The 219,659-nt window shown below is 44.8% G+C and overlaps 6 protein-coding genes across 43 annotated transcripts; 3 read left to right on the plus strand and 3 right to left on the minus strand.

The window, feature by feature from the left end:
* The first annotated feature begins 5,108 nt into the window (after nucleotides 1-5,108).
* Nucleotides 5,109-56,250, plus strand: PPL (periplakin). 2 transcript variants are annotated; one of them, XM_035130852.3, is made up of 22 exons: nucleotides 5,109-5,439; nucleotides 28,443-28,542; nucleotides 30,271-30,425; nucleotides 32,110-32,230; nucleotides 35,118-35,243; nucleotides 36,334-36,375; nucleotides 37,391-37,552; nucleotides 39,372-39,479; nucleotides 39,642-39,737; nucleotides 42,404-42,526; nucleotides 42,683-42,829; nucleotides 43,661-43,812; nucleotides 44,202-44,299; nucleotides 45,065-45,222; nucleotides 46,208-46,386; nucleotides 46,920-47,058; nucleotides 48,343-48,536; nucleotides 49,216-49,366; nucleotides 50,059-50,142; nucleotides 50,302-50,418; nucleotides 51,266-51,358; nucleotides 52,252-56,250. In XM_035130852.3, exons 1-22 carry the CDS (start codon nucleotides 5,378-5,380, stop codon nucleotides 54,913-54,915), a joined length of 5,271 nt encoding a protein of 1,756 aa, XP_034986743.1. In that variant the 5' UTR covers nucleotides 5,109-5,377; the 3' UTR covers nucleotides 54,916-56,250. The 2 variants fall into 2 exon arrangements, with proteins under 2 accessions (XP_034986743.1, XP_034986745.1); XM_035130854.3 differs by having other exon boundaries at nucleotides 52,255-56,250.
* A 775-nt stretch (nucleotides 56,251-57,025) lies between these two features.
* On the minus strand, nucleotides 57,026-86,869 carry UBN1 (ubinuclein 1). 3 transcript variants are annotated; one of them, XM_088656980.1, is made up of 18 exons: nucleotides 86,689-86,869; nucleotides 82,951-83,769; nucleotides 80,901-80,987; nucleotides 80,089-80,184; nucleotides 78,255-78,389; nucleotides 76,923-77,026; nucleotides 75,682-76,120; nucleotides 73,748-73,818; nucleotides 72,858-72,987; nucleotides 71,567-71,685; nucleotides 71,294-71,422; nucleotides 70,704-70,847; nucleotides 68,342-68,392; nucleotides 67,596-67,638; nucleotides 65,496-66,758; nucleotides 64,562-64,817; nucleotides 63,414-63,503; nucleotides 59,129-59,979 (listed from the first exon to the last, which is right to left on the minus strand). In XM_088656980.1, exons 2-18 carry the CDS (start codon nucleotides 83,197-83,199, stop codon nucleotides 59,927-59,929), a joined length of 3,459 nt encoding a protein of 1,152 aa, XP_088513106.1. In that variant the 5' UTR covers nucleotides 83,200-83,769; nucleotides 86,689-86,869; the 3' UTR covers nucleotides 59,129-59,926. The 3 variants fall into 3 exon arrangements, with proteins under 3 accessions (XP_034986746.1, XP_060138867.1, XP_088513106.1); XM_035130855.3 differs by lacking the exon at nucleotides 63,414-63,503 and having other exon boundaries at nucleotides 57,026-59,979; XM_060282884.2 differs by lacking the exon at nucleotides 63,414-63,503 and having other exon boundaries at nucleotides 57,026-59,979; nucleotides 86,270-86,869.
* Nucleotides 86,870-87,128: 259 nt separating this feature from the next.
* On the plus strand, nucleotides 87,129-128,286 carry GLYR1 (glyoxylate reductase 1 homolog). 33 transcript variants are annotated; one of them, XM_088657001.1, is made up of 17 exons: nucleotides 87,129-87,243; nucleotides 96,904-96,940; nucleotides 98,737-98,816; nucleotides 99,929-99,985; nucleotides 105,104-105,242; nucleotides 105,755-105,976; nucleotides 110,082-110,168; nucleotides 113,634-113,690; nucleotides 114,473-114,523; nucleotides 114,628-114,701; nucleotides 117,364-117,463; nucleotides 118,930-119,040; nucleotides 121,287-121,388; nucleotides 122,097-122,259; nucleotides 122,879-123,058; nucleotides 123,584-123,708; nucleotides 124,695-128,286. In XM_088657001.1, the coding sequence occupies exons 5-17, from the start codon at nucleotides 105,156-105,158 to the stop codon at nucleotides 124,767-124,769; spliced, it is 1,434 nt and encodes a 477-aa protein (XP_088513127.1). In that variant the 5' UTR covers nucleotides 87,129-87,243; nucleotides 96,904-96,940; nucleotides 98,737-98,816; nucleotides 99,929-99,985; nucleotides 105,104-105,155; the 3' UTR covers nucleotides 124,770-128,286. The 33 variants fall into 33 exon arrangements, with proteins under 33 accessions (XP_088513127.1, XP_060138873.1, XP_088513107.1 ...); XM_088656981.1 differs by lacking the exon at nucleotides 87,129-87,243 and adding an exon at nucleotides 87,400-87,521; XM_088656982.1 differs by lacking the exon at nucleotides 87,129-87,243 and adding an exon at nucleotides 87,400-87,521 and having other exon boundaries at nucleotides 121,290-121,388.
* Nucleotides 128,287-130,891: 2,605 nt separating this feature from the next.
* ROGDI (rogdi atypical leucine zipper) lies at nucleotides 130,892-147,995 on the plus strand. Of its 3 annotated transcripts, none has more exons than XM_060282891.2 (11): nucleotides 130,892-131,003; nucleotides 136,034-136,105; nucleotides 136,943-137,025; nucleotides 139,317-139,371; nucleotides 141,644-141,724; nucleotides 141,852-141,947; nucleotides 143,119-143,217; nucleotides 145,198-145,311; nucleotides 146,031-146,080; nucleotides 146,327-146,479; nucleotides 147,132-147,995. In XM_060282891.2, coding segments are annotated over exons 1-11 (849 nt in total). In that variant the 5' UTR covers nucleotides 130,892-130,958; the 3' UTR covers nucleotides 147,133-147,995. The 3 variants fall into 3 exon arrangements, with proteins under 3 accessions (XP_060138874.1, XP_034986760.1, XP_034986759.1); XM_035130869.3 differs by having other exon boundaries at nucleotides 146,327-146,453; XM_035130868.3 differs by lacking the exon at nucleotides 147,132-147,995 and having other exon boundaries at nucleotides 146,327-146,671.
* A 1,540-nt stretch (nucleotides 147,996-149,535) lies between these two features.
* On the minus strand, nucleotides 149,536-153,648 carry SMIM22 (small integral membrane protein 22). The gene is made up of 4 exons (XM_060282892.2): nucleotides 153,608-153,648; nucleotides 151,644-151,820; nucleotides 150,495-150,571; nucleotides 149,536-149,792 (listed from the first exon to the last, which is right to left on the minus strand). The coding sequence occupies exons 2-4, from the start codon at nucleotides 151,777-151,779 to the stop codon at nucleotides 149,745-149,747; spliced, it is 261 nt and encodes an 86-aa protein (XP_060138875.1). The 5' UTR covers nucleotides 151,780-151,820; nucleotides 153,608-153,648; the 3' UTR covers nucleotides 149,536-149,744.
* Nucleotides 153,649-188,437: 34,789 nt separating this feature from the next.
* Nucleotides 188,438-192,080, minus strand: LOC118093275 (galanin receptor 2b-like). Its single transcript, XM_035132273.3, has 2 exons — nucleotides 191,707-192,080; nucleotides 188,438-189,188 (listed from the first exon to the last, which is right to left on the minus strand). Exons 1-2 carry the CDS (start codon nucleotides 192,078-192,080, stop codon nucleotides 188,438-188,440), a joined length of 1,125 nt encoding a protein of 374 aa, XP_034988164.1.
* Between the last annotated feature and the right edge of the window lie 27,579 nt (nucleotides 192,081-219,659).

The following is a 219,659-nucleotide window of genomic DNA, read 5'->3' on the forward strand; positions in this document are numbered from 1 at the left end:
GACCTGAGCGCAACAGTGCTCTACACACTTGTGATTCCTAGCAACTGGTATTCAGAGGCATGCTTCCTCCTGTGGGAGTAAGTTCCAAAGTTTATCTGTGCACTGCACGAAGAAGTACTTTATCTGTCCTGAACCTTCCAACATTCACCTTCGATGGATGTCCGTAAGTTCCAGTCTTGTGTGAGAGAGAGAAAAAAACTTTCCACTTTCTCCATGCAACTCACAGTTTTTTAAACTTCTATCATGCCACCTCCTACTTGCCTTTTCACTAAACTATAACATACCAAATGCTGGAGTTTAGAAGCAGAATGCTGGGAGTTAGCGGATGGAATTATAATGGGGAGAAGAGAAATATTGAATGGGTACTTCACAATGGAAGTAATACCTATGGCTGCTTAACGGGGGTCCTCTGTAAGACTAGGTTGAGGGTCTAAAATGGTGATGATGAATGATATCCAGGTGAGCAATCTTAGGGTGGGTACAGGTGCAGACATTACAGACTTACCCTTCATGAATTTGTCCACATGCTCCTTTTTCCTCTGCATCCATTGTGCTCCCAACACTGGTTTGGGAAGTGGTATGCACACTGCACATGGCATTAGCCATAGTTCATATCCATCCTTTATCTATCCTGTTATTTCTTATGTAATACTGGGTTTTGATGCACCCCTGCCAAACCACCTTCGATCTGAATTGAGAAATAGAACAACCTAGCTACATTTTAAGTTAGTAGTACAGGTGAAACTCGGAAAATTAGAATATCATCGAAAAGTGCATTTATTTCAGTAACACAACTTAAAAGGTGAAACCAATTTATGAGATAGATGCATGACATGCAAAGCAAGATATGTCAAGCCTTTATTTGTTGTAATTGTAATTATTTGTCAATTATAAATGGAATGTAATTAATTAATGAAATGTAATAGCAATATTTATTTTTGTATTATTGTAACTATTTGTTTTATTACTGTGGAATTTCCAAAACAAACCATTTGTAAAAAAATAATAAAGTTGCATTACTGAAATAAATGCACTTTTCAACGATATTCTAATTTTCCGAGTTTCACCTGTATGTGCACAGCTCTTGTAAAAGCTATCTAAGTTGGTGGCCATCACTACCCATCCGTAGGTCTTGTGGGAGCAAATTCCATAGTTTAATTTCTTTTGTCTATCCTGAATCTTCCAACATTCCATTTCATGGAATGTTCCCGAGTTCTAGTATGATGAGAGAGGAAGACACCCCCCCCCCCGCCCTCTTTCTTGGCACCATGCAAGTGATCCCCATTTTGCTTAATTCTGAGGAACAACGGTGAGGCTACTTTCCTGCTCTTGTTTCCCAGATCTATGTAGCCCTCTTCAGGGTGCCATTAGCTCACTTGGAGGGGGGCAGTTCTGTGCTGAGGTTCAACATTGGAACCCCCAATGATTTTTTTTCAAAAAATACCACCAGGCGAGCCAGTCATAGATCTCCCATGCTGCCATATCTGGTTGTCCTTCAGATATTTATTTTTGATGGACTTGAGGTGGCTATGTGTTCTACTTTAAAGCACTCATATAGTGGCCAATTCAGAAGTGCAGAGTTCCTTCATGATAGTCATTGCCATGGTTCCTTATGGCCACACACCCTTCTAAGATTAAACAACCTTCTAAAATTATACAGCCTTCTAAGATTGTACAGTAAGCTTATAATTATACAATAATAATAATTACAGAAGCATTGCAATGATCAATGCAGATTTCAGTGTTGCCCTTCAGCTACATCTACAGTTTACTGTGCACATACATGGGCAAATGATTTGGCGTTCTCCAATATCTTCTTTTGGACTGACTTCAGTTCTGTGAAACTGAACAACCTCCTCTTGAAACTGAAGCCAATTCTCAGTGGTTGACTCACCTCCTTTCAGGGTGAGGAGACTTCTCAGTGCCTAAAAAGCCCCCCCCCTTCAAGCCAATTGGGCAGTTCTGAGGCCCTGGAAACAGGGACCCCGTTGCAGAAACTGTAATCAGTAGTTGACCCTCTGCAGCCCTGGACCGCTACATCAATGCTTTAAAGAGAACAATTTGAACAGATATCAGAAGACAATCCTATGTTTGAAGGTGTCCTCTGTTTGAAAAGCTGTCTGGTCTAAGCTACGTTTAAAGATAACGAATCTTTAAACAGAGTGCTTGAAGTCACCCATCCACAGTTAGCATATGGACAGCAGACTAAATGGCAGTCTTCCTCATGGTGTGATGGGCTGGATTCTTTCTAAATTTGCATCCTTACATATCAATTAGCACACACACAAAGTTATACATATATACTTTGGGTGATGTGTTTCCTCTTCTTTTTTCTTTTTGACAATGTGTAAGTCTGTGTATTGCTTAGGTTGTTGTTGTTTAGTCGTTTAGTTGTGTCCGACTCTTCATGACCCCATGGACCAGAGCACGCCAGGCACTCCTGTCTTCCACTGCCTCCCGCAGTTTGGTCAAACTCATGTTGGTAGCTTCGAGAACACTGTCCAACCATCTGTCGTCCCCTTCTCCTAGTGCCCTCCATCTTTCCCAGCATCAGGGTCTTTTCCAGGGAGTCTTCTCTTCTCATGAGGTGGCCAAAGTATTGGAGCCTCAGCTTCAGGATCTGTCCTTCCAGTGAGCACTCAGGGCTGATTTCCTTCAGAATAGATAGGTTTGATCTTCTTGCAGATCATGGGACTCTCAAGAGTCTCCTCCAGCACCATAATTCAAAAGCATCAATTCTTCGGCGATGAGCCTTCTTTATCGTCCAGCTCTCACTTCCATACATCACTACTGGGAAAACCATAGCTTTAACTATACGGACCTTTGTCGGGAAGGTGATGTCTCTGCTTTTTAAGATGCTGTCTAGGTTTGTCATTGCTTTTCTCCCAAGAAGCAGGCGTCTTTTAATTTCATGACTGCTGTCACCATCTGCAGTGATCATGGAACCCAAGAAAGTAAAATCTCTCACTGCCTCCATTTCTTCTCCTTCTATTTGCCAGGAGGTGATGGGACCAGTGGCCATGATCTTAGCTTTGTTGAGGAATAGCTGCTGTTAAATGCACAATTTCTCGGGGCCAGCTGACTGCTACTGCAATTTGCCCTACTTGTATCAGTTCCAGATACAGGCTTTCCTCACTCTCTCTGCCTAACCCACCTCACAGGGTTGTTATGAGGATAAAGTGAGGGTGGGGAAGAGAACTATGCATTCTGCTTTGAGTTTCTTGGACGGAAGGCAGTAAATAAACGCAATGAGTCAATAAAATATTTGTTTCCTGAACAGCAGGTGCCCTTTTAAAAGGAGGTATTTGGACCCGGACAGGCTCAGAATCAAGGGTTCAGAAGTGGGCTTTTTCCACCCCAGCTACGGTTACACCGTGTGACCTCAGACACCCGAGCCCTCTGATTCTTGAGGTCCCAAACTGGGGGACGTTGGTCACAAGACCAAAGATGAGCTGGTGGGTGGGCTGTTAATTATTGCTCTATCGAGGTTGGAGTTACGCCTTGCTGAGAAAGAACACGCTCACCAAACCAGTTTATTCAAAGGTGTGCTTTCAAAGTCACACCTGCCCTGTCACTGATGAGTAGAGAGAGGGAGCAGAAATACTACCTAGGCCTAAACAGGGATGTTGCCTAGCAACCAAATGGGCCTTCTCCTGTAACTTCCTCCTGAGGCCTGGTGCAACCTGTATCCACCCCAACAGGAAAGGGCTAGATTGACCTCTACAGGGACAGGAAAAGGCTCTCAAAACAAGGGCTGTTCCCATCGCTTGGCCCAGCCTTCAAGGGCATTCTAGCCTGCCCCAGGCAAAGCCCAAATTGTGAGGTGCTGATACTACAGCCCGCCTTCACTGATCACCTGGCCACCCTTATTCCTGCTCAGGTTCACATATGGCTATCATTACTAAACGGGGAGAAATGTGTGCTCTGCACGTGGTCAGAGGCACTCTAGTTGCTCTTGTGTGCAGTGGCTTGAGTTTTGAGCTTTGACTGGGGCAAAGTTCCCAGCTCAGCACCAGATCTCACTGGATGGCCTTGGGCAAGCCGTTACCTCCTCGACCCAGCCAACCTAACAGGGTTGTTGTGAAGATAAGATCAAGTAATGCCTTGTACAGTACTCTACACTTGACAGAATGGTAGGGTATTTTGCCAACTAAGATTAATGTGATAAGAGGCATCCATTTAATGCATGGCTGAGTACAGGCATAAAAAAAGAAGAAAAAAGCTCTGGGGCTAAAATTAAGCCCTATCTAAGGTAACTAGATTCAAAAGCAGATATGGTTCCTTTATCTTTTAACAGTTGCCTAGCCAGGGAATGTTTGCCAGTGAAGCTTGTCATACAAAACTGAGAAGAGCTACAGCCATAGAAGCATAGAATTGGAAGGGACCCTGAGGATCATCTAGTCCAACCCCCTGCAATGCAGGAATAGGCAGGTGTCCCATACAGGGATTGAACCTGCAACTTTGGCATTATTAGCACCACACTCTAGTCTAACCAACTGAGCCATCCTGTTGCTGGAATTCCCTCCACGATACAGATAGGGTTGCCAGCTGATTAGGGGGGGGGGGAACCCAATCTGTTCTTTGTGGCTTGAAAGGCTGCTTGATCCACTGAAATCAACAGGAGAAGCTTTTCAAGGCATGAAGGAACTAAACATCATCACCAGCTAATGCCTATTGATCAAATTGTCTTTAAGGCGGTTTAAACACTGTCAGCCATTTTAAAAAAAAAACTAGCCTACTCCCCTCCCCTCCTGTTCCTCGGCCTTTAACAGCAGCCTTGGGTGCATGAATTTAACTGGTGAGGTTTCCCCCCAGCCACTTATTTTCCTGTTAGGTGAAAAAGCTTCACCTGGTGAATTTATACCTGCTGAGCTGCTGTTAAGGTCAAAGGAGAAAGGGCTGAATGGGAAGTATCTTGCAACCCTTGTACACTGCCAGTGACAGAAAGATGTGCTAGTCATAGGCAGTCATAGCAACAACTTCTCCCAGCAGAGGCTGACGAGGAAATAATGGCCTAGACTGGCTCCGCCTGGGCCCATGACATGTGTGTGGTAGGTAAGCACCACCTCCAGGGGGTGGAGGTAACTCCCAGTTCGCTTGGCCTGGGAGAGTTGCTGTTCCTTTGGCAGAAGTGCCAGAGAAGCAGGACTTGAGGTAGCTGCAGAGTTGCTCTTTCTCTCTCCCTCTCTCCGTTCAGCAACTTTTCTAAAACTGCAGGATCTAGCATCAAAAACAGACAGCAGCAGCCTTTCACCAGGGGGGACAACAAGAGCTGTGTGACAGAGCTTTGCCGGTTCATTCGTTTTAATTTTATTTTCTTTGGACTTCCACTGGAACGAGATTCCGTCGGCGCTTGCTGGACCCTGGGGTTAACATTATGCATTCCCTGTTCAAGAAAAGAAACAAAGGGAAGTACAGCCCGACAGTGCAGAAGAAAAGGTGAGCGTTGAACTCTGTTTACACATGCCGTTTGACATACGGATCCTGCTCCTGACTAGGCAGCTTGTGGGGAGGAACAAGCAGGTGCGAACTGTGCCTGTACAGTTTCAGATTTCCAGGGCAGTCCTGGAGTTGTTGCCTAGATTCTCCAGGGCTGTAGCTCAGTGGCAAAGCATCTGCTTTGCATGCAGAATGTCCCAGGTTCCATTCCTGGCATCTCCAGGTAGGGCTGGGAAACTCTCGCTGCCTGAAACTTGGAGAGCCACTGCCAGGAAGTGTAGACAATATTGAACTTGATGGACCAATAGAGACAGAAGGGCCATATCTTAGTGGTTACAGCATCTGCTTTGCATGTTGAAGGTCCCAGGTTCATCTCCAGAAAGGGCTTGGAAAGGCTCCCTACCAGAAATTCTGCAGAGCTGCTGCCGGTCAGTGTAGAGAACACTGAGCTATAGATGGACCAATGGTCTGATTAAGTATAAGGCAGATTCCTATGTTCCTAGCCGGACTTTCTACAGTACATACCTCTATTCTGTGATCCAGTGTCACAGGAGCATTATTTTGCTAACAGCTTTCTTGGCATATATCCACTTCATTTCTGTTTTAAAATGAAACATGTGCAGGATCGAGCCTGCCACTAAGCTGTGCCCAGCTTACCTTCACTACCGCCACCCCAAATCCGATATCTGGGTAGGTGGATTAACGAGTGGTGTGCAACAGGGACTTTGCACATGTTCTATACAAAATAAAAAAATTCCTTCCAGTAGCACCTTAGAGACCAACTAGGTTTGTCATTGGTATGAGCTTTCGTATGCATGCACACTTCTTCTCATACCAATGACAAACTTAGTTGGTCTCTAAGGTGCTCCTGGAAGGATTTTTTTTATTTTGTTTCGACTACGGCAGACCAACACGGCTACCTACCTGTAACATGTTCTATAGCATTTCTGTGTTGTATTACTCGTGTCACTGAGCCCTTGTACTGAAAGCAGGTTTGCTTTTGTTTTGTTTTCTTTGCTGTCTGTCTTCCTGTGTCTTGTGGCAGCAGCTTGAAAAGGCAGATATTTGGAAAGCTGCCTTTACCTGGCGCAGAGATCAGATGACAGAGAAAGCTTTCCGAGGTTAATTTCTGCATGTTTGGTGGTTGTTGAAGACGGCAAGTGAAAGAAGGTCCAGAAACTTGAATCATAGAGTTGGAAGGGACCCTGAGGACCATCTAGTCCAACCCCCTTCAATGCAGGAATATGTAGCTGTCCCTTACGGAAACTGAACCTGCAACCTTGGTGTTATCAGCACCCTGCTCCAACCAGCTGAGCTAACTTCTTGACATTCTACTCCTAAATATGAAGAGTTATGGTTACTAACGTGCGTGTGACAGGTACCCTGTGTATCCTCATTAGTACTTTCTCACGTATTATTTCTCATGTTCCGGGGCTGAGCCCCTGATACCGAAACAAGATATGCAGGGCTAAGCCCCGGGTTTGAGCAGCCTGATCCTGCGTGCATTTACCCAGGAGTCAATCCCACTGGGTGCAATGGGGTTTACCACGCAGAGAAGTATGCACACACAGACTGCAGCTTTAGTTTTCCTCTTCAGCATAGTTTGTTTGAGATGGTTGCCACATTCCTGAACTTAATCTCGCAGGGTGTGGCTTCATCACCCTTTCTTGTTTTCTCCTCCCTCTGCTCCTCTTCTCATCTTATGCTGGCATGCACCTGATGTTACTTTTCCAAAGCCAAATAACTTGTTTCGATGAGTCCTAATTAAAACAGCAGCAACTTGCATTGATTTAATAAGCAGGAATAGAACATAAGAAGCTGCCTTACACCAGGTCAAACCATTTTGTATATCAAGAGGGGGAAATGACCACAAAATCAAGCCCAGTACAGTATCGCCAACTCTGATTGGGATAGCCCAGGTGAAGTGCTCTTGCATCTTTAATAGCTTTATAGAAGATCTTATTGAGATTGGCTTGCAGCTGAAATAACTGCATACTCTATCCCTGCCTCCATTCTCCCCCAGTCCTCTGTCGCTTCTCTGTAGCGTTATAAAGCCTCATGCACATATACTGTATATGTTTTAATTTAAGGTGCACGAACCCCAGTATCTTATGTACCTGACCACCATAACTCTGGCAGTGTTTCTCTATATTTATTGCATTGAGTATTTTATTCTGTTTATTACATGTGCACACAGGGCATCCAACTGAGCACTTTGGGCATTTTACAAAATCTGATTCACAATGGAATAAAATCACAACAGGAGAGATCCCAGGAAAAAGCTGAAATGTGCATGAAACATAGCAATTTAAAACCAGTTTTCATGTTTTCATGCTGGGGAGGCTTATAAACAGATTTCCAAAGGAGGGATTATGAAAGTGCTTCCTTGTGCTTTATGAGGGTCTCTGTATAGTGCAGGAGAATGACGACTCAACGTGGACATATAAAGCTGCCTTATACAATATACATAGATTAACTTCTAATCACACAAGCATAGGTCTTCCCTGTCATCAACTACCTGACCCTTTTAACTGGAGATACCAGGGAATGAACCAGGGAACTACTTCTGCATATAAAGTATTTGCTCTGCCATTGAGCACAATCTTCCTGGCCTTGAGGTGCCACTAGAAGTATTGATAGGGTATGCCTCTGAGCATGTACAAAATGCCTTTCCTAAACACTACGTAGCCAGCATTATAATTTTATTTCTACCCTGCTCTTCTTCCAGATATAGCTCAGTCTGGCTAATTAGGACCAATGTGCAAAATTAGCTGCCAAGTAGCAGGCAGAAATCCATCAGGTGAAGCTTTCTACCATGACTTGCATAGCTTGCAGCAGCAGCAGCCCCTAATCAGACACAATGAGCAAAGCAACCATGTTTGTTACCATTTTCCCTTACCCAGTCTGTGATTGTGGGGAAATGTGTTTCAGGTCAGTGGGTAAAAACTTCCCAGCAGAGCGGAGGCCCAACAACTTAGCACTTCAGCCCTGTTTACACAACCCTCCTTTCTAATCTTCCACTCTGGAGGCAAGTTTCAAATTTCCATATAAGCAGGGGGGGAAAGTGTTCTTCCCTGGTCCTAACAAGCCCCTAGAGAAGCCGCAAGTCCGTTTGGCCTCATTCCTTGAAGCAGCCATGTGGAAACTTTCCGTATTAAACTTTGGACACGAGCTTGTGACATTTCTTGGAACTTTAAGGATCTCTCTCCCACCCCCAACAAATATTGTCTGGGGAATCCTGTTATGATGAGGCACGATGCATATTTTATGTGGGTGTTGCGTTCTTGTTCTGGAGGGCTTGTTTTGGAGAAGCTGTCAGAAGGAGGGTGGCAACTTGGAGTTATGATCCTTTCTGATGTGCTTTGTTTGCTATTTGGTCTCTTTCATTAACTGTGCCAACCACACCATTTAAAAAAAACATACCAAAAACACCCAACCAACCACCAACCAACCAACCAACCAAACCCTGAACAATCTGGAGGAGATTTAACCAAGGTGGGTTATTGCTGTGACTTTCACCAACCTCCAAACCATGTCAAGCTCTGCTATAGGGTGGCTATGTGGGTAGCTGTTATTAAATGCTGAAACACACACACACACACACAGCTGAGACAAGCTTAAAAGAAAGGGATGTGCAGAGGGCATGTGGGCAGGGGAGAGGGTGGTCCTAGAGTAGGTAGAATCATAGAGTTGGAAGAGACCACAAGGGCCATCCAGTCCAACCCCCTGCCAAGCAGGAATCACCATCAAAGCATTCCTGACAGATGGCTGTCAAGCCTCTGCTTAAAGGTATGAAGGGAAAAAATGAATTCAGTTCGCAAATAAAGGCAAAGCTAACTAATTTACATTTCCCAAAATCTGAAAATCTCTGGATTTTGCAGTGCAGTTCTCCAGCCAAGTAATGTGTACTTATACCCGAGTAAACTGCATAAAGATGCATGTATGAGCAGAAATGCATTCTATTAGAGTAGGCTGCTTTGCAAAAATTATGCAAAATTGCATATGAAACCGCATGTTAGGAGAAATTGACACTTAAATGGTGATGAACCTCCTTGAGGATGTTTTTGTAATCGCAAATGGTTGTCAAAGTGTGGAGAACTGAAGAGTGAGAAAATGAGATTTGAAATTCACAGATTTGCCCATCCCTGGCCTACAGCCAGTAATTTTGTGGAGAGGAGGAATTATTGTAGAACAGCCAAAACATAAATAGAGATAGCCCAACATGTTTAAACTTACTGAAATATGTTGCTTAGTGAGCGATTAGGTAAAACGTTGCCTGCATGCAGGATATAATTACATTGAACTAATTAACTAATTAATATTTAGAAAAAAATTAATATTTGTGGGTGGGTGGGTGGGCCTTACCAAAGGCTGAATTTTGCCACCTTTTTTCTGACCCTGCTCCTGTGCAGTTTGTACCAGCCAGACACTCAGAAATATAATTGGTAAAAAAAAAATTCCCCAAACACAGAGGTAAAGAAAAATTGTATCTGCTTAATTTCTCTGTGTTTGGCTACTGTTAAAAGCACAATATTTTTAAAAGGAAAACTCTATTGTTATCCAGTCATGAAGGATTTGCTCCACTGTTTTTGCATGCATAAATATGTCAGAATTGGAAAGGAACACAGCATTGCCCATCCAAAATACTGCTGGGGATGGAAAAGATACTTAAATCTCCGAGCAGAGACAGGCAAATTGCCATTCATATTGCTCAATGACTCATTGTAGCAAGAAGGGGAAATTGGAACAGATCCAAGTTCCGCCACGCAATCAGCATTTACAAATTAGATCTAGGGACTGGATGATCTTCCTAAGAATCTGAAAGCGACAACTGATGCAGGGGGGTATCCCATCACACAATGTGGCAGCTGCTCTGAATGGCTGGGAGCAAGGTGGTGAAACTCCCAGATAAATCTAAGTGGGGTCTAAATTGAGCTGGAGTGCCATTCTGCGAAGTGCTTAGCATGGTGGATAATCTACAAAGCAATGTATTGGAGGTGCTACTGAGAGGGTGCAAGTAGCACATTGAGAGATGTATGTAATGGCAATTGCCAATGCGTTTTACAGAAAAATACTGTAAAACTGTGCAGCAAATACTACTCTGTGATTGGACACAAACAAGTGGGTTTTTTTTGTGGGACGGGGAAACCCATCACGGTTACATGATGTACGCCGTCATTTTTTTGTAAAACAACTTGCAAGATCATGTCCATACCCAGCTTCTGTTGCAAAGTGACAAAATCAGTGTCACGGTGTGTGTTTTTGAGGTTATCTTGGAGAAAGAATGTGTGTTTCGTTTCAATGCTACAAGGAGGTTTTCAAACTGGGCCCCACTGCCCTTTAAAATGTCTTCACCGTCCAACAGCTATGATGCAGTGGTCAGAGAATATTGGAATTTTTGGCCAGGGAGATCAGAATTAAAAATCTCCACTTGGCAGAAGGGCTCAGTGGGAGAGCACCCTGAACTCAGTGGAGTTTATTATTGCATTACTGTTGTTCTGTTTTGTTGTTGTTGTTTCCATTCCCATTGGACAGATGATGATCTGAAGCTAAAACAACCTGCTTGTCTTAGCCTAGGGGTGAGGAATCCTTTTCAGCCTGAGGGGCTGCATTCCCTCAGGGCAAACTTCTGGAGGCCACATGCCAGTATGGGGCAGGGCCACCTTTCAAGTTGACCCCTGGAAACCTGCAAGAACATACTCCTTCAAAGCAGCATATAGTTAAACTATGGTTTTAAAAGAGAATTTGGCAGTTGCGTTGACTTCAAGTGCCTTCAAGTTGCAATGACTAGGTTCTGCTTCCTCTCTGAGTCTGTATGCCTCTGAAAACTGGTTGCTGGAGATCGCTGGTAGGGAGAGGGCTGTTGTGCTTAGGTCCTGCTTTTAGGCTTCCCAAAGGCATCTCATAGGCTACTGAGAGAACTGGATGCTGGACTAGATGGGCCTTGACCTGATCCAGCAGGGCGCCTCTTATGTCCCTGCCAGCCCCTACCCATATCGTAAGCTGCTTATACCAGATCCAACCACTGGCCCATCTAGACCAAAGGAATGAACAGAAGCCACAAAAGACCACCACTTTGCTAAAAAGAAGTGGTCTAGATCTGGTTATTATTGCTTGGATGGGTGACCACTCAGGACCCTTACATTCTGTGTTGGAAAGAAAGGCAAGACGAACTATAATTGTCTGTTCCAACAAGATGTTGCTGTCCAACATCTGCAGCAGAAGTCTTTCCCATCACTTGCTGACTGAGATTCTTCTGACATCAGGTATTGCTTTCCTTCTTAGCCATGGCTGTCCCTTAATGTGATGCAATGATGCCAGAAGAACCCTTGCATATCCCCATCACAGAAGTGCTGGTAGGTAGGCAGTTGCTGTTTTCGCCTCTGGCAGCTTGCATTTTTTAAGTTGCTGAAAGATTTCAGCTGAAGGATATTTGGGGGAGTAATTGCCAATTGTTTATCCAGCTCCTGTGTCCCTGATAAGGGTTTTTGCTGACAGGAAGCTCATTTTAACACACCCTATATTTTCTTCAAACGTAGGTTGCAAATAATCCCATTGCAAAGAAAGCTATAATTTAATTGGGCTAAACACACTGTATTTCTGAATGCAAGGAGAGTCGATTATCTCAACCGCCGCTTCTCATAGTGAAAAAATGAAGGGAAACCTGCCCAGGACTGTTGAGCAGCATGCCAGGCTCTGAATTCCTGGACTGTCACTGGCGGTTGAGCTTTGGGGCATGAAACACCAAGAAAATGTTCTATGCATCATGCCTCCATTAATGGCAGCTTCTCCCAGGACTGACTGCTCCAAAGGGTTGAAAATGGACACCCTGCCATTGGCATTATGGGCTCTACTGGCTTTGCGTGACACTCTAGTCCAGGCATCCCCAAACTGCGGCCCTCCAGATGTTTTGGCCTACAACTCCCATGATCCCTAGCTAACAGGACCAGTGGTCGGGGAAGATGGGAATTGTAGTCCAAAACATCTGGAGGGCCGAAGTTTGGGGATGCCTGCTTTAGTCCCTAGAAATGGTCTCTGGCGGAGGTTCCGGTTTCCGCCTGCAGGAATGGCGGACCTGTTTTCCATCTCTCTGACCTTCGTAAGGAATTTGGCGGTTGCTAGGGGAGTAAATGGCAACCCCCTACCCTCTCCGGGGGTTACGGAGAGGGGCCGCTGGCCCGCGATGCCCCCAGACCCACTCCGACTGTTTTTGGAGTGGGGGGAGCTTGGGCTGAGCACTTACGAGGGCCAGGACTCCCGGACGCTAATCTGCATGGCGGGGATTTCCATGGTTAAAGAAGATAATTAGGCTTAAATCTATGGACATACTTCAGAAGGAGGGGAAGAAGCGCTGTTTACTGCTGAGAAATTTATGCTGCTGAGGGAGAGGAGTCAAAGACTGTACTGCATCTGGAAGAAGGATTGATGGGGACGGAGCGATAAGGGAAGTGAGTTTTTATTTTTCTTTCTTCATATTGTTGCCTCGTACCTTCCCTGACGCGATGTCCTGGCTTGTTTGGAGTGAAAGAGAAGCAAAAGACTGTGTGAGTTGAACTTTATAACTGTTGTTACTGAGCATATTTTTTAAAGATGTGGAGTTGCCGATGAGAAAAGCCCCCCCCCTAGTCGGACGGAAGGAGTTCTGGACGCGTTCGGAGGATTTATGAGCTGTGACGCACTTTAAATTGGAGCAGCGACCTGAAGCTAAGTTCAGCTATAGGGCAAGGAGATCCATTAATTTACCAAGAGTTTATGGTTTGATGTTTGGGTCTCCTGCCTGGAAAAGCTGTAAATTCTATAATGATCGTAAATCTTCATGGCTATGAGAGAAAACGAAAGTGATTTGAGCTTTTTAAGATGGCGCTACTTCGAGCTGCTTCGACGCAACAGGGAGCTCCATTAAGAAGATTTATGGGGAGGCTGGACTGATTAACTGACACAGGAGAAAGAACATCTGTGAAACTTTGTTTGATATTTATCTCAGCAGCTGGGAAACAATCGGATGAAAGTGGAAAACATCTATGTGACTGTAAGGGGAAGATCTGGATTATTATGAACTTGGAGGACGATTTGAACTTTAGAAAAAAGACGGCAGTGGACAGTGGCGAGGAATTCCCAATTTCTTGAAGCATGGGAACCCAAATAAAAAATTCTTTAGATGATTTGGCATAACATTCGGTTTGATTGATATATATATGTGTATAATTTGAAATATTGAATGTGATATAATTGGTTTTAATTGGAAAATTAATAAAAAATATTTTTTTAAAAAAAATAGAAATGGTCTCTGGCAATGCTACCCCACTCAACCCAACAGGAGACTATATTCAGCTTTCCAGAAAGGCCAGCTCCATCGTCTCTTCCTTTCCTCAACTGTCACCTGGCAGCAGCCTTTCCATCAGTCTGCAGTAGAAACAGAGAAGGGAAGCAGAGTCACTCCACCAGCTCTGCTGAGAGACCAGTCACTATGGGCTCATCCTTCTCCTTGCACAGCTTTAAATTCCTGTTCGTCCTTTGTAACTAAGAACCAGTCTCAGGTGTTTGCTTTATTCCTCCTCCCTTCCCAGTCCCTTCCCCTTTTGTATCCTTTTGTAAGCCTGAGGGCTTGAGCCATCTTCATATTGATCTTTGTAAGCTGCCCTGGGAGCTACTTTCGGCTGAAGAGCAGAGTAAATATCAGAGTAAAATGAGCAGAGTAAATTTTTTAGCTTCAAACAGCTAAATAATAAGTGCATGGTGCAAAGGGAGGAAAGCAGTCTGCCTTCAGGATTGTGTGGTGTCCCATTTGGACTATAGGTGGTGCCCAGAACTGTGGTGCCCAGAACTGGACACAGTACTCCAGGTGAGGTCTGACCAGAGCTGAGTACAGTGTTACTATTATTTCTGGGCACCACAGTTCAAGAAGGATACTGACAAGCTGGAACGTGTCCAGAAGAGGGCAACCAAAATGGTCAAAGGCCTGGAAACGATGCCTTATGAGGAACGGCTTAGGGAGTTGGGTATGTTTAGCCTGGAGAAGAGAAGGTTAAGGGGTGATATGATAGCCATGTTCAAATATATAAAATGATGTCATATAGAGGAGGGAGAAAGGTTGTTTTCTGCTGCTCTAGAGAAGCGGGCATGGAGCAATGGATTCAAGCTACAAGAAAGAAGATTCCACCTAAACATTAGGAAGAACTTCCTGACAGTAAGAGCTGTTCGGCAGTGGAATTTGCTACCAAGGAGTGTGGTGGAGTCTCCTTCTTTGGAGGTCTTTAAGCAGAGGCTTGACAGGCATATGTCAAGAATGCTTTGATGGTGTTTCCTGCTCAGCAGGGGGTTGGACTGGATGACCCTTGTGGTCTCTTCCAACTCTATGATTCTATGATCTGTCCAGGCAAGCAAGAGGTGTTATCGCAGTTCAGGGACGCATTCATCCCAGGAAATGTGCTTGAGAAGCAGGACTGGTGAGAATGTGTGGCTTGAGAGAGAGGGTGTGGATTGGGAAGAGTTGGGAAGAGTTCTAAGGGCCAGACAGAGAGGTCTGGGGGGGCACAATCAGCCCCAATGGGCCTGAGGTTCCCCACTCCTTTTTCAAAGGTCACATGGGGCTATACTGTGAAGTACCAATACATCTTGCTATTGCCCTCTTCTTTGCTCCCAACTTAAACGATAAGCATGCATGCTGCTATCGGAAAACCAACCAGTTTTTGATAACTCACAAGGGTGTAGTCCAGGCTAGCAATTGAGCAAGGGCACTGACTGGCAGCTAGGCAAGGTCATGGAGACCGAGGAGGCATCAATTTCTTGCCTTGGCTGAAGGACATGATTCTGATTCTTTGCCAGTAGCAAGTCCACAGAAATGTGCCAGACCTAACGCAGTAAGACATTTTATACACTGCCCTTCAGCCAATTAGAGGGCTCTGCTTTGAGCCAGTCAGGGCTTAGAAATGTCTGAAGACATTAAGCAAGGGTTTTAAGTCAGTGGTAGAACATCTGCTTTGAAAGAAGAAGGCCCTAGGTTCAAACCCTGGCATCTCCAGGAGGGGCTGGGAGAGACCCTGTCTGAGATCCTGGAGAGCTGCTGCCAGTCAGTGTAAACAATACTGTGTTAGATGGATCAATGGTGTGACTTAGTATACGGCAGCTTCCTATGTTGCTGTTTCTAGGAAATAATGGAGAGGAGGCAGGAAGGCTCTTTTTAGCGTCTCCAGGAAGGTTCAATTGACTTACACTAATTTGACTAGTTGTCGTTGTTGGCATCCATCTGTCTTGAGTGACAATGGACTGTGCCTCTGGGGGGTGATGTCAAACTGCTGAGTTAGCAACACCAAAGTGACCTCCTTGGGGCACAAACCTGGGCAGTGTGTAGGGCTGGGCGATAACTGGTTTTTGATATTGCGATATATTAGCAGCTAAACATTGCAATATATCGATATATCATGATATTTTAAATAAGGAAGGAACTACACAGAGGCGAACAGGACAATGTCCTGACAACTGCTACTACTTAAAGGGTCTAAAACTGATAAATGATGATATTATCAATCACTTTGTGGTCACTTTCAGCAGCAGGCAAGCCAAAATGCATTCAAATGAGACAATTGGTTTTGGGCTTGGCTACCAAATGGTGCTATTCAGGACAATCCAAAGTATGCTGATAATTCAGAGTGAGTGCAAATAATCTGGGACTGTTAGCAGCCTGGTGGCAGCAGAATCAATAATTGGGGGGGGGGGCAGAAGCAGTGGCAGCCTGTGAGGCTTTGTCGATAAATTACCCAGCCCTAGTGAAATGGAGCTCCTGGGCTGCCCAGACAACAAGACCCCCTTCTTGGCCCCACTGATGTGGTCCAAAGAAAAGCAGAGCGATCCATTTGGTACCAGCTTGGCTGCAGGAGTTGCTGGAAGGAGAAATCTAAGTCACCACCCAACCGTCTTAGGGGCCCCTCTGGATTCATGTAGGGTTTACCCTACATGCATACAAAAGGTGGATGTGTACTATGCATGATTCTCCTGTGACATTGATCTTTGATCTTGTTTCCCCAGATACTGTTGGACTACAACTCCCATCATTCCCAGCCAGCTTAGCCAATGAGCAGGGATGGTGGGAATAGAAGTCCAACAACATCTGGGAAGCCCAACACTGTCCTATAACAAGGCATGGGAAATTTTGTTTAGAGGGCTCACAGGTCATATTTAGGCTTCAGAGAGTTAATGATAGCAATGCTCAGTTGCTTGCAGCTGTTGTGGTGGCATCCAGGCCTTGGATATGGCAAGGAAACCCAAGATCATAATTCTACCTAGCTGCGTGGCTCACTGGCCAGCCTTGAGTAAGTCACTTTCTCTCATCTACCCTCACAAGAGCCTCGTGGGGGTAGGTTATAATGTTGCTTTAAGCTCCTTGGAGCTCAAATGCAGCATAAAAATTATTCCAAACCTTTTGGCTGTTTATGGCAGATATTGGCTTCTTTGCTTATATAGCATACACAATGAATCTTGTGTCCCTGACAGATTTCTCATGGCACAAGCCACAGTAAATCTGTTAGCCTGGCTTCTCCTTTCTGAGATTTGGCCACCTTGAAGATGATCTTCTCAACCACAAGAGGCAAGACGCTTCATTTCTTTTAATGAAGACTCAGCTTCTAGAGAAAATTATGCTGTACAATGAAAATGGCTATTTAGCTGATCGCACAAATTCCCTGTTGGCCACAGAGTCCTGTTCACATGGCATTGTGGAACAGCCATTCTTATTGTTTATAATTTATTTATTGCATTTGTATCCTACCTTTTCTCTGAGGAGCTTAAGGCAGTGTACATGGTTCTCCCTCCACCTCATTTAATCCCCACAACAACCTTGTAAGGTAGGCCAGGCTGAGAGGCAGTGACCTTCATGGCCAGGTGGGGATTTGAACTCCGGTCTCCCAGGTCTCAGTGCAGCACACTGACACTCTTGATTGACTCTTTATTGTATTTCTTTGCCCGAGGTAGAGGGTGAAATGTTCATCAGTTCATTTAGTGCTTTGAAAACAACCCTAGTAATTAATACTCAGTGCACAGGTGAAATGTGAGCTGTTATTCCAACTGCAGTTTTGAGTGAAAATTTCAAAACAAGCATGATGGTGATGTGGTTGGTGGTGATGACAGGAAGGAATTTCAGTGAAAGTCTGGGGAGAGCTGAACACCTGTAGCTGGGGATCAGTGTCTAATCTTAAAGGTGTATAGGCCAAGACCCTGCCTCTGCATCCCCTCTCTCAGAAATGCCTTAAAAGGAAGAGAAGGCAACAAATTCAGGGGGCCTCCAGACTTACATTATTTTGCATGAGGAAATTCAAGCATCTCCCATAACTTTAGGTTTGTATAATTACAGTAGGTTTAAACATTCCGTTGTCCTAGAAAGTCTTTAAAAAAAGACTTTCTACAGTTAGGAAAATGAAGGGGAAATGTATTGAAAAGTGTGGGATGAACAAGTTATTGTTTCAGAATACCTTCCCCTTGCAGTATTATTGCAGGTTTTGGCTGCTGTTGATTCAAATTAATTTATTGTCTAGTAATGCATTGTTGTTGTTGTTGTTGTTGTTGTTTAGTTGTGTCCGACTCTTCGTGACCCCATGGACCATAGCACGCCAGGCACTCCTGTCTTGCACTGCCTCCCGCAGTTTGGTCAAACTCATGTTCGTAGCTTCGAGAACACTGTCCAACCATCTCGTCCTCTGTCGTCCCCTTCTCCTAGTGCCCTCAATCTTTCCCAACATCAGGGTCTTTTCCAGGGAGTCTTTTCTTCTCATGAGGTGGCCAAAGTATTGGAGCCTCAGCTTCACGATCTGTCCTTCCAGTGATCACTTAGGTTTGATCTTCTTGCAGTCCATGGGACTCTCAAGAGTCTCCTCCAGCACCATAATTCAAAAGCATCAATTCTTTGGCGATCAGCCTTCTTTATGGTCCATCTCTCACTTCCATACATCACTACTTGGAAAACCATAGCTTTAACTATACGGACCTTTGTCGGCAAGGTGATGTCTCTGCTTTTTAAAATGCTGTCTAGGTTTGTCATTGCTTTTCTCCCAAGAAGCAGTAATGCATATAATGAGTTAAACTACTTGTACTGAGCTAGATGTAGGCATGTGAGAAGGTAGCGATCGCCATTCTGACTAGTTTTCACCAGAATCAGTGCTGATTCTGTTCTGCTGCACTTCAGTTTCTGCCAAGTAGTATGTTATTTGTCTCACTCCCTGCTATTTAATGTAAGTTATGTTACTTACATAACTTGTAATGGAAATGTCAAACCAATATATTAAAAAAGTCATTAATTACAATACTTGTCATTTGCTGACTGAAACAAGCAACTACAAAGTGAACAGATACCGATTGCTTTCGCTTGACTAGTTTCTGTTCCTGACCACAGTGAACAAAAGAACCGTAGCAATTTCTGCTTCCTTTCCCATTTTTGACGGAATTCTCTGTAACCCATCCTGGGACTGCATGGTGAAGAGTAGACTCAAAGAACATAAGAGGAGCTTGCTGGATCAGGCCAATGGCTCACCTGGTCCACTGTTCTCACAGTGGCCAACCAGATTCCTGTGGGAAACCCGCAAGCAGGATTTGATCACAAAAACACTTTTCCTCAAAGGCTCTCTTAGCTAGGGCTTGGTTGCTGATGGCCAACTTGGAACTTAGTATTACATGCCCCCCAATTTTATTATAAAATAAAATTTCATTAGCCAATATGACAAGACCTATCGTCATAGGGGATCTACTGTAGCTGCCAGAAAAGATGGTGGCTTGTGTGCTTTTTTAAATATGACACTGCAGGACACTGTTGATTTTTCCTCTGACTAGCCTTGCTTTTTAAGTCTTTAACACTTTCCCTTCCTATGGTTTCCAGCAACTGGTATTCAGAAGTATTTCTGCTTCTGAACCTGGTGGTATAGTCGTCATGACTAGTAGCCACTGATAGCCCTCTCCGCCATTAACTTGTCCAATTCTGTTTCAAAGCCATCCAATTGGTGCCCATCACTGCCTCCTGTGGCAGTGAGTCCCATAGATTAACCAAGAGCTGCGTGAAATATCAATGCAGATAAATGAGTTAAGTGAGAAGTGTGGGGCCATTGGGTTTTTCTGCCTCAATATTTCTGTTTCTCTGTGTGGGTGAGGAATGGAGGTGAATAATGAGATCAGAGAAGAGGGACCTGTGTTTGTTGATCTGGCCCTGAAGGCAAAGGGCAAGTGGGCAGGAGAACCAGGGCTGACAATCTCTCCCTGGGTTGCACACATCCCCCTTTCCCAGGCCAACTGTAGGAAGCTTATGCCTTGTTCGGACCACTTCAAGCAGTCAGCAACAATGGGGAAATGGGGAGACCTTAACTTAATATTGGAAAAACGAGAAACAGAGAGAAAAAGTAGCTGGTTTGCTTTTGGCTTTCCAGTTGCTAAGAATCCTTTTGCTTAGCACTTTGCAACTTGATGCTCAGGTGTTCAGGTTTCCTGTTTTGGTTTGTGTGTGTGTGTGTGTGTTTTGGCAGGCAAGTGCCTGCAGCCTGAAGGTTTGCTATGCTTGGAATGTGCCTTGAGTTGACACCCCCTCAATTCCACTTTGTTCTTCTGATGCCATTCCTACCTGGTCCTAGGTGCTAAGACATACCTGCAAGGACTTTTGCATTTTTCTCACCCACTTTCTTCTTTCATCAAGGAGCAGGCAGGGTGTCACCAAGAGCTGCAGTACTGAAATGGGGGTTTCTTTAAAACTCTCATGGTATAAAATTCTGGCAACTGTCTCTACAGCTGTTTGTTGTTAGTGAATCAAGCACTCAATGGGAAATCCATTTTCTCCTGTTTCTCTGGAGCTAATCTTGACATGTGCTTGCTGACATCTGAAGATGCTGATAAGCTGGGCCTTTCCCCACAAAGGCTTTCCGTTGTCATGTTTTTGTTCATAAATGGGATGGAGATATCGAGAAGCAGTCAATTATTAACCAGACAGTCTTTGTGAATGCTTATCTACCTGGACTAGGTAGGTTGACTGACATTGCAAAACCCTATGTGTGTCTACTCAGAGTCAGAAGTCAGCCCCATTGAATTCAGTAGGGCTTACTCACACAAGATTGCAGGCAAACTGGTGTCAACAGAATAAGACAAAAATTCTTGGATATGAAGCTTGAAAACAGAATGGAAGTGCGATCGATGTTATTGTACAGGTATCTCCCCACCTGCGGGTGAGTAGCATGCACACTCCTCCTGATGTGCACAATGTTTTCGGCACCAAAAGGGGGTGGGGCAGGGACGGAATGGGGTGGGGTGGGTTCCAGTGCAGCAGCTGAGAACAGAAACCCCACATAAGTGGGGATTCCCCTGAATTTCATTCATTGTTCTGCACATTGTATGTGTGAGAGAGAGAGGAGGAGGAGGGAGGGAGGGGGAGAAGATGGCCATGCTAAGTTCAGAAGGCCAAGATCTCCCACAGAGCAAACAAGTGAAGGGATTCTGCGGAGCTTTCTTGATGTCTTGATGAATGAAATCCACAACGAGCGGAAATTGTCCAACTGTTTCTTCTGTTCAGCTACACTACTTTGTGTCAGCTGAGGACTGCAGATGAAATTGTCCATAGAGTTGCAAGTATAATTGAGCAAATCTGTCATTTGGGGTTTCTCTCGGTTTCTTGTTTTTCCAACCTTAAGTTCAGATCGCCACATTTCCACAGCATGTTTGCGTTTTTTTTTAAATTCCCCATGAAAATTCATCTGAACTGAGCTGAAGATTGGAAGAACAAAAAACAGAGAGAAACCAACATTGACAGATTTGTCTGCCCCTGGGTGCACCTGAGGGGAACCTGGGCAGGCAGTCACAATTTTTAAGGGTGCAAGAAAAGAGAGAGAGAGAGAGAGAGAGTATATACTGTGTGTGTGTGTGTGTGTGTGTGTGTGTGTGTGTGTGTGTGTGTATGGCACCAATTAAAGAAAAAGGGGGTGTCTACTGCAATGAGAATGTGTGCTTTTAACATCACATGCTCTCATTTTTTATATATGCATATCTTGCTAGAGTCACTAACCCACAGCCTTAATGTTCCATGTTTGTAAAATAGATACTTTTTAGGGTTGTCAAATCTTCACTAAACTTCAGTGAGGTATACACAAAACAAAAGAGCAAAGATGGCAAAGTCTTTTGCAAAGTGCTTGTACATGAGACCTCCGGGTATAGGGTGGTATAAAAATTCAATTAATAATAATAATAATAATAATAATAATAATAATAATAATAATAGTGCTGGTAAGCAGTTTCTAGTGCAGAAGGGTGAGTAATTTGTCTCAAAGAGCCTCCAGGATTCTTTGGCAAAAGAACCTGCTTGCTGCTCCACCCATGCCCTGGCACAACAGAGGGAGGCCCAGGGTGTCCTTCCAGTAAATAAACAGGTCATTTGACCCCATCCAAGAATGGCTAAGCCACAGTGTTTAATGAAAAAGAAAACCAATCTCGGCCAAATGGATACTAGTACCATCTGTTCTCTTGAATGGCTCCACACTACATCTGCCTTCCATTAGTAGTTCATGTTGATGTCCTTACTCAGAGTTTAATGTGGGCTCGCATTCACCAGTGCCTCTGACCAAGTGCAGAGAGAGAGAGTGTGTGTGCTCACCCTTTACATATATATCCTGCCTTTCCTCCCAGAAGCTCATGGCAGTGTAGTGGTTATAGTGCCAGACTAGGACTGTTTTACAGTCAAAAACATTCTAAAAGCAATTACAATTAAAAACACACTTCCATCCAGTGATCTTGAGGTTGCCAGGAGCAGTATTCTTCAGCCACCAAATGCCTCGGTCAACTGGAATGTTTTCATATTCCTCTTGAAAGTTAATAAAGGTGGAGACAGGCACACCACACCAAGGAGGGTGTTCCACAACCAGGGAACCACCATTGAAAAGGCCCTGTTTTTATTATTATGATTTGTTGATTTTTCTTTTCCCCCCTCTGATTTTAATCTCAATAAAGAATTTTAAAAAATCCCCAAATGTAGGGGAGTTCTTCCAGCTCCTTAGAAATAAAATCCACTAATACCATAGGCTTAAATGTCAAGTAGAAGTGGGGTGAACAATAAGATTGTGGTAGTCATTTTCTGGTTGTTAGCATGAATGGCTGCATATTTTTAATGGGTGTGATAACAAGTTAGGTTCAGGAAATAGGAATAACCAGGAACAATAATGCCCTATTTGTAATGAGGTAAGATATTTTTTTAAAAAAACCCTCATATTTTACATCTACAATATCATTCCATAGTGGATGAGGTCCTGGGTGTTTCCCCACTGCAACTTTGAACTACTATTATCAAACCGGTTTAACTTTCATCATAGCCAAGTAATTGCAGGAACAATAATTATGTGCAGAGTCTAAGGCTCTCACACCCGCAACAAAAGCTGCAATCTCCAGAGTTCTTGCAGAGTATGGTGTGGTAATGGTGGAAATTCAGCTTTGCTTCCATTTAAATTAGAAACTAACTAATTTGCACTTCTTGAACCATTATGCAAAACACAGTGCTATTTTGAAATTCACACACCTCTGAATTTTGTAATGCAGTCCTCCAAGCAAGAACGTATCCAAAATGCACATATTAGGGAAGAATGTCCATAAAAGTGTATGCATTCATGAAAGGAACATGGAAAAATGCATTATATTAGGGAAAGCTGCTTGCAAAAATGTTTTATTATGAATGCATAGAATTCATAGAATTCTTTACAAAAATGTAAAGAACTGTAAATGTAAAGAAATGTAGAGAACTGAATTTAAGATTGGAAAAATGAGAAACTGAGAGAAACAGAAAAAGCATGCCAGCTTAAAAAGGAAAAGAAAAAAGTATCTCCCTAGCAAATGTAAGAATAACAATAAAAATAAAAATAAAAGCTACATTGGTTGTGGTGCAGAGTTGATTTTAAGGCACCTTCCCCCCACAGCACGACAGCATTCATGCATGGAATAAATCACGTGAGAGAATCGGTGCCAAACTTGCTTTGGTGCGATGGATGGTGATGTGATGGGAAACCGGAAGGGGAATGGAGTACTCTGAAAAAACATGCATGGCTGACTGGAGCCCTGGACAAGAGCATGTCATGTCACACTGCAACATTTAGCTGCAAGACCCACTTGTGTAAATCAGTTTGGCACGTGCAGCTTCTCAGCGGAGCTGCCATGAAGCGTTTTGTTTCTCCAGCCTTCTGCTGACCAGCGTCCAGTGGTATCATTTTGCCTGCCTGGCAGGGTCTGAAAAGCAAACTGAATGGTTATTGTCCCTTCCACAATACTGTTCATTTTCTGTTGGTATATGAAGCCTGGCAGGAATGGCGGGCCTTAGTTGGTCGAGCAGAGCTACAGTGACAGACACCAAGCTTGAAGTTTAATACAATCGGAATGAATGTGAAGCCTGCGGTAGGCCAAAACTAACCAGAAAAAGTGCATTTGCCCCCACTTGTAAGCTTGTGTGAATTGATTTCTTGTGACCCAATGTAGTAGCATTTTTCCTGAGTCTGTAACACCTTATAGTACTGGATGAGTTTCTGGTGCTGATGATAATACTCAGGGCCCCTCCAGAAGGGCTTTTTACTATGTATTCATGATGATTTGCGCTCATGATGTTATTGGGGTAGTTATATGTGCTTCTGCTTTCAAATGCTGTTTACCCCTGCAAAAGTTTTAGGGCAGACACACTGCTTTGTTTTCAGTCAGTGCCTGTCCCAGTAACTCCCTGCTGAAATCCTGTAGCTTCTTGCACCGAAAATGTTCTTGTTTATTTTCTTGCACTATAGTGCAAGTGTTTCCTTCCAGTAACACTGGGGAGGCATCACAGATCAATGAATCAAGCAGGATGATGAATGGACAGCTCAGAATAAATCCACTGCTAATGTACTATTTTTGCATCAATAACATGTTGCAGAATGCACCTGCAAAAACGAAATAAAAAATGCCAAACAAACTAATCTGGAAAGGCCCTTATCCTATCTTTCTATATATGGGGTGGGTGGGTTTCAAAGCAATTCAAACATTCATAATCTTGATGACTTTATTATTACGGTAGCCACATTTCTCAGATGTGGGTCTGAGAGACAATAGCTTGCCTAGAGCTACCTTGTGAGTTTGTGGCCAAGGTGAGAATTGAACTGGGATTTTCCCAGTTCTTAGGTTCAGCTCATGCGATTCACAAAATGTGTTCGTTGTGATGGCTCTGTTGTGAGCGCAAGATCAGTTGATCGTAGCACATGATAGTTTTCTGCAGTAGCCAATTACTAGTAGCAAACCCATCCTTTGAGTGCAAAACCTTATACCGTCATACCTTGGTTCTCAAACAGAATGCATTCTGGGAGTCCGTTCAACTCCCGGAACCATTCAAAAACCAAGACGCGGCTTCCGATTGGCTGCAGGAGCATCCTGCAGCCAATCGGAAGCCGCGGAAGCCACGCTGGACGTTCGGCTTCCGAAAAGCATTTGAAAACCAGAACATTCACTTCTGGGTTTTGATCATTTGGGAGACGACTTGTTTGGGAGCCAACGTGTTTGGGGTCCAAGGTATGACTGTGTACCTCAAATATCACCATCCATGCACAATTGGGTGGCAGTAAAAAGAGCCCTCAAACAGGGAGGTGGGAAGACCAAAACAACCACCCCCCGGTCCCCACTTTCACAGGGGGAGAATATTTGGGAAATAGTGGTGGTGCTGATTTTGACCATGCCTTGACAATTGGAGGACAATGAATGCTGATGAATTTTCGTGGGGTCATTTTCACCCTAATTTTGCAAACTGAAGTGGAAACGTGGGGAACTGAATGGAAGAAGGTTGGGAGAAAATGAGAGAAATCGAAATTGACGAATTTACCCATTCCTATCATATGCAAGCAAAGGCTGCATTCTGTTTCTTAAGGAATCATTTAGGAAAATGGGGGAGGGAGGGGGTTGGTTGTGGTTGTGTGCTTCAGTTTTTACAAGCCTAGGAATGCTGCTGGCATAGTTCTTCCAGTGCACAAGCCTCTCATTAGACATTGCTCCTTGTTCAGGATCTCTGGTTGTTCCTGTCCGGATGCTGCGCTGCTCTCTTGTTTCCTGTCCAAAACTGTCAGTCAGAGCAGCCGTGAGTCACCCTTCAAGAGGATGCTTGGCTATGAGAGAGAACAAGCTTGGCAAGTCAAGAGGCAATTGCTTAGTAGGAACAGTGCTGTATAAGCAGGAGGGAGGTTTCACCAAAGGGTTCTGTCAAGTGCCAGGCTTTCATCACTCCAGCACAGTGATTCCCAAACTATCTGCCACGAGGGAACAGCTATTATGTTATGAGAAATAAATGAAATAACCAAAGATTTCCATGAGTCCAAATCACTCATTCACTGTCTGCAGAGGTGGTTGCCTGTTATGTCCCTGTATGCTCTTATCAGGGAGTCATGCAGAGGGCTAGTCCCGCTTTTGCATATTTTAACCCTTTGCAATGTCAGCAGGGATACTACTTCTAATTTGGATTTGGGGGTGGCTGGGTAGGCAGGCAGGAATGAATGCGCCTCAAGTTTCAGAACTATAAGAAACAGTACTCTAATCCAGAAGACTTTGCAAACAAGGGTGACTTAGTTTTCAGAAGAATCCCACTGAGTTCTATGGGGGAAGCCTCAATGGACTGAAATTTGAGACAAGTGAGAGAGGGAAGAGCTTCTGCTTCCTGAAGGAGGCAAATTAGGGATGATAGGTGGCTTAGCCTCGCCTCTGTCTAACCCTGTTAGGATCTCTGATCTGTAGTAACTCCCATGCTGATTTACTGACCATCTCAGAGTATGGTTCATGGGGTTCAAAAGGTCATTGGCTCTGCTCCATTTTGGTTCTGTCTTCACACGAACCACTGTTTTGAACTTTCCTCTACTTGGTGGACCCAAAAAGGTAGTTTCTGTAAGCCTGAAGTTTGGCCAGATCAGCTCTACATATAATCATCACAATAAATAAGAATTGATGATAAACTGCTGGAGAATCACAGTGCCTGCTGTGGCTGCAGAGACTTGTAACTTGTAACTGCTGCCTCCCATGTTGTTTTTGCTGTGTTTGCAGCACCAAAGTGACCTCTCCGGGGCTCAGGTCTGGGCAGTCTGTATGGAAGTCCTGCACTGCCCATATAACAAGACCCTCCTCTCAGCCTTGCTGATGTGGTCCAAAGGAAAACAGAGCAATACGTTTGGCACCAGCTTGGCAGCAGGAGTTGCCAGAAGGAAGTGTACACTCATAAATAAGGACATATATAGCCTGTGAGAGCCTCTGGCAGTCAGTTTAGGCAGTACAGAGCTAGATGGGCTAGTGGTCTAACTCCATAGGCGCCAACTCCTAGCGGCTGAGGTTCCCTTCGGCCCCCCAATAAAATATTTGAATGGTTCAGGCCCTCTCCAAAGTTGATGGGCATTGCCGTTCAAATGGTGTGCATGCATTGTGTCATGTGATTGATTATATGTGGGGTGGGGCTTACCAGCCCCCCCCCATATTTCTAGTTGGCACCCCTATAAAGGCTGCTTCCTGAAGGCAACAGCAGTTGGCTCTGTGGCTTGACACCATCTTGGATTTGCCTCAACAGTTTGCTATTTTGCCCCAACTCTGCCAAACCGGAGCCAGTATCACTTCGCGCAAAAGGGGGATGTTCCGACTCCACTGCTCTCAAGCAAAGATTGCATGACTAGGTTTCAATGTAGGAAACTTGATGGGGAATGTTCAAGGTTGAGTGGCATTGGGTTGAAGACAGTAATCTCTCCTGGGTGCCCAGAGGCCTTCATGGGTGGAGCAATCAACCACAACCTGCTAGACTGCAGAGACACCCATCTGAATTGCCAAATGCTTCCTCTCTTGTACAAAGCATCATCGATGGCCAGTTGCCAACTTTTGTCTATGGGCAGCTCCTGTGGCTCTTACAGCAGCATGACATGAATGAATTAAACTTTCGCCAACACTTAATTTCCCACTAGGGATATGTTTCACAGCCTGTCCAGTTGCTGTTTAAAAGCACAGAAATAGGACTGGTAAAAAGAAATTGGCAAGTGTTACACTGACATGGAGGGACCCAGGTGGCACTGTGGGTTAAACCACTGAGCCTAGGGCTTGCTGATCAGAAGGTCGGCGGTTTGAATCCCTGTGACGGGGTGAGCTCCCGTTGCTTGGTCCCAGCTCCTGCCAACCTAGCAGTTCTAAAGCACGTCAAAATGCAAGTAGATAAATAGGAACCGCTACAGCGGGAAGGTAAACGGCGTTTTCATGTGCTGCTCTGGTTCGCCACATGACCTGGAAGCTATACGTCAGCTCCCTCGGCCAATAATGCGAGATGAGCGCGCAACCCCAGAGTCGGTCACGACTGGACCTAATGGTCAGGGGTCCCTTTACCTTTACCTTACACTGACATGGCTTTGATCTTTAGCTTTGGGCAAGTCACGATCTACTAGCCTTGATTCCCCCCCCCCCAAAGCATTAAAATGGTGCGACCTCACAGGTTTGGGTGAAGATAAAGGTTGTCAAAGCATTTTGCAAATTAAAAATTAGACTAGCTATGAAAGCAAAGTGCTTTATAAACATTTATCTTCACCAGAAAAAAATCCTTCAAACACTACACTGAAGTAGTCTACTGTTCTTTTGATTTTACTGACTAGTTCAGTCAACTGCTGTTTTTGTAGTGTTTATTTTGTAAGATGTTAGGGCAGGCATCCCCAAACTGTGGCCCTCCAGATGTTTTGGCCTACAACTCCCATTATCCCTAGTTAACAGGACCAGTGATTGGGGAAGATGGGAATTGTAGTCCAAGACATCTGGAGGGCCGAAGTTTGGGGGTGCCTGTGTTAGGGGCTGAGTGCTTCCTGGAATCCCCTCCTCCTCTTATTCCAAAAATTGTGGCCAACTGGCTGCAGTTATTTGGTGGTGAATTAAAAGCACTTTGCATATGCACTGGGGAACTCGTGCTCCTTGTATCTTATATCCCTGAGTGAGCTCCTGGCTGGCTGTGATCTGCTGTTTTATCCTTCTTGAAATCTCTCTTTCCCTCTTCGCAGCATATCCAGCAAGGAGTTGTCTGAGCTGATTGAGAAGTTGCAGAAAAATGCTGACCAGGTGGAAAAGAACATTGTGGAAGCAGACTCTAAGATGCAAAATGTGAGTTTATTTTATTTCAGCATTCTTATACTGTATACACTTTTCATTTTTTTTTAAAAAAATGACCTTAACATGGTTTTTACATAGAAATGAACCATATTAATAATGGTGCAGCAATAAAATTGCTAGCACATTTGCAAAGCTAAGCAGGGTCTGGTGTGGTTTCAAATAGGTTGGGGCTGAGTGTTGAGATTCCTGGACTAGATGACCTTCAGGATCCCTTCCAACTCTTAAGATTCTATGAATCAAACACAAGAAAACTTAGATAAAAATACAATTAAAAACTAGCAATAAAACACAGAACCAGAGCTGAAAAAAGTAACAAACAAAATGTGGCTTCTGAACATTTGGGGGGACCAAATAAGGTGATATCCACACCTTATATTTAAAACACATCTAAAGCAAATGGTGTCCACCAGAGAATCTGTAGTTTGTTAAGGATACTGGGAATTCTCTAACACAGCGTTCTCAAAACCTGTACAAAACTATGTTTTCTAGGCTTCCTTTTGGGTGAAACATCAATTCAGACCAGTTTAAATGTAAATACAGCCTAAGGTGACAAATGTCCATCTCTAATTATACAATTCAGATTGCAACATAGGCTTAGTTCCTGCTTTCTAACCTAGCAACAGTTATTGTTTTGCAGGACTCGACCTACCATTAGGCAGTGGAGGCATTTGTCCCTTAGCGCTGCCCCATCGACCTTTGTCTGCCTTCAGCCAGCCCCATCTGCCTGCCTTCTTACATCCAAACAGTTTGGAGTTGGGACTTGGCATTGGCTATCAGCTCCCTCCTCCTCTTCAGTCTCAGTGTTCCCTAGTAGAACTAAGCAGGGAGGAAGAGGTTGGGGGACAAAACTAGAATGAGTTGGCTCTGCCTGCCATTGGCTCTGGCTCCACAGACCATTGGACTTCCTGCTTTCCATCCTACGGGTCCCAATGGGCACCAGCCATGAGCCAGCAGCCTCTGGCGGCTGATCTGTGTTGTGTGGTGGCAGCTCCTCACCTCACCTGGCTACTCCTTTTGAGTCAATAGCCATTCTCCTCTGCCAGAGCTCTGCTGTAATAGTCTCCTGGCCTGATGTATGGTGAAGAATGATGTCATATAATCGTAGAGTTAGAAGGGACCCCAGGGACCATCTAGTCCAACCCACTGCAATGCAGGAATCTCAACTAAAGCACCCCTGAAAGATGGCCACCCAACCTCTGCTTAAAAACCTCCAAAGAAAGAGAGTCCACTGCCTTCAAAGGGAGCCCCTTCCATTGTTGAACAGCTCTTGCCGTCAGAAAGTTCTTCCTGACGTTTAGTTGGAATCTCCTTTCTTGTAACTTGAAGCCACTGGTTCGGGTCCTACGTGTTGAAGAAACATTCAATTGCCAGTCTGGTCAGCCTCTGTACCTAGAAGGAGGGAGGTGCCATTTTGTCTTTTGCTGTAGACAACAAAATGTCTTGGGACAACTCTACTGCTTCGTTAGGAGTCCCACTCTCCTAACGTTCTAACCCTACAGCTCTATTGATTCTGTTTCTATTTTAACACAATGAAAATCAGGCCAGAGCTGTGAGTGAAGAACAGAAGTGGGATGGATCTGTTTAGAGAGTGATCCCTGGATCAGTTCTTCTTCCCTGTAGGTTTGGGGGTTGGGAAGAGGACCCGAGATGCTTCTTTTTGCGCTGTGTTGATTCTGCTGTTTATATAAGCCTGCTCTCCCTTTCCAAACGCTCTCTCAGGACCTGCACAAGCTTAAGGCCGGTCAACCTGCTGAGTACCAAGACCTCACGGCAGATAAGCTAATAGAATCCGATAAGCTCCTCTATGTCCTGGATGGGGATGCTGCCATCGCTCGTCATATGAAACACCCACAGGGAGATATGATCACGGAAGAGTGAGTCTGGGGAAGCCAGTAGGGCAGGGGTGGGGGAACGGATCTGGGCAGAGTGCTAGATCCAGAGTTGGGCCCTCCTTTTGTGCACTATTTTGACAAATGGGTGGGGCCACCCACCCACTGGCAGGTGATTAAAAGTTCAAGCCAAGGGAGCAGGCAGAGCTACAGTGCTAATATCAGAAATAAGCCTCTGCCTGCTCTATGACTGTAAAAGGCAGCAACAGAGGCTTAGCTTGATAGTAAAGTTGTACTCCTACAGTGCTAAGATCAGAGATAAGCTACTGCCTGCCGCCTTGTAAAGACCAGGCAGAGGCTCACCTCCAGTCTCGGTGCTAAGCACCACAGCACTAAGATGAAATATAAGCTTAGCTAACACCTAGGTTGGAGATAACAGATCTCCACACCTAATATCATATTACATCAGTTGACTGACAGGTGGGTCTAGTTTGCCCCAATGGCCTTGAAGGCCAAATTTAGAGGCCTAATGTACTCAATTAAGCCCATGGGCCAGAGGTCCACCCCCCCACTGCAATATGGGGTGGTGCTTGACAGGGCCGTCTCAAGCACGTCGGGCGCCCGGGCGCCGTGGTGCGGAGATCACTCCGGTGGCCCCGCTCCGTTGCTTGCTGCGTCTGGTGGGCGGGTGCAGCACGCAGCATGGTTTCCGCGCAGCTCCCCCCTACCAGACCCTGGCGCCCCCCGCCACCCAGACTACCCCTAACTTTCATCTAGGGGGCAGCAAATCTGTCTGTTACCAGTCGATGCCACTTTAGCACGCCCTCAACCATAAGTCCCGGTTTGAGCACCAAAATACATACAGTGGTGCCTCGCTAGACGAATTTAATTCGTTCCACGGGTCTTTTCTTATAACGAAAAATTTGTCTAGGAATCCCATAGGAATGCATTGAATTATTATTTTTTGCCCATAGGAACGCATTAATTGAATTTCAATGCATTCCTATGGGAAACCGCGATTCGCTAGATGAATTTTTCGTAAAATGAATTCGTCTAGCGAGGCAACCTCCACTAGAAAAAAACCTTTCGTTAAGCGAAAATTTTGTTAAGCAGGGCATTTGTTAAGGGAGGCACCACTGTATTTTGATTTAAAGCACATTCTCCCCCCACAAAAAAAATGCATTTCTATATATGTAAACGCACATTACATGTGTGTGTATATATATATATATATATATATATATATATATATATATATATATATATATATATATATATATATATATATATATATATATATATATATATATATTATATATATATATATATATATATATAATATATATAATATATATATATATATATATATATATATATATATATATATATATATATATATATATATATATATATATATATATATATTCAAACCAATGCATTAAGCTAGTTCAGGTCAGGTCTTCTACCACCCCCCCCATTTATCTTCACAACAGCCCTGTGAGGTAGGTTAGGCTGAGAGAGCGTGTTACTGAGTAATTAGTGTAGACCCTTTAAAAATCCACACTTGGAAAACAGAATTAAATGATATGACTTTTTTGGGGGGGGGGTGATCCAAAATGTTTCACTTTGAGGAAAGTAGTATTGCAATTAGGGGAGGGGGGGGGACTCATTCGTCCACACGTTGTTCGGAGAAACCAGTAATTGCTTGTATTCTCTCTCCTTCCTTCAGCATCCGGCAACTAAAGGAGAGAGTGGGCAACTTGCGTGTGAAACATGAGCAGATCTACAACTTCACCCCACAGGAAATTGAACCTCAAGTCAACTGGACCACGGTGATTGAAGAGAAGCAGGTGAGTAGGTGCTTTGCATCCAGTTAGTGAACACCTGATCTGTTTTTTTCTTTAGATTTGAGCCATTTCTTCCAAAATGTGGGCTTTGGGGGCATCCAGCGCAGCACCAAGTGGAGTTCTCCTGCACATCTCCCTGGAACTAGAGGTGTAGTGCAGTAGAGAGAGAAAGCTGGGCTTGAACCTTTCTCCCTGTTGTGGTAGATTTCTGTTTGCCAAAGAGCCTTTAAAAACCCATTCTGGGCCTTAACTCAACATGACGTTAATTGCCTGAATCCTGGTAACTTGCATGGGAGATATTTGTTTGTTTTGGTATGTATGTTTTTTTTGGGGGGGGGGGTAAGTTGAAGCCAGAGCAGCATTTTGGACCAGTGGTGGGGAGAGGGAGAATTTAGCTCATCCTCCAGCATACCCTCCAAAAGACCACCCCCTCACCCCAAACAGTTGTTTGCAAACCTTCCATTTGCTCCATCCCCACCCTCTGCAACCCCAGTACGCCTCAGACTTCCCTTTAACAGAGAGCCAGTGTGGTGTAGTGGTTAAGAGCGGTAGACTCGTAATCTGGGGAACTGGGTTCACGTCTCCGCTCCTCCACATGCAGCTGCTGGGCTAGTCCACCTTGGGCTAGTCACACTTCTTTGAAGTCTCTCAGCCCCACTCACCTCGCAGAGTGTTTGTTGTGGGTGAGGAAGGGAAAGGAGAATGTTAGCCGCTTTGAGACTCCTTCAGGTAGTAATAAAGCAGGATATCAAATCCAAAACTCTTCTCTCTCTTCTCTCTTCTAATTGCACATTTTAAAAAGTGCACATTAACATAATCCATGCACTATAAGCGTTGCCTACCTAGTTTCTTTATATATAATTTAGATTTCCTATCTCAACCACAATGTCCCAGAATGGGCTACAACAGTAAAATACACAATTATAAAACAAATACAACGGTTACAATCAGAAAACAATAAAAGTGGGGGGGAAACCCCTATTAAGAACAGCTCCCTATATATAAACCAATTTAAAACAATTCCATATATTAAAGTTAAAAATAGTTACAGTGCTTCTATCCCTGGGATGAAGCTCCCTTATTTGTATGGGGTGGGCATTCAGAAATGGTACCTCCCACCTGTAGGCTGGCATGTAGCCCAAGAGTAGGTGGAGCCAGAAGAAATAACAGGTGGAGGCAATGACAGGCAGGGCCTCTCCTCCTCCTCCTCCTCCTCCTCCTCCTCCTCCTCCTCCTCCTCCTCCTCCTCCTCCTCGCTGCTGAATTCTGCAAGGGTTAACACTAAAACTAAGGAGGAGGATGTGTTGTCACCTGGACTGGTAAGTAAGTAAGGAGGTAGGTAAATAGCTGGGAGCTGGCTGAGGGCAGACTGAGGTTGGTGGGAAAGCCCGACTTTCGCATGGATGGACCTGTCTCCATCAGCCCCTAGTCTAGCAATGAATTTACTGCAAAGCTCACACAGTGTCAGTTGTTGTGAATGAAAGTCCTGCCCCTGCCCCACTCATCAGGTGCCTGGGCACTGTTAATCAGCTCACAAAACGGGGTAGAGAGATAAAAGCTTTAGGCTGCCAGATCTCTTTCCCGCTGTTGATTTTTGCTCCTCTTCCAGTTGCTTTGTCAGCTTCCAGTTGCAAATCCCCCCCAAATCCTCCCTGGCTGCTGGCTGGAGATGCCCCCCAGCTTTTGGCTTAATGAGAGGCTTTGTGCAGCAGCCCAGGTTCTGCTAGCTTTGCAGTTCTGTCTCTGGGCTGCCTGGCGGGAGCTTCCCTCCCTTTGCCAGGGGCAGGGCACGGCTATCCAGCATCACAGGAGGGAGCCTTCTGCATCTTGGCTGAGCGCCATCCTGTGCAAAATTGCAACAAGTGGGCTTGAAACAGGGCAGTTTTGTTTTGGAGGAAGGGAAAGACAGCAGCAACAACAATCTAGATACTTGCATCTAGGGACGGGAGACACATTCAGTTCAGTTTGCATTAAAAGGTTCTTTCCAAAACAAGATGCAAGCTAAAATGCAGCCATTTTTTGGAAGCTGCACTTTGCTGAATTTTGCAGTGCTGAATTTTGCAGTGCATCAGGCCCAGCCACCACTGGGACACCTGGAGGTAGCGCTGCATTGAAATCTTTTCTTTCTGGCCTCGCCAAAAGGGGTTGGTGATTTGTTGCCTCGTTCCCAAGACTCTCGCCTTTTCATTTGCAAGGTAGCCAAGGGTGGTGTCTCTGTTTCCTTCCCCATAAACATTTCTCCAGTGCACTGCAAACTCTCTGGCTGCCCGTGCTTGCTGATTTGAAAAAGAAGAATAAGAAAAAACAACCTATGGGAAGAGTTACCTGTTTTCCCTTTAATTGAACATGGTTTAATTAAATGACTTTTATTGAAATGTGGGCACCCAGGAAGGCTGCAGAATGCAGATTGCTAGAGACGTGGTTTGTAGAATGACAGAAAGGACGCTCAACAGCATCCACCTGCCATCTCAAAAATAAGGCAAATGCCACAAAATCCCTACGTCCCACCCATAAGGATTTCCCTTGATTTCCCTGTACTCTGATAATTTTCAAGTGCAATTTCTGATGAGGAATGTTAAAAAAAATGCAGAGGGAATTTTTGGTGCAGAACTGTCTGCATGCTGGTGTAGATGAGTGTCCAGCCTTCATTTCCCAGGCTTGGTGGACTACAACTTCCATCAGCCCCAGCCAGCTTAGCCAATGGTCAGGGATGATGGGAGGTGTAGTGCAACAACATCTGGAGATCCAAGGCTGCAGGACATTGGGCTAAACAGGCTGATGGGTTGACTCTATATAAGGCAGCCTCCTGTGCTTCTATGCTCTTGGCCTCCTTTGTTTGCCAGGAGTTTGGAGGAAAGACTGGAACCTCCCACTTTTCTTTTACCACTAGGAAATATTGAACAGCAAGGGCTTCGGCACTGACTTGCCATCAGTCAACGGTCAGGTGGAGGAGCACAACATCTTCCATAATGAAGTGATGGCTATAGGACCGCACATCAGCAAGGAAGGTGACAAGGTACCATGTGCTTCTAATGCCTGCTTTGCAGTTCTTTGGCAGGCGGGAGGAGGAGGGAAGGGGACAGAATTGGTTTTGTGCAGTTCCTGTGCCTTTAACCAGGGACAGGAGAAATCCAACTGGTGTAGCTTCCCCCCCCCCCGTCACAGGGGCTCCGATGATGAGGAAAGCTGAATCTGTTGGATTTCTGCCTGATGTACCCCAGCTAAAGGTTCAGGAGCTTCAGGGATCTCTCAAAAAGTGATTCAAACACAGTTCAAGGGCCAACACCACCTTGTGTAGCGGGTTTGAGTAAGTGTTGCAGATGTTACTTTGTCCTACCTAACTCTAGCTCCTCTCCTTTCTCCTCCACAGCCCTACATAGTCTTTAAATGAGAGACTCTGTAAGCTTTACTCTTTGAATGAGAGAGGTTATTTGTTGGGGCTGCCACCGCGAGGGGCTGTCCATTTGGGGCTTTTCAGTGGTGGTTCCCCATTTATGGAATGCCTTCCCTAGTGAGGTGTGTCTATCTCACTATTATTAATTTTCAGGAGGTATTTGAAAACATTTGAATTTACTGTTTACTGAATCTATTTTTTATAATGTTTTAACTATTTTAGAATGCTTAAGAAAAAGCTTATGCGCTGGCTGCTCTGGGCTCTTTCGGGAGGAAGGGTGGATACAAATCCAATAAATAAATACGCAACAAAACAGATAAACACACCAAGACCATGTGTTGTAGTGGTTAGAGAACCAGACGAGAGAGGAGAGGATTCCCTTGGTATAGGATCACTGGAGGAAGGATAGTATAAAAATCTAATACACAAATCGGGGTAGGTAACCCCCAGCACAAAAGCTTCATCTGCTCCCCTCCATCGTTTTCCACCCCTGCCCTTCCCAAAGACTCACTGATTTTGGCAAAAAGGAAAAGAAATGAATTAGACAGAACCCAGTACCCTCTTGGGGGATGCAAATCACCTCCTCCCCAGTGATCGATTCATTTGATTAAAAGTAGCATGCACACAGCAAGTGTGTTTCCTGTGGGAAGTGTGGTACCACCCTCTGTTGGGGGCCTTGTCTTTTGTTCATCATCTCTTTGTTTGTTTCCAGGAATATATGAGTGGGCTCCAGGTGAAATATCAGAAACTGCTGGTAAGACCTTGTTCTTTTTATTTCCCGTCCTCAAAAGATCAGGGACTAACTGGTACACCCAAGCAGTTCAGAGGTGATGTGAGGAGACTCTTGGGTCCCGTTCATACCATATACAATGTGTATTTAGTGTACACAGCTTCCCCCAGAGAATCATGAGAACTTTGGTTTGTTAAGAGTGCTGGGAACTGTAGCTCTGTGAGGGGTGCAAACTACAGTTCCTGGGACTTTTTGGAGGAAGCCATATGATTTACATGTCTGTTGCATGTATGGTGTGACTGAGACCTTGGTTGGCATGCTATGTATGCCCCGTCTGAATTAAGACAGCGCTGAGGAGGATAGCTGCATAGTCTTTCCATAGTTCAAAACGTACTCAAGGTGACTTACAACATGGGGAAAAAATTACATGATTATAAACATAACAAAAGTACTCATAAATAATAAAACATCGAAAAGTACACAACCAAATTAAAAATGTCCACATAAATCATAATAAGATAAAGAAATAAAGATGCACAAAATAATATCAATAACAATCCACCCAACAAGACCCCCCTAAACTGTGTCCCAGAGCATGAAGCCTTGATCAGTGCCAATAAGTATTTAAGGGCCCTTTGAGTCATACCCTGAGTGTGCTCTCTGTTGTTCCTTACTTTGACCAGAGCTTGGTCAAAGTGCAAAAAGATACTTTACACTGCTATTCCTTCCTTGCCCCTCCCGTTCCCAACTCAATGTGGTCTAGAACAGGCATGTCAAACCTGCGGCCCTCCAGATGTTTTGGACTACAATTCCCATCTTCCCCAACCACTGGTCCTGCTAGCTAGGGATCATGGGAGTTGTAGGCCAAAACATCTGGAGGGCTGCAGGTTTGACATGCCTGGTCTAGAATCTTGACACCAGGAGACAGGAGTGCACAAGTTATGTATTTCACAGTAGACTTAGCCCTCTCTCGAGTTGCTCTCTGTGACTTCCAATCTCCAAGCCTTGACGGTTGGCAAAACTCCCTCTCTGCTTGCAGTCAGGATCCCAACAGAGGCAGCAGGATTTGAACTCACTCCAGGATTACATGCAGCGCTGCACCAACAAGCTCTACTGGCTAGATCAGCAGGCTAAAGACAGGATGCAGTTTGACTGGAGCGACCGTAACCTCGACTACCCAAGCCGCCGGCGCCAGTACGAGGTACATTTTCTCCCCAGAGCTTACCCCCCCTCAGGAGGCAGTTTGACTTTGAGATCTGTGTGGAAAATGCATTCTGGAATTTGGATCTGAATTATTCAGCCTGAATCGAAGCTGAAGGGCAGAAATATATTAAAGGAGGTGGTAATCATCGTGAATTCCAGTGTGAACTAATCTGATCTGTACATCTTAAGACATCACAGGCCCTTTGTATGCACTATACTTTCAAAGCACATCCGAAGCCCATTTCCCCCCCTCACAGAAGTCTCGGCCCTGTAGTTTGTTAAGGGTTGCTGAGAATTGTAAATATGTGAAGGGTAAACTCAGTACTCAGAATCCTTTGAGAAAGAATGTGTTTCGCATATGTTTTAGAGGTAGTGTGTACACAGGTGGTGATATTCTTGTTGCTAATTACACTGCATAATTTTAGACTGTAAACTGCTCAGGATTGAGACCTGCCTTTGCTACTCTGGTATGTATCCAACTACGTGATTTTCAGACTAGAGCCATTTCCTTCAGTGGGTCTACTCTGGCTATGACTGTTAGATACAACCCTCTTTAAGTGTTACATACACTGGGTGATAGCCAACTAAGCCGTCCTCAGAGCAGATCCATAAATTTCAATGGGTCTCTTCTCAATATGACGAACATCGGCTATCCCCCATGTCAGGGGGACTCTCTAGAGGGAGCCTCCCCCCCTGGTCATCCTGACCAGCACTTCGCCCAGCGACAGCACGAGCAGCAAGTTAAGAGGAGGGAATGAGGAATGGAGCGGAATGGAGAGAGGGCTCAGTGAGGCATCTGAGCCCTGGCAACGCTATGGGGAACAGAGCGTGGAGGAGGGGCTCAGAGATGTGTCAGAGCCTTGGCACCACTCTGGTCGGGGGTCAGCGGAGGAGAGGCTCAGCGAGACGTCGGAGCCCAGGCACCACCCTAGCCAGCAAGAGGGGAGAACTTTCTTTCCGGTAGGGCGAAGGGGTGGCGTTTCGGGGTGCCCAGGCTTTTATGCTGGCCAAAAAGCAGACAGAAGCCATTGCCGGGTTCTGAATCGGACAAGGTGGTCATGTTTTCTGCTATCTCTGCACTGTAAATAGTATGCACAATAAAACTCTTAAAGACAGAGCGGACTGGAGTGTCGTTACTCGAGAGTAGCCGCAACAACCCCCTGACAGCCTATATTTATTTATACATTCAATTAAGGAAAATAAACCTGGCAAGGAGACAGAAGAGGTAACCTGTGAAGAGAAACTTTGTAAACTCCAACGACCTCGATCCAACCAAATGCCCTGTGTGGAATGTGGTTGAAACCAATGTTTCCTTCACCTGCTGTGAGTCACGGCAATAGTGTTAGTAGAAAATTCAGAAGTGTTGTTCCCTTCATGATAGTCACAGCCACACCCCTTCTAAGACTATGCAATAATAACAACCAAGGATGCATTGCAACCATCGGTGCAGATCTCCATGTGTTGCCTTTCACCTGCATCTAATAATTCCCTGTGCCTGTACATGGGGAAATGATTTGGACTGCTCCAATATCTGTGTTTTCCTTGAAGTTCCATTGTACACAAGAGAACTTGCACACCAGTCTCTTGAAACTGAAGCCCCTTGTGTCTTCAGTGTTCCTCCAAGAGCTTAGTGCTGGAGCATTTAGCAGCTGAAAAGCTCCGCTTTCATGCTGGGTGGTTCTAAGCATGCTAGGGACAGGGGCCCTGCTGCGGAAATAGTAATGGGTGCTGGATCCCCCTGGACCACTCTGCCACCGGGTTGTGGACCGCCCAGACTTAAGATGGTAAAGTCTCTGCTTGCTTGCTTCTCCCTTTAGAATTTCATCAACCGGAATTTGGAAGAAAAAGAGGGAGCGATCAACAAGCTGCACGAGGACGGCAATAAGCTACTGGCCGAAACTCACCCTGGGAAGATCCCCATTGAGGCGAGTTTGGCTGCTGCCATGCACATGAGGTCCTTTCTCCACCCCCAGCTGGTACCCTATCAGAGGCTCTCTTGGTCCCCGAGAGGTGCCTCCCGAGAGGTGCCTCCCCCCCCTGCCCTTCTGTGACCTACTAATCATTACCTGCTATCCTCTTGCTTGCAGGCTCACATCGAGGCAGTCCACGCTGACTGGAAGGAGTACCTCAACCTGCTTATCTGCGAGGAGAGCCACCTCAAGTTCATGGAGGACTATCACCAGGTACCTTGCCATTGAGGACACTTAGAAGGAGGGGCTGTCAGAAAATGCCGCAGTGTATCTTTGCCCTCTAGCAAGATTGCTCCCATTTGGGATCTCAACCAATCCAACTTCCTTCAGGATACTGTATACCTCAACTGGAGTTGGTCATACTCAGAGAAGCCCTATTAGAATTTATGACTACTTTAGGTCCATTCATTTCAGTGGGCTTATACGCAGCTAAGTTTTACTTGGAGTAGACCCATGGAAGGACCCGAGTCAGTCATGCCCATTAATTTCAGTGGGATTGCGGAGTGGAACTTGCATTGAATCCAACACAGTGGATCTACTCCAGACAGAATCCCTACTGTTGTGCCCCCTTGTGCTTTACCTGGTACCTGCGAAGACCCCATTTTGAGGGGCCCAGTTGTCTTTTCTTTTACCTTTTGGCAGTGGCTGGCTTGAGTCCGGTTGACTTAAATGATTTAAACCAGGAAGGAAAAAAATGCCAAGGGGGGGGGGTGAAGGGTGATTGTGGTTGTCTCCTGAAATTTGCTCATATTTCTAGATGTGACCACTGCTCCTCCAAAAAGGTTGGGCACCGCTTCTGTGAACTGTCCCCTTGCTCAGTTTTCTGTTTTTCTTTTCCAGCTGATATTCAACATTCCATAACCCCTGGTGATCACTGAGCATGCTCAGTCCTCGGGTGTTTGGGTTGTTTTTTTTTAAGAGGAGGGAGGGATTTCCCCCACCTTACTTTTTGGGAGGGGGGAGGGTATTTCTACATTCCTTGAGATTTCCCCAAGCATGCTCCATTGTGTCTGTTTCCACCAGCATGGCAGCACTAAGGGAGCGATGAGATGGGCGGCCGTAAATGGAACAATTAGTGGCAGTGTTGGAGGCCCAGAGGCCTGGTTGTCCCATAGAGCAGCTGTGGGCAGATTTCAGCCTTGAAGGATCTACTTCGTTTTCAACCCTGAGATCCACCGCCCAGGGCCTGGTGCAAAGGGCACACACTTCTGAGCCCAGGGATTTGTTCTGAGCAAGTGAGTCAGATGTTGCCATTTGCAGAGAAGGACAGCAGGGAGGTGGCTTTTCTGATAATCAAACAGCAAGCTGTCCTGCCAGACAGTTTGTCTAGCACGGCTTCGTGTTAAGCAAGCAGGTACCCAAGTTGGGTGCTGCAATGCTTGCTTGTATGGGAAACAGCCAAAGGAGTTGGTGAGAAAACAATCTTGCCCGACCTGTTTTACCCGCCCCCCCCTCGTCACTCTTTCCTGAACCTCTTTGCTGTCAGGTGTTACCGATCAAGCAGGCATCTGCCTTCTGCAGGTGGCTCAGAAAAGCAGAGGCTCCCAGATTCTGTGCTCTGATTGTCCTCGGGGCAAAGGCAGGCATGTCTCTTTGCTTGGAGAATTCCCTAGTTAGCAGGTACTGTAATATTTTGCTGCCCTCCTTCATTCTTCTCTTTTCGACTGTAGATAGTAGTAGTACTTTTTGACTACTTGAATTTTAGGCAAGAGGCCCACACACATTTTAGGCAAGAGGCCCTATACAGGCTCCCGCTTTTGTCTTTAGGGTGTGAGAGACTACAGTATAGCATAGTGGCAGAGCAGGAAAAAGGTCCCAGGTTTAATCCCCACCTTCTGCAGGTAGGGGTGGGATAGAACTCTGCCCAAAATCCTGGAGAGCTGCTGCAGGTCAGTGTAGGCAATACTGAGCCAGACAAGACAGCTTCCTTTCTCTTATGTTCCTATCTGACCAGATGAAAGGGACAACAGTCTCTTTTAATAGTTGCACTGAAGGGGGGATTGGGATAGAAGATGATGCTTTTCACAGAGGTGGGAGAAAAGCTTGTCCTCTTTTGCAGGTTGTAACCCACTTCCTGTTTTTTTAAAATACATAAATCCCCAAACCCTAAAAGAAACATAGCACATAGTTTGCATTTTAATTCACAGTTCCTGAATACACAAACTGAATTTCCTTCAATGTTGCAGTTCTCTGAATTCTGCAGTGTGGTTCCTACCGACCAGTGTGCTCAAAAATGCATAGATTACGGAAAGGTGTGCATAAAACTGCATCTGTTAGAGAAATAACAAATGCAGAAATGCATTATATTGGAGAAATTGCCTTGCAAAAATATGTACATTTGCCAAAATTACATATGGAAATGTGTTGATTAGGAAAATTTCCCACTAAAATGCTCACAAATTCTCAAAGGTGTTTTTTTAAAAAAATCACAAATAGTTGCAGAAATCCAGAGCACTAAATTTAAGGTTGGAAAAAAGAGATAGAGGACCAAAATTGATAGATTGAGCCATCCCTGAATCTATCTTGTTTAAGATAGGGTTTGGAACCAACTCCCATAAGCCCCAGCTAGCATGGTGAATGGTCAGGGAAGACATGAGGTGTAATCCAGCAATATCTGGAGGACCACAGGCTCCCATCCCTGATGTGGAAGAGAGAATAGTATTTCATTTTTCTAGAACCCCCCATCCCAGGGCCTGTAGCTGGAGCTTCTCCTTCTCCTCCACTCTACCAACAAGTGAGTTTTTGCCTTGCAGGGAGAGGGGGAGGGGAAAGTACCCACACCCCTTTGTGACAGTCATGTTGTGAGGGTGCAGTGCATTGTTTTTCTGTCTCAAAGGGGGATCCTTTGACTTTTTTGAGTTGCTTCCCACCCCAAACAGTTCCAAAAAGATGCTAAGGATGCCCAGGACCTTCTCAGGAAAGTGGACACAGACCTGGACCAGAAATACAGCCCGGATTTCAAGGATCGATACCAGATTGAATCTTTGCTGAGGGAGCTGGAGGCAAGTATTGAGTGTGAGAGTGGACTGCAGCTGCGCATCACACTGAGCTATGGCCCTGCCCCTCTGCTTTTGGCCAGCACAGCTTTGTCCATATCCCATTGTCTGCCTTGATCATCTCTTCCCTGGTGCATCAACATTTTGCCTTGTCTTCACCAGGACCAGGAGAAGGCCTTGGACAAGTATGACGATGTGGTGAAGTCCCTGCAGAAGCGCAGCCAGCAAGTGCTCCCTCTGAAGTTCCGCCGGGAGACCCCGCTTAAGCCCATCCCGGTGGAAGCGCTTTGTGACTACGAAAGTGAGCGGGTAAGAAGCCATGTGGCCCCTTCTGCTCATCACAGGATGGTGCAACGGGCAAAAGGTCCAGGTGGGGCAGGGGATATATTTACTTGGGTACACATTTGAATGAGGCCATACCTAGGTTGCATTTCTTGAAACAATTGTCCAACCAAAATTTCGGTATCCTTTGAAATTCAGACTTCTCTGAATTTTGCAATGCAGTTCTCTAACCAAAATGTGTCGATTGGGGAAAATCTTCCAGTATGGTATTGAGACTGCTGCTAAAACGCGCGGGGGGGGGAGCTCCATTTTAGCAGCATTTTCAATGGAAATTGCTCGATACTATTGGAACAAAGTGGGCTTTCCTTCCAACTGTTGTTCATGGGGGAGACGATCCTTGCTCCAGCAAAGGAACAGCCAGAAGCTCACTTTAAGTCCCTGGTTGTTTATTTGAAGCCACATCAACATCTACCTGAAGTTATAAGTCTGGTGTGGAGCAGGTGGACCTGGCCAAATGAGGAGGTCTTGTGGGCCATATTTGGTCTACAGGCTGAAGGTTCCCAACCTTTGAACCTGCCCTTTCATCTGTAGAGCCAAGTTTTGTTTCCTCTGACTGCCAGTGTTTGTCTGGTCTCAGGGAGAGGTCTTTCCAACCCCTGGTTAAAAGACCTCTTTTTAACCAGTGGTACCAGGGCTCCGGGGCAAAGCTCCTGGGACTACTGGGGGTGGGAGAAATATTACGAGTGCTTATCCTGAAGAAGTGTGCATGCACACGAAAGCTCATACCAATGACAAACTTAGTTGGTCTCTAAGGTGCTACTGGAAGGAATTTTTTCATTTTGTTTCTTTCTACCCCAGTGCCAGATCTCTCGTGGAGCCAGATACACCCTGCAAAAGAACAGTGGTGACATCTGGGAAGTTACCGACAGCGCAGGAAATGCAATCAGCGCCCCTGGTGTCTGCTTCATGATCCCCCCAACAGATCCTGAATCGCTGGCTCACGCGGACAAGTAAGTTCCCCCCCCCCGATCCAGATTCTGTTGACACGAACCAGCCATTTGATGGATTAGGAAGATGTTACTGTCTGTCATTGGTCTGTTTTGCTTATTTGTTTTGCAGCTTATTGCTGGGTTTTTATTGTAATCCAGTGTTCGATCTTTCCTCCACATGCCATGCTTCATATTTTTAATTATTTTAAGAGACTCCTTCTATGTCAAGTGACTCATAAATTGTATTAATAGTAGCAGTAATAATGCCAGCGCCGAGCAGTCCTGGTGGCTTCTTTGGTGGTCCAGACAGAGGCCTCCCTTTTGTCTATTTCCGCATTCATTTTAAGCATGAAAGTGCTTTTTATTCCCCACTATTTGCCCAATTGGCTCAATCTCTTCTTGTCCCACAGCATCACCGGTCAGTATCAGAGCGTGAAACAGAAGATAGCTGGCACCAAGGGGCTTCTGCAGCAGCGATATGATGGGCTGAAGGCAGACAGCCTTGGAGGTGGGTGTCCCACACCATGCCTGGGGGGGGGTGCTTGAGTCCCACATTTAAAATGGAAGGGCCATTAGCTCCTCACAAATTCAGCAGCTATGCATACTCGGCACCAAAAAATGCTGCAATTCTGGAAACCTGAATAAGAATTCTGTGATCTGTTTAGATTACGCAAATGTATGTGCAGAGATCTCTTTATTAATATGGTTGTGTGGAGGGTCATAGTTGAGTAGTAGAATCTGCGCTTTCCATGCAGAAGATACATTTTGGTGTGATTTGGGGAAAATGTGAATTCAGTATGGCTGCATCTTATGTGGGGGTTCAGTTCCAAGGGTTCTGCGTATACACAAAAGCGCTTAGAGTCAAACCACCCCCCACGTGAGCACCCTTACTTTTCCGGAGCTGGCTTGGTGAGCAGGCCTTGCCCAATAAGCAAGGCAGAGAGTTTAAAAGTGCACACTGTGTGCCTTTAATTGGCACAATTTCAACCAGCTGGCCTTCAGCCATGTGAGGCTGAAATCGCACGAGTTAAATGTGGGTAAGATGGGATTGTACTGTACCGCTTTGAAATTTGTTAGAAAAGTGACATCACAATGTTTTAAATAGACATCTCAGCCTCCTTATTAGCACAACCTATGAGAAGGCCCCTTGTCGGGATAGTCTGAGGGGCTCAGCCGCTATTTCTCCACTTCTCCCAGCAAATGCACTTGCTGACCAGGGATCCAGACGTAAAACCTTCTGCTCCACCTGCTGTTATTTTTTATTTTGCCTCAGATGCAGCATCAGTCCAGGGGCGACAGCTGCTGGCGGGGCTGGAGAAAGTGAACAGTGAGTTGGAGAAGCAAGAGAAGGCCATCACTGCAAACCTGCGGCCGCCGCTAGAGCAAAGCCGGGCAGTGCAGGACAGCGCGGAGCGATCCAAGGAACTTAAGGTAAAGTCTCTCTCTCTCTCTCTCTCTCTCTCTCTCTCTCTCTCTCTCTCTCTCTCTCTCTCTCTCTCTCTCTCTCTCCCCATGCTATTCTGCTCCATATAATTACACTGCAGTGCAGTGAGTTGATAGAATGGTAATTGGTTGATCATACCATTGTAAATTACAGGTAAGGGGGATATCATTGTTGAATGCAGATAGAAACCTGCCCTTAAGGTAGGAACGTGGCATGGGAGGAAGAGGTGCTGCCTTCATTCCCACAAGATGCAGTGATTGCCACCAACATGGACAGCTTTTAAAGAGGGTTAGACAAATTCATGGGGGAAGACAAAGCCATGTTCTCCTTCCACTGTCAGAGGGAGTATGACTATGAATACCAGTGAATTGCAAGGGGGAAAGAGTGCTATTGCACTCAGGTCCTGCTTGTCGGCTTCCCAAAGACAGCTGGTTGTTCACGGTGGGAACAGGATGCTGGATCGAAGACTTTATAGAATCTTTATTCTCAATAGTGATGAAACTCGCAGGTGGAGAAAACAGTAAACCTGCATCTTACATGCATTTGACTTGCACGATTTCAACCATACATGGCTGAAAAAGCAGGCTAGTGAAGGATGAAAGGCTGTTGGGAAAGGGCTGCTTGACCTTTGGCTTGTGAAAGATCTTGTAGGAAATCCTTGCCACTGCACAAAAATGCTGAAGAGTTTTCATGAGAATTTCTTTTTTAATCTCAAATTACTGCCGAAATGTGGGGAACTGTATTTAATATTTAAAAAGAGAGAAATTGAGTGAACTCAAACTGAGTTCCTCCCATCCCTAATATTGAGCCGGGCAGGGTGCTATGAGTTGTGTCCAGAGTTATGGACCCATCTACTACTCTGCAGCCCAGGAGGATTCTGGCTCAAGACCTCAGCAGCTCCGGGCACAGACAGCAGAGGGGCATTGCCATGCTCGCTTGCTCATCTGCTGCCCACCTCTCTCCCCTTTGCAGAACATCACCAATGAGGTCCGGCGTATCGAACCCGAGAAAGCACGCAGGATCCAGGAGTGTGAAACCTTCATAGAGTCTGTGCCAGACACAGGAAGTGCCTCCCTGCTAAAGAACAAGGCAGAAGAGACAAACAACAAATACAACCATGTCATCCAGCTGCTTGGCGCCGCTCAGGAGAAGTAGGTGTCTGTACAGAAATTTCACCACCTGCTCTTGATCTTTGGGTCCTTTTGGTAGCTTGGCTCACCTGTTTGAGCTCTTTGTAAGCACCTCCATATGGTGCACCTGCTTTTGGAGGGTGAGCTGCAGCTCAGTAGTAGAATACCTGCTCCACATGCAACTTGTATAAATCATGAAAAGGAAATTAGCATATTTTTTATTTTTGCATAATTTATTCTGGCTTTGCTGGTCATGGGGGACGGCCCACCCTACCCATTAAAAATCTTTTTCAGCCATCTCTCTGGCTGCTGAGGCAATATCCGCAATAGCTTACAAACAATGCTTTGCAACCATGAACACTAGACAAAAGGCAAGATTTTCCAGATGCCAACTCCTTTGCCTAATACCACACACTGCAGATATTCTGGGCTCCTGCGAAATCATAGCATCCATCCATGTGCACAGAAGCCCGTCTGCTTCTTCTGCCTGAAGGGGTATTCATGTCTGTAAAGCTGTGTTTATTTGAAGAGCTGCTTTTGTCTGTCTTGTGCAGAGTGGATGTTGCCAATCGCCTTGAGAAGAGTCTGCAACAAGGGAGGGACCTGATTTCTGGCTATGAGAACAAGTTGGCCATTGAGGACACTATTCCAGAGGACACAGGTGCTCTGGAGCGCAAGAGAGAAGAGCTGCTGGTGAGTCCTCGCTTTCAGTGGGGCTTTCAAAACAATGGCAGTGCTGCTAAATGGCCCAAATGTATCCGGACAGTCACCAGTCAGTATGGTTTCTGAGGTCATCCTATTGCCCCATCTCTGGCTGAAGGGAGAGGGGGTCCACTTCAGCTGTGATAAGAGATGGAGGAGGAATCCACCTGGCTCAGATTCTAAATTGGATTCACCTGATCCAATCTGGGTGGAATCATGACCTGAACTGGATCACTGGTCTGCTTCAGAATCCACAATCCAGTGGGTTCCAGCCTGCGGGTTTAAAACACAGTCAAAAGTAGGACTCGTAGGGTTGCACACTGCCTCTGTTCCCCTTTCTTTCTTTTTTCTTTAAACTAGGGCTGGGGGACTAACGGCCCTCCAGATATTTCTGAACTACAGCAAGCTAGGCCAATGGCGAGGGATGATGGGAATTGTAGTTCAGCAACATCTGGAGGGCCATAGGTGCCACACATTTGCTTAAAACACTCTGAAATAACACTATCCAGTCACACACAGGCTGAGTGGCTAGCCCATGGCGTTCCTTGCTATCATGTACCTTCAGTGAACATAGAGCGAGTCCCCCCAACCCCAACAGGGCTTGATGAAATCCCATCACTCCCAAGGGGACTTAAATAGGGGAAATATGGCTGCTGAGAGAGCCAGTGTGGTGTAGTGGTTAAGAGCGGTAGAATCATAATCTGGGGAACAGGGTTCGCGTCTCTGCTCCTCCGCATGCAGCTGCTGGGTGACCTTGGGCTAGTCACACTTCTCTGAAGTCTCTCAGCCCCACCCACCTCACAGGGTGTCTGTTGTGGGGGGAGGAAGGGAAAGGAGAATGTTAGCCGCTTTGAGACTCCTTCGGGTAGTGATAAAGCGGGATATCAAATCCAAACTCTTCTTCTTCTGCTGCTGCCAGGGTTACTTAGTCCTGTCCCCTCAAAGAATTGGGACTGCCAGGACATAAAATCCATACAACTAAAACCTCTTTTCCTGCTTTTAAATGGGCTCCGAAGACTCCACCCCCCACTTTAAACCTGGTGGGTGTTTTTTACATAGAACTTGGGATGACACCAGGCCATTTGCTGGCTCCTGGCATATTTGTATGATGCTGCTTTCTTGCTTTTTGTCTTTTGTTTTATTAGGCTTGTATTTTCATTTGTACTGTGACAGATTTAAATCTTTGTGAGGCTGTCCTAGGATGGTAGGGTAAAAATGTAACATTGCTTAAAATACTTCCATTCCTCCCCCCCCCCAAAAAAACCTTCTGTCCAGGCACTGGGTTCTGAACTGCAGGCCCACCAGCCTTTGCTGAGTGTGGCAGAGCAGGATCTGCAGAAAGCCAAGAAGTGCTCCAACGCCCTGGCCAGCCAGTTCCAAGAGCACTGCCCGGACATCGAGCGCCAGGAAGCTGAACTCCATAAGCTCAACCAGCGGTTCGGCAACCTCAACAAGCAAATCGATCACAGGTCAGGCTGTGAGCGAAAGGAAGGGGGGGGTGAATGAAGCACTGGCAATAGAAGCAGGAGAAGGAATGTCCAAACCCCCTTTTCCCCAGTCCTGTGTCACCAGGTTATCTTGCAGAGTATGTTTTAGCTGTTTGTGTACTTTGCATCCCTTGAGGCTCTCAAAATGGATGGTGGTTAATACATACAAATAGGAGCTGCAACTGAGAGCTGCATTAAAGGAAGCAGACAGATGTTGACTTTTTTGCTATAATATGGGAGAGTTGATCCAAATTCATCATATATTTAGTCTAGTTTAGACTAGGGAAGTGGTTCCCAATTAGCTAAGTACTGCAGACCCCCCATTTTTCAAAAGCCAAGCCTTTTGAAAATGTTGCTATATCTCTCTGGTAGTTTTTGTTATGTGAACCCTTCAACATGTTCCAGTGCAAAACTGGGATGCATGTCTTCCAGGCTGAAGTCCTGCACAAGTCACATGACCTGCATGTTTCTGGGTGCCACAGTCTCACACGAGAGCACGCCCCCCCATGTGATGTCCTGGACTGGTGTATATACTATGGACCCCCTGTGATCCACAGATCACCAATTGGGAACCATTGGTCTAGGGTGTTACAGTTAATGGCACTGTGACATTTCTGCTAATGTCTATCCCAAGCAAGTATTGTTCCACTTCCCTTCACAGATCTCAGATGTTGCAGAAAGCAAAATTGTCCTACTCCAACTATCGCAGTGGCTACAACAACCTGAACCAGTTCCTTTGTAATGTGCCCAACTATGAGCCTCAAGAAACCGACAATATTGGTCAAGTGGAAACCAAGCTGAAGAACCAACAGGTAATCATAGAACAGAATTGTAAGAGTTGGAATGAGCTTCAGAGTTCATCCAGCTTTCTTGTCCAATTCCCTTGCACCCTGTGATAAGCTGATTATGCAGTAGGACTGTGATCCTAATCTGGCCCTGATCTGGACTGGACCCCAAATGAAATCGGGGTCTTGCACAGCCCTAATGTTTAATTAGGGTTTTAAATGATGCAAGTGGAGAACATGGTCTGCATCATCTCCTTCCCACGCTCTGCTGCTTCCAGCCTCATGTGTAATCAGGGTTTACACCAGGCACCCCCCAAAATTTGGCCCTCCAGATGTTTTGGGCTACAATTCCCATCTTCCCTGACCACTGGTCCTGTTAGCTAGGGATCATGGGAGTTGTAGGCCAAAACATCTGGAGGGCCGCAGTTTGAGGATGCCTGGTTTACAGAGAGTTTAACAGCCCCAATTAAACTTGTAGAGACGATACAGGTGGAGACTCTCATCTGTGTTGTCTTCTTCTCCCCACCCCCAATCTTGCTGCCCAGCGGCCCATCTGCCTTATGGCAACCCAACTGCTCTGGGAAGACCTGATGAGACCAGAGATAATGGGAGATGACCAGAAACATCTAGTAGGACCACATTACCTATCCCAAGCTAAAAAACGGCATTGCCATTGGCTTCTTGCTGTTTCACGTTTTCTGCTTGATCTGTTTCTGCAGGCCCTGCTGGGGGAAATTGCCAGCAAAGAGCAAGATGTTCAGAAAGTTTCCGCTGAGGCTCAACAGTATCAGCAGGCAGTGAAGGTGAGGATGGCGGGACAGGGGGGTGGCTCAGAGAAGCAGCAGCCTGTGTGGCTAAAAGGGTTGCTTGCAGGAAGAAAACAACCCCATCACAGAGGAGATGTACTATGGGGCTATGACTGCTTCTCTGTAAGTAGATTTTAATCTCCCTCCCCTCTGCAGGACTACGAACTTGAAGCAGAGAAGCTGAGATCCATCCTTGACCTGGAAAATGGTCGCAATGGCTTCATGAGTAAGAGACCCAGAATCCAGTCTCCAGCCGCTAAAGTGAAAGAAGAGGTACTTGCTGGTATTTGACAAGCCCTCTGCCACGGTCTAAGTGGTTCCTCTAGGCAGTATTTCAATATTTTTCATGTTGAAGGTCCATAGCTGAGTGGCCAAGTGTCTGCTTTGCATGCAGAAGCCCCCAGGTTCAATCCCTGATATTGCCAGATAGGACTAGGAGAGACCCCTGCCTGAAACCTGGGGTACCACCGTGAGTCAGCATAGGCAATACTTCACTAGATGTACCTGTAGCCTGGCTCCATACAAGGAAGATTTATGTATGTGCTATGTTCACATTGAAGGCAACAGCAGTTGGCTCCATGGCTTGACACCATCTTGGGTTCATTCTTGGATTTGTCTCAGCAGTTTGCGTTCTTGCCTCAGCTCTGTCAAACCGGAACCAGTGTCGCTTCCGACAGAGGAAGGATGTCCTGACTCCACTGCATGACTAGGCCTCGATGTCAGAAATTTGATGGGGAATGATCAAGGCTGAGAGGCACTGGGTGGAAGACACTGATCTCTCCTGGGTGCCCAGAGGCCTTGTTGGGCAGTGCATCAAACAAAACTTGTTTGACTGCAGAAATACCCCTCTGAATGCTTCCTCCCTTGTCCAAAACCTCATCAATGGCCACAGTTGCCAACTCCCCAGAAGCATGGAAGGTGGTTGTCAGCTTCTTTTATCTAGCCTGAAAATTGGTTCCTGCGGAGCTCAGGTCCTGTTTGTGGGCTTCCCATAAGCATCTGGTTTAGCTATTGTAAGAACAGGAATGTAAGACTAGATGGCCCATTGGCCTGATCCAGCATGGCTCTTCTTATGTTCATAATACCTTTTGTTAACCTCATTTCTTTTCTCCATTCTTAGGAAGCTCTCCTGGCTGCAAAGTTCACGGAGGTGAATGCTGTCAATAAGCAGAGGCTGCAGAACCTGGAGTTTGCCCAGAATCTCTTGAGACAAGTGAGTGTGAGAAGCTTAGGCTTTACTTTGCTTCTCTCTGTTCTAGCTACTGGAAAGAAGAAGGTGCACATAGGCTGTGGTGCAGACTTAAGATAGGCAGAGAATCCTAGCTGGCTGCAAGTTACAGAGCTGTTTTGTGAGAAAACATCCCAACTCTGCATGCCAATTTTTAATGAGAATATGCCCATGCAGAAGGCAGGGAAGGGTTCCAGCATCACTTAACAGAACATGCCAGCAAGGCTTTTTGAAAAGAGGGGGTGGCAGACTAAGGCTGCAATCCTACACACACTTACTGAATATAGTGGGATTTCTAATTACGATTGTAGCTTAAGACTGGCTCTCAGTACTCTTCAGTCCCAGCTAATATGGCATGGGAGGATGGGAGTTGGGAGTCCAGCAACATCTCAAGGGCTAGAGGTTCCCATGCCCTGTACAGTAGTGCCTTGCTAGACGAATTTAATTCGTTCCACGGGTCTTTTCTTATAACGAAAAATTCGTCTAGCGAATCCCATAGGAATGCATTGAATTTTTTTTTGAATTTTTTTTTGCCCATAGGAAAGCATTAATTGAATTTCAATGCATTCCTATGGGAAACTGCGATTCGCTAGACGAATTTTTCGTAAAACAAATTCGTCTAGCGAGGCAATCTCCGCTAGAAAAAACCTTTCGTTAAGTGGAAATTTCGTTAAGCAGGGCATTCGTTAAGCGAGGCACCACTGTACTTGGGAAGCAGCTCCTTCAAAGACAGCCAGGCTCAGAAGTAACATGCATAGGATGCTAGTAGCTTTGAAAAGAGTTCCTATCTGGCAACATTTGTCTTTGATTAGAGGGTGGAGAGAATGACAAATAATGCTCCAGCTATAGCAACTCATCATTTTTTTCTTTGTTGGCAGCAGCCAGAGGTCCAGGTGATGCAGGAGTCTGCTCAGACCAACACATTTGAGAGGCCGCTTGAGGAAGTCTGGAAGTTAAGGAAGGAGCTGGACGATGAGAGCCAACGCCGACAGCAGCTGGAGGCAGAGATCAAGGTCATCCAGGAAAACATCCTCCTCCTGCAGAACCAGAAGCCACAGGAGACCGTGGTCAAGAAGGAAGTGCTGAAGAAAGTGCCTGACCCAGCACTGGATGAGAGTTTTCACAAGATGCAGCAGAACCTGGCAGAGGAACAACGCAAGAACCAAAACTTGCACGACGAACTGGAGGTCTTGAAACTCAAGCTGCGAACCCTGGAGCATGAGAGGAGGGAAGGTGGGCAGGAGTATGTGGTCAAGGAAGTCCTCCGTATTGAGCCAGATAAGGCGCAGGCAGAGGGAATCCTGAAGTTGAAAGAAGAGCTGGAGGATCTCAAGAGGCAGGAAGGGAACCGTCAGAATGAGATGGCTCTCCTGCGCCACCAGGTGGATGCTCTTTCCAATGAGAAGAACAAGGAGCAGGAGAAAGTGATGGAAAAAGAAGTAGTGAAGCTGCAGAATGATCCCCAGCTGGAGACAGAGTATCAGCAGCTGCAGGAGAACAAACACAGGGAGAGTGCACTGAGGAAGCAGCAAGAGGAAGAGCTTCGCTTCTTGCAAGACAAACTGAAGCGGCTGGAGAAAGAGCGGGCGATGGCCGAGGGCAAGATCACCGTCAAGGAGGTGCTGAAAGTGGAGAAGGACCTAGCAACAGAAAGGGAAGTGAGCGAGCTGCGACGGCAGTATGAAGACGAGAAGGCCAAAGGCCGCTCCAATGAGAGGGAGAAAGCAGAGCTGCTCAGGCAAATCCAGGCTCTGGAAGAGGAGAATGCCAAAGTGATTGTCCAGGAGAAAGTCCGGGAGATTGTCCGTCCAGACCCCAAGGCTGAAAACGAAGTGGCTAGCCTTCGTCTAGAACTGGTGGAGCAGGAAAGGAGATACCGGGGTGGGGAAGAGCAGCTGAAAACTTGTCAGAATGAGCTGGCTGCCCTGCGGAAAAGAGGGCCCCTGGTGGAAGTGCAAGAGGTTATCAAGGAGGTTATAAAATACAAGGCTGACCCAGAGACTGAGATGGAGCTTCAGTCTCTCAGGGACGAGATTGTGGACCGGACCAGAGCAATTGAGAGGGCAGATCTTGAGATCTATCAGCTGAAGCAAGAAATTCAGACCCTGAAAGATGCCAAGCCTCAAGTCCAGACAAAGGAAGTGGTGAAGGAGGTTCTGCAGTACCGGGAAGACCCCCAAACGAGAGAAGAAGTGGAGTCCCTGAGAGCTCAGCTGGCTGAAGAGCAGAAGAAGCACCTGGACCTGGAAAGGGAGAGGAAGCTGCAGGATGAGAAGATCAGACAGAAGGAGGAGGAACTCTCTCAGGTAAGGGAGAAAGTGGTGCAGCAGGAAGTGGTAAAACTGGAGCAGGACCCTGCTTTGAAAGCAGAGGTCAGCTCCTTCTCACAGAGCATAGAGAATGAGCTGCAGCAGATTGACTCACTCCGAAACGAAATGCGCAAGCTGCAGTGGAGGAGGTCGGAGCTTGAGCGCCAGCTGGATGAGCTGGAGAAAGAGAGGCAGGCACGGCGGGAGGCAGAGCTGGAGGTGCAGAGGCTGAAGATCAGGCTGAGCGAGCTGGAGGAGCAGGTGAAGGAGACAACAGAGAGAGTCACCGTGAAGCAGAAGGTGATCCTTCAACAAGACCCGCAGCAGGAGAAAGAGCACGCTCTGCTTAAGCTGGAGCTGGAGGAAGAAAAACATAGAAGGCAAGTCCTGCAGGCTGAGTTGGAAGCCCTGCAGAAGAAACTGCAGGCCCTGGAAAAGATGGAAGTCAAGGAGAAAGTAGTCTTCTCTGAGAGCATCCAAGTGGAGAAAGGAGACACTGAATACGAGATTCAGAAGCTGAAGAACAACCTGGAGGAGGAAAGCCGGCGGAAGATGGAATTAGACACAGACATCAACAGGCTAGAGGCTAAGTTGTCAGAAGTGGAATTCAACAACTCCAAGTCTTCCAAGGAGCTGGACTTTTTGAGGGAGGAAAACCACAAGCTGCATCTGGAAAAGCAGAACCTTCTGTTGGAGATGAGAAGGTTGCAATCGGAGATTGAACTCACAGTAACAGAAACCCGGGATTTAAGAAACATGTCACAGGTGGACAGCGGCGTGAACCTAGACTCCCGGTTCCAGGCTTTGGAGAGAGAGCTGGATGATCTGAAGAGGCTATCTCAAGACAAAGACAACGAGATTGAACAGCTTCAAAACCGTCTTCAGACAGTAGCCATCAAGAGGGAGCAGAGAGAAAATCACTTGAGACGTTCCATTGTGGTCATTGATCCAGACACTGGGAGAGAGATGTCACCAGAAGAAGCCCACAGGTTCGGGCTTATTGAGTGGAGCTTGTACGTCAAATTGAAGAGCCAAGAATGTGACTGGGAAGAGATCACAATGAAAGGGCCAAGTGGCGAATCTTCAGTAATCCTTGACAGGAAGTCAGGGAAGAAGTTCTCAATTGAAGATGCCTTGAAGAGTGGAAGGTTAACCATGGCTCAATATGACAGTTACCTCAACAAGGAGTTGTCCATCCAGGAGCTGGCTGTCTTGGTGTCTGGACAGAAATAGCTGCTTCAAGAGAGATTTTTTCTTTAAAAAAAAGAACTATTGTTAAGCAGCTGGTCTAGAGCTGTACTGAATGTTACAAACTTTGACTTCTACTACCTGTTGCTTCCAATAGGTGTATATTCCCCAAACCTAATGCCTGTTCTCCAACGTTAGGGTGCTTTTAAGCTGCACTTACTTGCTTTTATCAAAAATATTTATGACTTGCCACCCCAGGCCAATGCTCCTATTTGCCAAAGTTGCTTGTTACTTTTGTCCCCGCCAGTCAGTGGCAAACCCCTCTGTGCACTGGGGTGGCAGGGAGTGGGTAGAAATCAGATGATTACCCAATGCTATTTTTGAATGAGAGCTCTCCAGCTTGGCTTTTCAAGCTCATGTGGTCTCTACCAACACATTCCCTTTGTGAAGTAGTTAAGAGTGATAGCTGAGCACTTGTGAAATCCCATCTGAATCTCAACTTAATCTTGAACTCATTCAGTGAGCCATTTCCCCCCTAACCCCAGGAATAGCAAATCTAGTGCACTTCAGATGTTGTTGAACTCCCAACTCCCTGCAAGCATGGCCAATGGCCAGCGACAATGGGAGCTGTAGTTCAACAACTTCAGGAAGGCACCACATTGACTACCCCTCATCTCTGCAATGTGTGGGTAAACACTAGCATTATCTTACAGGGCTGCTGTAAGGACAGCTGAGTGTATGTGAAACTCTCTGAGCACTCTATAAAGTACTATATGCATATATTGTTACCACAGGAACTGGTTTTTACTCCTGGATGTTATTTAAAGACAATACTAATACAGTACAGCCAAAGGAAGAATAAACTCACCAGTGGAGACCCAGTAACCAGCTACTGCGAAGAATAGCAGTCTAAAGGCAGATGCTTTTCAATGCTATGCTGTGGTCATTCAATACATTTGTAGAAGCTTCAGCATAAGATGACTTAAACACAATGCAACTCCTTTCTACATAATAAACAACTGTCAGATTCTAGTACATAGTCAAAGATAGTGATCATCATTGTGTAACTGAGACTGTAAACAATATGTGTGTGTATGTTTAGAGTGACCTGCTTAACTTTCAGGTCATACTTGTGTAGGGAAGCTCCAGTCCTTAAAAAGGAAAGGAGGTTAAATAGAGGATGCTGCAGTTAACCCCAATAAGTGCCTCTCCTTTCATTGTCATGGATAGAATGGAACACTGGGTACTTGCCATATTTGTGTTGGTGTTTGCTTAGTTGTTATTTGACTGTATGAATTCTCAAAGTATGCATTGTAGAAGGGAATGGGAAATTTTATTTATGCACCCAAATAAATGAAAAAATACCCTGCAGCAATCTAACCTGATGATTTCCTCCCATTTAATATTTGCCATTTCATTTGTTCACATAAAAGATACAATATGCAGGGTGTCTCATTGCATCTGGTATGTACACCGCTGTTTGCAAAAGGACATATAAAGTGGAGAACGTTGGCATTTTCGCAGTTTGTATAGACAGGCTGTGTTTCACAAATCCAAGCAGGTGCAGAAAAAGGATGGAGACTGTCATCTCAGCTGCTAGTTTTTCTGAGTTCATGGGCCTGGTGCAATCTCCAGGCTTGGTACAACTGCCAGGATCCAAGGGCCTGACTAGCTCACAGTCCCTTTACCTGACAACGGAAACAAAATAAATTGTGCACAATGCACACAGGCTGCAGAATTTAAAACAATTCACTACAAGCAGCTCCACACATAAATAACAAGACAGCTGGCAGTATGGTTTGGGGACGGGAGACAGAATTTTCTTCAGCCTTTGGAAAGCTTAAGAAACAAAACAGCCACGCTGCATTCCCAACATAGTTCAAAGGAAGCAGCCTTATACCAGGTAAACTATTTGCTCATCTAACAGAGTAGCTGTCTTATGCTGAGACAGACTACTGGGCCTATCTGTCTCAGGATTATTGGTACTTCCTAGCAGCAGATTTTCAGGGTTCCAGACAAGAGTCTTTTCCCTGCCCTACTTGGAGATGCCAAGAATTGACCCACGGACTTTCTGCATGCAAAGTGGCTGCTCTGCCACTGAGTTATGGTCACCTCTTTGCCCTCTCTTTGAAAATAGAGAGAATGAAAACAGCAATTTGGAAACTGGAAAACAATTTTATTCAGCTGCTGTATACAAGATTAGCCATTTTAAACGTCACCTCCATCTTCCTCATAACCTAGAAAGGCCCCTGCCCCCCCCCACCCACCCACGACACACACAAAAATAAATTGCAGCTCTTCCCACACTCAAAGAAGCTGCTTTTCTAAGTTTTTAAGTGCCATCTGGTGGTGCACATGCCCACCATAAACAAAAATCTCCCAAAAGGGTCAAAGCCAAGGCAGAGAGAGAGAGAGAGAGAGAGACCCAGTGCTCTTGTTCTTGTCCCACCCAAACGCTGATAGACCCTGCCCTGCCATGGCTCTGTTTGATTAAGTTCTCTCACTGTTCAATGCAAAAGAAAAGAAGGGGAAGGAGGAGGGGGAAGAAATAACATTTCCCTGAGGCAAGAGGCTTCATGAGATTTCTTTCTAAAACAACAAGTTTCTGCTCCAGCCACTGCAAATGCACAGGTAGCTTTTGACAACAGAAGCTTTCAAGGGAGAGCAACAAGAGGGGAATTGCAAGTAGCTCAAGAAGGCCTCAATCCTGTCGAAATGATAAAACAGTTCTTACAAGAGGTAATTAGCACCCAGCAGGATTGAGGCCTGACCAGAAAAAGCAAAAACAAAAAAAACACGCCCATCTATTACAAACTTCTGTGCTTCAAAACTGGCAACCTTAACATTTGGTCTTTGGCTCTTTTACTACAACCTAGAGTTTTTATTATTCTTATTTTCTCATGGAAAGAATGGATATATTTTCATAAATACGCTTGAAATTATCCAATTCATTTTGTTGGGAAGATGTACAAATTAATTAGGGTTTATGTCCATATTTATTTGGACTTCAAAACAGGCATGTTGAAGGAATGAAGTTGGCCCCAAATTTGGTCATAATCCAAGTAGAACTCATTGTGATTTTCTTTCTCTTTTTTAAAAATGGGGCTCACACCACTTAGAGGATCAAGAGCTTTCTGATACCAAGGAAGAACCAATGGGCTCTGAAGGGAAGGGAGTACCTTGAGGACCATGTGGTTTATTATGAACAGTTTTTGTTTGCAAGAGAGATGGCTGCCCCGAGGCTTGAAAAAGACTGGCAACCCACTGGGCCCAACCTGGTCTATGGCATTCCAGGGACAGAAGAGGCTGCTTGTTCCAGCAAGCCTCTTTTCACAGGGATTGCCATATATGCCCCTCTTTGTGGCAATGTGTTTTATGACCTCTTTTCTCCCCAGTGCAAGCAGCATGCTGGGACAAAAAGGTCAAGTGAAGAGGAGGAAGGTTTAGTTAGTCCTTCAGCCCCCACCCCTCCCTGGTTCTCTTACACAAATTAGCCCACTGACCAACTGAGCTGTCAGTCGCCTCCTCAAAGCAAGGTATTTGTGACAGCTCTGAAGCACAACCACTTTCACTTTCCAGCAAAGAGCATTGGTTGGTGCTGGCCCTGATGAGCCTACACTACTCCCCAGACCCCCACAAAAGAGCTTAGCCACCGAGCTTCTTAGAAAAGCCTGAGCAAGCTCTTAAATGAAGAGGGTCATGCCCAAATTCCAGTGATTGCACAGGAAAGGTTCTCAGAGGGAACTGCCCTGTCACCAGAATACAATGGTTCCATTATGCTGGTGCTAGCACAGCATCCCCAAATGGATAATGGTCCACAACCCAGTAGTCCTGCAGAGGGCCAGCTCCACACACCCATGTCTCTGTGCATTGGTATGCAGAATTCTTTCCTCCAGTAGAGCAAAAGTAGAGCTCTAGATTTCACCTTGCTTACGGAACACCTGCTGAAATCTGAGTCCGGGGCAATAGCTTTAGGGCAGAGATCGAGTATCTGTGGCCCTCCCACTCCCAGCAGCCCCAACCAGGATAGCCAATGGTCATGAACGATGGGGTTTGCAGTCCATCATCACCAGGTAGACTACAGATTCCCCATCCCTGCTTTTGGGGAAACTCGGGTCCACATACTCCACACCTACTGATCAATATCTATTTTGTACTCTGCTTGGCACTAGGCAACTCCACAAGGTCAAGTCCAGAAAGCGGTGTATAACTCCAGGGGGAAAAAGCTCTTATCAAATAAAGCCCAACACATCTTAAATACAGCTAAGAATTTTTGAGGGGGGGAAACAACAACAAAAGAGAGAGTCCACACAAAAAGAGCTTGAAATGTTTTGCACTCTTGCTCCACCATAAAAGGCACTGGAATTACGGCTTTGCTATACACAATGACATGCTGGGAAAGAAAGGGGACTTGTCCAATCCTATGCATTCAGTGGTAATGACAGGGCAGGGAAGAGGGCAGGATTGACCATACCAAAAAATAAAAGGCAGAGAAGCAAAACACAAAAAGATCAGAATGTCAATGTTCATGAGTGCATCTCAAGGCCTCACAAGTCTCTGTCCTTCTGAGAAGACCAATGAGCTGATTGACTTTACAAAAGATGCCACAGAGGAAGGTGGGTCTTCTTGGTTGACGTCAGCATAGCTTTATTACAGGTACCGTAAAGGGGGGGGGGACCACTTGTGACTGTCACTCTTTGATTAGCTTAAGCCAGCCAAATAAACCGAAAACAGGAATGTTCAAGCACCTTCACATAGTCCACTGGAAAATCAAGGAGTGAGAAACTGGATTCAGAGGTATGTGACAAGAAGGGCTTGGGTTGTCGTGCTCGGCTTCCAGGGCAGCTGCCAGAACTGCACCAGTTAAGTGCTTCCTTTCTTAGTGCGAGGCACAGATCCCTGTGGAAAGGGACTGGTCCAAACAGGGAAGGAACCTCCAGATCGACTCCATTCAAAAAAGGAACGGGGGGGGGGAGGAGAGAAAGGGCACCTTGCGTCCGTGGCTTCATTCTGCAAGTCCCTATCAGGGCTTGTCATGTCCTCAACTTTCGAACTGTCACAATTTCCGTGGCTGTACATTGGCCCCTTTACCATGCAGTTGAGATGTATCTGAAAGAGATGCAAAAGAAGAACTATTACTGTCCCCGCCCCAGCAGTGGAAGCTCCAAACATTTAGTTTACCAAATGATTAGCAAGCATTACTAGCCATAAGCTACTAAAGAGTTTAATTAATAGAGACATTGACAGACAGTTAGGGATGATCACTGCAGTAAAAAACAAACAAACCTGTGACTGAAAAACTGAAGTTCTGCAAACAGAACTGGATCCTCAAATGATTACAGCTTGGGCCTTGGTGTCCTTTGTACTGCATCATGGGACAGTAAGGCCTCCTCAAGCATTTGGCAGGGACCAAAAAAGAGGAAGAAGGATAGGAGTGAAGGAGGAAAAAAATTGGTTCCCATGTTCCCAAAGTTTAGGTTCCCCAAGCTAAGTTCTCTCTCATCCTGGGTCTTGTGGGCAGGCAAAAACACACCCAAGACACTTCTTGATATCACGTATGGTTGGTGGGTAAGCCTAGTTCACAATAGTGTATCACTGGTGTAATCAAGTACTGATGACTTGTGGATGATTTGTCTTAAACATGCAGCAAAATGTGGTGACAAAATCTGTAGAGTTCCAGGATGGTATACAATGCACTGTACTCCTTGTACAGGTGAAGGAATGGCATACTGTGCTAAGTAAAAGCAAATCCTTTCATACAACAGGGAGGCTACAACCCCTCTTCAATGAATGCTTTTAAAAAAGAAAATTTAAATGTGCCAAGCACTAACAGTCCATTCTACGACCATGTTGCACTACAGATGTAGACTAAGACAAAAGCACAGCAGCTGAGGCAAAAGGAGAGAGTTCTTCCTGTGGCAGCTCCTTTGCAGGTTGCTATTTGGCACAGCACTCTGTGTGTGATGCACACTTGCAAAGTTCAGCCTGTAGACCTCAAGCATGACAGCAAAATCCATCCTCTGGAGGAGGGGTGGACGTTGCTGGACTCAAACTTTCATTAACCCCAGCCAGCAAGGCTCATAGTCAGGGGGCCTGGAACATCTAGGGGGCCACAGTCCCTCTACCCCTGCTCTGGAACATATTCCAAAGCATGTTTCCTCAAGGTCAGCTTACAAAGCTCCAGCTATCAACCCATTCAACTGCATCCAGGGGACCTCAAAAGCTCCTGCACCAATACGTGCTACTCCCCTGGCCACTGGAAAGCAATGAGGTGGATTTCCTTTGGGAAAGGTTTCCTGAATGTGGGTCTTCCAAGGGAGTAATATTTTTACTCTGAGTAAAAAAGAACAACAAAGTAGCAACAACCCCCCCCCCTCCGGTCAAGCTGAGGAAGTTCCTCAAGGCCTACAAAGGATTTGCTGAAATTCAGTGTTTTGAGCTTTTGAATAAAAGCTAACAATAACTGCACTCTATGCTGTTATCTGAAGTATTGTTACTCTGCAGTGATGTATTCCTAAACAATGTAAATGCTATTTTTACACTCTGAGTATGTAAGATACCCAAGGCAGTGAATGAAGGGTTGGAGCTCATCAGTAGGGCATCTGCTTTGCATGCAAAAAGTTCCAGCCTCAATCAGCAACCTCTCCTGAAACCTTGGAAGAGCCTCTGCCCGCCAGTGTAGACCAACGGTCTGACTGTGAACGAAGACAGCCTTCTATGTTCTCCACAAGGTCCAAAGCAATTAAAGCATCACAATTTAAAATTACGTTTAGAATACACAACACAGCAGCACAAACCCCCTCCGCAACAAACAGAAGTAGCAGCAGCAGCACAAGTTATTAGCAACAACTTTGCAATAAAAACAAGCAATAAATTAATTAGCAGGGAGGGGGGCAGGGGAAACAACCAAGTTGCCATGGCACCATGTTCTGCACTTTCAGAGAGATTGGGCAACCTACAGAAATGACCTCCTAAATGGGAACAAACACATCCCCAAGTGACTTCTATGTTGAAAGTTTAACAAGAGGCTGCCAACTGCCATATAGTTCCTCTGAACACCTAGAGCATCCATGTCTTGTTTCAAGGCTTTAGAAAACAGGTTGCTGAACCTTTTCTGAACAGAGGGCTGCACTGAGCCACAGCCAATCCTCCAAGGGATACATGCCAAAATGGGCATGGCAGAAAAAGAGAAACCTTGTTTCTATTTCTTTCTTTAAAAAAAGAAAGAAAGAAATATATTAGTGATACATAAGGTGGAGGCCACAACCAGCATGTAGGGAACTGTTATTATTGGAATTAATGTTTCCTTCTTCCCCTCCCTACCCGCAAAAGTAATTCCTTGTCTTTCAACTAAAAATATTAAAGCCTACTTGAAGAACTTCCTACACCAAAATTCTTGCTTCCTCTCCATTCATTTCCTTAGAAATCATTGCCAAATGAAAAAAATTATGCTCCCACCCCCTAAGTTACTTTATTGACCTCCACATTAATTACTCCCTTTTCCCATCATGAAGAACTCCCCCTCTTTCTTTCCTCTCCGTTTCTGCTCCCCACTAGCTCATTTAGTGCTCACCACTCAATTTACCGCTGGGTTAAAGCGCAGCTTTGATGCTTCGTCCCACTTAATGCTGGAAGGCTTTCAACATTTCTTGGGACTGATCAGTCAAGACCAGCTCCCCTTTGGCAGTTAGAGCGTCAGTGTTACCGGAAATAAAGACATTAAGATTGACGAGGGCTCAAGAAGTCCAGTGAACACAGACATTTGCAGCTCAAAAAGAAGGTGGACGTCTGAGGAACACTTAAAGGAAATCCTTTGAAAAACATTTAAAACTCTCATTGAGGCAAAATTGCAAGACCTGCGGAAACTAAGCCCCCCACCTTGAAAAGTGTCCAATATTGCGGGTTCTCCATGGGCCACTGAAAATATCTTGGGGGCCACATAGAGCAGACAGGCCATGGGGTAGCCACCCATGTTAAAAGCCAGCCCAGCCCTGTATTTGTGCCATGTGGGCAACAGTTAATCCACATGTGTGTTTCACAGAAAGAAAGGCCTGGGGGGGGGAAAGTAAAATAGTAGCCTGGGGCTTTTCTGAGAAAGCAGCTGTATGTAGTTTGGTGGCAGAGCATCTACCTTGTATTCAGAAGACCTCGGGTTTAATCCTGGCATCTTCAGGCAGGGGTGGGGGGAGAACCCTGCCTGAAAACATGGCCAGTCAGTGCAGATAATAGTGAGCTAGACAGACCAATGATCTGATTCTGTTTAAGACAGCTTCCTAATATTTAAGGGGAAGGTTATTTAAGCTTCCTGTGTTCCAGCACAGCTTCAATAAAAGAAATGGATGGCAGTAGAGTATTAGGGCCTACAATCCATCCTGGGCTTTACAGAGGCTTCCTAAACCATGGGAGTTGTGAACCTGGAGTCAATGGCAAGGGTGGCGGCTCCCTTGCTGCAAAGCAGGAGCGCACCTGCAGGGTGACTCACGAGTGCAGAAGACAAACAACAGCAGCAGCAGCAGCAGCAGCAACAGCAGCAGAGGAGTTACCTGTCAGGCTGTGTGCTAAATGGGCAGGCAGCACTGAGAGTGGGAGGGGCGCTGCCTGGCGCAGGCTGGAAGGCAAGCCAGCCAAAAGACCTAGAAAATGGGGAAGAGGAGAGAAAGAGAAAGAAAGGAGAGGAAAAGGAGGAGGAGGATGGAATAAAGGAGAAACAAATGTACGTTGAAGACAGAAACAAGCAGAAGAAGAAGATGCCTGCAGGTGGATTCTAATGAAGAAGAGCTGCCCCTCCCTCCCCAATGTCTGTCAAGTTCTGCAGCCAACAATCAAGTGGAACTAGTTCAACTGATGGGCTACAAAGCACAATTCAGTTCAAGCTGAGACTTGTTGGGGAAAAGAGGAAAGAAGCCTGGCTTGTCCAACCAGTGCTGGTTGTGGAGCTTGACATTCAGCAGAGCCCCTGCAAACCAAGAGTGGGTTAATAATCCCTGTGCATGAAATGCACAGCCCAATGCATGAAATGACTCTACTGAAAAGCAACTGATCTAGGCCAATGTAAGGGATATATAGTATAGATTTGTGACGGCAAAGGCTCCATTCACACATACCAAGCCATCATGGAATGGTGCAGTAATCAAGGAATGGGTCACAGGGGCAAGCCATTCCTGCTGCTTTCCCATTTCCCACACCTTTCTTTAAAATTATTTACACCCTACAGCACAACTGTAGCTTCTGAGTCAGCTCACAACACGAGCTCCAAAACTGCACTATAATACAACAAAGCCATAGACATCTACCAAATAAAAAAACTGCAGATTATGTTGATCCAGTACATTCAAAGCTATTGAGTGACTGAACAAACAAACAAACAAGGCTGTTTTACCTGACACCTAAATGCAGGCACAGGCAATACCCGATGAGGAGCAGGAGGCAGTTCTACCACCAAAGGAAAGGCTACCTCTTCCTGGTAGGCTACCTCATCCTAAGAGGCACCCTGAGCTGAGCCACTGAGGAAGATCTCAAGGATCAGGCAGCTTCATGTGGAAGCAAGTGGGCCTTCCCATACCCTGGTAGGCCCACACCATTAAAGGCATGGGTTTGGAAACTCTGGCCTGCAGGCCAAATTAAGCCCCGCAGGGCTCACAACAGCTGTTTCCCTGGAGTGCGGGCCCCTATTTCCCTCTCAAACACTTACTGTGGCCAAGGCCATGATGGAAAGTCCCCGGGGCCGGTCCCGTGACAATGGCGTCCTTCGACACCCCTGACTTGGGGGACGATTCAGAGCTGAAGGAAATCACATGAAGAGGGAAAGAATGGATTGGCGAGATAATTCCTAGCGGGGTGGAACTCAGGGCTGGTGCCGGCAGCTTCGGGTTGCCGGGCTTGTAAGCGGGAGACAGGACGTTCAAGGAAGACGAACTGGTAAGCAGGACTGCTCCGCTGGCTCCTTTCTGGGAAGGAGAGAGAAAGCAACCATTAGAAGAGCAGAGAAACGTTCCACGATCATCAGTCATGGAAGCATGTGGCACAGAGGCTCATGCACAACCTCAAAATTCAATTAATGGGTTTCACCCTTTCCAGGAAAGAAAGTTCCCTTGCCTCCAGAAATTACTGCTGATAGCTAAGAGAAGCTGTTTTCTCCCACCCAATGCCACTTGGTGCAGGTCCTTCAAAATTGTCCCAGGCACACAGCTCTAGCAATTACTTTCCAGATTTTGAGGGGGTGGACAGCCTTGCAACACATCTCCTGAATGAAAGAGGACATTTATTTATTTATTGGCTATATTTACATCTCACCTTTCCTCCCAAGGAGCTGAAGACAGCACACATGGTTCTTCTGCCTTTATTTTGTCCTAGCCACCAACCAATGAGGTAGGTCAGGCTGAGAGGTAAGCGACTGGCCCAAAGTCACCCAGTGATCTTGGTAGCCAAGTGAGGATTTGAATCCTTATCTCCCAGGTTGCACCATATTGTGCCACTGCACCACACTGGCTCTTGCTGGCATGAGTTGGTAACAGTGAGTTAAAGAGAAGCAGCAGCAGCAGCAGCAGCCAAATCAAGGTAGACAGGGAAGTTCACAGGACAAAAGGAAAAAGGAACTTAGTCAGCCTCTGGGAGGGACCACTTACCGGCACAGGTGTTGAGGATGCAGTGCTGCTAACTACAGCGGGCTTCAAGGAAGAGGTCAGCAACTTGGCCACTCCTTGCGTCCCTCCGCTTGAACTGACATTCGGACCCCCCGGTGGAGCAACCAAGGTCAGCTTCTGGGAGACCAGGGCCTTCTTCACCATGGAACTTGGTGACAAGCGACTGGGAGCCTGCCCAGGAGAAGGAAGAGATGTGCCTGGGAGCAGGTTCCCCGTGGAGGAGGAGGAGGAGGAGGAGGAGATCTGGTTTGTGGATATGCTGGACGTGGAGCCACTGGAAGAAGCCGCCATGTGACGCGACAAGGCCACAAAAGGCGACTTGAACGACTGCCCCAAGGAGCCTGGGGTGCTGGGGTGCTTCCCCGTGTAGCTCAGGGTCAGAGAAGAGGAATTGGGGGTCTTGTGGGTGCTGCCAGACCCTGGGGAGATGGTCGAAGAGGAGGAGGAGGAAGAAGAAGAATGGAAGCCGGGCGATTTGGTGGGGGTCTTGACCTGCTGATGGAGAGGAGGCCGCTGGGGCAAAGGGGAGATGATCTTGGGACCCTGCAGCTTGACAAAGGGAGGGGATGGGGGAAAGTTTTTCTGCTGCTGGGAGCCCAGGGGGAACACCTTCACCTGGGGTGTTTGGACTGGGGTCGAGGTCTGGGGCCCATGAACGGTGCGTGGCAGGCTGTGATGCTTCGGCTTAGACTGGTGGGCATCCAGGATCTTGGCAGGGGGAGCCTGGCAGGAGAGTTCTCTGTAGCTGGAGCTCTCAGTCTTTTTGTCCGGAGGAGACTGGCTCAGCGCCAAGGCCTGTTCAGCCAGGAAGTTGAGTGGTGACTGCAGAGAGCTGCCAGCTGGAGATGGGGCAGGTGATGGGCTTGGCTTGGAGAAGCTCCTCTTCTCTTCCAATGTGGTCTGAATGGGGGGTTTCTCCGAAGGCACCTTTGGGGTGGTGGGGAGGGTGAAGTCAGGGCTTCCCCCTGTCTGGCTGTTAAGAACAGCCAGTTCCTTGGAGACAGCTTCCAAAGACGAGGCAGCATTGTGGATCAAGTCCTCATCCAGAGAGTCGTCCATGCTGAAAGTGGGAGGAGCAGCTGTGCTGCTGGGAGTTGGGGTTGAACTCATGGCCAAGAGTTCTCTGGTCTGAGGGCTGAGGCCAACTGCAACTCCCTGCGACTCTGGAGAAAGCGTAACTCCGCTGCTCGAGTGGATCAAGGGCACAGGAAGGGGTGACTTCTTATCTGGCTTACCGGAGGTCTCCTGGAAGACCGAAAGGGAGATTAGACAGGTTGTAAACTTAATGCTATTTGCCCAGCTATTTTTTTCTTAGTCATTTTAAATTGAAGGAGTGTTACTTGCCCAAAGGCACTAGATAAAATGGATCACAGAAGGGGCTGTGTACATGGCTGTGCAAAGGCACAATTGGTACCAGGAAGAAAATATTAAAATGGGGTTGCTATTAAGTTAAAAGTGGCAGAGTTCTTTATACTGTACATTCTGGAGTTGTGCAATTTCAACAGCAAAATTAAAAGCAATGCAGGAATATGAACGTCTGGAGAGAGCTTTGGATGCATCTAGACATGCATTTTCCTAGAACATGATACTTCCTGCAGCTGTAGTGCTGAATGCTGTAGAAACTACTTCACTTCTTCTATAAGGACAAAGCCTACTTGAAGGCGATTAATCTAGAAAGGATACCAATTTGCTATACCTCTTTTCCATGAAGTTTTTGGCTCAAGTCCCTCAAAGCCAGTACCTGAGCATCCTTTAACTACATTGGCTTACACTCATCTTGTTCACTTGGACCTTGGCCTCCCTTTTATTAGTTGCCTGCCCCTACCCCTGCCAAACACACACTTGAAGTCTAATGTTAGACTCCAAGGCCATCATCGCAGGGAACTAGCTGGACTTACATTGCTTTGACAATCAAATCTAGAAAAGCACCATGTAAACTCAGGGCACAAATCATAGGAGTGGGTCCTGGAGAGCTGTTTCAATGTACACAAGAAGCAACTGTATCTTCCCCATATTCTCATATGTCCCAAGAAGACGCAATCAGGGGTGAGTGCTAATAGGAGCCGAGGTATAACTGCTCACCTTTCCTTTCACCTTTGGAGGCGCCATGACTTTCTTCTTTGCTCTGTAGGGAAACAAAAGCAAGAGATTATCTTACTTCCAGGTCAGCATGATGTAACCTGCCAGGGGAGGCTACCTAGAGAACCTTAAGCCTTCTAGCGCCTAGGACAATCCCCGGGGGCCAGTTACAACTGAGACATGTGCTCAAATGGTGAACAACCTTGGGGAGTGTTGTGTGTGTTTGGGGTGCAGACACATATAAAGGTAAGCCACGGTTCCATGGCAGAGGACCTGGTTGGCATGCGCCAGGTCCCACCTTTAAGTTGCTGGCATCTCCAGTTAAAAGCATCTTACGTAGCTTGGGGGGGGGAATCAGTGGGAAAGCTGTTGCCAGTCAGTACTAGGCCATGTGGGTCAGTGACCTGACTCTGCACAAGGCAGCTTCACATGTACATTCACCAAGGATGCCTGCTGCTGTGCAGTATACAACATACTGATCCCAGTTTGTTTCTTCAAACTTTATCTGATTTTGCCAGCATTGCTATTCCACTGAAGATATGCTGGCAGTGCTATTCCACCATTTCTCATGTCTGATCCACAAATAAAAAACAGCAATAAGGCAGAAGGCCCTGCAGAAGTTCATGTTTGTCCATGCTGGAGGATATCCACATGCACAGTTGCCATCTGAATGACAAAATGTGACCAAGGACTAAACAGCAGGAGCACAGGACAGATTTCCTGTACTGCAAGCACGGACAGATACTCACGGAATTGAAGTAAGGTGACCATGCACTCGCCTGCTTTCTTTAAAGAGGGTCCTGAAAAAAGGAGAGAGGAAGCTGAGCCAGACCTGTTGGGAATCAGATCTCCAAGCAGCAGAAATGAGCCTTTCAAGCTTAAGATCCTAGTGCCTGTAGCAGAATCCTGAGAACAGAATCTTTCTGTTTTTAAAAGGATGTTTCTAGACCCCACTGCTGTAAAGAAAAGTTACACAAAAAAATGCAGACAGCACTTGCTGTGGGTTAGAAACCATGTATGTAAATCAAAGATGACGACGACCAACTTGAGCAGCAAGTGAGCTATCAGCAAACATACTGCAAGCCTGCATATTGTCCTTCTGAAGACCCCTTTAGCTTCTAAAATTGCTGTGACTGTTAAACATCTGGAGCAACCTCTTTTGCAGGTCTCCTTTCATCATATGCAGCTGCCTGGCCCACTGTGGCATGAGAAGCTCTACTCCCAGTCATGCCATACAACAGGTAGGGCTGGGTGATATCTGGTTTTCAATATCACAATAGATCACCAAATAGACATCATAATATCCCAATATATCATGATATATATCCATGGCGGCTGAGGGCCTCCCCGTGGGGGAGAAGCGCCCCACTGCGCCTCCCCACGGAAGACAAGGGCTTCACTGGGCATCCCCACGATGGAGGAGGGCTTCACTGCACCTATCTGCAGCGGCAGAGGGCTTGACCAGGAATCCCCACAGCGGTGGAGGGCCCCATCATGGTGGATGGTGTGCTGCACTTCCATGGGGTGGCAGTGAGCTTTGCTGCACCTCCCCACAGTGGTGGAGGGCCTTGCTGCGCCTCCCCATGGCAGTTGAGGGATTTACAATGTAAGGAAGTAGTAGATTTAATAATATGGCTTCCATATACTATATATTCAACTAAATTAAAAATAGTTCAAGTGATTTACTAGTAAAGTTGCATCTGCTTCCCCACTCAGAGGTCTAAGTGGAATCTATGCATGCGTAAGCCCCACTGAGTTCAGCTCAACTTCTACTTTCCTGGGAGTAAGCCCCATTGAATTCAGTAGGGCTTGCTTGTGAGTAGACAACACATTGGCTTGCACTGCTTACTGACAAACACCCTCCGCACCATTCTCACACAGTAGCCAACCTCCCATTTCAGCAGAAGGCAACCAGTTAAATCTTCTCCCCTCCATTTCCCCCTGACACAGAAGCCTCCCACCCCCGCAAAAGCCCTCATCCCATCAATCTCTCCCTTTTTATCAAAGGGAGGGAGGGCAAGCAAGCAAGCAAAGACTTTGTGTCCTTTAAATAAATAAATAAATAAATAAACCTTCATTTTTAATATGGAGGAAAGCTATTTAGGGGGGAAATAAACACACTTCCTCCCTTTTTTTTTTCACTAGTGAGGGAGCGTGGGTGGGTGCGAGGGAAGAAAGGAAGAAGTGCTTTCCAGTTCTTTGTTTACATTCTCTGTTTACTTTTCCTCTGGATCTTCATGGGAATTGCTCCTGGATTCTTAGCTGGCTCTGCATAATTAGCTGAGCTCAGAGTTTTGAGAGCAGGGAGTTCTGCTGAAAGAGTTGGTTTGTGTGCTTGCTAGGGATTAAAACTGGCTGCAGCTAAGGGCTTCTATCCTTATTTCTCAGAGAGGGGAGGGAGAACAAAGCAAGGGGAGATATGACTACCTTCTCACTGAGGAAAGTAGCAAGAAACATACCAGTGAAGCTGAAAGAGTTTCCTAGTTTGTGGGAGGGCTTCTAGGAGGGAAGAGGGAGAGAGCAAACAAAGCCTGCAAAGTACAGTCATACCTCATGTTGTGTCCGCTTCAGGTTGCGTCTTTTCAGGTTAAGAACATGGCAAACCCGGAAGTGTTTACTTCTGGGTTCTGCGCGGTTTGCACATACGCAGGTGCTCTATCGCGGTTCGCGCATGCGCAGAAGCGCCACTCTGGTTGCGGACTTTTTGGGGTGTGAACGGCACCCCGGAACGGATCGTGTCCGCAACCAGAGGTACCAGTGTATCTGTAAAGTATCCATTCGGATGGGCTACCTGCTCGGAAGCTGTCAAGTTTCAACCTTTTGTTCACGGGTATATTGCCTTGTTGAAACACTTATCACAATGTTATTTCAATACAATGTTATTTCAAGGGTAAGGCAATTTATTGCACAACCCTAACTACAGGCATCAATAAAATGGCTGAACTGCCATTTCCTGATATTCAAAATGACCATTATTGTGGGCTTGCCTTCTCTACATGGAAAGCAGGGCTGAGGAACCTGTGTCCCTCAGGATGTTGTGGGACAGAGCCAGCATTGCCAATAGGGTCAGAGATGGGGCCTAAAGTACCTTTCAGCCTTATTCCCTCTCACCTGGACTGCATCCAGCCCTTTGGCCAAAGTGGCTTGACTTCTGCATCCAGGAAAGTCTTCACATAATCCTCCATTGACTGAGCCTTGTTCTTTTCACGGTCATACCCATCCAGCTTGATTTTCACCGCCTGACAGAGCAAATCCCTAGAGGAGGAAGTTTACCTTGGTTACCCAGACCATACTCTTTGCCCCCCCCCCCCGTCCCCCAACCCTGCTTGTGTAGACTGCTGTCAATTGATTCAGTCTGGGAAGGTTATTTTAAACACAGCCTTAATAAGTTCAGCCTTCGTATTTGAACTATGAACCAGACAACAGATCTGTCCTAAATCTAGCAGCAATCTTGGGCTTCAAATTCAAGATGAATGCCAAGGCCAAAATGCTTAAGCCAGATGACATCTTCATACCAGACACCCCACCCTGGGTCTTAAATTCAAAGCACACTAAGACCTAGGTGAAAACTGCAGCCCCCGTACCTTTAAACCAACCCAGCAACATATAAAGCTGTAATGCCCAGAAATACAGGTGTATTTTCCCTGAAGCCAGGGAACAAGGCTCTAAAATTCAGTCTTGTCCCCTCTCACTTTGCCAACCTGATTTCATCAATCCACTGAAACTTCTTCCGAGGTCCCATGATCCGCTTTCCTCCTTTATCATCATCTTCCTCGTCATCTGAACAAACCCGTTCTCTCTGGTCCTTGTCCTTTTCCTCTTCTAACATCCTGAGAGAAGAGAAGAGGGACACTGAGGTGCAGAATGGTAATTGGATCCACTTCTAAAATATGCCCCCGCCCCACTAGTATAAGCTTTGGGTGTACACAGAGTGGAATGCAGAGACTAAAACAAAAAACGAGTTGAAAACACACTTCGCAAACTTGGCCTGGGTGTGCGCTTGGCACTCTTCCTGGTATTTGGCCATCTGCTCTGGCATTGCCCTGCCAATGGCTTCCTTGAGTTTCTGAAGAGGGTCCTTCATCCGCCCTCCCTGCAGAAAAACAAAGAGTTAAGGACTCTGACCCAGCATTCATGCGAAGTAGTGCTCATATAGGCAGTGAGATTGTTTTTGAGAGGAAAGCACTCCTTTTGCACAACCCTTAAGGGCAGCCCTACTTACTCATCTAAGCCTAACCACTAAATGAGGTCTAGACTTCAGATGTAGTTTATCATCCATCTTTCATATGTAACTTCTTGTTAATTATGTTGCTTTGAAAGTTATACTTTATATTTGACTTTCTTCTGTAATGTTTTCTTCTGGATTCCTTTATTTGACATTTTAATGTAAACCGCTTGGAGATTTTTTCCCTTAAAAATATAAAGCGGTATAGAAATGAAATGAATAATAATAATATTTAGAGCTGGTTCAGACAGCAAGAGCTAGGAGCCAAATATTTTCAGAAATTATAGAACCTACTTTCTATAATTATAGAACCTACTTTCTAAAGAAGATTGGAAAGCTACCTCATCACATTTCCAGTGGAGTAGCAAGGCCCTTCTTTTCTGATGGGCATTTGGCTGGCCTGGGCCACCTCCTGTTTTAACCTGTAGCTCTTTGATTTTGTGAAATTTATAGCGTGTTTTGTATGGCTCCATTCTTTCATGTGTTAGGAATTACTTCGGGATATTTGGAAAAGAGGTATAAAAAAGCTTTTAATAAATAAAATTCCCTTTTCATCAACAAGAATTAGTTTTTTGCAAGGTTAAAGAAAGGGAAATCTAAGGCAGCCCTCATGTGGAAAGCTTTTATCCCTTATTAGAAATGGCGAAGGCATTGAAATTCAGAGACACATATTCCCTCCTCCATGAGCAGCCACTGAGCCCAAAAAGAGATGTTCACAAATTCAGTTTATGACATGGGATATTTCTTTCCATGGTTGACACCACTATCACTTACACCAGGGGCCTGGGTGCCAAATACAACCCAACTGTCTCTTGGGACTCTCCCTAGGCCACACCCCCTCCTTGTTGTTACCTGACGGGGATGCCCTTGAACTCTGATTGCTTGTTTGGGTTGACGACAAAACTGCCTTAGTGTACAAAGTTAAAACATTTATTGGTCCACCCACTTTTGCCTCTGAACCAATCCGCCACTTGCATGTGGGCCTCAGGAGCGAATTACCTTACACTGACTAGTAGCACTGCATTTCCGTGACCACTCACCTGTTCATAGGCGTAAAGCCGGCGGGCACGTTTGAGCAGGGTGTCTTTGTTGCAAGGCAGGAAGGAGGCCAGGTGAGCATACACCCCTGAGCGGACCTGGCTGTTCAACTCCCGAGTTTGCAGCTCTATACTGAGGACAAAAAAAAAAAGGCAGAACTATTTAGCTCTGATCCAAATCCCTCCTTTTGACAGCAGAGTAGGGGAGCCCAAGTAAAACACGGTAAAGTAAAATATTGCAAAGGCCCTTTAAAAAAGCTTCAATTTAAAATCTAAATAAAGAAAGTAAAAGATTAAAAACAAATGAAACAAGAATAATACAAGGGGGTGTGTGTGAATCAGTGGCAAACAGTAATGAAAAAGTCTAAAGGACGTATTATGTAGAAGTCAAAAGCTAATCTGAAAAAGAGTTTCCATGGACTATGGGCAGATTTCCTTGGCTGTTGCCACTCATTTTTATATACAGGTAGTAGTCTCTTGAGCTATTAGGACTGAACATGTGGAGCAAAACCTATGGTAGAAATAGTTCTCTGAAGTATTTGAGGTCAAGCGGAGCTTTGGAAGCTTAAGACCCAGCACCTTGAATTGGCACAAATTGGCCCCCATTGGATGTGTCCTAGATGAGGCAAAACACCCCTGGCCCTTGCCATGACCATTCCTGGTTATGCCCCAAGGATTTTTCATTTCGGCAGCCAGATTTCAGCAGCAAAGAAGTCGTATAGTTGCTGCTATTGCTGATGGCTGGAAGACAGTAACCCTTCCTAATCTACTGAAAATCACCCAGAGAACTACTAGTACCTTCTGCCTACTTCTGCCTTATGCAGACACTATTCTCTCACTTTCATTCTCTGAGTTCATAGGGTTCGGGTGGTGCATTTGGGAAAGTGACTTACTCCAACAATATGCTATTCATTTCTTGGTTGAAGAACTTGTGTTTGGCTTCTCCTTCAGCCACCCTGGCAGCCTGGAGTTCACAAAAAGACCAACATAGAATAGTTAATAACCAGAGATGCAGGGAAAGGGCCAACCGGGGGGAGGGTGTAAGAAGAAAGGGGGGAAAGGGCGGGGGAGGAAGTCAGTATATTCTACAGAAGTCACAGCCCCATAGCATTTCCTCATAGGAAAGGTGCTTCAATTCCTCCTAACTAGGTTAATGCCCAAAGCTGTAGAAAGCTGCAGCAATATTAACATTGAAATGAGTCAGAATTGATTCCTTCCTGCAGTTCTGGAAGCCAATATTCATTTCCACAACACAGCCAAAATCCGAGGGAGAGATTCAACATCATGCCAGCAAATGCAATGGAGCTTCCCCCTTCTCCTAACCTCTACCCCCTGAGCCCCCATCTGCTCTGGAAGGTTCCCCAAAGTCTGGACGTCTTCAGAAGCACCATGGAATCTTTCTGCTTGGGTTGCCTTTTTGCCATTTGTGTTTTAACACCTGCATTTAATTGATTATCTAGATTTTATTGTAAAGCGATACTCAAACATCCTTTCAAGCAACAGGTTCTGGTTCAACGAGGAATATAATTCCAAAAAGCGCCTTTTCTCAAAAAGCCCTTTGCATTCTTGGGAGGAAAAATGGGAAAGGATGCAATTTTTCTATTGCCTGGAATATGAATACTTTTGGTTCTAATTTTATGCACATCCCGAACAACCTCCCTGTCACAAATCAATATAATGGGTATGTGCATGAGAGAATTTTTTTACTATATGCTTCTTAGTCAATATGAAAAAAGTTACGGTAATTATAACTTTGAAACTGTACAGTTAGATTGGCAATGTATCCATTCATTACAGTGGTACCTCGCAAGACGAATGCCCTGCAAGATGAATTTTTCGCAAGACGAATGCGTCTTGCGATCTGATGGTGACTTGCAAGACGAATTCGCTTTGCAAAAAATTCGTCTTGCGAATTGCAGTTTCCCATAGGAATGCATTGAAATTTAATTAATGCATTCCTATGGGCAAAAAAAGAAATTTCAATGCATTCCTATGGGAAACCGCAATTCACAAGACAATTTTTTTGCAAAACGAATTGACTCGCGGAACGAATTAAATTCGTCTTGCGAGGCACCACTGTATTACGTTTTTTGGTACAGTTGGATCGTATGCATTTTAAGGATTTTTTTCTAAGGAAAAAAAGTTATGGAAATCATTCCACATCTCATTACTGGAATCAGGTGCATTAACCTTTTCAGACATGCATAGTTAATCTAGAACAGAGGTAGCTCTGCTACAGATTGAAACCATAATACAAATATTTATTCTCTCCACCTAAACTCAAACTGTACTCCAGAGTCCACAGGTGTAGCAGTACAACCACTTACTCCACAAACCTATGCAATAAGTAACTCAGAACAGCACTATGTGAACACACACCTAACAACTGCCTAAGCACCCAGCTCAATTGGGCTCTAGGACTGCCAGCTTGGCTGTTGCCACTCATTAACAACCCAACTTCTCTGAATAACGCCACCTCACATCAGACCACAGCAAGAATCTGACAGCCTTCTGCCCTCGACTGCTGTCCTGTGTGCACTATATTTCAAACTGACTTTCCATAAAGAACCTCTTCAAAACATGGAAGCAAGCTGCAACCATAGGGGTAATCACATGCTTTGCATGCAAAAGGTCAGTTTTCATCCCTGGCACCCCCAAGTAAGGGAAAGAAAAATCCCTGCCTAAAACTCTGCAAAGCCACAGCCGGGAAGTGAAGACAAGACTGGGCTAGATGGACCAGCGTTCTTGACTGCACAGGCTGCTTCCTAGCCTGAAGAACTGTACCTATTGTCTACCCTGCAAGAGACATCACTTGATCTGCTGTTACCTGTGTCAGTTCCTCAATGCGCTTCTCCAGTGACCCTGGAAGTCCTTCGGGGAGGGAGAGAGGCTGCTTGATGTCCTGCTCTAGACCCATCCCAAGGGGGTCACTCCCATCTTCCATGTCATGGAAAGGGCTTTCTTCTGGAGATTCATTGAACAGCTGTTCTAGATCAAGATCAGTCAGAGAGTCCATGGCTGAGGCAGCTTGAAGGAGCTCATTGTCACTGCTGTGGCCAAAGAAAGAGAGGAGTGGATCGGGCAGGCTTTCCACTTCCCGTGGTGTTGGAGTTTCAGCCAGAGAAGGGACAATAAGCTTTGGCTCGTCGTCCCGCTTCTTCTGAGCTTCCTTTTCCTTTTGAAACTTCTTCAGCATTTCCTTGTAACTCGGGGCTCCAGAGTATTTCTTCTTCTTCTTTTCCTTGCTTGCATTCAGGGCGGTGAAACTATAAAGGAAACATGGTACAAATGAGGGAAGTAAGGTGTCCAACCATTTGAGCACCTACAACCTAACAGTGCCCTAACACTGAACTTTAATTTGAATGTTATGGTAGAATCCTAAACGTGTTATTTCAGATGTCACACTATGTTCCATGGAACTTGCAGGGAAGTGCACAGAGACTTTCAGCCTGTGAGTAAATCATATAAACTTTCCAACCTTCAGCAATGCTTGAAGCAGTGCAGCATATATAAGGTGACACATTCTGTCCTAACTGCAAATTGGTAAGAGGAAGATTTTATTGTGCTATTTTAGAGGACAGGCGAAATAAAGTTACTTGCGTGAACGTATTACGTGTATTTGTGGAAGTCAATAACTTAAGAGTCATTTCTTCTAGAATGATTTTTCATTTTACTGTTCTATCACAAGGAAATTACGACCAGTCACTTGACTCCTTTTCGCTGCTGGGTCATCTGAACAAGCTCTGAATCAAAATAAATTCTTGCTAACTCATTTTTAAAATCATCTATAGCATTTATTTCTGCATCATGCAAAATAATTCATAATCCTTATCTTGCTCACCCTCACAACCTTCCTGGTTTGTTTATGACACAGATTTGATTAACACAAATCTGGAAAATTAGTGGCAAAAAGAGGGATTTGAGCCTAATTTAGATATCACACTCCAATGCTTAAAATGGTTTTTCTAGTGTTTCGTTTTTTAAATCCACAAAAGAAGTTCCATCTAGGAGAAAGATGATACCCGTCTATTAAAAGAAAGCCCTTTAATACAAATAGCAGACTCTTACCCAGTTTTGGGAAACTTAGATTTTTTAGATTTCTTTTCTTTCTCATAAGAATCATCTTTCTTCTTTTTCTTCATCTTCTCACCTCCTTCTTTTAATTTTCGTTTCTGGGAATTAAATAATTTTAACAATTGTCATTATGTAACACCTAAGAAGACACTATTAAAGACACTAAGTGATTTAATCACTTGCTAGCAAGAGTGTCCATGGATGGCTTTACATGCCTGAGCAGCACCTTTATGAAAAGAGAGAAAGGTGCTGCTCAGGCATGTGGTCATTCATGAACATGCTTGCTAAAAAGTGATTACATCTCCATGGTGGAAAAAGGAAAAGATGAAGCATATCTGAGGGCAAGGAAGATCTAAGGTTGTTAAGGATCATCTCCAAGCCCAAAGAGGGCTGCAAAACACTTTCTCAGGTGGCCCCTATTACTAGAACAACAGCTTGGAGTCAAGCAAAGACTAAGAGACGATTCCTCATCTCTTTCAGCTACCAGATTCAATGAAGTCACCCACAGAATGCAATTAGTGATTTGGATCCAACTAAGGCCCCATCTGCACTATACATTTAAAGCACTACGATACCACTTTAAACAGCCATGGCTTCTCACAAGACATCCTATGAACTGTTAAGGGTGCTGAAAGCCATTTGGAGAACACTATTCCTATTCCAGAGCTTTAATTCCCAAAGTTCTCTGAAAAGACGGATTGATTGTTAAACCACTCTGGGAACTGTAGCTCTCTCAGCACCCTTAACAAACAACAATTCCCATGCTACTTTGGGGGAAGCTATGACTATTTAAAGTGGTAAATTGCTTTAAATGTACATTGCAGATAGGACAAGGAGAAACACTCTGAACAAATTAATGGACATGACTAATGTAAATCCATTGATTTCCTCCTACCCATGAACTATAAACCACAGGTAGCACTTTCATTTCTTTTTAAAGGGAGGGAAAGCCTACTAGCTATGAGGTGACCTCAGTCACTACAACCTTCCATTAAAGGGAGCACTCTGTTGTTGCTTACAGTATGAACTGCAAGCAGAGTAAATTATAAACCATCTACTTCCTGATTTGTCAAGAGTGCACTAAAGGTCTTTATGTCCTCTATTCTGAACTACTATTTTTTTATTTTCTGCTTTGCTTGGGGTAAGTAAGTCCACACATAATTTCAGCCTTTGAGCTTCTTTCAGGTAACATAATATTAGATGGGAAGTAATACATCCACCCACTGACCCCATCGTCTGCAGTCACATTTTGTCAGCCAACAAAAACACAATTTATTGAAGGCTTTATTTAAGAAAGAAAGCACCCAGAGCGTCTTATTCCCAGACCTTAGGTGATTTCTTCTTTTTCTCTTTGATAAAGTCATCCTCCGACTCTGAAGCCTGCCGGAACTGTAGAGTTCCAGAGTTGATGTAAAAGCCTCCATACTTGGTTGTTAGAGATGCTGGAACGAGCTCATCATACTGGGGGCAAAGCGGAGAGATCAGTCAGCATTCTTGTAGAACCAATGGGTGTACGTGTGAAAGAACTCCAATGAAACCATGTTCACTTTTACAGTGAATTGGCCTTGAAGTCACTTTGGACATGCAAAAACACCAGATTCTTACAGCTCCATCATATTCTACAGTAATACATTTTGGCAACAGCTTTACTTCTCTTCCCTCATTTATTAACTGCCCTGCCTATGATGCCTGGCTTTGTGCCCCGCTTTTCTCTGTTTTTTTTTTGAGTGCAACAGCTCCCACTTCCAAACCCTTTCCCCACCTTCAGGCATGTATGCTAAAATCCAGTACTGTACTCTAGGAAGAAAAGGGGGAAAGCTCTAAGCATGCACCAGGTCCTAGGGTCCTCTAGAGCAGGGGCGGGAAGATCTACCAATCATTGGGCAATTTGCAGTAGGTTGGGGAGGGGTTCCAAATGGCAACTGTTTAATAATGTGAATTGTTTAGTTCATTTCCACCAGCAATTGCAATATTTAAGACCGAAAGAGTCTACAGAGTAAAAGGCACGTGAACTTGAAGATGACCTAGAAATCACAGGAAGATAAGATGCTGCCTTACACCAAGTCATTTCACTGGCCCATCTAGGTCAGTATCATCTACACTGACTGGTAGTGCTTCTCCAGGCTTTCACAGAATCAGTTGGAAGGTATCCCAAGGGTCATCTAGTTCAACCCCCTGCAATGTAGGAATCTCAGCTAAGGCATCATGACAGATGGCTGTCTAAACTCTGCTTAAAAACCTCCAAGGAAGGAGAGTCCACACCCCCATTCCAGGGAGACCGTTCCACTGTCAAACAGCTCTTACTGTCAGACAAGAGAACACTACCAGCCCTACCTGGAGATGGAAGGGGGACTGAAGTTCGGGCATTCTGCATGCAAAGCATATGCTCTACCAATCCGTCTCCTAATTAGGTCAGTGAAATCAAGAAAGTCTGAAGGAAAACCAGATGTGAATATGTGCATGTAAGGCAGGCATGGGCAAACTTGGCCCTCCAGATGTTTTGGGACTACAATTCCCATCATCCCTGACCACTGGTCCTGTTAGCTAGGGATGATGGGAGTTGTAGTCCCAAAACAGCTGGAGGGCCAAGTTTGGCCATGCCTGATGTAAGGAATGACCTGGTCTGCTATTGAAAACAAGTTTGGTCAAAGAAGTCTATTTCTTAATCCTGACATCTAAGCAGAGTAGACCCATTGAAATGAAAAAACCTAATTTGGTCATGTCCATTAATGTCAATGTGTCTACTCTGAGTATGACTAACAATGGCTACAACCCAAAGTCTTGATCCACCTCCCAAGCCACTGTTTTGTACTTGGCTCTAGTTGGTGGATGTCAGAATTCTAGTTTTTTTAAAAAAAAGATTCAACAAGCCTGAAATCTGCCCATGCCTGCTCTAGACAGTAACAAGTAACAAGCAATAGTTTTGGCCTTTGTGGCAGAGGGACATGACTGAGGGAATGGCTCAAATGCCTGCTATGGGCCTCTGTGCAGGCTGGAAAAACAACATAGCTCTGGAACCCAGAAACACAGCCTCCAAACCAGGTCTCTGTGCAGGTGGGGCCTGGATGTTCACCCTACCTGGAGCACCCACTGCTGCTAGGGCAGGCAGCTTCATCACCTGCTTTATTGTTGGGAACCAGAACCCTCCACTGCTACTCACTGCTTCAGAATTATCAATGAAAGAATCGGATTCATCGTATCCATATCCCATATCTATCAGGTCCTGGACACGATCTCTCCTGCGCTTCTTTCCACCCTGAAACAAGAAAGGCTGATGGTTACCCATAATTGCTCCAAAGAAAGCAAGCTATTATTATTATTAATTAAATTTATATACTGCCCTATACCCACAGGTCTCAGGGCGGTTCACAGGATAAAATCATAACATAAAAACACAAAACATATAATCAAAATAAAAACAAGAACAACCATACACAGTATTTGTAATGCAACATATAAAACTAAGCATCCATCAGGTATTGTCAAGGAGTAGATTAAAATATCAATTTAACTTTATTTCAAATAGAAACATTTTAGCCATTGGTTGTCCCCCCCCCCAATTGCAACCATTCATAGAAGCTCTTTGATCCGCTTTGATCAAATACACTTCCATTGCTAAATCTGCCACTTGCAGAACGTCCTCCTGGTGGCAGGGGCAGATGTGGAAGCCTGGACCTGAATTACCATATCCCACAGCCCAAACAAACCAGCCTGAAGGTCACTAGGTAACTTTCGACTAGTCATTATCCCTTATCTCACCCTAAACATTCATATTCCCTGAATACTGGTGCTGCACACATCACTTTATCAGGCACCAGTCCATAGTAATTACCATAGCAGTTCTTAGTTGTATACACACTACTAACATGAATATAAACACAAGAATCACCCTGGTGTTAAAGACAACATTTCTATGAAGAATGCCAAAACCACGGCTTCATTCTGGTACATAGCCACAATGAAGAAACATACATATTTCTCTTCAAGCTTCCTGGCAAGCGCCTCTGCTTTATGCCTCTCCTTTTCCTCATCATTGAAGGGATCTGCAATGTCTTTTTTCTGTAGGGGGGAAGCAAAAAGGGAGGTGAACAACATCAGAATTGAGTCAGTTGTCACACTGTTTCACAGAGATGCCTCTTTTATCTAAGGGCCAGGAGATTCATGCTTGTTGCAAAGGTGGGGACTTGGTTCGTGCTTGTAGGAGATCACATTGACAAAACCAGGAGAGCTTGCCCTTGGGCTTCCAGTCTAAAAGACTAAAAAACAACAACACCCAGCAGCCACAAAGGCAAGAAATTTGTCAAGTATGCGCCCTAAAAATAATTATTGTAAACAAACTTTTCAGTATTGTTTAGCTGCAAGAACGTATCTGAAGACCATAGATAAGTCCCAGCTCAAATATTAGCATCAGCCATCCTTAAAAAAGCCTTCCTATATCCATATTTTATGTTTCAAAATTCAAGTAAAAAGTTTATTCTTCCAGAGAAATCAACCTTCTACAAAACTTCCTTTCCTCTTTTAAACTAACTCTGCCAAATCCAGACATGTTATTAACCAATCCCACTCAAATTGAGCTTCTTGGTTCTTCCATTTTCTAGCCCACAGTATCTTGTCTGCTATCAACAGAATACATAAACAGTAGTTTCAATCTATTCCTCATCTCATCTTAAATTACACTGAATAAAAGCAGCATTGGAGTGGGCCTCAATATAGTCCCAATTATGTCAGTGATAGCTGCACTCAGGCAAGCCCACCACATAGGCAACAAATGTGCATTCCACGCTGTACGTTTCCAGCATTTAAATTGATTTACTGAATATATCCTATTTAGTCTTGCAGGTGTCAAATACCATCTCAAAAATGACTTATATTGTGCCTTTGTACTTGATAAACTTGGTGAAGAACTATGCACCTAACTCCAAATCTTATTCCATTGCTTGTCTAAAATAAGCCATCCTAGTTCTCCTTCCCATCTTATTTGATTAATTATATTCCTATCTCATTTGAATATTTGATTTGCTTAAGTAATTAGATCCATCAATATCTTATAGGTTTTCTGATATCTTCCCAGTAAGATATGCCCATCCAACCTGTTTAAAAAACCTCCAAGGAAGGACATTTGAAGATGGCTGCCACGTTACATCTGACTTATGATTACAACAATTAAGTAAACAATTAAGTTTGATCAGCAATCTTAAAATAATTGTGTATATAATACATACCTGGTTATTATAAGAGCTTATTACCTTTTTCATATTAATTTCAAAATATGAAAAATAAAAATATGTGGCAACTCACGATACATGAATTGGACAGCTTAATTTTATGCACCCACGTTTTTTTCTTTTTCCTCCTCTTCTCCGGGCTAAACATACCTAACTCCCTCAACTGTTCCTCATAAGGCTTTGTTTCCAGAGCCTTGATCATCTTAGTTGCCCTCCTCAACGCACATTCCAGCTTGTAAATATATTTCTTAAACTGTGGTGCCCAAAACTGGGCTGGGATATTGTTTGTGGTGGTGAGAGGGGGGGTTGCCATTATTGATATTAATCTTTCTTTTAGATTTTATGATTTATGTGGAAATTATTCAGTTTGGCCGTGTACTTTTTGATGGTTTGCTTCGTCATACCTAGTTTTATTACATTTGCAATTTTGATTCCCCCCCCCCAATGTTGTAAGCCGCCTTGAGCACGGTAATGGCTATGGAAAAATAAAATGATGGATGGATAGACACAGTACTCCCAGTGGGGTCTGACCAAGGCAGAATAGAGTGGCACTATTACTTCCCTTGATCTGGACACTATACTTCTGTTGATGCACCCTAGAATTGTATTATTATTATTTTTGCTGCTGCATCACACTCCTTACCCATGTCTACTAAGACCCCTAGATCTTTTTCACATGTACTGCTGTCAAGCCAGGTGTCCACCATCCTAAAGAGATCTCAAAGCTTTGTTGTGGGGTTTTTTGAAATGCACAACTAAAGAATGTGCAACAAGAGAAGAATAAGACGTCCACATACTTTTTCTCCTGTGGAACTGCTTTTCCCCTTCCCTCGTGTATTCTTCAGCAGCTCTGGATAAAAGAACTCTGGACAGCGCTTGTGATCTGGCTCAAAAAGGGTGAGGGCAATGCGAACTGCTGCAGCCGCAGGTTCAGATTCCGGGGGGTGCTCTGTTCCTGTGATGTCCTCCCGGCGAGGCTTTTTCAGTAAAGTGGTGCTCAGTGGACCAGACAGAGAGGTGAGCTGGACCCTGTGGGGTTCCGTCATGGCTAGACTTACGTTGTAGTTGCTATCATGGCATGGTTTCCAACAGTCTAGGCCAAAGTCTGGACTAGTATATACATGAGGGCATCACCACTGAAAAACACGCACACACAGATGGATGCCAAATGCAGAAATTAATAGATATGCTAGATTCCTGTGATTTAAGAAAAACAACGCAACAACCTCTGCTTTCATAAGAGGAAAAGAATAATCATCTCATAGCCACACCACTGCAGGTTAGCATGTGGCCCTTGAAATTTATGCAGCACAACTCTGCTTCAAGCCAAACGTGAAGGAAAGAAAGAAAGAGCTTTCTGAACAGAGCAACTTTTATGGAATCAGTTTCATTGTGACCTTGGCCGGAAAGGTCAGTTTGGGCTATGTTACCCCACGTCAGAGAATTTCCCACACTGGGAACTGACATAATGCAAAAACCACTGAACACATATGCTGCAGTCTTCTGCTGAATACAAATGCAGATCTGCTAGCATTCAGGCCCAAATGAATCCAGATCCGTGGCGTGTAGATAGTACTCTGAAACTTCTTTCCAAAGACGTATCTTCATATTTCTACCTAAAAGACAAAATCAGAAAGTTCCAGCCACAAAAAAACAGCACAGGTGAACACACAATTTTTGTTCCTCCATGGACTATGTTTCAAATGAGGCCCGTCTGGCAGGTCTGGTGTTGTACTGACTAATGACTGTATCCTGTAACTCAGGTAGGGATACTCTAGCCCTCCAGATGTTGCTGAGCTACAAGTGTCATCAGCCCTAGCATGTATGGCCAATGGCCAGGGCTGATAGGAGCTGTAGTTCAGCAACATCTGGAGGCTGTAACTGGATGAGATCTCTGAACGTCCAAGCAAATAATGTTTCCACACAAAACTCAATTACACAGTTGGATGCCATGAAATGTAGTAATTGCTACTAAACAAATGAAAAGCATTAAACTCAAAGAACACGCATGCCAAAAAATATTAGCCACAACAGGCAGAAATGGAAGCTCCATGTTCAGAAAAAGCATGCTTGTCCTTACCAGTTGACAGAGACCAAACAATAAAAGCTTAGTCACCATTACACCCTCTCTGAGCACTCACCGGGGCACATTTGAGAACAGAGTGCTAAGCTACATAAACATTTGTTCTTAACCCAAAAAAGCAATTCTTACTTTTTGGGGATTGGCAGTAACCAATAGACATGGTTTGGGCTCTGACAGATTGTGGATGCAAATGTTTCATGCCAATAGAAGATAATCAGCAAAATTATTACACAAAGTATTAGATGATCCATTCTCTAGAGTGAAAACTGGCAGACAGAAAGTCCTCTAAATAGTGTTAAGAGAAAAAGCCAATTGCGGCAGCTTGGATGAGGAACTGTCCCTAAATAAAATATCTACAACTGGAGATGTTGCCGCTGAATGACTGACTGTTCAATGTACAGCAATAACATACGGTAGTACTTTGTTTCCCCATGACACAGAAAGTGAGATGCACACAAACAACATGCTTTGGAGAATAAATTTGTGTGAGTCATGTCCTTGGGGGCACCTGCTACAAAGGTCTCTTACACATTCAAATGACTCCCCCACCCGTTGCTTTTGGAGTACACACCATGGAAAAATCTGTATCCACTGCCTTGTGGGACATCCTTGGGAGAAGAAAAGGCTAAGGAGTAAACCCTACACAAATCGGGAGTGGGGTCCCTAAGACAGTTGTCTTGTATGCCTCTTTCCAGCAACTCCTGCAGCTCAAGCTGGTGCCAAATGTATTGCTATGTTTCCCTCAGCAAGGCCAAGAGTGGGTTCTTGTTGTCTGGGTAATCCAAAAACCCCATACACACTGCCCAGGTTGGCACCCCGGAGAGATCACTTCAGTGCCGCTAACACAGCAAAAACAATGCAGGAGGCAGCTGTTATGAGTTACAAGTCTCTGCAGCCACAGCAAGCGCTGTGACTCTCCAGTGGTTTGACTTCACCCCTGGAGACACATTCCATTGTCTCTCGAGACACATGGATGCAAACAACTACGCTCTGTTCTGCTCTGTCTTGACAGCATCACGTTGAGTGTCAGAACAAAACCCAACCACTTTCCTGTCAGTGCAATGGCACAATAAGAGGATTAGGTCTGCGAGATCCAAGTAGCCCAGGGATTCACATATAGCATTCCTTTGTTTACAGAACTTATTTCAGTTTCCAGAGAGTTAATGGAATGCATGCTTCTGGTCCCCATGGCAACAACGGGCCAATTTTTCTTTATAGTGTAGTTCACTGTAGCAAAGCTAAGCTCAAGCTCAAAAATAAGGTAGAAAAGTTGGCATGATGTGCTGCTTAGCAAAGCTGGGAAGTCCAAAGTTTAAATCGTATAAACTTAGAAGGCGGCCTTTGAACAACCCACCCTTCAAACCTCACAATTGGGAATGCAGAGATAAAATCACTGGCTCACGTTTTATGACTAAAAGGATGATTGAAATAACATGTGTGGCGTGCTCTGGACACTAAGGAAGTGTACCTAATGCAAGTGCAAAGTATTTGGAACACAGAAATAGGTTAATTGCCTTGCAGGATCTGAACAAAGTCCATCTGCTTCAACATTCTCTCTCACACACTGTTAGGTTAGATGCCTGGCTGTTTCCTCTGGACTTGCCCCTAGTATTCAGAGGTACACTGTCTCAGTACTGTATAGGGAAGCCCCATTGTGCTGTTGTCTAAGACACCAGCAGCAAGGGTACAAGATCTATCTTGACATATCTACTTAACCCCCAAAGTGGGGAAATCTGAGGTCCAACTCCCACCAGCTGCAGCAACATGACCGATAATCCTCAGGGATGATGAGAGTTCAGAGCCCAAGAACATCTGGAGGTGTACAAGTTCCCTCCACTGCTAGTCTGATCCAACGGTCCCAGTATCCAAAAGCTGCCAAGAAAGCTTCTCCAGGTAGCCCACAAAAGCAGAACCCTGGTCCTCCCCCCCCCCACCGTTATTTACCCACAGCATCTAGCGCTGGCATAGACTGCTACAGCACATGGAGGTTTTGTTTACAGACATCCCAGGTAGTAGCTACTCATGTAACTCACTAGGGGTTTTCAGGTGTGGCGTTTAAGAGGCTGTGAAAAGATTCCTCCCCCTCTTCCTTGTTCAGGCTTCGCGGTATTCAATTCCCCTCCCCCGCACCGATCCATGCATCCAAAATAAATGCAGAAGCACAAACGTCAATTTCCAACATTCTGCAAGGGCTGCCCACCCACGCGCACATTTCGCCTGCATCATGTATTAGGGGGAAAGAGAGGAGAAGGCCGAAGCTCATCTCTAAGTCCGGGTTAATCGGGCGCGGGGGTGGGGGGTGGGTGAGGGTTCAAAGACAAGGTGTCGGTTATTCCCAGCCGACGAGGTGGCGAAAGGAAGGCCCCGTTGCCCCTGGTAACGAGGGAGGCGCTTTGGAGCGCCTGGGGAGGTTTGTCCCTTCTCCCGCCCTCTACCCGAAAGCAACGCTTACCGGCGCGCCTCCATTTCTTCGGCTCCAAGCTCGCCTCACGGCACCTCTCCGCCTTCCCTCCGGCCACCTCAAAGCGTTGCCGCGGCCTCAGCAGCTAATCCTTCTCGCAAGCGCCGCCGCTGCTGCTGCAACTGCCGCCGCCGCCGCCGCCACCGGATCCAATTCCTCGCTCCCTCAAGTCACGTGCAAGGGGAGAGGGCGGAGAGAACGAAAAACAACAAGCCAGGGTTGGAGGGGAACCCCCGAGGCCCGCGTCACGTGACGCCAACGGAACGCGCTCGCGCTCTTAGCTTTTTGACAAGCAGAGCAGAAGGAGGAGGAGGGCGGCGGTGAGGGAGGGAGGGGGGAAGATCACGCGCGGAGCTCTCCCTCGTCACATGCAAAGGGCCTGCCTATCAGAGAGCGCGCTGGTCTACAGGGCAGCACTTTTCATCCATCTCTCCTCTCCCCTGCCGTCGGTCTTTGTATTGCTGCTGCTGTTGAGGAAAGGAGGAGGAGGAGGGAGGGGGCGGCGGCGACGGAGTGCGTGCTGCGCGCGCGCCAGCCCGTGTCCCGGTAGGCTCTGCGGCAGAGGGGAGAGGGGGAGAGAGAGAGAGCGAGAAGGAAGAGGAATAGCAGTAGGGATAGTCGTCGCTGCCAATTCTGGCTGCTGAGGGGCGGAAGGAGGGGGAGCCTGAGGAGGGGTGTGGCGGCGTCGGCTGTAGAGGAGGAGGAGGAGGTGGTGGTGGTGGTAGCGGCAGCAGCAGCAACAGCGACGGTGCCGGCCGGGTCAGGAAAATGGCTGCGGCTGCGGCTGCTGTTCCTGTGAACCTGCGGCTCGGAGACCTGGTGTGGTGAGTTGCGGGGTGACACCGGGGCGGTTGGTGGGCGCCTCCCCTCTTGAAAGGGGTGAAACGGGAAGAGCTGAATCCTCTGGCCTGGGCTTTGTAAACCCGCAGGCGGCCATCGCCGCCGTTTGTGGGCAGAGCCCTGCGAAGGAGGGACACCCCCCCCTTCCTCTCGCGCTTCAGGCACAAACACGGACTCGCCTTGTGGGAGGAGGCACGGGCAAGTCAGCCCCGCGAGGACTTGGGGCGGGGTGTGGGGCTAGACGGGCCTCCCCCGACCACCTTCTTAGAGGGGAAATTTGCCACCTTTAAGGGGGGAGGGAGTCTCTTCGTAAGGGGGCTGCTGGAGGTGGCGGCGGGCGACGCGACTCGAAGGGCGGCGCGGCCTGGGGCATGTTGCGCGTGAGAGGAGTTCACTTTTAAGAGACTGAAAAAGGTAAGCTGTTGTAATTTGGTGGTGGTGTGCGACTTCTAGGGTGCGGAGAAGAAAGACGAAAACGAGTAACATTATCCGGGTGGTCGGGAGATGGGGAGGAGTTAAATTTGCAACACCATTAAATGTAGCCATATTGGGGGCCACTACAGTTTCCTAAACACGCAACTTCAATAGTTAAGAGGGTTGGGCCCTCCTTGGTTTTCTGCATTTCTACTACTGAAAGAAAATGAGGTAGAGGCAAACTTGGGGGGGGGGGAGTGAGTGTTAATATTCTCAGTAAGCTGGCAAACTTGTGAGGAAGGGATATTCCGCATCAATAGTGGGGCGAATTGGGTTGGTCTTTTGGTAATAGAAATGGAGCCAAGGGTAACTTCCTGCCAGCACTCAGTGTGAGCCAGGAAGTCTTAGGATTAAATTTATTGAAGTCTTAAGCAAGCTACTTTCCCCCCTTTACTTTTAGTTTTTAGACAGCATTGTGGAGATAATGGCACTGACACATTCCGGAATGGAGCAAAGATTGTAAGAATTGTAGGATAATGAGTTAATTAAAAGTACTTTGAAAATTCAAATCAAGGTTACTGCTAAATAAATGGAGCTCTAGGTGGCTCGATGAGTGATCTTTTAATTGGACCGATTACATTCAGTGAGAGTTGTTCTGGAAGCTGTTGTTTACTGTTGCACTGCTATCTGACTTGTTGAAATCATTATAAATTGCAATGAGTACTTAAAGCAGAGTTGTCATACACAAAGTTATTAATAATGATAGTTATTTTAAATAACACACTTAATGCACAAATGTCTTACTGTTTTATTTTACTTTTACAGCAACCCTGTGATTCAGGCTGCTGCTGTTCTTCTTTGCAGGATCTGAAGTGGAGAGGTAGTGACTTGGCCAAAGCCACCGAGTTAGTCCATAGCTGAGCTGGGATTTAAACTCAGGTTTTATATTGTAATCCTATTAATGCTTACTCTGAAGTAAGTTCCACTAAGTTTAGGGGAGCATACTTCCATGTAAGTGTGCACTGGGTAGTGTCCTCACAAGCTTTTGTTCTCATTTCCTCTTGTGGGATAGATCACCAATGCAGCCACTTTATGAATGGAAAGCATGAAAAGTGTAATGGCTTCTCTACCAAAAGGATACTTTCCTTTTTTACACTAGTTAGTCCAATTTAGTTACTTGAAAAACTGAGGAACCTGCCCCCAGTACAACAGCTAACCAGGTTTAAATCATAATGAAGTGTAGTAGTTACTCTGCAAAAAATGCTTTCTAAATTTGGATCCTTTCTAGAATGTTATAACAACAGAATGTGTGGCTATTGTTAAAGCATAGTTTAGAAGTGGGAAAATAAGTTGAGCTACATTGGAATTTGTTCAATGAGTAATACAAAACCATTTCTCCCTGCTCCTTTGTGACTTCTCACAATCATATTATGCACTAAGAGTCACAAGGGAGCTGCTCCATAAAATTATTTGATACATCTTGGCTGTCCCTTCATTATATGCCCAAAAATATTTTTTTCAAAAACCAGAACTTCAAATTATATTCTTAATTAACAAGCACAAAGTGATTGTTGAAAATCCCACATAATGCAGTGAGGATACTCTGGAAATAACATTGCTAGTCTGCAAAAAATGTTTACTAGCCTTCTGGGGACTGGTGAAAAAGAGGTGGAGGGTCACACTCTTGCAGCAAACTGTTGTGTTTCTGTGCTGGGGGTGGGCACTTTCCTCATCTGATGGTTTTTCTGCCAGCCCATTCATTCACTAGCATAGAATTTTATGCACTCAGTTTTATGCATTAGTCCCTTTATGGCTTCTAGGCCGGTGTTTAAATGTGGGGTTGGTGTCATTGCTTGGCTGTGTTGGGATTGAGATACCAAATGGGGTAATCATCTGGAATTGCCAGTGTAATGGCCACCTTTCGTAGGAGAAGAAGCCAGTAATTATATGTGACTATGCTGGAGTTGGTGCACAAATACAGAACTGGAAGCAAGACTTAATCCTATGAAATTGTTATCTGGGCCTGTGAAGCCTGGGGTTTTTTCCAGGGTAGCAGCTCAAGGCCATTGAATGCCAAGCAAGTAGCGAGTCTGCTTTTGGTAGTTAAAGCCCTGTCTTCATTGAGCAGTGGTGTCTGAGCAATATGACATTTCAAGAGCCACTGAACAATTTATTTTTGTGTCCTCAAGATGGGTCATATACCACTAGAACTGCAGTACACAGATTTTGCTCCCAAGAAAACATGGTGAATGGTAAAATTTTGGGAGCAGCTATTGAGAATCTGGAAAACTTGGACATTTATTCATCTTTACATTGTGGCTTATTGGCAGGTACCTATGCCATGAAAAGAAATCATATTCCTATTGTTTATTGCTCTTATAATGACTTCTATTAAGCATTTTGTCATTTAGTGTTTCTGCTAATTCTTCTAAATGGTGGTCTTAAACAGATTTGTTTTAACTTTGAAACAAATAGCTATAAACTCAACTTGCAAGTTTGTATGTTTATATTCCATAGAAAACTAATTATACAGTCCTGGCAATAACCATCTCATATTTCTCATCTGACTTGCTAATAGAGTAGCTAGAATGTGATTTATTCAGACGATGCATTTCCAGTCTGTGTTGGCTGTTGTAATCAACTTGTGAAGTCATTAAATATGAGTTCAAGTTGGAATTCACATGTAGCTTTGTGGATAGACTTTGATGATTATTTAGTCATGTATTAATATAGTATCTTAGATGATCACCAAATAGTGAGAGCTATGCTATAAAGAGGGATGGCAGCAGAGTGAGTGAGTGAATGCCAGCCTAACATTGTTGCCCCTTCTTTCTCAACTTAAATCTCATACTTCTCTCTCTCCACCCCTTGAGGAAGAAGGGTTAGAGATGGGGCTCTCAAGTTTTGCATTGTCAGCTAATGTGTTGGGGGTTTTTTGGGGGGGGGACATGCTTGTTCTGTATGTCAGTGTTGATTCTTGGTCTTTTGCTTCCAGGTTTGTGTCTTGTACGGCAGCTTTCGGCCCTTCCTTAATTGCTATGCTTTCTTATTGGCAGTAATGTTGTTTCCTAGCCCTGTAGATAGGGGGCTTATGTAATGGCTGTTAACATGGGGACTTTTGTAATGGCTGTTAATATCACTAAAGTAGGGGAAAAGGTATGTTCCCTACATGTGACCCATGACAAACTTTCAAAAACTGGTGCTTGCTTGCAGGGGCGTCTTACCCATAGAGGCTAGTGGAGTGGGGTGCCAAGTTCTGGAGGGCCCCAGGGAAGAGGCAGAGGCTGGACACGGCGCCTTCCATGCCCGCCTCCGCCATGCCTCTCCGAAGCAGTACCGTGCCCAGAGCCTCTGCACGAAGCAGCCAGCTGAGCTGGGAGGCGCCTGCATCCAGCCTCTGCCTCTTCCCTGCCAGAGGAGTCGCCCTCCAGCCGCTGCCTGTCTCCTCCAGCACCAACGGAAGCACCTTCCTCCCTAAAAATCTCTGGGAATAAATGTGTTCTTAATTCCTTACTTCCTAATTTGTCCGTATCTGGAATATATAAATTGAGTAAGGCTAATGCTGGTGTTACTGGAATTGTCTGAGCTGTAATCTGAGATAACCTTTTAAAAACTTTCTTCCAAAATTGTACTTTTTGTGGACATTCCCACCACATATGTTGGTATGTACCTATAATATAATTTGGCATTCTCTGCAACAGAAGAGAGAGCTATTGGGCTGTGTATAAGATAGGCACCTCAGTGTTAAATAACACCCATGCAGTTTTTAGTGAATATTCCCTAGGATTTGCTGACATATTTATATGGTCCTTTGGCCCATAAAAAATTCTATTTATCCTCTTCAATGTTTATATCCCAATTTAATTCCCACCAGCTTTTTATATTTTGTTGGAGCAGAATTGCTTCTCAATAAGTTTTGTATAAAAGGGAAATCAATTGCTTAGTCCTCTTCCCCTGCATTATGGTGGCAGGGGGGCTTGTTTTGTGCCAAACAGGAAATACGGACCTGCCCTTCCCTCAAATCTTCCGGCACTTGTACAGAGGATTTGAGGGAAGGGACCAGCTGTTCACTTTGTGTTGGTATTTTCATAGGCTTGGAAGCATCAGAACTCCAGTGTTACAGTTTGAAGGTACTGAAAAGCATGAGAAACTGACACATTTTCTCTCCAGAGCTGCTTTTTTTGTTGGGTGTCATGGGAAAAAAAGGTCATTGGTCATCTGCAAGTAACAGCTGGCTAAGACCACCAACTAAAACGTGTAGGTTCCTGTATGAGACCTCCCTATAAAAAAAGACTCCATATTTTAATGTACAGTACCTATATACACCTTTCATATCTAACCCCGAATCTGCCTTTTTTCCTGAGGTTTTTTTTAAATGAAGCTTGAATGTTGCTGACTGCCAGTTGGCTATTTTGTTGCATGTTTTTTTGTTACCTATTTAATCATGTATTCATGGGTGTCGTCAGGGTTGGACCAGTTTTTAATAATGAATGAAACCATAGCAAGATTTGGATTACAAGACTTCCATCTACATATTTTATAATATTGAATTGTCTCTGGGAGGTGTAAGTATCTGTCAGATTCACTTCTCATCAGTGATGTAGGGCTGAAATATTTTCATTTCTAAAAATTCATTGCTTTGTAAAATTAGTTGATGCCAGTGTAACATTAGACAAACATGTTTTCTGCATTGCAGTTTTAAAGTTGTAATTAAATGTTTTTCATGTGATTATTCTTAGAAAATGGAAGAGAGTATATTTTGTTTTGTAAACAGGTAAAATACAAATACCAAGCATGAATTCATCAGATTGCCTGTGCAGTTAAAATCAAAGCCAAACCTAAAATTCATCCAAATTTGGGGCTGCAAGTGTGTTTATATTTAGTTAAAGTCAAATCTTCAAAATCAATTATGCTAGGTTTAAGGCATCAATATTTTGCTAACTAAAAATTATCTGGAAAACCCACATCACTGCTTCTCAAATAGTAATAAAGCATGATGTTTGGCTAATCCAGTGCATTTAGCCTATCTCAGTTGTTAATTTCCAGTTCCAAGCAGCTAGAAGTGCACAGCTTGACTAATAGCTGCTGGTAGAATTTGAAAAATATGAGGCGCATGATCATCTAGGCCAGTGTTTCTCAAACTTGGGTCGCCAGCTATTGTTGGACTACAACTCCCTGGCTAGCAGGACTAGTGGTCAGGGATGATGGGACTTCTAGTCCCAACAACAGTTAGGACCCAAGTTTGAGAAACACTGGTCTAGGCTAAGAATTAGGGCATTTCCCCATTGTTTAGGACTTGCTGCTTAATTTGATTCCGCCACCGAATTACTGGAAATCCTCGCCCAACCATTCCTATTAGTCTTTCTCCTGTGTGGACTAGCTATTTTCACCTTGACATATCATGGTATTTGTAACTTGTCTTATGATAGCCAAGTGTGCAAACTGTCACCAAAGCTCTGCAAATTGTTGCTTAGAAATATGATTGTGTGAGAGAGCTTGAGCTTTGGGTTGGCAGTGGATCCCCAGGTATTTCATATTGCAAGAAACCTAAATGATTAATTTTATTATTTAGTATTTTATACAGTACGGGTAGGATCCAGAGTTCCTGTGATTCAAGTCAAGGCACTGGATGTTCCTGCTGTAGGAAGGGGGAAAACGATTTCTGCCATTTACTTCTTCCCCTGAAAAGCTGCTCCAAAAGGAACGTTGGCAACTGTATCAGAGGAACTGCAGGAGGGGGAAGAGGAATCAGCTAATATATTTCTGCTTTCCCCTCCCTTTGGGGGGAGCCTCCATAGGCACTCATCCTCTTCTGCAAACACAAGGCACATTCTAGTCCCAAGCCTATATCTTTTAGCATATAATGATCGGTGCGGTCTATTATCTCTTGCAGTCTAAGTCCAAGTAACACTATTGCTTTTTCTTTCTTTCTTTGTAAACAAGCCTGTGGAGTCATGGTAAGAGACTATTTTGATTGAGTTTAGCAGAATGGATTGCCTGTGCCGGTTTAATCTAAACTCAGATAAACAGGCCTTAGTCTTGTGTGTTAAACTATATAAATTTAAAACCAGCTTTATGATAAGTTGTTTTACATGGATTTTGTAGACAGCAAGAAAAGGCAACATAAATATAAACAATAGCCTCGATATTGTGAATAACATTCATTATAAACAGCATTTATATTATCTAGTAGGCTACAAATCAAGGACCATTATTGCAGTGTTTTGTGGTTACCTCAGGGGATTACTTAATCTCTGCATTATTGTTTTTCTAGACAACCCTCCATTTCTTGGGTTAAAAATTCTTCCCAAAATTTGGTTTGGGTAAGAGTCTGAGGCAAAACCCTTCATATTCTTTGCCCAATTTGGGCCCTGGAAGGTTTGGAACCACTGAAAGAGATCCAGAGCATACTGACATGATTTGTGGAAGCATCATGGAAAAGAAGCTGGATAGACATTGCAAAGTGTATATAACCTGTTTTTCAGATTGTACTCAAGTAAAAAAAATAGCACCTGGACCTCTGAGACTTGGTCTTTCAATTGTACATTATACACCAACATTTTCTCCACTTGGACTATTATTAGAAATGGTATAACAATCAGACAGTGAACTATTGGCATATAATAGCTAGGGCAAAACATATCCTGCGCCCCTTTATTTCTGACAAGTTCCAGCATTTGCGTTACCTTAGTGCTGTGTGCACTCCATTTCCCTTCCATGTAAAGTAGTTGCATGAACAATTCAGAATAAGTTACTTAAAAGTGACTGCAGCACATTCTTTCATGAGAAAATCATTGGGTTTCCATATTTAGCAGCATTAAATACATGAAGCTAATGGAAATGCACATTCTTTCACCAGCCTGAAACAAACTTAGATTTTAGGGCTATTCTCTTAAATGCGTCCTAGTAAAAAAAGTCAGGAAATGTTGCAGATAATCCTTTCCCCCGGGGGGGGGGGGGGAAATCAGACAGGTATATTGCCTAAAATAAAATGCAGAGGTTTGGGGTGGTAGTCAACAAAGTTTTAGTCAGAGTAAATCCTTTTAAATTAATGAATGCCATTAAGTTGGGCCCATTAGTTTCAATGAGTCTACTCTGAGTAAAATTTAGTTGAACACTAGCCTTTAAAAACCTGTTTTCTAAGTACATAGAATCAAAGAATCATAGAGTTGGAAGAGACCACAAGGACCATCCAGTCCAACCCCCTGCCAAGCAGGAAACACCATCAAAGCATTCCTGACAGATGGCTGTCAAGCCTCTGCTTAAAGACCTCCAAAGAAGGAGACTCCACCACACTCCTTGGTAGCAAATTCCACTGCCGAACAGCTCTTACTGTCAGGAAGTTCTTCCTAATGTTTAGGTGGAATCTTCTTTCTTGTAGTTTGAATCCATTGCTCCGTGTCCGCTTCTCTGGAGCAGCAGAAAGCAACCTTTCTCCCTCCTCTATATGACATCCTTTTACAGTATATATTTGAACATGGCTATCATATCACCCCTTAACCTTCTCTTCTCCAGGCTAAACATACCCAGCTCCCTAAGCTGTTCCTCATAAGGCTTCGTTTCCAGGCCTTTGACCATTTTGGTTGCCCTCCTCTGGACACGTTCCAGCTTGTCAGTATCCTCCTTGAACTGTGGTGTCCATAACTGGACACAGTACTCCAGGTGAGGTCTGACCAGAGCAGTTGACCTCCAGGCAGGGGTCACCAGTGTATTGGACTTAAGATGTCTTTGAACTCCCAATTCCATCAGCCCCAACCACCACAGCCAAAGGTCAGAAATGTTGGGAATTAGTGTCCATTGTCCAATAACATCCGAAGGCACAATATTGGCTTCTTATATGTTAGCTCATATTTGATTGTTTGAAGAATCTTAACTTTAAGCCATTTCTGTTCTGTGACAATGGAAGATGTATAAAACCATTCACCCTACCTAAGCTAAGGGTCTAGTGATACTGTGAGCATATGTAACCTGCTTATCCCCTTCATTTTCTGTGGTGAAGTGATTTAATGGTTTTAGTGATGAAAGAAAATTGATCGGGCATAACATAAACACCTGTATCTCTAAGGAGTACAACATGGTGTATGTGGAGAATTTTGTAAGCTGTAAACGTGAAACTCACATGTCTGTCTTTTCTCATGAATACATGTCTAGATGAGACCATGTGCTCCAGGGAGCTCATTTTCCTTAAATAATCATGTAGATAGGTGTCAGTGTTATTCCATATATGGCAGCTCTCTTTATGAGGAAACCGTCAAATGTGAACAGTCCTTGGATCTGGGCTCTTCAGATATTGTGGGACCCAAGAGATACTATTTTAACTTGAAAAGTAGTGCATTTAAGGAATTTCTGGCTTTGATCTGGGATTCGATGGATAATACAGTTATGAGATTCAACCTGGTATGGTCCTGAAGCATTCTGTACTCATTGCAAGCTAAACATGCATGCAACCAATTTATGCAGGAGAAATGAAAGGGGGGGTAGTTGAAATTTAGGAAAACCACGCGTGTTTCTGGTTGCTTTATTTTTCTGGTTGCTTTATTTGTCCTACTGACAACTGCCCTTGGGAGGCTTGTCACAAGGATTGTAAACAGCCACTGACCTAAATGCTTGTGACCAAAAAGAATTCCCTTCAGGTGAAGAAGCTGGGAAATTTGATGATTAAAAAAAAAGACTAATTTTGCAGGCAGTCCAGCAAATGTGTCTGGATAGGTTTGTAAGTCAACTTGTTATGCATGAGAATATGCACTCAACAAGATACTAGCAAGATTTTGCCTCCGTTCAAGGGAAGTGGACCTTCTTTAGCATCCATGGAAGAATATTGTCCTGGATTCATACTCCCCCCCCCCTAAATTGCTCTCAGTTTTCTTTTCTAGTAGTACTGTATAGGTGAAGAATGTTGAAGAGTTGCTGCTGTTTTTCATAGCCATTGGCTGACTTCTGGTTTTTCTATAGGGGGAAGCTGGGCCGATATCCTCCTTGGCCAGGAAAGGTGAGTTCTAGTGTGCACTTCACTTACTTTTTGGTGTTCTTATTGGGGAAACGTATTTTTATTAATGTCAAATGCAATTTGTAGATCTATATTTCCTGCAATAGTTGACCCACAGCATGTTACATTAAACCAGGCATAGGCAACCTTGGCTCTCCAGATGTTTTGGAACTACAACTCCCATGATCCCTAGCTAACAGGACCAGTGGTCAGGGATCATGGGAGTTGTAGTTCCAAAACATCTGGAGAGCCAAGGTTGCTTATGCCTGCATTAAACCAAAGGGAATGTAGGCCAGTTTAGGTGGGTTTTGAAATCAATTGTATCCCTGGATGTAGCTACTTAACCCCTTTTCTGTCTTTCTGAAAAAACTGCTTTCCCTTTCTTCATAAATAAGCCCTGCCACCACCCTCAAATAAAATCAGATCTTATGAATAAAATAAGTCCCATTTGAGTTCAGTGGGACTTTCACTCAAATGACAATGAATAACAGCCAAAGGAAAAATTTGAAGGCTAAAGATTTATTTGTAAATGTATTTTTGTTTTGCAAAAAGCTCCAGATTTAGGCCTAAATAATATCCACGATTATATGCTAAGAGATGCCAGGCTGGTGGAATCACACATAGTTGGCCTGGCCTGCAATTGCCAGGGGCAGGCTCTTGGGGGCCCTGTAAAGATTAATTGGTTCAGCCAGGCCGGTGAAAAGGAGTTGCCTCAATGGCATGGTGTGCCCATGTCATTTGTACCTTACAAAGCTACTCAGTCTTGTTCTCTTGTGCTGTTACTCCAGATCTGCAGGAAAAGCATGCCCATGTACCATAATTCATTGCTTGGGTTTGCTTCTCTTACAGAAATGCTGCGGCCAGTCTGTTTTTCTTTCTCTGGCCTCTCACAGTTCTGCTGTGATAAAAGAATGGAACATCTTACCAAAATATTAGTAGGAGGAACTCAGTGTGGGAGTTTCAATATCAATTCAGTATCTGTGTGCTAGAATCAAAGGCACAGTTACTGCAATTACTTTATTTCATTATTTGATATATCACCGAATAGTACAGTGTTTGATTGCTTCCATTCACTTGGATAAATGATTGACGAGTGTGACAAATGTCTGGATTTATCTCCTGAAAAGCTGGTGCTTTTGTAGCATTTACCTTGCAATCAGTTTGTTACTCTAGGGATAATTACAGTCTGTCCTGATGCTGTGTTGAGTGTGGTGTACTTAACTATGCAAAGCCTGTTGCAGAATTACCATTGAAACTTAGTCAATATCAGCGTAACTGGCATGATTGCAAGGCATCATGCTGTGAACAGCATAATACACAGATAGCCTCATTTGCTCATTGATTGACATGAGTTTTCCCTTTTCTCACGAGGAAGCCTATTCAGCATAAGGGAATTTCCCTTAAAAAAAGGGATAACTTGGCAGCTATGGTGCAAGTTGTTAGGGTACGCCCTAGTGACCCAGAGTCTTAAAACCTGTTACACAAGTAGTTTGACATATTGATTTGCAGAAAAATCTCAGAATGAGATATTTTTACAAATACCTGTAAAAACTTGATACATGCATTTTTGTAATAGAGCAATGTTTCAAGACAGCTTAGCCCAAAGTTCTAAGAGTGGCACTGCACTCAGAAACATATTCTGGCATGAATATACCTTTATTGACAAGGTATCCCGCCCCCCCCCCATCTTGTTTCACAACAGTCTTTACCAAACATGCAGAGATTTTGGAGCGGGGGGGGTGTTTGAAAAGTTCCATTTTTATTACCTCTAATTGTGGCTTCCTGTGTTTCTCTCTCAGATTGTTAACCCGCCTAAGGACCTGAAGAAGCCTCGTGGGAAGAAGTGCTTCTTCGTGAAGTTTTTTGGGACTGAAGATCAGTATGTACCCACTTCTTTTCTGCCGGGGGATCTATTTTTAAACTTTAGAGCCTTTGTAGAGAAGCCTGGCACAGTGCAATTTCATGACCAGAAAAATAGCCTTAATTTATGAACTAGCAGCAGAAACCTCTAGAGCAGGCACCCCCAAACTTCAGCCCTCCAGATGTTTTGGACTCCAGTTCCCATCTTCCCCGATCACTGGTCCTGTTAGCTAGGGATCATGGGAGCTGTAGGCCAAAACATCTGGAGGACCGCAGTTTGGGGATACCTGCTCTAGAGCAGGCACCCCCAAACTCTGCCCTCCAGATGTTTTGGGACTACAACTCCCATCATCCCTAGCTAACAGGACCAGTGGTCAGGGCTGATGGGAATTGTAGTCCCAAAACATCTAAAGGGCTGAATTTGGGGGTGCCTGCTCTAGAGCCTATGTGCTGGTCAAGGCTGAAGAAGCTGATGTACCAGCTTACCTAGGCATCAGAAATGTTCATAGCTTTTTAAAGACAGTTTAACACACATCCGCTTTTCCTGCATTAGGAAGAATTTGACAGCATGTAGTTGGCATTGAGATTTATATTTATATCAAGGCTGGGGAACCTGTGGCCCTCCAGATGTTGGACTTCAGCTCCCATCAGCCCAGCTAGCATGGCCAATAGTCAGGGATGATGGGCATTCTAGTCAAGTGATACCTGGAGGGCTGCAGGTTTAACGTGTGGGTTGTTAATTTGAAAGTCAGACTTACATTTTGAATATTGTTGCAGTTGATATCAGTGAGGTCCCGTGAAATAGGAAGAAACTGGTTGGTGTAAAAAAAACCCCTGAAAAGCAATCTAGTTCATTCTCTCCCCGCCCCCATCAAAGGCAGGCATTTTTGACCGTCTTCTTCATTTGCAAAATTCAGACTTCTGGGTTCCATAAACAAGTGGAGCAGGAAGTAAAGAGGGACCTCTGTGGCATGTACAGAGAACCAAGGGAAGGGGTCAGGCATTTGCCTCATGGTGGATTTTGCAAACACTTTGATCTGCACATCCCATTGGGAACTGCGTGAACAATCAATCCCAGGAGAACCTTCTATATTGTATCATAATCATCCATCCCTCTGTTTCTGCTTCAAGTCTTCCCGTGCTTGAGGAGCTGGAGCCCAAACTGCATCAACCACGTACAAGAGAGAGGTATTAGCAGATTCAAGATACAATAGAGGTTTGCGGGTGCTCAGTAATCTTCAGTGGAAAACAACAGCAAAGGGGTTTGGGAAACCCCCCAAACATCCCAAAAAAATTCAGTGAAACAAAATGTTGAAAGAGGAAAAATAAAAACCTGATAACCATGTGGAAGGAGAAATGTAATGGGGAGTGAGCAAATAGTACTCCATGTTGCTACATTTTGTTGCAGCTTGAGCTTACACAAAGTATTTCTACTGAGATATATGGACCAATATATCTCAGTAGAAATACTATTCCTCACCCTTAGGTAGTTCCATTTTTTTGTAAATTCTTTAAACTGGTTTTGACCTTGAATTTTTATATTTTTGTAACCTGCTATGGGAGCTTATGGTGGAGAGCAAGTAAGAAATAAGACAACCTCATAAGATGGGAACAAAAAAGGAGAAGGGAGAAACTGCAATATACTTTTATTTGCAGTGGAAACTTTTGAAAAGTGGGTCGAATAGTCTGGAATGCTTTTTAGTTCCAGCATAGATTAATGAACAGATTGCAAATGAAAACGTTGATGCATCAAACCAATAGCAGTATGGCATGTAGTTTATAATATAATTCAGTGGAGGAGGTTGGCTAAAGAGCAAGCCCTGAGGAATGTATTAATCATGTCCTGTTGAATGATTTCTGTCTGCTGAGCAGTGGATATTAACATTCAAGTACAGGCTACATTTTATGTACAGTCATACATTGGGTTACGTTTGCTTCGGGTTGCGTACTCTGCAAACCCGGAAGTATTTTCCGCTGTACCGCAGTCTGTGCATGCGCAGAAGCATTCTGCGCAGTTTGCGCATACGCAGAAGTGTGCTTTCACACTTGTTCGGATTATGTACTTTTCGGGTTACGAACCACACCCTGGAACAAATCAGGTACATAACCCGAGGTACCACTGTATACGGGAAAGGCAAGATATAAGCAGAGCTCTATGTGCTGCAATTTGAGGGGAGCATAGAACATTGTATTGCAAAGAAATGGTTTCCTGAAGCAAGCGAAGTAAGTTTCTAGTCCTTATTGCATTTATAGAAACAGGAGAGTTGATGCAAAGTAAATTTCTACTTCAAACTGTCCTGTCATCTTTGGCTGAAGGACAGTATATAAAATTATTAAATAAATAATAATAATTTCTATGATGCAGAATTTATTCTTATCACATAACTGGGATTTTTAAAAGTGAGATTAAAAAAAATCATTCAGTGAAGTGGGCCCTTTGTGACCTGTGTCTAATCCTTGGGTGAGCCTTTTGAGTCACAGTCATTCACTTTAAGTGGGAATTTAGTTACCATCTGACAAAGTGTGATAATGCTCTGTTAATCCTGGTTATCTCCTCCAGTCTGGAAACAAAGCAGTACCTTCAGTAATGAAGCAGCATTCAGGCAAGTGCTCTCCACCCATACCTTTGAGGAAAAACAACCTAAACCTGAAGTAGTCAAGGAAAAACACCAATGTACCTTCTGACAAATTCATTTACAGCTCATTTGTATAATATTTGCAACAGCAACAACAAATAAATAATAAATAATTTATTATTTATACCCTGCCCATCTGGTGAGGCCTCCCCAGCCACTCTGGGCGGCTCCCAACAGAAAATTAAAAACACTATCAAACATTAAAAACTTCCCTAAACAAAAACAATATGATGTTTTTCACCACTCAAAGTACTTTACATGCATTATCTTATTGTAATCTTTAACAGGCACCCTGTAAGGTAAAGGTAAAGGGACCCCTGACCATTAGGTCCAGTCGTGACCGACTCTGGGGTTGCGCACTCATCTTGCATTATTGGCCGAGGGAGCCGGCGTATAGCTTCCAGGTCATGTGGCCAGCATGACAAAGCCGCTTCTGGTAAACCAGAGCAGCACATGGAAACGCCGTTTACCTTCCCGCTGTAGCGGTTCCTATTTATCTACTTGCATTTTGACGTGCTTTCGAACTGCTAGGTTGGCAGGAGCTGGGACCAAGCAACGGGAGCTCACCCCGTCACAGGGATTCGAACCGCTGACCTTCTGATCAGCAAGCCCTAGGCTCAGTGGTTTAACCACAGCGCCACCTGGGTCCCTTTACATGCATTATCTTATTGTAATACTTTACATGCATTATCTTATTGTAATCTTTAACAGGCACCCTGTAAGGTAGATCAGCATTATCCCCAAAGTGCAAATAGTGGGGGGAGACAGATCATTAGGCTGAATTCATGGTAGAGGTAGGGTTTGAACCAGGGACGCCCTGATGTAGTTTAGCCTCTTAGCTACTACGCCACAAGAGTTCTCTGTGTATGATTAGGAACAGCATATGACACAGCCATTTGGGAATACAGTGGTACCTTGACTTACGAAGACGATCCGTTCCACGGCCGTCTTCATAAGTCGAGGTTTTTGGATGTCGAAGCGCTGCTTGTGCGCATGCACGAAGCGTGATTTAAAAACTTCCGGGGTTGTCGACTTCGGAAGTTGAAGCGTTCGGATGTCGAGGTATGACTGTACGACTTAAAACTGTAGGTCTTGCCAGATGCAGATAATTTGTGCATCTAGGAGAGAGCTTCTGGCATATTGTGCTGGTGTGCCTATGTGTGCTATGTGCATTTCACAAGACTTCACAATGGAAGACTTCCCAAGTGTCTCTTTTGTGCTGTATTTGGTTGAAACAACCTCCCTCTCCTGGCAGAAACAATGAAACATTCTTTTTAACCAAGTAATAGCTCTGGTTTGTGGGCCCAGTTATGTCTACCAGGCCTATCCTTTTGGCTTGAGAGACCATTTTAGCCACGCCACAGCCACCTGCCCTGCATGTGATGTCATACACGATGTCAGGGTGAGGCAGGTAAATTCTTATACTGCTGCTGAAACTCTGCTTATGTGTGTAATTTGATTGCAAACTGTTGTCTCACAATTCAACTTTCTATTCACTTCCTTAGGAGGCTGGGGGAGGCTTGGGAGCGATGGGCAGGCAGCGCAGCGCTGCCACACGTTCCCGGGCTGCTTCCTGGTATAAGCTCCCAGTATAAGCACTGGGAATACCCAATGCTGAACATGACTATAACCAACTTTAATAAGTGAACGGGCATTTTTGGTTTCTAAATAAAAATAAAAGGAAACCTAGTAGTTCTGGTTCTGGTGGCTTATGGCTGCTGTTTGTAGAAGGAATAGTTCCAGAATGGTCATATATATGGTGATGGCTTAGTTCATAATATCTTCCTCACTAAGGCTGCTTTGTGCCGAACTGCTTGCCTAGAAGTAAGCTCAATTTAATTTATTAGGACTTATTTCTGAGTAGGTCTGGCTAGCATTGCACTGTATATTAATAATAATACTAATACTAATAATAATAATAATAATAATAATAAATGTTTTTTCTGCAAGGTTAAATATTTGTGTGCGTGGATATGTTAAGTCAGGATAACCTGCTTCAAAACACTAAAGTCTGAAATTAATAGTAGCATAATTCTACTAGGACCAATTCAAGTCATAGAAGTGAATTAAAGGAGGAATTGTGAAGAAGACAGATGTAATAGTTACTTGGTATAATGGAGAGCCCAGTTTGTGGTAATAGTTGAAGATTGAATGGAGGATAGATTGCACAGGTTGCTCACTGGGGTGAGAAAGGCTGAGCATATAACAATTCTGGCCTGACAGCACTGGTTATGCGTTAGTTTCCAGGCACAATTGAAAGTGCTGGTTTTGACCTATATAGTCTTAAGTGCCCCCCTTCCCAATGAACTGACCCAGACCCTGCAATCATCATCTGAGGCCCTTCTTTGTGGGCCCCCTCCATAGGCGTTCTGGAAGATGGCAACATGAGAAAAGGTCTTTTCATTGGGCTAGCTCTCTGTTAGTGGAATGCTTGCTCAAGGCAGATTTGCTTGGCACCATTGTTGCATATCCTTAAGTGCTATGCAAAAACATACCCGTGGCCTTTTTGTGTTGGTGAGATAAATAATAATAAAACAAAAACCTTTTTTTTTACTTAGACTTTTGGATTTAATAAAGGAATTACTCTACTATTGTTTTTGGATTCCCTTTTTCTAAAATTGCTTCCCAAATTGTTTTGTCTACTAAAATGGAATGTGGAATGTGATTTTCTTGAGTTGGTGTTAAAGCATTTTATTGAGGTGACTCCTTTAAACAATGGTTTTTGCAACTCCGCTGGAATTCTGTAGATAGAATATTGATTTATCTTATAAAATGATATTCATGGATTCTGATTCTTTGTTTCCGTGACAGAAGTTGTAAAATTAATAGATTATATATAGCAACATACCTACTGAGAAGGAGAATTGTCATTTAAAACATGTCATTAGGAACAAAGTCTAGCACTTGGGAGTATCAAAAATGCAATAGAAATGCATATAAAAGAAAACAGAAGAGGTGAATAAGTTCCCCTTCTGTAATAGTTGAGTTCAGCTAAAGACAGATGTTCTTCCTAATTCAGCTAGGTGCTGTTAAGGAATCAGAGTTTTGCACAGGTATCCTAGTTGGGCGACTAACTGAAGGAAAAAACCAAAAATAGCACCATCCCACTCAGTTGTTTGGGAGTTGAAAATCTGGCAGTGTGAGGGGTATTACCAATTTGAATCAGGAAAACCAAAGCAAAACCTTAGTAGCTTAATTTATCCAATTCATTATAAGCAAAATAGCTCTTAGTCAGAAGTGACTTCTGATTTCACTAGTGGTTTCCTTGAACACAGAAGACACTCTCACATTGAAAACCAGCAGTGGCATCTGAGGAAGAGCTATTCTGCTTGAAAAATATCAGGCACAAACACGTTTGAGATGCGGTTTGTTAACAAGTAAACTGCTTTTTCAGCACCCTGGGTTCACCTCTAATTTAGGAGGTATGGGAGGGAATGCTTACAGATAACGAGCAGTATAAAGTTAGCTAAGAGGAGGATTTGCTGTGAGTGCTAGCTAGTGTGCCACTTGTGAAAGTATATATGTTCCAAGGAAGGTTCTTGGAATACGGTGAAGGTGAGGACGACGACAAAGAATTCAGGTTTTGTCTGCACATCTTGCTTGGAAGGGCTGCCAGTTACCTCTGGGAGTGATATGACTGGAAATACCATTTTGATTTCTCATTTATTAGTGCTTGGATTAAAGTGGAGCAGCTGAAGCCTTATCATGCCCACAAAGAGGAAATGATCAAAATTAACAAAGGCAAGAGGTTCCAGCAAGCTGTGGATGCTGTGGAAGAATTCCTCAAAAAAGGCAAAGGCAAGGACCAGGTGAGTGTCCTTTCATTTAGTTTTGCCTCCTGACACAGTTCCCTGGAATAATGAATGAAATGCTTCCTTTTTTACTTCATTGCCCGGTAGGTGTGCCAGACTATGTCTCAAGAATTATACTATGGAACAGTGATTAGGATCACATTTAAAGTTGTAAAGCTGTTAGGTTTCACAATTCTGTTACCTCTCTGACTTCCTTAAAGTGAACAGTGACAAAAGGATCGGCTGGATCTCCTTACAGCGTTGGAATGTGTTTGCTATGCACTCTGGAGTTAGAACTTTTTTTTCCTTATAAAGTAGGTGTCTGCCTAGAACACACAGATGTACTTTGCCTCTCCTTGTCTGTTCTAAATAGTAGCTTGAACCTGTTAACACCCTGAGTTCAGGGTCCTTGGCATTCTTCGGATATCTGGCAAAACTCATGTTTGGGTTTTGTGAGTTTGGAGACAACAAAATCCATGCCAGCTCATGCCCCTTCTTTTCCTCATCTTCTCTGTTCTGTAATCTCTCAGGCTTCTTCTCATAACTCCACCGAAGAGAAGAATCGGCGGAATTCGAGTGAAGAGAGGGGCAAGCAGTCAGTGGGAGAAGAGAAACACAAAGCCAAATTGTCTGAAGGGAAGCCGAAGAAGAGGGTGTCTTCCGTTTCTTCAGAGCGAGGCTCAAAATCCCCTCTGAAGAGAACATATGAGCAAAGCCCCCGGAAGCGAGGGCGCCCCCCTAAAGATGAGAAGGTTTGTGTTTTGCATCTCCTCCCATGCTCTGTGAGCTTGTCCAGATGGAATGTAACCTTAACAGCCAACCGGATGACTTCATTGTTGTGGCCATTTGAAAAGTTGCATGTGTTAACTGTTCAAGGTTCCACCAGGCAATTCCTTTATTCCTCAGCCATAATCATTTATATTTGTTGGCTCTTCCAAAGTGCTCAGCTTTAGAAGTTTCATGGAGTGGCTCCTCTCTGGGAAATCCAACAAGATAACACCATTTTTCCATCTTGTTGCACGCTAACCAAGGAAACGGAGCACAATTTCACCGTCAATAGTGGTATATGTTAACACCTCCATCTCATTTGTACGTTTGGTCAGATGACAGCCCTTTCCATCTCATCCTTTCTCCTGTGCGCTCAGGCTGGAAAAGGGCCAGTTGCCTTGATAGATGGGCACGAAGAAAGCTTCTAGAAGTGGATGACGCAGCCAGAAGACGTCCGCTTTATGCATTCCTAATTCTTTGCCAGTCTTCGATTCCTCACCCCCCCCCCATTGTGGTCTGTCCCATCCTTGGACACTTGACAGATGTTCACTAGCGGAACGTAGCCACCTCTATCTCTTCAAGAAAGTTGGAATCTCCTGCTCTGGCGGTTGATGTTACCCACTTCACTCCTTACCAGTTGAATGGATTACTATAATGCTAATGCTCCACGAGGCTGAATCTGAATGCCACTAAGAAGCATAAGACAGGATTACTAATCAGCTAAGATTTATTAGAATTGCATTCCACTCATTTTCAGTTGAATTGTACAAAGTGCTTCCCTCTTTATTGCTACCATCTTTTATTAGGTCACAGTTTTGACTCTCATCTTTACTAGTTTGAGGTTTAGATTCCTGCAGTCTGGGAAAACCATTATTGATACTTTATTGGTGACTGACCAGATCCCTGCATTTAGATGTGATGAAGCTGCTTGCAAGTAGGATTTTCCCTGAGATTTGATTTTAGGTTATACATTTCTAAAACAGTTGGCTTGAGGGTGTGCTTATTTGCTAACTTGTTCTTTTGGAGAGTGTGTCAGTAGTAAATTTAGCCCTTTGAACTTCAGAAGCATACTAAGTCACTGGCTGAATACCAGGTGAGGGGTGTGTGCCCCTTTTAAATGGTTGATTGCAGAAAAGTTGGCGGTTATGCACAGATTTTCTGGCTGATGAGAGCAGCAGCATCAAGAAGTGTGGAAAGAAAAGAGGCTACTGAAAGCGACAGACTTCTTGATGCTGCTGCTCATCCAGCTATCACTGCTGCATACTCTCTTGCCCATTGAAGAATATTCATTAATTTTTCAAAATATAATCCTCAAGAGTGTGGGAGCCCAGTTCCAGTGGAGGAGAGCCCTGCTTTTGTAAGAATGGCTGTTGGACCAGGCTTTGTATAGATAGCACTGGCTGTGACAGTCCAAGTCCTCTTGGCAACTGAAATGGTCCTAGTTTGTCACTGTTGTGGAATCTCACTCTGCCTAAAATCAAAAGGGTATAGAAGCTGGTGTAGAAGATGGCTAGAAAACATTTCACTGAGAGGTCTTTTAATCTGTGCACTAAATGGAGGACAAGACGTGTGTGTGTGTGTGTGTTTGTTTGTTTGTGTTTGTTTGGCCTTTTACTTAAAATGTGGTGGAGATGGAAGGTTTAATGTAGGAGGGTAGTAGAGTTATTGTTGTTACCAGATTCCAAAGATGGTGATGGGATAAAATGCTCCCTAGATTATGATGAGGCTGTGGCAACTCCCTCTACAGGTGGTTGTTGTAAAATAATTTATACCCGCCTTACAGCCCCTACAGATGTCTTTCAAGGTGATAGCTCAATGGGTAGAACATGCGACTCTTAATCTCAGGATCGTGGGTTCAACCCCTACACTGGGGAGAAACTAGGGGGTCCCTTCCAACTACAATTCTGTGACACCAGTCATCACATCCACACACAGTGTTTAGAGGTTGTAGAGCAGTGTTGGATGACTCTTGGTCGCTCTTTGTTTATATTCAAGAGACCCAGTATCATATGCATGCATTTTACATGGTACACAAATACATGGTGGTTCCAGGGGTAGGAGATGAAAATGATTGTTCCTGCTCATAGGTTTGGAAGGAAGGAATGGGAAGGTTCTGCTGTCATTCATGGTAATCTCTCCACTGCCCTAGCCAAATCAGCCTCTACAGTCCAGCCCCCCACATATATGTAATATACAGTATACCTATGTACATACAAACTGAAGGAATTTACTACAGAGTGGATAGAGCCAGATGGCGCAGGCTTGAGAAGACAAGCAAGGGCATCTTTACCATCAGTCCTACACATGTTCGCTCAAAAGTAATTCCCATCAACTTCACTTCGTTCTAGGTAACTATGTGTAGGATTGTAACCATCAAAATCCAGCATTTGCTTAACAAACAATAAGGAGCCTATTATGTGACTGGGTGGCTATTTTGCAACTTTTACACCAAAGGGATTTAATACTTAATAAGGGTTGCTAATATGTGGACTTGGCCCAGCTGAAGATTGATAGTAGAGTTGTAAGAACTACCACTTAAAAAGAATAGTGGTTTAGAATAGCCAAGGTTGATAATATGAATCATAACTTTTTGGTCCGTTGAAAAACCTAAAAATCTTAGCCAGGTCATTTATTAAAATAGAAAGCAAAAAGTGGTGGTGCTTAGAAGACATGCAGTGAAAATTGGCCAGGACTCCAAAACCATTAAAGATTTTGTCTTTTGATCATCACTTTCCGTCTCCCTCAGCAGTAGGTATAGATTAGAGTGTAATGTGCTTTTGGCACAATTCTTCATTCCAGAAATTGGGACCCGTTAAGAAGCTAGGTTAGAGGTGATGGGTGGGTTCTGTTTGAATCAAGGAAAGTGATGCAAATTGATGTTTTATTTATTTATTTAAATTTTGATAATAGGTTAATACTGTAATAGTAAAAGAGCAAGCTAAGATGCATTGTGATCTCAGTACATTTCTCCATGACAATAATGGCAGAGGGAAATAAGAAGATAAGATGAGGGAGTTATTCTCTCCTGTCCTCCTTGGAAATAAATGTCACCCTGGCTTGTGAAATTTACTGGATAACATGTATTGAATCATTGTCATGTGCATTGATTATGTTGCGTTCATGATGTTAAGCACACCTACTAGGGTGTAAGTTTTTAGTGAACCTGGGGGTGGGGTGGGGACTTGCTTCCAAGTTTACATAGGATCTTGATGCATTGATGCTTGATTGCTTTGAGTCACCTTGGAGCTGCTAAAAGTCCTTGCTTAATTTTGGTTAATTTGCTTTCATTGGATTTGTTGTCCATGCCACCCACCCCAAGGTCCTAGATAAAACAGAAATTAAATCAAATCAATAAATTAACCCATTTTTTAAAAAAAATATTGTACATTACCAGAATTCAAATTATCCCAGGTCTCATTTAACACTACCCATTAAAAGCCAGCCCCAATAAATTATTACTTACCCAACTTTCACCAAATACCATAAGCTGAGACCTTGGCAAAGAGAACATTTATTATTGTAGAGTCAACACTTCTCTGTCCTCTGTGTATAGAATACAGATGGACCCTTCCTCACCATTCATTCCCCTCCTTTTTTGCACATGGGAGATGACACTCTCCTAACCAGCCAATACAATACAATACAATAGTAGTATTCCTCTAATAGCCTAGTTTAATTAGTCTAATAGCTATGTCGTAGCTTCTTAAAACATTTTAAAATTAAATTTATATAAATAATAAAAATATTTTTATATAAGTCATTTCTTAGGGCAGCTCTTCAAAATGGTTTAAATCACATACCATGAACAGTGCATTTACTTGCATTTGCCCCTAGCGCAAACCCCTTTCTTCCATTGAGAGTTTTTCATATGTCATTTTGCATGCACGTTCCCCTACTTGATTTTGGAAGTTGTATTCCTTTGGCAGAGCAATATTTTCCAAAGAGTGATTGAGGGATCTGGAAGAGGAAAATATGCTTCATTATATTTGTTACATATTCATTTAGCTGCTATTCAAATATCCTGCGCACAGAGTTTTGGGATTCTGTCAGTAAACTCTGTTCTTGATCAATCTCTTCGTTGCTTCACAGGATCTGACCATCCCTGAATCGAGCACAGTGAAGAGAATGATGACTGGCACCGTGGCTGGCTTTAAATGGCCACCGAGTGTAAGCGAGGTGATTTAATTCTTTGTCTTTTCCTCAGTGGAAAAATAATTCTAGCATTTCTGCTGTTGTACGAAGCATAGTGAGGTGGATCACAGTAATCTTCTACCTTGCATACATCAGAGTTTCTTAATGGAAGGCTTGGTTCCCCATATTTTGTGCAAGAGACCCTTTCCTTCCTTGCTCTTCCGTTTTCGGTCCTCTCTGTGCATGAGTTGCATCATGCCCTTTTTCCAGTTTCAAACACTCACCTCTTGTATTACTTCATCTCCTCTCTCTTACTGTCTCTATTCCTGTACCCATCTCTGCATTGCCCTGGTTACTGTCTGTTTCATATGGGTGAAGGGAAACAAGAGGAGGAGCCACTGGGCTCGTTCTAGCATAACACTAAACCATGGTTTAGCATGAACTGAAACAAACCTGAATAAAGCCTTGGACTCACCATCAGCCAAGAGAAGGATTTCTGCAGCATTTAGATTTGCTTCCATTGAATCCTGGCTTATGTGCAAACCAGGCATTGTGGTTTAAATATGTTTTGGTCAGCTTCTGAGCAAACCAACTACTAACCATGGATTATGAAGCTGGCTTGCTAAATTTAACCAAAGCTTGTTTTAAACTACAGTTATATTGTGATGGCAGGTTAGATTTCAAATCTATAGAAGATCTCCTGGTTGCATGGGAGAAGATGATTTGCTCTTGCTCATTCCAGCACATGTACATAGTACCAAACCATAGTTTATGGTTGCATACAAACCAGCCCACTGTAGAAGAGGCGTTACTTTTCCATGCATTGGTGCTTTAAGTTGGGTCACCTGGTGCCATGGTGATGTCAGGTGATTGACAGTTGTGCAGCCCTGTTTACCGGTACCTATCAAAATGGTCTGGGGGGCAGGGTGAAGAGCTTGGGATCTGACCATTCCTCATTCCTGACAACCCATTCTGCAGTCTTTCAGTCTTAAGATGACAATAGTAGTATTCATCTAATAGCCTAGTTTAATTAGTCTAATAGCTATGCCGTAGCTTCTTAAAACATTTTAAAATTAAATTTATATAAATAATAAAAATATTTTTATATAAGTCATTTCTTAGGGCAGCTCTTTAAAATGGTTTAAATCACATACCATGAACAGTGCATTTACTTGTATTTAAAGGTCTCAGGTTACTATTGCACGAGGCATGCCAGGCCTGAGAAGCAAGCTATAAGCATGTTCTTATATATGCTTACTCAAAAGTAAGGCCCATCAATTTCAGTAAGGCTCATTCCCTGTTTACTTACTTGTAAAGTGTTCTCTGAGAAACTCACTTTGGAAATATTAAAAAGCTGTTACGTTAGGAACATAGTGGCTAAAATGCAAAAATATAACTTGTGAACATGAACAGAAATGCTCCTGTTCTTCATCGCCAGGTGGTAACCATAAATAGCTTCCATATTTTGGGGGTTAGAGAAAATAACTTGGGAAACGGGGATGAGACCCACAAAGTGAAGCAATGCAGAGCAAGACATCACTCTTACCCTCCTCAGAAACACGAGCATGCTCAACCTCAAATTTCCTATCCTCTCCCACCCCTTAGACTCCCTGTTAGGCAGTTGGATGACCCCTCACACTTCCAGGTAACTCCCTGCAACACAGAAGTCATGCAGGTCTGTCCTAGAAAGAAAGGAGGAAAGAATCAAGTTGGTAGGGTAGGGTTAGTCAATTTGGTGCCCTCCACTGTTGCTGAACTCCCATCATCCCCAGCCAGCATAACCACTGGTGGGGGGGTGAAGGGTGTTATAGTCTAGCAATGCCTGGGGCACCACATGGGCAACTCTTGTACTAGGTCCAATAGCAGAGAGGCAATAGAACCCATGGAATTGTTGGCTGATAGAAGTCTTGTCACATGATTCTCCCTGCAATTTCCCCTCCCCTCCCAGCCTTCATTACTCAGTTCTGAGTGCCAAACTACACAAACAGTTAAATGCATCTTTGCATTTGGCTTGCTGGGTTTTTTAATACAAATTTCCTTCCAAACAAAATTTATTTATCACAATTATTTGTTTGCTTGTTTATTTATTATTAGTCAGATTTGTATATCGTCCGTCATCCGAAGATCACATGGTGGTTCACAACATAAAAACACAAAATGTGAACCCAAAATATATAATAAAACAAAAGCAAACAATGTGCAAACACATTTAAACAGCTATAGAATGTTAAGCAGCCAAAGACGTGGTTATAGAGAAACATTTTTGCCTGGCGTCTACAGATAGATAATGAAGGCATCAGGCAAGCCTCCCTGCGGAGAGCATTACACAAGCTGGGAGCCACCACAGGAAAGGCCCATTTTTGTGTTGCCACCCTCTGGTCCTTTCGTGGAGGAAGCACACAAAGAAGGGTCTCACCTCGTGATCTCTGTATCTGGGCTGGCTCATATGGAAAGAGGCAGTTATGATGAACATCAAAACCTATTGCACTGTTAACACAATACTAATTGAATTTTGTATTTCTCTTTGTTGTGTGGACCATTTGTTGGAAGCTGCCCAGAGTGGCTGGGGGAACCCAGCCAGATGGGCGGGGTATAAATAATAAATTGTTGTTGTTGTTGTTGTTGTTGTTATTATTATTATTATTATTGGGTAAGGATGATTAGATAACCAGTTAACACTGGTTGAAGAGTTTAAAGTGGCTGGTGCCAAGAGGCAGAAGATTAAAAAAAATGTAGTCAAAGTAGTTTCTGAGATACCACTTTAGGTTTGGTTTTGGGAGTTGGTAAACTGTCCCCCGCCATTTAATATTTATCAAAAACATTTCACTTAAATTGATTATTTCCATTCTAACATGAACATGCTGTTGGAATGGGTAGTGCTTAACTGATTTATTTAAAGCAGTAATAAACCACTCTTCAGACAAAAAAAGGCTTCCTAAGTGGCTTATTTAAAATAAAATAAAAAAGATTTGAGAGCGCAGACCTGTAGCAGAATTTTAGGCATGTTTACTCAGAAGTAAATTGCTTGCTGCTTAATAGTGTGCTTAGGATTGCAACTTAGAAACCAATACATTCAGATGAGTCCTGTTTTTAAGCTGGAAAGTGCTTTTATGGGATATATCACAAGCTGAAATATATCCCAAGGAGTCATTCTCAAGCAGCCTCCCATAATGTTGCTATGGGTGGCTTTCACTGAAGAGGCTACTGTGTGTATTATGTCCTGGAAATTACTTTCCTTCTCCTGCCAGTTCTTTCTGAGCTGAACTCCCCAGCCTGCCTCTCTGGACTCTTTTAATTCCCACCTCTATTACCAAGCATAATGATAACTTCTTGACACACATCCTGTATTAGGTACAGAGATTAAAAACAAGACTCTTGCTAGTCTGTGGAAGACATCAAGGAGTCTCCTCAGAATTGAGAAAGTGACGACCCATTAAAATGTGTGTGGAGGCTTTTCAGACTTGAAGTTTGGTTGCCTTGGTTTCTAAGTTTGCCTCTTTGCAATTGCAGCCTGTGAAAGATGGCGACCCTCATTTCCATCACTTCCTGCTTAGCCAGACAGAGAAGGTGAGCAATAGGTTTGGCTGAAGAGTTCATTGCTTGTGGCAATTCAGGAGTTGAAGTCTCTGTGCCAGGTTTCATTAGTTTTGCTTTGGCATTCATAAGTGAAAATGCCTTTAAAGTTGAACTGTGACATCCTCAGATTTCCATGAGAAACAGCAGTTTGTCACTTGTACATATGGGACAGGTATGATTTTAAAAGTTCATGGAGCAGGTCACCAGAAGTTGCTCATAAGGCAGCTATAGGGAGATAGCAGTCATTTATTCCACCCCACATGCATTTCATAAAGATTCCTCCATCCTAAGGGAGCATGGTTGGGGAGTAGGAAATAGAACGTTGCCTTATACTGAGCTAGATCATTGATCCATCTAGCTCAGTATCACCCTAAGCCTAGACTCCACACTGACTGGCAGCTGCTCTCCAATGCTGGGGATTGAAACTGAGTCCTTCTGTATGCAAAGCAAGTGTTCTACCCACTGACCTGCAGCTGTTCCCCTGCAATAACTATTTACTATTACCATATAGAGATATACACTTGGGTTTTTTTTTACCAGATCTCTCTAAGCTTGGTTCTTCACCTATGAGTTCACAGTGTTATATGGGCTGGCTCTGAAGGGAAGGGGTTGAACACAAGAACTATTTTTATCATAAGAAAGTAGAGTGGGATGTCCCTGGCTTGCTCATAATTGTCTATTCATGCTGAGCATATAGGTCTACTTGCCCTGCAAGACGGCAAAAGAGTCCCCCCCCCCCCAAATCTGTTATTTTCCCTTTCTTCTCTATGCAGCCAGCTGTTTGCTACCAAGCCATCACAAAGAAGCTGAAGGTGTGTGAAGAGGTATAGCAGCCTTCCTTTTTTACTTGCCTGCTTTAAAGTTTTGAGACTGCCTCTTTCTGTAAAGTAACATTATATTTTATGGCTTTGTGTTTTCTACCCCTTAGGAAACAGGGTCCACGTCTATCCAGGCAGCAGACAGCACGGCTATCAATGGCAGCATCACTCCCACAGACAAGAAGTAAGAACCTTCTTTTCTTTCATTTCCCTCTGATTCTGAAGTCTGCCATGTCTGCCCTGTTGGCTTAAGGAGCAATTTGCAATATAACGCATATGATACATATATGTAAACAGTTATAACAATTGAATTTATAAAACATTTTTTAAAACCATAGTTATATGTATTACAGCAGTTGAAAATAAGATCACGTATGGAAAACTAATTCAGATTCGAAGCAGATACCAGTTGGGATAAAGATTTTAGAAGGCTTGTTAAAAGAGGAATGGCTGAGTGAGTTTGTGCTTTTATAAAAGTACTAGCTGGCCCGGCCACGCGTTGCTGCGGCTCAGTCTGTTAAATTGCCCCTCAGAGTCCCGCTTCAGACTCCCCTCATCTTCAGAGTCCCCCTTCATTTTGTTGAAATGTTTTATCTTCTGTTTACACAGGGTCATCCCTGTGACTCCCCCCACCATGTCCCGACCCATGAGCTATCCCGTCCCCTCTTCCCCCCACCCCAGCTCTTCCCTGTGATTGGCACCACCCTGTCCCGACCCCTCCTCCCCCCATCCCCCACCCAGGTGAGGCCCCCCCTCCACTTGGTGCAGTCTGGAAGGCCGAGCCAAGATGTTGTGGAAAGGGAATGTTTCCTAGGTGCAGTACCAGTGTATCCGTCGCTAGAGGGCGCTGTTTTGTGACCTCTCCTGTGCTCCCAGCATGCACTTGAGGGTGATTTGTGAGTTCTGGAACACGGGGTTTTTTGGGGTTTACGTTGCCTAGGTGTGACATCTGTCTACGCAAACAGTTTATTTCTCCTCTCGTATTCGCATGTGACGTGTCAAAATTTGAACGCAATCGGTCACGCGGTTATGGAGAAACGTGGAGACAAACAAACATGCCCCTTTTACATTTTTATATATAGATAGATTTCTGTATCACCATAGTATAAAATATAAGGGTAATGTACACAAAACATAAAACACCATTAAAAACAATACAGAGAATCACTAAAGTGACCAGCTAGTCTAAACATTAGAAATATTTGCAAAGGGCTTCCAGGATAAATAAGAAAAAAGGCTCTAAGAGATGCAAGAAAGTCAAAAGCAATGAGTTTCTTGAAGAAGAGCATGATCAAACTATGATAAATAAAATTAACAAGACTTCCTGAATATCGTAGTGAGCTTCCTTCCGATGAATGCATTTTGAAAAATGAAAGTTGCTTTTATCACAACTCTAGGGTCGTTGCATGAATCTGCTGGGAGTTGCCTATTCTATATGTGGATGAAAGCCTTGTCCTGCAAGGCAGGTCAGGTGGCCTAATCTGTTTAACCACCAACCCCAAACCACCAGACGCCTGGGTAGAGGCGGGAGCATTGTACCTTCCAGGAACAGCACTCCGTGACACTTGTGTCCTCTGGCACTTCCTGTGCTTCCCCCCTCTCCTTTCTAGAGTGACAGGAGCTAAAGTTGCACTTCCTGCCTTGCTCTCGGAAGCAATTTCCCTCCTGCAGAACAGGCTGTGGCCTGTTTGTCGCTGGAGCTGTCTCGGAATGTCCGTTTTTCAGGCTTGCTGAAGGGAAACTTAATATATAACAATGAAAGTATTCAGGTAAACCCTTTCCCCTTAGCAATTCAGAAGCAGACAAGGCGTCCTTTTGGGTTGGGCTCTGTTAGTGTGAAGCTGTATTAGCAGTGGCTTGCCACAAGCCTCTCATGGTGGTTTAGTTAAGCATTGCAAGTGCTGCCAGCTGTGAACTGAACGGCAGACATACAGGAAGCTAAAATGAGTTAGCTTTATTAAGATCAGTTTTGAAACGCCTTCGTTAATTGAGGAGGGAAACAGTCACTTGTAATCTTTGCAAGTTTCCAAGGGTAATTTGTCTTTGTTCCATTCTGCCACAGCCTCTTTATAGTTTACTTAAAGTGCATGCAGGACCCTCTCAACCAAAATTATTCCAATACCCCCCTCCCCACCTTATTAATTTGGATAAGGAATGTTGCATGTTAGCAGTGGCTTTTCCTAAGCATGAAACCAGAGTGGCTGCTAACATGCGAACTGTAGCTTAAACAAACATTTAATTCTCTTTAAGTGGCATGACAGAAAGATTTACAAAAACATAAGTGACTCTTGATTTGTGAGTTGTGCAGCAGGATACCAAATGCTGTGTTGAGCCTTCTGAGGCAAACTAGCTAAGAGAGGGAGTTACCCAGTCATTGCTGAACTGTACTCAAATTTAGACCTTGCACATGCATACCCAATACATTTTTCACTGCACCGTCCTAGTCCGTTTTGTGCTATCAGTGAGTATGACTTTGTGCACCAAGTTCTTTGTCCTCCTAGGATGAGGTTCTCTTATCTGCCTGAGTAGAAAGTAATGTCTCTTAAGTCCAGACTGCTTGTTTAGGCATGCTATATAGAGCAGATTTTTTGATGTCTGTCAGCCATTGGCTCTTTGCTAGGGATATAAATGTGATCCTTTTGGTGTTCTTGCTCCTGAGAACATTGGTGCTCACTCAGTAAATCCTCATTACTATGAATTATGCACTTTGCTGCCTGCCTCTTTATGTCTGTTTCCATGAAGCTTGAACCCCACAAAGCCTCGAAGAGCCTCTGCTATATCTCCAATCTCACATTAAACCCTTATGCAAATTTCCAAAGCTACAAACTTACTTCTCTCCTCCCCAGGATAGGGTTCCTTGGCCTTGGCCTGATGGGGAGTGGCATCGTGTCCAACTTACTAAAAATGGGTCACACTGTCACGGTCTGGAACCGGACTGCTGAAAAGGTGAGTTCATTCTTTGGGAAGTATGAGGCAGTATCATACATGGTCTTAGTCACCTGGTCTAAGCTTCTGTGACTTCATTATGAAGCTGTGGCGACTTTCAGCTTGGCTGGCCTTAAGCCACCATCCCAAATGTGAACAGTGGGGTTTCACTGAGCTTTCACTGAGTATAGTAATGAGGGAAAGCCATTTAGACAAAAAGCATGCCTTTCTGTCAGTCATGTCTGAGACATGCATTTCTGAGCTCCACCACTGCTGTGACAAAGTCAGCTTAAATTATCACACCAGAACATAGTAGCCATGGTAACATTTTCCTTCCCTCTGCTTCATGTTCTCTCCTCTCATTTTGTGCTATTTTTGTGGCTAGTAGCAGAAGCTCTGCCTTCTGATCTCTGGAACAGCTGTGCCCACATCATTCTTGTATCAAGGTTTTGGAGATGAATTTATTTATTTGAAGCATTGTTTTACCCTGCCCCTCAGCCAAAAAGGCTCCTAAAATGGCTTGTATTTATATACAAGCCATTTCAGGAGCCTTTTTGGCTCCTGATCAGTAGCATACAAGCCAGTCCCTTCAGGCTTGCAACCTAACAGATACAACACAAGAGGGAAGAGGGAAGAGAAGCCGACTCAGGTATCAGTTTGTAATGAACATATAAGTAGCTTTTGAATGGGAAGCCTTGAATGGCAGCCTGTCTCAGCAGAGTCAATGAAGTGGACCCTGAAGCCCCTCTGTCCCTCTGCTACAGCCAGATGGAATGGCTAGTCTATAGATTGCTTGAGCACAGTGGAGCGAGAGATAGTGTGCATGTCTAATTCTTAAACTCACAACGGTCCCCTCCCCCTTATTCTTGGGTGAAAGCAATCAAGAGGCTTAGTTTCGGAGCTACCATCTAGCAGCCTGTGGCAGCTGGGGAATGGCTCAAATGTTCAGTGCCCACACAGAGATGATGAAAGCTAGTGCCAGGACCCATCCCCACCTACTGCCACCAGTAGAAAGTAGCAGGTTGCCTTCTCCTGTCATTCAGGACAGGTGAGGTTTTCTATCCCCCACCAGCCCGCATGGGCTGTGTTTTGGAACTGGGCTCTAGCTGTTGCTACCTGTTTGGCTATTAGAAGGTAGCCTGCTGTCATTGGCCTCTTGAGCTGTGGGCCTGATAAGTTGCTATGGAACCCCTGGGGTCTTTGGAATACTCCTTGAAATCCACTGCCTAAAGTAAGAGGATAGCTAACCACTCTAGAAAGCAGAAAAGAGAACCTGACATCACTGAACGTGATCTCCACCCCCCAGAAAACAGGGTTCTTCTAAATAGCCTAACCCTGTTTCATTTTGTTCATGTGAATGTGGTCCAGGATGCAATACTCTTCAGTTAACCGTGGGCACACCAGGGTCCCTGGTAGAGCGAAGCCAGCTTTGACCTTTATTATTCAGTTGTTTCCATTTCTTACATTTGGGTCTGTGACTTTTGCAGTGTGATTTGTTCATCCAGGAGGGGGCAAGGTTGGGAAGAACCCCCGCTGAAGTGGTCTCCACCTGTGACATCACTTTCGCCTGCGTATCTGATCCAAAGGCAGCCAAGGATGTAAGGATTATCTCTTTTTCTTGCACGCTCCCACCTTTCTCACAGCGCTGTACACAGAGCTGACTTTCCATGACCAAAAACTCTTCTAAAACATACTGACTCCTGATGAATGAATCCCTCCATTGATTCCAGACATGAATCTCTGCAGCTCTTTAATTGTAAGCCAAGAAAGTGCAGAAATCATGTTCCTCATTGTAAAGCTTCCTGTAATGGATGCCCAAATGTTTGTCTGGTACGGTAATTTCCAAACTGTACATCTGGGCATGCTAGTGTACTGCAAGAGAGGCTGAGGTTTGCCTTGAAAAAATTAGTAAACTGAAGGCGTCCTCCATTCTGTGCTCCTTACTTAAAGCAGTGAGGGCCCGTGCAACATTGATTAACCCTCCGCACTCTTTACTTAGCATATATATAAAGACATGCTAGAATTAGAATATTTGAATAGTATCCAACTATTCAATTGGAATAAGTGTCTGCTAGGATTCCCTTATGCAATTGCTGAAGGATGCAGGAAAAGCCCAAAAGCATCACTGTTGTCTTGCCTTGACTGGGAAGGGGGAAATAGGAGGTAGTGGTACTGTAGTTTCAAGGAGGAAGCCTGGCTGCTGTTCTGGGAACAGAAATTGTGAGAATTAAGAGTGAAGTGTGCATTCCAGTTTTAAATCATGGGTGGAAACTGATCAGAGTAACAAAACATGGCTCTAGTATTCAGAACAAGGTCAGCCTGTCTTTTCAGCTGTGTGTTGATATTTTCTGCCCAAATGCTTAATCTCCTTCTAAAAGCTTTGCTGTCTGTCAAATGACTGGAATAGTTCACAGTAGGTTTGGGCAGAGCTGGTTACTTTTGCTTTTTGCTTTCTTCATTTTGTGTGGTTCTTGGTGTAGTGTGTGTTTATAATTTTCATGATCCTCTTTGAAGGCTGTAGTCTAAAGGCAATATATAAAACATATAAAGGACTGTGTGTGCTGTGGGATAGGATAACCACAGTCAGCCACAGAGGCAAATTGTACCACTTCGCAGTTTAAAATGCTTTAGATAACTTTATTGTGGCTTTTCCATAACTGCAGCCAACCCTGTGAGAGGTTGCTATTGTTCCCATTTTACAGCTGAGGAAAAGAGGCTGAGAGTGACTTGGATGAGAACATCAAGACTTAGAGCTTGAACCTCAGTCTCAAAGGCTGAGGTCAGATGGAGTTTGATATGTTTGTGCTTTCCCAATAGCACACTTCTAAAACCTGAGACTACTAATAGAGGGTGGAATAAAGAGGATTGTGTTTGTGCTGCAAGTTTTGTAGCTCTTATGTGGCTGTAAGAGTAGGCTTGAAAAACTGTTATCTGTGCTTAGCAAGATAACAAGCAAGAAAAGCAGCAAAGAATCCACTGGCACAGTTGAGTATATTTTTCTATTTATTAAGTGATTTTGCTCCAGGGTCCTACCTAGCTCATGTTATCCATACAACTCAACCAATGCACAATACAAGTAAAATACACAAAAATGATTGTGTGGCTGAGTGTAATATGAAGTTGAGTAACACAAAATGTATGATCTGCCCCTCCTAATAGGACCTAAGAAGCTACCCTCTAGCCCAGGAGTTAGGAAACTCTTCATCTGCTACCTTTTTAAAAAATGATTTTCCCTCCCCATATCATTTAAAATGGCCTGCTGTCATAACCAGACCAATCCAGAGCTCTACAATGTCAACACATCAATCAAATCTTACCCCTGCTGTTTTATATATATGTAACTGCAAGGCTGTGAAGTTAATAGAATGGGAGGTTTCATCCTTGAGTAAGAAGTTGGGCTGCATTAATTTTGGATTCCTTTTGAGTTTCCATTTTATACAGGTGCTACAGTATAGCACTGCAGATTTGTGCACATGCTTGGCTGACCCGGTGAGAAACTAGTCTTATTTCGGTGTGGTCCAGTTCCTCCCCTCTGCTTGGAACTGCAAATAGTAACACATCCTAATGGAGCTTCAACCAGACATCCCTTATCCAAGATAGAGAGAAAATGTAGCCCAAGGCAGTAATCTTCCTGATCCTTTGTTAGAGCTTCCTTAAAACTATCCTCTGTCTAAAGTGAACAGCAGCATCCTATAAGGTAAATAATGTTGAGGCCACTGAAGTCATGTGGGCACTTTCAGCAAGCCCTTGTGCAGAGATGGTTAGTAGGAGGCCCTTTAGCATTGGCACAGGTGGATTTCCTTTGCAGACACTCTATTGCTTTGGCGCTCTTCTGTTCCCACAGCTGGTGCTTGGTCCTAGTGGAGTGCTCCAGGGTATACGTCCAGGAAAGTGCTACGTGGACATGTCCACCGTGGATGCAGACACTGTTACAGAACTGGCTCAGGTAAGCATTGCAAACTGAGTGCCTGGTGTTATTTTAAATCATGTAATAGGATTAGCTCTCATTCAGGATGGTGTTCACTGTTTTTCTGCTACATGCAAATTCTGCCTTAAAAGAGCCAGGCAATTTGCAAACTTAATAAAAATTGAGACCTGTAGCCAGAGATTCGGATTTTTTTTCATATGATTTGTGGAAGTCTGCCTCACCTCCATGTACCACATTCTCTCCATGTCAAAGTTCCTTTGCCCATTTCCTTTTTGCAAACTTTATGCCCTTTTGCACACACATACACCTGCCTACTGTCCTTAGGATCTCTGAACTTTTTGTTCGAGCTAAAGAAATGGTAGCCAGTGTGGTGCCCTCCAGATACTATTGGAGTCCACAAACAACTGGAGGGCACCAAGTTGGCTGGCCCTAAATTGATGTGACCTTTCAGTTCCCTCAAAAGTAGCTACGCTGTCAATAGTCTCTTGCTGACATACTCAACATTAGCCAATATATGGGATGTTTTCTACTTTGGTGTCACCACAGCAGGTTAACCCAATGGCTAGAGGGAGTTCATGGGTGCTCCTGTCATTAATAGGTGTTTGGGGTTTCCTGTATTTCCTGATGGTTTTCAAGGTGTAGCTTTCCTCTTTGACCTTTTGGTTGGTACTGTATGTGTGTGCCCCATGTGTATGTAATTGGGACATATCTTCTCATTTCTTCCAGGTGATCGTATCCAGGGGTGGCCGCTTCCTGGAGGCACCAGTTTCAGGGAACCAACAACTCTCTAATGATGGCATGCTGGTGATACTAGCCGCCGGTGACAGGGGCTTATATGAAGACTGCAGTAGTTGTTTCCAAGCAATGGGGAAAACCTCTTTTTTTCTAGGTAATATCTTCCAGCCCAGAGCTGAAGAGAATCATAGTAGGCTGATCATAGGCAGAATAGTTTAAGCCCATTGAATTCAGTTGGCTTTCGTGTGCCTTGATTTGTATAGTAAGGATGGGCAATCTGTGGTCCTCCACACTGTTGTTCAACTAAAATCCCCAGCAGCTCCAGGCCAGCTGATGGCCAGTTATCAGGAGTATTGGGAGTTGGATCTGGAGGGCACCATATTACCCACCCTTGCTATCAGTATCTCCATGCTGAGAGGTGGAATAGGAAGCATGTTTAGGCAAGAGAACATAAAACTCTGTGGTTAAAAAAAAATTGTTTTGGAATCCAGAGTCTGAAGCAGTGATACAGGCAACCCGATTTGCAGAAGGGTTGTGTACACAACTGCAGAGCACACATAAGCCCACCCCATTATGCCCCCTTTTCTGGCTGCTTCCATGTTGCTGTGATGCATGCATGCATATTAGGGATTCAGTCTACCCACCCCAAGCAGAAGATGTAGTTGCTTTCACTGGGTGTCTTTCAGAACGGCTTAGATGTCAGTGAGCATGGTGCAGGTTCTTGGTTTTTTTCCTTATATTGAGCTGTCCAACAGTGTGTGTCTCTCTCACAGGGGAAGTGGGCAATGCTGCCAAGATGATGCTGATTGTGAACATGGTCCAAGGAAGCTTCATGGCCACAATAGCAGAAGGACTAACTCTGGCTCAAGTGACTGGTCAGTCGCAGCAGACTCTTCTGGATATCCTCAACCAGGGACAGCTCGCCAGCATCTTCTTGGACCAGAAGTGCCAAAGTAAAGTTCTCTCCCATCTTTCCTTCTTAACCAGAAAGCTGGTATCTCCTTTTAAGTGTCACCAGACAGTTGCATAGTGGGGTTCAAAGAGTGGGGGAGAGGAGATAAGCACTGCTTCTGGGATTCACTATTCCATTAGTGTACTGTAGGATGGATTTGCTGCAGATTCATACTCCCACATCCAAGCCGAAGATTTTATCCACTGAACATTGCATGCTTGTTGCTACTTCATCTGTTTTCACAGCCAGGCTTTTAAAAATATGGGGTGATACAGGAAGTCCATGGTTGGGGGAGGGTTACAGTTTAGCAGTGTCCTAGGTTTTGTCACTGAAAGGAGGGTTAGGAAAGAGATCTGCCTTGAAAATCACTTCTAGAGTAGAAATCTGACTCTTACTTGACGCCTTTAAGCAGGATCAGTTTGATCCTGGCACTGGTGAAATCTACAAGGGAAGAGAGAAAGCAAGTCAGCAACTGGGAAAGTGGAATGTGAAATGTACCTGGGGTTTTGCTTTTTCTTTTTTCCAGACATCCTGCAAGGAAATTTTAAACCAGATTTCTACCTGAAATACATCCAGAAGGATCTCAGATTAGCCATTGCACTAGGCGATTCTGTTAACCACCCAACTCCCATGGCAGCTGCAGCCAATGAGGTATGTGTGCTGCCCAGGCCTCCTCTCTTGCTCCAGTCCCATCTTTAGGAGAGCTCCTGATACCCCTTTTCTAAACGTCAGGGGAGTTGCCACTTTGGTCCTGCATGGCCAAGCCACTTGGGGTGCCTTGGCCACGCAGCCCCCAGTTTTTCAACTTTGGAGGTATGGCTCACTGGCAAAGGACTCCCACCCTCCTTCTTAGCTTCAACGTTTGGAAATGGGCTGGACCACCCACCATGCTCGCCAGAGTGACGCATCACACTTGCTTAGATAAGTGATGGCTGGGAAAAAGAGGTGGGTGGGAAACGACCATTTTTTTCACCTATTTTTAATGGGCCTTCACATCTGCATGCTTGCCATGTCAAGCAGACTTCTTAAACCCTGATCTTCTTGATAATTCCATACACACACCTTTTTTAAAAAGACAGCAGGCACTTATAGGAAGGTGATAGGATGGTGCTCCTTGATTATTACACACTCTCCCTGATTTGCCAAGTCCTCTGGGGTTCAACCATTTTTTTGAAGCATTGTACAACATTTTTGTTTGCATTGGCATCTCATGGTTAAAATTAAACCCGTAGAACATTTGTTGTTCAACTCCCATCATCCCTGGCCATGCTTGGCAGGCCTGAAGTGTAACAACATCTGGAAGGCCACAGGTTGCCCATCCTAGTGTAGAGTTTGGTGATTTAATACTGCTTATAGCTGTTGAAAGTTTATATTTTAATGGAATATTTTGGCTCTTTTACATGACACAGTATTGTCTTTCCCATGGGGGGAAGCTTTTTGGGGCTAATTATGGCCAGCAGGCTTTTCCTCATAGTGAGCTACACGCCCCAATTCCCCAACTCACATAGTGTTCCTTGAAGGGAAGTGTTTATAGATATTGATGAGGCAGTTCTGTATTCTAGTGGGAAACCAATAGTATTATGAGAATACTTGCTTTCTGAAAGGACTGTTCTCTTATTGCCTTTCTCTTTCTTCAGGTCTACAAACGAGCAAAAGCATTGGACCAATCTGACAATGACATGTCTGCTGTGTACAGGGCCTACATCCACTAGGCTGCCCCATTCTTGTTAATACCATGATTATTAATTATGATGATGATGATGATGAATACTGGGTTTTAACTCTGGACCAGTCCATCTCTGTCTCTCTCTCTCTCTCTTTTCTTCCCCCCACCTCTCCTCAATTGTTTTTCCTTTTTTAAAATACAAAAACTCTTCTGGGATCTGCCACAAAGGCAGATGCTACAGTAAGCCTTCCTGTGCCAGCAGCAGCAAGAGTAGGAGGGAACAGGCTTGGATCATTGCCTTCTTGACAACAAATTATACCACATGCTCAGAGTCACAGAATGGAATCAGCTGCAGGTCATCTCAGAAACCCTAAGGTGACTCTTGCCAGGAAGTCTGCTGCTTGGCTTCTTCTGGTGTTCACTTTTGTACCAGTGTCCTCAAGAGGTTGTTTGTTTGTTTTTAACTGCTGTTTCACTTATTTGCTGTAGGTAATGTGTTCATTGTCCTCTCTTACGCACTAGGGACAATTGAAAGAAGGCTGTCTCACCTGCCTGTGAACCTGGGTGGCTCAGTCACAGGCCCTCTAGATGCTGATGCACTAAAGCTTCCACAAGCAAGTTCAGTGGCCCAGTCATGATGGGAGTTGTTGTTCAGCAACATCTGGAGGCTCAGATATTTCCCACACCTGGTCTAGACCCTGGGAACCTGGCTCCTCTTTTTTTTCCTAGGGGGGAACCAGTCACAATCAAGAAGGCGACAGGGCTAAAATTAGCATTGTAGTTTCTGATATTCCCCACCTCAGTATCTCAATGGAATTAGTTATGAGAACCCAAACAGGCTCCATCCATAGCCCTTCCCATTCAGACAGCTTAGTTTTTAGCGTACACAGGATCCAACATGTGCCTGTGGCACTTGGATATGCCAAATGCATTTAGAACAGCCTTTGGCTTTCCAAGCGTTGTTGAACTCAAATCCAAGGCAGTCTTGGAACAAAGGGAATTTTGTCCCCCAGCATCTGGAGGGCACAGATTCCCCATTGTTGATTTCAAGACTCTAGTTCCCAAAAGGTTAACCCAGTCTTGAATATTTCTGTAAAACCCTATTGCTTTTTATAATTCAGGAAATGAACTGGTATGTGTTTTAATGAGCGAAGGTAGAAACTTTGGTGTCTTCCTTTGGTTTTATGTCCTGAGAGCATGCCGAGTGTGCACCCACCCGATCTTCTGTGGCTGTTAGTGTTGGCAAAGATTATTAGGATTCTTCTCATGTTGCCAGAGAGCCATAGGGCAAGGTAAGAGAAAGTGGCTTCAGGAAGACCCAAAATCTAAACCCAGAATCTTGACGTCCATGTTTCCCTTTCTGTAAAACAGGAGGAGATATGCCTATTTGTTGGCAAGAACTTTAATACAGCCTAATAAACTCTGCTTGCATGAATGGCAGTGACAACCAGCTTTGAATTGATATTCTGTCATCTATTGGTGAAGTTGTGAGCACTTCATTAGATTGACCAGGTACCTGTGCTGTGGAAATAACCTAGTAAAGGGAAAAGGGAAATTTACCATGCTGGGTCTCACTGGAAGTCAAGTAGGGTCCCAGAGAATTCAAATCTATTTGAATCAACCAGAGCTGCCATTGAGGGAGGGTGAGCTTTTGAGCCCAACAGAACTTGACCACATGCTTCCATGTAAAAAATGGCTGGTGTGAAATGAACAGTCCTGAGTTCTCTCTGGCAGCTCCTGAACTTTCAAAATGGAATGCAAGGATATAAGAAGTGGGTGCCGTACAAATAGCAGAGAAAATTCCCCCATGTCTTAAGTACATCAACTCAGTGTTAGTCTTGGAAGAGAGTCCCATATTCACACTTGGAAAGCGGTAGGTTGGACACCCCTTGCTATTCACACATTAGATTTCACATTTTCCATGGGTGCCCTGCAGCTGTAGAGCCCTAATATGCACAGACCCAATCTGCACAGTAATCCGTACTTCCATTTTGTAGTGAATATACCACATGGACCAGGATGTTAGCGTTGATCTTCACATTTGTAGATCCAATACAAAAATGAAAGCCACACTCCTCTGGTTGCTTGTTACTTCTGTGGTATTATAGCAGTCAGCCTGGGAAAGGAAACGGAACCAGTTAAGTGTTCCTCTGGAGCAGCCTTCCTCAAACTGATGCCTTCCTGGTGTTTTGCACTACAGCTCCCATCAGCTCCAGCCATTGTGATGGGAATTAGTCAAAATATTCTGGAGAGTACCAGGTTGAGGAAGCCTGCTCTCCCTAGGGTCTTCCATTCCTGCTTGTGTGATCTCTGGCCGCAGATAGCCATCAGAGACTGCTACTCTGCCCTGTGCTGAAATTTTATCTTGATGAGCAGTGGAAATGAGCACACAACACTTGTGAGTTTATGGATTCCCTGTTGGATCCTGCTAGGACAGCTTAGGATCTTGCAGAAAGAGCAGCTTAATTTTGGAGGACATATTTTGCAGTCTTCACATAGCCTGATTTGTAAATGATAGAAGTAGTTGCTAAGAATCCTAAGGTACTATCCCGAAGAGTTCCAGGGTGGGGTGGGGGGATTACTTAATCTTGTGATAAAGGCTGTCTTCAGAAAACTTTAAAAGGTGTAAACAGAAACAGCAGGCTTCAGTACGCTTTATTTTGCCTTGGAGCGAAAAATCCAAACTAAGCTGGGTGTGGGAGTAACGGAGAACTGTAACCCCTTGTATTGAAGGCCTATCTTGTGGCTTCTTTGGCAAGGAGAATAAAGATCTGCTAGTGGGTGTGATTCTTCCTGCAGGACTCTACAGTTACTGATAAACCAAAAACAGCAGAGAACACACTCAGATAAAAGCCAAGGGTGAGCCCAGCACTCTGCAGTCTCAAATGCCACTTCAGAAGAATAGCCGCCTCTATTTCTTGCAGCAAAACGGGAGCGAGTTGTGGTGCCTTAAAGCTTTTATTGTGGCATAAACTTTCACGGGTCAGAAGTGTGCTATGGCCCACAGGTTTTATGCCACAATATATTTGTGGTGGTTTTCTTAAGGGACCGCAAGACTCGCTGTTTCATTCTATTCAGTTTCTCACCTTCAGGAGCCAATTTCTTCAAAATCCTTTTTTGTGGGTCCCTTCATATTCCAGCTGTTGATGTTGCAGGAGGGGAAGTTTGGATTACAAGACTCTGTGATTGAATTGGCTTGGTCATTGTTGTCTTAATATTGTTGACAATACTGTAAAGTTACTTTTTAATGGGGATTTCTGTTTAACAATTGCTTTTTATTTTGGATCCTTCCTTTTTAAAGAGAAAAAAAAATGTGACACTTGTGGAAAGCTTGTAAGAAAAAGCAGTTTTCTTTTAATTCCCTCTCCTTCAATGACCGATCTATAGTTAATTAAGGTTGTGAATTTTTTTAATTTTTTTGCCTTGTTTTTAATTAACGTTTGTCATTCAGAATAGGATGTGTGGTGATGATTAAATGGCAAAAACAGAAGAAATGATTTTTTTTCTTGTGCAATTAACAAAGCTACTGGCAAAAGGAAATAAAACCTTTCTTGGTAACACAATGTTACTTGTCTGTTTCTAAACTCTCCCCACCAATATTCTCTTCTCTCCCTGCGCCAGCCATTAAATCAAAAGAAATGTGTTAAGCCTAACATTCCCCTTACTTTTGATACATAGAGCACAATGTTCTGTTTTTCCTGTATTAAAACTGAAGGTACATTTCACACTTTTATACACTCAGATCCCAGAATGACAGGCAGTTTTTCTTTCTGTCTGTTGCAAGACAACCCAGTTAAAGTTGTTCCCATTGTCCTACTCTTTTTTCTCTCTGTGTCAGCTCTAGAACTGCTATGTTTTCTGAATAATGTTAGAGTATCTGCTTTGCATGCTGAAAGTCCCAGGTTCAATCGCTGAAATCTCCAGGTAGAGCTAGGGAGAGACTCTTGTGTGTGAAACCCTGGAGAGCCTCTGCCAGTCAGAGTATACAGAACTAGGCTTGAAGGACTTAAAAGAGCAATCTAGCCGTGTCATTCAACAGTGACAGACAACAGCTTTGCTCTAGACATGGCAGGTGCTCTTGTTCAAAGGAAGCTGCCTTATATGGAGTGAGATCAGCAGACCATCTAACCACAATACTGTCTGCACTGACTAGCGGTGGCTCTCTGGCATTTCAAGTGAGATTCCCTACCAGCCCTACCTGGAGATTGAACCTGGGACCTGCTGCATGCAAAGCTGATACTCTACTCCTGAGCTATGGCCTTTCTCCTTCTGTTTCTAGCTGCAAGCTGCTTGCTACCATGGGGGGTTCTTCAGCCAAAAGAGTTCGGGAGAACATGAAATTCTGTGTAGTACTCTGGTGTTTTAATGGGTTCTACGATGGATATCCCTAGGTCAGAAGGGTTCCTTTCTGGCATAAATGACCACCTAGAACTGCTTGTTTATATGTGATGTTACACCTTATTTTGTCTAGTTTTTTATAATTTTGTAATTGGTATCTTTGTCTTGATATTGATTATTGACCATAATAAAATGACTTGGCTAGTTGATCCTAATGAGAAGAATTGCCTGCCTTTGGCTTTTGGGATTGTTGATGCCTATGCATGTTTGGCTACACAATGTTTTTTGTGTGCTGCGGCAAAGTAGGAAGCAAGAATTTCCTGTTCTCCCTCTTTTAAGACATTGCTACCCAAACAGGTTGGATAAGTTTTGAACTGGATAGAGGCAAACTTTAGCACAAATTTTTGTTTTGTGTAAATATTTAAATATGGGGGTTCTGTTTAGGCATACAACTTGTTTATCTTCAGTATTAAACATCAACTTGTTTAATACTACACTTCAAGAATGTGAGTATCCATTTCCCTGAAAAACTTAATCTATGTCTCATACAAACTGCTTCAAATGGGAAGTCTTTGGAAGCGAATTTTTGCTATACACTATAGAAAAATAACTTCACAGTGGTATGATAAATCATGTCAGTAAACATAACTTTCTTTTTCAAATAGCATTGGGAATGAAAGTTGCTTGCTGTTGTGGTTAGATTATATTGAGATCCTTGATGCAGGTACCTTCTCAACCATAAAACTAATTTGGGTATCATTGGCCCAGTCACTTTCTCCCAACCTTGGGAAAGAAAGGTGGGATATAAACAGAAGGAAAGCACAAGCTGAAGAATGTATGGTGACTATTTCACTGGGAACGTAATGCCAATCAAAGAAGTGCTATATGGTTTATAATCTGGATGTGATAACTCCCGTTAGTTTACAATATTAATCTGAATTATATTTAGTGTGTTGCGGGATGGAATGTGCCTGCTTGAAAGTTCTATCCAGCTATGTCTTTTTTCAGGATTCTCCCTTCCATGCCCCTCCCTTTTTTGTGGCTGTTTTCGAGCACAGTCAATTATTACTCCGTAGCCACTGAGCATGCTCAGTCATCAGCAGGGTTTTTTTCCTGTCTCCTTGGTTGTGAATAATGTTTTGACCAGCACTAAATTCTGCACTTTGGAAACAAAGAGAATTGTACAGTGCTTCTTTATCCTGGATAGTTTTAAATAATATGCACATCAAAATGGGTGGGTTTCACATTATCTGCCCTTGATTGTTTTCACAATTCTCTACCTCCCCCCAAAAAGCTTGGCCGGACTAGCTTGCTTTATTACGTCACTAGGCTCTATGACGCCACAGCAGCCCTCAGAAGATGGAAAAGGTAGGAAAGCAGAAATACATTCCTGGCCAATGATTGTCGCCTGACTTCCAGGTTGCTAGGCTTCCATTTTAAAAACGTATAGATAAAACACACTATGTAGTCTCTATACCGCTACCACCCTTCTGAAATTCCGGTGAGAACTGAAGCACCACAGCTTTACCCACGACGTCCCTAACAATGCAAAATGATGACGCTCTAGCTCTTGGCACCAACCTCTATGGTAAAACTCATTTGGCATTATAACTATTAAAGGCACAGAGAGAGAGGCAACGACGTTCAGACCGGAAGTGGTTGTGAACGGGTTATTTAAAAGCCGAGGAGTGGGCGGAGCCTCGCGGAGGCGTCTAGGCAAGGCCTTTAAGAACTGGCCAATAAGAACGTCGTCTCTTGAAGCTCCTGCCCAATAAGGAGCGAAGGGGGGGAAGAGCCCGTGCTTCACGTATCGCCTCAAGTCAAGCGGTTGGGTCCGTGGAGCATCTCCGTGAGGCGGTTATCCATCTGGGTCTTGCGGACGAAAGGCGGCGCGGCTATGAGGATGGCGGCGCTGGCGAGCGCGGCCGAGCGGGCTGTACTGGTGAGAGAGCGGCTGTGGCGGCCGGCCGCGTTGCTGTTGCAGCTGCTGCTGTGTTCGGATGCGGCGGCGGCGGCGTCTCCTTCACTCTTGGCCGAGAGAAGCCGAGGCGCCTCTGTTCAGCCCTGAGGGACCGACAGCGGTTCTCTGCCTGGCTCAACCCCTTCGGTGTGGAGCGGGGCCGTGCATGACGTCATCCGCGCCGGCATCGGCTGTGCGTGACGTCACTCCACACTATCGCGGAACCGGCGCCGCCGCCGCCTCCTCCCCCTGAAATTATAATTACCTTATTTCATAATGATATTTATCATCGTCGTCGCCATCCTGAAATACGTTGTCAGCTCTTCGCCAGCACCGAGAGAGTGCTGTCGCACTCAGGTCCTGCTTGTGGGCTTCCCTATAGATGCATCTGGTTGGTCACTGGGTTAGCAGGATGGTGGACTAGATGGGACATTGGCCTGATCCAGCAGCCAGGCTCTGTTGATGTTCTTTTCCCTGCTTTCTATGAATTGCCTAAGAAAAGTGGGCTGAGAATTTCAGCTGCACATTTAAACTGCATTTAAAGGAGTCCAGCCCAAGAGTTTGTGACTTGATGCATTCTGTCTTCATGGGCAATTTGTTCACTGTTGCTGATCTCCTCTTTGAGAAATAAAATCACCCGATATACTTCCAAGGAACTCTAGGACATGATTTGGAAACCACTCATGTTAGATAAGATTTGCACCCCACTTAACAATTCCTCCAAGGAGTTCAGGGTGATGGGCAAAGTTCATTTCTTCCTGCCAGAGACCCTACTTTATTTTCCAGCATACTTGTGTGATCATGATTTCCAGAGGGTGTAGTAGAGTCTCTGCACTTGTCTTTTCTGCATTTCCTTGCCCTCTGATTCCTCCAAACGTCGTGTGTGCATATGTGCCTGTTACACAGGAGGGGTGGACTGTAGTCCACACAAGATGATGCCATAATAATTTTTTAGGCTTTAGTGTGCCATAGGCTTCTTTGGTCTTCTGAAGTAGGTTAGACAGAGCAAAAGAATGGAGCAGGGAGGGGTTGTAGCTCAGTAGCAGAGCATATGCTTTGCATGCAAATGGTCCCAATTTAGATTCCTAGTCTATCCAGGAAGGGCTGTGAGAGGCCTCTGTTTGACACATGTTGGAAATGATGCTAGACTAGGTGGACTCCTGTCCAAACCATCAGAGATGCTCTCATCCTTTGAGTTGGAGATAGTATGACTGTAGCATTTTACACTGCAAGATGTGGAAGTCATTGCTTTTTTGAAAGCTTCTTTGATGTCTTAAAGTGCTTCTTTATCAGGGCCACGTCTTCTTGCCCAGCCTGATCCTTGCTGTGCTAGTGTTCTAGTTAAATGAGTTTTTTTAAGACACGGGGCCATTAAATAAAACTATTTCCTGCACACATACAGTCCAAAAAGGTACAGTCCATCCTGCCACCTGCGGATTCTTTACCACTTCCTTCTGCTGCATGTATATGCCCAGACTCTGTCTTGCATTCCCCAAGCAGGTAGCAATAACATCAACATTAGCTTCTCCTTATTGAATTGAGCAAATAACCCCTCTTGTCCAATGTTTTCTCTCAATCACTGCCAGCCAGAGGCCACTGCCTAGAAGCAAGGTTTCATGATGATTGGGATCTCCTGTAATTGTGTCCAAAGATGTACTGCTTCTGGATGTGGAGAATCTACTTAACAAGAATTGACCAGGAGAGTTGATGGAATTATACTCTCTAAATTTGTCAGTCTCTGTTTGCTTGTGTTCATAGTTCTGCACTTTACGCCTGCATCCACAAATGTTCACAGTTCAGTTCTAGCACAATGAAACATCATTGGTTCTGTAAGGCACATGGATGGTGCAGTGGTTTTCTGCATTCCCTTCATGAATTCTTAAATGCCATTCACAGCTGTTGCTGAAAGGTCTGAATTAGAAGCAAAGTCTGTCACTTTGCTATTTGGATATTATTGTGAAAGAATGTATGTTGTTGGGGGTGGAGTATCACTGAATAGCCAGTGTGTTGCTTTACAGCTTCAGATTAAAATTGAGATTGATAGATTTGATCCTAACTGGAGCTATGAGGGTCTGAGACATGCCTCAGGTTTCTCAGGAATCTGCAAACTCTACAATGTTTTCATCTGCTGCATTAGTTACCATTGTTATCGCTTTTTCGACACCAAACACATGTCTGCATCGGTTGGCAAAAGTACTTGAAATCTTAGCATATATGGTTCTATATGCTAGGATCCACCAACAGTATTGCTGCTTTCAACTGTAAAGGTCCAGAATTTATACCATAGTAATTTGTTAATCTATTAAGGTGCCAGAATACTTCCTTTTGCTTTATCATCAATAGAAGACTTTGCTGCAGGAGAAGGGAACCTTTTTCAGCCTGAGGGTTGCATTCCTTTCCAGCGGATAGGGCTAGATGCAAAGGTGGGCCTTGAAAGTGTGAATCATGCCTTTGTGCCATACCTTGCATTCCAACATGCAAACATTTCTACACACGCACCTCCACCCTTCATCCAGACAAGCAGTTTAGGGGCACATTTCAGTTAGGGGAAAGCACTTAAGGAGGGTGTGGAGTAGAGGGCCTCCTGAGGGCCAAATAAAGATTGGCCCCACAGGCCTGGGGTTCCTCATCCCTGCTTTATATGTTTCTCCAGAGTCTTAAATATACATAAATCTAATGTGGGGGCATTTATCACTTTAGAACTGAAACAAAGCATTTATTTATTTGTGTAGGTCCCCTGTGTTGCTGATGCCAGTAAGGCTATTCTGGCCCTTAATCAAATTACTCGGGGCATTGTTTAAACAGTAGTCAAGCAACAGTTCTATGCTGCATGTTCTCAGTTCATATCACTGTGTTCATTTGAATAACACAATGTCTCCAACACCATAAGGAATGCTTCATCCTAGAGCAAGTTGTCTTAGTGGCAAAGGGTTATTCAGTTTACATGCAGCATTTGTTTGTTTGTTTGTTTTGTTTGTTTGTGAACTTGATCCTAAACAGATTCACCCTTACCCAGTGGGAGTGATTCATGGTTCATTTCCACACTTGAAGTACAGTTTTAACCTGTACAACATGACAGACTGCTGTACAGGTGGGAAACACTACATCAAGCAACCTGTGTGCATGCCCAGCATGGGAAATGTATTCCTAGCAAACTTTCATTATCAGATGAGCACTTTTAGAGGTTTCACTCAATGGTTCCAATCAGCTGTTCAATGCAGAGTATCTGGAGACATTTGTATTAAAGTAGAAATGCGTAAATGAAGAGTAACCTAACAGTTGGACCTAAGAGGTTCCCCAGAGAACATGGTTGGGTGGTGGCAGTTAAGATTTGGCTCCTACCCTGTGCCTTTCTCCTTAAAAGTAAAGGAAGACAGCCTCTTAGAAATAGATGCAAGTTAATTATTAAAGCTGTGTAGGTGCTGTCAAGCTTCAAGAGACTCTGAAAGAGTTTGTTTGTATTCATAACAGCTGGAGAAGAATGTTCAAGGTGCCCTTGGGGAGATAGTCTAACTGTGGCTCCACCGCCCCTTCTGGATCCAGCAGGGCTTCTGTTTATCTGAAGCCATGTGGTGCTTTTGGATTCTCTCCTGTGTAAACAAGTGGATTGTTGTCAGCGTTTTCCTCTTTGAACCAACCCTTTCCAGAATTATTTTGGAACATACATTGAGATGTCATTGCATGATAGGGAATGATTTTGGGGGGGGGGGGTTTCACAGTTTATTTTGTCAAAGTCGAAACCAAGTCAATAAATTGAGTGGTGGTAAGACCTTGAGTTGTGGGGAAGGGACTAGGAGGCATGCTCAGTTCAAAGCTCAGCGTTGCTGGAAGCTCCATATGTACATGTCTCTGCAACTATAATGCTCAGGGGTGATTTCTTTAGGTCAGGCATAGGCAACCTTGGCTCTCCATATGTTTTGGAACTACAACTCCCATGATCCCTAGCTAACAGGGCCAGTGGTCAGGGATCATGGGAGTTGCAGTTCCAAAACATATGGAGAGCCAAGGTTGCCTATGCCTGATTTAGGTAAATGTTGGATTTCCAAATATTTCTATTGGTATGGCCCAATTTTGCAGTAGAAAATCTAAGCTATGAATTGTGGCACTTTGATCATAAAACTGTAAAAACAACAACAACAACAAAAAGAGTAGAGCCATTGAGATTAATGGACATGTTTTAGTCCATCAGTTCTAATTTGAATAGGGCTCACAAAGAGTGGCTTTTTCTCAACAGAGAGAGCAGGACAGCAGAGGTATTGCCCTCTCAGAGTAGAACCTGATCCATCTAAACTAAGGAGACACCCCATGCCTTGCTGACTCAATAAGAGCTTGTGAAATCCCCCTCTGTGCTTGGGAAATAGAGAGGAGGAAGCAATTTTGCCATTGCCTGTGTACTCTTTCCTTCTGTGTTGATTTGAATATGAATGAAAACCCTGTAGTTTCTAGGCAAAATAAAATCATGTGAAACTTGCAAGAATGTTAAATAAAAATGTTCTGATTAACTTGCATAGTTTGCTGCCCGGGTAAGATCTTCATTTTTAAAAGTGCATGATCACAAGCATTCCAAATGTCTTTGGATAGTTTCAGCAGAATTTATTCATTTATGTGAGATGATGTGAGTGGATAGCTCAGTTGGTTAGAAGGTGGTGCTGATAACGCCAGAGTTGCAGGTTTGATCGGTGCATGCGATGGCTGCATATTCCTGCATTGCAGGGGGTTGGACTAGATCAGGGGTTAGCAAAGTTTACCTCGCCTGGGTCGGTTCACTCCAGTGGAGATCCCTTCGTGGGTCGAATCGCGCACGCCCGCGATTTCCAGCGTCTGCATCTGCGAAGACACGATTCTGAAGATCCCTTCCAACTCTACAAGTCTATGATTTTATGAATGGAGGAACAGAGAGGAGAGTAGCACAGGAGTACTAAATATCTTTTGAAAGTTCTCAGTGAATCATACTATGGAAATGTGGAGTTTTTAAATGCAGGGTTTTTAATATATATTTTCTTTCCCTGTAGGAAGAGGAGTTCAAGTGGCTTTTACGAGAGGAGGTTCATGCTGTCCTACGGCAGCTGCAAGATATTCTGAAGGTATTTACCAAAAAATGACATTTCTTCCTACTGTGTGTTTCTTTGTCTGAAGCAGTTACTGGGCATACTAGCAATCTCTCAGGCCTCTTGTTCCACTACAAAACAATTTCAAACTTGCTATGGGTTCTGGGTTTTGGTTGCTTCGGGTATATTAGCCTTTGGCAAAAATTAGTGCTGTCCATAAGCTTTGGAGCACAACTCCTGTCTGCCTCAGCCAACATAGTGCTGGCTGGACCTGATGGGAGTTGTAGTCCAAAACATTTGGAGGGTACTAGGTTGCCAAATGCTGGTCTCTACTTATGATGATACCGGAATGCGCAAGTATGGCGACCAGCCAGGGCCATGCACTAATTTCACCAGCAAAGAGCCAAATGCCAGGCCAGCTTTGTAGCAGAGATGGAAAAAGGACCCAAATTGTGTACTGCAGATTTGTCCTCTTCTCAGCCCACCCCAGTCCAGATATCAGAATTACAACTTCAGAGAGAGATTGAAAGACTTCCGCTTTTGGCGGCTATGCTGTGTTTGTTCAGGTGGATGAATGAAGATTACTTGTGGGGGGGGGTTAACTGAGCCAAGAAGTGTGTGTGTAGATAGATAGCTGTGAAGTACTTAAAGTTCATGAGATGAATAAAATTTCCCAGAAACAGGAAACTCTGGTGCCATCTGTTCAAAGTATTTAAAACAATAGAGAAGTGTGGAGGCAGGTTATACCATTGGTTTTCTTTTGTGTGAAGCAGAGTGGTCTTGCCAGTTTTCTGAGTTTCTAACCCAAGAAGAAATGTTGGGAGGCAGCTGGTGTCTGCGGCACTCATTCTTCTCTGCTTCTTTCTTGCTCAGGAGGCTTCTCATCGCTTTACTTTGCCTGTGAGCGGTTCAGAGGGACCCATCAAGCAGGAGAACTTCATTCTGGGTAGTTCAAAGTAGGTATGGGGATCTTCATGGGCAACATGATTTGCAACTGTTGTCTCCTTGTATCAGCTATAGAGGGGAGGGGAAGCAAAGCGGACTTGGCTAAGGCCAGTCAGTGGGGGGGGGGAGCCAAGTCTGGGAGCTTACATCGCCACTTCCCACCACACCATGCTGCTCATACAAAAGTTGTTTCTCAGGCAGCATCTCAGGAAGCCTCTATGAGTAAGGATTAGTAAACTATTCAGCCTCTGTCAGTGTAATTAGAAGCACACGTTGGAGCTGATATGATCTCTCTCATCCTTGCCCTTCAATAGCTCCATCCATTCTCCTTTGCTGCCTGCCCCACACTGTGTGGAATGTATTTGCTGAATGTGTAGGTGTTAGGAGCTTAGAACCTTTTACAGCCCAAGGGCCCTGTGGTCGTGGTGGGTGGTGCCAGATGCAAAAGTGGGTGGAGCCACAGATTAGTACAGTAGGCTAGATTCCAACCATGGAGAAGTTTCCACATACACATCTCTCCATCCAGGCAAGCAAGAGGCATTATCACATTCTGGCCAGGCAAAAATCCCTCAAGGAGGGTACAGAGCAGTGAGGAGTGTGGCCTGGGGAGAATCCAAAGGGCTAGACAAGAGGGATGTGGAGAGCTGTATCCTGGCCCGAGATACCCATCCTCTGGTGTATGCTGGGTCAAGTCTCCCTCCAAACACCTGCTTTAAAACCACCTTCTCTGCTTACCCTTAGGTTCATTATCCCCCTTGGTCCTCATTCCCAACGGTAGCCAAACTTTAATCGCATGTTGCAGTGCTTGCCTTCATTACTGATCCATCTGTTTGTCCTTCCTGCCCTTGGCCATTTCCCCCACTCTATTTAGATTGTAAGCTCCTTCCAAACTGCAACACCTTAAGACGTACAGTATAAATAACAAAGGCAGGTTTTTTTGCTTTGTTTTTTTAATGCCCTGGGGCTATATAGGAGAAGATGTGCTTTAAATTCTTCAAAGTGGACTACTAGAAAGGTGCAAAGCAATCAGAAAGAGGTGTGCCCCTTCCCTGGTTCTGGTCTTCAGCCTTGTTGTTTCCATAAAGGGCTGAATGCCCAAGAGGGTGGGTGGACACTTCCAAACCCACTGCTCAGGCACATGTTCAAAAACGGGCTGGGAGGGGGAGGGATGAAGAGAACTCCCATTTCCTCTAGCTGTTCCTCTGCCTATGGATATAACAGCATTGAGTTTTGAGGTAGGGCTGTGCCACAATGCTCCCCTCCCAGTTTCGCAAGCCTTATTCGGAGACCGCAAACTGGCCATTTCTCTAATTGTGAGGGGTAATACATAGTAAGAATTTGCTGCCATCATGGAGGCCTCTTACTTAAGCAATGTGGGGGTGGATGGGCAGCTTCTTTAACCTTTTTGTTGTTGTTGTTGTTGTTTTGTTGTTGTTGTTAGCACTGCTGTCTATAACAGAACAGTTCCACTCTCAGCAGCCTGAACATCTTTTTGTATCTGCAGAATGACTTGAATGCAGTGTCATTTTAGGACACTTTAGAGGAAGGAAACATGGTAATCACTATTGGTGGCTGCCATATTTTCCATCCCTCAAAATGCCCCAGAACAATGCTGCCTCCAGGTCAATTGGGGTTAAGCTAAAGCAGAGCTGGTCTGTTATCTGTGTCTCTACCACTGTTTGGTATGTTGGCATGATAAAAGTTTTTAAAAATAGAACAGAGACATTGCCCTGCCATCACATTGTAAAAATCTATTGCCTACCCATCCTAATAAACAATGAATCTGCTCTTTTTGGGGACGGAGAGCTGAACCCCTTCCTCCACCAGACTGAATGCCCACAAAATCCACCCAATCCTTTTCCCAGCTTACATCTGAAGATGATGCACTGCTACAGAGGATCTACCATACTTGGTACTTTATTGAAAACAGTGTGCATCCTGTCATCAGATCCTTAACCAATCCCAGTTTTATGGTCACATTCCTGTTGCAGAAACAAAGACGATTCATGTCTAAATAACAGAGTTTGTTTTGCTCAATCACACTTTCCGCAATTATACAAGGAGGCTGTTTGCAGTATGTTGGCAGCTGAGAGAAAACCAGGAAATGGCACAAGTATTTCTTTATGCTGTCTATTCCTGATGGTTCCACTGAGGAAGTTAGAACTGTAAATGTCTAATCACTGAACAGCACTGGCCTGCTCTTTGAACCATTTGTGTTTGCCTGCGTATATACATCCCCAAACACCCGTGAGAATTAGATGCATTTTATTATCCATGTTAACAACACTGCCTTTTATTTCAGCACCGACCAGGTGAAGGGAGTCCTGACACTTCAGGGAGATGCCTTGTGCCAGGCTGTGAGTATTTGCTCATGCAAGTTTCATGTGGTAGGGAGTGGGTACCTCCCCGATGGTGCCAGGCAGGAAAACCTCATCTCCTTCCAACACTCTTGGCATGTCAGCAGATCTCCTCTTGGGGGAATTCCAACTTATTTTTCACTTGAGCCACTATACATTTAAGTACTATGAGTTTGACCAAGCTGCGGGAGGCAGTAGAAGACAGGAGTGCCTGGCATGGTCTGGTCCATGTGGTCACGAAGAGTCGGACACGACTAAACAACACAGCAGTTTAAACAGTAGTGGCTTCTCGAGAATCCTGGGAACTGTAGTTTGTTAAAGGTGCTGAGATTTGTTAGACTACCCCCTAGTCCCCTCCCAGAGCTACAGTACCCTGAGTAGAGAGGTTGTTTGTTAAACCACTCTGGAAATCGTAGCTCTAAGAAGGGAATAGAGGCATTTCCTAACAGCTCTCAGTGCCCTTAACTACAGCTCCCATAATTATTTGGGGGAAGCTGCAACTGTTTGAAGTGGTGTAAGAATGCTGTGAACGTATGGCACAGATGCACCTCTGCCGTAATCAGATAAATAACCAACTGACTGGTATCACTTGCTCACATGAGCCTTTGCCATTTACCTTGCTGAATTGTCTTTCAAAGGCCTCAGGGACCATGAAACGCCTGCCCTGGTATTGCTGCTCAGGCTGCTCATGCACAACCTGCTGCTTTTGGTTTCCATGTCAGCAATGCAGCCAACACACCACCAGTGCCAGGCAACATACCATGCATATCTCTTAGGATTGTTAATGAGGCCTGGTTGTGGATTCCCCAGATGGTTAAGCAAACTTCTTTCAGACTCAGTTCACTATTGCTGCAATGCAGATAAACATGGCCTCTAATCCCAAAGGGGTTGGTAACAATAAATCCCAGAGAGGAATTTGACTACTTCTTCTTTTTGTCCCCCATGAACTGTAGGACTATTGCATGCTCCGAATCAGTGTTTCCCATTCTTGGGTCTCCAGCTGTTTTGGAACTACAATTCCCACCATCCCTGACCACTGGTCCTGCTAGCTAAGGAGGATGGGAGTTGTAGTCCAAAAAAAAACAGCAGGAGACCCAAGTTTGGGAAACACTGCTCTAAATAGTGCAGCGCTCACCAACCTTTTGGGGCACATTTGCAAACTGGAGAAACTGTTGCGGGCACCACACATACACACACCACCACATATTACAACCTGTTCCACTGGCTACAACAGAGTGCTGCTTTGAAGCTTAACTGTAAGGAGGGGGCCCTGTTGGGGCCAGGCAAAGCCTCTGCAGACACAGGTGCACCTGGGGGTGCCATTTCAGTAATTCCTGAAATAGCATTTTTATTTGAGAGCTTGCAGCTTCTCAAGTTCCCTACCTGCTAAACTGTGACTTCTCAGTGATTGACCCAGGAGGGGGTTGCATTTTTCTCTGCTCCCTGTTATTTGTTAACTGTTCAACCAGGCACAGCCTTTCAGTATGTTTCTGAGGCCCCTGGAAAGTCAAGCTCCTGGGCCACTGGTTATTTGAGGACTTTGCTTGTTTTTGCTGCAGTGGTTAAGGTGAGCCAGGCATTGCACAGGGCTAGCGATTTACTTGGCATCAAGTAATTCAAATAATTTGACCCCTCTCTTTAGCCAAAAAGGCCTTGAGCAGCATAGAAAGATCAATAAAAGACATGACACACAAGAGGAAAAGAACAGGGAGGGAGGGGGAAAGGAAGCTCAATCCCCAACTCTTAAAGTTACAATTTGGAAGAATTGGGCTAGCTGGAATAGAAACAATTCAGGTGGCTTGATGGAACAGCTGCCACTAGGTGACTGTTGAGGCATCTGGTTCCTCAATAGAGGTGACAAAACAACCCTTCTTCCTTGCTCTGCAGCCTGATGTAATGACTGCCACTGTTGAATTTCCCAGTTAACCAACTACTGGCTAGCAGATGCATCCAGTGTGAGGCTGAAAATGGCCATTAATGGGCTATCTGATTGTCAATCCTGAGCCCTAATACCCCATAGGCATCAAACAGAATAATGTTTTTTTGCCTGTTGACAGGAACCTCTCAGAAAAGGTGCTTTCTCCAGCTTGTTGTTCCTCCTATAGAAATGTAGCACCTGATACAGTACTTCCGGGACTCAGCATCCTGATCTCAATAATCAGAGATAGGGTGGGAGGGTCAGAGTAGTCTCTGCTAGACTTTCATTAGTAGGGAACTGCTATGAATGTATGCTGCGTGTATGCACCCTTCATCACCCCTCTCTGTTTCTCAGGATATTAACTTAAAAATGCCCAGGAATAACCAACTCCTACACTTTGCATTCCGGGATGATAAACAATGGAAACTCCAACAGGTATGATGACGGCAAACCCATCTTCTTGCATCTTATTTGTGCAGATTTTGCGTGCTTCTAGGTTCAAAACTCTTTTTGCCTGCTTTGGCCCAGCATGCTGATGGGCTGCCCTTTGTGCTTTTTCCAGATCCAGGATGCAAGGAATCATGTCAACCAAGCGATCTACCTGCTTACCAACAGAGGCGCCAATTACCAGTTCAAGACAGGATGTGAGGTCCTCAAGGTGAGAATTGTGCTTGCTTCCATTCTCCTTGGGAACAGCCATTTTTCCAGATGAGTGAACACTTCACCTGCAACTGGAACAATTGTGGGACAGAGCTGTGGCTTGACGCCAGTGACAGGATACATGTTTAGCATGCATCTGGTCCCAGATTCTGTCCTTTGCATTTCTTGTTAAAGGGCAAATGGTCATAGAACAGGGAAGGGTATCTACCTGGGACTTTGAAGAGCTGCTCCCAGAGCAGACAGCACTGGGCTAGACGGCACTACTGCTCTGGCTTAGTATGCAACCAGCAGAACTTTAAAAGGCCCTGCTGGATCAGGCCAAATGCCCATCTCATCTCCAATTAAATGACTCAAAAGATGCCCACAAGCAGGCCATGAAGGCAACAGACATCCAGTATTCAGAGGCATGACTTACCCTTACACAGAAGGGTTTTTCTTCCTTTCCACGTAGGTCACAAGAGATTTCAGACGTGTGTAATGGGAAATTAATATAGAAGGTGTAGTGATGGCCATTGACTTAGATAGATTAGATAGTAAGTAGAGCCTCCATGCTCAGAGATAGGATATCTGGCTTGTAAGAATACTGGCTTGTCCATAGCTGTTAATAGAATACTGGACTTTAATTTATTTATTGATACCATTTTTCAATCCCACCTTTCAGAATGCAAATTATTCTAAGGCTGTTTAGAAGCCCACATTTTCAAAAAGCTCAGTGAACAATATCCACACATAAAGTCATCAGGATCCTTCCCACAGGGCAATTGGTGGTAGAATCATCAGGGGGAAGAAAGGCGATAGTCCAGCTAGAGCAGGCCTTGGTGTGGTCTTACCTCCCTCCCACCTTCTCCTGGGGTTCTGCTCACAGGACAGTTGGTGGCAGGGAGATTAAAGGGACCTTTGACTTAATCCAGGAAGGCAGTTTGTTTTGGGGGCAGTTTCTTGCTAACACTCAAACGAAATGCCCCTCAGCATCAATTACGATTTGTGCATATGAAGAAAGCTCCAGGGTACTTGAGAGGCCAGGGTAGCGCTTGGTTCTTGATACACTGAAAGCCATTTTGGAGTAACATCATATGACTAAGACATTTCAGCCACATCTCTCGATCAGCCTAAATAAAATTGCAGGTTTCTCTCCTCCCTCCCTCCCTTCTTCCTCCTCTCCACACCAGTTGATGGATGCAGTGATGCTGCAGTTGACAAGAGCTCGGAATCGGCTCACCACTCCAGCTACTTTGACTCTGCCAGAAATCGCCTCTAGTGGTGTTACGGTAACTGCCTTTGTCAGTCTCTCAGGAAGGGATAAGCACGCACCTGCTCCAGCCCACTCAAATCTTTGCTAACAGTAATCTTAGTTGTGCTCTAAGAAAAGTCCAGCTTTGGGTATACTTGCATTAAACCTGCTATACTGTGTGAATGGCTTAGGTTTTAAGTTATTGGCAATAACAAGGCTACAGAAGTCAAGAAGTAGTAATAGCCACCCTCCCACCTTGGCTTTCATCCTTCTAAACTCTGAAAGTCCTACCTACAAAGTTGCCTTTGTCTCCTTAGCTTTGAGAATGTATTTCCTGGACATTATTTAAAAATTGCACATCCATGAGGACTAGAATGTTGCTTGCAACATGAAAGCTCAGGAAAACCCAATCCATTCCCTAGTAATACTTTACAAGATGTGGTAAACTGTTCAACGTTGGCAATGGGGGAGACAGGGGCAGTGGGCCCTTCTGAGGTTTTCCACCCCACAAGGAGCTGATAGCTGCTGCTAGGCGGGGGCTCCTGGCATGTTGCAGCAGACAAATTTTGCTCACAAAGTTTCCTGTGACTGCATGTGATCAGAAAAGAACTGTTACCAATAGGAGCAGAGGGACTCTGTGCCCTTGGGAGTGCAGCAGTTTTGGTGAACTGGATGTTTCTGCCTCTCATTAATATTAGCAGGTGGCCCCTGATGCTTTGATCTTTGTTTAACTCCTGAAATCTATAGGTCAGGGAGCGCCAGCCTGTCAGTGTTGACACCAAAGTTGTTGATGCAGATGGGCCAGTGGGCTTGGCCCAGTCTGGCAATTTGTATTTGCCCAGATGTCCTTAGAGATTGGGACTTTCAGAATAAGAAAAAAGATCCATCACCATCTTTGCAGCATTGATGCAACGTTTATGAAACAGTGGGTTGGTATTCCCAGGGGTGGAAGAAAGGTGGGGGCGGAACGCCCCGTGTGTCTTCACTGATGGGGGTGACATTTGGTGTGCCGCCTGCAACTCCCAAGCCTACCCCGAGCCGTTGGGGGAAGGGGGGGAGCTGTGCCGCTTTGCCGGTGGCATTCCCTTCCCTCTTCATTTTGACAGCTGGGGGAGGTTTGGGAGTTGCAGGTGGGTGGCGTGCCAAATTTCTGCCATTGGTGCACCTGAGCAGCTATCCCGCGCCTGGGAGGGCACCCTCTGCACCCCACCCCCCCTTGGAAGCGGGCCCGCCCTGGGCAGCACGGGCATAGGTTTCGCTGCTGGGTGTTCCGGTTCTCTCCTGTCCCTGCGATTGAGTGACAGGGCCTAAAAGGGAATGTTTGCTTCTCCTGACAGTACTTCAGGCCCCTCTAGGGAGACCTGCTTTACACTCTGAGAATCTTTGTCCTAGCATTGGTCTTAATTGGTGAGCTGGAACCCACAACCAAATCACGATCTGATCTAAGGTGGATCATAACAGCTGCGCCGCCACCATAGAAGTACATAGTAAAAAGTCAAGGAACGGGTCCCCAAATGCATGTTTGATTTAAAGGTGGATCAAGGGTCAGGGGAATAAATGAAGACTGTGGCGCTGTGGTTAAACCACTGAGCCTAGGGCTTGCTGATCAGAAGGTCGGCAGTTCGAATCCCTGAGACAGGGTGAGCTCCCGTTGCTTGGTCCCAGCTCCTGCCAACCTAGCAGTTCGAAAGCACATCAAAATGCAAGTAGATAAATAGGAACCGCTACAGCGGGAAGGTAAACGGCGTTTCCATGTGCTGCTCTGGTTCGCCAGAAGTGGCTTTGTCATGCTGGCCACATGACCTGGAAGCTGTACGCCGGCTCCCTCGGCCAATAATGCGAGATGAGCGCGCAACCCCAGAGTCGGTCACGACTGGACCTAATGGTCAGGGGTCCCTTTACCTTTACTGTCCTTGAGGGATACTTGTTCACAGTCCTGCATGTATTGAAACCTGGTATTTTCAATGGGTAAGAAATGAAGGGCCTTAATGATACACTGGTTTTGCTTTCCCTGCAGAAAATGTTCACTCCTGCTCTGCCTCCAGACATCCTCGTCAATTTCTACATCAACCTGAATAAGCTCTGCTTGACTGTCTATCAGCTGCATGCTCTGCAACCCAGTTCTACAAAGGTACCGGGAAGATGCTGAAAGGCTGTTTATAAAACTTCTAATATACAAATAAATAGAATGTAACCCCCAGCTCGTTCCCAGGGCAGGGATCTACTCTACTGTAATCCTACACAGGAGACATTCCTTACCACTTGGGTAGAAGGTCAGTGTTAGAGCATTGGTTCCAAATCTTAACAAAGGCGAAATATTGTTGTTAATACAGCTGAGGGTCATAAGCCATTTGTAGGTCTGACCAAGCTCCTTGATTTTAAATGTGTTGGTGGATCTTCACTGGTGATAGTTTTGGCAAAGCTGTGGATGAGGCCCAGAAGCAGCTGCTTAACATCTTTCTCCTTTGTATTTACTACCACTACTTCAAGGGAGTGTTGTGAAAGACTATTGCACAAGCTCTGAGTAGCTGGGTAAATGTTTGTGGGTTGTATCTGAGGCAAGTTCTACTCAGAGTAGAGCTGTTGAAGTGAATGGACCTGAATTAGTCATGCCCATTACTTTCACTGGATCTACTCTTGGGTAGGACTTAGTTGAAGACAACACCATATCTCTCTAATTTAAGAGTCAGGAAATGACAACAGATGCTAAGGAAGCAGAAAAAAATATTGAGACTGTAAGTACACTATTCACATCGCCTCTATAATAAAGAAAGCTTGTGGAGTCTACACAGAACAACTGTTTCCTTCTTTGAAAATCCATGGGTGGTAATTTTTTATTTCCTCCCCCAGAACTTCAGACCGGCTGGAGGGTCCATACTGCACAACCCAGGGGCCATGTTGTAAGTTGGGTTGTTTTTGTTTTTAATTGTGTATTTTGTGATTTTATATTGTGATTTTATGTTGAGACCTGCGGGTTTAGGGTGGTATACACATTTAATAAAATAAATGAATAAATACCATCACACTATGGTGAAGAAGGCCTGAGGGAACAGGGTGGAATCTTGTCTGTGTAACCTCCCTGCCCCCAGGATATATAGATATAGATATATAGATATTTCTCTTTGTCTTTGTCTCTCTCTCTGCAGTGAGTTCAACAACCAAAGATATGAAGTGAACCATGTCCACAAAGTGGAGTGTGTCGTCCCCTGGCTGAATGACGCCCTCGTTTTTTTCACGGTCTCCCTACAGCTGTGCCAGCAGCTAAAGGACAAGGTCGGGTGGTGGAAAGAGAGAACATGGTTGGCAAAGGGCATTCCTTGCTTTTGGGGTCCAGGGGAGGCTGCTGGATGTTGAAAGTATTTTGCAGCGGCAGCCAGTGTGATGCCCTACAGGCTGCTGGACTGCCGTCATCCCTGACCTTTAACTATGCTACCTGGGGCTGAGTGGGCATGTGGAGGGCACCACGTTGACTACTTCTGGTATACTTAGTGAAGTGTTAGTTCTGTATCTGATGCAGAAAAAGGAGACACTGGGGGCAAGGCAAATAGCATTGGATTGTGTGAAACTTAAAAGCATATGTCCTGCTGATGTATAGATAGTAACCCTTAGCAATGATATAGCACACTTAGAGCATTTAAACTGCTACAGGTAAGTCTATTTCAAGTAAAATGCAAAGGAAAAATAAGCCAACAGCATTGTCAAGGTAGGTTGATATTATCCCCATATTTCAGATTTGGGAGGGTGGGATGTGGAGGCTTAGAGAACCTCCAAACTTGTGACAAAAGTGAGATTTGAATTCAGGATCCCCATTCCCTGCTCATTCTTGGAGTCCACACCAATTAGCTTCTTACAGCAGGGATGGGAAACCTTAGGTTGGGGGTTTCCCAAACTGATGTCTTGAGCATGAGCATGATGCGGCTTCTGACAACCTCTCCCCCTCTTATTTTCCAGATCTCTGTGTTTTCTGGCTACTGGAACTACAGGCTCTACTGATCCTGCATCAAACAGTGGTCCATTTGCAATTTCAGCCACTCTCTCTCTCTCTCCCCCCGGGAGGAAATCATTGTATAAGCTGTGTATGTGTGAAGATTTACTGGATCCCACTGTTCATGGTGGCAGCTGGGTAGGCACCATGCCCAGTGTTGGCATCCTCATGTGTTGAATATCATTATTTATTAGCACTTTAGAAGTACACCTATTCCTTTCCAAGCTGGTGAACACTAGTCAAATCCCAACCCGCTAGCGCAGGGAATGGGGGGGGAGTCTGTGGCTCTCCAAATGTCACAGGACTGCAACTCCCATTCTCCCTGACCCACTGGCCATGCTGGCTGGGACTGGTGGGAGCTGAAGTCTAGCAAGACTTGGAGGGCCGCAGGCTCCCCCTTTCCCTGCAGTAGAGGAAAAGGTGTGATTGTGAACAGGGAAAATGAAGCCAGGGCTGGACTGTTCTGGAGGGATGACAAGAGGGACCAACTTGGTGTGTGTGGTGGGCCACAAAGAGCCATTCCTTCCTCGTCATATTTTTGGTTTGCTGTCCCTTCCATCACCGCCACCAAATCTCTTGTACCAATGTGGAATATTCATCTCTACGATTTAACCCCAGCGGCGTCGGGAACAATGTTCTTTCGGTGGGAAGCCAGAGGCACCACCTCCATCATGTCTTCCATTGAGCCATCGCTATGCCCATCTACCACTAAGCAATGCAAAACTATACATGTTTGTCTTGGTGGCAGAGTGGTCGGTTGCTGCTAAACTTGAACAAATCATTCCTTGAACTGGTCTGCTGTTGTCGTTAAATAAAAATCCCTGACCGTTGTGTTGTGTGGCTGAAGTTGCAAGCCTATGTTTTGAAGGAGACCCCAGTGATGTGTAGGAGGGAGTTAGTCGAAATGTCTTAAGTTGATACAGGATGCCTCGACTCTGCCTGTTGTTAATTATTAGATTGCTTAACAGCCCTCCACCAGAACAGGTTTCAATCATGTAGAATGCTAATTGTTTTAAACTAATTTTAATATTTCAATCAGATGAATAGCAAGGACCCTAAAAATCTCTACTGCTAAAAAAATCTCAAAGGCCAGGGTAAAGAGGCGTATCTTCAGCATATGACAAAATCTATAGAATGAAGGTGTCAGTTGCACTTTTGTAGCGGGGAATGACATGGCTTAGGGCAGGGTGGCCCAAGTGGGTTGCAAGAGTACTTTGACACAGAACCCATGGGCTGCACACTGCCTCGTTACATGGGGAAGAGGGAAGCAAGGGCAAAAGTTGAACACACACACACACACCCCATACCACCCTCGCTTTGCCTTCCCAAAGCTGGCTAAGTGAGGTGCCGGGCTTTGGGAAGGAGGCACAAGGAAGGCTCTGGCAAGAGTCCTAGAGTCATTGTGTCTCCTCAAAGCTGGGAAAGCACTAACTAAGCCTTGGGAAGGAGGACTCTAGGACACTGCCAGAGCCCCCACATATCCTTCCCAAAGCCCAGTGCCTCGCTTACCCTGCTTTGGGAAGGCAGTTTGGGGGAGGACTCAAATATTGTTGAGGACCACCAAAAAAGGCGACGAGGGCTACACATTGGACTGCTCTAGCTTAAGGGCTGCCCCAAAATCTCTCAGGACAGTAAAACAACTGAGGGGGCTCCCTCTACTGATGGTTTGTAGGGCGAGTCTCTACGGAGCCCGGTTCAAAATCAAGATGACCCAGAATGCAACTTCTGTACTACACTAATTAGAAGGCATTCATCTGTGTTCACCGCAAATTCCTTGGAACCAACTGAACCTTGAACAGTAACACTTCTCTTGCTGCTTGCCCCATCACAGCCATGTGACTTTATTACTGCAATTAGCAGTTGACTGTAAGAAACCAGGAGGATAAAGACTTCACACTGATTCAGGCTCCATTTTACAGCAAAATAAGGAAATTTCGTCACAGTGCATTGGCAGCTAACCAATGTAATTGTGGTGTAATCTTTTGTGGACTAGAGCACATTTCTCCAGACACATGAAGGGTAGGTTTCTCAGTTGGCCAAAGCATTCATGGGTGAGAAATGGTATAAGGGTGGGAGTGAGGTGTGTGTGGAGAGGAAGCAGCAGGTCTGACATTTGTATGCAGCATCTTGGATCTACACAAGAAAAGAGCATTGACCCATTCCCTGTGATGGTTGTTGAGAGTTATCCCTTTTTTACTATGCCTTTATGTGGGTCAGCCAGAAAACCCAACCAGCCGATCTTGATCTGCTCCTCCTCCAATGAAACACAAACTAGACGGCTTAAAAAAACCAACTGGGAGAGGAGTTTGCTGCCCTGTGATCCAGTGATCGAAAAGGAAAAGATACCAAACCATAGACTCATACCTGGAATGGGTTTGACTATTCAGTTTAATATGCAATCAGATGTGGGCTAAATATTGTCACAGGTGATGCATCTCACCTCCAGTGCCTCCCTAATCATACATGCCTGCCCAGACAAGGTCCAATTTACAGTTAATTCGGTGCAGATGAGAAAATCCAGTAAAAGAACAAACATTTGGTATTCTTCCTGGTTGCTTAGGTGATCAGTCATGGCAAAGCTACAGCTCCATGCCCGGGTTAACAATGCCAACCTTTTTTCTGGGGACCTGTGTGCAGGAAAGCAAGGTTTAATTTAGAATCTCAAGCAGTAAACCATGGCAAGGGTGTGGAATGCACATTGCCCCTGTTGTCTGTGTATTTGAGCCCAGATCTGCTTCCAGCTCAAGTGATCCATTAATGCCCTATTACTTTTTTACTTCTCACATCCCAAAATCATGATGACCTCATATGCTCCCCTGCTCATTTTTTTAAACGAGATTTTTTTTAAAGGAGTTTGGTGGAGGACACCTGTTTTTTTGGGGGGAAATGCTGCCTCTTTCGCCTCTTCATTTATTTCAGGGTTTTTTTTTGGGGGGGGGGGTATGAGCATCACCAGATTTTCCTCTCTGAAATGGGTTTATTGTGGTGCCCATGATAATTACCCTGTTTCTCATATTTTAAGACATACCCACAAAATAAGCCATAGCAGGATTTTTAAGCATTCAAGGAATATAAGCCATACCCCGAAAATAAGACATAGTGATAGGCGCAGCAGCAATGCCAGCCGCGGCAGGAGGAGGAGGAAAAAAATAAGACATCCCTTGAAAATAAGCCATAGTGTGTGTGTGTTTTTTAGGAAAAAATAAATATAAGACATGTCTTATAATATGAGAAACACGGTAATTAGATTTCCAAATGTGCTCCCAGGTCCCAAAAGGTTGAGGATCCCTGCTCTTAGGTGTGGGAACGTAATACCAGAAAATGTTCACCTTCTCATATGAATCGCAATCACAGCAACAGCAAAAGCAGCGGATAAGAACAATGAGGGCCATGAAGAGAACCACACCTGGAAGACAGAAAGAATTGCTTAGAATGTTTTATTATTGTTGTTTAAAGCGTTTTCTTCCATGCTCTTCAGCCAAAATAGGCTGCTGGTGTAGCTCACAAATTTCATCAGTCCCTATTGTCTGGCTTGCAAACTAAAATACATGGTGCTTGGGAAAAAGGGGAGGAGGGGGGGGGGGAGCTCAGGCACCAGTTCTTAAAAGTTATAATGACCAACTGAGATGGAAGCAGCCTGATTGAATGGCTGCCACTAGATAATTTGAGGAAGGGTCAAAGGGAGCTGGTCTCAGAAGAGCTGATGGAATAGCTTGGATGCATCCGTTTCTGAGTTCCCTGTCTAGAAAGGGGGGGGGCAGTCCACAAAGAAGAGCTGTAGCCTGTTCTAGGACACACATTTTACAGTACTGTTAAGTGGTTCAGTGGGGACAACTTTAGTAATGTATGGAGCTCAAAATAATTCATGGAGCTCAAAGAGACATTGAGGGGGCTCCCAGCTCCAGGCACTGCTTAAACCAGGCATCCCCAAACTGTGGTCCTCCAGATGTTTTGGCCTACAACTCCCATGATCCCTAGCTAACAGGACCAGTGGTCAGGGAAGATGGGAATTGTAGTCCAAAACATCTGGAGGACCGAAGTTTGGGGGGTGCCTGGCTTAAACCCTGACCTGCTTCACTTCAGCAAGGCTGCTTTGGTTATTTAAAATTCAGTTTCTTCCAATATATATCCATAAATATTTTTGCACCACTATGGGATGGGGCCATTTGGATTTTCTGCGTCAACAACCAAAACAGCTTGAGCCATAGTGATCTGCCCAAACCGTCAAGGGACATGGGCTCAAGGTCTAGAGCAGGCATCCCCAAACTGCGGCCCTCCAGATGTTTTGGCCTACAATTCCCATGATCCCTAGCTAACAGGCCCAGTGGTCAGGGATGATGGGAATTGTAGTCCAAAACATCTGGAGGGCCAAAGTTTGGGGATGCCTGGTCTAGAGAAAAAACAATTATCAGCTGTGAAAGGCAACCGTTTTTCTTTTGTTTCCCCCCCTCATTTCCCCGTCACACCCTCCAACTTACCAATGAAAGAGAAGAAAATGACGAATGCCGCAATGTCCCAGGCACTCTGGAACATCTGCTTGCTTTCCAGTCGGCTCAATGCATCGTTGACCTGATCACTTAGCTCTTGGCCAAAATCTTTCCCCGAGGAAGCCATTCTTGGTCTTCTGTAGCCTCCTTTTTGATGTTCTGTTTTATCTGCAGATAGAGAAAAAGAAGATAAGGGAAGGGATGTAGCAGACAGGTCCCAGGTCCTAGCATCTCCTGATGGGGCTTGGAGAAACTCCCTGCCAGAAACCCCGGAGATCAACTGCCAGTCAGTGTCCACAATGCTGATCTAGATGGACCTATGGTCTGACACGGTAACTTCCTACGCTTCTATTTCGAATGGCACCATAACCAGTATAATGAGGTCTGGAAACTTACTTTAGGGGAAAGGTGGTAAGAGCATATGCTTTGCACTTTGCATACAGAACTACCCAAGTTCAATCCCCAGCATCTCAACATTTCACTGGGAATGTCCTCTGCCTGAAATCCTAGAGAGCTGCTGCCAGTCAGTGCAAGCAATACTGAGATAGATGGACCAATGGTCAAATTCAGTGTCAGTCAGCTTCCTATGTTTCTAGCAGTCTAACATATTGGAATCCTGTGTCCTTTTTGCGCTCGGGGTGGATTGTTCCCAACCCGTGTCAGTTTTGAATGTGTTTACAGTCTTTAGTCCACTCTGTCCCATTTCCTCTTTTTAAAATGAAAAATGCACAAAAACTCACGTTCTAATTGCATGCATTACCACTAAAACAGGCATTTTAGACACATTTCCCCTTGCAAAATTTGGTGTGATCCTAAGTGATGACAATTTAGGATCCCTCCCACTAAAAAAACAACCCATGAACTTCCCTTATCCCACAAAAAATAAAAAATAAACATGAGACAAAGCTCACATGTGAAATGCTTCAACACATTCAAATTCTGTATCACCACATTCCATTTTTTACTTGTTTGTCTCACACCCCATCTTTATTTAAATAATAATAATCAAATAAATTGGAACAAGAAGAGAGGGAGGGAAGGAGGGAGGGAGGGAGAGAGAGAGAGAGAAGCCTTCCCCAAACTGCTGCCCTCCAGATATTTTGAACACCAACTCCCGAGTCCAACTGGAGGATACTTTGCACTCAAACCTGGTAAAGTAACGGTAAAGATAAAGGACCCCTGGACAGTGAAGTGCAGTCAAAGGCGACTATGGGGTTGCAGAGCTCATCTCACTTTCAGGCCAAGGGAGCCAGTGTTTGTCCACAGACAGCTTTCCGGGTCATGTGGCCAGCAGGACTAAACCGCTTCTGGCACAATGGGACACTGTGACAGAATCCAGAGCACATGGAAATGCTGTTTACCTTCCTGCCACAGCAGTACCTATTTATCTACTTGCACTGGCGTTCTTTCGAACTGCTAGGTTGGCAGGAGCTGGGAGAGTGCAACAGGAGCTCACCCCGTTGCGGGGATTCGAACCATCAACCTTCCAATCAGCAAGCCCAAGAGGCTCAGTGGTGTAGACCACAGCACCACCTGCGTCCCATTTCTCAAACCTGGAGCTGCCCTTGGCTGGATTGTGCTAGCATTTCAGACTCCCATAGTGGTTACCTGACCAATTGCTGGTTTGCCAGTCAGGCCAAAAGAACGGTTCTCATACACTCATTTTTGCAGTTTTCAGGGTGCAGCAATAATAAGCAACTCCAGATAACCAAGCCTCTGGCACCTGGCACAGTGCTGTGCCCCTTAGCTTCTGTTCGGCCCCCACAGAGGCTTCCTTGTTCTACTTTGCTTCCTAGGATCTGCCAAGTCCCAACAACCACCCACAAAACCTGAGCAGAGGAAGGAGATTAACTTGGTTTAGAGAAGTAAAACAAAATTAGGAAGAGGCTTCCTCAACACAAAACGCAGAAAATCAACTGCTTTAAATGACAAGAGGCAAAACTATATATTGTTACCTGCAGGTACTCCTTCGTGAGGTTTTGCTGTTCCCTGGTTTTCAGAAGGTGTGCCACCCACTTTCACTTCCTTGTTCCTGTTTCAGCAAGTGCCCAGTCCGGTAGTTAAACTGCAGCCACCTGAGCTCAAAGAAATAGAAAACACATCCTCTTCTCCTAGCCTAGGTAGGGGATGAGGGAGAAATTAGAATCAGTTTGCATTTAAAGGCAAACCAACCTAATTCACACAGGCCAGTATCGGTTTCTCTCTGTTTTTACAACTTTTCCAAATGTAGGTTCAGTTCTCCACATTTCCACATCAGTTTGCTTTTAAAAAAAAAGCCCTGATGAAAATTCATCAGTATTTTATTGTGAATTTCTTTTCATTTTCATATTTTTTTGCACACAGTCTTGCCTAATCTGCACATTTTTGCAGAGCAAAATTTCCGCTCGTATAATGTATTTCTTAAAAAGGTAAAGGGACCCCTGACCATTAGGTCCAGTCGTGACCGACTCTGGGGTTGCGCGCTCATCTCGCATTATTGGCCGAGGGAGCCGGCGTATAGCTTCCAGGTCATGTGGCCAGCATGACAAAGCCACTTCTGGCAAACCAGAGCAGCACATGGAAACGCCGTTTACCTTCCCGCTGTAGCGGTTCCTATTTATCTACTTGCATTTTGACGTGCTTTCGAACTGCTAGGTTGGCAGGAGCTGGGACCGAGCAACGGGAGCTCACCCCGTCACAGGGATTCGAACCGCCGACCTTCTGATCAGCAAGCCCTAGGCTCAGTGGTTTAACCACAGCGCCACCTGGGCCCCATAATGTATTTCTTACTTTCACTAAATATATGAGGTTTTTTTTTCACACTTTACCCCAATATATGCATCTTTCGTAGATGTTGCATGGCTGGGGAATTGCATTGCAAATTTTGGAGAAGTGCAAATTTCAAACACTGACTGATATTCTCAAGAGCCCTGTGGGGACAGTGGCTACAAGCCATGACGACTACTGTCTGCCTCCACGCTTCAAATGCACTAATGCTTCTGAATACCAGTTTCTGAAGACCACAGGAGAGGAGAGTGATCTTGTATTTGAATCCTGCTTGCAGTTTTTCCACAGCCATCTGGTTGCCCACTGTGAGAATAGGTTGCTGGACAAGCAGGCTCTTCTAACGTTCTTATAAATGAGGAAGAAGAAAACTTTTGAGGAATTGGGGAACAGAGCTGGTTGGTTCTGGAGATAAAAATGTATGCATGCATTTCCTGAGTGTCCAGCAGATGGCGAAGTTGTTTTATTTACCTTGCAGGCAATAGCCTACTTCAGTATGCGGCCCAAACATTGACAACCTGAGTGGTTTAAAAGCCAATCCCTCTTCTTCCCTGGGAACTCTGAGAACTGTAGCTCTGTGGGGAATCAGGGTCTCCTAACAACTCTCAGGACCCTGAACAAGCTACAGTTCCAAGGAGCATTTGGGGTAAGTCTTGCCTGTTTAAACTAGGATATTGTTTTAAATGTATAGCATGGATAGGGCCTAAAACAAAACATGTGCTTATTAATTTCAGTGGGTCTACTCTGAGTATGAGATAGTCCCCATCTGCACTATACATTTAATGCTACATTATTATTACTGTATTATTATTATTATAAATATTTATACTTTTCATACACATTTCAGATTTTACATTCATTTTGCCATTTTAAAACTTGACTTCCTTCCCCCTCTTTCTGCAGTTCCTTAAATTTATTTTTAATATCTTCTGTGTATCCAAATTAACTTAACTTACTCATTTATTTATCTTCTTTTCACACATGCGCTTATATAGCTGCAGGTTGTTCCAATAATCCTTCCAGTGTTTTTATCTGTTGACAATTTATCTGTAAATATTCAATATAACATTTCCATTCTTTTATAAAAAGTTTGTTATCTTGATTTCTTATTCTTCCGGTAAGTTTTTCCATTTCTGCATATTCCATAAGTTTTTGTATCCATTCTTCCTTTACTGGGACTTCTTTCCATTTTTGGGCAAGTAACATTCTTGCTGCTGTAGTTGCGTACATGAATAAAGTTCTATACAATTTTGCCAGTTCTAGCCTTATAATTCCCAGAACAAAGGCTTCTGGGTTGTTGTTTTTTCACACAAACGTTATTTTAGACATCCTTTTCATTTCATTATATATCATTTCCCAGCAGCATTATATCACTTTTAAAAAGTCATTGCCTCCCACTGATAACCTTGTGAAGTGTGGCTTGTTCAGGATTCTGCCAGTTGTTAGAAGACCCCTCTGATACCCTCACAGAGCTACAATTTACAGAGTGGTTTAACAGTCAATCCCTCCTCCCAAGGATCTCTGGGAATGGTAGTTCTGTGGGAGGAATCGGGGCCTTCCAACAACTCTCAGCATCATTAAGAAACCGCAGTCCCCAAGATCCTTTGCATGATGCAGATGGGGCTTAACTAAAACTAGAGCCAGAAAAAAAATGTGAGGTAAAAATGGTATTATATAATGAGAAAGAGAAAAAGCATTTGCCTCTTTCTGCCCTTACTCCATGTTGGTCAGAATTCTTTCTTTCTATTCCTAAGCAGAGGTGTAAAATCGAATGGAAATATGTTGAGGACTATCTGATAAAAGAAGAGATAAATATTGATTTGGTGATCTGTTTAGATTGAAAGATATTCAGGGAATTATAGAGCATCTATGTAAATAGTAACTTAGATAAAGCAAGAAAAGAGAAAACTAAATAAAGGGAAGCGGTGGGCAAACAATAGGGAGTTAATTTTTGTTTTGTTTTTGTTTTGTTTTGCTTTTGCTTCTCTGCCCCCCCTTTTATTATTTTTTAATCCCTTTTTTATTTTCTTTTTTCTTACTATATTCGTCCGTTTTGCAATTTTTTGCTTTGGTGGGTTCTTCGCCAACTATATTATTTGTTAATGTTTATATTATTTGTTAATGTTATCTGACCGAAATTTTATGAATTTCGTTATTGTTACTGTTATTGTTCTTATATGTTTCTGTTATTATTTCCCATTTTTCTGTATTTTTTGGGTAACATTTTAAAGAATCTAAATAAAGACTGTTTTAATTTTTTTAAAAAAGAATTCTTTCTTTTCCCTTTAGGACCTAGAGACCTTGGTCCATTCATGTCAGCAGTGCTATAAACGTATTAACAACCTATACAAACCCTCTCTGGTCTTGGCAGGTGTTACAGAGGTGTTGAGTTTGCACAGATAGCTATGAAATACTTTCCTTTTTCTCCTCTTAACAATCATTTCTACCTCTTCAGAAGGTGTAAAATATATATGAGATTCAAGCCATGGTGCTCCCATTTTGCACATCCTTATTTTTTGGAGAGATGTTCTCCTCCAGTCCCCAAAGGGACGCGCTTCCATCATAACACAGAAATAAATGCTGGGCAGTTGAGGAAAGGCACTTCTCAGTTTGAAAAGCGGAAAGCTAGGATGAGGTGGGCTGGAGGGGATTTGGCCACACCTGTTCAGAGTGCTGTGCAGCAGCAGAGACAGTGAACAGGTCTGGGGCTCTGGCCTAGTGCGGAATCCTGGTGTAAAAAAAAACACCAAAAACCCACACACCTCACTGTGGTTTACAAAATAATAAAACAATGAAATTATCAGTTTAAGAAAAAGTTAAAAACAACCATTTAAAATGTTCAAAAAGTAATTAAAATCAGCTATAAGTTGAAAAGCAGATTAAAGCACATGTCCACATTCTACATGACTGGATAGGCTTGCCTAACAAAAATGTTTTAAGCAGGTGCCAAAAAGAATAGTATGGAGGCCTCTGCCTGATGTCAATAGACAGAGTCAAAGTGTGAGAGCTGCCACACTAAAATATCAGTTTCATACAAACATGGAACAAGTATTGTTTGGCAGTTGTAATAGTGCCAGTTCTTTGTAGATTGAAGCTGCCAAGTGGACACATACAGGCTAAGGCAATCTCACAGGTCCCAAGTTCTTAAGGGCTTTATATACTACTAATAGTAACACTTTGAGCTTGACCTGATGTGGCCACCTTGTTTTAGATGGAATAGGAAGCTTTAAAAAAAAAACTTGAGAGGATTTTTTTGCCTGATGTTTATAGAGCAAAAAAAAACCTATTGTGAACAACTCTTTTGGACACAGCACACAATCACCGGTACTGGGCTTATCGGATGTGACAGCAGACAAGGCCACTTGCGGGCTTCTCAGTGTCTGCTTTTTCACACCTGGCTTGTCCCAACTGATGGAGAGAGACGAGGAAAGCATGCTGGGTGTCAGAGCAGGAACTGGAGAGAGCTGTTTCATTCCATGTTGAGAACTCCTTCTCTCCCATTTCACACAGCTTAAAGAGGGCGCAAGTGATATGAGCCTGGAGACAGAGGAAAGGGTTAGGATGTATTCCAGTGCTACAGCACCTGGTCCCAGCTTTAGTCCCCAGCATCTACAGGCAGGGCTGGGGAAGGGCCCCCCACAGCGCTGCTTCCAGCCTGTGCAAGCAATCAGAACCTAAGATGGGCCCGGCTGGATCAGGCCAATGGTCCATGGAGTCCAGCATCCTGTTCCCACAGTGGCCAACAACCAGATTCCTGTGGGGGAACCCGCAAGCAGAAACCTGAGCACAAGAGCACAACCCCACAGTGTTTCCCAGCAACTGGTATTTCTAAGCATTGCTACTTCCAACTGTGGAGGCAAAGCCTTTTAAAGACATCCAAGTTGGTGGCCATCAAAAGCCTCCTGTGAAGAGCACGTTCCACAGTTTTAACTATGTGCTGCATGAAGAAGGGCTATCTTCTATCTAACCTGAATCTTCCAGCATTCAGCTTCAACGCTAACACCCCCTATCTCCCATTTCACAGGGTGAAATACTGAGCTAGATTGACCAATGTTCTGGCTTGGTAAAAGGCAGTTTCCAGGAAGGGCCTGTTATGTACTGAGCTGAATCATAGAACAATAGGATCCAGAATCAGCAGTCTGATTGGTCCGAAGGAGCCACCCAATCCAACTCCAGGTGGAAGTGAATCTGCAACCTGATTGGCCTGCAGGAGCAGCCAATCAGGCGGCTGGCAGAAGTGAATCCGCAACCTGATTGGCCTGCAGGAACAGCCAATCAGGCTGCTGGCAGAAGTCAATCCACAAACTGATTGGCCCACAGGTGTAGCCCTGAAGTAGCCAATCACGCAAAGCCCATTGTGTAAATAATGTATATAAGCAGATGGTTTGGGGAAAAGGGCATTCTTCTTCTCTTCTTCTCCTTGATGACTACGAGCTGAATAAAGAGCATGAAATTCACTCTCGACTCCGAGTATATTTCAGGCCGTAGCTCAGTAACAGGACATCTGGTTTCCATGTCCCGGGTTCAATCGCTAGCATCTCCAGGTAGGGCTGGAAAAACGAAGCCCTTATTTCGGATGTCCTCAGTGGGAGTTGCTGCACCGGCAACTGAGAGCAAGGGAGACATGCCTCCTCCCCTATGAGCTGAGACCCACTCACTTGCCCAAAGGACAACACAAGGGGAGAGGGCAATAATAGCCTTATCTTCCATGAATCTCATCCTCCTTTAAAGCCATCCAAGCAATCCTCAGTTGTACTGCTGCACCAAGTGGGAAGGAAACACAATGCCATTTCTCTTTGGCTGAAATTAATTCAGAAAATTGCTTTGTTTCCAGGGTTTTGCTTTTTTAAAAGTCACTCTGCACAGCTCACATCCAAAGGCTTTCACCAAGGCTGCATCTTGCTAGCAAATTAAGTACATTTGCTTTTCAAAAAGCGGGGAGCAGGAACTTTATATACAGTACCTTCTCGCCTCTATTGTTATTGCCAGGTGATGGAAGGATGATATTTCTAATTCAGCGCTTCTCTGTGGAACACTTTACACTGATGGATCTTGGCAGGGCACAGAGGATGCTGCATTTATTTACAGGGACTGGCACTGATTGAAATGATGGTTAGGGAGATTGATGGACACCTCAAAAGGTGACAGATTTGTGTTGCTTGCTCAATAGGCATGAAGGCTACATGGTTCAAATGTGATGATGTGGTTTAGGCAGAGGCGAGCCCAGGCTTGCAGAAAGGAACATGGGGAGAAGGTTTAGGGTGGGGAACTGGACAGGGCCGGCTCTAGGTAGAGCCCCGGTGGTGCGGGGCGCCAGGGCGCCGGGCCGGTAGGTGGGGCGCTGCACGGCAAAGCCACGCGGAAGCCATGCTGCGCCCTGCGAGGGCGGGGGTGCCGGAGCAATCTCCGCACTTCAGCGCCAGGGCGCCCGACCTGCTCGAAACTGCCCTGGAACTGGATGTCCATCACAGATCAGGCCAAAAGTCCCTTTACCCTATTTCCTACATCCACCTCTTTTCAAAATATTTTAACACAAGGCTAGTGTGGAATCTACACACATATTTTAAAAAACACTGTGAAAATGCTTTTTTAAAAAAAAAGTTTTGAAAAACACATTGAATTTTGCATAGCTCACTGTTGCCATCTAGTGTCACATTTGTATACTGCATGTTACAACACATTGCAACGGTTTTATTTGCAGCTGTATAACTGAGTCCTGGCTGTCTAGATCAGGCATCCCCAAACTTTGGCCCTCCAGATGTTTTGGACTACAATTCCCATCTTCCCCGACCACTGGTCCTGTTAGCTAGGGATCATGGGAGTTGTAGGCCAAAACATCTGGAGGGCCGCAGTTTGGGGATGCCTGGTCTAGATTCTACTGTTTCCTATTTTAGATATTTTTTCATTCATTTACAACAGAAAGTGAACCCACACACCTAAACATCAGAGCCCACACAGATAACTTGAGGTACATTTTCTTTCTCTCCAACATTTTCTTGCTCTCTTTACTCACTTTCTCCCTCATATTTATGAATATTATATATACTCATTATATATTATATATACTTGCAGATAGATCTTACAAATATACTTTAATTCTGAGCTCAGAAGTTCAGACATGCACTCAGCATTCTCCATTTAAATGACTTATGTTTCAGCAACCATCATTTCCTTGGACACAATTCTCCATCATTCTTAATCCCCAGTGCACACAGAGTCTAAGATCATTCAGCCACCCCTTCATACATAGAGTGCTGTTACACGCAAACCAAATCCCCAACATCTGAGGTTGAAAGGAGGAGCATTGGAAAGGGCTTCTCAATCTTCCCATGCACTTCTCCTTTCATAGAATCATAGAATTGTAGAGTTGGAAGGGACCACAAGGGTCATCTACGCCAACCCCCTGCAAGGCAGGAATCATTTGCCGAACATGGTGCTCGAACCGACAACCCTGTCGGAGGTGCAAAGAAGAACACAGGGAGGACTGCAAAGAGCTTTGCAAGCAGGTGGATTTAGGGCAGCGCTGCTAGTTCTGCTGCACTGGATGCCGAGTCGAGGGGGCACCGCAGGGCGTCACAACTATGACATAGTGAATTGAGAAAAATGGAAGGCAAGAGGTGAGGGGCGCCGAATTTTGGTGTTGCACAGAGCACTGCTGAATTTTGAAAGACCAAAGAATGTTCCTGTTTCAAGCCTCCCTGCAGGGCTCCTTTCCCCCTCCTGTGTTGAAGCCATGCCAGGACAGTGCCAAAGAGCAGCTCCGGGAGGGAGAAGCAGTTTCTATTGAACAGAAGCCCACTACTTGACGAAGGCAGGCTCCTATGACCCATCAGCTGAGTGGTTTAACAATCAACCCCTCTTCTTCCCAGAGAAGCATAGCTCTGTGGGGGGAAGCAGGGTCTCTTACAACTCTCAGCACCCTTAACAAACTAAGTTTCCCAGGATTCGTTGCGGGGAAGCCATGACTGTTTAAAGCGGTGTGATGCTGTTTTAAACGTTGCGTGAAGGTGGAGCCGAAACCCAGCACGTAGAAACGGGCAGAGGCCAGCCTCTCACTCCTCAAGCAATCTGTGGGGCAGGGACACTTTTGGAAGCTCTTCTTCCAATCCTTAAGGGCTCTAGGCAAGCATCACTAAGAGAGCATCAGGGATAAAAATAAATACTTCTGAATTGCTCTCAGCAGTATCAAGAGCAGCAGGGTCAGGGTCAGGGGCCCCTTCGCTCTGCCCTTTGACCTGAAGACTGCGCTGCCTACCTCTCTTCTTGCTGCAAAGAGAGCTCCCAAAAGCCCCGCAGGACATTCAATATGGAAAGCATGTCTTCAGGATGGCGGGCGAATTCTCTCGCCATTACCTTGTTGCTTTCGCTCTCTGGCCTCCAGTGCTAATCATGTTGAAAGAACGCCATGTTCCCCCTCTGGTGCAAGTTACAGACACGTATCCCCTGGGCAGAGCAATTACGCTCAAGTATTAGGGTCATAGGTGACGCCAGAGGGGAGAGACTGAGGGCGGTAAACAGTCCCCACTTCAAACAAGTAGCTCACGCATAGGTACTGCTTGCCTTCCCCCTTGCAGGGCAGCGGGGACTACTTGAAAGGAAAGGAATTTTGACATGCCGAATCAGGAGGACTGTGGTTCAGGCATAGAATGTCTGCCTTGCACCCAGGAGGTGCTAGGGTCGATCCCTGGCATTGCCAGTTGGGGATGAGAGAGACCCTGGAGAGCTGCTGCCAGTCTGTGCAGGCAGTAATGCGGTAATCTATCCGGTGCTGCTTCTAGAAGGAGGAAGAAGAATGGATCTGTCTTTTGCTCCCACACTCTGGTGCGGCCGGAGCAACGGAGACAAAATGGGACATCCGGAACTAGGATCAGAAGCTTCTATAAACCTGAGATGGCCTGCTTGTTGTTGTTGTTTAGTCGTTTAGTCGTGTCCGACTCTTCGTGACCCCGTGGACCATAGCACGCCAGGCACTCCTGTCTTCCACTGCCTCCCGCAGTTTGGTCAAACTCATGTTAGTAGCTTCGAGAACACTGTCCAACCATCTCGTCCTCTGTCGTCCCCTTCTCCTAGTGCCCTCAATCTTTCCCAGCATCAGGGTCTTTTCCAGGGAGTCTTCTCTTCTCATGAGGTGGCCAAAGTATTGGAGCCTCAGCTTCAGGATCTGTCCTTCCAGTGAGCACTCAGGGCTGATTTCCTTAAGAATGGATAGGTTTGATCTTCTTGCAGTCCATGGGACTCTCAAGAGTCTCCTCCAGCACCATAATTCAAAAGCATTAATTCTTCGGCGATCAGCCTTCTTTATGGTCCAGCTCTCACTTCCATACATCAGCACTGGGAAAACCATAGCTTTAACTATACAGACCTTTGTAGGCAAGGTGATGTCTCTGCTTTTTAAGATGCTGTCTAGGTTTGTCATTGCTTTTCTCCCAAGAAGCAGGCATCTTTTAATTTCATGACTGCTGTCACCGTCTGCAGTGATCAAGGAGCCCAAGAAAGTAAAATCTCTCACTACCTCCATTTCTTCCCCTTCTGTTTACCAGGAGGTGATGGGACCAGTGGCCATGATCTTGGTTTTTTTGATGTTGAGCTTCAGACCATATTTTGCGCTCTCCTCTTTCACCCTCATTAAAAGGTTCTTAATGAGGGTGAAAGAGGAGGTGAAAGAGGTCAGTCATCCAGTATGCATATAAAGCATCTTCTTATATAGCTCAGTAGTAGAGCAGGTTCTGGGTTTACCGTAATGCCTTGTTTCCAGGTAGGACTTGGAAAATCTCTTGCTCAGAATCCTAGACAGCCACTGCCAGTCTGTGGAGACAATACTGAGCTAGATGAACCAATCATCTGATTCCATGTAAGCAAGCTTCCTTGAAAGTTAACTCCATAAAAATAAACAGGAATCGTTTAAGGGAAAAATGGTTTACAGTGAGAGCATTAATGTGCAATATACCATTATTTTCTCTTTGGAGACAATGCTCTCCCCTGACTCTCAATGCAAGGGTCTTGCGTAAGAACAATGTCAAACAAAAAATGATTATCTCTTTCCACCGGTCCGCAATAGAAAGTGATCTTTCATACTGTATTACAGCGTGGTATGCTGGTTTGACAGCCACAGACAGGAAGTCCCTACAGAGGGTGGTGAATCACATGATATCATGGGCTGTCCCCTGAGTTCGCTAGATGACATCGCAAAAGGCTGCTGGCTCAGAAGAGCGAGGAAAATTCTCAGGGACGACTCACACCCTGGCCAGCACCTCTTTAATCTCCTACCTTCGGGCAGGAGATACAGAAGTATAGTCAGCCGTACCAACAGGTTAAAGAACAGTTTTTATCCATGGGCTGTTGGGCTGCTGAATGGAAAGAAAATAGTGGTGCAATTGACTTCTGACAAGCACACAGAGTATGAATAAGACGGAGTGTATGTGTGGAGGAGAGGGGGGCCTGTTTAATTTCACTGCACAAAGGTGGTGTAGTGACTAAAGGTTTATTTATTTTATTATTTATTCTTCGGCAATCCCTCTAAGGTGGCCACTTATGATGTATCACCACAAACCCTGACCCTTCCACCTTCCACCTATAATGCTGATTTTCAAAACTCTTCAAGAAGTGACCTATGTGAGTTTCCTAACCTAGCGTTGGTCAGCAGCACAGTTCCGAATCTCCCCAGTAGCTGTATCTGGAGAGTGCTGCCAAATAAACCCCCAGTTTGGGCCCAGCTTGGTAAAAACACTCATTAAAGAGCACAACGCCTCCAGGTGATGCACCAGAAAGCCACAAGCAGTGGCAGCAAATGCAGTCAGGCGACTGGAGGTCAAGGCGTTATGGAACTCAGCACTGCAGGAAGGAACACACGACCCGATTAGCGCTCCAGATGTTGGCAAGGCCCTTGGAAGAGTTTCAGAGACCTTCTGCGAAGTGATTGCGATGAGGAATGTTGCAGCCAGATCACAGAGAGCTTTGCCAAAGCAGCAGCCCAACATGGGAGTTACAGCTGCCATGGATTAGCAAAGTCACTTAAATAACACTGACGGAGTCCAGAGAGAAAAGAAATCCTGATAACACTTAACTGTGCAAACCGAACAAAAACTGTATAATTTGAGGACAAAAGAGCAGGAGGTTTTGTCTTTCTTAAACTTTCTTAAACTAAACTTTCAGGAGAGGGGAAACTCCCTCAAAATTACAAAGTCAATCAATGTGCATGCTACCTCAGTGAAGATCATACCATTCTGCTTGGTTGCTAAGCAACACCTCCACCCTATAGGCCACGCCCTCTCTCTCCATTTTTGCCCCTTCCTTGAATGATTTTGCCTGGCTGGAACATGTCTCACAAATGTGATAAGGCCTCTTGCCTCCTGGATGAAGAGGTGTGTGCAGGTGTCGAAACCTCTGCTGAAACCAGGAGTTTGGCCTGCTGTGCAAGAGTAAGAGTTGCTTCACCCACCCCCGGCTCACAGTCTTCCAGAAGTTGGCCCAGGAGGGTTCTCTCAGCTGAAGGTAAGTAAGAAGCTTGTGGCCTGTGGCTCCAACTGCCCCTATTTGCTGGGGGAAACTGCTCTGTCCTGACCCCTTTCTGGTCAATCGCTACACAGGAGTGACTAGTGTTGTTCTTCAGGACCCGTCTCTTGCATAGCTGCCAAGTTTTCCCTTTTCTCACGAGGAAGCCTATTCAGCATAAGGGAAAATCCCTTTAAAAAAGGGATAACTTGGCAGCTATGGTCTCTTGCATTCCAAGTTAAATAACTGAAGAAGGAGTGCAGTTTAAGTATTTACTCTCGCAAAAGGTGGTTGTGTCTCCTACTTTTCACAGGGCAGCCCTCCACTTGAAGGGCTGCCCGGGTCCAAGCCCAGTTTCAAGATACAGAACTCTTAAGTGGTGGAAGTTTGTCCGATTGTGTTGAATGGGGCACGGCCCGACCAACCTCAGTCTGCTCCAAGTCAGCCTCTCACCTAGTGGCGGAGCTTCATGCTCCGACACTGGGGGGGGGGCGGAGAGCAGGCAGGGGGGCTGGCACACGTCCAGGGGGCATGGCGTGCCGCCCTCAGGGGCGTGCCGCCCAGCGCAGGCAGGAGGGCAGCCGTGATGGCACCTCACATGGATTGCGCTGCCAGGGGTGGTTCCCCCCGCACTCCTCTTCTTCTGCCAGTGCTCCGACCTGCCTGCCATCTTGCTTGCAGTGTGCCGGGGGGGGGGGTTGGCACTGCCTGCAAGCTTCCTCATCCTTAGTCTCGGTGTTGTTCTTGTAGAACTCAGGAGGGAGGAGGAGGAGGATGGGGACAAAACTAGAATGAGTTGGCTCAGCCTGCTGCTGGGTCTGGCGCCACCTATTGTTGGCCTCCCAGACTACTGCCCTACCAGTCTCAATGCAGACACTTAAAAAACAGGCTTGGAGCCACAAAGCCCACTGGGTGCCTTTGAGCTAGCCACAATCTCTTTGCTAAGCCTACTGGGCTGTTGTGAGGGAAACATTCAGGAGGAATTTTAAAACATTCCTGTTCATCCAGCCATCTGAAGGCTGAAAGATAGTGATCATTGAAATTAATAGTAGTGATAATATGTGACTGTTTTCAAGTGTTTCCCAATGTTCTAAATGCAAAAAAAAGCATTGCATTGGTTTGGGAGAGTAGAAATGTAATTACTGTATAGAAAGAAAGAAAGAAAGAAAGAAAGAAAGAAAGAAAGAAAGAAAGAAAGAAAGAAAGAAAGAACTGAGCTCCTGGGAGAGCATCAATAAAATGTTTTGGGGCTGGTATCTGCAAAGTCTTTGGATGCTGCCGAATTGGAGAAACATTTGGGCTTGGTACAGCTCCAACTCCACAAATGATGCCAGGTGAAAATAGTGTGGGTGTTGTAGCTCAACAGAATGGGGAAAGTGGAGGGGCTCATTAGTGCCGCGGTAATGAAGGGTAGGTAGGGGAAGCAAAGCCCTCTTCCTAATGAGCCAGCTGCCTCCAACCAGCTCCCGCCCATTCACTTTCCACCTAATTGCAAAAGTCAACGGCAAGCTGCCCTGAAGTGTGGCACTTCCTTGGCCAGGGTGAGAGGGCGAACGAACTGCCTGCCAAAGCGTCCCCCTGGGGGCCTGCCAGAAACTGGAGAAAGAGACAGGAATCCACGTGGCTTGGAATGTGAACCTTCAAATGAATTCGTGGATTCAGATGTGTCCTTTTTTTACAGGTTAGGTTTTTACACTACTTTGGACGTCGTTTTAGGTCCATTACAGTGAATGGTGAACTGCCCACCAACCTCATTCTGCCCTCAGCCACCACCCCCTTCTTATTTACCTCCAGCCCAGAAGGTGGCAGCACTGCCTGTCAGCTTCTGCCTCCTCCTTACAGAACCCAGCAGGGAAGAGGAGGCGGAGGAGGAGAACAACCCCAGAAAGAGTTGCCTATGCCTTTCATTGTTTCTGGTGCCACAACAATGGGAGCCAAAACATAACGCCCCTTCAAAATTCTCATGCTTCTCTGAATTTTGTAATGCAGTTCTCCAGTTAAATAGCATGCACAAAAATGTACATGCTAGAGTTAAGTGTGTGTATAAATGCATATACCAGTGAACACAACATAGAAAATGCATTATATTGGGGAAAATGGCTTTGCAAGAATTGGCAAAATTGCATACAATTGTGCATTCTGTGGTTGACCTCGGTGTAGAAATGAAATGAATAAGAGTAATAATAATACACTATATTAGCAGAAATGCACATTAAAACGCTGGTGAATTTTCCCGAGGACTTTTTAATAATGCGAAAATGTGGAGACCTGAAATTAAGATTGGAAAAATGGGAAACTGAGAGGAAGCAAAACTGAGATTTGTCCGTCCCTGCCTAAGCTTCACTGAAGTTGTTACATAAGCAGTACAGATGTGTTGTGCTTCACCGCTAAAGTCAACATGAGATTGGCTCCTGCTGTTCAGAAAGACAGAAGCTAATGCACTCTTTTATGTAAAGCCCTGATGATCAGAAAGGTCAAAGAGAAAAAGCTCTTTTCCTTATTGAGCTCTTCAGTGGCTATAATTAGGCAAACTGTTGCTGCAGTCACATTTTGTCTGGGCTCTATGGTGCTGTCCTGTTGTCTTTCTTCAATAGCCTGATGAGAAATTGCAAATAATCTTCTGGCAAGGTTTTCATCTCCATTTAGTGATATAAACATCTGAAAGTTTTAGATGATCCTCCTGCCACAAAATACTTTGCATGCAATGGAGTCTTCCTTCCTTCCTTCCTTCCTTCCTTCCTTCCTTCCTTCCTTCCTTCCTTCCTTCCTTCCTCCCTCCCTCCCTCCCTCCCTCCCTCCCTTTTCCAAGACAAAGCAATTGTCATGAAATCATGATTTCTTCATGAAATCACCTTGGCGGGGCATCAAAAGTGAAGTCTTCTATCTTACTGGGTACATGATCTCTTCCCAGCTGCTTCTCTGGTGTGGGTGAGAGGAGTCAGGAACGGCTGCAGAGCAGTAACAGAGCACCAGCTTTGCATGCAGAAAGTCCCAGGTTCAATCCCCCGTATGTCCAGCTAGGGCTGAGGATAGCCCCTGGAGAACCACTGTCAATGTATACTGAGCTAGGTGGGCTGTTAATCTGACTCTGTAGAAGGCAGAATCATAGAACTGTAGAGTTGGAAGGGACCAGTCATCTGGTCCAACCCCCTGCAATGCAGGAATCTTTTTGCCCAATGTGGGGCTGGAACCCGTAAGCCTGAGATTAAGAGTCTCATGTTCTACTGACTGAGCTGTCCAGTTGCCCTATAATGTAAGAACATAGGAAGAGTCTGCTGGATTGGGCCAGTGGCCCACCTAGTCCAGCATCCTGTTCTCACATCTGGCGAACCTGCAAGAAGTCCACCAGCAGCAGGACCTCAGTTCACCAGCACTCTCCACTCTGGGGAGTTCCAGCAACCGATTGCCTCTGACAATGGAGGTAGAACATAGTGATCATAGATGGCAGCTAATGATAGCCTTGTCCTCCATGGAGTTGTCTAATCCTCATTCAGCGGATTAGGCAACTTGGATATTGTCTCATCCTTCAATGCAGTGTTCAGGCATTTGCTTGGCATACAGAAGGTCCCAGTTTCAACTCCTCACAGCATCTCCAGGTACATCTGGGAGAGACCCCTGTTCCAAGGAACCTCCTCCCGTGGAGGTTTTTAAGCAGGGGTTGGATGGCCTTCTGTCATGGATGCTTTGGTTCAGATTTCTGCATTGCAGGAGGTTGGGCCAGATGTCCTCAGGGCCTCTTCCAACTCTACGATTCTATGATTCTATGTTCTTAAATTTAAAAGGTGGCTCAGACCCAGCCAGCAGGCATGGATCGCAATGGGCATGCCATAGCAATTCCTTTTGAAGCTCCTTGTCTCCCGCAAGTCTGCAGCGTTTGAGGTGGGGGTGGCACAAATGACAGCATGAGTCATTGACCTTTGCGTCTATAGATTCTTCAAGATTGGTGCACAACAGGTCTTGAAGGCTGATGATTGGACCACTCTGAACTGTATGTGACCTTCCTGTTTTCTGGTAGGGTGCCCATGCACCCTCCTTTACAGATGGCAGTCCTCTATTTGAAGGCACCCTCTGATTGGTAAAGAGCCCTAAAAAGGGAAAGAGCGCAGGAGCGGGCAGTGTGCTGTAGTACTTAGAGTGTTGGACTAAGAGCTGGGAGCCTGAGGTTCTAGGGGCCACTCAGCTATGAAGCCCACTGGGTTGACCTTGGGCCAGTCACCGTCTCTCAACTTAACATACCTCGCAGGCGTGTTGTGAGGATAAAGTGGAGAGGTGGGTGGAGAAGAGTTTACACCACCTTGAGCTCCCTGGAGGAAAGGCGGATTATCAATGTAATAAATAAGTACCGGTAAACAAAAGGCCCTGAATTTGGACAATACTCCCACCCTTTGAGAAGTTTTTGGATGCCGTTTCTTTTCTTATAACTTGATGGAGAATGGTTAAAACACACACACACACACACACACACACACACACACACACACACACACACATCAAATCAATTTTTGCCGTGGCGCTCATTTGAGCTGCAGCTTCTCATTGAGAAATTAAGAAGAACTCATCGGATCCCTGCAAGGCAGAGCGGGAGGACGTGCTGCCTGACGGCTGCGTTAAGCATTCACCAGCGCAGAGGAATTGTACACATTGGTAGTCCATGGTCACAGTACTTCCCTGGTCCTTATTTACAAGGCATCCATCAGTTAAAATGCCCTTAAATCTACACCGGTGCAATGTTGGAAATTCATTCCTGCAAAGCTCATAAAAGTGCAAGACAAGAACTAATAAACAAGGCTGCAAGGAGAAAGTGAATGAGAGAAACTTCTCAGTGACTGCAGACTCATAGAAGTTTTATTTATGAACTCTTGGAAAAGAGCGAGAGGACGCACCGTCTCCCAAGAGAATGGCCCATGTCTGGGATCCAGGAAGAGCAGAATGAGCTCTAGGAAAGATATATCTGGTTGGGTACACACTGATTTAAAAGGCAACCAGCCCTCGAAATGCATTCTCTAAAGGTAATTCTATTCAGGGTCCCCCTCTCTGTCCCTCCACCTCCCTGGCCCAAGATGCTGTGAGCGCAGCCTGCCATAAAATATGAGGTTCACCGTTCTGCGCAGGAGTCAATAAAGGCTGCATCAATCTATCTTCTTTCCTTTTTATCCAGATTTGTGGCCAATCGCTACCAGCACCAACATTCTGCTGGGAACAACAACGTCTATTGAAAATGTTCACTTGAGAGAACATGGAATCAAATAGAACTTGGCCCACAATAGCAAAACAAAGGACAGTGTCTAAGTGCTTGGTGCTATTTCCCCCATCGGCGGCTGGTCTATCAGGATGAATGGGGCTGTGCACTTGAGTCTGCTCCCACTGGCCTACCTTCTTACTTCTTACACATCAGGGGTGGCTCTGCCTGCTACGGCGCCACCTACTGTTCCTCTCCCTGCCTTCTGCCCTACCAGACCCAATGGTCACCACCAGCTAGCAACTGCTAGAATTCTCGGAGTTCATATGAGGGCAATTGCGTGCCAAGGTACCAAGAATATCCCCCCAATAACTCACACATCACACGATATTTTAGTTTTTGGCTTTGGGCATTAATTTTGGCCACAACTTTATTTAAATACAACTGAACGTGAGCGTTTGCTTAGGCATTGGTTCTTGCCATCTGTCCCCCGCCTGGGACAGATCTGACTCCCACTACCTAGTAGGGGAGCCAGTAGGTAAGCACCCTCTGGGAGAGATCGGGGCAGGGGCCCACGCCCTTGACCTCATCCCTCAGGTGCTCCCCGAGGCTCATGCGCGGCCCTGGCCCCTAACGGGGATAAACAGACAAACATGTAGAGCCCCAGGATTCCTTTAAAGGAATACCCCTAAAGGCAGCAGCAACCATGAGGGGCAGGCCCAACCAAAATCCGTACCCCTCCACCATCCAATTTGAACCAATGCCTAACCGCCAACCTTACAAGTTGTGACTTATTGCAGCGTAGTAGGCAAAAACCACCTGGCACCAGCCAATCAGCCAAGTGGCAAAATTCCTACCAGGCCCCTGATCCAAACCAGGGGATCCCATGACAGGCGCAGCAAGGTCAATGCAAGAACACCTAGAAATAGAGGAGGGCGGGCGGGAGATTCGTTGCGAGCAGCAAAAGTGAAGAACGCTGCTCGCTTCAGCAAATATATAACCAAAGGCTGTCAATCAATCATTTGCTACATGCTAAACCCCCCAGCAACAGCACAGTCCACCAATCACACATGTGGCCATCCAAACTGACCCGCCCCTCCAACCCTGGGATATCTTGTTGTTGTTTTTAAATAAATTTTATTCCATTTTCCAATTTATCAAATTAAAATAAAAAAACAATCTTTTATACAAAACCTCTTATATTTTCATCTTACATCTTGCTCTGCCGAGCTGTGACTTCCCCCCCTCCCTTCATGCGGGTTTCTTGCTAACTCCATTTTTGCAGTTCCTTTTTGACTTTTTTAGTCAGTTCGTAGGATTTATTTCAATCCTGCAAGTGTTTTTAAAGATCTACAGTTTTTCTCCATATAGTCCACATATTTACTCCAGTCTTTTTGAAACCTCGTCTCACCTTGGTCACGGATCTTGCAAGTCAACCTAGCAAGTTCAGCATAATCCATCATTTTTGTCTGCCACTCCTCAATTGTTGGTAATTCCTGTAATTTCCATTTTTGGGCTAACAATGTCCTAGCCGCGGTTGTCGCATACATAAACAGTACTTGATCTTCTTTTCTAATCTCTCCTCCTATTATTCCTAACAAAAATGCTTCCGGTTTTTTTGGAAAAGTGTATCTAAACATCTTTTTCAATTCATTATAAAGCATCTCCCAAAATCTTTTTACCTTATCGCATGTCCACCACATATGATAAAATTCACCATCTCTCTCTTTACATTTCCAGCATGTTTTGTCACTCATTCTATACATTTTAGCTAATTTAACTGGTGTTAAATACCATCTATACATCATCTTATATACATTTTCTTTCAAAGCAGTACATGCTGTAAACCTTAAAGTTTGATTCCATAATTTCAACCACGCGTCATATTCAATATTATGCCCAAAATCCTTTGCCCATTTAATCATCACTTCTTTTGTCAACTCATCTTTTGTGTACCACTCTAACAACAAATCATACATTTTTGACAGAAGCTTTGTTTTGCCTTCTAGCACTTCTATTTGGAATTTGGACCTTTTGTCCTCAACCCTGGGATATCTTGTTAACCCTTCCGCAACCCATGTTCTACTTTAAGGGGTAGAACCTGCTTTCTCATCTGCTAATGTGCTTTTTTTATTAAAGCAGTCAAGCAAGGAGACAACCTTTTCCCTAGTTACTTGTAAAGCTGGAAGCTAAATAGGTTTCTCACGTGACCACTGGTGGCTAAAGAGGCTCTTGCTTGAAAGAGCACCGATGACTGTCAAAGGCTGCTAGCTACTAGCTACTAGAGATGGAGGAGAATTCAAATCGCATTTGCACTTTGCAAAACAATGCTTGAACCAAAGCATAGCCTATATCTTTTGAAATGCAGGCATCTCTGAATTTTGCAGTGCAGTTCTGTAGCCAGGTAGTGTGCCTAAAAATGCAAATACTAGGATAAAGTGTGCATAAATGTCATGAAAACACACAAAAATGCATTATATCAGGGAAGATTGCTTTGCAAAAATGTGTATCTTAAGTAAACTTGCATGCAAAAATATGTTTTTTGGGGAGACATCCATAATAAAATGCTGGTGAATTTTTAAAAGCACTCATAAACTGATGTGGAAATGTGGAAAACTGAACTAAGATTGGAAATTGGATTGATTTCTGTTCCAGATGTAGGACAAATGAGCAAACATTGCCATTTCTGCTCCAGATGCCATCAGAATTATTTGACCTCCCTGCAAACAAGGAAGTTTGTGGGTGTTCATACCCAAACTCACCACCCACAACACCTCTTTTGGGAACAGCTTGCAGAGCTAGATGCCACCGTTTGGTGTTCAGGGCTTGAAGATCTGCAGCGCTTCCATTTCTGCTTTGCAAAAGGCTGCTCTGTCTGTGAGCAGAACCACTTTCATGAGCTGCATCAAAGCTGCAGAGACAGGAATTGCGATGGCCATGAAAGGTCAAGCGCAATGACATTTGAAACCTTGCCTTTGATTGTGTGGCCGCCCTCGCATGGCACCTTGACATTTCCCCTTTCTCCTGCTATCCTCTGAGACAGCTGACATGTATGCCCAGAATCTCCACCACAATGTTTCTTGGCGTGAGAAGGAAGCCACCAGCACAATCCTTGGAGGTTGCAGCTCAATTGTTGGTGGGGACAGAGTACCACCAACACACAGTAACACACAGCTCCAGTGCTTAAAATCTTTCCCTGGCTGCCCATACGCTACAGGCCAAGGCCAAGCTGCTTAAATTAATTTGCAAGGCCCTTGACAACTTGGGTCCGGGATACCTTAAGGACCACCTGAGTCCTCATATCTCTTTTCAGTCACTGAAGTCTCTGAGGGAATTCAATATTGCCAGCTCAATGCTGTGGAACTCCTTCTTGGCTAGGGATGGGCAAATCGGTCAACTGAGGTTTCTTTCCATCCCTTAATCTTCAACTCTCTACATTTCTACATTGATTTTCGATTCACCCCCCTCCACCCCAAAAAGTCCTCAAGAAAATTCATCACCACTTTAGTGTGAATTTCATTTTTCGTATGCAGCATTGCATATATACTTTTTTTTTGCATAGCAGCTTATTCTAACAACTTGCATTATTGCATGCATGTATTTTCACTAACATATGCATGTTCAATGCACACTTTGCCCAAGCATATACATTTTTGTACACATTGCTTGGCTGGAGAACTGCACTGCAAAATTGGGAGAAGTGTGAATTGCAAGGGATGGCTATGTTTTGGTTTGCTTCTTGCTTCAGAAACTGCAAAATTCCATTTTCACTGTGAACAGAATCGGATTTATTCTTCATCCCTACCTGTGCTCTTCTAGATGTTGTAGGACCCCCTACTCTTCAGCCCCCAAAAAGCAAAGCCAGGGATGGTCGGGGATGAAGGGAGCTAGAGTCCGGCCACATCTGCAGGGCCACAGGTCCCAATCCTTGACTTCGGCCAAACTATTTGAAATGATGAAAATCCATCATCATTACCTACTACTGAAAGGCTCCCCAAAGCCATATACCTCTAGCAGGCTGGTTCCCTTGTTAATTTTATAGCTTGTATTCTCAGAAGTGATGAGGCTTGTTGTTTTTGCTCTCCAATTCCCCCCCCTTCCCCCGCTGATAATACAATTTTATCATCTTTGACAAAGCTATGAAGTGTCCTCCTAAGCATGTCTGCAGCGGAGACAAATGGGCATCCTCTCGATGGATAGTTGTAAAAACAAAGCAAAGCTAACAGCTTGTTGGCCCCCTCACCGGTCTTTGTATGAGCTTCATAACAGAAATGAAACCAAGCAGGCGAAACAGTGTGGTGCTGATAAAAGACAAGGTTGCATGTTCGATCCCCATATGGGACAGAAGTTCAAGAGGGTTGTTATGCTATTTTTTTTTAATTCCAACGCTACAATTCTAATTTGATTATTATATATATATCATTGTGGTGTAAGATTATCTGCCCTGCGCTGTAATTCGATAGAAGTCTCTAATGAAATTTTGCCTCTAGTTTCTAAGCTCAGATTAATTGCAGCATTGCACTCTGGTTCTGAAGAGGAGAACCTACGTCACAACTATGGCGACCTTTATGAAATTTGCAGCTGAAATAAACACAGCATAATAATTACCCTATGCTTATAATTCTATAAGGCTTAGCAGCATAGTGAATCCGAAGAGAACTCTTATTCAAATGGGTGAAGGGGCCTGCCAGAGCACACACTGTCTGAGAGCCCCCTCCAACCTGGAACTAGCCAGTCTTGAACAACCACTCAATCTCCCTTTGAATCTCACTTCCAGACGCTTGCTGGAAAACAATGCCTCAGAAGGGCTTTAGCTGTGGAAGCAACCTAATATTTTTTTTACAATGGCCAATAATGGAGGAAGAAATTAGGGCGCAGTTCGAATTTACATGAGCTATGGCACCCCTCAACTCTGCCCCCCACCCCCACCCACCCACCCTGAATTTATGAAGGGCCATCTCTGCCACTCAAGCCATATGCAAGAAACAAATTCATCCAATCCCATCAATAGGAGACCAAACATTGTTTGCAAGGATGATAATTTGTCAATTTAAATGCATCAAATGGCTAGCTGCAGGGAAGGTTATCGAAACATATTTCAGTTACATAGAACCACTGAGTGCTTATTTGCTTGCGAGGAGAGGGAAATCCAGGTGTGCTCAGATACTACTGGGTCCCCCCCCCCCAAGAGGGGTAGTTGTGTTATGTCTCTGGCAACAAAACAAAGAGTCTTTGTTGGCCTCTTAAAAATAAACAGCGGTCGTCACAGCTTGGGCTTTTCTTGACTCTTCAAAGTGAACTCTTAGTATATTAAAGGAGAACATGGCAAGGTAGGAAGGAGTTGGATAGCAGTGAGAGGCGAGCATTACAGTCAGTGATCATTAAAGCCTAAGCATGTGTGAATAATAGGCACCCTTTTACAGCAGTCCTGAGTAAATTATTGTCAATCTGTTGCATAGGATGGCTCCCCCCCAGGCTCCCCTCCCTTGCAGAGAACCACAGAGGACCAACACTCTGTACCACTCCAACATTCCCTCGCCTCCTTCCTAGCGCACTCGCTTCAAGTTGCAGCCAATGTCCGTGATGGTTCTGGCTGCATTGTCCTTGATAGTTTGCTTAGGGATGCGGGTGGCACTGTGGTCAAACTACTGAGTCTCTTGGGCTTGCCGATCAGAAGATTGGCAGTTCGAATCCCGTGATGGGGTGAGCTCCCATTGCTCTGTCCCAGCTCCTGCCAACCTAGCAGTTCGAAAGCACGTCAAAGTGCAAGTAGATAAATAGGTACCACTGCGGTAGGAAGGTAAACGGCAATTCCGTGTGCTGTGGTTTCCGTCACGGTGTCCCATTGCACCAGAAGCGGTTTAGTCCTGCTGGCCACGTGACCCAGAAAGCTGTCTGTGGACAAATGCCAGCTCCCTTGGCCTGAAAATGAGATGAGCGCCATAGTAGCCTTTGACTGGACTTAACCACCCAGTCCTTTGCCTTTGCCTTTCCCCGAACAGCTCCTCCTCGCCTCCCGTTCTTCTCTCAGACGGCTGTCTTGATGGCAGTTAGGATTTAGAGGGGGGCACCCAAGGCCACTCTCCACGTTTGGAAACTCCCACCCCCAAGGTGGGGGTGACACCACCACAAATCTGTTCCCACAGAGGTTCGCCCCCCCTTTCCCTGAGCAGCATAAACCAGGGAGCTGTCAGTGGTTGCCAAATGATCGGCATGATAAACCTTCGAAAAATGCTAATGAAGTCCCCCGAGGAGAAGTGGGAAGATATGTCAGACACACTTGACTGCCTCCCGAGACAAGATATGCTGGGTGATTACTGTTTTCACAGGCATCGCCAGAGCCTTTGATTTGCATTCTTTTACCTCAGAACCTCAACATGCTCACTTTTTGTTAGCACCCTCGTGTGTGGGAAGGGTTGAGAGAGAGAAAACCTCCCCCCTTAACCTCCTCCAGCACCCCAAGAATGACCATGTGGACCTCAGTGTAGTGTTGCTCTGGGGAACTGTGAGAAATTGAAATGGTGGCTAGACCCAGCACTGCTCAGAGCCACTAAACCAGGATTATTGTTATTATTATTGTTAAAAGAAAAGGCCCAAGGCAAGCTAAGGAAGCTAAGGATACTAGGACCCTGGCATTTCAGGTACTGGTGCTGAGGATGGAGGAAATGGGCAAGATGGTTTGAGCCAAAGAAAAGGAGGTGTGCTTTTCAAGGTACCTGCTAACCATAGCTCAGGAGAAGGTCAAAACCAGCACTTCAAATTGGGCTCTAGCTCTCCCATAGTGGAGAGAGATAACTTTCACCCAAACTTGAACCAGACTGTCCTTCAAGCAGAGGATGCCTTCAAAGAGTAATGGAAGATATATACCCACCCTTGGCCCTAAATGCAGAATCCTCTCCCCAAGGAGACTTTCCTTGCAACCATTTTAATGCCTTTTTAGTTCCAGGCAAATAACTTTATTTTACCAGGTTTTAGATTTCTCGTGAAAATTGTGTTTAATGCTGTTGTTTTATTCTTCTACTGTTTCATAGTTTTAGATATCTTTTAATTACATTTGTGTGGTTTTTTAAAGCTGTTCCAGCCAGGTTTTAAATCGCAGGGCAGGATCTAAATAAGCGTTGAGTCAACATGCACCAATGAAGTTTCTTCAATGAGCTGCCAGTAAAGGCATTTCAACTTTTGCCTAGAGAGTTTCAAGGGTGCCAAACCTAGCCTGTGGGACTCTTGAAACTCTTCCCATCTTCTCAGTTCTTGTACATTTTGAATTTAGAACACCCCAGACTCTCTAACTAGTCATATTAGCTCAAGTTCAGAGAGTGACTGAACTTTCTGCATACCGTATTGTTTATTTTCCCCTTCAGTTTCAAATTAATTACTTTTGTGCCTTCATACAGACTGCACATTATTAGCATAATTAGAAGCAAACTGATATAATGTGGCTAGATGTAACCACAATCCACATGGGGGGAAATGGATTTCCATTAGCAAAATGACCATAGCGATGAGCTACGGGTGCTGTTTTATGAGGATTCATCCTGATTTGTTTGCAGCCGTTATCCCACACTTTCTAGTGCATTTTCCTGTCACTTTCCTTACTGCAAAAGGTCCAACTTTTTGGGGAGGCAGGTTTGACCTTTGGGGGAAGCTAGTGCAGAATTCGGCAGCTAAGATGCTCACCAGGCAAGATGATTTGAGCATATTACACTGACTCTGGTCCAGTTGCACTGGCCGTCAGTTAAGTTTCTGGTCCCAATTCAAAGTGCCTTAAATCAGTGATGGGCAACCTTTTGAGCTTGGTGTGTCAAAATTCGCCCAAAAACCGAGCATAACTCAGGTGGTGTGTCACTTCGAGAAAAAAAACCCATAATTTTGCGATATTTATAGTTTAAATAACAAAAATGTATAATTGTAATATATAACTGTATTTAATAAACCAGAAACTAATTATTTAACCAAACCAAACCAAGAAACCCTTACTTATCACAAAGTGCCCAGAGTTGTTAAGCTTTTTGGGGGGAGCTGCTGACCAAAGTTTTGGAGGGTTTTTTGGGGGGGTGCAAAAGTTGCTTTGCTTTTTTGGGGGGATGCCCCAAAGCTGCTGTGCTTTTGGGGGGGGGAGAGAACAGAAATAAATGACATATAATACCTTCGCTGGAACTAACACACAGCACTGACATAGTCTGCCAAAGCGCCAAAAAACCCAGCACAGAACGGGTTAAAAAACGAACGCTGTTACACCCAATAACAGTCTGCCAAAGCACCAGGAAAAAACAGCACAGAAAGGGTTAAAAACCAATCTCTGGCTACCAGCAGCAGCAACAACAAAAAAGGACCCGGGTTTTAACAGCGGAGACAAGCTCTAGCGGAGACAAGCTGTAGGAGGAGCGGGAGAACAAATGGGGGGAAAACAACAACAGCAGCGTGAATGGGCTGATGGGGTGCATGCCAGCAGTGAGGGCTCTGCGTGTCACGTCTGATACGCGTGTCATAGGTTCACCATCACTGCCTTAAATAGTTCAGGACTGTGATACATCAAGGACCATCTCTTCCCCATATGAACCTACCTGGACCCTTCAATCATCATCTGAGGTCCTTCTTCATGTGCCTCCTCTACAAGAGGTCTGGCAACATGAAAACGGGCCTCGTCTGCAATGGCTCCCCATTTGTGGGATGCTCTCCCCAAGGAGGCTCACCTGGCACCTTCATTATACACCTTTAGGTGCCAGGCGAAAATGTTCCTCTTCAACTAAGCCTTTGGCTGATTAACATCCTATATTCTTTTAAATGTGTTTGTGGGAGGGAGAAAGGAAAGGGGGGGTGTTATTGGCTTGTTTTGTTTTCATTCTTGTTTTCATTATATATTTTGTGTTTTTATTTTTATGCTGCTGAGATCTTCGGAGGAAGGGCGGCATACAAATTTAACAAATAACAATAATAGTTGTTGTTATGCAATACCACCCAGTCAATTATTAATTGTGGAACCTGAACTTGCTGTGGTATGCAATTGAATCCCACTTGCAGAATAGCAGAAATTTCGAAAGGGCCAAAGTCTAAGGCGATCTGGGATGCCTGGACAAGGCTACTGTCAGAGGGCAAAGGCGATATCTAGGATATGTTTCCTTCATCGGCACTTGAGGGTTGCTATAAGAGAATCCCAGTACAAACTGGATTCTTTCAGGTGGCGATGGCAGTGCTGAAAACGTGGTTCACGTTCTGTTCTTTTGTTCTTTGTAGAGTCGTACCTTGGAAGTCGAACGGAATCCGTTCCGGAAGTCCGTTCAACTTCCAAAACATTCAAAAACCCAAGTGCGGCTTCCGATTGGCTGCAGGAAGCTCCTGCAGCCAATCGGAAGCCGCGGAAGCCCCATTGGACATTCAGCTTCCAAAAATAGTTCACAAACTGGAACGCTCATTTCCGGATTTGTGGCTTCTGAGAGCTAAGACATTCGAGAACTAAGCTGTTCAAAAACCAAGGTACGACTGTATAGAGACTCTCATAAAGAGTTACTGTATATTCCTGCGTATAAGACTAATTTTTAACCCAGGAAAATCTTCTCAAAAGTCATGGGTCGTCTTTTACTCCGGGTCATATTTCTTATATGGCGAGTATATCCCAAACACTATATTTTAACTAGAAAAGTTGGGGGTCGTCTTATATGCCCAGTCGTTTTATACGCCGGAATATACGGTATTTACTGTTTCATCCAGGGTGTTTCAGCCAGCTGTTGCTAATTAATTGAATTTATACCCCAGGATGACCAGGAGGGCAAACAGGTATGCAATTTAAAGACAAAGAAAGAAAGCAAACACTTTCCAAAACAGTTAAAACATTCTAAAATCATTTACAGTGAAAAGCAGTCCAAAAGCAATGAAAGTTCCAAACACTCCTGCATCCACCGATCTCGGGGTTGCCAGGAACAGCATTTTTCAGTCACCAAACATTCCTGGGAAAACTGGAATGTTTTCAAATTCCTCTGAAAGCAAATGATGATAGAGACAGGCTCACCTTGTGAGGAAGGGCAGGAAACTGTGTGACTTTTCTCCTTGCAGATCAAGGCAAAACTGTAAAATTCTCTGCAGCCACCATTAAAATAAGAGCAGCTACAATGGACTGCACATTTTAGTTTGCACAATTTAAAAATTCCAACAGAGTTTGATAATTTTATCTGCTTTGCAATGGCTGCCGTGTGATAATTTAGTTCGGTAATTTTACCTCCTTAGTTGTTGATGCATTTCTGTAGTTTATATTCAAATTACAGAGGCTAGTGGCTGAGGCAAATAAACATCTGTGGATAATAGTGCATTATACACCCCAAACTGATAATGTTTGGGATCACAAAAGATAAGGGTCATGCTTGATTTTATAAAGGCTTGTAATGAAAAATGCAGGAGGCTGAAATCATACAACAGTCCTGATTCACATGCAAATCTGCCGTCAAAAAAGTATGTCAGCTGCTACATTACTGGCTTAAATGAACTACAGTGGCACCTTGGTTCTCAAACTTAATCCGTTCCAGAAGTCCGTTCCAAAACCAATGAGTTATAAAACTAAGGTGCGCTTTCTCATAGAAACTAATGCAAAATGGATTAATCCATTCCAGACTTTTAAAAACAACCCCTAAAACAGCAATTTAACATGAATTTTACCCTCTAATGAGACCATTGATCCATAAAATGAAAGCAATAATCAATGTACTGTACTATAAAATAAATAAAACAGTATTGTAGATGATGAAAATTAAAATTATTATGTTGTCTTACTTGCTCTGATGGTTGACATTGTTTGGAGGGGGGGGGACTACTTTTATCCATTTCCGCAGTCACACAATCAATCAATCAATCAACTGAACTGGGTTCCACACAGGCACAAAAACAAATTAACTGAAAAAGCCTCAAAAACGAAAACGCAAAATAAATAGCAAAACCAAAAGTGCCAAATACAGCGGCACCTTGGTTCTCGAACTTAATCCATTCCAGAAGTCCGTTTGACTTCCGAAATGTTCGAAAACCAAGGTGCAGCTTCTGATAGGTGCAGGTATCCCGGAAACAATAGCTGACAGCTGCATCGGACGTTCAGCTTCTGAAAAACGTTTGAAAACCAGAACACTTACTTCCAGGTTTTCAGTGTTTGGGAACCAAGGCGTTTGAGAACCAAGGCACCACTGTATATTTTATGACTGGCCTGAACTGCGCTAACCTTAACAGATTAGACAACTGGGCCAAAGCAAACAAGATGAATTTTAACAAGGAGAAATGTAAAGTACTACACTTGGGCAAAAAAACACGAAAGGCACAAATACAGGATGGGAGACACCTGGCTTGAGAGCAGTACATGTGAAAAGGATCTAGGAGTCTTGGTAGACCACAAATTTGACATGAGTCAACAGTGTGATGTAGCAGCTAAAAAAGCCAATGCAATTCTGGGCTGCATCCATAGGAGTATAGCAGCTAGATCATCAAGAGAAGTAATTGTTGTTGTTGTTGTTTAGTCGTTTAGTCGTGTCCGACTCTTCGTGACCCCATGGACCAGAGCAGAGCACGCCAGGCACTGCTGTCTTCTACTACCTCCCGCAGTTTAGTCAAACTCATGTTCGTAGCTTCGAGAACACTGTCCAACCATCTCGTCCTCCGTCGTCCCCTTCTCCTAGTGCCCTCCATCTTTCCCAACATCAGGGTCTTTTCCAGGGAGTCTTCTCTTCTCATAAGGTGGCCAAAGTATTGGAGCCTCAGCTTCACGATCTGTCCTTCCAGTGAGCATTCAGGGTGGATTTCCTTCAGAATGGAGAGGTTTGATCTTCTTGCAGTCCATGGGACTCTCAAGAGTCTCCTCCAGCACCATAATTCAAAAGCATCAATTCTTCGGTGGGAAGTAATAGTACCACTATATTCTGCTCTGGTCAGACCTCACCTGGAGTACTGCGTCCAGTTCTGGGCACCACAGTTCAAGAAGGATACTGACAAGCTGGAACGTGTCCAGAAGAGGGCAACCAAAATGGTCAAAGGCCTGGAAACGATGCCTTATGAGGAACGGCTTAGGGAGCTGGGTATGTTTAGCCTGGAGAAGAGAAGGTTAAGGGGTGATATGATAGCCATGTTCAAATATATAAAAGGATGTCATAAGGAAGGAGAAAGGTTGTTTTCTGCTGCGCCAGAGAAGCGGACACGGAGCAATGGATTCAAACTACAAGAAAGAAGATTCCACCTAAACATTAGGAAGAACTTCCTGACAGTAAGAGCTGTTCGGCAGTGGAATTTGCTATCAAGGCGTGTGGTGGAGTCTCCTTCTTTGGAGGTCTTTAAGCAGAGGCTTGACATGCATATGTCAAGAATGCTTTGATGGTGTTTCCTGCTTGGCAGGGGGTTGGACTGGATGGCCCTTGTGGTCTCTTCCAACTCTATGATTCTATGAACACTTTGTAAATCCATAATGTAGTAGAAATAGCCAATGTTGCAAATGACCGTTGCTGAGGTTACCAGTGTGGTTGCAGTGTTGCCCAGAAGGAAATTTCCACCTTGTCAGAGCTAATTAATGACTGAATAGAGGCATGTGCTGTGTTAGGAGATGGCAAATGATCAAGCACATATTTAGGAATTAGCCCATATTCAAAGCTCCTGAACCTCTCAGTCTCATAAGGACTAGCAATCCTTTTCTAATGAGGACAGGCAGTCTGTGCCAAGGGTTGCTTCTCCTCTTCTGCTGGCAAAGACTGAATATCCATTGCGCAGTCCCCCTGCAGAGTGAAGCTAAAGAAGCCACATAGTTCTAGGGCATATGCAGAGTGCCAGCTGAACCAAACACCTCTGAAAGCAGCAGGGACTTGCTGCACAAACAGTGAGGAAGCTGAACTTTCATCCGCAAAGCCAGCTCATTTAAGAGAATGTGAGGCCATGGAAGGAGATGTTGGGCAACTTCAGCACCAAATTTAATCAATGTGGGGAGGTTGTTAAGAAATAAAAGAGGCAATAATGAGCAGCCATCTTCGGTGCCAGGAATGATTGACCTTCGAATGATGAACACAAGACGTTCGAGTACCATTAATTAGGAGCAGGCAGAGATGATGAGGGAAGGGTACTTGCAATGGATGACATCGCAAACAGCCCTTTTAGCGACACCCACGAGACCGCAGAGGTTGACAAGGATTTGATGACTGCAAGCTGCCAGGTTCGGCATCTCAAGGGCAGAGCAAAAAACAGATTTAAAAGCTCTCCATGCCTACAATCTTCCTCTGGGTTTATTTCTGCCTTAAGAAATAGATTCCCAATTCAGAGCATTGCTAATTTCAGGGAGAAACCAGGGCTGGCCACATTCCAGGCTCCATCGCAGTGTGTGCAAGTAGTTTTGCCACCACGGACATGCAATCGTGGTGCTTCTTGTATGATAATGGACCATTTCCTCCCCCACAGTACTTCTCAGCACTGCATGCTCACAACATATCATCCTTCTAGGTGCATTGTTGTTGGGGTGGGGGTACACAACTGCCCCCATTGCCCCGCTGGCTAACTATGGCAGGGACTGTGTCCTGCCTCCCCTAGCCATTTTAATTTCCCACTCCCCAAGTCAAGGCTTCACAGTGCTGGGCTGAGCAGAGAGCTTTTCTTCCCTGTTGCAACACTGAGCTGGGCAGAGTGGTCCCTCTCTGCCCAGCCCAGCACCGCAATAAGGAAGTCAAGGGGATACCAGTCTATGCACCTACCCAGTGGTGACTGGGGACCATTGGGACAGGAGGGTGGAAATCAGCAAGAACAACAGCTGATTACGTGTGTGGTGTCCATGCTCATTGTCGGTCTTTTTTTGGACACAGGCACCACTGGGATGTGGCCCCCAAAAGGGCTATAATGGGGCAATACTGCCCTCAGGCAAAAAAAAAATGTTTAGTCACCCTGTGGTCTATGGCTGTTGGCCATGAAAAACTTGTTTTCTGTTACCAATTAAGTAGATTAGCTTCCCCACAAATGGCTTTGAATTAGCCAAGTTGACAGGCTGCATTGTAATTAGATTATGGTCTAGCAGTTAATTAAAATTTCAGGATGAGGTTGGTGAGGCCGTTGCATGAGGCTGGTCTCACTGAGGCTGCAAACTTGATAAGGAAACAGGCTCATGACTGGTGTAGGTGACTGTTAGGGAATTTTATAGGGGGGGGGGCACCCAAACGAGGCTTTATTTGGGAATCAAGATTGGCACAAATGCCCTCAAGGGAACCCCGTCTGATCCTACAACACCACTCTAGTATTGCACCAACACGAACCCCTCAACTTCAAGCCCTGTGTAATTTAGGCTCCCTTTCCTACCCTTTCTCTGTTGCCTGAGACTCTATGTAACCATATTTCTTTATGAATGAATACCGTGTATCTGTATTTCTAAATGAAACTCCCTTTTGCTACTCTGGCCAAGGGCTCTCAGGGATGCAGGGAACAGCCACAATCCTTTAAGCGAGAGGTCACGTAGCCAGGGTGGTGCTCCTCTGCATATCCATAATCCATTCAGGTACCATCTCCTGCCATTCCCGACCCTCCGAAGCCCATTGTTTTTTCCCCGCCAGGTACTCAAGGATCCCCTCCCAGATACTTGCTGGTACTTGCTTATCAATGTCCTGGGACATCGTGCATTGTTGTTGTTGTTTAGTCGTTTAGTCGTGTCCGACTCTTCGTGACCCCATGGACCATAGCATTGTTACCTTATGTTAATCCTGTTTACCTCCTGTTTACCTGTATGCTAATGCCCCTTGCACCTTCCCCTTTTCTGACGTTTTACCCTGTCACAAGTGATGTATGTATGATGCTTTCGATGTGTATTATGGGATGGTGGTGGGAACTTTTAAAAGTTCTTGCAGCCCTGTTCACGGGGTTCAGTCTGGCATTGAACCTGCTGCACAGTAATAAACCTTGCTGTTTGCTCCGGATCGTGGCTGGACTCCTTCCTTTTATACTCCGCAACGACCACAGGCCCTTGCCTGATGAGCTGGGTGGCTGAGCATTCTCGCACCCAGAATTTTGCCCTAACAGTGACATTTTGGCAGGGGTGTGGGTGTCACAATCAGGCAACTACTGAGACCCCAGAAGGGCCCACCTCAGCTTAGCAGAGCCACCTCTAGAGCTAGAAAAGGTTCAGAAAAGTGCAACCAAAATGACCAAGGGCTTGCAACAAGACCTATATGAGGAAAGGTTGCAGCAGTTGGGGCATTTAGTTTAGAAATAGGGGGGGGGCATGATAGAGGTGTATGAAGAAAGAAGCTTTTCTCCCTTTAAACCCCTAGAACTCGGGGACAGCCAATGAAGCTGAATGTTGGAAGATCCAAGGCAGGCAAAAGAAAGTCCCTTTTCACACAGTGCATAGTTAAACTATGGCATTTGCTCGCCCAAGAAGTAGATAGAGTCACAGAAAATTAGGCTGTGTTCTACTGCCACGGTTGGAGGCAGGATGTCTCTGAATGCCCAGTTGCTGGAAACTGCAGGAGGGGAGTGTGGGGTTGTCCTCAGGTCCCAACTGCAGGCTTTCCAGAGACATCTGGTTGGCCACTGTGAGAACAGGATGCTAGACTAGATGGGACTTTGGCCTGATGCGCGTAGGCCCTTCTTACATTCCTAAATACGAACTAGGTTTTGAGGAGAAATTAAATAATTTTCGCATTTGAAGTTGAACCTGCCTAACATGGATCATTGCATTTTTTAAAGTCCTCATGCAGTTTGAATTTCTCCTACCGGTAATACACAAATTTTCACCAAGCCATTTCCCCTAATCCAATGTGGGTTTTGTATGTTATTTTCACCAATATATCCACTTCTATGCACGCTTCACTCTTGTACATGCATTTGTATACGCAATGGCTAGAGAAATGCACTGCCAAATTTGGGGAAGCCGAACCTTGATGGGCAGCTGTTGTTCAGTTCGCGTCTTGTTTCTGAAAGTGTAAGTTAGGTTGGTTCACCTTTAAGTGCAAGCCAAATTGAATTTCTTCCCCCATCCCTCTCAGTAAAACTAGATTTCCAAAGTGATTTATGAAACAGTTTTCTGAATGGAGTTCCTTTCAGCTCCTTTTTCTGTGTCGCTGCTGTTTATCTTCTGGAGTGCCTTCTTAGTTTCCAGCCAACCATTGAAATGATAAGACACCCTTTAATCCTTAAGCACAGAGGCAGATTTCGATTGCGCTGCATCTCCCTCATTCCCTCCAACTGAAGTCGTGCTTGACGAAGGCTTCCATCAAGGATGGACTGAGCATTTCTGCCCTCTGTGACTCACTGGGTGTATCGAGGCAAATTGGCTATACTCAAGTGAAACTGTAGTGCGTTCGTTCTGCAGAACTTGTGGCACGCACCCTTCGGTCGTGCTGAATAACAAGCTTCTCCCCCACCCACCCTCTGTGTTTTTGATTTATATGAAGCCAAGCGGTGCGGTATGGTCTATCAGCCAGGAGCAGGAGCCAAGTCACATTAGAAAGCTGTGATGCTAGCTAATCAGGCGGGGAGAAATGACCTGGTCTGCTCTAGGCTCCCAGAAATTATAAGTGAGCGTTACTGGTAATTACACCACTCTGTGTTATGCCCTGCGATATTAAGATGTGAAGGAAAGAGATTTTGCATTGTCACAAGGCTGTGATTCAACAAGGTCTCCCAGCCCAATTGATGACTTGAAGGTGGATGCAAATGTCTTCCTAATCCAATCAGAGTCGGCCACCTCCCGCTCCCATTGTTGCCACAGGGCACGGCGTGAACCCTGCTGCCTGCCAATTAGGATTCAATCTGCATAGAGAGAAAGCTTTTATTAACGCCACAGGGGAGGACAATTATTTTATGTAGTCAGAAGAGAGAGGAAAAAACATTTGTAATTTTTATTCCGCCTGAAAAAGCTTGTTAATAGACACTAAGTAATGGCTGCTAACTGGGCAATGGTGTTCTAGCCTTCGTGTGAAAACACCATTTTTTATTTAAAAAAATGCATGGTGACTTTAAAGGGAATAATAGACATGATAGGGGCTGTTGTTGTTCCCACTAATAAGGAACTCAGTTGGTGAGTACCAATGGAAATTGAGCCAAAATGAGAAACAAGAGGGAGGGAACCCAGAACCCTGAGGTCTGCAGAAGTAAAAGCATAAAGGATTCTTAAAGTAAAAATAAATGAAATGAGCACCTGCAACTATGTATATGCCACCCGCCTGCCTAATAACTACAAAATGTTTCTTTTTTAGTTGGAATAAGAAAAAAGAAAAGAAGCTATGATAACTAGCATCAGTTCTTGTTGGTCCCCAACTTGCCCAAATGGGCCCAAGTGTTGATGTGGGAACTCTTTGCTAGTGTCTCCCCCGTAACCTTTGGGTGCTCATTTGAGGGGTTGAGGCTGGGCTGCGGGCCACCATACCTGCCAAGTTTCCCGCTGAAAAATGCGGGATCAGCAGCGGCGCGGCACCGGAAGTTGCTTCTACGCAACTTCCGGGGCCGCTCTGCCCATGTGTGGGCACCGGAAATAGGGCAGAGTGGCACCGGAAGCCGCTTCTACGCATGCCCGGTGGCCATCTTGGTGGTGGCCGCATGGCGGTGGCCACCACCAAGATGGCCACCGGGCATGCGTAGAAGCGACTTCCGGTGCCGCTCTGCCCTATTTCTGGTGCCCACACATGGGCAGAGCAGCACCCAAAATGGAGGCTCCCCGGCAGGTAGGAAATCCGGATGATTTCTGGGATTTTTCTCCATTCAGGAGAACAGCGGGAAACGCATTAAAATCCGGGGGTTTCCCATGAAAAACGGGATACTTGGCAGCTAAGGCTGTGGGCAGCAGTGTAGTGGCAAATTCAGAAGCGCAGGGTCCCTTCATGATAGTCACAACTACACCCCTCACAGTGACACCCCTATAAGATTATACAACCTTCTAAGATTATGGAATAGTCTTCTAATTATACAATATGAATCATTTGTGATATATTGCAATGATCAATGCAGATCTCCATGTGTTGCCTTTCAGCTAGATGTGCATGTACGTGGGCAAATGTTGCCAGTATCTTCTTTCAGAGTGACTCATGTTGTGTTCCCTGCAAAGTTCCATTGTTTGTAACAGAGTTTGCATGCCTTTCTCATGAAACTGAAGTGCTGAGCTTTGGAGCATACACTGGCAAAAAAGCTCCTGTTTCATGCTAATTGGGTGACTCTTAAGATGCTGGAGAAAGGGACCCTGCTGTAGAAATAGTAGCAGGCCTTCAGTCCTCCTATGGCCCTTGCCTTTGGCCCTGAAGTCCAGCCCCAGAAGAAAGAACATTGGTATGTTCATCAATGAACTTCACCAAAGATATTCTCTTCCCCCAGAGAACACCCTCTGGAACTGAAGCATCTCACTTCACTTGCCTGAGTTGTTGTTCAACTCAGCTTAAGAAACATGGAGAGTCCTGCCAGGTCCTGTGGGGACCACAAGAGACCTTGCGTCCAGTTCGCATCCATTCAGCTGCCCATTGTTGTCCTCGTTCATCTGAGAGACTTCTGTGGAACCTGCCTCGAAGCCGTGGGCGGTATGAGCGGCATGGACAACGTGGACCCTGTTCCGGGCCTTCTTCCGCAGCAGGCAGCTGAAGACCTTCTTGAAGCCCTTGCGGAAGTGCTTGGAGACCAGGGCGTAGACGATGGGGTTGAGGCAAGAGTTGGCATAGGCCATGCAGTGGGAGAGGAGCCGGAAGGCGTAGGTGGTCTGGTTGAAAGGGAAGTCTCCGTAGAGGTAACGGAGCACGACAACGTGGTAGGGCAGCCAGCAGAGGCAGAAGAGGACAGTCACGATGATGATCATCTTGGTCACTTTGCGCTTGGCCTTCTTGGACTCGGACATGTCCTCCAGGGGGTCCACCGCCGTCCATAGGTATTTAATCGTCCGCGTGTAGGAGAGGCTGACGATCAGCACCGGGATGACGTAGCCGAAAGTGAAGGTGCAGGTGTCCATGATCTTCCGGCGCCATTCCTCCCATCCTGGCACACAGATGTAGCTGCCCTCCCATTCAATCAGGTCGTAGTAGTTCAGGTAGGGCCCTGAAAAGATCACGGAGAGGCCCCAAATGACGGCCATCGCTGCCACCGCGTTGCAGGGCGTCCGCAGCTCCCGGGAGCGCAGCGGGTATCGGATGGCCAGGTATCTGCCAGAAAAGTCAACAGAGTTAAGCATTGTGAGGATTATCTGCACCATTTATCTTCTCCCTCTGAGCACTCATTGTCATCCCACCAGTGCTCCCCAGGCTGAGCCTTCTCCCCTTGGGGGTGCCCAAGCTGCTTCCTCTCATCACTCCTCTGCACCCAACAATCACACACCCTAAGATCAGCCTAATTTTATGTAGCCCTAAATCTAAGTCCGTATGCTCTCTGCCACCTCATGAGAAGAGAGGCCACCTCATGAGAAGAGAGGAATCTTTGGAAAAGACCCTGATGTTGGGAAAGATTGAGGGCACTAGGAGAAGGGGACGACAGAGGACAAGATGGTTGGACAGTGTTCTCGAAGCTACGAACATGAGTTTGACCAAACTACGGGAGGCAGTGCAAGACAGGAGTGCCTGGCGTGCTATGGTCCATGGGGTCACGAAGAGTCGGACACGACTAAACGACTAAACAACATGCTCTCTGCAAGGACTCCGTTTGGAAGTCTGGCAAGAGCAATCTGCTTCTTCTCCCCTGGTAGGCAGAGGGTGGGGGGGGAGGAAGAGGGAGAAGGGAAAGAAGGGGTGTTGCACCCCAGGGAGCAGAGATGACAAGCGACTGATACGGACCATCTGTTTCTCCTCCAGGGGAGAAAACCGGGACGGGGGTGGGATGGGGAAAGAGAGAGAGTTTATTTTGACAGCTGTGGCAAGGCGTCAGATTGACATGACAGCCAAGAGCACGGGTTGACCACATATCACGTCTCGAGATGAGTAAGAGGAACTGCCAGGCAGACTGGGGAAGGTCTGTAAGTTCAGAGAGTCAGGGGATTGAGCCAAAAAAATACAGGGCCTGGGGGTTTGGAGGGTGTACTGGATGAAGGCATTGTAAGCCAATGCAAAACAGCAAGCCCCTGAACGCACATTGTCCAAACGTGCTCCAAGCTTTATTTCTTTTATTTTAAATGATTGCACAAAACAAATGCATTATGTTTTCAATCCTACGGCCTCCGTGTTTGCAAATTTGAGGAGGGAAGACAGGCGGGTAGTGAGGATAAAGAGGAGGGGGGAACAAGGCCAGGGAGCCCTGGGTTCCAGCAATAGGACCCCTCCTGTTGTCTGCATTGTGGGTTACTCTGATTTTTTACTGAACTGGGAGTAAAATCTCGAACCTGGCAAAGCAAGTTTTACTAATTTTTTGTTATTGTTGTTTCTATTTATTTATATATGTAGAGTATTTAATTAAATTATTAATCATCAGATTATAAACATAAATTTAAAGAGACGACATAGGCAAAATAGCATATATATTTGCAAAACCGCATGCAAATGTATGGGTTGTGTGCAACTAAGTTCTACTCAGAGTAAGCCCATTAATGGACCCAAACAAGTACATTAATTTCAGTGAGTCTTTTCTGAGTAACGTTGGTGACAACATTATGAGGAGAATTTAATAGTTCCTTTTGATTTAAATTACAAGCTGTTTTGATTGTTCTGCTCTTCAGGATTACAAAGAGACAAAAAGGGGGGGATACATTTATGCTTCACTTACTCGCAATTTATAGAAAAATCTGACAAAGGCAGAGTTGATTATAGTATCATATTGTACCATGTTTTTAATAATACTACTAATAATTCCTCCAATACTGAACTTTAAAAATTAGGGACTGGTTTTTTTGGGGGGGGTAGGGGAGAGATCTGAATTTGTGCAAAGTTCTTATTTTAGCTCAGCCTCACTACCACCACCTAGCATCAAGCAGCAAGACAGTGTGGTCTAGGGTTAGAGTGTCAGACTGAAAAAAAGTAAAGGTAAAGGACCCCTGGATGGTTAAGTCCAGTCAAAGGCGACTATGGGATTGCGGCACTCATCTCGCTTTCAGGCCGAAGGAGCCGGCGTTTGTACACAGACAGCTTTCCGGGTCATGTGGCCAGCATGACTAAACCGCTTCTGATGCAACAGGACACCGTGATGGAAACCAGAGCACACGGAAATGGCATTTACCTTCCCGCTGCAGCGGTACCTATTTATCTACTTGCAATGGTATGCTTTCAAACTGCTAGGTTGGGCAGGAGCTGGGACAGAGCAACGGGAGTTCACCCCGTTTGGGGGGATTTGAAGCGCTGACCTTCTGATCGGCAAGCCCAAGAGGCTCAGTGGTTTAGACCACAGCGCCACCCATGTGTCAGACCAGGACCTGGGAGACACCACTGTTTAAAGTCCTGCTTGACCAGGAAACTCACTGGGGCTCCCTTGGGCCAGTCACTGCCTCTCAACCTAACCCACTTTGCAGGGTTGCCGTGAGGGTTAAATGAGGAAGGGGGCAAACCATGTAAGCCACCTCAATTTCCTTGGAGCAAAAGGTGGGATATAAATGCTCAGTTGGTGGAGCGTGAGACTGTTAGTGTCAGGGTTGTGGGTTCGAGCCCCGCGCTGCACAAAAGATCCCTGCATTGCAGGGAGTTGGATTGGATGAATCAGGATCTCCTCTTTTCTTTTTCTTTTTAGTGCAGGGGTCTCCATTACCTGTCTACAGAGACGGCAGCCAGGGTGAAACTGCTGGCGTACATAGTAAGGTAGATGAAGAAGTGGACAGCCTTGCACATGAACGACCCAAAGACCCAGCCCTCCAGGGAGTAGATCGTGGCCTGGAAAGGCACGCAGCAGATGATGAAGAAGAAGTCGGCCAGGCTGAGGTTGAGGATGAAGAGGTTGGTGCTGTTGTGCCCCACCTGCCCGTTCCGCAGCAGCACGGCCAGGACCAGGCTGTTGCCGATGGTGCCCAGAAGAAAAATCAAGGAGAAGACGACAGGGACGATGACACTGGCCAGGCTGAACTGGTGGGCATCAGAGGTGTTCCAATGTCCAGCCAAGCTGGCAAAGTCTTCCTGTTCGGTCATTGTTGTTATTATTTTTAATCTGTGGGCAAATGGTGGGAGAAAGAGACGGTGAGGGTCTTGCAACGGAGGCTGTATATGAAATAATAATCCAAATCTTGCACCGAGGGGAATCTGGCTTTTGAACACAGACCATAAATAAAAGCCTTGATATATTGGATGAAAGGTTCATATGCTCTGGCTTGCTTTTTACAAGAGCGGCCAATCAGAAATCTCTGGGAAGCTTCTCCTTTATCCAAACTTAAATTCAGTGTTCCATATTTCTGCAACAAGGCGATTTAAACAACAACAACAATCTTACGGAAATTCATTAGCATTTTAGTGCAATTTCCCCCCTAAAATACACATTTTCTGTGTGCAGTTTTGACTAGTAAACACATTTTGGAAAGCAATCTTACCAAATTTTATCAAAATGTTATCAAAATTTTAGCAATCTTACCAAATCGTACCAAATTTGGAGGTCTTTAAGCAGAGGCTTGAAAGGCATATGTCAGGAATGCTTTGATGGTGTTTCCTGCTTGGCAGGGGGGTTGGACTGGATGGCCCTTGTGGTCTCTTCCAACTCTATGATTCTATGAAATATAATTCATCCTAATGTTTTGTTTTGCTATATATATTGCCCCCAATATATGTATTTTGGCAAGCACAGCAAAAGTCAGAGAAATATAAATTTTGACAAATCGGTTTGTTTCAGCTAATGTATTCATTTGGGAAGTGAAAATTAGGGAGTTTCTCAGAACAAAATCAAATTTCTCTCCCATCATAGGAACATAGGAAACTGCTTTGTTCCACATTAGACCGTTGGTCCATTTGCCTCTGCCCTGTCTCCATTGACTGGCAGTGGCTTTCCAGAGTTTCAAGAAGGAGACATTTCCAACCTGGGAACTTCTGCATGCAAAGAGACAGTGTGGTTTAATGGTTAGATTGTTGGACCAGGACATGGAAAAGTAGGGTTTGAATCCCCACCCAGCCATTGGGTGAGTTGGGCCAGTCACCATCTCTTAGCCTAACCTACCCCACAGGGTTGTTGTGAGGATAAAATGGGGGAGGAGAACCATGTAATACGGTAATAATAATAATAATTTTTTATTTATACCCCGCCCTCCCCAGTCAAAACCGGGCTCAGGGCAGCTAACACCAATAAAATTACAATAAGACATAAAAGAAAAGAAAACAATTAATTAAAATACAAAATAAAAAAATTCCTTCAGTAGCACCTTAAAGACCAACTAAGTTTTTTATTTTGGTATGAGCTTTCATGTGCATGCACACTTCATACACCTGGTATCTCATGAAGTGTGCATGCACACGAAAGCTCATACCAAAATAAAAACTTAGTTGGTCTTTAAGGTGCTACTGAAGGAATTTTTTTATTTTGTTTTGACTCAGACCAACATGGCTACCTACCTGTAATTAAAATACAGATTAATATAAAATATTAAAATTTACAATGCAGCCTCATTTTAAGTAGTCCATAAATGTACCCCACCTTGAGGTCCTTGGGAGATAAAGATGGTATATAAATGGAGGAGGAGGAGGAGGAGGAAGAAGAAGAAGAAGAAGAAGAAGAAGAAGAAGAAGAAGAAGAAGAAGAAGAAGAAGAAGAAGAAGATTTCATCCCTACACCACAGCACAGGAGCCCTTGATCTTTGGAGCTCCAGCCCAAGAGTTGCTGAATGAAGCCCAGATCTCTCAATACTCAGTGTCAGTCAAAGCGTCTTAGGCTTTTCCCAGGAAAGATTTTTAATCTAAATATTTGGCAATGGGAAACAAATAGTGTTGAATTATGCATAGAAGGGGAGGCAAAACAAGCCTGATATTTGCTACTACATCTCTAGCCGCTGTAAATTTAATGCTGGTATTACTTCACTCACATTCTGTGCTAAGATGATGGACTACAGCTGGGCAGAGCTGTTCCCAGTGCAGCAATAAGATTCAAGGGGTGAATCAACACACTTGCCCAGAAAATGGGTTTTATTACGCTGGAGAAATATATGACTCTGACGTTCGTCCATCCCTCTCCTGCACACACACACACACACACACACACACACACACACACACCCCGCTTTTCGATTTTGTTTTGCTAAATCAACAGTCGTGAGCCTTGCACAGAGAAAGGAGAGTTATAATCTCCAGTCTCCCTTGCAACACAGCTCTAAATTAACAGCTTTGGACACAGTTTGATGCTTTAGCTAGGATGTTGAGGTGGGCCCAGATTCAAATCCACACTTGGCCATGGGACCTACTTTACAGAGGACAAGCCTCTGATTGAAGGACTACCCTATCTAGTCCAAGACCAATTTAAAGGCAGAAGGTGGTATTCAGCTAAGGTCACATTCACACTACAGTCATACCTCGGTTTAAGTATGCCTTGGTTTGAGTATTTTCAGTTTAAGTACTCCGCGGACCCATCTGGAACGGATTAATCCACTTTCCATTACTTTCAATGGGAAAGTTCACTTCAGGTTAAGTACGCTTCAGTTTAAGTACTCCACGGACCGTATGGAACGGATTAATCCACTTTCCATTACTTTCCCACTTTCCCACCCCGCAGCCTCAGCCACCAGCAGCAAGGCAGGTTTCCAGTGAGATCTGCCGCCACTCTCGCCACAAGTTAGGAAGGTCAGAGAGGCATGGCGGCACTTTCTCATTTTGCCTCAGGTGGTGAAATGAGACAAACTGTCCCTATATTGATAATATGACTGTGGCGGAGAGGTGCCTCAGGTTGTCTATCAGCAGTTAGCTCTGGGCAGCAGACTTAGCAAGCCCACAGGCCCCCTCGTGACCATCTCCCCCACTGTTGTGAAAAAATAAAAAATAAATAAGAGAGGACAATTTTAATACCGGGACCATAGGCCAGGCAATGCAAGAACATAAGAAGCTGCTTTATAGTCTAGCTCAGTATTGCCTACACAGACCGGCAGCAGCTCTACTTGGAGATGTTAGGGAATGAATCTGGGCCCTCTGCATGCAAAGCAGATGCTCTCCCACTGAGCTAGGGCCCTTGTGCGAAACATAGGAAGCGGCCTCATACCGAGTCAGACCCTTGTTCCATCTAGCTCAGTAGTGGCCCCACTGACTGGCAGCAGCTCTCTGGGATTAAGATGAAACAGATCTCTGCCTGCTATTGCACTGGTGTCGAGTCCTACAGGTGTTTCGTCGCTATTACGGCATGCATTGCCAATATCTTTTCCAGTCCAGTTCACACTTCTTGACTTAATTATATGTGTCCCATGGACATCTTATAAACCTCAAAAGCAGGCAAAGGTTGACCAAGTGTATGTGTATGTGGTTGAGATTTGTTTGTTTCCCGTTGCCTTGTCGGGACTTCCTGTTTGACCGCGCCCTTGGAAGGAGTGTAGGATCGACTCTCTGGAGAGGTCCTGAGCTTTGTGAGGTTAAAAAGAGGTACGCTAGGGCTCCGCGAACCTCGAAACCCAAGGAGGTCAGTCCTTGGGACTGGGGGATCTGGCTGTGTTCAAGGCGTGAGTACCAGACCCGATAGGGACTTGGGAAGGAGCAGGATTGATTGAAGATGCGGACACTAGGATCCATTCTAGCCTGCAAAGCGCTGCCACAAACTCCAAAGGAGAAGCGGTAAAGCATTCCGAGACATAAGCTATATTCCGAACTCTAAAGGGAAGAGAATTGGATGGGGACTTTCAGATGAAGCAACAAGGAGGTTGGAACTATGGATTTTATCTAATATAAATGTCTGCCCCGGTAAGCTTAATTGTGAATATATTCAGGATGAAGACCTTCCAGGTTAGAAGGTATCCTTTTCTGTACTCAGTCACTGAGCTTGCTGGGTGAGCTTTTGTAAGTCTCGTTCTTTCAGCCCAGATTGTTGTGAAGGTAAAATGGTCGGGGGCCACAATATGTGCCACCCTGGGAGAAAGAAAGAATAAAAATATAATAAATAACCATTTTTCAGGAAGTCATCATCCCAGTCACATTCCATTACCAGGAGAATCCCTTTCTTCATCTCTGAGTGTTCCAGTCAGAAGGGGGCACTTCCAGGAAAATAAGCTCCCCCCCCCAATGCCTCTCATTTTTTAAATATCAAGCACTGGCTGTGAAGCTCAAAAAATGCCTTCAGGGTGATGATGAGCACCCTGACTTCTCCTTCCTCAACCCAGAACTGCCACTGGGGGGGGGGGGGTTTAAGGAAAGAAAAAACACAAACAAACAAACAAACACAACTTACCTACTCCTGTGTCTTTAACACAAACACACAAATGAGTCTCCCCTGCCCCCCCACGTCTCCATATGAAACTTCACCTCCTTAATTTCTTTGCCTATTTAGAAGAGGAGGAGGAGGAGGCGCAACCCTCTTCTAACTGCTCCCTCTTACTATCTCTTCTGCAAACTAGAGTAGGTGATATCTCATTTAGAAAGTCCATAGGATACCTGCTGTGCATGCAGGAGGTCCAAAGTTCAATTCCCAGCATCTCCAGGTGTGACTTGGAGAGACTCCTAAAACCCTGGAGATCTGCTGCTAGTCAGTGTAGGCAATATTGAGCTAAATGGACCGGTGGGTCTGACTCAGTATAAGGCAGCATCCCATGCTCTATTATGACAACTTCAGCATGGCAGAGGATTTTTTTTTGTTCTTATTTCTTATTTCAATAACCCACTGTTGGTTGTTCACACACTCCCGGAGTGAGGATCCTTTGAAACTGTTTTTAATATTGTGTTTTTAAATTGCCGTCACCCACCCTGGGACCTTAATGGTGAAGAGCGAATAAGAAATGAAATGAATGACTGGATGAAGATACAATACAATTAAACAGTATTTCCTTTAAATGCAACTTCGTGTAAGAACAGGTGAGATATTAACAAGGTGTACAAGGTGTAACTCCATCCTCAGCCAAGATTCTCAGGGTGTTACAGCCACGTTTGTAGCTGGTACCAAAATACTATGACTGCTGGCACTGCCCGCATCTGATTGTGAAGAGACTATCAGAAAGTAAGTGTGCCACAACAGCTACCTGATTTTGCCCACTTACATTTTATTTCTAAATCCATGACATCACACAATATATAATTATGCAAAAGAACCTTAACACAACCGTAACAATGCAGTGCACAACTGTTTACCATGTGTTAAAAGAGAAAATTTGCAAGTGCACTCAATACATCCACTTAGCAATGACCACCAGGGACTGCTTAGCCCAGGGGAGTGTCTTGGTAATAAATGCAAGTAGCATTTGCATTAAAACCTCTCTGAGCAGACACATGAAGCAAGAAAGGGGCCACATCTGCAGACTCATCCCTCCTGCTTTTGCGTACGGTCACTTTATGTCTTTGTGCAAGTTTTTCAGCTGCAGCCTACCTGATTCTCATGCACCAAACTGCTGCCTCTTCTCCTGGGATCGCAGATTTCCATTCACCTCGCCTGGCGCCTCAGCTCCACACCGGCAAGAGAGAGGATCCTGCCTGGTTGCTGCAGACCTTCACTGCCACATTGTGGCTCCGTCTGATCCTCAGCCAGTGATGTCGGCTCCGTCCCTCCCTCTCAGCTGCACACCTCCTGCCACTGCTTCCCCACCCACTCCACCCTCCTCCTCCTCCTCCTCCTCCTCCTCCTCCTCCTCCTCCTCCTCCTTTGCCCCCTGATTCCACTTGGGCATTTCTCTGGCTCCGTCCCCACACTGGGATGCCAGGATCTCACCTCTTGCCCTCCGCTTTAGTCAAGTCTCCCCATCACCTCTGACTGAGTCTCAAGACCTGGTCGCTTGTGCAGATTCCATTCTCTCGGAAGCCATGTGTGTTCAATCCAAAACACACGTTGTAGCTTGCTAGAGATTGGGGGTGGAGAGAAATTTGTTTTGCTTCACATTTTGAAGTGAAGTGAAGAGAAGCTTATCCGCTGTTCCGGAAACAATGTACAGACTGAAAAACACGATTCTCTTTCCGAATTCGCACCTCTCCAGATTTTCCTTTGCAGCTCTGCAACCATAGCGATGTGTACCAAAAATGTATATGTATCAGAGAGAAGTGTGCTTTAAAATGCACAGATAAGTGAAAACGACATATAGAAATTCATTGTGTTAGGGGAAGTTACTTGAAAAAATGTGTGTACTTCGAAAAATTACGTAAGAAAATTGGGTCTATTAGGGGAAAAAAACCCCACACAAAAATGCTGATGAATTTGCGAGGACTTGAAGCTTCACCAGAAACTGATGCAGAAATATGATGTCAATACCCCCCATTTTCAGATATCCCCCTCTTCCTGCCCAGTTGAGAAAACAAGGTCCGGAATGTGACCTGCCATATGTGTTGGATAGCCCCATGGTCATCATGGCAGCCCTGAAGTCCTGAGCCACCTCAGAGCCAATTGCCTTGGCAGGGGTGTTGAAGGCTCCCCAAACCAGCAGCCTGGGAGTTCTCAGGGAGACTGTTCAGGGAGACTGCTGGGCAGTAAGGTGAGTAGTAAAGTAACAGAATCCCTAATCTTTCCTGATTGCCTATTGACACGAACACACACTCTAGACCAGGTACCCCCAAACTGCGGCCTTCCAGATGTTTTGGCCTACAACTCCCATGATCCCTAGCTAACAGGACCAGTGGTCAGGGATGATGGGAATTGTAGTCCAAAACATCTGGAGGGCCGAAGTTTGGGGATGCCTGCTCTAGACCCTCTCTCAACCAGACAGAGAGGAGAGAGAGAGAGAATTTCTACAAACCACAGCAACCACCCCTCCCTGACCATCAGGTCTACCCTGATGTTGCACCAAGTAACCAGATGAGCAGAGTTTGAAAGGATAGCCTGAAAACCAAGCCTTATGTGGAACCATTGAGGGAGTAGGGTAAGTTTAACCTAGAGAAGAGAAGACTAAGAGATGATAGGATAGCCACCTTAAAATTTCTGAAGAGCTGTCATGTGGACAATGGAGCTAACTTGTTTTCTGCTGCTCCAGAGGCTGGGACCTGAACCAATGGATTCAAATGGGAAGAAGGGAGATTCCATCTAAGCATTATGAAGAACTTTATGGTAAGAGCTGTTCAACAGTGGAAAGCACTATTTCAGAAGGTGGTAGACCCTCCTTCATTGGAGGTTTTTAAGCAGAGTTTGGATGGACATCTATGAAGGATTCTTTAGTGGTGATTCCTACATTGAAGGGGGTTGGATTAGATCAGGCATAGGCAAACTTGGCCCTTCAGGTGTTTGGGGACTACAACTCCCATCATCCCTAGCTAACAGGACCAGTGGTCAGGGATGATGGGAATTGTAGTCTCAAAACATCTGGAGGGCCGAGTTTGCCTATGCCTGGATTAGATCAGTGTTTCTCAACACTGTGTGCCGCGAGACGCTGGCTGGTGTGCCGCGACGTGCGGCGACGAGAAGGGCGATTTGCATTGTCACGTGCCTGGCGGCCGCCAATATACAACACTGACCCGCCGGAAAGCAATATTTCTCCTCCTCTTTCCCAAAGCTCAGTGCAAACGAGCCTGGCAGCCGCCAATACACAGCGCTAACCCGCCGGAAAGCAATATTTGGCAAGTGTTTCTTACAGTCATAATTATAATATAGGGCGGCACAGAGTTAAATTTTTTAACTTTTTTAATGGTGGTGTGCCTCGTGATTTTTTTCACGGAACAAGTGTGCCGTGGCCTAAAAAAGGTTGAGAAACACTGGATTAGATGACCATTGGGGTCACTTCCAACTCTTCTATGATAGTAAATCCCCTATTCAACCACACCAAGGCCACATTCAGACCATATGTTTAAAGCACTAATGGACCACTCTAAACAGTCATGGCTTTGCCCAAAGAATTCTGTGAGATGCCATTTGTTAAGGGTGCTGAGAGTTCTTAGGTAACCCTTTCCCCTCTCCCAGAGCTATGATTTCCAGAGTGGTTTAACAGTTGGAAACTCTGGGAATTTTCTGAGATTCACGCTTCTCTGAATTTTGCAACACAGTTCTCCAGCCAGGCAATGTTTACAAAAATGCATATGCTAGTATAAAGTGTGCATAAAAATGCATATATCTGTGAGAAGAATATACAGAAATGCATTATATTATGATCAATTGCTTTGCCAAAAAAAACAAAACCCCGTTTGCTTACAAAGAATGTGTTTATTAAAATGTTGATGAATTCTCATTAGGAAGGCTTTTTTTTTCAAATGGCAAATTGCTGCAGAAGTATGGAGAACTGAATTCATGATTGGAAAAATGAGGAACACAGAGAACCGAAACTGACAGATTCCATTGCTACTGGCAACCCTATCTGAGAGGCTGCTGCAAAGGCTGTGGGGTAGCAATTGTCTTGGTGAGTTGCAGTTCAGGGCTGTGAACGGTCCCACTTCCTCAATCCAGGCTGACCAAGAGAACACCTAACCTGGATCCACTCCAAATCAATTGGGAGGCAGTAGGGGTAATGCTTCATTAGCAGTTTTTTTATTGTTGATTTTTTTAAAAAAAGAAACATTATTTAACCTTGTATGTATCTTCTGATATACATAAAAACGTAATGCTGCCATCACTCAATCTATTGGAGGATTTGTAGTGGCACATAACAACCTTGGATTTGCATGAAGTCAGGGGGCGAGACAAGTGCAAAAGAGCAGGTTGCTCAACAGCTCCAAATCAATTTGGGCATCGGGGGCAGGGGGCAGGGCTAATGTTTAACTAGGTTTTTAATTTTTGTAAAACAAACTTTATTAAATCTCTCACATTACATAAAATACATATAATATTCAGATTATGCTTATTTAATATTTTGCTGCATAGGAAACTATTAGAATCATCTACATTTATAATTTACTAGCTGGCCAGGCCATGCGTTGCTGTGGCTAATCCCTGTGATTCCCCCCACCTTGTGCCAATCCATGACCTATCCCGTCCCCTCCTCCCCCCAACCCACACCCAGGCAAGTCCCCACCTCCATTCGGCCTAGTCCGATAGAGGGCCAAGGTTTTCTAGCTGTAGTACCAGTGTAGCCGCCGCTAGAGGGCGCTGTGTTGCAATCTCTTCTGGCTTCTTTTTCCCAGCAAGCCCTTTCATCTGATTTGTGTGTACTGAAACACGGGGTTTTGGGGTTTTTACCTGGCCCAGGTGCGACATCTGTCTACGCAAATGGTATGGGCTTGCTCTGGTAGTCACATTTGACTTTGTGTCCAAATATGAACGCAATCGGTCAAGCGGTTTCTTTGAACAGACGAACACACATGCCCTTTTACATTTATATATACTGGATATAGATTCTTCCTAAATTCAACAAGCAGGTTCCATTTATCCTTACATTTTCTCTCTCTCTCTTTCTTGTCCCTAATCAAACATATTATTGTGGGGGTTAGAAAATACTGCATCTCCTTCCCTCCACCACGGTAGAAAGCAGGAGGATTCAATCTTTTGGGGTGCCTGATAGGGGTTGCCATATTTTGAAGACCAAAAAAGAGGACACATTTGCCGATTTCTACTTTTAACTATGGATTGCTATGGCAACTCTCATTTTTCATACCCATGAGAAAGACCCTTCCCCTAAGACAACTTGCTTACTCCCTTTCATCTCCAGAGAGAATTTCTGCCAAGGTGGAGTTTGGAGCCGATTTTTAAAAATATTACATAATCTGGTACATTTGCAGCTGCCTTGGCTTTTATCCTCTGGCCTTGAAATTGCATCTTCAGCCTGCTAGCTCTGTGACTCTCATTTCAGAGTAATTTGGGAGCTATGATAAATCTTTTTAAGCAAACCGTTTTCCATGCAGAAGGCAATTTGGCAAAAGTGGGTTGTGATTATGGCCAGATTGCTTGAGATCAGTGAAGCTTGCTCTGCTAGGGTGAGTGTGGCATTGTCCCCACAAGCTCACTCTGCTTTCAGCCAGCCCCCACCTGCCAGGCTTCTTACTTATCTACAACCAGTCCAAGGGGTGTCAATGCATGCCTCCTGGTCTCAGTGTTGCCTCTTGTAGAATGTAGCAGGGAGGAGGATGAGGATGGGGGCACCTAGAATGAGTTGGCCCTGCCTGTCATGGGCTCTGGCGCCACCTACTGTTGGGCTCCCTGCCTTCCACCCTACCAGCCCCATTGAGCACCAACCGCTGCTGAAACTCTTCCATCCTTTGTTCACTCACTGCTCTAGCTTTGCTTGTCATTAGTTTTGGCATCACCTACAGTTGGACTCCCTGCCTCCCATTCCACCAGTCCCAATGGACACCTCAGAACATTACTACTTGAGATTACCCATGCTAAGCAGGTGCTTCATAACTGACCAGGCACCTCAAGTTCTCTTGGCCAAAAGGCATACTTAATTGTCAGGGGGAACTTGTATACCTCCTATGGACTCTGGCCCAAATGTCTCAATTCCACAAATTTTGAATTCATTCTTGTGTTTTTTTTTTAAAAAAAGCAAACATATCCTCCATCTATGTAGTAAGCTAGGATATTGAGGAGAATTTTCCTTTGTGATATACTAGTTTTCTACATTCAAGGCGTGGAAGACAGGAGTGCCTGGTGTGCTCTGGTCCCTGGGGTCACGAAGAGTCGGACACGACTAAACAACAAACAACATTCAAGGCAGATAGGGTTGTTGTCTTTTTTAAGATAGGAGAGGATTAAAAAAATGTGAAGGCCACTCCTACACCTGTAATTTCAAGTGGTAGAGTCCAGAATTCTGCCACCTTGTTCTCCAAAATGTGTTGATTGCTTCTTATTTTCCCCAAAGCCTTCCATCCAAAAAGATCTGCTTCCCGCAAAGGGAAAGTCACATCCTGAAAAACAAATATCCATTCATTAGCCTTCTAGGTGATATTTTTCTCTGAGCCCCACTGTGGCTGTAATTATACTAAAGTCACCCGGTGTGTTTTGGGGGAAATGTGACTGCAATCGCTTTAATTAACAGGTTAAATCTGACATCTTAAAAGTTCTTGTGGAGAGAGTATGGGGGTGGAAGAAGGGAGTCTTTGTGTGCTGTGTAAAGAGGTAGTGGTTTGGATTTTGTTGGTGGAAACCTGAGTTCAGATCATGGTTGGACGTGGAGCAGACTGAATGAGCATGAGTCAGTCACTGTCTCTTAGCGTTTTCCTACCTGTAATTCTCAGACCTCAGAAGAAAGATGGACCACATACATGACAAATTAGATGCAGGGGTATACCTCCCTCTAAGTGGACCCTGGGAAATTCTTGAAGCAGTTGAGATTATTCAGTTTGCCCACAAAGTGTTCTCATGACTTCTCCTTGTTTCTCAGTGTTGGAAGTGCAACAGCAGGGATCATTCCATTTGTAACTTAAGGGTTAATTCTCTTATCAGGAAGTCAGCTAAGGAAGAGGGGTGGTGATGGAGGTGTTGCTTAGCAACCTGGCAGGGTGGCACGATCTCTAGTGAGATAGCATGGTGCTCTGGTTTTCTGCATAGTTCTTAGGAACTTTTGCTCTGTACATTTAGTTGCATTTCTTCCTGCTATGTACAAAACCTCTCTGCTTATTTCTCCTCAAAATTATACTGTTTTGCTTAGTTTCCTCAGTACAGTGGCACCAAGACTTTTCTCCCTGGACTCTGCCTGTATTAAGTGCCTTTGCTAACACACAGTGATACTGTTGTGGTTCCATTTCTGTCTACACACACCAGCTGCATTCACTATTAGGGTGAGAAACACAACACACACAGTGTGCATTTGTTGTTCCATGCAGCACTGTCATGTGGCCTTCAGAACACTGCCCAGAAGGGAATGCAGCCATCAATCAGAAAGAGGTTCCCTGCCCCTGCTGTAAATGAATGGATACTGTTATGAGTTTGGGGTGTTAAACTGTATGTCAGGCCCCTCTAATCCCTGAATCCACCAAATGTTAAAATCCAACAGAGGCTTCTAATTTTTGAAATAGCCAAGCTAGACACCTGGTGAGATGTAAGGAGAACAAAGAAAGGAGCTCTGTAAGCAGAGAGTGAGAGGACAAAACTCGAATCCAGGTGAGTGGTTGTGGGCCAGAAGCAAAGCAGCAAGCAGAGAGAGAGAGAGAGAGAGAGAGAGAGAGAGAGAGAGAGAGAGAGAGAGAGAGAGAGAGAGAGAGTTTGCTACGCCGGATCTCTTCTTGAATCCAACACTGTGGCTATGGGAGAAATAAGACCTTATTGAAATGTTAATGCTGTGAACCCCTCCATTGTAAACTCATGTTGTATATATGTGTAAAGAAACCATATATCATAAAGACACCACAGTCTCCGCTGTGCCTCATTTCCAAAAGGAAACACAAACCCTGGGTGAGCTCCTGGAATCCTGGGAATCTGACACTGTTCGGAGATTAGAGTGGAGTGCAATGATAATTTAAAACTCTCCGGTGCCGCCGCCTCTTCTGGAAGCAAATTGATCTTGCAAAAAGGTTGTCTTTGGGAGGGGACAGCATAGGAGACGGTGTCATTTTTGAAATGTCAAGTTAGCTGACTCAAAATTCATACAATAGCAACAACCTAAAACTTGCATGCCAAGCAACCAAGTCACTGCCAGCGTGGCTTTGCCCAACTTACACAACTGGTCGCCTGCAGCATCTGCGGAGGTTTTCATCACTCCAGCCTGGCTGTTTTTTAAAGGCTGTTTTTTTGCTGGGTGAGAAACATCCTTTGACACTGTGTTGTTTTGTTCTTAGCTCATTGAAGGACAAACCTTGAACATTGGAGACAAAGCAATCCCCCAAACCCACACGTAGCATTGGCTAGGTAACATTTCTATAAGCAAACAGCACAACGCAACCCCATTAATTGGGAATCTGTGGGTCATTTCAGCTTGTTAAATCGCATCCTTTTCAAGGCAGCCTGATTACTTAACAGGAGGTAAAAGCAGAGTTATCTGAGTATTGGGGTCGGAGGCTGTTGGCCCTGGTCTTCTGGAGTTGCTGTGAAGAATGGAATAGCAATTCCCTGTGTGAAGGACTGTTCTGCGGTGTGGTGGCTGCATCAGGCTGGAGCCATGAATGGTGGTCATCAATGTCCCCCCTTATTAGGGATGGGGAAGCTGTGGCCCTCCAGCTGATTCTAAACTGGACATCCAGGTGTAACTCAGCTGGTTAGAGTGTGGTGCGGATAATGCCAAGGTTGCAGGTACGAAACCTGTATGGGACAGTGGCATATTCCTGTATTGCAAGGGGTTGGACTAGATGATCCTTGGGATCCCTTCTAACTCCCACCATCATCTCCCACCATCCCTAACCACTGCCCGTGCTGGCTCATGGGAGCTGGAGGAAGAACACCTGGGGGGTCACAGGTTCCTCACCCCCCCCCACCCCCGGTATATAGAGACCAGTGTGTGTTGATGACAAATGATGAAATGAATGTAACATAAGAATTTCTGCAGTGCACCAGAGCATAATTTTGATTTGGCTGTATTCAGCAGAAGATGAGCTCCCTGATAGGCATCCATAAGGGCATTTGCTTCCTCACAGGCATCCAAGATTCAGAACGGCATAATGATTAGTGCCAGACTAAGAAAGAGGAGACCCAGGTTCAAATCCCCACCCAGCCATGAAGTTCATTGGGTTGCCTTGAGCCAGTCGCACGCTCCTTCTCTCTCTCTCTCAGCCTAACCCACACCACAGGGTTGTTGTGAGGGTAAAGCGGGAAGACCCTGTTAGTCCACCCCAAGCTATGTGGATTAGGGTGGGATTAAAATTCAATCAATAAATATTCAGACCAGCGTATAAACTGGTGTTCCAAAGTATATTTACTTTATGGATGTGTTTCCTAGGGACACCCCACCTCACCCCAGAAACAAAACTTCCACAAAGCAGTTTACAATACAACTATAAATATTATAAATATTTCCCCCGTGCACTGCCTGAATTCAGTATTAGAAGGAGTGAGCTGGGGACAATTCAACATCAAACTTTACATTGATTGTATGATTTTGAGGGGCACTCGTGGGAATAAGTTATTTCACGGTCTGCAATTAATAAAGATGTGATTGTAGAGCAGGCACTCCCAAACTTCGGCCCTCCAGATGTTTTGGACTACAATTCCCATCTTCCCCAACCATTGGTCCTGTTAACTAGGGATAATGGGGGGTTGTAGGCCAAAACATCTGGAGGGCCGCAGTTTGGGGATGCCTGTTGTAGAGCATAGAAGTGAGAATGCACTGCAAGCACATCCATGCTCGGGTGTGTGTGGGGGGGAGGCATTATATCATTTGCAGCATGTATTAAAGTGGAAGCTCCAGCCTGTCACCCTTTTCCGGGTAGAATTTTGTCACATATGCCAACTGACACATGCTTTTCATGCCCCCACCCCAGTCCTTTGGAATGGCTTTAGATTTAAAGCAGGTCCTACAATTTTAGCGCTATTTCCCCCTCTCTTTTAGGTAGCTATCCCACACTGCCACCTTTTGTCCTTTTCAGAAATTACATGTGCAAAACCCAAAGATCCTGGATCAGGCCAAAGGCCCACGTAGTCCACCGTTCTGTTCTCCCAGTGGCCACAAGCACTAGAGATGGGGGGGGGGGGTAATCCAGTTCTCATTGAGAGGCGACTCTACCTAATTCATACTTTCCGAAAGAATAGGCACACTGAAACACAGCCCTCCTTGTAAACATGCACTTCTCTGAATTTTGCAGTGCAGTTCTCCCGTCAAGAAATGTGTGTGTGAATGCATATGCTAAGGTGAATTGTGCATCGAAATGTATACATTGGTGAAAATTACACAGAAAAATGCATTGTGTTAGGGGGAAATGCTTTGCGGTAATGAGCATGTTAGGCAAAATTGCATACAAACATTTATCTGTTAGGGTAAAATTGCACTTAAATGCAGGTGAAACAGCATGGGGATGTTTCCTCCCCCTCCGCCCCCCCCCAGGATTCTTGGTGGTGGGGCGGGGAGACATGTGCTTTCAATGTACACAATTGGTTCCGGAAGTCTGTACTTAACTCAAAGCGTACTTAACCTGAAGCAAACTTTCCCATTGAAAGTAATGGAAAGTGGATTAATCCGTTCCAGACGGGTCCGTGGAGTACTGAAACTGAAAATACTCAAACCGAGGCGTACTTAAAGCGAGGTATGACTGTACTTTCAGTGTCCTGTCAATGTATTGGGTGTGCGCTGCTTGCATAGCCAGAGTCATCTAATTGCCCTGCACACAAATCAGGAGGAGTGCTCCACAAACACTTTGTGTGGAAGCATCCTTACTTCACCAGCAGTGATGGGGCTGCTTCTGCCACCCCCTGGAAGATGGCAGGCTAGATTAAGGGAGTGCAGGATAGAGCACATGGAAAAAGCCGCTCTGTCCTCCCAACACCTCACTGCTCCTTCTCAGCATCTGCCTCCTGCTTCCCTCGCTGCCTAATTGTAGGGCAGGCTGTCATACACTGACTGTTTCCCATCCCCTCGATTCTCTTTCCTTTCAGCCTGAATTTCCCACTGCCTCCTCTGCTCTGCCCCCCTTTTCACCCCCACCATGTGCACATCTGCAATCTGCAGAGCGCCAGCTGGATCCCTTCCTTCCAAGGGCGTACCCACCACGGGGCAAGTTAGGGCAGCTGCCCTACTCTAGAAGCAGGGCTGGTGGGCAGAGGCGGAGCACAGCCCGGCGGAGCGCGAGTTCGCCATTCCTGCTGCGCTGCGCCGCGCCGCACCCTCCCTCCAGCTCCCCGGCGCGCCCTCAGGCAAGGCCAAGCGCGGCGGGGAACCAGGGAGCGCGGCGCGGTGGGCGGGAACGCCGAACCCGCGCTCCGCTGGGCTGGGCTCCGCCTCCGCCCACCAGCCCTGCTTCTAGGGAGGGGCACAGCCCGGCGGAGCGCGAGTTCGCCGTTCCCGCCCACTTTGTGGCCCCTCCCCTTCCGTGCCTTGGCCCCTCCCCTTGCCCCCCCCCTAGTTTTGATCCTGGGTACGCCCATGCTTCCTTCCCAGCTGTGGGGCTGTTTCTGCTGACGTTTCACAAAACTCTCTCTCTCTCTCTCTCTCTCTCTCTCTCTCTCTCTCTCTCTCTCTCTCTCTCTCCCTCTGCATGTGTGTTTTGAGTTTTCCCTTCCCCTGACTTTGAGGAGAGCTCACCCCACACAGCTCCTGGTGTGGAGCAATTGCTGCGAAAGTGGGCTGGTGGAAAGGACACAGAGCAACAGGGTGCAAAGCAAACTCACAATCCACAATTGTCACCAGGGTTGCCAACTTTCCTTAAAAAAAAAATGTGTCTTTACCTTTAAAAGCCTTATTAACACAGGTTAGGCTTGAGATGCATACACACATTATCCCATTTGTAGCACACACACAAATGCCATTTTCCTCCATCCAAAATCATTGCTGCTTGTCTTCAGCATGCTGCTTTCAATCAAAGATTGATTCTACATCCTACCACCCGCAAGGATGAGTGTGGTTATTTGATACGTGTTTGAAAACGCTCCCCGTGCTTTGGTTATCCATGCCTTCTCCTCCCTGCTCCTGCCCCAGGTATCCCCATTGCTAGGATCACCTGCATCTGTTCTCAAATGGACATGCTGTGGGGTAAAGCAGGACCAATCTGTAATGAGTTTTCATTTTTGGAATTAACCCAGTTTCTCAAAAAACGTGCTGTTCAGAGGCAAAGATATATATATATATATATGGAATAGATCTAGATTGTGTGTGGACTGCAAGGGAAAAAACAAGTTTTCAGTTTCCATTGACTCTACTGTATAATAAAATGCCATCATTATACAGCCTTCCCCATTTGTCTCTATGGCAACAGGGCAAACTCTCTGGACATGTAAACAGCAGTACTTAACTGGCCAGCTAAGACCATTACCTTAACTAAGGAAGTAGTTTGGAGAAGAAGAAGAAGAAGAAGAAGAAGAAGAAGAAGAAGAAGAAGAAGAAGAAGAAGAAGAAGAAGAAGAAGAAGAAGCAGCTTCCCTTCATGCAGAAGTAAGGAATTTAACAGGACTTACAGGTTGAAATCGATGCTATGAAGTGGAACAAAATTTGGGACACTGTTCCATTCCAGTCAGTGGCATCCCAAATGAGAAAGAACTACAGTAATTTAAATATATTCATAGATGGTACCTGACTCCCTGCACTCCTAATAGAACTTCAAGTGCTCATAGTCCTCTATGATAGAGAGCAGGGGTAGGCAACTTAAGGCCCATGGGCCCAATTGCCTTCTCAATCCGGCCCACGGACGGTCCGGGAATCAGCGGGTTTTTACATGAGTAGAATGTGTCCTTTTATTTAAAATGCATCTCTGGGTTATTTGTGGGGCCTGCCTGGTGCTTTTTTTACATGAGTAGAATGTGTGCTTTTATTGAAAATGCATCTCTGGATTATTTGTGGGGCATAGGAATTTGTTCATTCCCCCCCCCCCCCAAAAAAATAGTCTGGCCCACCACATGGTCTGAGGGACGGTGGACCGGCCCATGGCTGAAAAAGGTTGCTGACCCCTGCTGGAGAGGGTACAAAGAGTCAGGTGCCTATCTCCATCTGTGGTGGTCATGTAAGAAGGTACAGGAATTTGAGGGGGGGGTATTTTATAAAATGTGACTACTCACAGGTCAGAAACTGGACTTGGATCCCAGGATGGTGCTTTTATCCATATTTGAGGGGGGAAATTGAAATGTTACAATAAGGACTTAAGAAAATTCTTACTATCAGTAGCAGGGGTCAGCAACCTTTTTCAGACGTGGACTGGTCTATGGTCCCTCAGACCATGTGGTGGGCCGAACTATATTTGGGGAAGGGGGGGGATGGACAAATTCATATGCCCCACAAATAACCCAAAGATGCATTTTAAATAAAAGCACACATTCTACTCGTGTAAAAACACCAGGCAGGCCCCACAAATAACCCAGAGATGCATTTTAAATAAAAGGACACATTCTACTCATGTAAAAACATGCTGATTCCCAGACCGTCCGCAGACCGGACTGAGAAGGCGATTGGGCCACATCCGGCCCCTGGGTCTTAGGTTGCCTACCCCTGATCAGTAGCAATCTTGACAATAGCTAGAAGGTGGAAAGAGTTAGGCGTCAACCTGCTATCTGAATGGTACCAGGAAACTTGGACCATTGCATTGATGGGGAAACTGACACAAAAGGTGAAAGACAGGAACAATTTTAAAGAGACAAAAGAAATTTCAAGCGGCACGTTATCCCTTTATTAAATAAGTAGCACAAAAAGCACATTACTGTACTGGCAAGCAGGCACACATGACCTTCCGTGGAATTGACTGCATATCACGGCATTATAAATGAAAAAAGAGAATTCTGGTCATACCGGTAAGTAAAAAAGAACAAATGTTTTACAGTACAACAGAGAATCAAGCAACACTCTTAATGAGGCGTTACATATATGTTTGTGATGTTATATGTTGTTTGGTTTCTCTCACAAGAGCTCTCTTTTTTTAAGTAATGAATTTAAACCTGATTTGAGGAAAAAAAACCACCCATCTCTCCAGTCTTATAACAGATTGGCTGTGGGAAAGGAGATGGTTTGGGGACAGAAAAGATTCTCCTTCCAACAGCTTGTGACATTTGAAGTCCAAATGTCTTACTTAACTACAGAGGCACCATAGCTGTGCTCCGAAACTGTACAGCGTATTTTTTTGGCAAAGCTTAGAAGTGGCCGTTCCTTCCATTCAGTGTCTTGGACGCCACAGTCACTACTGTTGCTTTGTTTTGTTTTGATCAGGTTTGGTCTTAATTATGTGTTTTTTTCTTAAATTGTTCTACGCTGCTCCGGTGGCCTATGACCCAAAAGTGGCACAGGAATCTATACTAGCGCAAGGCTGGAGAAAGAAAGTACTGTAGGACTTTAGGCAGCGCATAGTTAAACTATGGAACTTGCTGCCACAGGAGGCAGTGATGGTCAGCAACCTGGATGGCTTTATTCATGGACAAATTCATGAAGGAGATAGCTATCAATGATTATGTTAAGCATGATGGCTATGCTCTGCCTCCAACATTCAGAGGCAATAATGCTTCTGGATACCAGTTGCTGGAAACAACAGGAGGGCAGAGGGCTCTTGTGCTCAGGTCCTGCTTGCAGGTTTACCACAGCCATCTGGTTGGCTAGATCAGACATCCCCAAACTGCGGCCCTCCAGATGTTTTGGCCTACAACTCCCATGATTCCTAGCTAACAGGACCAGTGGTCGGGGAAGATGGGAATTGTAGTCCAAAACATCTGGAGGGCCGAAGTTTGCCTATGCCTGTCCTATGGAGAATTGATGCCTCAAATTCTGATGCCAAATTCTGGATCCAGGAAAACCCAAATCAACAGCGTAATCCTATACAGGTCTGCTCAGAAGTAAGTCCCCACTGTATTCAAAGGAACGTACTGTTTGATTAGTGTGTGTATTAGGATTTCAGCCTCGGTGTTCCAAAGGCATTGTGCAAATTAGCACAGTTTCTATGCTCCCCCCACCTGTATTCTGCAGCCTCCTATTCAAGTTGCTTTACTCTTCCACCCTAAATTTTCTACCTGGATTTTTTCCCCTTTGGAATATTTGAAAGGTGTTCTTTTGCAAGAACGGAATGGTGGTAATAGGAGATGGCTAGGGCAGGGCTAGAAGCAGGCGGGCAGGAATTCCAAGGATGCAGATTTTGCTTCAGTGTTAGGTAGGGATGAAGGAGAAAATTGGTCAAGGACCTAATGGTTAGGGTTCCAGTGCAAACCTTCCGTATTTTAACATTTCAAAACTATGAGCGAACCAAAACACACAACCGCCCTTCAAAACTCCCACTGTGGCAAAGGTAGGGTTGCCATATGTTTGGATTTTACTGGGATTTCAAAGGTGGAATCGACATCAGGGGGGGGTGGAATTCTGAAAGGCGATGCTTTGTTCTGGATCTTAGGCAAGTCATTCAAAAAATTGTGGGGGTTTTTTGGGGCGGGGTTGTAAAAGAAAGCTCAATAACTTTCAGGTTTTCCTTTAAAAGAAGCTCACCAATTTTGTGGACTTTTTGAAATATGGCAGCCTTAAGCAAAAGGACCCTGCAGATTTGAACCCTGGTCTCTCCCTGTTCCTAGTCTGACACACTGACCACTACACCACTCTGGCATTGAAGCTTGAAAAGGCCTCAAAGAGCAGGGGCTAGTAAGGGATGGTCATTCTATTTTAAGAGAAAATATTTTTATTATTATTAATTTTTCAACAAAATTTACAGAAATAAACACAACGACGAACACAGCGACAACCAAGAAAGAAAACTGTAAATAAAAACAATATCAAATCCATAAAATGGGATTCTCCCAATCCCATGACTTCCTCCCCTCTCTGGTTCCATAATTTTCTTTTTCAACTGAATATCATTTCTACTCCAAATTACTTTTCTACCTCAAATTTCTTACATTATTTCTAAGTGTTCTTAAAATCCTGCTGATGTATTAACCTGTTTTGTAAGTACATAATAAACATTTCCCATTCTTTTTTTAAATTTCTTGTCATCTTCATTTCTGAGCTTTCCAGTTATGGTAATTTAGTCATTTCAGTGTAGTCCATTAACTTGGTTTGCCAACCTTCTTTGGTCAGGACTGCTTCCTCTTTCCATCTTTGGGCTAACAGTATCCGGGCAGTCATCGTAGCATTCATAAACAATTTTTTCTGGTCTCTTGGAATCTCTGCTCCTACAATGCCTAATAAAAAAGGCTTCTGGTTTTTTAACAAAGGACTCTAAACATTTTTTTTCATTTCATTATACATCATTTCCCAATAGTTTTTGACCTTCCTACATTCCCACCACGTATGATAAAACATACTCTCTGTTTCTCTACATTTCCAACACTTATTAGAACTTGCTGTGTACATTTCTGCTAATTTCACCGGGGGTAAATACCACCGATACATCATTTTCATGTAGTTCTCTTTCAGTAAAGTACATGCAGTAAATTTCAAATCTATCTTCCAAAGCCTTTCCCATTCCGTCATTAATATATTAGGTCCCACATCCTAGGGAAGGTCATTCTTGGCAATCTGTCAAGCTACTTCAGATGTTCCCTTCTGATGACCCCTTGATTCCGCCCCATCCATCCCCCCACACACACCTAGGCAGTTGGCGTGGGATCTGTAAAGGTGCTGTGCCATTTGTGGGAATCTGAGAGGGATGTGAGGCATGAGAAGGGTGGGGGTGGAGTTGGCTGTCTCCGATCTGTGGCTGCTACGTGGTCCTTAAGCTAAAGAAGGAATGTTGAGGTTTGATTTCTGAGCCAAACTGCCTCCTGTTTAGATTACAAGCTCTTAAAAGTTTGATATAAGTGTCTCTGCAGAAACCGCTGTTAAGAGGAATGCACGCAAGTCACCTTCAGAGCCAGAGGTGTAATTAGGTAAAATATACAGCTGGAGCGAGCCGAGACCACCCTTTGATATAGACGGGAGAGGTGTGGGTGGGTGTGCATGTGTTGTGATGCCACGTCAGCAAGATCGCACCAGTTTCCTGTTACATTTTTATTGTTTAACCATTGGGAAAGCCTCGGGGAATGATTTTACAGCAAGCCCATTGGAAAACAAAACAACACAAAAGCATCCCACATGAATGCGTATATCTGTAAACCCAACCCATCAACTGTAACTCCATCAACACATGACTTGTCTTTGCCAATTGCACTCATGCCAACCAAGGTGTGCCACTGTGTGTGTGTGTGTTCATATACAACCTCCCTGAATATATATATATATATATATATATATATATATATATATATATATATATTCAGCCAATAGTCACATTAATCTTCAAAACAAAAGAAATGTGGAAATAAGAAATACAATATAGGTATGCCACTTATTATGCTTTTAGTGTTTCCAAAAGCATAGAATCAAAGAATTGTAGAGTTGGAAGAGACCACAAGGGCCATCCAGTCCAACCCCCTGCCAAGCAGGAAACACCATCAAAGCATTCTTGACATATGCCTGTCAAGCCTCTGCTTAAAGACCTCCAAAGATGGAGACTCCACCACACTCCTTGGTAGCAAATTCCACTGCCGAACAGCTCTTACTGTCAGGAAGTTCTTCCTAATGTTTAGGTGGAATCTTCTTTCTTGTAGTTTGAATCCATTGCTCCGTGTCCGCTTCTCTGGAGCAGCAGAAAACAACCTTTCTCCCTCCTCTATATGACATCCTTTTATATATTTGAACATGGCTATCATACAGTATATGCTTGAGCAATTCCTTGAACTGTGTCCCCCGCCCTGACTGGGGGTCTATTGGGGGTTCATTGCATAACAAGTTCTTAACACAATAAGAGCAGCATTTAATTGGGGTGGGGGGTTACCAGCAATATCTTGGGAGCCACAGGTTCTGGGATGTCATGAAAGGGCATCTAATGGCTGTTTGGGTTTTTTTTTTTTAAAGCATTGTTTACATTTTTACTGCCAAGGAATGGGAGAGGTGCTTGTGAGATTTTTCTGCTTCTGTTGCCAAAATAACTTGGCTGACCTGTCTTGGGTAATATGCACCTTCCTTGAGTGGGGGCACGGGCAGGAGAGGTCCTCCTTCGCTGTTCTGTCTCAGGTAGAAAAATATATTGGGTTCGTCCAGAATAGCAGCTTGGGAGGGGGGCATTTGGCCAAAAAAAAAAGGTGCAGAGGAGGCTTAACCCCTTTCCCCTTCTGCTATGGTCCCAACCCATATAGCTTTCCCCCTCACCTTACAGCTGCCTTTTGTTAAAAATAAAAAGAGGCCAAGAAATCCATTTATGGCATTAAGGCTCCCTCTAGTTTATTGCTCCAAGATTTTGCTTCTGGAGGCTGTTGGAAGTGGGGTGAAGCCAGAATGTTGACTATGATTGGAATTTATGTTAGGGGGCTCCTCCAGAAACCTGTTTATTCATCATGATTTGCTTACCCAAAGTTTATGCGGATGTTAGACTATGTCTGCTCCTTACGGAGCATTTGTTGTGAATTGTTCTCAAGGCAGAGATACGACAATGAGCATAGATCCTGATTTGCTTGTGGGGTGTTTACATATCTTACCATGAATTGTTTGTCCACCTGACAATTTTCTTTGCATTGCATTGTCATTTTCCTAGCTGCAAAAGAAAAGAAAAAAACCTGTTGTGTTGTTGTTTTATGACGGAACATGATTGTTTTGCCTGGTGTGCGGAAATCCAGCTAGGGTTGCCAACCGACCCAACAAAACCCAGCTTGAACTGCTTTTCTGCCTTTAGCAACAGCTCGACTGGCAACCATTGGCAAGTAAAACCTTTCACAACAAAGAGGGGAGCATTGCCACGTGCTGATGGTGCAAAATGAAGGCTTATCCACACAGCCTTTGCGCTGTGCTTTCAAGGCATGGATCCAGACTTTTCAGGTCCTGGTCCTGGTCCCAGCAATTTCCCTGGGGGGGGGGATCTCTAGGGCCTGATGAGCTGCATCCAAGGGTACTAAAGGATCTTGCGGGTGTAATTTCAGAGCCCTTGTCTATTATCTCTGAAAATTCTTGGAGAACAAGTAAGATCCCTACAGACTGGAGGCGGGCAAATGTTGTCCCCATCTTCAAAAAGAAGACCCAGGTAACTACTGAACGGTGAGCTTGACATCGATACCAGGGAAGGCCCTAGAACAGATATTCAAAAGTCAGTCTGTGAGCATTTAGAAAAGGATGCTGTGATTACTAAGACCCAGCATGGGTTTCTCAAAAATAAGTCATGCCAGACCAATTTGATTTCTTTTCTTTTTTTTAATGGAATTACAAACTTGGTGAATCAGGGAAATGCTGTGGACACAGTGTATCTTTATTTCAAGAAGGCTTTTAACAAAGTCCCTTATGATATTCTCGCAAGGAAGCTGGTAAAATGTGGGTTGAATGAAGTAACCGTTAGGTGGATTTGTAGCTGGTTGACTGACCGAACCCAAAGGGTACTCATTAATGGGTCCTTGTCATCCTGGAAAAAAGTGGCAAGTGGGGTGCCGCAGGGTTCTGTCCTGGGACCATTGTTGTTTAACATCTTTATAAATACTTGGATGAAGGAATTGAGGGGATGCTCACCAAATTTGCAGATGACACAAAACTGGGAGGGGTAGCTAATGCCACAGAAGCCAGAATCAGAATTCAAAATGACTTTAACAGATTGGAGAACTGGGTACAAGCTAACAAAATGAATTTCAATAGGGACAAATGTAGGCAGGAAGAACCAGATGCACAAATATAGGATGGGGGACACCTGGCTTACTAGCAGTACATGTAAAAAGGATCTTGGGGTCTGGGCGGACCACAAGCTTAACATGAGTCAACAGGTTTCGTGCGCATGCACACTTCTTCAGATACACTTGAAACAGAAGAGTCAGACCCTTATGTATATACAGAGGGGGGTGGGTGGGTGGGAATAGGTGATGGGCTGATGGGAGTGGTAAACCTGTGGATGGCTGTTAACGACTGCTGATGACTGCAATTGGTCCTGCGGGGGAAAAGCAAGGGCTGAGGCGCTAAAGAAAGCTTGATCATGTATAATGAGATAAGAATCCAATGTCTTTGTTCATCCCAGGTGGCTCCATGGTTTTAAGCTTGGTAATGAGTTCCAATTCAGCAACTTCTCTTTCCAGTCTGTTCCTGAATTTTTTCTGTAATAAAACAGCTGCTTTGAGATCTTGTATAGAATGTCCTGGGAGATTGAAGTGTTCTCCTACTGGTTTCTCTGTCTTGTGGTTCCTGGTGTCAGATTTATGTCCATTTATAGGATAACCCCTGGGGTACCTTCCAACTATTATTCCAGGATTCTATAAAAACCCACATTTTGCAGGTGAATCAAAGCAAATGGCAGCTGAGTTTTTCATGGGTTACCATTTGCTCCGATTCACTTGTAAAACGTGGGCTTTCCCATGGAAAGTGCTGGGACAAAAAGAGAAAGAAAAAAAGAGGGACCTGGAAAGCCCTGACTTGTGCCTAGAAACAGCACAAAAGGAAGTGCGGATGAGCTCTGAGCTGCTGTTAAAAACACACAAGCAATTAGTGGCTTGGGAGATTTAATCAGGAGGAAATGTTCTTTTAAAAACCTTCCTGCATTGCATTGCATTGCATTGTTGTGATTTGGGGCCCTTGCAGTTGTCTTTGTTGCTGTTGCTGTTGTTGTTAATATTTATTAAGTTTTCCATTTTAACACTCCAATAAAAACCACATTAAAAACATTATAAAAGAATCAAACAATCCAAATATGATGCCAAATTATAAATCAGGCTTCCTCAAACTCAGCCCTCCAGATGTTTTTGGCCTTCAACTCCCATGATCCCTAGCTAGCAGGACCAGTGGTCAGGGATGATGGGAATTATAGTCTCAAAACATCTGGAGGGCCGAGTTTGAGGAAGCCTGTTATAAATCTTTGGTTGGCTTCCCATGCTGTGAGGTCAGAGAGTGATGATCATCTCACATTTGTGCTGCTTCTCTTAATTAGTCCAGGTAGTTCCAATAAATCAATCCAATATTAATCCTTCATTTATTTTTAACAGCCTCTGAGTTCGTCTGGCAAGCGAGTTAAACCAATACAGTATGTTTCTGTGTGGGTGCTTATTTTCTTTTGTTGCTGTTGTTATTGTTCCATCAGGAATCCTGATCATGGAACCTCCAATCTAACTGTGCTCAAAGGAGGCTTTTCAGGCATGGATGAATTGATTAATATGCCTCTACTCAGTCTACAACCCTTATCAATCAATTCATCATGCCAGTTTCAGCCGATCTATTGGATAATCGGTTAAGTCACAGCACAGAAACAATTCATAGTCTGCAGCACGAGGAATGCTCTTGCTGTTTTCTGTTTGCGGAATAATTTTGTGGAATAGCGATTGACGGGGGGGGGGGAGAGAAATAAAGCTTCTACTTAAATAATAATAATAATAATCAGTCAATTCATTGCGCATCAGTTTACAAAATAGCAAAACCAACCCAGAAGCAGGTCCTTGTTTTGGACAGTGAGCATCTAGAGTCATAAATATTGTGCTGTCTTCAGCTAAGTCCTGCTCAGAGTAGAACCACTGAAATAAATTAATCCTGCCCATTACTTTCAATGCATCTACTCTGAGGCTTAACATAGCATACAACCCATTGTCTTAAAGAGAAGCATCTACCTATTTGTTTGTAAGAAGGACAATGATGCCTCTGTTAAAACAGTGCTTGCCAACTGCAGTTTTTAAAATGAGTGCTTGTATTAAAAATAATAGTTTTATAGCAGGTTAAAAGGCAGTGGGGTGGTTTATTCTTTTTAATTTTTTAATTAAAATAAAACCATCACAACAGAAACAAAATAGTTCCTCTATATATGTAAACTTGAAGTATAAATGTGATGTCATAATATGTATCTGCACGGGGGAAAGTCAATTCTGAGTTAAAGGGCATTGCATACATATTAGGTGTCTTTGGATCCTATGATTCTATTTTATTTTAAGGAGAATGTCAAATTATATGACTGAAAATCATATCTAGGGTTGAACTTTGTCTTGGGATTTTTCATTCCCATAACGAACAAGCAGACTTCATTTTTCAAAACCATGTTCTGCCCCCAGTGCTTTATCCCATTCACTTTCATCCGATTCCAAGATGTCACCTGCTCTATCTGATAGACCTAAAGTTTTCAACTGATTTGTCCAACTGATTTTAAACAGTGCAGCCCTAATTTTTCTGCAAGGTGTGTGTTGTTCCTTGTGCTCGTGCTTCTGGGGACACATCCAGAAAGTAGTGAACATGCCCAGGGCCTTTTTTGCACATGAACGCTCATCCTTTGACTTCAGTCCTAAGTGGTGATCAGCATTTGGGTGGTTTGAGCTTTGAGCTGCCACACTCCAAAATGAAACTCTTCTTTGTTTCGGGGAGATGATGCTTTTCTCAATGGTGCCTACTCATACCTTTAGCTGCCTGTCACGGGGCATGTGACCCAGTCGACCCTATCACGATGTGGGTGTGGGTTAATTAGGGTTGCCACCTTTCCTCTCTGGCCCTGCTCCTCTGCTTTTAAGAGCTGTCCTGTTCTGTGCTGTGCTGTGCTGTCCGGTCATACAGCTCTGCAAACTCGTTCTCTGGCATTCTCTCTCTCTCTCTCTCTCTCTGTGTGTGTTACAGGTAGGTAACGTTACAGACCGTGTTGGTCTGACGTAGTCGAAACAAAAAATATTTTAAAAAAATTCCTTCCAGTAGCACATTAGAGACCAACCAAGTTAGTCATTGGTATGAGCTTTCATGTGCATGCACACTTCTTCAGATACACTGAAACAGAAGTCACCAGACCCTTATATATAGTCAGAGGGTGGGGAGGGGTATAACTCAGAAGGGTGGTGGGAATGGGTGATTGGCTGATAGGAGTGGTAAACCTGTTGATCACCCATCCCCACCACCCTTCTGAGTAATACCCCTCCCCACCCTCTGACTACCTAAGGGTCTGGTGACTTCTGTTTCAGTGTATCTGAAGAAGTGTGCATGCACACGAAAGCTCATACCAATGACAAACTTAGTTGGTCTCCAAGGTGCTACTGGAAGAAATTCTCTCTCTCTCTCTCTCTCTCTCTCTCTCTCTCTCTCTCTCTCTCTCTCTCTCTGTGTGTGTGTGTGTGTGTGTGTGAAAGTGTCACCTGCTCAACTTCGCTTTGTAGGCCTCCTGCTTAAAAGCGCAGGAGCGGGGCTCATAAGGAAAAATTGGCAACCTTTGTTGGAAACGGGCCAGTCGTGTGCAGCTGGAGCCGGAGGAGCTGGTGGCCTCGGTGGCTCAGGCTTG

This window comes from Zootoca vivipara, chromosome 13 (genome assembly GCF_965207765.1).
Source record: "Zootoca vivipara chromosome 13, rZooViv2.hap1.1, whole genome shotgun sequence".
Classification (NCBI taxonomy): domain Eukaryota; kingdom Metazoa; phylum Chordata; class Lepidosauria; order Squamata; family Lacertidae; genus Zootoca; species Zootoca vivipara.

Coding starts and splice junctions, on each gene's coding strand:
- UBN1 (XM_088656980.1), bottom strand. CDS start 83,199: ATGACGGAACCCCACAGGGTCCAGCTCACCTCTCTGTCTGGTCCACTG. Junction 80,988..82,950: donor GCAGTTCCACAGGAGAAAAA/GTATGTGGACGT, acceptor TCCCCCCTACAG/AAAAAAGACATTGCAGATCC. Junction 72,988..73,747: donor ATGAATAGCATATTGTTGGA/GTAAGTCACTTT, acceptor TTTTGTCCTCAG/TATAGAGCTGCAAACTCGGG.
- ROGDI (XM_035130868.3), top strand. CDS start 130,959: ATGAGGATGGCGGCGCTGGCGAGCGCGGCCGAGCGGGCTGTACTG. Junction 131,004..136,033: donor CGGCCGAGCGGGCTGTACTG/GTGAGAGAGCGG, acceptor CTTTCCCTGTAG/GAAGAGGAGTTCAAGTGGCT. Junction 141,725..141,851: donor AACAATGGAAACTCCAACAG/GTATGATGACGG, acceptor TGCTTTTTCCAG/ATCCAGGATGCAAGGAATCA.
- PPL (XM_035130852.3), top strand. CDS start 5,378: ATGCATTCCCTGTTCAAGAAAAGAAACAAAGGGAAGTACAGCCCGACA. Junction 46,387..46,919: donor CTTGGCGCCGCTCAGGAGAA/GTAGGTGTCTGT, acceptor TGTCTTGTGCAG/AGTGGATGTTGCCAATCGCC. Junction 50,419..51,265: donor CCGCTAAAGTGAAAGAAGAG/GTACTTGCTGGT, acceptor CTCCATTCTTAG/GAAGCTCTCCTGGCTGCAAA.
- LOC118093275 (XM_035132273.3), bottom strand. CDS start 192,080: ATGACCGAACAGGAAGACTTTGCCAGCTTGGCTGGACATTGGAACACC. Junction 189,189..191,706: donor GCTGCCGTCTCTGTAGACAG/GTAATGGAGACC, acceptor CTTTTCTGGCAG/ATACCTGGCCATCCGATACC.
- SMIM22 (XM_060282892.2), bottom strand. CDS start 151,779: ATGGCTTCCTCGGGGAAAGATTTTGGCCAAGAGCTAAGTGATCAGGTC. Junction 150,572..151,643: donor CATTTTCTTCTCTTTCATTG/GTAAGTTGGAGG, acceptor TCTGTCTTCCAG/GTGTGGTTCTCTTCATGGCC. Junction 149,793..150,494: donor ATTGCGATTCATATGAGAAG/GTGAACATTTTC, acceptor TCCTGCACACAG/GTCCCCAGAAAAAAGGTTGG.
- GLYR1 (XM_088656981.1), top strand. CDS start 87,466: ATGGCTGCGGCTGCGGCTGCTGTTCCTGTGAACCTGCGGCTCGGAGAC. Junction 113,691..114,472: donor TGCTTAGCCAGACAGAGAAG/GTGAGCAATAGG, acceptor TTCTCTATGCAG/CCAGCTGTTTGCTACCAAGC. Junction 122,260..122,878: donor GAAAACCTCTTTTTTTCTAG/GTAATATCTTCC, acceptor TCTCTCTCACAG/GGGAAGTGGGCAATGCTGCC.